This window comes from Manduca sexta, chromosome 24 (genome assembly GCF_014839805.1).
Source record: "Manduca sexta isolate Smith_Timp_Sample1 chromosome 24, JHU_Msex_v1.0, whole genome shotgun sequence".
Lineage (NCBI taxonomy): Eukaryota > Metazoa > Arthropoda > Insecta > Lepidoptera > Sphingidae > Manduca > Manduca sexta.
The window spans coordinates 1,743,222-1,965,300 of NC_051138.1; the positions used below are offsets into that span (position 1 = coordinate 1,743,222).

At 35.9% G+C, this 222,079-nt stretch overlaps 1 protein-coding gene across 1 annotated transcript; it reads left to right on the forward strand.

The window, feature by feature from the left end:
- The first annotated feature begins 23,651 nt into the window (after positions 1-23,651).
- Positions 23,652-212,071, forward strand: LOC115451816 (CUGBP Elav-like family member 4). The gene is made up of 10 exons (XM_037442258.1): positions 23,652-23,815; positions 54,273-54,398; positions 161,355-161,434; positions 206,961-207,119; positions 207,487-207,601; positions 208,138-208,311; positions 208,738-208,827; positions 210,012-210,089; positions 211,264-211,440; positions 211,944-212,071. The coding sequence occupies exons 1-10, from the start codon at positions 23,767-23,769 to the stop codon at positions 212,069-212,071; spliced, it is 1,176 nt and encodes a 391-aa protein (XP_037298155.1). The 5' UTR covers positions 23,652-23,766.
- The last annotated feature ends 10,008 nt before the right edge of the window (positions 212,072-222,079 follow it).

Sequence of the window (222,079 nt, forward strand, 5' to 3'; positions counted from 1 at the left end):
TTCTAATGGGACGTGTGTTACAATATGTTTTTATACTTGCATGAACGCGCGTAATAAAATTCTGAATACTGACATTTATGCACACTAAATCTGCAATTTGAGAAGCAAAATAGAATGAGTATTATTATATGAATTTCTACCGGCGATTTGGGAAGTAATATAGTATTATTATTGATCATCATCATCATCATCATCAGCCACAGGATGTCCACTTCTCCCCCATTCTCTTCGAGTGAGGATTACTATTATAAAATATAAATTTCTGGTAGTGAAGACTAGGTAGAACTACTTCGGAAGCACAAGTGATAAGTCGCTGGTTCAAAACTCTTCTCGTCATGTATTGTTAGTACCCAGTACGCTTAAAAGGACGAACGGGCGAACGAAATAATTATTTTTGAAAAATCTTCATAAAATTATAAATATACAATCGCCATATCGGGCACAAATTTTAGACTCCGGGCTGATACTGAATAAAAGCCAATATCACTGCTGGACCCTGGGACCGAACCCGAGACCTCGGCATTGCAGTGGTACCAAAATACAACAACACCGAGGCAGTCTAACTATATTGTATTTATTATTTTTATTCTTCAACAATACGCCGAGGCTTTACTAAAATCTGGCACAATATTTGCTTGATTTAAATTTCGAATTGACCAATCCGTAAACGAGATTTGAAATTCGAACTCCATCACATCACGTCAGATCTCACTCGCAATAATCCCTTTACAGGTGAAAGACAAATCGCATTGCCGTCGCTCGGCAACTGCTCTGACGTAAACCCAAATTAATCCGCCAACATGAGCATAAAGACAAATTTAATTAGCGACTCCACTACCAACTATATCCCGGTAATGATTAACGTAACCGCCGATATGCCCTTATATGGAATTGTTAATATCTGTTATAGTGTCTGAGGTAATTGTAGGGTTACTATGTGGTCTGTAACATCTTTGCATGGGTCGATTTTGTTTAAGAACTTTGTTCTTGTTAATTTTGTGTCATTGGATGTCATTCGGGAATCTGTCTCTAGATGCTAATGTTTTGTCTGTTTCTATTGCTAAGCAGTTTTAATAGTACTTACTTATTAATGGGAATTATAGAGACTTAATCTCTAACGTCTCAAAGTGACGTATGTAAGCAACAAAGTAACGAACAAATTCAAAATTTCTAGTGGCATTACATTTATTCTCCGTATTAACAATTGTTTTTTAGTCAGTAAAATAAACTTCAAGAGTCAGACTGTACCTATCAGTTCTTGGTAATACACACTGGTGGTATTACTACATGAATTAGAATAGACTATCAATGTTCTTTTATGGACTGTGGAGCTTGACTGTTTGAGCCTCTGGTAAAACGACTGGCTTGGAAAAAAACTGCTTCTTCACAGATCAGATTTGCTGGTGGTACGATATATATCCGCCCGGATATCGACCACCGTACATAAGATGTTAAAACCCGGCACAGTCGGGTCACTATGATCCCGGAAAGCGATACACTTACGTGGGTACGTAAGTGTGTCGCTTTCCGGGATCAGTCTGTGTATATCCGGTTCCAACAGGCCGGCATAATTGTATCGACTGTCAATGGGTAATCATCTCTCGTCAGTCGACATTCTATTGGACCCCACTCCACTTACCATCAGGTGCAGTGGGTGACTGCCGTGATAGTACAAAAAAGATCAATGAGACACCTATTCCTTCACAAACCAATCCATTCAGTCAACTATTATGCAGAATATTTTCATACATACTGTATACAGCCTGCAAACGTGAGGTTTAGCCGTCTTTGTGTCCCACGGCTGAATGGGTCAGCGGTGGGTGCTTCCGGTAAGCTTGCCTGGTCCTTCCGCTGCGAGGTTTGATCAGCGAAACTCCCTTTTAATCCAATTAGTTGACGTATTGTGTCTTGAGTGGCTGAGCGGAGCGTGTGCAGTAAATTAAATTATTTATGCGTAATTATTTTTTTAATAATTATATTCTAATAATTTTGTGCGCGTTCTGAACATTCTGGTAATGGAGATGAGATCTAAAAGATAGAAGGTCTTTGGTTCGAATTTAAGATGAGGCGCATTTAAATATTTTCCCAATTAAATATACTAACACAAATCTGGGAAAGCAAGAATTCTGAATTTAATTTTACTAAATTTATAATGTGCCGATTTATTACATAGGCATAGATGTTGTGAAATAACAACAATGTACCATGTATCCACCTGCGAGGGGAATAAAGTGATTCGTTTCGAAACCTTCGCAGTTCCCATTTCGTCACGTTCGTATTCCTCAAAAAATATTTTCACTAACGACGTTGTACTCGACAGTCCGAATTTTAGCGAAAGAATAAAATTGCCCTCAAAATAGCAAAATGTTGTTTAGAAATTGTTACCTTTCGAACAACTAACTTATAACGAAGTTTTGAAACTACATAAATATGTGTAAAGAAATTACTCCGACTTCAGAAATATATAATATATTTCGCACGAAGTACTTGCGAAAATACTTAAAGGGTTTCAAACGATGTAAAAAATATAAAAGATTGTCGTTGGAACTCTTTTAGAAATGCCTCTGCGTTCTGTATAAAATATTTGAATTTGGAATGTCAAAAATATTCTGCCTGAAATATAAAATGATTTTCTGAAGGCGATTTACAATCTTAATGTACTGAGATTGATATAGAATATTATTTCGAAAGAAATTAAAAAAAAACTTTCGATATGCAATATTAAAACCTAATTTCGAGTATGTCACATTCAATTTTATACCATCTCGCACACACATTGAAGTACAATCTTTATTAACCCATAATTACAAAATCACACCATCGTCGTTCGTAATTTAAAACACTCGACACACTGGCTCATAGATGGAACACGGTAATTTCAAATTTCATATAACTCTGGATGTTCAAAGAGGTCGTCGTGTACGCTGACGTCTCTCACTTTGGGTGACATTTTAATTTACCTGTATTTCAATAAAACACACATTCCGACTGCACGGCCCGCTGGGGTCCCGTGACACGGAGAAATTGCCGTTCCACTTATAAAATATGGTGACGTGTTCACTTAAGTCTTTAAATCTTGAACGGGACGTTATTTCGCGTGAATTGAATTTGAACTAATATCAAATTATTATAAAATCTTTATATATATTTAAATATAATCATTACTTTAGTACGGGCGTCAGATTTTCATATTTTTGTTGAACAAACATTTTACTACTAATACTATAAATGAAAACTTCTGATGTTTAAATGTTTATCGGAACGTATCCTGAATAGACATAACGCAACTTTCTGCTCTGTAATACTGTAAGACCTTTCATCAGGTTTCTGGGTAAAGTCTCTCACGCGACACCGGTATTTGAATGCTCTATACTATGAGACCTTTCATTCGGTTTCCAGGTAATGTCTCTCAACATTAATCCAGTACCAACCAGTATTTGAATGTAAGCACCTTTGATAGTAAGTTGTTATAAATCGAAAAGTTGTCAGGCCACTGCGAAACGGTAGGAATGCCATCAAAAACCATTCAACGCTAAGCCAACGCTGTATAAAATTAAAACGGCTACAATCTCATTAACTGGAATGCTTATTTAGCCGTCTCTGCCACGGACTTTCCAGTTAACATTTCGGATTCATTTATTTTCACTTTGATCAACGCACTCTGTTTGTTCGGTGGTGTTTGCGTTCCGTCAGACGTGAGCTATTGGAATATTTTCATGTTTTTGCGGTTGTAAAGGATAGCTCGGTTATTATATCTTGATGGTCTAGTGGTAATGTGAGTTGAGAACTGTGGGATTCTGGGTTTTTACAGTGGCTATACTTGATGAAATGTGAAGTTTCCTGTTCGAGTCTCAGAACGATAAAAATGTAGTTTTTTATTATAAATTTTTGACTTGAGATTTTAACTTGTACTCAATGTAGTGATAGCCAAGCGACAATTATGATAAAGTCATATATAATAAGTAGTGTGTTAGTTATACTATTCTACCTTATAGAAGATTAGTGCGTGTAGATTTATGACGTGACGAAAATATCTCCAGTAGACAAGCAAATAAGTCCGACGGCATACCTGTAGGAAAAGCTGGAAATCAAAATCCCAGTAACATAGTTAGTATGCAATGGGGCGGGGGCTCGGTGTCGCCGCACGCGCCGGTGAGCTCCGAACCACGGTTCTATTTACAGCTGGGAATTTGTAATTTTAACAAAGTTATTTTAGCTTAGATTAGTAATCCGAACTCTATATTGCTGAAGTATAAAGTTCTTTTTATATTAATAAGGAAGAAATCGATCGTTCAGTAATCTGCCAATAATCAGAATTAAAACTGAAGCACTTTGATTTTTTAATTATTTTTAATTATTTGATTTATTAAGTTTCATAATGTACTTTTAACCATAAACACTAAGCCACAATGCTAAAAGGCAGGAATAGACAAAGCAGTACTACCTCGAACACTCTCATCGAATAATCTGGATGGAAGTAACACCACCTCTATTATACAAATACGCACTTTTAACTCATAATATAAAAGTTCCCTCACAACCTAGTACCCACCAGGTAAGCACTAACTCAAAGCTCAATCACCCGCCTTAATAATAAGTTTTCTTGGAAAAGCGATGATGGGAATATTCCGTATCGTATAAAAAGCTTAGTTGCCGAGTTTATCCGGGCTATCAGTGCGTAACGCTGATTCGTTAAAGGAAAATTCGGGAGGCGTATAGCCACGGAGAGTTATTGGGTTCTGTATATTTATACAGGAATTAGGAATTTTGAAGGTGTGTGAAGTTTACCAGTCACTAGGCCAGCGTGATGGACTAAGGCCTAATCCCTTTCAGTAGTAGAGGAGGCCCGGGCCCAGCAGTGGGAGAATATATACAGGGCTGATATTAATATTTATACCAGGTTTCCAATCCGTTGAATGTCTCTTTGAAGCACTTCATTAGATAGAAGACCGAATGCAGAGATATCACCATGAAGATAATTGAGAGTCATTTAATAATGAGGGACTGACTGTAGAGAGAAAGAGAGATATTTATATACTTGGTGTTACTGCATGAGTGCAGTATGGGTTCGAATATTGGATTAGGAAGTGCTTTTGGATTTCTAGTATCACCCTGTAGTGATGAATTTGTGCCCGATATAGCAATAAACCTCCCTCTTGTTCCACGGGAATACACACGTCGACAATTGGGTGCACTGAATGCGCCTCTGCCTACCCCTTCAGATATAAAGGCGTGAGTGTGTTGTAATTTATATCGGTTAAACAATTTTGAACATAATGCGAATGGGAATAAGCATTCATTTTAGTCTTGCTCGTGGCTTTGTATTAAAAGAAATGATTTCCCAGGATAAAACTCCCACAGTGTATATTTTAGACATAAAAAGTATATATAAGTGTAGTATTCAAACTACACTGTAACTTAGAATTTGATCTAGCTATATGCCAAATTTAATCAAAATCCGTTCAGCGATTTAATTCTAACAAACATCCAAACAGTCTCGAAACGCATTAATGAAATTTGTAGAAGTTAAAGTAGGTTTAAAAGCCAAATGAATTTATTTACTTTCCTATTGATTTAAGGTTTTCATAACATCTTACGGATCCCTAAAACAATGTCGATCATGGAGCTTGTTAAAAGTTGTGTACTGTATAGAAAAAAAGAAGTTTTAATGATCGAACAGTAGGTAAACACGATCAAAGGGCCAAACATTTCTTATTTACATAGACGTGATTTGAAAAATTGGGTCGAGTAGGTAAGTATCTAAAACGTTGATTGTATCAACTTTGGGTTTTTACAGTGGTTAATATTAAAAAATATTAAAAAAAAAATGAGTTATTGTGATAAAGTAAACTTTGTACAATATAGCTGCGCTTGCGCAATGCTGTTTAGCATCAAAAAATAATACCTAATACCCTACACTAGGTCTCTACATACCATAAATCATTTTTCGATAAAATTACCTCAATAAGTTTTCCAATCGAGTGAAGAAATGGTTAAATAAAAAAAATGTGAATGAACTTGTTTTTTTTAAACGTCAACGAATCTACTATGTAAATCATAGTAAACTTAAAAAAACATTATTTAAATATTTTTTGTAAAATATTAAGAGCTATAATTATATATGATTTTTAGCTTAAACAATCCAAATAACATAAATAAAAAATATCTTTCATATAATAATATTTTTCATACAAAACTAAATCAAAAAAAATTTAAAAAAAATATTACTCTACACACCAAAATCGACCTTATAACCCCACGCGTACCGCTTGATCTCAATTAAAACACGTGTGCTATCCAGAATAGATATTCCCATCACGTTCGCGGCAGGTGGGTCACTTTGAAACACATCGTAACTGTAATAACAATGTACTTTTAAAAGCTTTATTGTATATAAAATTCAAATTTATTTTTGGAATGAGATATACCTGGACTGGATAGAGAATAGACACCAGTAATAATACTAGCGCTTATTTTATACTGTCCCACTGCTGGGCACGGGCCTTCTGCTACTGAAAGAGTTTAGGCCGTAGACCACTACGCTGATCTAATGCGAAGTGGCAAATTTTATTTATTTATATTATTTATTTATTTCAAACTTTATTGTTCATCGTAAATATAAGAAACAAGACAATTTTTTACACAGACGTTGGAAATTATTAAATCATCAGTGGTACAAATGGCGGTGTTATCGCTCGAGGCGATCTCTACCAAACAACCATTGAATGGAAATGATAAAAATAGTGTAAAGGACAGTTTATGGGGTACGTAAATAATAATAATAGTGTTATAAGATGTATAATAATATCAGCCCTTATTATATACTGTCCCACTGTTGGGCACGGGCCTCCTCTACTACTAAGAGAGATTAGGCCTCAGTCCACCACGCTGGCCTGGTGCGGATTGGTAGACTTCAATCACCCTCGAAAATTCCTATAGAGAATTTCTCAAGTATGCAGGATTCCACACGATGTATAAAGCCGTATAATATAGCCAGTAAAAAATTAAACAATTATCAACTCTAAAAAATTCACCAGTTTTTCGCATGGAATTCAATTTTACGCGTATTGAAATCGAACATCGAGCCTCAAAACTCGCGTTACAATGCCACAGCAAAAAAAAATCCATCTATTACTTCTCCTTCAAAACACAATATTTTAATGCCATTATTTAAAACTATATTTCAGCTTCCATTTCATCAATTCGAATGAAACAGTTACATAATCCCTGCGGAGTGCGTGCTAAAAAACATTTTAACATAAAAATACACGGGCTTATATCTAATACCTTTTCAGCCGGCAATCAAACATTTTCAACGTATATGCATCTCTTTCCAACAGCACTCTTCACAATTCAAGCCTTCAAACGATCAGTCCAAACTGACAGTTTAAATCACGGCTTTGTAAATTATTCATCGCGACGAAAGATTTCTCAGGTACGCGCCTCTCACGTAGGGTTGAAAAATAAAGGTCAAAGTAAATCGTCTTTGGAAAGTAAACGATGTCAGTATTGTGATTACGATGTTGATAGTTTGTCATTTGCTGTAATATTTTTTTACTTTAATATTTATTGATTAAACTAGTTTTTACTCCCGGCTTCGCCCGCGTGAAAGGGTTTTCTGGAATAAAAGTCCCGCTATATATGTTTCAGGGATGGAAAGTAGTCTAGAACCTTCCCAGGATCTTAAACTATGTCCATATCAAATTTCATAAAAATCCGTTCGGTAGAATTTGAGAAAATTTATGACGTACAGACAGACAGAAAAGGGAACTTTCTTTTATAATATGTATAAATAAAAAAATGAGTTAGGTCAATGGCCATCATAAATGCCTATAATAGGCAACAATATCATTAAGAACTTAGAATTACAATGTACTTAGCATTACTCGTCACACTTTGGCATTAGATTTTTATGATGATAATTAAAATACAATGTAATTCGCATAGATAATGTATATTACAGTTTCACCACTGTATTTATCATGACTTTTGGTAATATCTGTAACGTTTTATTTACAGAAACCTAATTAATGACCAACTATTATATAATTCTCATAATTTTTATAAGCAAAAATTGCTATCCAGAAATTTGAACCTAGGACTGGAGTCAAACAATATTAGCTATCACTAAACGAAAAAGGCGACAAAACTTCAAACATAATCGCCAACATGTAAAGAGCTCAAAGAATCAATCCGCAATTTAATTTGTATACGTTTTTGACAAGGGGCTCAAAGGTTGATAAATAATTCAGAGTCAGTCAATTACACAAGTTTAGATTTTGGTAGTCGATCGCGTTTCATACGATCATGAATAAAATATGCCCTGTTGGGACATTGTTCCGTGGTGCTATCATTTTTCACTCAGTGTCTGGAGCGGCTGGCTCGTGTGTTTCTGGCCTAATGTTAGGGTTGTGACTCAATTATTAAATAACTGTGTAAGGCTGGATATGTAAGTGAAGTGCTTTGCATGTCATATGAGATACGCACTTGGTGTTAAATTGTAATCATCGCCTAGAATATTAGATACAAATCTAAAGCCATCCTTTAAGAAAGGGTTTATCGACCAAAAATAACTTAAATCAAATTTAAACCCGACCAATTTTAAAAAACTCACTTAAATCTCATTTTATCGATCTAGAATCGTATCTAAACTTTACGCGGTTCAACACATCATCATCCTAAAGGCAATCATACATCTAAATAAATTCCCCTGCATTTTAATACATGTTGTAAGGCGTTGTATTGGCATGCGCGGTGCGCGTAACAGGTGCCTGGTGTACCCGCGTCTTAGATCTTAATACTTGAATAGTTTTTTTTCTGGTACAGCAATAGACAATATTACTGTTGCATTTGGTTACGGCAAAAGATTTTTATTTATTTCTTCGAATGACGAGTCAAGTTTGCCTTTTGCCTCATGGTAAGCGATACGACCGCCCATAAACAGTAGAAATAGGTACCGTTCAATTACAGAGTATTGTTTGGTATTCCACTGCGCTCGCCATCCTGAGACATGAGATGTTGTCTTATTATGTCCAGTAGTTACACTGGCTACAATGTACTTCAAACCGGAACAGAACAGTGACTACACGCTACTACTTGACGGCAGAAATAGACATTGCGGTGGCACCTACCCAGGCGGATTCTCACATATGAGAAACCTAAGTCCCACCAGTAAATTTCTTTAAAGTTGACTGGGATTCAGTCCGGCATTAAGTCCGTCTATGTACAAAATTTAATTATATGTGAAGTGCAAAAATAAATAAATAAATGGACCTAATATTAGCTAAACTAAGACCGCAGACATGATGCCTTTCCACCAACGCTACGCCAAATGTATGGGAATCATATCCTAGCGACCGACTTATCGACTTATAATATGTTATTGCACAAGCAACGAAAATTCGTGTCATCCTATCAAGTGATAATAAAATATTTTATGTTTATAAAAAACAGAAATGATTCTACGCATGTTTACAAAATACCTACATTTAACACCTCATTTAAGGTTCTTATGATATACTTATTCTCGTGTTCTACAAAAATGTTATACTTATAGGTAAACGCCTAACTCAATGGGCGTAGTTAGGGAGGGAGGAGGGAGTAGTAAATATGGTCGATGCAGACACTAAAAACATATTTGCCCACCAGTGGTGAACGGTGAAATTTACCTAAAGAGAAGACACAAAATTAAGTACTTATACTAATTCTAATTAGATTTTAGCCCATTATGCTATAAATATAAATTATTTATTTATGAAAAATATAATTTATTTTAATAGTTTGCTGTCATGTATTGCAAAAGGGAAGCTGGCAGGCATCGGATTATACGAACCATCGCCACCCTAGAAAAAAATCTCTTACAGGGAGCTAGCGTGGTGCAAGCCTTTTTTTAATTCGGTGACCTTTTGCTCTTCCCGCCAGCTACCCCCTAAAAATCCCTAATAATGCCAATTTCAAACTCACCTATTTATTTAAACTGACATTTCACACCATCATAAAACGTATGCATGAGAAGTGACGTCTGTATTACGATCAAAGCCACACAATTTGAATAAACAATCAGCCAACAAGATTTGGGAAGGCGGGTAAAGTGCCAAGACTCAGCTAAAGACAACTTTCTATCACATCAATTGTGTCATTGTAGTCCTGTAATAATCTAGTTTTATCCTGGGAGTAATAATATTTATCTGTACTTACATGCGTCATATAATGGGAATTGATGCCACAAGCAAAAAATCCGTAGCCGAACAACTTATAGCAAATCAGAAACAAATTGAGCTTGACCGAAAAATTAAACTCAGGTCCTCTCTGTTTTCTCAGCCTAAGTACACCTCTAGACCATTAAGGCTTTAGTAGATCCGTAATTTCTCAAAAAAATGTACGAATGCATTGCATCTAAAGTATTCTAACTAGACCTAAAGGCATCCATTTAGTTCTATGGACGTCTTCTGATTCTAATAAACCGATTATTTAACCAACGCGCACTTCAATTTGTCTTATAAGAATACCCCCATACTGCATAAGCGTAATAGCAATCTACCAAAGTACTTTCAATTTAGAATATTGTCCTAAAACCATAAATCATCTATTCACATATACAAGGACGTAGAAAATTTTCAGACAATAATTCTTGTGTATTTTTATATTAACTCTCAACAGTCGAACAATATTATCTCAACATTTCATAAACAACACTCCGGTTTATCCGAAACCACTGACCCGGAAGGATCCGAAACGCTCGGATCAAATTAAAACACAAGAGAATAAAATAAAACAAATAAATTAAATTTAATCACATCTGAATCACCGTTATTAATTTTCCCATTTCAAATTAATCTCATTTAACGTTCCATATTCGAATTTCAAAAACGTCGTTAACTGTCAAATGTTTATAATAACTAACCCTGCAACACGTGTTGGTGCCAAAACAGTCGCGGACGCCCCAAACGCCACGCGATGATTTATTTAAAACTCGTAGATCTGTTATCTGCCACCTCGTGTTATCTTATTGCGTGTTTCCTAAATAATTAATGCAATATAGGGCATCGATTGTGAGGTGACGGGAGGGCTAAGGGGGTGTGTGGGGCGGGGCGCGGGGGTGCGCGCGGCGCACGCACGCGATTGGCTGTCACGGCTGCGTGAGTGCGTACCTCCCCGCGTGCGTGTGCCCGCCGCCCTCCCTCGTTCAGTCGCCATTGGAACGTTGCGCGGGGTAGACGTGTCGCGTCCCGTCCTAAGTGCGTTACGAACGATAGCCGCGCGCAACTCCACTTCTCTTTGCTTTGTTTGAAGTTTGATTCTCGATTGGGTCAAATTTATCCTTCCATATGGTTCACCTGGTAGATATATTGCGTTCGGCGAAAGTTGAGTACCCGCCTCCTGTTATTGTGAGTAAACAATTCATTTACATTGCAAAAATAAAATAAATAACATTTAAAGTGTACTTTTTCCGTTGTTTTTCATTCGCTTTTATTTTGTTTATTTGTTTTTTGTTTGCAGATTAAAGTTCGTCGCGTTGTTGGTTTGTTGACGTGACGCTAACGCGAGCGTTTGGAGTTTTGAATTTGATAACAAGACGTCATGTTTGTTTTGTTTATGAAATTCAACTTTTATCATTTCTGTGTAATATTTTCAAAAATGATAAATATTTATTAACAACTTTTTAATGCTTAGTGAACACGAAAAATATATAATTTTAATGAAATGTTAGCGTTTTCCGTGCTGCTGCTTTACAACGAATATTACAACTATAATGTAATATAATTAAATAAATAATTTTAAATTTATATTCATCTTTATTTATTATTTCATTAAAATATCCCTATTTTTATGTTGTAAAACAATGAATATTAAAAATTATATTTATAATTAATAAAGGTCTGGTAGTACAAGTAAAAAAAAAACTTTTTAAAAATGTTCAGTTTTAAAATAAATTATTTGAATCAAGTAATAATTTCTTCTACCGTGATTTCAGCACGCGAATGCAATGTAGAACACCTTGCGGTTCTGTGATCGCTGACAAAGCTAGCCTCTGTCCTTATTTAAATAGTACTGAAAGTATTTAAAAACTATAGGAAAATAATTAATCAGGACGGTTTCTCAAATACATATAAAAAGAAGATTAAAAAAAGTTTTCTTTTGTTTTGCGATCTTACACTAGCTTATAGTTCATAGAGCAAACGGCCCAATGCTAATTTCGCTTTTTCGGTGATTATTACTTTGTATAAAATATTTTAAATAACTTGCAGTAACAAGAATTTCTTTTCCAACCATTTATAAAACGTTTTATAAAATAAGGCAAGCAAATTCATATTTTAATTTAGAATAAAATAAGCTCGCTTTTAAGTTACTGCTAACTGTATTTAAAATTAATTTACGGTTAACAGACATATAAAACTAATTATAAATCTTATTGCGAATGCTAGAAAGTGTAATATTACTAAGTACAAAGAAATACAGAATTAATACTAGGCACAAAATTCTTAGAAATTCTTGGGTCAGTAAAATTAGTGAAATAATATTTAAATTTGTATTTCATTTTGTTTGAATATGTAAAAGTAATACATACTTAAGCCGTAATATAACTGCGGTCTTTGCTATTAGCATTTTCGTGAAATATGTTAAACAAATTTGTTAGTTTTCTAACTAGTATTTTATGAAAAAATGTTACTTCGTTTACTACGCTTAGAGATTTATAAATAAAAATCAAGTAACCTTACCTGCTATTTTCTCTATGCTTTATCGTTTTAGTTAATCTAAATATGTGAATACGGATCTCTATTTAAATACAAATACCTTTTAAAACGATTAATAGCCGAACGTGTCATTTGATTGAATTTATTTGTTCGTGATAAATTATTGTCCCGTTTGTCATTACGCGTTCGCTTTCCGAAACATATTGTGACCCACTAAATCAATCAACATTAGTTTTCAACTAAAAACCATTGTGTAATTAATTGCAGTATAAATAAAAAAGGATTTACGTATTTTGAAATTAACTGGTGTTAGTTTTCTGGGTAGGTACTAAAGAAAGCATCTGCAAACCGCTTTGTCTATTCTCGCCGAGCTGTGCAGTGTGATGTTCCGACGAAGGCATTATGTCCAGTGTAATTGAATACTTAATAATGTCTCTCAATGTTAACGGAGTGCGGAGTATTTTGTAATTCAAAGTTGTGAACGGCGTTTGTTACTGTTTATAGACGATCTTCTCGCTTATCTCAGAATCTCTTGACTAAGAGATTGCACGATAGATAAATATATAATCATTTAGGAATCGTATTTAACTTCATCAGAGACTTTTGGGTTAAATACGTTAAATCTTTTCTTTACAAATGTCACTTAATAATTAAATTTTAAATTTAGAAACTTTAGTTCTATAATTTTGTTTTTGTGTGTGAGCAGTGTTTTGTTTCCCTTGCAGTCTTTTTAGTTTTTATTCTAAATTCAAAACCACTTTGATTTCAAACCTCATTAGTGAATGTATTACTATTCAATACATAATATTATTTTAAGTTAAGACGGTTGATAACTTCAAATAGACAGTTGGACGTCTTATTATTATATGTGACCATTTATTTGATCTACAATAAGTAAATTGCTAGTAAATTTACTTAAGTGCAGAGACAACGGCGTTAAGTTGTTACATTGAGAAGAACCACCCGTCTTTGCGCATCGCTATAGATAAAAAAGTGAAAAATTGTAATCTGAGTGAATACTTAAGATATTGCGTATCGGTTGCCTCATATAATATTGTTTAACGCCTTCATCCCAGAAGGGGTAAGCAGGGGCGCAACTGTATACAATAAGGCTGGCATATTCCTGACATCTATCACGAACACGTCTCTAGTTGATATATTTCTATTGTCCTCCCATCAAAAATAGAACCAAGTCGAAAGAAAAATATATATATTTTTTATTTATTTATTACGGCTCTGGAAACAAGTCCATTGAGCCCGTCTTCCATAAAATACAATTTCTTAGAATGAAAGAAAAATAAATTATTGCATCTTGCCGCGCCAAACCATTTAACAGATCAACTCCCATCATAGGGCGAATAAGCTTAGCAGTTAGTTGTCCCTCAACTTCAAACGCGCACGTAACAAATTAAAACTACCCACATCAATATTGAATACCATAACAATGTCACCATAAACCCTTGCTATGGACGCCGAAACAGTTCGGCCTCGTAAGCACAACATAAAAAGTTTTATCACGGGCGGGCCAGTTAGGCGGGCCGAGAGTTCCCAAAGTGTGTTTCTCGCATCATTACTCCGCGGGTTTTTCTAAGTTTAGGATTAACCGCGTATGCCTTGATATGCTTATTGATTTTTATGAGGTCTTTTAAAAGGTTGGATTTTTTTCTATAGTGAAACGAGTTTCTACGTCCGTCTGGATATCTTTTGGAGAGAGTTATGTTCAGTAGTGGACTTTATGGGACTGATGATGATGATGATGAAATAAGTTTCCCAGTGCGGGGTTATGATGTACTGGATTCGAGAGTGGTAATCATTGGTGCGAACTCTGTACTATGTCTATTTAGTAGAGGGATAGCAAGAAAAGCCTTTATTTTTATACGTGTGAAGATACTTTAATGAAAATAGAAGTGTATTTTTAAAAATATATATTCAGTTAATTTAGAATTCGGTCTGAGTAGGTATTTTAATCAAATTATTTAGCATTTCATACGTTTATAACATCTTCACAATTTTACGTTATAGTATTTGTAAGATAATTGGATACCAAGTAACAAGCCCACCTCCCATAGTTCAAAGCCAATCAATTTTCGAAAATAATTAAGCTATTATCACGCAAGCTGATCTAACCTGTCCTTTATAGCTCGTATCAATGCTGTACTAATAATTTCCGCCAAATAGTTAAGGCACTTCAATAGAGTTCAATAGAGTCCAGGATAATACCACAACAAAGCAATCATGGTCTTTGGTGCGTCACTAACTTAGCTTTTGTCCTGGACTAAGCCTAAGATATCATTTTGAGTTTTTTTTTTATGGGCATGTGTGTGTGTAAAATTATGCTTATCGGTATTGACTAATCTGGATCAAACCTTTACGACAATACTACATAATCTAGGAAATGTACTCAAGACTTTACATTTCTAAGTATAAATGCTTACTAGATAAATGAGGCGATTAAACACGTAGTCCCTTCTAAAGCACGCATTAATCATAATTGGTGTTTTTGTTCCCTACGATCGATACCTTCCATAAATTTTCATTGAAATATTTAAAGTACTCACGACCCTTGAACGGTCTGGTATAAATAATAAGGATTTAAAGACGCGTGTGAAATTTGAATGAGTTATGAAATATATTTTTGCACACACTGTTACACCATTTATCCTCGAAGGGCAAACAGAGAAAAGGGTATCTGGTGGTAGGATATATTTTATATCCGCATGGATAGCGACCACCGTACACAAGGTGTTAAAACCCGCCATAGTGGCACACTTAAGTGTGTCACGTTCCGGGATCAGCCTGTGTACATGTGGTTCCAACAGGCCGGCATAATTGTGTCGACTGTAAAGGGGTAATCATCTCTCGTCGGTCGACATTCTATTGGACGCCACTCCACTTACCATCAGGTACAGTGGGTCACATTTTCATGCACGTGTAAAAAACATAAGACTTCGAGATGTTGCTAAAGTTTATAAGCAATCATAGACTTTATGCAGTTAAAATATGCCTTTTTCTCGACTTATTGTAAAATATCATATTGTTAGTCTAATATTCAATGACACGAGAGTGCTAAATTACTTGAAATAAAAAATTTAGGCACTTTTATCAATTCACTTAAACCTTATTTGTCTAAAAAATTCAAAAGAAAATACATTTTACACCACTTTGCAAGATTGAATTCAATTTCAAAACGTATTTTGTAAGTTTACATGAACTTTATGTTAAATAAACCTTTCTTATTGTTACAGTTTCATTTAACTTTTAGAACTTCAAAACACGTAGGTGTACGAATATTAAATTGTTTTTTGCATATAAAAATATGTTATGCTTTTTTTTATTTTTTTGGTTCACTTGAAATATGCACATATTGTGTTACTCTTAAAAATAATTCAATTACAAATGTAATATTATGATGTAATTCCCAAAAATAGTGAACAGCACGCAATTTGTGTTTTATTATTTTCATAAAAAAAAAAAAACTATGTAAGACCTGCTTCAGCCAGTACAAGTTGACTTCCTTAATAACCCACAATTCCGCAACTCATAAATACAGCCTAAAATAAATAGGCATTAGCCAGGGTAGGAGGCAGTGGCGAAAGGTCCATATAAACCAATTCCTGCTGGTTTCCCTTTAAATTTAATTTATGTAGAAATCTAATTATCATTAGAACGATTTGCAGGACGCATTTATGCATATTAGTCCCTATGTATTGAGGTGATTCCCTTTCGTAAAATGTCACGTTTCGCCACTAGGGGAATGATTAAAACTCTACAGAATATACTACACTGTAATAGTAAGCTGTTATCCACGTTGGGTTTCTGGATAACAGTGGTTCTACCCCGGTCGTGTTAGCCTATTTATGCTGTAGACAAATGTATTTACAGTGAAATTATCATCATCTTCAGCCTTAAGAAGTCCACAGTTGAACATAGCACCCTTAAAGATTTCTAAACTGTTGAAACACCCTGCATCCAGTAGGTTCCTGTGACCTTTACTGGGTCGTCTGTCTAACTTATAGTTGGGATTCCAACAATGAAGCGGTACAAATCTTGATATCTTTCTTTACATTCTTTTCTCATCAAATTAACTTATCAGTTAATGTAAAAAAATAATAAAAAATCAAAGTTCTCTAGACGAGATCTAATAGAATAGTCATATGTAATATTCTTAAAGTTAACTAGTAACGAACTCTGTAAACAAAAAGTTTAAAATTAAACTTACTATTTTAACAGATAAGAAACTAACGAACTACCGTTCATATTTAATGTGTATGCCCGTTCAGATTTTCTCAAATGTTTGCTTTAGTTATACATTACTTTTCACTTTGTTTCAAAGAAGTTAAAATGCATTTTATAAATTTATTTAAAAGAAAATTACGTAAGCTCATGCCTGTATTGTTGAAGAGTTTAGATAGGAGAGCATCTAATGCAACTAGGCCCGGTCGAGTTTATATCCATCCCGAAATTTAATCTATACTTATAATAAATCTGTAGATAGGTCAATTCTGTACATGAAATATATTTCCAAAATAACTATTAGGGGGTGATTAGGGATCGATACTGATGCCAAAAATGCAATTAGTAAAATTTTTGTCTGTCTGTCTGTGTGTCTGTATAACCGTTATAGAAACAAAGACTACTCGACGGATTTTAACGAAACTTGGTACAATTATTTTTCATACTCCTGAGCTGGTTATAGTATACTTTTCATCACGCTACAATTAATAGGAGCAGAGCAGTGAAGGGAAATGTTGGAAAAACGGGAGAAGTTACTCCATTTTTTAAGCTTCCGTCGCGTGTGCAACCTTAATGGTTAAAGCTACACAGAAATCATGTATGACGGAAATGTTCTCCTTAAAATTATATAAAAATAACCCCCGAGAGCATATGTCTATCTTTTATGGTTGACTCACAATAACACGTGTAACTCCCGAAAGCTTAGCAGTGCGAAGCTTTCTCATTATATTTGTCTACTCTTACGTTTATAACACTCTCAGTCATCCCTAATTAAAAAAGTTAACATTATTAAATATTCCATAAAAAATAATCATAGAAATCGGTATAGAAACACCAAAGTTATACATGAAATACGCTAATAATAATCCATCACGCGTGAATACTGAATCATGCTATATGCTTCCTTCGATTTCACCAGGATCCCATCATCAGACCCTGACCGGGCAATCGGACCACCTGCATACCACCATACATTAAACAAACATCCCGACAAATTGAGCACCTCCTCCATTTTTGAAGTCCGAAATCCACGCGGGCGAAGCTGCGGACGGAAGCTAGTAAATAAATAAATCTTAAAATATTTAATTTACAAAGAATTATTCGCTAACCACAACACCCTGCTAATAATATATTTTTTTATAAACCACCTTGATAACTAAAACAATGATGCTTACCAAACATCCATTAAGTAAGCCCCCTCATTGTTCCGTTGCTAGGCAACACGCTTGTCATCAGCTGTCACCGTGACAGTGACAGCTCGAGCACATGCACGTTGACGGCTGTGACAGGTGGATTTGTAGCGCTAATGTTACTTGTCAATGTACAAGTCGTTAATGGTTCGGCAACCGCAGCGGTATTTGGCAATTTATACTTTTGATTCATACTGGTCTACAGGTGTTCAAATCTTGAGCCTTGTAATCCTATATTTAATTCTTATATGTATATTGATTTGCATAGATCTAAAAAAACGGATTAAATAAAATTAAGCTGTTCGGTTTTTTCTGTTCAAAATTGACTTAATTTTTTTTCGATGGATTAAAGATACATCTTACATAAAACATCTCCAATAAACACATTACCTACCTGCTAAATATTTTATGTTAAAAAACATAATATAAAAATTGCTCTTTTCAACGAACACACACATTTGTGATCACAATACATTTAAAAATAAAACAGCCGTTGTTGTTTATTCCGTTGCTAGGCAACGCTGTCATTGGGTTGACAGTTCGAGAGCGCGGCTGACAGCTGACATTAACGGTGTTGTCACAAGCTTAATGACCTCTTCACTGTTGTGTAAACATATGTTTCGCCATCATTTGGACTTGTTTTTAATGCAGTATATACAGAAGGCAATATGATGGATGTTTGTTTCCTATATTTCATGTTTGTACAAATCATACAATAAATTAAAATAAATAATTCTCTTGAATACCTTTTAGGGTAATTTGATCAAAGCTATTCATTTTAGAAATTGTTGCATATGAATCTAACAAATACTTTCTTAAAATTGGTCATCAATATAATTTATACCTGAAAGATAAATATAGATAGCTAGAAAATATTAATTTAAATAAATTAATGCAAATAGATTTTATTAGTTGGCAACTTATTACTTGTGGTTTATTATCTATGCATTGGATTTTTTTTAACCTAAGGTCAGATTTATACCTTAAGATTATAAGAAACTAATGAGATGGCACCATATGTATGTATATCTATACAAATACTACTCAAAAGTAAGACAACCATCAAAACAAGCATCATGTAAACACAAAGGCGTTTGCGTCAAATTATTTGATAACAATCGACAAGCCGGCAAGCCGTCACCGCGAGGGTGACAACTCTCGTTTATTTAGTGTGAATGATTTAGTTCCTTCACCATTACATGTGTATGTAAATATCAAGTATAAATGTGATTTTCTGTTTCGCTTTTACTGCCGATCGCTGAGCCTACTTTTGATACTAGTTGACCGGTCAAACGTGTCCGGTAAACAACCAAATAATATAATAATAATATTAGCGCTGTAATTCTGTATTTTATTTTTAAAGTTTTATACACGTCTTAAAAATAAAAATTAAAAAAAAACTCTTTTCGAAAGCCAAGCCCAAGCCTGGTGGTTAGAGATTCAAAGTTAGGAATCTGTAATGCGTGCCGTGTCTAGTCATACTGCCTTCTGCATCTGACCTCTCACTTACTGCCTACTGCAAAGCATGGGCCCTTCTACTACTGACAGTGTTTAGGACTTAGTCCACCACGCTGGCGCTATAATAGTTTATTATTTAGGCTTGATTTTACCGTTTAAGTTTGTACATACTAAGATTACTCGTCACAACAAATTATCAAGCTAGAAACTACTTTATGACTGTTTTGTACTTTTGGCATCACTACTGTCTTGAGGTGTGGTACTTGCCTAATCGACCCTCCTACTAATTCACATTTGTGAAACAAAACTGTCAAGTTCTATATTTAAAAATGGCCACGCATCATAATAAAGATGTTATCTAACCTTTATTACGCGTAGTAGCCAAATTACCCGTCGGTGACAATGGGGGGTTATAAAGTTTGGAAACGTTTACCTTGATTACTGCCAGATGTTGGTTTTTGAAAAGCCCTAGTCATGGAAAGCCTTCAGGAATGATTGTTAATCTAATGTAACTAATAACTGTTTATTACTTAAAGGACGTTTGTTTGAACGCGAACTTAACTGTTACTTAATAAACATTTGTTTGACCGCGAACTTAATTATAAGGGGAAACTCATATCTGCTCTATGCCATAAAGTTTATAGTTAAATATAAGACTTTTGGGAAACAAAGTTAAGATCCTTTTATTTTTTATTGCTTACTAGTTAAATAGAGTAAAAACAATTTGAAATAAACTAGTTCTTATCTTGAACACCAATCCGACAATTCCTTAACATAGTGAATAAACCGCCTCTAGTGAAATAGGCTCTGAAATAAATAAAACATTTTGTACCTAAAGTTACGCTAGCCCCGCCCACTGAAAGCGCAGTATCGCCGTCTCGCTCGCACTTGGGCGGCTGATGCCTTTCATATATATATTGCACAAATCGCCTCACCGGTTTAGTAGAGATGGAAATCTGTGAAGTCTCAGATTTGATTACCAAGTCAATAGTTCAAAGCGACGCTTGTAAGGCAATAATATCTAAGCGACAAATATACCGAAAATGTATTCTATAAATATTTAATAATAATAATATCAGCCCTGTATTATATACTCGCCCACTGATGAGCACGGGCTCTACTGAGAGAGGGATTAGGCCTTAGTCCACCACGCTGGCCTAGTGCGGATTGGTAGACTTCACACACCTTCGAAATTCCTATAGAGAACTTCTCAGATGTGCAGGTTTCCTCACGATGTTTTCCTTCACCGTTAAAGCGAAAGATAAATTCACAAAGCATACACACATGATTTTTTAGAAAAGTCAGAGGTGTGTGCCCTTGGGATTTGAACCTGCGGACATTCGTCTTAGCAGACCGTTCCACACCCAACTAGGCTATCGCCGCTTATGAATATTTAGTATCGCCATATTTCTCTGTGTCCTTTGATCTAGGTTTTGTAGGTCTAGGACAATTTTTATATCATTGGCTATATTTTATAAAATAAAAAGTTTAATTGTTATGAATTTTCATATTAAAATCGAAACTTTAAATCACTCTACTAAAAAATTTACTGATTATCGCTTAGATATCTTTGTCTATCAAGCGTCGAAATATATTGACGTTGTTAATTTTTCCAACTCCAATTTTTTTATTGGGATTCAAAGACGAGCTTCTCGCTCGCCTCATGGTAAGCGTATGCGTATGGTTATGCTGGTGGTAGGATATATTTTATATCCGCCCAGATACCGACCACCATACACAAGGTGTTAAAACCCGTCATAGTGGCCTACGTAAGTGTCGCGTTTCAGGATCAGCCTGCGTATATCCGGTTCCAACAGGCCGGCATAATTGAGACTCGCCGAGCTTCACTGCTCGGTGTCATAATGCGTCCCACTGCTGATCCTGGCTTACAGGAGTTGTAGTGGTGGGTGTGAGGGCGGGAAAGTCTCTCATAGGCCGGCATAATTGTGTCGACTGCCGAGGGGTTATCATATCTCGTTAGTCGACATTCTATTTGACTTCACTCTACTAACCACGAAGTACAGTAGGCTCACTTTGCCGTGGACTTATTAAAAAGGCGATACGATGCCCATAAACTGTAGCAACACCATGGAGAACATTGAATTACAAAACTACTCGACACTCCACTGCGTTCGTCTCCCTAAGATCTAAGATGTTAACTCTCATAATGTCCACTACTTACACTGGCCTGTCCTTAAAATAGGATACAAAAGTGCATTCGCAGTGCTGCTTGGTGGTAGAAATAGATATTGCGTTGGTACCTACCCAGACGGCCCTTTATATACGAAAGGCCTACCACCATTAACTAGGCTAGATAGAGCAGATCTGAGCCCAGTACTTGAATATTAAATAATATAGAGCTAGTAAGATTTACTTTATTCATCACTCAATATTTCTCGCGGTGCTGCGTTCCTTTTACCTATATATAAATACCAAATATTGATTTCTGGGAAAGGTTTACAATCGGTTCTCGAAGCCTTCGATATTTTATAAATACACTACTAGATAACCTATAACCCAAATTGGACAACTAGAGTCGCTCCACCTCGATTTTCGGGATTGCAAATATTCGACGGCATATCTGTAGGAAAAGCTGGAAATCAAAATCCCAGTAACATAGTTAGTGTGCAATGGGGCGGAGGCTCGGTGTCGCCGCACGCGCCGGTGAGCTCCAAACCACGGTTCATATTTTCAGTGGGGAATTTTCGATTTGACCGGAATGAATTAGCAAGTTGGAGAAGCAATTGCTGTAATATCCAATATTTTTTTTGTGCCTGATATGGAGATCGCCCTATTAAACATACGTGGCGAACAGTGGGTGCACTGGTTTCTCTTCTGCCTGCCCCTTCAAAGATAAAAGCGTTATGTGTGTGTTTGGAAAGAGCAAGTTGTTCCTTTAATACTAATATTATACTGACCATTAATGCATGCTCACTGTCTTATGTCCGTATAAATATACAAAGGAAATGGACGTACTCTTGGGCTACTAAGGCATAATATCTAGCGAATCACATCATTTAATTATGCACAACATAATGTTAAACATAGTATCTACAATATAATAATTAAATATAGTATTTTGTCCTTCATTTAGCGTTACAAGTAACCTTCAAATTTTAAATTAACATAATATCAATGTAAAAAAATAATAATAACGGCAAACCTATTGTTGGAATAATATACATTTACCATTTCGGCTATTTTAAGTAACGTCAGAAAACATTTAGTATAATTTTTGTGTCTAGATATAATCTCTCTCCACCTACTCTATTCAGATCTTATTGTTTTCAATATTACCCCATTAGATTCGAAGCTGTACCTTGCCACTACCACTATACCAAATCTAGTATTAATAAATAATAAAAAAACTTAATCTTCATTAACCCCAGTCTAGCGGTTGCAAGTAAAAACCAACGCGCGACCAACTCGCGCCCGATTAATTATGCAAAACCCGTCAACCAGCCAGTTTATTTTAGAATACATTAACTGAACGCGAATTAACGTTCATCGCTTGCGGGTGACGGTGGCTCGAAAAATAATATAATGGCAGCGTTGACTGGAGGTTTTGGATTCGATTTTCAGGTGGGCAAATGAATGAAAAAAAAAGAAACATTTTGATCAGGATAACAATCTATGCTAGACAGTGGTGGAGGGTGAAATTTTTCTAAATGTAACCCGAGACAAAAAAATGCTTTAAAGTTAACATATCGCGGCCAATTTAATAGAAAACAAAAACTAAGACAAAAGTAAATAATCCTAAAAGGGAAGACAGTAGGAATCGGGTTGTGTGGACGCTTCGCCATAATGCTGGATATAAATTCGGATCATGTATCAATATTCGATAGTTATTTGTAGTTCTGTCTTTCATTTAGAAAATGACGTTTAATATTTTGGATTCTACATCTATATTCTACATATATTTATACATATATATTTAGGGACAAAAAAGGTTACATGCTATAAACTAATTTTAGACTAAACAAATATACAAACATATAGCCCACACCATTGTCTACGTATTAACATATAAGTACAATTGAAAATATTTATAAAGCAAACTGACTACTTAGGATTATTTGATAATTTAGAGAGCTTGAAAATTGACATTTTAGAAAATTTATGTTCTTGGAAAGAATTGCGCTCATCGAATCAAATCCAATTTTGCTAATATATTATTTTGGTCTTTACAGATGAACCGAGCAATACAGGTGAAACCGGCGGACAGCGAAAATAGAGGAGGTATGTGGTTTTTATGTATTTTACCTAATTATAAACCATATGTATAGTTTCTAGAGAGTTTAAACTGTCTTATCTAATTTTACTATAACTCTACCACTAATTATTAAGTTTAGAAATTAATAAATTTAATTTTGTAACTTCCATGGCGTCAGCGTCAGGTGCGCGCGTTAGTAATGCAACTACAAAGAAATACACGGGTGTTGGCGACGCTAGTAATTCAACTATCTTTTACAAATAGAAATTATGACGAGTAATGGCATTCAAGTTCCTGACGCTCATCTGACGCTTGACGCTAAGATTTACTGTTTTATTTATTATCGCTACCACTCTTACATTGTATTTTTTTATGAAACACAAGAAAACGAATGATTATTTACGATCTTTATATTGTATAATTTTATGTGAATAGAAATATATTTATACCATTTCACAAAGCCCAATATGATAATTATAACTGTATCATTAGTATAAACTATAACTTAAGCTACAATAAAGAATTATATTTTTTTTTTATTTACTCCATTCAATTTAATTATGGAACCTTTGTATTTGATATAAAAACTCTACTGAAAAGGGTATGAGACGAGAATTACACCGACCTCAGTAAGATCATTTCCTTTTGTATATTATTTTATATGTAACAAAGATAACATGAAAACGAAATTCTTCGGTCAAACCAGTATAAAAATTGGCTACAAAATAAATCATACTTGAAATATAGTTGTGAGCAAAAGTGCGAGCGTGATAACTTACAAGTATATATCAGATCTAAAAACTCGCACAAATATAATTTCTCCGCCCAAATCGAACGCTGAAGTTTACAGCCTAAACCCTAACCAATTTTTTTATTCACAAAAGATACCTCAACTAATTACATAATTTTTCGTATAAATTTCCACCGTGACGAAAAGCCCCGTCAGACGCTCAAGAGTCCGGGTGTTTCGAGCCCGATTGCTTCTCGAAATGTGAACTCATAATTTATGGGCCAGCATTTTGATCATGAGTCGACGTTTTACCGACGCTTACCTTATCTTATTTGAGCAATGTACAACGATTCCCCCACTTAATGACTGTCTGAGGCTCGCGACTTTGTGCGGATTTATGATGGAGCGAAATTTCTTGTAACTTTTTGATTTGAGTTGTGGCAAAATGATTGGAAGTTCAATCCACAGTTATTTTTAAATTTAAACTCACCTTAGATTGTATTTGCCTGATAAGATGGGTTTTGAAATGATTGTGTAAAGAGCTGTATATGTGTTAGACCAAGTCCATGTCTCATGTAGGATTAATTCGAAATGAATGACAAAACGAACCTAAAAATCGCCTCAGAAACCATACTGAGAAAAACAATCTATAAATAGCTGCTATAAATACCCTAAATGAATTTAAAGGACATCTGACACAACATAGCGCATCCAAAATAGTTCCACCATAAAATCCGTACCAAACCTAACCCTTCGCCGCAAATCGATGACCCAAAATTAAATATGACGCGGAGGTATCGGCAGACCGAGGGCCAGTAAGGGCCGCCATCATTATTTCACAAATGTCAAAACAAATGACATATACCTAGTCTTGCCATAAATATTGTAATAAAGAAAAAAGAAAATTGTTAACTGCAAATAACATTTATTACTTTTACAGTGTGTCAGTTTAATACATAAATATAAAACAATTAAAAATATAAAAAGCTTATTCGAAGTGGTCTCCATTGGCTGCAATACAGTCCTTTAAACGATGAGGCCAGTTATCAATAGAAGCACGCACTCTTTCCATGGGAAAATTCTTCACTGCCAATCGTATAGATTGTTTTAGGGACTCCAAATTATCATGGCGTTTAGAGCAAGCTGTACTCTCTAAAACTGACCACAAATCATAATCCAGCGGATTAAGATCGGGACTAGACGACGGCCAGTCTTCAGCTCTGATGAAGTCCGAAACGTTCGATTCCAACCAAGACTGCGTGGACCGAGCTTTATGACCCGGCGCCGAGTCTTGCTGGAAGGACCATACTTGGTTATTGAACATGGTGATGTTAAGGGGCTTAACTACCTTCTCAAGAATGGTATCTTGATACACTTGTGCCGATGTTTTGATACCTTTTCACAAAAATATGGCTCAGTCACTCCTTCATAGCTAACACCCCACCAAACCATCACTGAAGTCGGATAATGTCCACGTTGCACTCTGTCGACTAATTGGGAAGCTTCCTTAGAGCTTTGAGCATAAATACGGTCATTTTGTTTGTTAAAATGTTGCTCAATTGTAAAAATTTTCTCATCCGTAAACAAAATTTTTCTGTGACCTCCCTTTGCGTACCGCTTCAGTAGTTGTTTCGATTTTACCACCCTATTCTTCTTTAAATTATCAGTTAAGAAATGGCCAGTGCGTCTCTTATAGGCTGCAAGTCCTAAGTCATCTTTTAAAATACGCGACATGGTTCTAGGTGCTATCTTCATTTCCCGAGATAAAATCTTTTGCTTTCGGACAGGATTTCTTCGAATTCTTTCCCTTACTGCTTTGACCACCTTTTTCGTACGAACACTACGTGGACGGCCAGATCTTTTTCTGTCACAAACAGAGGAGGTCTCATTGTACCTATTAATAGCCCGGTACACAAACATTTTACTAATACCAAGTGTATGGAGAGTTTTAAAAATTGCATTTGGCTCCATACCTACTTTGTGTAATGCTATCACAGCGATTCGGTTCTCTTTATCACCCCACACCATTTTAATATCGCAAAATATTTTACAATGTATTGGCGCCAAAATGAGAAAACACAATGAACAATCGTATAAAAATGACAGATTCGAAATTCAAATGTAATATTTTTTTATAATTAAGTGTAACAGTATTTATGGCCAGACTAAGTACATTGACAGCGGGCCGAATTGGACATTAAAGATGCAACGACTCCACCATTCCGTAGGCCAATTAGAGCCGACGTTACTTTTACAACATTCATGGGCGGTTAAGAATAGAGTGGTTTCTTCGTCTGAAACGTTACCTTTAAAGGATTAATCGGAGAGGGTAAATGTGGCCTTTATTTTTTACTGTCATAAATGGGTTGCTTGATATAGCTATTGTTTTTTGACATACAATGATAACAGATTGTAGTACGGGACATCAATTTATTTATACAGGTTATATAAAACTGATTCAACAATCTTTCGAGATTTTTATTAAAAAAAAAAAAAAAAAAAAAACAAATAATATAAAAGAGGTTCTATATTCTTTAGAGATTTTATTTCTAATAAAAAAATAAAGTTTTCTTTCGTAAGCGTCATCGGCCCTACTTTAAATCATATCTAAATAAAATAAAGACAAACATAAATTAATTTAACCTAATCAAACAAATCCATATCTTAGAATTTGACAATTATACCTTGTGTGTTCTAATTTAATTTTGGGGTCTAAATGACCCAGCGGGCGGGCGGGGGTTAATAATTCACAGTTGGTGGCCATCGTCAAATATATCCCTCAATCCCGTAGGAAATTATCGAAACTTAAACATGGAATAAGTTAGTGGATCCGGGAATGATTCAAACTCGGGCGCCGTCGATATAAATGCAAACCGGTATTATCTACTGTAAATATGATATCTCTGTTTCTTATTAGCGAAAATTCAGATTTATTAATTTAACTGGTATCTTGAAGACTACGGGGTTAATAATCTTGAGATTAACTTGTTTTAATAAAAATAAAATAAGAAATGCATAATGCTATGAAATTACTTACAAAGTGCGTTTAATTATATACTTTAATCCAATAATAAAAAATATAACTAACTTTTACAAATACTCTAATAAAATATTACTAAATATACTCACACACTCGCCGCTTTTTGTCCCCGAAAGGGCAGGCAGAGACGTTACTGGTATACCCACCTTTCGCCGTGTGTATTTCTTCCTTCGATCACTGTCGATCGAAGAAAGTGATGTGACAAGGCACTATTGTCATATCTGCTACAAATTTCAAACTCCGGACTGATACTGAGAAGAAAAAGCCAATATCACTTTATCTTTACAGTCGTATCACAACACCAAGGAAGAGAATTAAAAATATATATTAAAAAATATTTATTGAATTGCAAATCGAAGCCACATTTGCTAATAATCAATAAATACTATTATTGAAAATATATTAGAGTACCATACAAAAGTCACTGTGTCGAACTCTCAAAATGTTAATCTAATTCTGTCTACATTTGCTGTCTAATAAATGGCGACAATTCACTTGAGCATTCACAGGCCCTTAGACATTAGCATTCTCATATTAGCTCATGACGTCACCAGCCTTGACATGGTCACTCCAACCTACATTGCTAATGGCGGAACAATATGCATATAACTTGTTTACATGGATTTCTCGAGCAGTAAAGGCCTTACACAATTGTATACGAAGGCTATTCTACCACAAAAATAAATAGAAATTTTAAACTTTAAATCGGCTATATCCTTTGTGTATTTACTTTTTATCGACATTTTACTGTTGATTGTAATAAATTAGGTTGAATTTATTTAAAACGCGTGTATTTTGTTAGGGATTTATATTTGTTCCACTACTTTTTATTTTTATACAAGCACATTAATGTTACACCGCTACACCTGATGGTAAGTGGAGTGGTGTCCAATAAAATGACAAGAGATGATAACCGTTCGACAGTCGACACAATTATACAGGCCTGTTGGAACCGGATATACACAGACTGATCCCGGAACGCGACACACTTACGTGGGACACTATGGCGGGTTTTAACACCTTGTGTACGGTGGTCGTGGTGGATATAAAATATATCCTACTAGCAACAAAGTACTTTTGAAATAGTTTATTAGTTTTATATTTTAGTAATGGCGGACGAAATAACCAAAAAAGAAATAAACAATCACGTCAATTTTATAATGCGTTTCATCCCGGTAATATTTATAATCATAAATATAGTTTATAGCAAACAGTGATGCGCCAACACTAATAACGGTTGTATTAAAATTAGATTAATATTAAAATGGACATAGTGAAAGTTGGTACGCGGTGGACAATCTAATCGTGGCCACTATCGACACGTTATTATTCATGAAACATTGATAACTCGTCGATAAATTAATTACACAGCACTACTACATTTTCGACGCACGAGTGCATCAAATATGTATTGTTTTTATTAGGGTAGGACATTTTGATATTCGAAACTAAAATATATAAGACTATATTTTGAAACAGCTGCTAGGTATTTTTGAGTATAAGGTGGGAATTATATTTTTAAGTTTTACGAAAACTATACTGCCGTGCTAAGCTCAAAAGTGGTATATTAACATCTTGATTTTTATGTCGCCAGATAGCTTAAAGAAATACCCATTCGATCAACTTACCTAAATAACGGTATTTTGTTTAGAACTTATTAAAAAAAACCTAAAGAGTGTCTCTATCTCAGTTTAACATTCAAAACTATAAAACTATGTTTACGTAACTTCGATTATCTCGAAATAAGGTTTCCTTGACATACCGCTTTTGCGCTTTTGTGAATTTATCGTTCGCTTTAACGGTGAAGGAAAACATCGTGAGGAAACCTGCACATCTGAAAAGTTCTCTATAGGAATTTCGAAGGTGTGTGAAGTCTACCAATCCGCACTAGGCCAGCGTGGTGGACTAAGGCCTAATCCCTCTCAGTAGTAGAGGAGGCCCGTGCTCAGCAGTGGGCAAGTATATAATACAGTGCTGATATTATTATTATTTATACGGCAGTATAATTCACAAAAAAATAATGATGTTTGTAACTATATTAAATTTTTCGTATTACATAACTTACAAATATTAACGTCCGCCTTAACAGTAACTCATAAATAATTACCAAACTCATAGTCGTTAAATTAACATGGACTCGCGTGCCAAACTAATCCGAATAAGTGTTGACTATTAACTAATGGCGTCTGTAATTTTTAACTCAACCGTTTAATTATATCGTTGTATGTTTTAGGAAGTTGTACTTGTCGGGTAATTGTGTTGGTTTTCGTGTAATTTTAGTTAATGGTATTGTGTTTTGCACTTTATTTTATTACACTCAATTTGTTAATTTACTTTACGATTTCGATATTCGTATTGACATAATTAATGTTATTTTAGAGAACTCTAAATCGTAGTATAATTAAGATTCTCGCAGCGTGAATGATTTATAATCAAAGGCATTCAACTATAGATTATGATTATGAACTCTTTGCTAATAATCATTTTATAAAAATATCAAAATTTTAAGTTGCTTAAAATTGAACCCAGAACAAAAATCACACCCAAGCCCACAATATAATTGAAAAGACTGACATTCAAAGTCGAACCAAATTGTACACAAAATAAGGGTCATTTCAACATATTCTCTTTTCGCATATATTAGTCTACACACTCCTTAATTTTCAACATGTTTAAAATCACAGACGGTCCTCGGTCATAAAATCCAGGATTACGCTGCTCCTGCCGACCCAAGCTCAAAGACAAATTAAATCTTTGCACGTATTTAAGGATTCTTTTTGAGTGCAAGTGAGTAGCTGTGCAGACATTTCATATTGACAATGACACTGAAAGAAAGTAAGTTGCAGACTGTTTTTTTTTAAGTTTTTTAAGCCCAAAAAATTATGAATAGAACTATTTTTTGGATTTTTTGGATGTTTTTAACATGATGGACATTATTTTTTATTGCATTCAACAGAATTTGGCTAAACTTATATTAAATTATTCACTTATATTACTTGTTTTACTGGTTGTAGGTCTCTCAAATGCGAGAGTTCGCCTGGGCAAGTATCACCGCAATGTCTATTTCTGCCGCCAAGCAGGATTGTGTAGTCACTCTTGTATTTCAGCCGGTTTGAATTACATTGCAAGCAGTGGTAACTACTGGACATAATATGACTTAACATCTCATGTCTCAGGATGGCAGCGCAGTGAAATACCAAACAATACAAATAATTAAGGTGTTGGATGGTGTTTCTACTATTTATATCCGTCTCCTCATTTATATAGTTCAGCAATTAAAAAAAATATTTTTAACTCGATGAGTGTGTTTTCCTTTTAATTAAACTTATTAATCTAAATTAATAATCCTTTATCCTAGCTATTCCCGCATCACATACATGCCTGCTCTACATATATTTAAGCCTAAACCAAAGCCTATTCCCTCGAACTCGTTTTTCCCTGGAATTTCCGCGTGGAAATCCGTTTGCCACGGATATGTAACTAAACTAATTAAAGAGTGTCCTGTGCTTCCCCTGGCCGGATATCCGCGCCTACATCCTGTTAGTAACACGTACCGTTTTATAACTCAGTGCCTGATTTACGAGTGTTGTGATGGAACTTTGCAATATAGATAAAATGACAAACAGTAAATTAAGATAGCAATATGAGCAGACTGGTTACCTAGGCGACGCCTGCCCATTGACAAGTGATATTTTAATTATACAATAAAGTAAATAATTGCATAACACTCGTGATTTTAAGTATTAGATGTTAATTGTTAACATTAAATGACCAGTAGTTAAACTTGATCTACCGTCTTCCTAAACAATTAAAATTGTATCTGGTTCCAACAGGCCGTCATAACTGTATCAACTGCCGAGAGGTAATCATCTCTCGTCAGCCGACATTCTATTGGACCCCACTCTACTGACCAGTAGGTGCAGTGTGTTCACTGTTCCGTGACGGATTAAAAAATCCATCAATCAAACTCATCATTATTTCAATCCATATAAACATATTTATTTCTAGTGTCATAAATAATCCTATATCTTATATCCAAAGATAAATAATTTAGTAACAAAGTCTCAGAGACCACGTCTTGACGGTCGTAAAAGCAAAGATTACGTCAATCTTGTAGACCAGGTCGCGTTCAAGACTGATTATTAAATAGTTGCAAGCAATTAGCATCCGATGCACGTCGTAGCTCCGTGCTCGTAGCAACGTAGCGTCGTAGCACAGCTACGTTATAGTCAGGGGAATATTGTTCTGTTGATTGCTGGATTAATTTGATTATAGATCGTTTATTTTGAATGGTTTAGTTAATGTGTTATTGTTTATGCTATAAAATATTTATATATTAATTAATATATATAAACAACGGGCCACATCGGTTCATCTGACAAACCGTGCATACGATATTCAATAATCTAAACAGGCGAACTGATGTGAGATTAAAAATGTATGCTTCCAATCAATCAAAAATCACTTTGAAGTTATTTACCGGCCGCCGCGTACGGATTCCGAAATCAATCATTCACATTGACATGGTTTTATTTAATTACGGGCTGGAATTTCTGCTTTGTTTTGTTTTTAATTTGAGAAAATATTGCAGGATGTACATACTACATTGGGTATTCGTATGATTGACTGTTTTAAAAATGTATTAATGTATTAAGCTTTGTCCATTCTTTATTATTATTTGTCCATATTTGCAAACAAAGTGCATAATAATTGCTGTTGTTACATTTCAAATTCTTATAACTTAATAACCCTTTCATTGCAAATTTAATTTCTGTGGAATCTAATTATCATTAGAATGATTTACAGATAGCATTCATGCATATTAGGACCAACATGTTGTGTCGAGTTCCCTTAGAAAATTTCACCTACTCCTCCTTAGTCTAATATTTGTTAGCGCATCTAGTCTTAACACGGAATTCTTGATTTTAATGACCTAAGCTGGAAATTTATCTGAACTTTGATATACAAGTCTAGTTATTTTAAGTTTAAGAGAACATTTAGAGAACATTTTTTTAATGACGGAAATCTTCCTAGTTTTTTTATAATACTGTAAAAACTGTACATTACAGCACTGATAGACTCATTTTAATGTAAAATAAATATTTTTATAAATAAATTATATTAGATCAATCTGATATAATTTCCGAATCAGGAAGCACATTTGAATATATCCGTTACAATATGAGTTATGATAACAATATAAAGCAAATAAAGATTTCATATTTCACATTCGAACTCAAAAAGGGGAAACAGGGCAAAAACGACACGTAACCCAAATTAATGTATTATTCAAGCTTAAAATGTAGTAAGGCGGTAATAATGATATAACTATATAATAATGACATCTATTAGTACGTTTGCGTGTCTCTTTCCATTACCAACCACTTTCCGTATACCCTCGCTCGGCTATGATGGAGGTAGACAGATATCGGGCTTGTTAGATGGCTTTGCTTTTACTTTTACAATGGCTATTAAAATTGGACCATTGGTAATGGATCGTTTGTTTGGTAATTTCAAATGGCATTTTTATTGAAAAATACAATAACTAAAATTTATAACGGTAAAAGTTTGACTACTTTGGTTTGATATACTAAATTAAACTTACGCATTATTACTCTCTGGGTATACCCTAAGAGTAATAATGCGTACTAGACTACTATAGTAGAAATCAAGATTGATAGTGATAAGTTATCATATTTGTCATGGGTCATTTCCAGATGAATGAATAAGATTTCAGGCGGCCAAAAGACTTCATTTGCCGGTCTAAGCTCCAAATTAATTATGTCGAGTTGAATGAATAATATTTCAGGAATCAAAAACACTTTGTTAATTTGCCGTTCTAAGCTCAAACTCGAACTATAAAGCCTTTAAGAACTCTAAATATTTTTCTAAAATGTTTATTTCCAGTTGAATGAATAATATTTCAGGAATCCAAAACACTGTTAATTTGCCGTTCTAAGCTCAAACTCGAACTATAAAACTTTTTTTTTTTTAATATTTTTCTAAAAAATCCCTACAAATAGCAATACAAGTCGTAAACAGCAGTAATAGGTGTAATGTTTGCCTCGACGCCGCCATCGTGTATAGACAGTAAACAAAAATACAAACGGTCAGCGTTTTATTTACCAACAGAGTTATCTTTATTGATCGGTGTTAAACTAGTCGCACTAATGGGTAGGGGACGGATTGTTATGGACGTTTTAAATTGTGAAAGTACATTGGTACATAAAGTTAAAAACTAAACGATACAAGTAATGTGTAGTTTGTAAAAATAATATGCCTGCTGATAAAAATATTTGGGTTTATAAATTTCTTGATTTCATTTTTATTTTTAGATGTGTATATTTTACTACCTTTCTCGGGGTTCTGTTTGTATGAAACAGTTTGTCTAAGTATAAAAGTCCCGCTATATATTTTCCCGGGATTAAAAGTAGCCCTCGTCCTGCCCAAGGTCTGAAACTATGTCCATACAAAATTTAATCGAAATATTATTGGTATTTCTTGAGTTTATCGCGTTTAAACAGATGCGATAAAGGACTTTTGTAATATCTAAGAATATTATAAAATTTTAATATTATTTAATATTGTCACCATTGCAGAACATACAAGTTCTGACAACTTTAACAAAACTATCACAGTTTTCACTTCACTTTTTCATGGCGACATTCAATAAATTCTTAGAAATCGCTCATACAAAAAATATTACCTCAAAATCCATTGCACAAACAATCACAATCCATCTATAACAAAGTTCGCGATTCCGCAAACTATAAATTGTGAATGCGACTCTCCAAATATTTCTTGTACTGACCGAAAAGTTTCCGTCGTAAATATTTTAAACTTTTAAAAGAAAGGTGACACTCTCTGTTGACGCCGAGGTGGCCATCTTAGTTATAACCGCGTCGAAACTTGCTATATAAAAGTTTCTCAAGAGTTCGATGCATACAGCCCCCGGGGGGCGCGCCCACACTATATCACTTACTTCTGTTTTGTGTATTGGATTTTCATTATGTTTTGGAGTAACCTTAAATATTGAGAATTTATTCAGTCTCGTGAAGTCTGGAAGTTAAGTTTTTAAGAATATAGATTTTCAGTACGCGAATTTCATTCTTTTAATGTATTTTAATAATGGTCCATGTATACCCTAGTTACTGTTTTTCAGAGGTACCTCTTTCTTAGCTCTTCAGATGTCGAACGAATAGCGCGTTAAGGAATCATTTGAAACTAAAATTACACACTCACTCACGCCGTTTATCCCTAAAGAGGTAGGCAGAGGCGTAACTGGTGTACCAACTTTTCTCCGTCCATATGATATGATAGGGGGCAAGCCTGTCGCCATATTTTGCACAAATTCTAAAGTCTGGGCTCATACTGAGTAAAAAAACCCAATATTACTTAACACTTCAGTAAAGCAGTTATGCCGTAGTACAACTACGCCAGCGAAGCAGACTGAAATTTATAAAAAAACATAATCATAATAATAACATAATATTATATAGAAAGTAACTCTAGTGTAATTTTCAAAATAGCTACGTTATAGACCTGATAAAATATGAAGTATATTAGATCAGCTAAAGTTATCAGAAGCTGCATCATTTAATGTAACCAAATATACCTAATATTTTTTATAAAAAAAACTCTAATCCAGCTTTAGTTATCTTGTCAAAACCATTGAAAAACAGAATAATCGGAAGTTATAATTTACACCGTATATTTTAGAACACTTACTAAATCTTTCACTCAACACGTGTGACCTGCAAACCTATTGAGCAGAGCTATGCAATAGAGCTTAAATCTATCCCATCCGTCCGAAAATGCACCTGTCCGAAAGAACCCATTCTATTTGCAATGAAACGGATTGACGCGCAAACAAATGCTATCTAGTTTATATTTGTTTGGCCCAATGTAAGTAATTTTTGTAACTTACTTGAAATTTTACGTCGAACCCACGTTGGGATAAAGGTGATAGAATACTGTGAAGTTGTAGCAGCAGAATAAATATACACCACCATCTTGTCAACATCACCAGAACTGCAAAAATACAGTCGAATTGAGGACCTCCTTTTTTTAAGTCGGTTAAAAAGATCGATGTGGTGGTATGGACGTAATCGTAGTGATAACTCACAGCAATGACGGTAGATGGCGGTAGACGATACTGACTTGCGATGGCAGAATTTGCGCGACACACAGCATATATACCTCTTACGATCAAAGACAGTCGGAGGAACCGCAGCCAGTCAAGCACAACGTTTGCCTGACTGGAAATCTTTTCCTTCCATAGAAGAACGCAACCATCTGTTCCTCTACAGTGGCGGCAATCAATACGCCGCTACAAAGTGATTTATGAGAATGAGCTACCGGCCGAGATCTTATAAAGAATCGTTAGTGGCAAGCCAGGAGAATATATGTCCGTCATTGGATTATGTTCCTTAGTAGGATGGAAATAGACGCGATCACACGTAAGTTTTTAATATCCTTATATATACGTGACGAAAAACTAATCATCCCCTTAATTAATTGAACTTAATACCTTGTCATTCTCATTTGATACAACTACTATACCACATGCATCTACAGAGCACATCTACGAGTAATCTATAATCAAAACGCGACCTCCACTTTCACGGATAAAGCCTTGAAATTTTTTACGTACGTGACGCCATAAACAGAATTACAAGCGACCATAAGAGAACCACTTATACAAAACTTTTAGCCTTATGGGTCCGAAAATGTCGAACTAAAAACCATTAAGGTCCAAGCAAATTGAATTGGAAACCCTCGGCTGCTAAGCTATTTATGAATAACAAGGGGTCGTTGTGACCCCTGCCGGATGAAATTATAATTGGGATATAATATGCGGCCGGGTATAAGACCGGTGTATTTTTACCGTTGGGCCCATCTTACTAGTCGCGTTCTTGATTTAAAAATTTCTCAATTTTTTTATGAATCTACTCTTTTGGCTTGATAAATATCAGCTTCAAAAATAATGAAATTTAATCTAGTTTATTATTATTAGACCAGCTGCATTTAAAAACTCGCGTTTAAGGAACATGAAAATCGTAAAAAAATTTACTAAAATTACACTTTCGAAACAGAAAACACTTTGTCTCACCTAAATCAAAATTACAGATCCCGTATCAAATAAACGCTGTTTAAGAAGAATAAACAATAGAGGCCAAAATATACATTCAGAACGCGTTGAATACTTGAATAATTCACTAACAGAACGAGCACGTATTGGACTTACGAATGTACACATTTTAGCACTTATGAACTGTTAATAAATTATAAGTGGGAATCTACTGTGATGGCAGCGCGCACGAAAAGGCACCGCGTGGCATTCCGACGCGTCTTCAAACGTTTCGTTTGGGACGGATTTGGGATGTTTTTGGGGGTCTTTTTGATTGCGAAGTTCTGTATGATTTATATAGGTATTTATAAATTAGTATAAATCCATTAAATGATAATAATTTTGGGTTTAAAGAAACCAGATAATATGGGTATAGTAGTAGCAATCAAGTCAGCAATTAATATATTTTTTGAGTATAGCAGTAAACCATATCCATATTTATGTTAGAAATTCAAAAATAGCCTTTGTCTCTCTGTCTGACTGTTACACGGCTGAAACACTGAACCGACTTTGATGTAATTTGGTATAGAAATAGTTTAAGACCTTGGGAAAAGAAATAGGTTACTTTTTATTCCGGGTAAATATATAATGGGAAATTTACACAAACTTTTTCACACCAGTGGAATTGCTAGCAAAAGTTATTTATTAAATTAATGATATAAGCTAAACGAAACTAACTTAGCTTATTTTTTCATCTGCAACCCGCATTAACAATTACAAACAATTGCCCAAGCACGAAACATGGGGGTCACGTCCCCATTCTTCCTTAATCCGTCCCCCTAACAGGACCTAAGGGAATGTCGGGATGTAGGAACGTACAATTTTCTTCGCCCGGCTAATGTTTGAGTTATTAGTGCAACTCACGGCATCACAGTTAGCGGGATAAACTAGTTTTTACCGTCTGAGTCGAGTAAGCAGTTTCCATGGAGCGGCAAAAAACTGTTCCGCGGAATGGCAGTTTTTGGCAGTTTCCCTTCGTAAAGAGGCTATTATTTGTTTATGAATTTCGGAAGTTTCGAGTGTTTTGTTAAGTCCAATAGCAGAATTGAAAGAACTTAACTATAGGATGGATGCCTAAGAGTGCTTTGTGCTAAGACACAACAACAACATATACATTTTACACTGACAAACACATACATATGTTTAACACATATGATGCTTCATTAAAACCTAAAATAATTTTATCGTTAACAGAACAACTGGCAAGAGTTACGCATTGAATCAATTTATTGTCTTGCCTATACTGTCCATTAGGTATTCGTAAAATGTTAGTCGATAAGGAACGTTCCGCTCTATGACGGTCATATTATGAATTATGCTAGTCTTTGTAGATTTACTTCAGTTAACACCAAAGTATGACTGAATTTGACTTGAATTTACTGGTGGTAGGATATATTTTATATCCACCCGAATAGCGACCACAGTACACAAAGTGTTAAAACCCGCCATAGTAGTCCACGTAATTGCATCGCGTTCTGGGATCAGTCTATATACATCCGGTTCCAACAGGCCGGCATAATTATATCGACTGTCGAGAGGTAATCATCTCTCGTCAACCAACATTCTATTGGACCCCACTCTACTTCCCATCATGTGTAGTAGGGTCACTATCATTCCCATAAAGAAAAGGTTTATGTAAATTTTTCACCTTATGTATATTTGCCGTTCAGTCAAATACAAAGAATATTCATTATAATATAATATAATAACAGCCCTGTATTATATACTCTCCCACTGTTGGACACGGGCCCCCTCTACCACTGAGAGGGATGAGGCCTTAGTCCACCACGCTGGCCTAGTGCGGATTGGTAGACTTCACACGCGCTCGAATTTTCCTATAGAGAATTTCTCAGGTATGCAGGTTTCCTCACGATGTTTTCCTTCACCGTTAAAGCAAGCTTTAATTCACAAAGAATACACACATGATTATTTAGAAAAGTCAGAGGAGTGCGTCGTTGAGATTTGAACCTGCGGACATTCGTCTCAGCAGTCCGTTCCACAACCAACTAAGCTATCGCCGCTTATTATTAAGCATATTCATTATTCTCCCTCTTACATTGTAGTCCGGACGTCGCCTTATCGATCATAATCCCAATTTATAGACGTACCTACAATGATTTCACGTTTATAGACAATAAATACACTTTAACATCATATCGTTTGATAAATAATTAAATTTCGTATTTGACGGCACGATTTAAGTGGTTTAAGGAAGGTCAGATTTAATGGTTTCTGTTTTAAACCAGTAGAGTGATGTTTTGAACAATGCGGTTTAAAATCATGACACATTATCAGTCTTATTTATAAACTTGTTTTAGTGTTAAGAGGTGGTTAAGAATAGCTTAAACAATTGTCAAAAACATTACCGGTTTCCTAGTTAAAATTTTATTAAGAGGCAAGAATTACAGCGGATCGAGAAAATTTGTGTTTTAACTAAGCAAAGCTTTGCGAATTTTTTATAAGTAAGACTGATTGCGTCTATTAATATCATCTTATTCGATAGACGCATGAAAAAGGCCAATAGAGAACTTTATTATTAGCGTTGTTACCTACTTTTTTATTTTACACCTCCGTTTATCTCTGCATCAATCTGTGGTCAAGAGAAAATATCAATAAACTCCGCCAGTATACCATTTTACGAAGTGTAAATGAATGTGCTAGAGAAGAAAAAAATATTATACACTCCCAAATAAAGTTTTATATTGAACGATAAAACTCATTAACACAAAAAATATTTAACGAGCATTTGTTAGACTTGTACCAAATCTAGAACCTTTCTAGACCTCTCGCTCGGAGCTAAATAATACCGTACTCAGAACACTATCGCATTACTTTGACACATTGTATTCGTGTGGAATGACTATTGGGAGTTGGATGTTAGCAAAATAAGATATACGGTTGATTTTCTTTCGTATTTTTATAGTAATAACGATGAGAAATTAGATTGTCTGTTTGTCTGTACATAATGTCAATAATATTAACGTAGGAATAACACGTGTTAGAAAAAGTCATGTATTGTCAAATCTGGCTATTGAACCTAAAACACCGTGGTCTGCTGCAATTTACCAAATACCAAAACCGAAATAATATTACATGAAAGTTCTTAATCCTTTATCTGTTTAATATTTTGTCACATATTCAAAATCCAAACGTCACAAACTCGAGATAAAATTAATTACGAAACAAAGTTTTATCGAACCCAAAGTGAGCTCATACGAGACTATGAAATTCAATAATGAATTTATGTCCCCGCGAACCTTTAATGACAAAGTTAATTCGGGCGCGGGGCCGCTGGCTGTAATGGTTCCGGGTTCGAGCCTCGGTTAATCGCTCCATTGATCGGTTAGTGATAACATCGCGTTCTTGTCGTTTTAATTGGTACATTCGGTTTGCATCCGGATCTCTGCGTACTATCTTTGTTGTCCATGCTTTGCAATTTATCATATCTAATTTTGTTGACTGGAAGGTCTCTTATATATTATGTGAGAGTCACCTGAGTAGGTTCAACTGGAATGTCTATTTCTACCGTCAAGCAGCAATGTGTAGTCGTTGTGTTCCCGTTTAAGGACTTTATAGCCAGTGGTAACTACTGGACATCTCATGTCTAAGGATGGCGAGTGCAGTGGAATACCAAACAATACTTTGTAATTCAAGGTGTTCGATGATGTTTCTACTTTTTATGGGCGATCGTATCGCTTACCATCAGGCGAACGGCAAGCTCGTCTCGTCATTCAAAGCAATAAAAAAGATCAGTGGCCTTTACTCCTAGGTTTGACAACACAAAATTTCCTTTACCATGATTTTTTCGGAATATCTTCTGAGAGAACCAAAGTAAGACATGCGGAAAAATATTACACCCACCTCACATTGGAGTTATATATAGCAAGTGGACAAAATGATACCTAATTGAAGACTTGGTTATTTAAGAGGAATTATCGATATTGACTGCCTCGCTGGCATAGTTGTGATTGTACACGGTACAAGTACGACTACCGCCCTGAGGTCCTGGGTTTGAATACTGGGTCTGACCAAAAATAATTGTGACTAGGTACACACTTGTGCTCTATAATATCTCCTACGTACCTGGCAGGTGTCCGTTCAGATTGTCCGCCGTGGTCGAAATACGGCTACGAATCGATACAATATAATATTAATATTAATGACTAGGTCTGCCTAGACATGAAAGGAAATACTATGTATGTATTTATAATAAACTGCTATTTAAAGGCTATTTACTACATCATATAAAAACCCATTACTTTATACACAACACAATGCTACAAAATGATCTGCAAACAGCACAGTCTAAATACATTCCGCCTACAGTCCAACACAAACCGAATCAAATGAACAAACTAACCCTTCCCAACCCCCCCTCACCCGCGCAATAGTGACATCTTGGACAAATGGAACTAATGATTGTGCAAAGTTTTATTATCCCTCCTTAGGGAGTTGTGATCTCGAAACTTCGAGGGTTTAGTTTGCATTTAAAAATATCCTTTCGGGGAATACATGTTCTGTCTTTGGTATGTTTAGATGTTAATATGATTTTTGTAATAATTATGATTAAAATTAAAAAATAAATACGAGAAATTGTGATTTCTTTTTCTGAAAAATACGAGAAAGGATAAAATTTTCAGACGACTCCCTAACGTCTTATCACAAGTTAAAAAACATACAAAAATTTATTCTTGTATTATTCAAAAATGAAATAGTTGACTTTCCTTTAAATAAAATATTATTTTGGTTCTGAATACCAAACGTCACCAAGTTATTATATTGTTTTTTATTTAATTTATAGATTAGTAACAGATATTATCAATTTATACCCATAGCATTTAAGAATAATTTGATAGCCAATAACAACTCAATTTGCATATTATATTCATTAAGTTATATTTCAGACGGTTTTTCTGGAAAAAAAGAAAAGTTAGGGCAAATTAATATATTAAAAAATAATTGATTGATAAACAACAATCGTGGACTGCGATAAGACCGCCAATGGTACTTTTATGTTAATTTTATTATTATTTCTATTTTATGTTTGTATTTTCACATTTGATGTACAATAAAATGTAATAAATAAAGGAAGTTATAATAACACGCTTATCTACGCTATTCTAAACATTATCGCAGTAAACGTAGAGTTTATAATTGATAATATGCGAGTAAACAGAGCTGGCGCAGTAAGCCACAGGCCAAAGCCCTCAAAGTCACAGGCCCGCTTCCTGCAAGACGTCTCAACGTGACGTTTATAGGCTAGATTTATTATAATATTCACAGAAGCGTAACTTGAATTATGGCTTCGTGTGACTCTATATTATTATGTATAACATACACTGTTAAAACTTTAAATTTTGGCAACCTGTAAAATATTATGTATATTATATGATACACTATTAAACTTTAAAATTAAAACCTGTATAATATAATACTAAGTACTTTATCGTGTCTGTGTATGATTAAATCTCTTGATCTTTTGCCTTTATAATTATATAAAATGTTACGTGCTTTATAATAATAGCTGTAACTAGAGAATAAGGCAATACACGGATTTTTTAATATTTATTTTATTTATTACAATAAGTTATACATATAGCATTATTGTTTTATTTTCATACATTAATACTTTAATATATTTTTTATGTTAACTGCCTCTGGGCAAAGTGATATTTGGGTTTTTCTGCTCAGTATCAGCCCGGAGTCTGGAATTTGTGCCCGATATTACGATAGGCTCGCCCCCTATCACATCATGGGACGGAACACACTTGGTGAAAAGTGGGTGGCTTTCGGGGATAAATGCATGATGTTGTATGTGATATATTTTTATGCTCACGATCCTATCCTTATTAAAAAAGCCGTATTACCACTTAATAAGACTTAATTTCTTGACAATTTACAATCAAACTTGGTGACAGTACCATCAGTGGCCATACCATTCACTCGCCCGTCCACTCGCCCAAACACACGCATCACACCATAACTAAAGTAATTTATTACCGTTGATGAAGGCTGTCAGTTGTCGGAACCAGGCGAACGGTGGTTTCATTTAATAGTTATAATTGCCGGTGTCCAGTTACGGCGCATCAAATTCGGCCAATGCAATTAATTCAAGCGCCCAACGACTCTTTATTAACATGTTTATTTTTAATTGAGGTGGCATTTGTTTTGAAATAAATTTAGATGTTTTATTCAAAGGAAAATTCAATATACTTGATTTACTTATTTTGTTAGGTCGATGAGACCTTTCAAGGGCGCTAAAATACTGCACGTTTCTCAGTACATCGACTGATTCCTGAACGAAACATATGAATTAATAATGGCACATCTTCATAATTAAAAAAAGCGATTAAATTTAAAAATCGAATTCGCGAGCACTTTCACAACACACACACCTCTATAAATTTTTAAAAAAAGAATTCAACATTTTCCGAACATACCCCAATACCCCAAACTTAACATAGCCTGGTGTGAACGTTACAAAGTGAATTTCGGCTCTCATCAACCGCTTATCAGATTAGTGGTGGCGAAATTGTGGTAAATATAACGTCGCCGCGGGCAGGCGGGTGGGAGTTGGCGGGCGAGGGGGGAGGGACATTAGAAACGTGTAGCCACTAACCGGAATGTAGTATTTCATTAATAAGTTTGTGATAATGGTGTAATGTTGTGACTATATTTTCGCCTTCGGGTTAGTGTTGCTATTTTTCATGTAGTAGAAATGTTTTACGTACAGCATGAGTTCATTGGAACGTAGTAGGATCTGTCTCGGAAAAACTGTGAGGTAATAGTGAAAGCAACATCTTTGTTGCATTACTGGCCATGAGTTGTATGACCGAAAGTCTATAATCCAGCAATAGTATATAAAATATTCATGTGTATATCAGTTACATAAACAAACGCGAGTTACTCAAAATAAGAATTTGTATCTTGTATCGTGACATGCCATGCCATTACGGCTAAAAAAAACCTCGCCGTATTACTATACCATTTGTTTCACTGTCTACCCTTCAAAACTTAACTATACATCAAACACAACATTCGTGCCGCTAACACAGTTATAAGAATCTCCAAGACACGGCACAATAGACGCGACACGTCGATCACAAACATAATTCGAGTCTACACGTAAAACAACACACAAATGAGACAACAGACGACAAAGGCGAAACTTTCTGTGCCCTCGAAAAAAACTTGGTTAATCACTTAGGGCATGTCTACACGTGTGTTTGGGGTAAGGTAAACTTTATGGGGTACTGTTGCGGGGACAATTCAATCACTCTGATTGGTTCGGTGTGGATTTTACTTAAATTAAGTTTTACTACGCGCGTGGGCATTGCACATTAGGTCCAATTAGTTTTTATGAACTATAGAGTATTATAAAATTATATGAACTATATGTATGATATAGTATTATAAAATAATACGATCTTAAATGGAGGTCAAAGAAACATCGAATGAATTGGAGACTTAGTTCTACAAATTATCCTTGTCCTAATGTTGAAACATTTTTTCTCTCGTTTGACAACCAAAGGAACTTTCATAAATTTGATTACATTTTCAACAATATGACAACGATTACTGTAATCAAAATAAAATATGTTAGCTTTTAAATTCATCTTTTTTCACAGTTCGTAATCATTTTAGAATTTCAAACATTATATAAAATATTTAGTGATACTTTTTAAATATTATTTTCTAAATGAATTGTCAATCTATATATATAAAAATTAATCCCTATTTCCCTTGGTCATGCCATCACGCGTGAACGGCTGGACTGATTTCACTATTTTTTGTTGTTGTTGTGTTTGTTATTGTCAGGAGAAGGTTCTTATGAAAGAAAAAATTCAAAAAATTGCGCGGAAAATTAGAAACTGTAAGGAAACTTAACGACAATATTGATTTTACATAACTGTCAGCAGTTTGAAATAACTGTCAGCGATTGACACAATGCGCGCGTGCATACATAGTAAAGAGAGGACAACGTCTGTCAGGTCAGCTAGTAACCAAATAAAAATTCTAAACATCCAAAATTATTGAACACCAAATTTAAATTATAAACTACAATAACAATCTTATAAAATCACAATTCATAAAAAAATAACCTAATTAATACAATTTATATGTACTTCACAAAACGATTCTAATTTCAAAAATTATTAATTCAATTAATTTATCAATTCAAAGACGGCGGACAGGGGACAGTGGGCAGAGCACGTCCGGCTGCTGACAATGACATGCTCCGCAAACGCACACTCACTGTGTAGAGATTAATTTGGCGGCATTAATTAAAACGTGCAACTAGCCCCGTGAATGCACCTCGCCGTCACACTTGAACTGTGCGATTTCAGCAATTGCATTTGATAAATTTCACTCAGTTAAGTTCTTAGCGGCCATTTTGTATTCGAAATTTGAAATTGGAATTTTATTGGTGGATGATAGTTTACTTTTTGGTTTACGTTCAATTCTGTATAATACGTGTACGCATGTATTTTAAGTTGTAGTTTTTAATTTGAATTGTCTTTAACCGTGGGAAAAAATCTGGTAATAATAATGTTCTTATTTTCAAGTACCAAGACTCATATTGTTAGTCATAATAGGGCTTACAGTAAGTTAATTAGTCTGCTTACGAAGATTTAAAAAAAAGAAAATTAAGTAATACAGACGGTTCTAAATTCAAAATATTATTTTAGAGCGTACATCTCTATATTCCTAAACGCCAAACACTCACCACTCGACTCGGCGAAGCTCGTGTCTTGGTTCGACTGAATAGAACTCCGGGAATTCGTCACACTGAGACATGTGCAAGTTAAAAGCGATTAACGATAAACATAAACAATTTTAAAATAAATTTTCATTTATGGACGTTTTTTATAGACCATGAGTAATAAAGCGAGCATCTACTATTTAGATTATTATAAAGTATATCTCGTCTCTTATTAAAATTGTGAAAATTTGCGAAAATGTTTGAATGTTTGTCCAGGTAAACACAGAAATTACTAAATGGATTTTGATGATATTTAGCACACTGGTAGACCAAGTCTTGGATTAATACTTTGCTCCTATAGAAAATAATGAATTTTTTAACTGATTTTAATATATGGCTCAGGCGTCGTATAGCGTTTTAGGCACTCTTGTAGTGTCAGATCAAAATTATGCAGCAGATTTTTAAACATCGTATTTGTAATAAAAGATTCTTGACATCAATCAAATTTTATAGAGATACGCACTAGCTGCCCGACTACAAATACCACGTTCAAATACATTTTATTGTTTTATATTTGACTGCATGACAACCCATACACTTAAAAATTGACAATTCATGTCTTTCATAACCTCAAAATACAAATATCACCATTAATATAACATATGACTTTTATTTATTAAAACTTAAAATTATAGTATTTATCGGATTTTATCGCGGTTTAAATATTTTAGTTTTCTCCCGACGTTTTTCAAACTTTGCCAAATATTTATTCGAAAAACATCTTCCCGGTCATGTCTCGCGCCGCGCCTCAGCGCCTTTGTCCCAGGACACCTGCACAACCCCCAATTATCGATGTAATTGGCTATTCAACTTGCTACGTACAGCGTGCCTAATTAATGGAATCATCTGTACATTGAAATTTTGCGCTCCGTCGGTGCGGACCTTGGTGACAATTTGAATTTGTTATGGCGATGCTTCGGTGCACTCGTTGTGCCTTCTAAACGGTGGTGGGGAATATTTAAGTTGGAAAACGTTATAGTGGTTTAGTAGTACATAATTGAGAACTGAGGTACAGTGTAACTGGACGTAGTGGGACTTAACATCTCATGTCTCAGGATGGCGAGCGCAGTGGAATACTACACAATACTTTGTTATTTACGGTGTTGGATGGTGTTTCTACTGTTTATGGGCGGTCGTATCGCTTACCATCAGGCGAGTGACGGGTTCGTCTCAGCATTCAAAGCAATAAATAAAAATAATAATAATTGAGAACCGTGACGTTTGAAGTTAGAATCGAGGCAACACAATTGTATGATTTTTTTTCATTTGTATATTGTTAGCTGTCTGAAATATGAATTTGAATTATAATCTACCGAACCATAATTTCGTTATAAATATTTGCTGTTAAGTAATTAAATAATTGTGCATTCTATTTTCTAAAAATAAATCTACTTATTCCTTCATACATCACAGAAAATAGTCCCAAACCGTAGTCATAACTTATCTAAACCCTTACGAAAATACTAAGAACCTCTTTAAACAAAACACATTCAATACAAAAACAAAACAAAGGCAAGCCACTGTTCTAATGTTGCATGAACACACGGCGATAAATTCACATTATAACGGAAACGATAGCTCTCGTACACAATAAGTTGTTTCGATTGATTGACGACAGAGGAGGCTTTCACGGACGATTGGACGCAACACCCACCTGAATATTTATGTTTCCCACTCCACAAGTGGGATGGAGATATCTGGGCTTGGAATGGATCGTTGTTCTTTCAGCGATAGTTACATATTAATTAAATAAATGTGCTTATATAAAAATAATATTATCAGCCCAGTATTACATACTGTCCCACTGCTGGGCATAGGCTTTCTCAACTACTGACATGAGACTGAGCCTTAATCCTTTAAATTCTAATAGAGAACTTCTCAGATATGCCGGTTTCCTCACAGTGTTTTCTGTAACAGTGAAATAAAACGGTAATTCACAAAAAATACTCAAATAACTTTAGAAATGTCAAAAGTGGGTGTCCTTGAGTTAACTTTCAGGCAGTCAGGCAGGCTATCGCCGCATGTATTGTTATATTATGTGTGAAGAATTTAGTTGCTCTCTGTAATTCTGAGAAGAAAGCACCACTTTGTATAGAACTAGCCTCATGCGAGCACTGTTGTGGTGAAGATCAAAATATATGTACCAAGATCAATGGTTTGTGCTGTAAAAATTGAACTTCACTTAACATAAAATATAATATATTTTATTATGTATAGTAAAATTTACATTCAAATATTAATTCAATTACTCAACATAATAAATGAGAGTTGATCTCTTTAAATCCACCCTTCGCCACTAACTTCGCTCTCAATTTCACATCGGAACAATAATTCTTTCGTCACCCACTAATTTTGTAATCTAGCCGCCATTACCCAGCCTTATTAGAGAGTGCCATGGAATTATCTCAATTTAGGTGGTCATTAGCCCGTCGCACCGGGAGATAGGACGGTGGCGGTATAAATTTGAATCTAATGACTGCCCACTGCGCCAATAGCGTCCGAATAATTTGGCCCCATGGGAGCAACGCTTCTTATGGGTTGCAGTGTTATGAACTCGGGCTAGACATGGTAATAATCATAGTTTTGTTTACTTGTGGCTGTTTGGTGTTGTTGGTATATGGCTGGGTAGATTGCAGTGGTGAAAAGAGAAAATTTTCCGTAAAAGAATCCCGATACGACGTATAGATGCATAAATGCGGTCTACAAATCGTTCCAATGATAATTAGATTTTACATGAAGGTAAGCCGTTAGGAATCGGGTTATATATACCCTTCGATACTTATAGATTGTATTGCATACGCGGAACCACAACACCCAGAACTCTCTGGTTTGAATTCCGAGTGGGATAAATAGATATTGGGATTTTCTGGTCAGTTTTAGCCCGGAGTTTAAATTTTGTTCCCGATTCGGTGATAGGCTCGGCCCCTATCACGTCATGGGACACACATGGTGAATATTAGGTGCACTTGGTGCTACTACATTCCTTCGGCGATAAATGCATGATCTGTGAGTGAGCGATACATATTTCATAGCATACCTCCATTAATTGTTGATTTCATATATGGTGTGGCGTATAACAAAACTCTCCTAAGACCTCGCACAATTTTCGCAACTGAAATCTAAAAACATCCCTAAAAGCTTTATACTTCAGTAACATTCAATATAAAGCAACCGAGCGACATTTGCATAAATTCAGTCTTTTCAGATGTAAAACAGTTATTATTAACTAAAACTCGGTGCTCACTCACAGAGCGACGATTATTCCCACTCACAAACTCTTGTACACTCATTAAAGATATTACACAATTCCAATTGGAAACGTTGTCTGTGAATTACATTTCTTTAAATTATAACTTTAATTAATGGTTTTGTTGTATTTTAGTGATTATTATTTTTTGTCTGAAGACGATAAACTCATAAATTACTGAACGGGTTTTCATAAAGTTTTAACTAATTTCAGGAGATTTATGTGTAAAATTAATTATTGTTTACAAAAAAATAGGCGTATATTATCCTCTGCTACTTATGCGAATGTGAGGCGGGTTGCTAATTTTAATAAATCATAGGCCTAGTATATACATCTTTGTAAAAACCTTATCGTTTTTAATCATACATATTACATTTACAACATTTTTGTTTACTCCGAACCTACAAAGGCAGGATACAGAACCATGAACGGGTAGCCCAAATATAATAGTGATAGTATATGTGTATGTTAATTTTGAAAACTCACTTACTACAAAAATACCCCTATTCCTAGATTCACTACCAACATTATATAGTAAGATGCCTAGGAATCTAGAGCATGGTTTTTGCGCAAGTCCTAGTCAATAGCTTAGAAACAAAATATCTTCTATTCAGAATTCCTAGAATCGCACTGATCGAAAGCACTACAATTCCTAGGAATCTAGAGCATTGTTACATGATTATATAAACAAGCGGTAAATAACCCGCGGCAAGCTGCAAACACCGGACAACCCTTCAGGGTTGTTTGCGTTCCATTTCGAAGTATTGTAAGGCGTTATTGGCATCGAAGGTGAGATAAAAATGTATCCACAAGTCATTTGAATTTGTTTCGTATTTTGTAGTTGTATAAGATTGAAAATTCTTCGAAAAAGATTTTTTGTATTTTATTGACTGGTATAACCGTTGTTAATATTATAATGGTTCGAGGCAACTAAACTAGGTGGTGCGTTTCTTTTACAAAAAAAAATGTGTCATTTCAAGCAAGATTGTTCGAATCATTATTATTTACATTTCGTAAACCCCATTAACAATGAATAAACATAATAAAGATTATTCAATTTAAAAAAAAAACGAAATATTGCAGACAAATAAAAAAAACTAATGTCAAAAACACAATAATAATTATTCATGAAGTAACGCAATATTAAGCGAACAATCACTATATACCGAATAAACCGTGCGTAAAGAAATTCATTATTTTGAAATAATAAAATCAGTTTATTATTTCAAAATAATAAACTGACTAACAAAACGGTCTACCCCCTGTCTCTACTCGTAAAGAGAGCGTAGATAGAACTACATGTATGATCTCTACTAATTGAGATTTCTAAGTACACAACATAATAGCTAACCTAATCAAACAATCCGGGCTTATCTCGCTCATCGTATTAATTTAAGCCCTCAGGAAAATATTTTATTATCATAAGTAACTGATCCCACTGTGGGCCAGAGTTGGGAAAACATAGTGGAGTAAGGTTATATAACTGTTGTTACATGTCTTTTTAAAAATAATTATCGGATATTTAATCTATTTTCATGCTAGTTTTTTTTCTTCCTGGAAAATGTCCTATCACAGGATATGAAGAGTACAACTACGAAGCTTTTGTGGATTACAAGTGGGCTACATGTTAATATATGCTCGGTGGCCTAATTGTATAACATGCGAAGTACAATCACCACTTTAACGTCCCAGGTTCGAAACCTGGTCGGGCAAATTGATATTTTTATTTTTCTGGTCACTATCAACCCAGTCTGGAATTTGTACAGGTGTCTTCGTAGATAAAGGGGTGACGTGTGTTCATACGTGTTTCTAAGAAAATATTATATTTGGTCAACATGTTCAACTCTGGAGTTTTCTGATTTTGAGAATCCTTTCACCAATAGGAAATATATAACGCTCGTATGCTATAGTAGGCTAGAATTTTGGCACGGAACAGCCATTTACGCAAGCCGAACCGCGAGAAAAAACTAATATCAACCCAGTATAAATTCGCACCCGGAAATGAACAGCTTTACTTGGCTAAAGCTTTAAGTTTACTGACTTCGATTAATGATGGCTGTCATTCGCCGCCGGCCGCCAAGGCTTGCGTCCTCTTGGAGGCTCGAGTTGATTCGAAATAGCTTTTGGTCGGTCACAAACTGACATTCCAATCAATGACAGTAGCCATTCAATTTGTGTCTCACTATGTATTCATTATGTAGAGACCTTTATCTAGTCCAGAATGAAAAGAATATGGACATAAAAGAGTGTGTACTGGTTATAGGAAATTTTGCAAAGAAACTAAAAGTTCTTTTTAAATAATATTGTGTTATTCGGACGTGTATACAATATAGGTAGTATAAATTTCGAAGATATTTGTTTACATTTGCCATCTTATTTATAAATAGTCCATTATTATATTATCTTGCTATGTTGTGGATTGAAGTCAGAGAGCGACAAAACATTATTTAATTATGACCTATATATACGTTTATCAGTAACGCTCTTAGTTTTCTTTCTTAAATATAGTAGAATAACAAATATAACAAAGACAATATTAATATCCAATATTAGTACAAGAAATTATCAAAAAAGACTAATTTTGTACTATGTATAGGCTATGATTTATAATGTCTTTTTAAAACTGAACTGTTCCACATAGTTGGTTTATTATTACAACTACCGCTATACCAATATATATAACTATACCAATATTCGAATTCCTTGTAAGCACAAAGGAACCGGTGAGTTTTTATTCAAAAACTACCCTATTGTAAAAAAAAACAACGATATATTTTTGTAGCATATAAATATAGCAGGATTTGATCACACCGTATATTACGTTTACATATTGTATATATTATACGTCTTTATGTCAAAAGTATATAATTAAATGCTATAAGGTCTATTTCCAACCGCAAACCAACCTGTCAGGCGCATAGAAGCCCCACCCGTCAAGAGATGATGTGGCATCTCGAAACCCGTATCGGACTAGCAAGTGGAAATTGCAATCAGCTATAAACAGAAGTTTTACTCCGCAGGATATCGATTATTATTAATTATAATCTTAGTATGTACTCGAATATTTTTAAGCCCCAGTGTATAATACAGTATTCGGCAGATGATATTACATATAGCATAGAAAGAGTATCGAAAATTAAGCGTCTAAACATCATGCTATTGTGATACTTCGTGATAGAGACGATGCTTTCCGAAGCCGAAGATACCCGACTATCTCTGTCCAAAGCCGATATGTGATATTCACTGTCGAATACATCTTTCTTTGTCTCTATGAACAGATAGTGCTGAGTACTGTAAGTTTGTTAATTTCGCCAGCGTTCGCTCTAGGTAGTGGAGTAACCGTGTGTAGCATGTTCTTGTGTTGCAGGGGGCGAAGGGCGGCGGCGCGCGTAGGCAAACCAGGTAGCGTTTGTTGTGCGTGCCCTAGGCTGTACTGTTGTCACTGTATGTCGAATAGCGCGCGAAGTGAGGACGCTCTACGTCGAATTGCAACGTGCGCTTTGCCTACTCTATATTTTCTTAACTCTACTTTTCTAACTCTACTGATATTTCTAAAAAATATATTTCCGTCGTTTTCTTTTATTTTCCTTGTTCTCAAAGCGCACTTGTATATTTAATGTTAAAATTCGACGTAGAACAACAGAACACTCACTCTGCACAGTTAGTTATCGTCGTGCTGTATAAAAATATATTTTTGTTTTATCATTTTTTGATGCGTAATTAGTGTGGATTTATGTTGGATTTTTCATTAATACTTTTGAATATTTTATTTATCAAGGACTATGTGCTAAATTTGAGATATAAAATTGTAATTTAAATAGCAAAAGCAAATGACTAAAATGCGAGCTAAATAATATTTGACCTCAACCAGAGAGTTCCGTAGAACAATGTATGTTCTAACTTCAGTTTATGAATATCCTACGGAACCCTCGTTCACCGTTGCAACGTTTTAGTGTAACTGTGCTAATTTTTTAATTTATATATTTTTAATTTTAATTTATATTTTTTTATTTATGTGTTTTTGACCTGGAGTTTTGTTCGTTGAACGTTGTTTGAACTAAAAATGTGTGTTATGTGTTATATATAGAGGCTATATGGTTGTTGTCTCATCATCGGTGATGACGGGTGATGAAAGCGGGTGTCGGGGCGGCGGTCAGTCGTCTCCATGTCAGCATTAGGGCGCTGTTTAAATTGTTTCACTACACCCAGATATTAATATTTTTAATTGTTGGCTGTTGTCTTCAAAATATATTTTTTTATTTAATATATTTCAAAATTGTAGCCGAAAAATATCAGTATCTGGAAGCCTCAAAATTATTAGGCTTTCCCTCACTTCATTATATTGACAACAGTAGCAACTTAGGCCGCGCGCAAACGGCGCTACATAATGAGTCATAAACATTAATTGGCACATTTTTTAAAGATCTATATTTAAAAAGCAATACTTATTTGTTTATGACACATTATCGTTTGATACAAATAAACCAATGGAAAACAACTTATAAATAATTTTCATTGGCATAAGCAGTTTTCCAAAAAGTGGGAGCTTGGTGGTAGGCACTTACGCTGTTGCGGGGCTGAACACGGCTTTCCTCACACCTTTGTGAAAGGGTCGCTACCCCTACCGTGTGGGCCCCTGTTTGTGCATCCCCTGAGATCGCGGAGACAGACTAGATGAACGTTATTTGATGTTGTTCCCTTTGTGTTTCAGAAAACTGTGTTAAAATCTGGAAACTAAGATGGAGATATTACATTTTTTTTTTGTTTTCCAATATATATACTTTTTTTACTTAAAATTTACCTACATGAAGCTACAAAAAGAAGTTTTTTTTTCAATATTTCTTTTCACAATCATTTTGAAGTTCTACACTTTCTTTAATTAAAACCTACTATTTTGAATGTATAGTAAATACTAAATGCGATATTGTTTAATTAACAATATGAAATTTCTTACTAAAGAAATAAACATATAATTACAACATCAAACTCAAATATTATGCAAATTTATTTCATAAACAAGTTTCTGAAACACAATATTATTTGAATATGAAATAAACACAATAACAGAATATAGTCAGATAATTACTCAAGTCTCGGATCACTGAAGCAACACTGCATTTATGCATCGCACACGTATCTGTCTCCGGGTCGTCACCACAAGTTCCCGGGAACAATTGGCATTGAAGTCTAGTTTAAGTCCGCCGCTCCACGCACCACCGCTAGGCTTACTGTGGTGTGGTTTATTGTTTACGTTCCGTTACTAGCGTCTGGCGTCGCCTTTACAATTTCAGTTAGGGTGACAATTTAGTTTCGTATTTGAATGCGCGTAGCACTAACCTACGCGTAGAACTCAGCGTAGTATACTAAAAACTACGCGTAACGCATCCGCAAAGCACGTAGCACATCTAAAGCGCGTAGCATATACGAAGCGCGTAGCACTAAACCGCGTAGCACATATTACCGCGTAGCAAATCTACGCATTTGATAAAAAGCGACGCTAACGCTAGAGGATCGCGTGGTTAATTGGACTTAATAGAAACAATTGTATTTAATGTTGTTTTTTTCGCCGCAGATCGAAAGCTGTTCGTTGGTATGCTGAGCAAACAACAGACCGAGGAGGATGTGCGCCAGTTGTTCACGCCGTTTGGCACAATAGAGGAGTGCTCTATATTACGAGGCCCCGACGGCTCCAGCAAAGGTGAGCGCTAGCTTTTTTTGTTTTCATCAAAATTAAAATGGAATTGTGTGAGCAAGTTTGTCAGAAGCGGGAACGAAATCGTGTTGTTTGAGTTTTGAACAAAGTATACTTTTAAGTGTTTGTTTTGGGGAATACGTTGGAGACGGAGAGCTTTTTATTGATATAGACTTCGTACGTGTGTTTCAGGACAACTAATAATAGTGAGTTAAATATAGAAAAGTAAGGTAATACTTTTCTTTGTTTACAAAACATAGGGTTATATCGTTCTCGAATTTTTGCTACTGATTCTTATTCCCTTTTATTATTTTCTTGCATATTTTTCTAACGATTTTCCCACTTATTGAAATAAACTCATTACTACTTTAATTATATCCCTTTTCTGTATTTTAATTACAGATACCCTAAAAACAATCACAAAATGTTTCTTACAAATGACCACTCTTAAAAATAATCTGACACACTTCCCAACTACTCCGAAGAAAACTTGCCTATAAGAAATCTAGCCGAAAACTGTACCGGGCCAGTGTTTTTACGTGACTGGCCAATTCGTTCTAAGAGCTGTAGTCGCCCCGCCCCTCCCGCAACCGCCCCTCCCACCATCCTATCCACACCCGATAGTTATGAATGCCGTCCGATGAATTATTTACATTTTGTTTACCTTTTCCTCTCGGAATATTCTCTATCGGAACACGCACGTAAATGGGCCCTTATAACTGTTAAGCGTGGGTTCGGTTCCGCGTGTTGATTTATCGTTTCTGTTGCGTGATGTGTTGGGTTTTGTTTGGATTTTTGCAGTGTTAGGTAAAGGTTTCGCTCGCTTTTTCGCCTTAATGAATTCATCGGGATAGAAGTCTTGCTGCGCAGTTTTTTGATACAGGTATTCTTGAAGCCGCGCATGGAAGCTAGTTAATGCCGAAGGGTCCATATAAACCGATTCTTGTCTGCTTCCCTTTTCTAGTTTATGAGAAATCTTAGTATCATTAGATCGATTAGCAGACGGTTTTTATAGATCTAAGATGGATTTTAATATATTAGATTTATTAGTATCTATATGTTGCGTCGGATTCTCTTTCGGAAATTTCACCCTTCTCCACTGCTAGTTACTAATGTTTATTTCTATGTTATGACACCAATCCTTTTATTTTTGTATGTAGAAATAAATAAATGTTTCAAAAAGAATAAAATTATAAATTCTAATTTAATGTGATTTTTTTTACTTTAGTTATACTACACGTTCTTTTTCGAACTTCAAAAGTTATATTTCTGTAACTTATCTTTCGACGGTTGATGAGCTCTACATTTTAATCACTCAAAGTTTTTTATAAAATTGTACTCAAATGAGTTTAATACAAGTTTCCAAATCGCGTTTTAATAATTGAGCAAAAAGCCCTTATAAAAAATCACATAATCCCTTTTCATAAACCTAATTAAACGCTTTAATAATAAAAAGATTATTAACGAAAAGCTCCCAGACGTTACCCTTTACGAGGAAAATACACCCTATTAATGGAATAAGTAATAAAAATTTAATTTATAAAGTGCTTGTAAACAAGTTACTTTTTCTTTAATTAGTGATAAAAATGAGGCGGTTTTATTTATTTAAAGAGTTAAAAATTTTGTTAAATACCTGCTACGAAGCCTGGTTGCCGGAAGTCAGAAATTGATCAATATCTATGATCATTATTCGAACTCCGGTGTCGTACATTCGATATTTCAAAACGCAAGTGATTATGAGTGAGAGTATTCAGTTATAATAAAGTGATAATTAAAAAGTGAACGATTGTGTTATTTCCTAAAAAAAAAATTTTTTTTTCTCAAGTTATTTGCCATTTCAACTATCGTCATTACTCAGTGTTAAAATGATATAATTGATCAATTGACCACTTTCTATAAAAACATCTAAAACATTCCACTGTTTACACTAATCACTTAACGTTTAGTTCATTTTTTGTACTACCTTAAAGACTGTTACAGCATTGAATTCGGTAATGAGGAAAATCAACCATCCGTTGACAATAAATATAACCGACATAATATATCAATTAACCAGTTTAAAATAAAACATATCGAAGTCATAATAAGATTCACAATCGAATGGAAACTGCCCCAAAATATGCATCATTATTATAACGTTTGTTGCTATTAAATAACCGTCACGTGTCCGAGCAATGAAGCCACCGCGTTACAATTGTCCAATAAAAAGTTGGGTACTGATGTACTTAATAGATGGTAAACCAGTTAATTCGAGTTAATATCAAACTCCATCGCTGCTGGCGATAAATTTGGTTTTACGAGTCGTCTCGGTTTTATTCTTAATTCTTTTTATCCAGGTTTTACACGCGGTATTTGTCTTTTTAGGGTCCAAATTATAGTTTCTATATGGGTTTTTGGTGTTGGAAATACCACAAAGTTTAGTATGTGATTTACATTTTATCAAAAACGATTCAGCAATTGACTTGCAAACGTAACAAACACTTTTACATAAATTGCTTCAGATGCGATATTTCAAACTACGCTAATACCAACACACAATTTCCCGCTCAAACACTATTAACTTTGGCCTTTGCTGATAAACTAATAAAGACATGCGATCAATTAGTTTTACGTGTATCTCGCTATGCCATTAATGGGATAGGCAGGCATTTATTCATCGGATTCTATTTATTCTCTTCGTGGAATTAAAGGCTGATACACAAGAATGGTGAAATGTTTTCTTTATGCGATGTTATTTAAATTTTTGTCCATTTTAGAGTTTGTTTGTTATTCATATTGATGGATATTCATTATTTAAAGACTCGTCAACTGATAATACTAGTCGTGGCTAACATAGTATGTTATTTTCAACCAGTATATATCCAATAATTTTATGATTTTTTATATTTACGAATCTTATGTTTTCTTACGTTTAGCCCTGATATATATACTGTCCCACTGCTGAGCACGGGCCTCCTCTACTACTGAGAGGGATTAGGCCTTAGTCCACCACGCTGGCCTTGTGCGGGTTGGTAGACTTCACACACCTTCGAAATTCCTATACAGAATTTCTCAAATGTGCAGGTTTCCTCACGATGTTTTCCTTCACCGTTAAAGCGAACGATAATTCACAAAGAATACACACATAATTTTTTAGAAAAGTCAGAGGTGTGTGACCTTGGGATTTGAACCTGCGGACATTCGTCTTGGCAGTCCGTTCAACAACCAGCTAGGGTATCGCCGCTTTTTTTTAATTACACTTTCACCATCAAAGTTTATTTTGCTAGTAAAAAAATCTATTATTACTATACTATTTCAAATAAATTTATAAACTAACCACATCAAACGCTCATTAAAATTCGCTCAACCCTACACAACTAATAAAAACGAACCAATTACCGCCCATCAATTAAACACGAACCGAATCACTTTTGGCTCAGCAAGAAACCAGGTAACGGTCTATAAACGAGTTAATTCGCTGTTCGTCGGTTATGATGCGTCAGCGCGTCTTCGAATTGCGTAATTTCGTCTTTCATATTCGGCAATTCTAATTTCGATGCGATTGCGAAATGTTTATTGCTGTTGGTAATCATTCTAGATGATAAAGCTAAAGCTTCGCCTACGTTAAAGTCCATAAAAAATAGTCTATAGACACACTTAGGGGTATTGTAGCTTCCTATTAGTACAAAAAATGTATGGACTATAACTTTAAAAATATGATCCCGTAAAGGAGATGGTGTACTATGCTTCCCCGAGGCCGTCCCGTATGCGCCGAAGAAGGCCACCGCGGGTTTTGGTTGGTATGCTGGTGTAGGATATACAGGAGTTAGGGACTCGGTCCAACGCTCGCTCGGATGATACTATTCTTCCAAGTGTCGACCGGCTGTAAGACCGGTGAAACCAACATAACCATTCCACTCACCCTCCGTGTGGTGGTAGCAATAATGCGTATTTAGCCCCCGAAAAAAAAATGCTTAACTTCACAACCATCATTTTACAACAATAACTTTACTTATAACTTTGTGACAAAAAATACTTAAAGTCACCACGCTCGTCACCTTAAGGAAACATTCAACACTTACAAGCCCAATAGGTTGGTACTAAGACGAATGTATGAACTAGCAAACTAACTGCCAAGTAACGTTATGAATAAATAATGACTCATCCCCGAAGGCGTAAGCAGAGATGTAACTGGGGCATCCACTTAGCCATGGCAGTGCCGTCTCATTATATGACGGGGAACGAGCCTATCGTCAAAACGGGAACAAATTCCAAGCTAATACTGAGCAGGAAAAAACCAAGTGATAATCGATTGTAATTCCTATACAAGCGACAATAACATTTAACCTAACCAACACAGGTGTTCAACAAAAATAGACAAACCGGTAGAACGTAAGGTAACAAGGTCGCGAGTCGCAATATCCATCCTGTCGCCAACATCGGAGCGTAACGCGGCCCGTAACGACCCCCTCGTAAAATATCGCCAATTTGGCTCACACTTAGCGCGAGAACGCCTTTATCATGATGCATTACAACTGTATGCCTCGGTAATAAGGCGATAAACTCCGCCCGCTAATGAAATTTCACTCGGCCGGTATGCGTTAAGGGTTGGGCTGTTACTTTGTTTTATGTACGCGATTTAAAAGTTCAATTTGCTCTGCATGACATTGTTAAATCTCAATGGCCTTTTTAGTGTGAGACAACTAGTTATAAATTTCATAGAACGCTTAGAGAAAATCATACTAAAACTACTATTTTTTTGCAAAAGTTGACAAGGCTGTACAAGATCGCTGGTAAACAACTCAAAATCCATGCCATAACTAGAACAAATCGCGCAATAACAGCGAATCGCGCCATATAACCCGATGGGCCGTGTTCGACTAGCCTACGATCCGAGATCACTGCCGGCATTATGGGCCGATTTCTGATGTGGGAATTGGCATTATCCGTTTCGCTACATGTTTTTATTTGAATGTTTATGGTGTGCCCGAAGGGATACGAAAGTAATATGAAATGTGTTATTTCTTGTTACTTAAAGTTGTAAAGTTCTTTGTGAGTTGACGCAGAAAGCGTTGAATTGATTTGGATTTTAGCTAGATAGAACTAGATTTACAGGTTTTCATACCGAAAAAGATGGCGAGCGCAACCGCGAGCAACAAGTGACACAATAAAAACTATTTTTAAAATACACGATACAATTTCTTAATGCTCGCGTCTGTAACAAAATTTCACCCCGGTGTCTGTCGCGAATAATCTCGTCTCCGACAATACACCTCGCTCGTCCATTGTTACGTAAAATATCGGGGAAAATTCAGGAAATATGTTCCGTTTTGTTCGGATAGTTCAGTTTTGGTATCATCGTGTTTTGAGTCCTACTACTGCAGTCTAGAGTTCAATTTTATTTGACTAGTTATCCTTTTTGTATAACTCAATGACGAGACAAAAAGATTGCTTAATTGATGCACTGTTATAAAAAAAATATTTTTATGGTAGTTGCCCAAACAAAATCTTACAATAAAACTACTTAGAAAAAAATAATATACAACAGCATTTTCCGTTATTTTTCATTGCAAGCATTCCTTTATAATATCCCTATCAGATAGCAGCTTTATTCATCTTTCCATAGTTGAATAAAAATCCGACCAAAGCATTTTATCTAAAAATAAATTCGATGGTGGTAAATACGCCTGCGAGGCATGGCCGCCCACATTTATTATTGTCTTTTGTAAGGGAAAGCGAACGAGGTTACCTCTGAAAGTGTTGTATGCGTGACTCACGGACCTGCAGTTCGGTAAACATTGTATTAATTTAATACATTTGTATATTATTACAGCAAACGACAATGACACATACTGTGCCTGGTATTGTAAACTGTGTGTTTGTGTTTTTTTTTTCTTTTTATACTTTTTTATTGTATTTATTTTTGTATTGTGTGTAGAGAAATTAATTGTTTAAATGGTAAAACTGTTGAAGATTTTATAGAAGAGATAGTGAATAACCCGATAGTTATCTAACAAAATGCAATTTAAATAGTACAAATCATAGTGATATATAAGTATAATTAAATATACGCGATACGTAAAACGGATGAACGAGTTTTGATATGAATGTTTCTACTAATAAATTAAACTTTAAAAAACTTTGATTCATTAGTTCAAGAAATATATAGTTACGATTAGTTATATAAACATTATATATTTCTAATAATTTATTGCGTAATTAGAACTACTCCCACAAGCAGGCTAGTATTTTTGGTCCAATATGTGGCAATTGATTTCTTACTCATTCGCCAACATTGTTAGTATGAGACATTCAGTAAATTTATTACGAACCTAAATAACTGGATAAAGACACGACCGTCTCGCAAGTGTATTAACTTGTATAATGGCCGATAAATTGATAGATAATCTGGATACACTGTATTTAAGATAAAAGAAAACCGTTTTAACTTTGCCTGTACCAAATTAAGTTCACGAAAATATCTACGCCTTGAAGGTTTATTTTAAAAATATAAACAAACTGAATTAGATCCCAACTTTCAATCAAAGCTCTATTTAAGATCTAACCTTTTCAATGTCACTTCTAAAGCTTTTGAAACTTAAGGCTCGCTCTCACTGAAAGGACAGCACCTAACGAGAAAGGATTGCAAAGGACTTTTGAGTTAAATTGTTTTAAATCAAAAATACGTACGCCCAACGGTCTTATATATTGCCCTAGCATAACTAAAATACAAGTTTGATATCATAGGTATTTTAATACATTAGTAATATTAGTATATCATATTGTTCGTAATATGACAAACTATTACTTGTAATATGACCTCTAATGTAATTCTTATTGAATTTAAAATCTATTGCCAATAAAAATCCATTGCCGTCCTTTCCAGAATGAGTGTGCGTCAGTCCTTAGTAGGCAAACTGAATTTTAATGACCTGGGGTTTAGGTAACAATTTATAATTTACTCCATAATAGAGTTTCACACTAATTGCTTTTTAATATTCTTTAACGATAAAAGTAATACAAGTATTGGTAATTATAGCAAATTAGTCATCTTTGGGAAATACCACCTGCTAGTGTCCCTATAAACATAATATATACAAATTTAGGTAGTTAAGTACCAAACATAACCTCTTATAATTCTCTCCCTTAGCTACAAACTTTAACACATTTACTCGCGGCGCCACCGTGTTCACCTTGACGTTAATAAAACACAGTTTTCTGGATAAAAATAGTCCATCCAGGTATTATTAGATTTATTCCCTTAAATCCATTCAAAAGTTTAACAAACATCACAATCCTTCACATTCCCAATTGATACAAAATTTCACATCATGGATATTATTACATGAAAAAAAAATATGGATATTAATACAGATAAAAACTGGCCATCCGCCCGGTCCGTATGTCGTATGCAAAGCCTAAAAGCCAAACGTGTGGAGTGGCGAAATTGAAATCTCATTGGTCCAGACAAGGGTCCAGCGGTCGTGACGTCGCCTATATTTGTGATTCTGTGTATTTATTGCTACCTTATCTTACTGCCTCTATATTTGCTGTGTTCGAGATTGCCCACGGATTTTTATGTTCAGTTTGGTAGATAGTGATTTGCTAATTAAGATCTTATTACTTGTGAGATAAGGTTTGATCTTATTAATTATGATAGTTATGATTAGTCATAGATATTTATGGTAGTTTTCCGTTATTGACTATTATTGCCGGTACGCAATTTTCAAGCTATATTCTGGTTTGAAGGACAACATACCTTGTGTTTACTTCTCTAAGAACTAATATCTCTAAGCGAAATACCATACAGTGCTGGTGATTTAAAAATGCATCAAATGCTTAATATCAGACGTAGCCCTTATCAAGATAGAGATCATACCGTCGCGACATTTACAAGTATTGTTAAATTTATTTGAAGTTAATAACCCCCTGAACTACTAAAGTAGATATCGTAACTTTGACTTTTCGGATAACAAACACCTCAGTCCGCCCCGTGACCACGAAGGCTGCAAAATCTTCGAAACACCGATAGAAAATTATAAAATAAAAACCGTAAAAAAATTTGCAAAATAATATTTTAATGTCTAACATTCGCGTAAACTTAAAAAAAACATTATACTAAATCAATTTTAATATTATAAAAACCTTTACCACGTTAATAGAACAGCCTTAACACCAATAAAAAGACATTATACAATATAGGACTGATTTTATATTTATTATAAAACTACATCTCCCGTACACACTATATAAACCATATAATTTTGATCTGACAATCTTCATCAATAATATTCAATACACTGGCAGAATCCGCAAGCAACCCTAGTCCCATAAAATAAAAATACTTACAAAGAAATGTTGATGTTATTAAATTTCCCTTACATCGGAACATTATCCCATAAAACGCCCCGGGCGAGGGCAGTGTAACTAGCTGGAAAAATTCCATCCCATCCCAAATGAAATATGGATTTAATTAAGTATTATATAGGGATATGACACAAATTAGCTAAATGACGGCAATATGACATTCTTTCCACATTGGTTATTTTTATTGGTCATCGAATTATGTTTTTATATTCATATTTATTAAACCAAAGAGTTCTAAGGTTATATAGAGCAGATAATAATAATAATAATATCAGCCCTGTATTATATACTTGCCCACTGCTGAGCACGGGCCTCCGACACTACTGAGAGGGAGATATTGGACATATTATAGAGCAGATATTGAGAATATTGTCATACAAAAAATTTGCGCTTATTTGATGATCTTAATCTACTATAAAATAGCAAATCATGGATGTAAAATGATTCATACCTTTTTCCATTTCTTATCTGCACTTTTTTAAAACGAATATTAGCATATTTTCTGTAAATATGTTATCTTTGTATTAATATCTTAGAGCGCTATAACATATTGTCGTACGGACATTTCAAATAAAAGAGCGACTTATTACCAATTCGTAATAACTTTTGGAGCAAAAATTTGGCACTGATGTCCGGTCTATAACTTACTATATTTTAATGTCTTTACATTAAACCTTTTTTAAAATTACGACGTCATATCACGTCAAAAATACATTCAGGTCGTCTCAAAAACAATTCAATTAAAATACGACACAATTTACAATAACATTAAGGCTACATTAGGTTTGTGAGTAATGAGATGCGTATTATGAGTCCCGGGGCGGACGTAAGCCGAGTGCACGCCGTCCAGTCACGTTGCAGACCCGACGCACGTTTCTACGACGTATAATGACGTATATACGCTATATAGCGGTCTGATCCATCTGGTTTGCCTCGGTGAAAAATTAAAAAAATACAGTGTATAATAATGTAACAAGAATATTATTCATGCAGTTTATCATTTACATGTTTTGATATATTCTTTTCTCATAAAATTAAAATTTTTCGTGAAATCTTTATCAGAATTGATCGAGCATTTCATAGAAATAAAGGAATAAACAGACGAAATTTTCATACTATTTAGAGATGTGACAACGTAATATAAGTGTGTCAATACCATGTTCGTCTGGACTTGACATTTGTTCGCCTATGTATACGAGGTAGATTTTAGAGACAGGACAGTAAGAGAGCTACTTTAACCGCTGTAGCTATAAGAAAGGTTTCTTAAGAGATTTTTAAGGGGCAGTGAGGGAGCTACATTAACCGCTGTAGCTACAAGTAAATTGTCTTAAGAAACTTTGAGGACCTTAAGATTAGCATTCACATTCCGATCTTAAAAGTACTCAAACCTCTATTGAGCTGTTAAAATCTTTTGATTCTTATAAGTAATAGTATCTATTGGCATAAAATATGAATTTTCCTGCTGACTGTACATGTTTTTCAAAATCTGCGAATGCCAACCTAAATGTCTTCAAAAATGATGGACAGTCTCCTAAAAAACTGTAATTGTAGCTACAGCGGTTAAAGTAGCTGTCTTTGCCACCCTCTTGAAAATTCACCTGTATATGAAACTATTTACTTGAACTACATTTAAAGCATCACGCATCATACAATACCCACGTCAAAATAATTACGTCGCGTGACCCAAATCTCGTCAGCGCTTAAAACGCTCAGAAAGACGTGTCGCTCATTACTTGCAGGCAATTCCGCAGCTGTCACGGCGTGGCCGCAACACGCTCGTCACGCCGCCGGCTGTGGGTGCCAGCCGCAAATCAACCGCGCCGAAATAACACGCTGCCGCGCCGTGACGACGGAGAGAACGTTATTAAAGATTGCATAATGTTTTAAATTTTGTTCTTTATTTAAATTTTGAAGATAGTTTGATTTTTGAATTTTTAAGATTTGGTCGTAAATCAACCACCTCAAAATAACAAGCACACAATAAGTTTTATTTGATTTGATTGTACCGTAAAAATCTTGCTGTTGATGTTTGCGGATTGCTAACATTTCAGAATAAATAAAAAATATTCTTGCCTTTACTTAACAAGAAAAGCCTCAAAAAGTATGAAGCTAAGTTTTTATAATTCAATAAACCAAATGCCTAAGCGTGATCATGCATAGATTTTATCACCCCTGCCGTCCATTGCAAAAAAGAAGCAACCAAATTCGCGCATCACAAGAACGACAAAGAAGCCAGTAGCAGTAAAATACAACTCCTTAAACCGTCTACGCGCAAACGTGCTTAATTAGGCACTTGATAGGAAAAACTGTATGAACAATAGGACACAGCGCAAGCGAGGTGGAAACAATGATGGAGCTAAACGGGACAAAACCCCGGCCGACTTGTTTAGTCGTTGTTTTAAACTTAATTAGCTTTTAACAGTGTTGCCAGTTTGTACCATTTTTGTCTATTGTCGGTGTACATTTTGTACGCAATTTAATTGTAAACTAGTTGGAAATGTGTGTTTTCAAAGTATTTTTGTATTGTATGTGGGATAAATTTGTTTCATTGTACAATGTACATGGTCGGCAGTATATATTAATTTAACAAAAGTAATTAACATATTCCAAATCAATAAATAACGACAATTAAATGCCCATCATTTTATCAAAGTATGTTTTATTCCATAACATTATAATTCTCAATTCAAAACAAATTTCGAACACGGCTGACTTAACTTTTTAATCTATAAAGAGCACAGATTAAATGCACTCTATGAATGACAGCAACACGTTGTCAAACTACATTCCATTTTCAAAATTAAACAATTCAATCATCGGAAAAAAGATAACACTCTAACAGATGAACTGCGAGTCGGGTAAACAAATGAAGACTATTTTGTATCCATTCAGTGGTACGATTAATCGCCTGACTAATCGACTAATTAAATCGAATAGTATCGTAAATAGACTAAGCAGCTTTTGGCGTAATTAACACGTACTTAGTTTATGTGTGCGAATGATAAGCCTTTTGGGAATAAAATGAATTTATTTTTATATTATATTATAAACCAAATAGGCACAAGCAAAAGAAATACATGTAGCATTAGAGCTCGAATTTATATTTTCTCGTAAAATTATTTGAAAACTTAGTCCCAAAATTCCGAACTAACAACATATTAAGGACTCCTTTATTTTTTTTTCTGTGATATATAAACTCTTTTCTCACGGCGCCTAACTACGCTTCAAATTACGTAATATACTTAACCTTTAAAATCAAAGGTCGCAACCCTGTTACATAAAGCAAATACCTTTATTCATGCTAAAAAGGGTGATTAAACGCTTGAATTTTTATTTAAGTGGCAATTTTATATACAACGCAGTTAATTAATCAAAATATGCAACAATAAATACCTTTATGTAAATGTAAGTTTAAATTTATTTAAATTAACCTCTTTGCAATTGATGCGATAGAAAACAAAATAATTTTAGAACATTCTTAATTAAAAAGAACATTTAAAATTCGAAAGTACAAGATCACGTTACCGTAAACGTAAACTAATAAACCAAGGCTGTATAATAAAAATTCCATCGCCTCATCGACTTACGACGGTTCATTAAAAAGATAATTAAAAAAATAAAAACCACTCTAAAGCGGCGCTCCATCAACGAGAAACGTCGTAATAGGCCCTTAAGCTCCTTTCACGCGGAAGGAATTGTTCAATGCGCAGAGTGATTAATACATCTAGGCGTGAAAACGCGGCGGTAGTGCGGCGTCATCGTGACGTGTGGAAGCCAACCCTCCTTTATACGAGTTGATGGACGTAAATACGGCCAGTATCGACTATATTTATTATACTTTAATAGAATTCTTTATTCTATTTTTATTTGTCGCAGCAAAATTTGTGTTTCTGACGTCGACATAGGTTTTGTATTGACAGTTTTTTTTTTTTAATCCTCAATTACAACGATTTGGAATTGTTTAAATCCACTAAATAGGACTTATTTTAAAAACGATATTACAAGGCGTGTTGGTACTTGGTAACGCAAGAGGCTTTGTTAAAGGTGATTGTAAAACTATTTGGCTTAGTATTTAATAATAGCTTGCGAAACGGCAACATCGTCTAAGAATTCAAATGGATACATGATATTATAAAAATCTATAGTAATTACTTAGAAATGAAAGTCTGGTCCTCCATCCACAGCTACACGCCACCAGCCCAAAGCGATACATAGAAACGAAATTAAATTTGCATCCTGAACTCTGCAGTCATGAAGCTAAAACTGCCAAAATAAGCTAATATTCCGGTCGAAAACTTGACACAGTAACGAGCTTAGTCTGCCGAACGGGATTATGCGAGATTCTTCTCGTTAGCGAGCTTGCTAATTGGCCGGCCAATGCTTTGTTACCTTGGAGACAATCTCTGACATGTACATTTGCATCTCATAATAAACTTAAATATGGTAGAAATAAAGTTGAAATTATATTACAAATATAATTGGGTATTTTGGTTGTATTATGTCTATATATTTTATTGCTTTATGTATGGTTCAAAGGACATTGCAAGCAGTGGTGACTACAAGGTCGCCATATTGGGCGCGAATTCCAGAACTAATACTAAGTGAAAATCACAATATCACTTTGCCCGACTCGGGATCTAACCCGAGACCTCAGCACTACAACACTGTAACACAACTACGCTTCAAAGTACTTAAAAAACCATAACTTATATCCGCATTATTCCCATCAGTCCCATAGCGGTAATATAGCACTCCGTATCGCTATATCGTAATCACCCGACGTCAAGCAACAAGTTGTTATAAATTATTCGTTCTGACCAGTCATTGGGTAACTATTACGAACCAGTTTATTCAATTACCCACGATGAATTGACGGCTACCCGCATTGCTCATAAATAATGGTGGATTGGGGGATATTTTTGTATTTTTGCGGTAGTGACATCTGGGGAGGTTATGGGGTCTTAGATCTTGGTGTCTAAGGCTTAAAATATTGTAGATGATTATAATATTATATAAAACTAAAATCGTTAGTAGGGATACTCTTTCAACTAAATCCATTGTGATATATAAATAAAAGCTACATTAACAATAAATATAGTTTTACATGTTTCCTATTTATTCATATTTTTATTCCAAAAATAGACAAACACGAATGGAGACGCTTGAAAAAGCAAGTACTTGTAATTATTATCCACATTCCTACAGAAACAAAACAACTGCCTGTTAAAACACCGTACTTCGTCACACGTTAACCCTAAAATGACGCGGCATTCCAGAGCTATTCCAAACTGAGACATGCTCACGCTGTTCATTTAAACAATAATATTGTAATTAATTATCCTACTCTAGACTGTATTACCGAGGATGAGTCACTTGTGGAGACGCTATTATGTGTATCACTCGACAAATGGCGAATGTAGTGTTTATATAAATTAAAAAAAATTATACTGTTTTTTCCAAGTGTTGATTTCTCAAAATGGATTATAGTAATACTAATTATTTAAATATCGAGTGATAATACCATTTTTTTTTTATTTATCTGTCATCCATCGTCTATATCAGGAAGAGCAAACTGACAACTTTATCTAGAAAAAATCAAAAAACCATAAACAAGATATTTTCAAAAATAGAATCCCAGGGCAAAGTAAAACAAAGCATAGCATGAAAGCCCTGTATAAACAATATTTGCATTTCACTCACTCTACAGAAGGCACACTCATAACAAAACACGTGCGCCATTGAAAGTCACTGCGTCCAATATTCCAATATCAACCAAAACCGGACAATATTAATAAACCCAACAAAAATACCGATAAACTTACATCGAAGGCCAACTGAGGCGTAGTGGAAATTAATTAAGACGAGGGGGGGGGGGGGAGCACGCCGAATAAAGAAAAATCGGGCGGAAACCGGCAAAGTAAGAATTTTAATAAAGTAGAACCACGTAAACATTGATAGCTGGGACAATCCGGGGCTCCCTTTGCGTTTCGTGACTTAAATAAAAAATAAACTGGACGGGCGCTGTCGCCGCGGTATTGGTGATTTTATTAAACCAATACTGCTTCCCGGTAGTATATTGTATAAATAAAAAAATGTGATCAAACATTTTGTTTCATATTTCAGAGATTTTAATGCGTCTTTTTATTTAATTTAACAATTCGCACACCATTCAATTTTAGACAAAACATACATAAAATGACCTATAATTCCAGACAAAGTCTGTGCAAATATATAAATCTCCAAATATGTCCACAAAAATTTGCATTTATAATATTAGGAAGTATACATAACACAAACTACCTTCCACTTTACGAAATGAGTTCAAAGCACAATAAAGCACTTGATATTTAAGGAGTGTTCCCGGACCCCGCGCGGGTCCCCAAATAACGTTTTTCATTTGCCGTCCGCCCCGACCACGTACAGTAAATACTGATATATTAAATACTGAACATTCTATGAACGGGAAACATCAGGCGGGGAATCGTTTCCGCTTTATAAACAGTAAAAACATCGCTTCATTTTTGCCCGACTGAGGAGAGAGGAGTATTTATATATTTAGATACACGTCACGTATATTTTATATTATATAAATTTATTAAAACTTAAACTGTTTGGTGACATGAAAAATACTTAGAAGTCTTATTCGGATGATTTTATAGAAGACGCAAATGAGTTTTCAAATTTTCACACAACGTATTTTGTTAGTTGAAATTTTATTCATTATTATTTTGATATTACCGTCATATTTTGGTAACTACTTTATGAAACCAAAAATTAATTATACACCTGTCTTTTAAACCACTTGACCCTGATCATATCTTATGTTGACGCGAATATTATACATTGAAATGAAACTATATTTTATCGCGTTTATTTATAGTGTCATTTTCTCCCGAAGAATTTCGAAGAGTTTGCAGCTTAACACTAAATTACCAAAACATTACAAAACGGACGAGTCCACGAACAAGTTAAATCTCTTACTACTAATAAATAAAATAATAAACACATACGCAAGACATAAAGTTTCGTCTTAGAAAACAAATACATAAAAGTCACGAATAACTAACAATTGTTATTCAAGCCGGCAACGCGCACGGCAGATGAAATTAATTAGGTCGACGGGTCATTATTACCCACTGGTCTTGTTTATACGAGGGTTCTGTATGATAAACAGCCATCTTTATTACCCTACTGGAACCTTTAACGGTTTTCCTGACCGTTCCTGGTTTCTGTTAGGTTACGTTTTGCTGGTTTTAGGTTGGCTAAGATGTTGAAAAGTGGGGGAGTGACAGATTTGCAATTATTATGCGGGTTTTTTTGCTTTGAATAACGAGACGAGCTTGACATTCGCCTGATGGTTAGCGATACGAGCGTCCATAAACAGTAGAAACACTATCCAACACCTTGAATTACAAAGTATTGTTTGGTATTCCACTTCGCTCGCTATACTGAAACATGAGATGTTAAGTCTTATTATGTCCAGTAGTTACACTAGCTACAATGTCCTTCAAACCGGAACACAACAGTGACTACACGCTGTTGCTTGATGGCGGAAACTTCACGCACACCGAGACTTTCGATATAAGACAAAGCAAGGCGTTGTTTTTGACGGTGAGATGGTTTAAACCGGCAAATCCGGCAGAAACCAGTAAACAGATAAGCTCGGGTTAAAAACACGTGCAAACAAATTAGTAACAGCTAATATTTAAGGTAATATTTTTAGCACAAATGAACTAGTTAAGGTAGTTCCGTCATCCTAAAATGAAACGTAAAGTAATATCTATTTAGCTTGAATGATCCGAACATTCCACAACTATTTTTCAAACAAAAGTACATGGGTCCTTCTCAAACTCTTAGCATTTAAAAGATATATTTATGTTAACAAATTTGATGTAGTCTTATAAGTACCAAATTGAGTTACAATTAAAGTGCCCTTAACGAAAATGTGAACGAAAGATCAGTTCAACATTATTCAATTTGTGTATTTAGAACAGTTTTAGTGTAGTTAGAATAGGCCCTTCTCCTATGTCAATCTGGCATTAGCCCGGAACGATTTTAAAGCATATTAAAAGAAAGATTTGAGTGTGATATAACTGGTCGCCAAAACCTGCTGTCTACATCTACAGAGTGGAATAAAACAGTGATTACAAATGTTGCTTGACGACGGAAATAGACATTGCGATGATTTCTACCCAGTTGGACTTTCGCATTGAACGCTCGACACCCTGACCTGTAAAGCTCGATCATTCAAAATTAGACATTATGCTGTAGGCGTAAAAGTGCGCAAATCTTAACTTTATAGACAAATGCACCATAACAACATTTACATATACATATATATTATATTTAGGCACTTTTAGTTTTAACTATAAATATTACAACTTATGCATACTTGCATTCCACAACTAGTAATTGAATAACATAAATACAAGGCTAAGAAGTACCACTTGGAAAAAAATACCAAAATAAATATCGATTGACCAGTAATACAAAATGCATTATTTCCATAAGCGCAGAGCTAAGCACGCATTCACACAACAATTTAGGCGGGACATGGGTTCATGTTAAATATTACAAATTGCGCGATAAATGAATGCCATATTTGCTGGTCTACGCCGCAATATAAATTCCATTCGAATGTTGATCATTATGTTACATTGGTGCGGATTTTCGAACTATTGTTTTGAATATTTTAAATGGAGTAATTTCGCAAATAAATGCTGAATAATCGGCTTCCATCCCCGAATATCTACTCGGTATTAGACCGGAGTTTGGAATTTGTGTCCAATATGGCAATAGACTCTCCATCATATAGTACGGAGTACATATCGCGAAGTGGGTGCAGTAGTTACTTCTCTGCCTGCCCGTGCGGGAATTAACGGCGTGAGTTTATGTGTGATCACAAATTATAATTAATATCTAACTGAAACCCCCCAGTGGATTAGCCGATGTACTTCTAATAAAAAAAAAATATTATAATTAATTACCGCCTGCAACAGTATTTGCCTTTTTGTTTCTATACGGGGACAGCAAACTTCCCAATGCACCGAGTGATAAGTGGAGTGGAGTTCAAATAGAGTATAGACTGACGGGAGATGATTACCCCTCGCTAGTTGACACAATTATGCCGGCCTGTTCCGGTTTTGAAGAATATCGCAGGTAATTTAATTCAATTAGTGCGACCGTTTAAATGGTGGACATCATCGCACTATTATTCTCAGTGTATTTACTTTAGATATATTCTTATTTTATGATTTTAAGTTCGTCCTTCTAGGAGTCTGGGTTTACTTTTCTTTATTTAATTTTCATAATCTTTTATATTTATGCATATTATGTGTTAATATTTTTACTTCATTAATAATATATTGTTTAGTTTAATTTTACCTGTTACCCCTTTCACAATGTTTCAGTAAATTTTATTTGGTAATTATCGTATATAATTAGCTAATGTTTGGTAATTATCGTATATAATTAGTACTCATTTTAATACAATTTATTTATACATAGATTACAATACGACTTTTATATTTGTACGGCTTATACATTTATGTAACGAACAGCATTTACTCAGAAGTTGTAACCCTAAATCTATTATGACTATATCAATCTGTATCAAATGATCGATACTATGGTGTTACATGTACATCGAGCACTTTGTATCGACCGTGATAGGGACGTGACAAACGGGAAACCCGACGATGATGCGCATTAATTAATGACATCGTCGAGTCGGGTAACTAATGACCTATGGTGGCGGTCCCGATGACCCGAGCTAACGCTTGCGATATAGTGTTAAGAGCATTATACTGTGTAACTGGCTGGTTACGTAAGAAGTGCTTTATATGTTACACGGTTAAAACGATTATCCTTTGACAGTTATGTTTTAGTATACACTTTTTAATTTGATTAATTGATAGATTTATTATATTCACACTTAAACTTCTTAATAATTTCGAAGGTATTTGAAGTCTACCAACCCGCACTAGGCCAGCGTTGTGGACTGAGCCCAAAATCCTTCTGGCTGATATTATTTTATATTGATAGATATGTTGTATATAACAATCTCTTGTGATATATCAAAGCTTTGACAATCTGTTGATAACCAACATTGTGGAAACACTATTGGGTTCATTGAAGTTAAAACCAATTTAATGTTAAGGAATAAGATTTAATAATTCAGGGATTCAATCATTGTATAGCAATGCTTTGTTATTAAAATTTCTAATATTATTATTGTTTAATTAAAACATCACGCCACCGAATTTAACTCTTCTCACCATTTATATAAAGTCTCGATTCCCCAAAAAGGTAAACGTTAAACAAAAAAACATCTGAAAACAGCGTTCATTGAAATATAATAGGTACTTATAAATGTATATTAAGCAACAAATCTGCAAGGAAAGGCCGAAAAACATTTTAAAACAAGGTAGTTTAACGTCACAGCACATTTAGAAAGGCAGCAGTGCTTCCTTAATTATCATATTGTTGTATAAAATTATCGTTAAAAGTCAACAAAAGTCGATAAAGTTCAAGTTTGGGCCGCAGTAAAAACAAGCCTGGGAGCAGTTACGCGGGTCGAGTTACTGCCGTTTACTGGTGATTATATTTATTGCTAACGTTTGATTATTATAATGGGATTAAACATGACTTGGTAAATGTTTTTCAAGTGTCCCGGGTCATGAGGTGTATGGTCAATAAGTCGTAACTTTTATAGTAATTAATCATTGTATCACATAGAATATTAGTCATAGAAAACTGTTTCGTCACAAGACTTTAGAAACAATTATACTTTAAATTCTAATGTTATATTAACAATACTAATTGCTAATAAAACCATATACTTTACTTATTAGAACAAAAACATCGACTTTCCCAGTGTGAGCAGGCTGGAAATCTATAATAATCTCTCAGTTAAGTCACGTCGCTTATTAATTCTCTCCCAGTGGGTAAATTACAAAAATCATGCCCTAATTGACTCGTGTGAAATGAACATTTTAGGATGAAATTATTTTAATAGCCCCGTCTGCTGTCAGCTGTTTCTGTAGATAAACACAAGAAACTCGCTAATTTGATTAATTGTACAGTGGTTTTACTATGAAAGATGATGTTAATTTAGTTGTGTTTAGTTGGGACTCAAAGGCTGTATCGGTTCTTACACACAAGTCGAGTATCCGTAGTATATATCGTAACAACTTTATCGTAATTATATTTATTATGTCGTGGTAGGTTCATTAATCTATTTTAATTCTGGTAGGATATATTTTATATCCGACTGGATAGCGACCAGCGTACACCATGTTAGCTCACGTAAGTATGTCGCGTTCCGGGACCAGCCTGTGTTTATCCGATTCCAATAGGCCGGCATAATTGTGTCGACTGCTGAGGGGTAATAATCTCTCGTAAGTGGATATGCTATTGGACCCCACGGCACTTGCCATCGGGTGCAGTTTAGTCACAATCCCGGGCACGTATAAAAATGCAAATATAAAAACCAGTAACTACAATTACCACGTGCTAGATATGGCGAAGTCTCATCAACTTATATTATACCAGACATAGGCTTTTCGAACTAGGACACTAATTACATCTCTACTGTCTAAATAGACATTTTTATATATTTGGAGCTTAATACACTAGAGAGCATTGACACCGGGCTGTCGGGTTAGGAAACCAAAGGAAATTTCTTCAACATCATGAAAGTGTGTTTTGCTGACACCACACTATATAAGAGAAAGTAGATAGAAAATTTATTTATATCTATACTAATATATAAATCTGAATAGTTTGTTTGAACGCACTAATCTCAGTCAATACTATAACGATTTTGGAATTGTTTTCAGTAACACCTATGTATTATTGAAGGCTACTTTTTCCTGGGAAAATATTTACAACGGCAAAACATTTTCAGACGGGCAGAGCTGCAAGCAAAAACTATATTTTATCGATATAACAGAGCTACAAACACGTCGTGAACTCTAACCCGAACTATGCGATCAGTACATATGGCCTTAAAACTTACTATTCACACAATTATAAACTTTATGACAAACACTTTAACTATAAAATACCTTAATTAACCTTATAAACAAACATAATTAACCGGTGTATAAAATTAAGTTCAAATCATAAAACCGTAACTGTTACGAGGTCCCATAATCGCTGTTAAATTTAAACATCAGGTATTCTTTAACTGCCTCGTGTAAACATTAAAAAGTAACGCGTTTATATTGTGGTGATGGCGGTTTACATGACAATTTTATGGTTTTTGCCACATATGAGTCTGTAGGAAGTGTTATTTTTATCCTGGAAGTTACTATATATAATAATATCGGCCATGTATTATATGCTGTCCGACTGCTGGACACGGGTCTCCTCTACTACTGCGAGGGATTAGGCTTTAGTCAACCACGCTAGTCTAGTCCAGATTGGCAGACTTCACGTACCCTCAAAATTCCTATAGAGAACTTCTCAGGTATATAGGTGTTCTCACAAAGTTTTCCTTCACCGCTAAAGCCAGCTATGATTCACAAAGAATACACACATAACTTAATAAAGTCAGTGAGGCGTGCCCTTCGGTTTTGAAGCAGAGGACATTCGTCTCGGTAGTCATCAACAAAAGTCAAGCTTCCAAATAAATGGAAAACTAAAGAGTAACTACATGTATTTCATAAGTAACTGGTGGATATTGACGTGGTAAACCAGACCCTTCAATTAAAACATTTTTCATATAACAACCTGAACGACTAACTAAAAATATTAGCTCAATGATTCTTCATTTAACACGCCCCGTTCAAAATCTACTAACACTGCAATCCTCGATAGAAGGGAGACGTGGCAAAAACGGTAATTAATGTCAACTCTAATAAGGAGTAACAGCTTTTATCTCACCATTACACTGAATACGGATTTCTTAAAATACTCAGGAATCGATATACGGACATTCGAAGAGGAAGAAAATATTAATTAGAGCTTACACTTAATTAAATTGGTGTATATTTGATTATATACCCCAATTGCATTATTAATGTTCTTAACGGACTCTTTTGTGTAGATGTTGAACTTAAATATTAACTTGCTATTACACTTACTCATAAAAAGGCTTGACATTTTAATGGTCCTTTAGTTTAAAGTGTCAGTCGCATATAATAGTGCCTAAAGCGTAACAGATGCAGTTCTGCTCATACACCAACCCGCAGACTAGCGTAGTGTTAACATCCTAACACAAATTAAATAGCCCCACAAAATTAGTAAAAAATGCATATAATGTCTCCACGATACATCCAAATTGTACGGCGTACGCCTCATTTCCTAAACTCATCTCAAATTGCCAGAATAAAAAAATGTTTAATACAATATGGTGTTGCTCGCTAAACGCTATCGCTCCAGATAATCTGCCAGAGCCCCTTAATTAAGTGGCGGCATGATTATTATGTTTTTTATTAAAACCCTCCCTCGGTTGATGAGAAAAATATTACGCTTTGTACTTCAGAGGAAAGGGAAAACAATTAGGACCGAAACAATGGCGACAAAAAAATATAACTTGTTCGCAGATGTAATTTATATCGATTTGAGATTTAATGGTCAGACTCTAATCGAATCGATTATAAAATAGTTTGCAGAAATTAAAATCAAGTAGTCTAAAATATTTTTTATAATATGCTTTTTTTTTTTTTTTTAATCTTTTTTTAAGGAGCTTGGTCGTTATTTCACGACTATGTCGCTCCGTACGTCCACTTTTATCCATGCCTACTATTTTTTTTATAAAATCAAAATATTTTTTTAATAAGCCTTTAGCCTCTTCCGATACTGGAATGGTCAAAAAGCTATTTATGCTGCCCACATTAAAGCTCAAAGTATGAGGCCCACTCCGCACACATTCCGACAAAACATGAATTGTCATCTCTTACTCCACAGTCAAAGCAGTTTGGGGAGTTTGACGCCTGCATAAGATGCTTAAACATATTTGTCGGAATATGCCCAGAGCGGAGCCTCATTACTGCCACTAGCTCTTGTCTGCTCAAAGCACAATCAGTAATCCTTGGAGATTGTAACGGCTCAGGTTGAATCGCGCGGTACCATATGCCTTTTTCTTGGGAGCGTTTATCAAAAACTCATTCCACAGTTGGATACAGTGACGCTTTACTTGTGTTAACATTTCCGTGTAATGTGGTGCAGGATTTAAAATATACCCTCCGTCGTCGCTTCTTTAGCTAATAAATCTGCTGTATCATTACCACAAAGACGAATATGAGCAGGAACCCATTGTAGCTTAATCGTCTTAGGTCTCAACGAAATAATTTGGTTTAAAATCTTATAGGCTAAAGAAGCGCCACGAATGGTACTCGTACACCGAGCCAACTGTTGTAAAGCGCTTTTGAGTCGGTGATGATTACAATATTATTATATGAGATTGACTCTGCGTAAGAACAAGCTTCTAAAATAGCTACGAGCTCGGCTGACATAATAGAAATATCCGAATGAATTTTAAAACGTACCCTAGAATTTGTTTGTGGGTCAAAGAAAGACGCACCAATATTCGCCTGAAATTTAGATCCATCTGTAAAAATCTTATAATAATTGGAATATCTCTCGTCAATATACTGAAGGCAAGTTTGTTTTAAATATTCTGTGTTGTACTGATTTTTAGCTAGTTCAATTCCGTTAACATAAGAAATGATGAAGTCAGATGAGTCAATATAACTAACCCAATATTTCATCGCGAACATATCTAATAAAGCACTGCAATTTACTCGAACATTCCTAAAAAAGCTTTTGTAATTTCCATAATAACGGTTCCTTTTTCCTATTCCAAGTATGACTGCCACGACATCCATCCTCTACTGATGATAAAATATTACTATTGAAATGTAAAGATTTCCATTTAAACAAATATTTTCCACCTAGATAACGTCTCCTAATAGTGAGAGGTTGAAGCCATAGCTCACTCTCCATCACGTGTATTGGCGTTGTTTTCAAAAAGCTTCCAATGATTCTCATGGCCGCATTTTGAATTTTATCCAATTTACTAGTATGACACTGTGCACTATCATCGAATAAAAAGCTTGCATAATCTAATCGACTCCGAACCATAGCCATGTATATATATCTAAAATGCTTGGGATGAACTCCCCAACCCGATCCTGCTAAAATTTTTAAAAGATTTAAGTACTTAGACGCTTTTTCAGAAATTTCATTAATGTGTTTGGACCATCTCAAAGAGCAATCCAGCCATACACCTAAATATTTAACGTACGGGGATAACTGAACATCAAAACCATCAACTTTAACTTGAAAAGAATATTTTTTATACCCTTTCTGAAAGATACACACCTTGCTTTTAGTTGGAGAAATATCTAGACCTATATCATGTAACAAATATACAAAGTATAATATGCTTTATTAACGAGAATATTTAATTTTCGAATTCTATCGCGGTGTAGTAGTTTTTCGAGACTTTACAGCCTTCATGGTCACGGGGGGACCATGAAGGCTGCAAAGTCTTCGAAACGTCGGGAGAAAATAAAATACTAGCACCGCGATAGAATCCGAAAATTAGTTTAATTTCAATGTCTAACATTCGCGTAAACATAAGAAATCATTATGAGAATATTTGTTATATGAGAATTGAACAAATACAGACTTGATATTTCAATCATAATGTCGATGATCGATTATTAATTCGAATTTTAAAAGCAATCGATAACCCTACTTTTGCACGAGCATCACGTTACGGCCATTAACATAAAAAAGAAACAATAACCGTTAAAATTTTTCCGGATCGGCCTTTTTGTAAATCGTAATTTGCGAATGTTGAGCGAACGTACGAAATTTAAATTTGAATTTCCGAGAGCTTGTAATTAGGTCTAATGAGGGCTCCGGTTGTGACGTCACTGGATCCTGTTTATGACGTGTCGACTTGTCATGTGCCTTTATATGATATGAAAAACTCGTTAACTCGATCTTGATAAAGTTGGTATGCGTGTTTTGACTAAATAAAATATTATGGATAATATATTGTGTAATGTGAATGTATGGAACGTAGTCTAAATAATATAATAGCTTCGTTTTTAATGGGCGCGCACTGTGAAGCTCGCGATCTTCAGGCAATTAACTTCATGTCATATTTAAAATTAAAAAACATTAAATTAGTATTTTTTTATTTTTGTGTCCAAAATAATGAAGGTTACTATCTACTTGTTACCAGTAAAATGGACACATTATTGATTTATTACTATTGTCGAAACAAAAGCTATGTTATCTATATTTATTCTTGGAAATAAGAGGCCGAGCCGCGAGCACAACTGCTCACATAAAAACAAATGTCCAACTACATCTCGTTTTGTGATCGTTCATTCGACCCATCATTCGGTTACATCCAACTTTTGCCAATTAACAACTAGTGTAACTGAGTTAAAACTTCCCGTTGGTTTTCCTTACCCTTGTGTCACTCTTTGGTTATATTTTTGTGGTTTTATAGATGGTCGTCTCACAAACCCTTGTATTAATGAAAGGAAATTTGAACTGTGCAGTATTTGCAATGTCCTTGCCAAAAGTTGTTAGAGATCTAATAAAATCTAGTAATAGCAACCGAAATAACATAGTTTTTTTTTTCATAGATTGCATAAGTACTGTTATTTAGATATAGACTATTCTTTGATATTAATTAGGCAGATTATCGTATGATCGAAAGTTATTCGTAATATATTTATCAGTATTAACGGAGTTTACAATATTTCTTTTAATCTATACACATATAGTTATAGTGACTTAAGTAATTATAACTCTGCTTATAATCAATCACAATGTTTGAAACAATAGAAAAAAAACATAAGTACTTATTGTATGAATTACACACTGATATAATACTATTAAATTATTTAAAAAAACATGACAGTAAGCTTATAACTCAGCGTAGGATCAGAACTATATGTGACTGTTCAGTATAGTTGTATTATTTTCACCTATATTCATGTTTTATTCGACTGAGAATAAAATAAATGTTAATATAGAATAAAAATAAGTACATCAAACATCTAGCCTATTATAAAACCGCCAGAACCCTTTGCAAATTCGCAGAGAAATTTAAAAACTTACCCCAAATCGGGGTAATTAGTAAAGTTTAGACATCTGTCATAAATCAGCCGGCAAAATGAACAAACACTGTCGCCGACTACAAATTAAATTTCAACTTGTCTTATTGCAGATGTTGCTTCATACCTTGTTATGTACGAAGCCTCTCTCGTGTCTGGTTAGCTGTTGGTTGCGTTAGCGTTCGCATTTTTTTACTCGATAAAGACAACCTAACCTTGCGTTTAGTTGGCTACTTATGACAAATGTGGTGTCTATTGTTTCGTATTTATTGTGTGATAGTTAAAGGCTATCTTTCAATTTTGTTTATTACTTGAAATAAAGAAAAAATATCAAAGAGCGCACCTATTCTAACGAAAGAGTTTGTCGCTCTGCTGTTCGAAAACTAACTCCCTCAAGTTTTAAGGTTATTTATAAACAATACCAAAATATTTTTTTGAAACTGCAATATTGTATGTTATATATATGCATTTTTAAAATAATGAGCAACACATACAAAGATTAATCTCATACCAAACCTGATAATTTTGGTCACTAAAACCTCCAAAGATTCTCAGAGAGTAAATCCCGTCCAATTTCCGAACACTGCCTACCATTGTAGCTTCCCACTAATCCATTACAGTGCACTCTTACACAATGGGTGAACCCCAATGACCAAAAACCCGCTTTGTGTTATATTCCTGTGAGGCACCGCGCTTGTGTCGCGTCAATTTCATTTGGCAAATTAAAATGATTGATACTCTTGATGTTTTGAATATTTATGGATCTTGTTGAAATATAAATTGTTGTGATCTAGTATTATTAGGCAGTGAATTGTGAGGTTTGGGGTTCCATTCAAGTAAATATGTTTTTTGAAAAAATACTTGAGGTATTTGTGTCTGAAACTTTTGCCGTGTAATACATAGCGTTTTAAATAGAATTAATGATAACAATTCAGGAAATAAAGAATAAGTCACTTAATACTAATTATTTCACAGTTATATTTCATCGTTTAAGGCCTGTATATCCATGACTCCCTGATATTGTAAATATTTATGAACGGTAAAAATCTTTGATTGGATTAATAGCACCGTTGTAAAATACTAATTAACCTTTATAAATAATAATATCAGCCCTCTCTTATATACTGTCCCACTGCTGGGTGTAGGCGTCCTCTGCAACTTAGAAGGGTTAGACCTTAGTCCACCACGTCGGCCTGGTGCGGATTGGCAGACTTCACATACCCTCAAAATTCTTACACAGAACTTCTCAAGTACGCAGGTTTCCTTCACAATGTCTCCTTCACCGTTAAAGCAACCGATAATTCACAATGAATACACACATCACTTTAGAAAAGTCAAAGGCGCGTTCCCTTGAGTTTCAAAACTACAGACATTCGTCTCGGCAGTCCGTTCCAACCCCAACTAGCCTATCTTGAAGATACATATAGACCTAACAATTTGGTGCAATAACAAAAATAATTTACAAGCTTCAGAGCGAATACAGTAAACATAACTGTAATACAATTGTCTGTGTGATAACTGTTTAAGCACGTTTGCCTCGCGCTAAAATCCTTTACAATGTTTGCGAAACACGCATTTGAGACGTCTATTTCTGTGAATAAACAGGGTTGTATGTAAATGCAAAAATTGAGACAAAAATGGTAGAATAGTAAAGCGTAGTCACAAACAAATGCGCCGATTGTGGACAGGGCGCTATTGGTAAATTAAAAATTACTTGATATTTTTTTGTTCGGATCGTACATTTTTTTGTTTTACATCTACAGTTCGAGTAACTAAAGTGTTATTTAGTAACTAAATGTCGAAATGACCTTTTAATCTAGCTAGCTATATCCAAATTCCTCTTTCATCACCAATCACCGAGCCAACATAACTAGAGCAGTAATCAAACCGTAACGCAGTCGGTCTCACGTACAATCCGCCGGCGCGGCGAACTTTTGATGTAAAAACTTATTTTTTACATTTTACCATGTCGGAGTTTGTGTGTGCGTTGATTTTGTAAGGATTTATGGAGGCTGTGAGATGGATTTTGTTAGTACGTTTTTCGAATTTGAATTTGGAAAATTGAGTTCTAAATCTATCTATTCTTTAGCGTGGTTTGATGTTTTAAATTCGATTTTCAATTAGGAAATTAATATATTTGGTAGAATTGTTTTGAAAAACATTGGACATGCGTGGGACTGAAGTTTATTACTGATAATATAGTAATAGGTTCGTCATCATATCTTGAGGTAGAAAATACCTCATGCTCTCAGCACTTCATAAGACCTAAAAATGGTCGTGCGTACTTGCACGTCTACTTACCCTTCTAAAATAAGTCGTGAAACTATAATCACTTTTAAAAGACTTAAGGACTGTCTCACAAGTTTCAACAAAATTTGATTTGACAGTTATCATATTAATTGGGAGCATCGATAAGAGTGTAACACTTGTATTTGTTTTTAAGGTTACTAAATATTGTCGTCTTGGCATCTTAAATATAAATTAATAGAAGTTGATAATACTGCATACTTAAACTTAAGTTATTTAAAATAATAAAAAATGCTGTTATATTTAAACGCCTTATATTTAGGAAAGAGATAAAAAACAATGATTTATGTCGCCTTATACATTTATGTGACCAATACTATTACTCAGAAGTTGAAACAAACCCATGTTATTTTAACTTGCATATACTAATTCCAATTAAAAGACATAATAACAACACCACACGACCTGACGGCCATAAAAAATTAGAAGTCTTCCACCATCCGACTAAGGGACCCTAACCTTTAAAAACGTTCTCCGTTACTCGTGAGGGGTCCATAATGTAATTTACGTGGGGTGTATCATAAGAAGTTTTATAAAGACCCATTTTTCCGAACATAATTACGAGCACTCTGTATAAATATAATGTTTATAATTTTCTTTACGAGTAGTTTGATTCGCTACATGCAATTTGTTGGTTTCTTGACGCAGCAATAAAGTAACAAATCGAGATTTTAGCATAAATATAGATTAGGATTGGCAGGCAGCGGGTAGTTTTATATCCCGGTAATATTATTGTATTATATTTATATTCTTGAAGTACACATGCTGTATATAATTGGGTGAAAGGTCAATTAACTTAATCGTCATTTTTTTCTGCCTGGACTGCTTCGGCGGCGTAGTTGTAATGTATCCTCTGTACAGAAGCGCTTTTAGGTCCTAGGTTCGAATCCCGGGTCGGGCAAAGTAATATTTGGGTTTTCTGCTCAGTATCAGCTCGGAAACTATGGATTTGTGCCCGATGTGGCGATAGACTCGCCGCTTATCACATCATCTGACGGAACACACTTGGTGAAAAGTGGGTGCCCTGATTACGCCTCTGCATACCCCTACGGGGATAAATGCGTGATGTGTATTTGTTTGTTTGTTTTGTCATGTTTTTCGAAAAAGTTTAATTACGTTCCAATAACACAAACTCAAAATGTGTGCAATGTTATAAAATAAATGTATCCTAAATATATACTACGTATACTAAAATATAAAGCTAAAGAGATTGTTTGTTTAAACGCGTTAATCTCACGAACTACTAAACCGATTTAGATTTTTTTTACTCATAGGAAACTATACTACTCCTGAGTTCTAGAGACTTAGGGAAAATAGTTATCCCGAGAAACTATCTCACGCGAACGAAGCCGCAGTCACAAGCAAATTACTCATAAATATTCTAAATACCGCACAAAACTGAGATAAACTGGTACCTAATAAGCATTTAACCAAACGCGAGAAGTGTTACACATTTTTAACCCCTCATTCGTGAGACAGGTAACAGAATGTCATGGTATTTAGAGTCCGTTGGGGTTGGAATTCTCGCCGATAGGACACTCGGGGTCTACCGGACCGACGCCCTGTGAATACAAACGAGCGAATCTTAACCCTCAATCTGGCGGTCCTCACATACTCCGGACTAGTGATTTTAAAATACGGTTTTTTGCAAATTTGCAACTTTACTAAGGTTTCGTGAAATGCTGTAGAGCTATATTTGGGTGTATGCATGCATATTAAATCATTAAAATATGCTTTTTTTGACAAATTGGCATCTTTACTAAGGTTTCTAATACTGTAGACATCTTTAGTTATGTACGCAAGCATATGAAAAAGATTAAATGAATTCTCTTTGAATATAACAATGTTCTATACGGCGGTATGTTGCATTGAAATACTCTAGCCGAATTACGTTTGCAATATTCGCGTCTCTGCTTCACCCTTCCATAAAGCGTGAAGTTATAACAGTTTAAAAGGAACACTTCCATCGGTATCTATAAAAATTCAGACAATATTCAAAACGAGTAACAGCGAAACATAAAAACAAGCGAAGAAAGCTTTTTAAACCCATTCGCGAAGTCACGAGCATTGTTCTTTAAAGGGGGACATTACAGAAGTTGTGTGTGGGAGGGAGGGGGGGTTCTGTAACACGTCCGCTACACATGTCAGCGTTGTCGATCCGATCCCGATGTAGGAAGACTTAATAATATGGCCCTGAGGGTTTAAGGGATGAGAGAGAGCGGGAGCGGGCTACTGCATTAAGTAGGAATAAAAATTACAATTTGTAATTGGTTATGACATCTGCAGGACACTCAAACACAGAGTTCATTGTCCTCAGATACTAATAATGCACAGTAATCTCTTAAATAAAGTTGTTAGTAGAAAGAAGCAAATATACCATGACAACCACTAACCTAACATTTTTAACAGTCGAAACAGAATAAAAACTCAAAATCCCATGAAGGATCCCGGTGNGTCGAGATTTTTTAGTACCTACATCGTTTAAAAGGCCGTATTTTTTCAATTTAATAAACCCCCAATTAATTAATTTAATCCATAGATTTATACGGCATTTAAGCCGCGATAGCCTAATAAGGTGGAACGGACTGTCGAGACGAATGTCCATAGGTTCAAAACCCAAGGACACACACCTCTAACTTTTCTAAAATTATATGTGTATTCTTTGTGAATTATCGCTTGTTTTAACGGTGAAGGAAAAGATCGTAAGGAAACCTACATAACTAAGAAATTCCCTATAGGAATTTTAAGAGTGTGTGAAGTCTAACAATCCGCACTAAACCAGCGTGATGGACTAAGGCCTAATCCCTCTCAGTAGTAGAGAAGACCCGTGTTCAGCGGTGGGACAGTATTACATTCGAAACTAACCCACTTAATAATTAAATTGTACTTATTAATTAGGTTTAAAAAACCTATAATGTCTACCCGCCCCCGCTTCCAAATGAGGCACGCGTGAAGACGTTACCATGTCCCATAGCCGCGACCCGCGCGATCTCACTTGGCAGAGACTTTTTTAACTCCGCCAAATTCCGCTGATTCCTTGTTCACTGCTTAATGCACTTGTTTATTTTGATGTTTTGTTTCCTTTTCGTATCGAGTTTGTCTGAGACAATTTATTTTAAGGATTATATTGAGTTAGAATTTTTTTACTGCAAAGATACTTTTTGGACGTGATAGTCAGTTTTATGGCCAGATATCAATTATATATAAACGGCATATTATATATATATTTAACTTTTTATACGTGCAGGTCATAGTGGTCCCACTGCACCTGATGGTAAGTGGAGTAGGGTCCAATAGAATGTTTGACGAGAGATGATTACCCCTTGACAGTCGACACAATTTTGCCGGCCTGTTGGTTGGATAAGTACTTTAAAATGTATTAGGCTAATCTCAACATTCAATTGACGAAATACAAGTATTATATTATAACTAAACTCTTTAATACATACTATTGTAGAACGTAATCTGTTTTGTCGCTGTTATTCGTATGAGTACTATTAATTTCTTTTGGTATGATTACTTCACTTCGAAATAAACACTCATGTTATAAAAACCTTTTTAGTAACTGAATTTCAACTGCGAAAGTCCTTTAAAATGAATTGAACTGGAACTTGCGTATTAAAGCCTTATTCTGGCACCTCTTATTTCTGGAATTCAGAACTTCGTTTTCACTCAACTTTATACTTACAATACATATACCAAAACATAAAAACAATAACCTTCGGAAACAAACCTGAATCCGTACTCACCACACCATCGCGTCAAACTAAACATAAAATCATAACCGTTATAGCTAAGCGATTCCAATATTTTCGTTCTACAGTATCGACTCATTACACAGTTTACATTGTAGTTAAACGCTATGGCCCTCGTAAAATTATTTCAAACGGCCACCCCGATCGGATATAAATTTAATTCCCATTTAAACCAATTCTGATCGAAAGGGGAGCTCGGGACGATTAGCGATTATAATGTTTATGCTGGACATGCTGGCATTGATCGCTAATTGTTTCTGAGTATATATAATATCAGCCCTGTATTATTTACTGTCCCACTGTTGGGCACGGGCCTCCTCTACTACTGAGAGGGATTAGGCCTTAGTATATCACGCTGGCCTAGTGTGGGTTGGTAGACTTCACACACCGTCGAAAATTCCTAATAGAGAATTTCTCAGGTATGCAGATTTCCTCACGATATTTTGACAAAGAATACACACATATATTTTTAGAAAAGTCGGAGGTGTGTGCCCTTGGCATTTGAACCTGCGGACATTCGTCTTGGCAGTCCATTCCACAAACAACTAGGCTACCGCCGCTAGTAAAGTAAGTCTGAGTATATAATAATTTTATATTTCTGTTGAGAAGCATTGTGCGAACTCTGTTTCGTTTCGGTTTGATGGGGGTTATAATTAGTGTTATTATATACTCGCCTTTACCCCCGAAGAAGTATGCAGGTAACTGGTGCACCTATTTTTCGCTCTTCGTATTCCATTCCATGATGTCATGGAATTGGTTGAGGACTAACACGTGAATAGTGCATCGATCTCTCTATCAATTACAAACATCAAGATTAAAGACTTACGAGTCGCGTTTTCATTTTAACAAGTTTCATAAACATGATCTCAAATATCTTACACACAATACAAAATGACGATCGCAGTTTCAAACAATTTCAAAGAGTAATGTGCGGAAATAAGTTGTTTCACGGAGACTGGCGCGAGAACATCGCCGTAAAGTCACTGGATGGTACTGTCTAGAGTCTAGACGGATAATACATGCTGCCTACATTCGAAATTTGAAAACGGACTACCAACATTCCAAATTTGCAAAACGGACTACCAACATTCCAAATTTGAAAATATGTCATTAAAGGTCGATTGATTCAAACCGTTTATAAACCAAACTATCACGAAATATTTTTAAACGCATCAATAAACTAAAATAGTAACACAATTTCTAATATACACTATGAAGGTCAATGGGTGATTTTTTTTTTACTTATCACGAGATCTTAAATTGTCCATGTCCAACCGATATTTCATCTCTAAGTCGGACACCGAGATTTTGCTAGTATAAATAACCCCTGAATATGTCGGTATTAAACTTTTTACCTAATAACATGTTAACTGACATGAGAAGGAAATAGGCTTATAATTAGTAATTACATCAAAGATATAGGTTATATACTGTCTAGGTCATGTTAGGTTTGTTAGTTAATCTAATGAAAATGACACATAATTGATTTAATGTTACCAAGCGCCATTTAGCGATCAGTATACGCGTATCGCAACTAATTTGAAGCTTCAATATTCGGTAACTATCTGTTATATGAATGGGTTGAAACCTGATAATATGTGATAATAACAGTGGGTATGGCAAAATGTAATTAAATATATTAAGCAATTTATTAAATGTTATTTTGTTTCTAATATTTCCTATCCCTTTCGCTGGGGCAAATCGTTTTGACAAGACAATAAGTAATTGCATATATTTTTTAGTAACATTTATTTTTTGCTTTAAATGACGAGACGAGCTTGCCATTTGCCTAATGGTAAACAATACAAACATCGCAAAACATTAGAAACACCATCCAACACCTTGAATTACAAAGTAGTTTAGTAATCCACTGCGCTCGCCATCCTGAGACATGAGATGTTAAATAATTACGTCCAATAATTACACTGGCTACTATGTCCTTCAAACCGAAACACAACAGTGACTATCACTACTGCTTGGTGACAGACATAGACATTGCGGTGGATTTGAAATTATTTTACATAAAAAAATACAAAATAAGCACCGTTTAACAAAGTTTAATAAGAGCAATCAATAGCCTAATCTTTACATAATCTAATAAAACAGCCAAATCGACAAGTAACCGTAAGTTGGTGCAGCCCGCACTTTTTGCAGATCGCGTTAAAATATTGTTTCTACTCAACTTTAAATGGGAGTCTAAGAGCTGTAAGTGTGAGTTCTTTAGTTTAATGCCGCAGCTTTGTAACCGTCTGGGGTTTGAGTTGTGATCTTTTGACAGTGCTAGGATTAATTTAAGTTTCGGCTTTTAATATAGTTTTAAAGTGTGAAAGTGCTTTGTGGAATATTTTCATTGTTTTAGTATTATTTAGGCTTGAAGGTTAATGTTTTGTTATATAATGAGAATTATTTACAAAATAATATTGTGTTTATAAATTTTTAATATTTATGCCTCGTTGTTAGGTTAGTATATTTCTGCTACAACAGCAACATTGACACCCTGTTTTCATAAAAATTGTAACCAATAAATCCATCTATATAATTTAAATATAAATAGCATAAAAAAATAAAATAAATCAAATAATTATAAAATTGAACATTTAATATCGTACTACCAGCGCAATACTTTGTGATCCAAAGTTAAATCGCTATTATCCAACTAGGCAGTCATCAACCGATCAATTGATTCAGTTCTAAAAAATCGTTCTGTCCGCTGTTATTTGTCCCATCCAGGGGCTCTACGCTGAGCTCTCCTGGCGGCGACTGATACGTTACTTTTTGTTCCAATACACCAACATATTGGCCTCGCTCGGCCAACTTTCCATCTCAATATTTTACGTACACGAGCTGACGAGTTCCGTACCGTGTGTTTAATTTGACGTCGATTTGAGTAGCTTCGTTCGAAATTTGAATAAGTTTAAATTCAAATTCATATTCCGTATAACTTTGATAGAAATGAAAGTAATGGTTTGTACACACCTGACCGTTGGTTGGGGCTGCCAACAGTCTACAGTATTATAGTGTGACGAAGTTAAAGATTTTGTTTGTTTAGGCCGATTCTAAGACTTCTTTCACTGATAAAAAATTGTATCAAGGTTGTATTTTATTTTGATTTGACTACTTTTATGTCTGAAAAGTTAAGGCATACGGAAAGCTAGCGGTTATATGTGCAAAAACTAGCAAGTTTTTAGGAGCCCTAAAATATAGACATGTAACGTTATATCATGCTCTAATTGCGATTTCAAACGTCTCCCAAGTTTTTTAAATTATAAATAAAAAACAGACCTAAAAGTTGCTCCCAGAATCTCACGACAAGTACCAACAGATTAGCTACAAAACAAAAGCAATCAAATACAATACCTAAGCCGAGACCGCGTTCGCAACACATATAGCTGTATAATTTTAACCGACATAATATAGCGCTATAGCTAATAAAATACGAGGTAATTATTATGTGCCAACATTAACAAGTTTGTTTGATGTAACACAACGCGCACTTTGCGGCGCAACCACTTCGCGAATCTAATTTATAACTAAATTAGTTCGCATACTTATTGTAACATGTGCGTACTCGCGCGAGAAGGCATGGCCGATTAATAAGAATGTAAATATGTTTGAATTAAGAATAGGTCGGAATATGTTAAATTTTAAATTTAGAATTATTGGAAATGTGTTATTATCATAAACCAGATTGGGCGAATTACTTTTTTAATCTATAATAGCATTAATTTAAATAAAGAAAAGTAACAATAGCATGAATTAAATGAAAGAGAATATCTGTTCATGGTCTACCTACTTTCTATGTAACATTTTATGAATATTAATTTACTTGCCCTGATGTCATTTAGTTAAAACTAGACTTAATAACTACTAAAAATTTATTAGTAAGAAATTCCACCATTTTATATTATAAAAACTAAACATCTTAGACTGAAGACGTCACTCAACTCTACAATCGATCCAACATCGCTACGAGGTTCTTATTCCAATTGTTAATTCATTTTAACATAGAACATGCGCTTATCACTAAAAGCAAATTAAAAGTGACTTCTATCAGGTAAACGACTTACATATAAAAAATATATTAACTAGCAAACTAGAACCCCGCCACATAATCCAATTGCGCTCCTGGAGATTTTCTCAAATTAATGTAAAGTCAAGGGAGTCAAAGTAAAAGTTGAATAACGTCTCTGTGCCGCTGCAGTTACTCAGATTATCTAAATGTTATTCAATTGCACGTCAAACAGCTTTGACTTTGGTTTAAAATTGTTTGAAATAGATTTTTTCATAGTTTTCTGAGTTGCACTCAATTGCTAATTGTAAATTTTTCAGTATAAAAGCTGTTATACTGTTTATAGTATTTTTCCTACGGTACATGGCAGGTATTGACTTTATTATGATAAAGGCATTTGAACAGTCTGTAGTGTATACTTAGTATATGCATGTCATGTAATGTATTAAGTTAGTATAATAAGTGCAATCTAATAAAGAGCCTAAAACCATCAACCCGTCTCAATATATTCATCATCCATCAAGTCAACGAAACACTGAACAAACAATAATACTATTCCACCGGTGGGTAATTCATACCAACATAACATTATAAACAAAATCGTTTAAACAACTGTAACAAAAGGTGTACACATGAGCACATCACAAATAGAGCTCAAAAGCGCAACCCTGGCAACCGACAGGGAAAAAGAAAACCAACGCTCCCTGCACACCCCTCGCTTGTCAAACAACTAATTTGACGCATCGCCCCCTGGCTGTACGAGATTTACACCACAGATGAAAAGAACAGGGAAGTGGCAACTATACTCGAGTTGACATACTTAAAAAATATATCTATACGTATTATAATACAATGATAGAGTTATAGTGTCTGAAGATTAAACATTTTACGAAAAATCTCGAAGATACGAGGAATACGCAACAGAATGTAAAGCAACTTAATTTTTTGTCTATTTGCCCACATAATCGTTGGAGTATCGTACCAAAACCACTCATTAAAGACAAAATCTTATTACAAGAAAATATTAGGCTTTATTCTAATTAACACAGAGTACATAGGGGAGAAATCGTCACTCTGGTGAGACATTAAAAATGAAAAAAATACAAGCAATTTTACTCAATGATCTTTCTTGAAATTAACCCTTAACACTATAATTTAAAGTTCAAAATTTTGCAAGCCGAATTTGATTTAGGACCCATTATCATCAATAGTTGATTAATTTATTTAAAAAAATTCGGAGCCTATATCTCACAATATAGATATTATAATTGCATAACAGAGCTCCAATTATGACCCGTCACGTGCCGCTTCCATTTAAATGTTTTCAAGTTTTTCAATGTTTGCCAGGCCGTGCCACTGATTAATATTTCCGCGCGGGATTGCGTGACGTGAGACTGGGCCGATCTGTCTCCGTTGTTAGACGAAAGATGGCGCTGAATGGATGTGTATCAGCGCGAGTTTGTAGGTCGAGGTTTGTTGTGATTAGAAAAATGATAAAATTAAAGACTTGATAGCGAGGACTTGGTCTGCCTAAGATTTTAATTACAATATTTAGAAATCTTTATGAGCAATTTATTTGTCGGAGTAAAGCATCTCTCTTCCTTTACCCGTGTTTGCTCCTCAAAACACTACTGACTTTAAGAGACTTGAGTTTAAAACTTAAAATATGACTAATATATCATCATTGTCGATATCCCTGGAGCTAAATAAATTAGGTGCTAAGATATCTAACACAATGTATAAATATCCACACTATATCGTTAGACATTTGGCAACAAATCTAGCTGGAGTCTTACATACGCCTTTACCGAGGTAATGGCCCACTTGCGGTCCCATTTAACTAAGATACGACTGGATAATACGGTATTAAACTATCCTAAGGAGTGTTTTGTCGAAATATTTTATCTAATTTTTAATGGTTCCCATCACATACGACCTAATGTAGTTGGCGGAATTTTGGATAACATCTCTCCCTATCCCTGAAGACAGTAAAGTTGTGATATTTTGTTTATTTATATATATGGGAAACATACAATATTTTGCCTCTTATAGACTAATTAAGATAATTAAAAATATATAAATCAATACATTTTCGACTTATAAAAAGTTATTTTAGAGTACAGTAGAAGAAAAAAACATTTATTCATACAATAAACACATTTAAAATAAGATTTAAATATATAAAAAGAGCGAGCGAGGTGTATCCCATAACACTGCTAAAGAGGTTCAACACAAAAATATCGTATACCAATACGACTAATTTTAGTGAAACCTACTAATTCAGATAGAATAGTAATTATTGGACCATTCACCCCCACATCCCCTCTTTTTATTATTGATTTCAGTAAAATAAATTGTTTATTACTAAGACCTTTATTGTTTATAAGTCTTAGAGACAAATTCATCATCCATGTTACCTAATAATATTTATAATACATTCTATTAGGACCATCTGTCTCTTCTAAATAGTTGGTCTAAGTACTATTACTTTAAACGAGATATATTATATAGGCCAGTCATTACATTTAAGTATTTCTATCATGAAAATGTGTCATAGATCTTTTTTATTTGTAGGTCTTGCGTAAACCTAGATTTTATTCATAGCCTAGCATTAAATGATATAAATACAAGCCAGGTGTCACTTCAAATCTCGTACTGTTTCTTATTTATTACGTGTGGTTTTATGCTTTCATGGATACAGACTACTTTTACGGCACAACGGTTGAAATAATGACTAATGTGCCGAACCATTATTTTTTTCATGAATGTGATTCATTTACATGTGTGGGGCGTAGGATCGGCACAGGACGCCTTTCCGTCCCCACAATGAGTGCTGGATTGCGTGAGGGGAAGTGGCAATGCCAATTAATAAGGCCCGGGAGGTTTTTATAGCGTATATTCACTATTCACACACGTTAAATAATACAATGATCCGGCGGACACACAGTAGCGGCGTATGTTTCGCAGTGCGGCGTGAGCGGTGCAGCATGCACGTCGCTCTCTCCTTTTCTTGCACTGTTTTTCCTGGCTGGAACACTTCAGGGCTTCTTGTTTTCTTCCTTTTCTTGACTCGAACTGAACTTGCTGGAACTCGAACTGCCGAATGCCAAAATTGCATTCGCTTATATATAACCCGCCTTTTTGCAGCCTCATTTTCACTTCCTAGCTATCACTATTTTATAAATAAAAGTTGGACCTCTGGAGTCCCCTATGTGAAATTTACACGGTTTTATAGATAAATCAATTACCTATAACTATACATAAAAATAATACGCCTATGTGCGATACGAAAAAGTTACAATAACAAAACACAAGAAATTTGTCTACAGACGACGCACAAAGGCCTTAAAAACGCTATTTACTTTGATATGAACTTATATACAATACCCATGTTTACGGCATGGGGTAGGCAAAAGCAAAAACTATATCTACGTAAAGTTTCTACACTGTCACTTCAATATCTCGGTCGTGAGATCGCTTTATAACGTACCACTAAAAAACAGTCACACACACGTGCGCGGGCGCATTGTCCGTCCCTCTCTGGGTGTGTCGTTTCGCTCGACACACCTACTGCGCATGCGTGAATGCGCTGTCTCGCTCTTTTCGTGTGTGCGTCCTGCACATTCTCCGCCGTGTATCGCCCAGCGTCCAGGGGCGATACATTATGTAGACGTGCAGGACGTGCTCGCCGCCGATTGCGGCGCCGCCTCTTCGTTGCCGCTGCCTCGTCGCTCGGGTGCCGCAGGGTGCAGGAGGACGATTTTCTTCACGGGGCGTCGTAGCACGCCTCCCCGCGTGGCTACGTCCACTGTGCGCGTCACGCCGTCAGGTCCCGGATGCGTAGCACAGATGCGGCCACGCACCCAAGTGTTTCGTGGGAGCGTCCCGTCCACGATGCGCACGACGTCGCCGATGTGTAGCTCTGGTCCCTTGCTGCGGGGCTCCCGCCGGTTGCGGAGCTCGGGAAGGTACTCTCGTAACCAGCGGGTCCAGAAAGCGTCGGCCAGCTGCTGCGACGCTCGAAGGTCGGCATGTGTGCCGTAGCCGTGTTCGGCTGGAAAATTAGGTGCGGCGAGTGGGCCCTGACAGCCCAACAGAAAGTGGTTAGGCGTCAGGGCCTCCGGATCTTCGGGGTTCACCGACACATGAGTCAGTGGGCGGCTGTTGACTGTGAACTCCACCTCGGCGAGTAGCGTCGACAGCGTCTCTTCATGTGGCCTCTGCTCGTGAAGCACCGTCGTCAGCGCGGTCTTGACCGACCGCACGAGCCGTTCCCAGGCGCCACCCATGAATGGTGCGCCCGGAGGGATGAAACGCCATCTAATCGCCCTCCGCGACGCCTCTTGTTCGGCGCCAGCGAGGAGGGTGTTGCGCAGCTCCGTTATGCGCCGTGGAAGTTTGTCCCGTTGTCGGACCAGATCTCGGCGGGGCTCCCCGCGGCGCGCTGTCATGCGCCGCAGAGCCATGATCGCTCCTTGTGTACTCAGGGAGTGCACCACTTCGAGATGCACCGCCCGCACTGTTAGGCATGTGAAGAGAGCGACATACCTTTTTTGACTACTCCGGCCCACGGTGACTGTGAGCGGGCCGAAATAGTCCAAACCGGTGTATGTAAACGGCCGATGATGATGCGCCAGTCGACAGGGAGGCAAGTCTCCCGTTATCGGTTGCGGCGGAGTGGCCGCCCTCTGGCGGCACTTGAAGCAGCTCCTGACCACCGCCTTGACCGTCGGGCGCAGTCGAATGACCCATTTGTGCTGCCGACAGTAATTGACGACGCTCTCCACGCCCGCATGGTGGAGTTGTGTGTGGACATGTTCCACCCACAGTTTCGTTGCCCGATGTTCGCCATCGACGATCGGAGGGTTCTTTGTTGCGGCGCTTACTCCCGTGGCGGCTGAAATTCTGCTGTCGAGGCAAATGAGTTCGTTAATAAATGTTATACTCAAAGCGTACAACCTGCTTTCTTTTGACACGGGTTTTCCTTTTTCGAGTGAGCGTAGTTCTTCCTTGAAGGCGGCCTCCTGACTCGCCTTTATGATTATGCGCTCGGCCTCTTCTTGCAACTCGGCTGGGAGCGTCACGAATCGCTCCTCCGGTGCTTGTACGACTCGTTTCGCCGCATTTTTCGCGGCTTCGTTGCGCCTCCAATCCGGATTCTCGCTTGCGGCCGCCTTGGTCCTCTTGTAATGGACCGTGTTGACGCGTTGTTTGAAGTGTTGTACTGCTTGTAGTACGCGGGCGGCAGCTCTGACGTAGCGATTCCAATTTGAGAATCGATTCACGTCGGGCAGGACTTCCTTGTACTGTTTCTCCCGACGCTCTGTAATAGTGTTTACTCTTTCCTCACCCGTGTCGATGCTCAGCTGTGTTTCCTCCGCAGGCCATAGTTCGGGCGGGTCGCGGAGGAACTCTGGTCCGTTGAACCACCTGTGTTCCCGCGTGAAGTTGTCGGGAACGTCGCGCGTAGCGTCGTCGGCAACGTTGTAGCGTGTAGGCACCCATCTCCATTGATTCGCCTGTGTGTGTTCTTCTATCGCGGCGATTCGATGCGCTACGTAGGGCTTGTACGACCTGGCTCCCGTTCTGATCCAGCACAGTGTTGTCCTGCTGTCGGTCCAGTAGGTCGTGGATTCTGGCTGCCTGGAGTGCTCCTGTGTCACACTCGCAGCCATCCGTGCGCCGAGTACAGCTGCCTGTAGTTCAAGCCGTGGTATGGAGGTTAATTTGAGTGGAGCTACCTTTGCCTTGGCCGCCAGTAACGTGACTGTGACTCGTCCGTCGTCGTCCTCGGCGCGCCAGTAGAGCGCGGTCGCGTAGGCTGACTCGCTGGCGTCGGTGAACACGTGGAGTTGGAGTTTTCTCGCTCGGGAGTAGCCGGGATAGCAGCGCGGCACTGTTACGCCGCTGAGTTGCTTCAAATGGGTGAGCCAGTTCACCCAGGCGGCGGACAGTTCGTCGTCGATCGGGTCGTCCCAATCGGTGCCGCGTCGCCACACCTCCTGTAATAGCTGTTTAGCCCGCACAGTTATCGGCGACACCAACCCTAGAGGATCAAACAACGACATTACTATTTTCAATGCTTCTCTCTTCGTGGGTGCTTCTCGCCTCAGTAGGTTCGACGGTATGCGGGCCAAGTCTAGGTTGAACGCCAACCTGTCTTCTTGTGGCCTCCAAATAAGGCCTAGGACTCGTTCATTCCTTTCTATTTCCACCGCTTCGGTTGCATTGGGCGATTCGCCGAGCGCCTTCAACACCGCGGGCGAGTTACTCGTCCACTTCCTTAATTCAAAGTGAGCTTCTCTGTGTATGTTACGCACCTGAGTAGCGATTGTTATCGCCCTGTGTTCATCTTCATAGCTGTCGAGGTAGTCGTCCATGTAGTGTTTCTTCTTGATCGCCTCGACAGCCTCAGGATGCGTGTGTCGGTGTCTCTCCGCGTTGCGATTCATGACGTATATCGCCGTCGCAGGAGAGCACGATGCGCCAAAGATTAATACCTTCATTCGGTACACCTCTGGCGGCCGGCTATCTCGGCGGTTTCCCCGCCAGAGGTAGCGCAGTGCGTCGCGATCTTCCTCGCGTAGTCCCACCTGCATGAACATCTCCGTGATGTCCGCTGTCACAGCGACGGGATGTTCCCGGAATCTTAATAACACTGCGGGAAGAGGCTGTAACAAATCCGGCCCTGTTAATAGATTCTCATTCAAAGTCGTACCTTTTGTTTTGGCTGCTGCGTCGTGTACAACTCGCAATTTGTCGGGCTTTAGAGCGTTTACGACTGCGAAATGCGGCAAGTACCACGTCCTTGTAGTGTGGGACGCGCGTGGCGCTATTTCCGCGTAGCCCTTCTTGACTAGGGCCTCCATGTGCTCTTCATACCTTTCTTTAAGGTCGGGATTCTTGTCCAACTTGTTTTCTATGTTGTGCAGCCTTTTCAGCGTGTTTTCATAGTTGTTCGGCAATTCCACGCTGTCCGATTTCCACAACAGGGCCGTCTGATATCTTCCCTCCGGCGATCTCTCCGTATGTTCGTTCAGTATCTTGAGCGCCTTCTCGCCGGGGTCGTTCTTGGGCCTGCGGGGGTCTATAAACAGGTTGTCGGATGTTATAAAATCTCGCAAAAGTTCTCTGTGCGTTCGTCGGTCGTGGTTTGACCGACGAAATTCACTCTGTGTCCCAGAGTCCGAGTCCGGCTTCCATGTATCACCCAACCGAGCGGCGTGAGTGATGCGACCGGTTGATGTCTCCTACCTGACCGTGTTTTCGTGGCGAGGGAGGAGATGCCAGTTATCCTGGCCTATGAGGATTCGGGGTTTCGCCTCTTCCGCTCGTTTAGCGGACAGTAGGCCCTTCAGGTGTCCGCAATCCCGTATCGCCTCGTCCGGGATGCGCTGCGCCGCCAACTGGAGATTGTCGACGGTGCGTGCTTCGATGCGAAGTCGTCCCCGGCTTCCTTCAATGTTAAACTTGACGCGCCGAGAATTGTTGCGTGTCTTCCTCTCCCCGTCGTACGTTGCTATGTGGAGTGGTTCGTCCGGTCCTTCCGCGCCGATATCTCGAGCGAGTTCGTCGTCGATGAGGCTCACCGTCGATCCGTCGTCGAGTAAGGCGAAAGTGCGAGCCACTCCCGCTGGTCCTGAAATGCACACTGGGGCTATTTTTAAAAAGGACATCTGTGGCATCCATGTTGAGTTCACTGCCTCGTTCACTGCTTCGCCGGGTGTGTCGGTGATTTTGTTTTTTCGCTCCGAGTGCAGCAAGCGGTGATGTAGATACTCGCACCCGTTGATGTCGCATTTCTTCGGCTTGCATGTGTGTTGTTTGTTCCTGAATTTCAAACATCTGAAACATAGTCTGTGCTTCTTTGCGATGTCCCACCGCGCGTCTATGGCGGCGTCGCGGAAGCGAACGCAGTCACTCATCGAGTGCGTTTCTTTGTTACACACACTGCATGTCGACCGTTTATCTGCCACAGTCGTGTGTACCCGCTGCCGGCGTGGCTGTTCGCCGCCGCCGAATCTTGCCGGCGAAGCCTTGTCCGAGATGACTTCAGGCGTCGCGAACGGGCTGCAGAAATCGGCTTCTCTTCTTATGAAGCGACAAAACTTTAATAAATCGGGCTCACCTCTATGCTGTGCGGCGGCGAACTCGTACCACTGTCTTTTCAACGTCGGAGTTAGCTTCTCCATAACTGCCTTAGTTACCTCCGGGTTGTAGAGGTAGAAGGCACAGTCGAGCGCTTGTAGTGTGCCCACGATGTTTTCTATCTTCGTGGCGAATGTGCATATGTCTCTCGGCGTATCTGTAAGACGGGGTAGCGCGCGTAGGCGCTCTATTTCGGCTAAGGCGATTGAGTCCGGGCGCCCAAAGCGCGTTTCCAGACTCTTTAACACGGTGTTCGGGTCGGCGTTGGTTATAAGCAGTCCTTGTACTGCTTCCTTGGCGATGCCCCGGAGGCTACGGCGTAGCCGGGACATGTTTTCCAACGTCGTGAAGTGGCTCATGGACTCTATGTAGGCCGCTCTATATGTGAGCCAATCGTGATGATCACCGTTGAACGTAGGCAACTCTGTGTACCTTAAAGGTTGCCTATGCTGTGCGGCTTGCACAGCTTGTGTTATGGCGGACGCGAGTTCTTGATACTCCGTCCTCGGTCGCGATGCGACCAACGCGCCGTCTTGCACTTGTTGCGGGTTCGGCGTTGATTGCGGTTGCTGCGAAGCTGAGTTGTCTCGTAGCCAGGCTGCTACGACGGGCGGCGGTTGCTTCGTAGCGCGGTGTTCGTCGCTCCGTGCGGCGATTACAGGCGGCGGCTGCGTAGCTTGTTGAGTTCGTTGCCACGATGCGGCTTCAATCGTTGGCACTTCAGGCTGCGCAGTCGGGTTCACTGAAAATGGCATAAAAACGGACGGATTATTTGTTTCGGGCGTTGTGACGGGATGTGTCGGCGGGTGCACGGCACTGGCTCCCGCCGGTACAGTCGCCGGGTTGTCCCATGATACGGCAGCCGATCACTGGGTCCGATGACTGTATAGGGGCTTGCTTTCCCGTCGCAACATCGGTCGGTCGGCTCTCGATCGCGAGTAATTGGCTAGTTTGAACCCAGCTATGTACTCGGCAATCTTGTCCGGCCTCCGTTATGACGGATTCGAGGTCGTCCTCGCTATCCTCCGCCTCGATTTCAGCTAGCTTGGCGGCCGCTAGCTCTATTTTCAGTGCGGTGAGTTCAGCCCTGGCCTGTGCCAGGCGGCGTGCCCTTGAAGCGTGTTTAGTTGACGACGCTGCTTTGCTTCGGGCTCGCTCTTGCGTCGATTGTTCCGTTGCGGCGGCAGGTCGCTCCTCCGCAGCGGTGCAAGGCGCGGCTTCCCGAAGCGTAGCGGTGTGTGTCGCTGTGCTCTCGGCGATTGTTTCTTCGGTTGCTTCAGTTGTTCCGGTGACGGTCGCCGACGTCGCTGTACCGGACGTCGCTGTCGCCGAAGTCGCTGTCGCCGAAGTCGCTGTCGCCGAGGTTGCTGTAACAGACGCTGATTCCGCCCGCCTCCCGGTGGACCTTGTAACTGGCATCCTTCCCGCTCACGTTAATCCGGCTCGAAGGACCAAAATGTGGGGCGTAGGATCGGCACAGGACGCCTTTCCGTCCCCACAATGAGTGCTGGATTGCGTGAGGGGAAGTGGCAATGCCAATTAATAAGGCCCGGGAGGTTTTTATAGCGTATATTCACTATTCACACACGTTAAATAATACAATGATCCGGCGGACACACAGTAGCGGCGTATGTTTCGCAGTGCGGCGTGAGCGGTGCAGCATGCACGTCGCTCTCTCCTTTTCTTGCACTGTTTTTCCTGGCTGGAACACTTCAGGGCTTCTTGTTTTCTTCCTTTTCTTGACTCGAACTGAACTTGCTGGAACTCGAACTGCCGAATGCCAAAATTGCATTCGCTTATATATAACCCGGCTATCCCGTAGGAGAGCCGCCAAAAATAGAGCCTTTTTGCAGCCTCATTTTCACTTCCTAGCTATCACTATTTTATAAATAAAAGTTGGACCTCTGGAGTCCCCTATGTGAAATTTACACGGTTTTATAGATAAATCAATTACCTATAACTATACATAAAAATAATACGCCTATGTGCGATACGAAAAAAGTTACAATAACAAAACACAAGAAATTTGTCTACAGACGACGCACAAAGGCCTTAAAAACGCTATTTACTTTGATATGAACTTATATACAATACCCATGTTTACGGCATGGGGTAGGCAAAAGCAAAAACTATATCTACGTAAAGTTTCTACACTGTCACTTCAATATCTCGGTCGTGAGATCGCTTTATAACGTACCACTAAAAAACAGTCACACACACGTGCGCGGGCGCATTGTCCGTCCCTCTCTGGGTGTGTCGTTTCGCTCGACACACCTACTGCGCATGCGTGAATGCGCTGTCTCGCTCTTTTCGTGTGTGCGTCCTGCACAACATGTAATATTGTTATTTATAAATATATCCAGTCTCTAATATAATAAAAATCTTCTTAATGACGAACAAAAATGTTAAAATTCAGATAATTAAAAATTATTTTGATTTAATACTTAACCAATCTGATATAATAATAAACTATCGTATATAAACGGAGTTAGATTTTATTAAGAAATTACACGAGTTGAAGTGTGAAAAAAGACAGAATGTACAGTATTTTGTTTTTAGAAGAAACCTATGCAGTCACAATAAACTACCAAGAAAGTGCGTTCATATTTCTTCACAATCTCCTAATTATTCTAACTAATAATTCCCAAATCACAATGTAAATATTGATAATTTCCTTCGAAAAGTAAAATTGTGCCGAAGCATGAAACAAAAAGAGTAGTGAATACCTCAAGCGGGTTCCTCCGGGATATGTAATCTAATACAAGGAATATTGACATATGATATTCAGTAAGGTTTTTTGTTGCCATACAGTAATGTGTTTGGGAACGCGGCAAAATATTCTCGATTGAAAATATTATTTACTAAATGTAATACATGTAAATATTAGGAAATTTATAAGTATTTGCATGTTTTTTCGGCACCTACTTTAAAGGAAAACGGATAGAAATCTTTATTCCAATAAATTATAACATTGAATTTTATTTTCAACACGTTTTTGTTTAAGGTGGTAGCTCAAGGTCCATTTTCATACATTTTGTTTCGGCTTTAATCTGGGTAACTAAACAAGTATTGGCAAGTAAAGAATTTAAATTCACGTCTAGTTAGTGATTCCAGTTGTGCGGTGTGCATCATTAAGTAAACACGTTTGGTGACTGGCGATTGATGCCTATTGTCTAAGTGTTTTTTTTTGCGGCCGTCTACCTGAGAAATGTTGCGGGTGCAACGCAATCAATAGTGCACCTTATTAACAATGGCCGAAGGAACAATTTTGGACGAAGATGTTGCCAATCGCAATTTATTAGTCGAAAACATCGTTGATACGACGGAAGAGTATTCACCAGATGTTATGATGAATACACAGTGTAATCAAGATATAGAGGATGAAGTAATTGACAGACCTAGTAAAAGAGGACGCGACTTGGATGAAGAAGAAAGATGGATTATGGTGGGAAGAAACGGGAAGAGAATACCACAGGGAAAAACTGAGATATGTATTACATGTAACGAAAAGTTACCAAAGCAATTTGCATTCGCAAAATTATTAAAATCACAGAATATTAAAAATGTTACTCGAGTTAAATATGTTAATGCATATAAAATATTACTATTAGTTGAAGACGAATCAAGCGCCGAGCGTTTGATAAATTATAAATATTTTCAAGAGATGGGTTGGCGATGTCAAAAACCAATGGAAGTAGGTATATCATACGGTGTGATTAAAAACATAGAACTGGACATGAACGAGAATGAAATAATGGAGTCAATTTCTAGCGATTATAATATTATTTCTGTAAAGCGTCTTAAGCGACGAAATAAAGATAAATGGGATGATAGTGAAACGGTGAGATTGGGATTTAGAGGACCTTCATTGCCAGCTTCAGTTAGTATTTATGGTATGAAAATTAAAGTAGAACCTTATGTCTATCCTGTAACTCAATGTTCTAGATGTTGGCGATTTGGCCATATACAAAAAACTTGCTCGTCGAAAAAAGAAGTTTGTCCTAAATGCAGTAGTAACCATACAAATTGTGATGTAACTTCATTCAAGTGTGTAAATTGTTCCGGTAATCATTACGCTTTAGACAGAGCATGTCCTGTATTCCAAAAAGAAAAACATATAAGAGACCTGATGGCTCAATTTAATTGCGCATATAGACAAGCTGTGATGATGTATATACCACCAACGCCAAACGAAAGGGATGTTTCCCCTCCGAGACCTGGATTACCCGTTAATGCAGATCCTCCAATGCAAGAAGATATTCAACGTGAAAATACTTATGCTGGAATCTTGAAGAAAACAGCCTCTTTAGCTGCCACAAATAAAAATACAAAATCCACAAAAAATGAAAACTTGAAAGAAAAACTTAAAAACAGAAAAAGAAAACTGAGGAGAACGCTCAAATAAACTTTTGGGACAGCACATCAGAATCGGAAATCTATGAAAACAAGGATGTAGGTAATACGTCTGAAGATAAAGAACATTTTAGAAAGGAGAAAAAATCGGAGATTTCTTTCAGACAACTAATAAATAAATTGAAATACACACTATTTTCTGGAGAACATAAAGATATTATAAGCAAAGTTAAACACGGAATATCAGTTCTGGTTGAATGGGTAATTAATTTAGTTGTACAGTACCTCTGGGATTTGCCATCTAAATTAAATAACGGTTCATTTGATGGATAACAATAATATAAACATTATTCAGTGGAACTCACAAAGTGTTAAACCTAAACTTGTCGAATTTGAGCAGTTACTTTCACGAGAAAGGATCCATATAGCAACTTTAAGTGAAACATGGTTAAGCCCTGGACCCCCCTAAAAGTAAGCTTAAAATTAATGGATATAATATATTTCGAGCTGATAGGCATGATTCCTACGGAGGGGGTAGCAATATTCACGCACAGATCTATCAAAGCACAATTAGGTTCTTTTCAAAATTATAACAGCGGAATTGAAGTAATTTATGTTAAAATATTTAATTGCCCACACATTGAAAACATATTATCTGTTTACTGTGCGCCTTCGGTATCCACGGTATCTCAAGATTGGGATCAAATATTTTCCACTTTTTCTAAAAAAACTCTAATTCTTGGTGATTTTAATGGGCACCATCCGAGCTGGTCATGTAAGGTGAATCCTAGAGGAACTCAAATATTTGATTCGTTATTGGAGAATAATTATGTAACACTGAATAATAGATGTGCAACACGAATTAAAATAGTTCAAGGTGTTTTACAAGAGTCTTCCCCGGATATTTCCACAGCAACTACTGATATAGCAACACGCTTTGATTGGAGTGTCATGAATGAACACTTGGGAAGTGATCATCTCGTTATTAAGATTAAAATGTCATATTACAATCACAGCCCTCAAAAATCTGAAAAAAAGGAATTTTAAAAAAGCTAATTGGGAGCTTTATACACAACAGTTAAATGAAAAATTTAAAGATTTTATTTTAACCGAAGATTTGCAAAACAACTATGATACATTTATTACTAATATAAACGAAATTGCAGAAATTCAAATACCCTATTTTAAAAATAAGTCAAGACCCAATCCAAAAATTTGTTCCGAAACCCTATTGGTCAGTTAACCTCTCAAAAGCTGTAGCAGAGCGTCGGCTAGCCCTTACCGTTTTCAGGAAAAATCCTACACCTGAGAACTTAGACACCCTTAAAAACAAAAGTCAGAGTGCCCAAAAACTTATTAGACAAGCCCGTAGTAAAGGATGGAGAAACATGTGTTCATCAATATGTGAATCAACAACGGTTAGTGAAGTGTGGCGTCGATTGAAATGGTTGAAAGGATGTAAACAGCCTACCTGTCATGTAGATAAATCAGTTGCTAGTAGACTTCTGTGTAACCTATCACCGGACTACGTTAGTCCCAATTCGCCTGTTTTTACTTCCAGTAAATTTGCAACTTGAATGCCCTATAAACATAAGTGAATTAAAAGCGTGCATCAAAAATAAAGATACCTCTCCAGGTATCGATAATATTTCGTACTCAATGATTAAAAAATTACCTGAAAACGGCATAGATATCCTTGTCCAACTATTCAATCAATTTTTAGTATCTGCCTTTGTACCAATCCAATGGAGAAAAATTAGCATTGTCCCTATCCCGAAACCTGGTCGTGACCCATTAAGCATTTCAGCTCTACGCCCCATTTCACTTATTTCGTGTATGTGTAAATTATTTCACATGGTAATAAGAAATCGATTAGAGTGGTTTTGGAAAAAATGAAATATTTCACTCTGAAACTACAGGGTTCAGAAAATCAAAGTCTACTATTGATAATTTAAGTAACTTAGTGACACGAATACAACATGGTTTTTCTAAAGATCAGATCACTCTGGGTTGCTTTATTGACATTGAAAATGCCTATAACAATATTGATGTATGTGCATTATTACAAATTTTAGATCGGTTGAAAGTAGGTTCAAAAATTTGTTACTATCTTTGGTCATTTCTAAGAGAACGCTATTTAAGTATCCAAGTTAATAATACGTTTATAATTAGAAGTACAAACCGTGGAATTGCACAAGGGGATCCTTTATCTCCTCTGCTATTTAATGTTGCCACAATTAGCATCTGCAATTTAATTACTAATGTTTACGTCTCCCAATATGCAGACGATTTTGCTTTGTATACAGTTTGTAAAAGCCTTGAAGAGGCAACAAGTAAATTACAACAGGCTCTAGATAAAATAGCATTACTATTGCGAGATTTGGCTTTAGAAATTTCACCTTCGAAAAGTAAAGTTTGCATATTCAAGAAGGGAATCAATAGGCACTCTGTATCCCTTAATATTAATAACTTGACACTTCAACAGGTGGATGTGGTGAAATATCTGGGGATGTGGTTGGACCGTTCACTGAGATGGAAAAACATATAAATGCGTTAGTTGACAAAATCCCTAAATATCTGAATGTATTTAAAGCGCTAGCTGGATCAGAATGGGGAGTTCACCCTAAACATTTACGACGATTGTATATCGCCCTCATAAGAAGCAGAATGGATTATGGTAGTTTTCTATATAACAATAGCTGTCAAAATCATTTATATAAATTAGATAAATTCCAGAATCAATCTCTAAGAATTATAGGTGGATTTATTAAGACAACTCCAATACATGTAATGGAGAGTGAATTATGCTTACCTCCACTATTCGTACGAAGAAAATACTTAGGTAGCAAATATTGGCTCAAATGCCGTTCCTTTAGTAACAATATTACAATTAACTTATTAAATCAATTATCTCAATATGATAATCATCGATACTGGCACAATAAGAAGGAACCACTATTACTTTCAATCCATAACTCTCTTCAAAATCTTCGTATTTACTCCAGCCAGCGGACTGAAATGTTTGCGATGGATACGTGGATAAGCAACCTAAATCTATCTGATGTAATCAAAGTACACTTGAAAGACATTACAGAAGCTAAACGTCAATACAATATTTTTCAATTAAATAACATGTGTACAAACTTTATAAATCGAGAGTTTAAGAACTATTATAAAATATTTACAGACGGTTCCAAGGACGGGAGTTCCGTAGGAGCTGCATTTCTGGATGCTCAGGCAAATACATTCGTAAAATTTAAAATTAAGGAGAATATTTGTATTATGAATGCCGAACTTATTGCGATTTGTGAGGCTTTGTCTTATGCAAAATCTTTAGACAATAAACGAAATTTCGTTATCTTTACTGACTCCAAAAGCGCTTTACAACACCTGGCTCGATGTACCTCGGCTATCCGAGGCACACCGATTGCCTACTCCATCCTTGAACTAGTTCAGGATTTGAAACGTCAATCTAAATCCATAGTACTGCAGTGGATCCCCTCTCATTGCTATATTGAGGAGAATGATAAAGTTGATATTTTGGCAAAACAAGCTTGTGGTGATGGTTTGAGTTATAATATCCTTCCATTTTACACCGATTGTATTTATTTAATTAAGAAACAGTGTTATATTTATTGGAAAGAATATTTCGATGAACGGTCTAAGGAGAAAGGCATTTGGTATAAGACAGTCCAACCACACCCCCCAAAAATACCGTGGATAGATAATAAGCTTTTAAATAGAGTAAGTACTGTGACAGCAATGAGGGCTTCGGTCAGGACACATTCCATCGAAAAAATTTGCTTTTTGATGAAAAAGCTACTTCTCCCAATTGTCCCGACTGTAATATATACGAAGATACTTATCATATATTGATGGAGTGTATCCGTAACGATGCTTTTAGAAAAAGTGAGTGTTTACATATTAAAGAGACAGGCAGTGTAAACTGTATTTTGTCTAATCCAATTACGGATGAGGCAAAACTTATATACAAATTATATGATATCGGCATGCGTACTTAGATTGTACAATGTTGTATAATAACTATGATTCTACTTAATCTTAATTATTCATAAGATAATTTGTAATGTCTGTTACGGAGTGACATTATCGCGCAGCGATAAAACTCCTAAAATAAAGAGAAAAAAAAAAAAAAAAAAATAGTTAGTGATTAGTTCTTGCAGTTGAAAGAAAAATGTAAAAATAATTAATAATCATGGATATTTCTGCCTTTAAAATTTCGTCATATTAAATTTTAAAGGCCGAAATATCCATGATTATTAATTATTTTTACGTTTTTCTTTCAACTGCGAGAACTAATCACTAACTAGACGTGAATTTAAATTCTTTACTTGCCAATACTTGTTTAGTTACCCAGATTAAAGCCGAAACAAAATGTATCAAAATGGACCTTGAGCTACCACCTTAAAATTATTACGTTGTTTCCAAATTCGATTTTCAAATATAAAATTGTCATTGATTCCCTTATTCTTCCTGGCTGACAAACAAGATTTGAACTTAGAATCATTTAACAATAAAAAAAAATATTTCAAAATTGATTACATAGACATTAAATTCCTTCTAACATTCCGATTTCAAATTCAAATCAGTCGTAAACATACACCTCGTATTCACCGCGTGTTTTTAATTAATTCCTTTCACACCCAAACAAAATGTAATTTAGAAATGCATTTGTAATAGTGCGAGTCGAGCTGTGTTTTTTCAATTAACTTCTTCGAGCCTAGACATTTACGAGCCGCTTGAAACGTAATGGGGGACATAAAGACCGTTGTCCACTAATTATTGGCGCTTCTATAATTCAACGCGAACGTCACGTGACACGGCGACACGCGAGCACTGTCGAACATCACACTGTTAATTACTTTCCATTACGTGCAGGGTTGGCACAAAGCTATTTAGTTGCCAATTAACCTCATACCGTATTAAATACGTTAGTTATTGAGTTGCATTTGCATCGGCCTTCTTTAGTACATTGCGAGAGATAGCGTTTCTTGGAACTCGGCCTTGGCCCGGTATTGTCACATTTATAGTTATTCTTATATAAAGTTAAGTGGGGTTTTTGATTATTTTACTGATATTTTGAGTTATAATTTGTTTATAATACTTGCTTAGACAGCTACTAATAAAGTATTTGTGCAGGAACATATGACATACAAGTCTTGAAATAGCATTGTTTTTTATACCCACGATTTTGCAGATAGTAATGTTATCAACTCCTTATAACTATTTGCATTAATTTAAGAACTATGAAAAACAACAATTTTTTTTTTTTTTTGCTTTGAATGACGAGACGAGATTGTCGTTCGCCTGACGGTAAGCGATACGCCATAAACAGTAGAACTTAAGATAAAGATTCCCCTGTATCACCTGGACAAAATGTCCCACAGCCCTGGCTGTTTAGACCGCGAACACACAAGTACAGTTAAGTGAGTTGGACAAACACGACCCGCACGCCACCAATACCCATAAAAACTTAATTAAAACAAAATATTGGAAGTGGTCCATTCGTCCGCGAACAAAGCTATTCCTGTATTACCTAATTAGTTTTCCCGGACTAATCTGTACAAGAATAGTGTTAGTTCTTCGAAATAGTGTTTAAGCAATAACGTTCTTTACAAGGCCAAAACAAACTACGTTTTGTAGGGAGGCGAATTACTTATCAAATAGCGGAACCTTGTCCCCCTCCTTCACCCAATGCGAAACACAGAATGAAACAAATTTTCGATAATAATCAAATTGTCAGTATTAGAATCATTTGGAAAAAAAATAAAAAACTACGTTTTGTAATTATTGATCACATTTTTTTTTTATTTATATTTAAGATATAATTTCTGTCAATGCCCTGATTCTCTATGCCATATGTCATTTTGACAGTACATAACGCACCACGTCGCGTTTAAGAAAATACTTATTGGCAACAATACCATTCCACGCTAATTTCTTGAAGATAACGTATCACGACCATGTTACGAGTTTACACTGTCATAGAGAATGAGGCGTCAGGGGAATGACAAAAAATCGCATTATAATTACCCTGTCATATTTTCTTAAACTGTTATAGAGAATTAAGCTCCAGGGGAATGACAAAAAATCACATTATAATTAGTAATTACCCTGTCACAATTTTTTCCAGGAAATATTAATTCCTACCCACCATCAAGTCATCAATAGCAACGTTTGTCACACACGTTCCCAATGACGCATCATTATTTACCAACTCTCGCACACGCAATATTTGTTCCTGCTCACGTTCCTAGGTCAAAGCTTTACGATGAACGTTTCACCGACCAGTCAACCGAAATCGCGGACAGCGCACAATATTATTAAAACTACCTTCAATATACACAGGGCGGGCGGTGTTCGTAGTTAAATAAACAGAATTTAATGACTATCTGAAACTGTGATCGAGTCGGCTCTTTGATGTGCCGTTTTTATTGATATGTCCAGGTGCATGGATTTGTAATATTGGCGCTGTTGGTTATGCTGTGTACTGTATCTTTCCGGTCAAGTTGGTGTTTGTCTGAAGTTATATCGGAATGGTCAGTTCGTCCATGCAGGAACATTAGGCTGCTTTTTGAAATTTCCTTGCTGAAAGTTATTATAAACATAATTTTATTTTTTTTAAATAACTTACTATTAAATTAATATTTTACTAGCCAAGTGCAGAGTTAAAAGTGTTTGTCTCATTTTTCTACATGATATAGCGGCCATGTTGTTATTGAAGCGAATATACAACACAAATATCTAATGCATCTTATTAAATTATCAGAAATCAACCTTTTACGCAAGCTATAACACCAAACTTCTGACCGTTATAAAACATTACCCTCCTTTATCACACAATCGGTTAAAAAGCAATTACTAAAAAAGATATTTGTCATAATTACAAAAGGCGCGCCTCACACGGTCAACTAAATGAAGCCCCTTTATAAAAATCCTTATAGCCACTTAATTTTGTGCAACGACGAGAAAATAAAAAAGTAATTATAACTTCGTCATCCCCTGGCTTTATTATCTTACATCCCCCCTCTCCCCTGGCGGGGACACGTAATAGTTAAATATTACTCTTGTCTTAATTCTCATTAGATCTTTATTAGAATGCTCGGAATTTGCAATTTTCTTGTTTTATCTATGGATTAGAATTTTTGATTTTGTGATGAAAGTGGAATGCTCTTAATGGAGTAATTTGTTTTTAAACGTTTTGTAGGTAATGGACGCGTAATTAACTTTTAAATGTATTATAAATATGTAATATGTATGGCTAAGTATTGAAGCTTAGTGGAGTTTATATTTCTTAAGCTGTAATGTATAAAATATTATCGTCAGTTAAAATATAAAAAAAAATCTCATCCTGAATTCAAGGTAATATACTAAATTCGGGACATAACGTTTGCAACTGAATATCATCTCTTCTGACCAAACTCCTTCAACATGCTCTACAACGAATTAAGTCCTCAACCGCCGCGCGTAAACACCGGCCGGCATGCATGATCGGGTATTAAGAGCCGTGTTTTTGCCACGTACACCCCCTGCCTCCGGCCCCTCTACTTAATGAACTGTCCGACTGGTCGGTGTTTGCCGGCCGCGCGATATTTGCCGCCGCGCCCTGTTTGTCCAACCCCAATAATTTAAGGAGTACATTGTGCCGTCCAATTTGCACAGTGCTTCGATGGATACGTCGGTGTGTCACAGTTTATGGGGCAATTGTGTTTTTTTCGCCGTTTGTTTAAGCGCGTGATTATGTTTTTAGGTGTTTTTAAATGTTTTAATTTTTGGCGAGAAATGAATGAATGGAGTACGCGAATTTGTTTAATGACGTATGCGTAAAATTTTGTTTATTGAGTCCCTCGTGTGTGATATTGTGTGTTGTTTATAAACGGATAATACTGATATTACTTTTACACAGCTTTGTTTATTTATACTGCCAGTAGGCACAACTAGTGCACTTATACCTGAGCTTACGGCCAACCTATGATTTGATAGTAAGTCTATAGCTCTGTATTATATACTGTCCTACCGCTGGACTTGGGCCTCCTCTTCTACTGAGAGAGATTAGGCCTTAGTCGACCACGCTGGCCTTGATGATGTTTTCTTTCACCGTTCAAGCAAGCATTCACAAAGATTACATGTGTGCCCTTAGGATTTGAGCCTGCTGACATTCGTCTCGGCAGTCCATTCCACACCCAACTAGCCTATCGCCGCTCACTATATTTTAAAATGTGACATCCAAAACTCTATATTCTCCAAAAAATAATTTTACAAATACCACAAACATTTTATCAGCTAATAATTGTCGCCGACATCTGTTTACGGGGTGCAAAGCATTGATTGCGCGATGAAGTCTCGCTCCGCGGATCAAATATCAATCTGCGAGGAGAGTCCCCCTCCCCCCGGCCCCGGGACTCCCCCTGGATCCGCCTCGGGCCGGGCGGAGTGAACCGACGGGTATTGGCGATTATATGCGTGAATATTGACGGTACGGTTTATATTTTCATGTAGGGTGGATCTGGGTTCATACCCGGTATAATGTATGTTTTCTATCCAAAAAATAAGAAGTTCTGTGACAGCAAAGGGATTTAACCATAGATAGAACATTTTTGAACTGTATATTTATAGTATATTTAAAAAGGATTTCACTTATTCATAAACTTGCACCCGTTGTATTTAGAGCTTATTTCTGTCCTGTTACATTTTAGGAACAATTTGACTAAATTTTACTTGAAATTGTACCTTTTATTATCATACCTACAAATATTAATGTGCAAATTTTTATACCCCAGCTAAAAATAGAATACTAAATCTCGTCACCCTCACAACCTACGCTTGCTTCTCTACACGATACCTTACTAAACGTTAAAATATATAAATAACCTATTTTATCGCTCTCAGTGTGCCCCCACCCTTACATATTCCCCCACCAGAGGGCGCTGTATGAACTAACTTCACCAACTTTTCCGATCAATCTCGCTTACGGTTTACAAGGAACAGATTTTATATTTGAGACGAGAATTTGTTTCATTATTACGATGGATGTTGGATGGTGAATTCGGTATTATAATAGGTTATTATGTATAAATTGATTTCATATATAAGATCATTATGACATTGTATTACTAAATAAAACCACATACTTATTTTCATGATGATAACACTTTACAGTTAGTTACTCGACCCGTAGATGTAAGATGTAAGAATAAAAAAGTGTAAGTTTTGAACGGTTTTCGGTGAAGGAAATCATCGTGAGGTGCTTGCTTGAGAAGTTCTATATAAGAATTCCGAGAGTGTGTGAATTTTACCAATCCGCACTAGGCCAACGTGGTGGACTAAGGCCTAATCCCTCTCAGTAGTAGAGGAGGCCCGTGCCCAACAGTGGGACAGTATATAATACAGGACTGATGATGATGATGATGAAATTTTGAACAAAATAAATATCAATAATAAGTTATTTTAATTTTACGTGCCCTAATGCCACTACTTCTCTAAGAGAATTCGTAGCAACAAAATCACACTTCCAGAAATACACTCAGGCACCCATCATATTTCGAAAAGTCTGAAAACTAAAATTGGTATTTTTGGTAACTTAATGTCACCTGTGTTACACCTTTCTCAGAATTAGAGATAAGTAGTTCTGGTGGTAGGGTATTTGCATGCTGCAAGATGTAAAACCCGTCATAGTGGTATACGTGTGTCGTGTTCCGGCATCAGCCTATAGGTTTCATACAGGCCGGCATAAATTTGTCGACTGGCGAGGAGTATATCTCGTCAATCAACACTCTATCATGACTATAATCCGCTTACATCAGGTTCTAGCATCTACTCCACTTCAATCAGGTGCAGTGAGTTCACTTTGCCAAGCTCATATAAAAAAAATATTTGTACAATCCATAAATATCAATAAAAACGTATCAATTGATTTACATTCCCAGTTCATTCCCCTGTCGGGACGCTTCCCTTATTCTTTAATACCATATAATTTAGGCGCGCCGCTCCCGTGACGTCACACACGTAAAATATTGGTAGCGGGGAGCAAATGCAAATTGGCCAGACCCCGTTGGATTGCGCGCGGTAATGTGACGAATTGTACTGAATTATCTAGGTAATAAGATGTATGATACCATGTAGTCTAGACTAGAAATTATCTTCGTACTGTGTGGGAAATAACAAGTTCTGTACTGAATAAACTTGCTACGAGGTTTAATTAATATTTACAAGCATGTTGCAGATATTGGCTTAGTTTTTATAGACGCGTGCCTGATCAGTGTCGGCGAGGAATCAAATCCTGTCCGAATTATGTAAGAAAAATCCACTTCGAGTACCTCTGCCTACGATTCGAGTACAGGACCTCACAGTCGTAAGCCTATATAGGCTACTCGTGTATAAAAGGAACGACATCATTATAATACATAGCTGTAAAGTAAGGAATTAAATTCTCGAAAACCCGTTATTAACAGTATAGTTTCAAACATTGCTTTGTTCTAAAAAATCACATTTCATATAGTTTGAACGTTAAATTTGTCACTCCTATAGAAAAGTTTCCACATACCGTTCTCGGACCGTTTCAAAACCATTTAATATTTTAACATACAAAGTCTGGTATAAACATCATTGGGGCTCGCTCAACGGCGAAACGCGACATAGATGAAAGCGCTCAATTCTATGACAAATACCTACGTTCAGAAGCTGTAGTAATGCCCAGAGGGGGGCGGGGGGTGTTCACGCACGGCCGGAGGTCCAACGAGTTCCTATAAAGGGAACCGGTTGAGGGATTAAATATAGTCCCCGAATACAGGTGATTTCGGCGCACGCGTGCCAGACAACAATAGAGAAATTCTGTTTTCATTCGATATACATTTGTCGTATGAATCGTATTTTATCGGCTGTTATGTTTTGTTACAGCTACGTGGGATATAATACGTTTTGTATACTATGAGAGATGTTAACGAGCTCAGGCTTGAAAATTACGCAAAAAATCTTAATTAATTACTCCACCACAAAATATCGCGTTACCTTATTTTTAATTACAACCCTTTGAAACTAGATATCGTTTACAAAGACAGTCTGACCTTTTCAAAAAAAAATCTTACCCACAGCATGTTTTGGTATATCAGATCAACAAACCTACCATTTTATATTTTTTTAGTATAAGTGTAAATTATAAATTATAGGCGACATATATTATTATATCAGATTCATTCATAATAGAATCTGGGGTCAGCCGGTACATATTATTTTGTAAGACTGGTCGGAACAATTATGGCAACTTTTGACTGATTAATTTCAACAATATTTTCTGTTAGTTAAACTTATTAAAAAAACAACTTCTAAATAGCATCCAAATAAAAAATATATAATCATTTTAATTTTACGGCCAGAAGTAATACAAAAAGAAACAATGACATACTGGCCACTTCTAATAACTTTTTTTAAATAAAGAATTCTATAAAATCTTTGTAACAACTCCGTCCTTACATATCAATGTGTGAAGACAAATGTAACCGTCTCGAGTTACGCGCGGTTACGCCGTGGCCGCTTTTCGCTTCTCATTATGCCTTTGACACCCAAGCTGGGCGGTCGTGTGACTCTATTATGAATTTACATTTGTCAAATTACAGCGCGTTAATAGAGATAATGGTATAGCGAGATTGTTTGTACCTACGATTTTATCGTATCATAGTAAATATTTTATTTTGTTGCATGATATTTTAACAAATTTTTAAAGGATTTCCCTCTCAATGCTTATAGTGGATACAATTAAATTCGAAATATGAAAACATTTCACTTGGTCCTCGTGAATAAAACAAAAATAACTTTAATCGTTGTCGAATGGATTGCACATTGAGCATAAAAATCTATTTTAATTTTTTTACCAGATACATTACTTTTTCATCACTTATGTATATTTAAAAATGTTTGGGTAACGGGTTACATTTTCGATTTTTATTATAACGTACAATTGACTAACAGTAAAAAATGTGTCAGCAAACTATTTAAAATTGGACTTAATCCTATTATAGGAAATTAGGGCATATAATTGGACATTCATAACCTAACATACTTCACATTAAGGTCACACAAAAACCCATCTACAACTATTCGAACCCAATATCCACCGATTACACAACAAAGGGTTCACAAAGTCGCGAGCATTCGCACGGCACAAAAACCAGCACAATAAAACGTTTGACTATACACGCACGGCGGTGCAATGAATTCTAATGATTTGACGCGCCGCGCCGTGCCGGCGTATCACACACGGGAAAAGTGCCAATATGGGACACAGTTTAGTTGTAACAGTAATAGGATTTTAGGTGACACGGTAAGTGACGTCACTGGGTCTAATTTAAGTATATTGAAACCAGTGAAGAATATCCTATCTCTAGAAAGTGGATATATTACTCAAATGGTTCCCAATGCAGCTTTTTCTCTTAAGTAGAGAAAATTATTTAATTCAATTATAGACGATATGGGATGTCTCCATATAATATCTTTATCGATCGTCACCTACATAATACTCAGGTTGGATCCACTTACTTTTTTTTTTATTCGAGCTAAGCAAAGTGACCACACTGCATCTAATAGTAAATAGAGAAGGGTCTAGATAGATTGTCGACTGATAAGAGGCCTTCAGACCTATCAAGGTAAACATCAAATACAGTTTACCATCAAAAATATTATTTTTCTAAAAAAGGATACTGAAATCTCCACACACTGTGTGCCTATCTGTGAGCGAGCACCGAACAGACCCGTTGTTTTATTCCACGTCGGTCGAATAAAAATCAGTGACCGTAAAGTGAAGAGGCCGAGATATTGAGTGTTGTATCGCATCACCTCGTAAATTCCGCTGTGCACCCATACCGCCGCTATTCTGAGCAGCGTTCGACCTTGCTGTTAGAGTGTTTTCGACATTTGTCGATATGTAGAAATATATAATGAAGATGTAACATAACAAAAGATATTTGACAATTTGTATTTCTCAAATTTTGAAAACTACATAATATAAAGGGAACAATTGTATCGTTGTTTACCTTAAGTACTTTTAATTGAACAAGAAATCTTACTACACGGGAGTTGTTCAATGTCAAAAACATTATAAAGTATATTTACAAACAAACAAAAAATCTTCAAATTACACTAAATTGCCAAGTATCCATCAAAACAACATCACACGTCGTGAAACAAGTAGCTAATTTTACATAACAAATAGCCTCTTTAAAACAACACACCACGCGCCAGACAGTGATATAATATCGAATGAAACCAGAATCTAGCGCGAAAGCCAGACGCCTCGCGAGCTGATGTCACATTCTCAGATCAACGGAGCGAGAAATAAGTACATTTTTGCCCACGATACGTAATGTGGAAAAAATTTAAAAGCAAATCCGCGGGGTATTGACAGCTCGGGGGTTTTGAAAATAGGTGTCACGTGCGAGACGCATGGGTGAGTTTAAATTAACTGATTATATCTCGTGACGCTTTGTGGGATAGGTGGGGATGGCAGGTTGATCTATGTAGACGCGTTTTGGACTATACATTTTTATTTAACTATCAAGAGGGAATAGGACAATAGCCTAGTGTGGAGTAGGTTTGTAGAGAAGATAAAGGTTACACTCCAACCTTAAGGAATTTACCCCTAAGTATGAAGTTATGTGCGTATACTAATCACATTTTTTAAAGATGTATAATGATGTTTTTTCCCGTCTTTACTCTCCCACAAAAATCAATTTGGTTATATGTTTCAAAAACTGTAATAGACTTTTCTATAACAATTGGATCCTAAAATTTAATCATTGTTATCGTCGAAATTTACTAACTACAATCACTCTTTTATATTCCTGCTTACCTTATTTACGTAAAACACCGTGATCCTACCGTGAACTGGCCGACTTAATAAAATGTTAAGAATTCAGACACAAAGCACTTTTAATGAGACGTTTACCGGGCTATAAATTTTTCGATATTTTCATCTTGAGCAAAATATTTGCTGTCTCGCTCTTACTTTTAGGATATCGTATCACTGTCTCTTTCGCCCGCGGTGAGTGCCAAAGAAGACCGCTTGAGGCATCTGCAATCAATGGACCGTTCAAATTGATATAAGATAGGAAAAGGTATCCAACAGGTGCGGTTTTGGAGGTTGTGTCTTGAGGGCATGACCCACTGATTTCGAAATATATTTTCCTTGTTAAGAAATTGCTATGAGATTTTTGTAGCCGATTTTTACAAGCCAAATCAGTTGTTTGTTAAGGCGCCTATGAAGAAATGATGCAAGGGTAAATATTAAAAAAAAAAAATCAAGATAGTTACAGCAGTAACTCCCTTGATTTTTAAAACGAATATTTCAAATAACAAAAGACCTACCTAGCAAATCCTTTATGCACAAGTGGCAGTCTGGGTACATTTTTCCTTTTTTATTGTATATAGTTCTGTCAGAAAAAAAATTACAAGTGAGACTAAATCCGTGCTTACCATAATCAAAGTATTTTACTTATTGATAACAAAGTATTTATTAATATCTTAATGAACGATGTTGACCTGTTTATACGTAAATCTTGTCGTATGTCATATTCGACTCCTAATTGTATCGTGTTTCTTATATTTTATGCTACAATTTTTTTAAAAAAATATACATATTTTATTTGACTTTTAGTTTGTTCTCATGACAATACAAATATTAGTAACAACTATGAGTTATGAGACATAAAGAATAATAACCTTTATAATTATTATTTAAAATTGAGCTTATCAAAAAAATAATTTGAATTTAAAAAAACCTATATTTTATACACCTTATGTACATTCTAATAATTATGTATTGTAATCAAACCCCGAATTCCACGTCCGAATCCGCCCCACACAGATTTATAATAAGACGCTACCCGATACTTGGAAGTCTTTCATCGAGATCCTGTGTATGCAAAGTTCATTTCCTCACAAGCACTCCGTCATTGGAGGCTTACGGATAATTTGTATTATTATTATGAATGGAGAAGGTATGTCGATAAATTTGTTGTTCTAAATTTTAAAAATCACTCGTTGCATAATTAAAGCAAAGGTTTTTTCGGGGTCCTTTTTAAGTTGTTAAAACGTATTATTTTTTTGAAGATATTAGGTAAATATTCCTTAAAATATTTTTACTTTTTTCTATATAATTGAGGCATATTCAAAGATGTCTATGTAGAGCTCGGTCTAGCATTGTCTTCTCAATATGTTTTACATTGTTAATAAATTTGTATTATTTTTTGCAGGTATGTTAGCTGTTTACTACAAATAACCTTCTATAATCGTAAGTATTCATAGTTTCTTCTTATTTATTATTATAGCTCTTAACTTAATTCTTCATCACGTCAAATGAATAATACCGATGTCGAAGTCTCAACACAAGGTTTAAGGTTTAGTAAGACACTTAAAAACTGTTACACACAAATAATTCATCAAAACATTTAATACTATAAAATTGGTAATACGCTTATTATTTACTAGACAATGCACGCGACTTCGTCCGCCGGGAAAGCCTCTACCGCTATAAAAGTCCGTAACATACAGTAGCTATTTACAGCGCCACCTACACGACGCCTGCGGCATCTGTTATAAAAAATTTGGTTAAAAATCCCATTGTTTCCCATGGGCATTATTTACCGGGATAAAAATTAACCTATGTGTTAATCCAGCACATGGTCTTTACATGTGACATATTTCATCCAAATCCATTCAGTTGTTTCTGCGTTTACTTACAACAAATATCCAAACTTTGTTTCAAAATTCGAATTTATAATATTAGTAAAAATAACATAATAAAATAATAAAATAATTCAAACCTTTTAAAATTACAAAATGTAATGTTATTTTCTCCACTTGTGAAAGCGTTCTTTTGTAGTTATTATACATTGATACTTCACGAGCTATAACCGTATTAGCTGTTCCAATATCAAATATTTATCCCAATAATGTTTCTATATTAATATTAAATAATTACGTAATCACCATTTAGCATGAATCTGTAATATATTCTATTTAAAGCTTGGTGACATTTGCGATTGCCAACAAATCCCTAAACTCCCATGGGAAAGGAACCAAACAGTAAGGAAATAACCTATAAACGAATCAGTCTCGTCCCACGCATCTTTGCGTTTCCTTTGACCTTTCGAAGGAATAAGTTTTATTTTAGTCATGGTATACTGCTGTAATCGTTCCTAAGGTATATGACGACGGATATATTGACTATGTGCTTCAAACTTCAAATACAATCAAAACGTGTCATAAATAATGGAGTCTGTTATAAATAAAATTCAATCCTTTTATACTCTGCTGTCTTAGTTTAGGTGTAGAAATTAATTATCTATGTTTTTTTTCTTCTCTGTGTGAACTTCATGATAAGACGTTAAGTATTGTTACAGTTTAATTAAAAGTATTATTTAGCACATTAAATACGTTTTTATTACTCAGTGACCAACAGTTGGTAACTGTGTTCTTTTAAATATTATTATGTTTATAAGTTCGAACCAAGAAAACCGTAAATCAAAATTGTTGCTGTTAAAAAACCCGACATCTTAAACGTGTAACAGCGTGAAGTGCCATTATTTTATTACAATTCTGTAGCCGCAATTCGTTTTATATTGGGTTAAGCAACCGATCCCCTAGTTTTACCACACCCAATATACTTTACAATAAATAATATACTTTATAACACAAAGAGCAAGCCTTTTTCCACGAAAGTGTTGATAATTTGTTTTTTGTAGTTCAATATCTAGCACCAACATTTTAGTAATATAAGTTAAATATTCTATTAAATATCTTTGTTTTATAGATCTTATTTCCATGAATGTTATTATTATTAGTCAAAAATTTCGATTCCCAAAACATGCATATTACGTTATGACATGAAAAACATTCAGAATTTACATGAATATATCATAAAACAAGTCCGGAGATTGATTAAAACAAGGAAAGTTCGGCAACAGCGGGAACAAACAATCCATAAAATATGAGAATAAAAATTATTAACAAAACTTCTTCTATTTGTCCTACGTGGCCATCTCGGCTTCCATGGATAGATTACAATTTTAATAAACTTCCCACAGCGCAACGCTGCCAACAACTTGAAAAACAAAAGAATAAATTAGAAATAAATAAATCAGCCTAAATATTTACTTGATTTCAGTTTCTTGGCGACCATAAGACGGTGAGACAGATAGACCAGTTTTGTCCAGTCTAGATTTATTGTGAACCTTATCATGTTCGACATTAATGCTGTTTTAAGAGTATTAGTATTAATTACACTCAATATCCCTCATACAAGAATAATTTAAGCAATGATATTTTTTAAATATGCAATAATTAAAAGACTTTGGAACATAGACTCTCCACGCTCTTTGTATTGTTTAGATACACACAGTCCAATTTGCTGGTGATAGGATATATTTTATATCCGCCAGAATACCGACCACCGTACACAAAGTGTTAATACCTGCCATAGTGGCCCACGTAAGTGTGTCGCGTTTCGGGTTCAGCCTGTGTATATCCCGTTCCAACAGACAAAATTGTGTCGACTGCCGAGGGGTAATCATCTCTGGCCAGTCAACATTCTATTGAACCCAACTCCACGTAGCATCAGGGACAGTGGTGTCAGTATGCACTACTTGTATAAAAGAGTCCAAAATAACACGATATTATATCTTCTAATATATAAAATATAGTGACTCCAATCCAGCTAGTGTATTTAAGATGACCTAGTTTATGGTATTCAGGTCATCAGAAGCTATGACACCTATGTGGAACAAATAAACACATTAAAAATAAATCTTCTAACACCGAATTATAGAAGAAATAAGGTATTTATTTCAAAAACAAGTTTGATTTAGTTTAAAACAAACGCTAAGTTAAGATATAACTTCTAACTATTTAATTATGATAGCATATAAAATATGTTTAAAGTTACCAATAAAAACTAATATATTTGATTAAAGGAAGATAGAGCATAAAACAAAACATCAGCACTACAAAATAGTGTTCATTATTCATTCTAAATTAAAACAAAGAAACAGAAACACTGAAACATCTCAATAAAACGTTGACAAACAGATAAAATCCACAATAATACAAACTTATCGCGCAAAACTTCGGTGCCGATAATAATGAAACGGGAAGCAGTCTATTTAAACTTCCAAACTGGACGATTTGCCGTGTATTCTCGGGGATTCCATTTGTAATCGATTGTGAGTTGTGATAAATTATCAATGGATAAAACAAAAACACTCACCACGCTCTTATCTCCGAAGAGGTAGGCTGAGATGCTCGTAAACGATAAGAATAACACCCATCATTATTAATTACATAAACACAGCACTGCACGCCTCATCCTCAGACATCATTATATTGTTAAAATCGCGCAAAATGTTACTCAAAATTCAAATTAGTTAGTTAGTTATCTATACAATACAACAGGTAAATACAACTTCTTAAAGAAAAAAATACTTATTAAATGTCTGAACTCTGGCAAATAACGCAATTAAATACTTTAGCAATACATAATAAATTAAGTCGTTTACACAATATTATACTTAACAAAAACCTTTTAACCTTTTTGAGATATAATGATTTTAAAATTTAAATCTACATCTATATCTTAGACTTTAAATACATTAACTCAAAAAACTCTACAAACTATAAACTTTTGGTGAATAAAACTTTAAATATAAACTAATCTAAAATTTTCAATTTAGATAAACTAATTTAATAAACAAATCGCTATAACTTTTTAAGTTCATATAAAAATGGATTAGGTTGATATAAAAACTGGATTTGATCGACATAAGCATTTTATTACTAAACATGTTAGTAAATCGCTCTTTTATTTAATTCTTTCCATTTCATTTGACAGAGTGAGGATAATAATAATTCTCGCAAATAAATCATCTTTCTTTGGACCTACCTTTATCTCTACCATCGATCTCTACTATCTTCGAAACAATACAGACGAAACTAAATTAATAGTAATGTAAAGCGCACGTTACACCGTGTACAAAGCCGAAGCAAATCGCCCGAAATCGAAAGCCCAGTTTACAAACGGTTATCACAAATCGCGTGTCCCGAGGCGTCGTGACGACGTCGGGCCCACATTGAGATCGTGGCAGATAGCGTTTCGGACACAGGAATGGTGTGGGAACACGCCTTTACAAATAGTGTTCGAACAACCGCGGTATTCGAGTAATATTAGCTATGCTGGCGAGTCTGTCCGTGTATTTTTTTTAATTTGACATTTTCTCAAATATAACCTCAAATTGCAATGTCGCAAAAGGACTACTAAGTCATAAGAACATAAATTGCAACTACAGCAATTATTATACACTTAATTAGCAAAGAGTTAAATAAATATTATATAGTTTTTGGTAAGTTATTAAGTGAAACTGACATTATTAGTTGGAGTTAAGCTACAATTTTCTCTACACATTATCATTTGTCCAGCTATTTTGACGTGAACAAATAAACAACATACGTGCTACGTTAAAGTAGAAAGTTTCAAAACGTTCCAATTTTAACCGACTTCAAAAAAGGACGAGGTTCTCAATTCTACTGTATGTTTTTTTTATGTGTTTGTTACGCGACTACTCCGCCATTTGTGGACCGATTCACAAAATATTTTTTTTATTCGAAAGCGGATACTTCTGAAATGGTCCCATAGTCACCAAGTCAGGTGAGGTATTTGGTACCAACTTCAAAATTTGTAACCAGTGTTGCATAGGTAACTTTTTTTTTTTTGTTATTAGTGGTTTTTGAAGGCAGGTTTCATTTTTTGTTTAAAGGGTTTTCTGTCATATTGTTTACAATTTTAAAATAATGTTTTACCGGCCAGTAATATATATGAACAAAACTACGTAAACTAAAAAGAAAACTTAACAATAGTTAAATAATGAAAGTGAGCATAGTTCTTTCCATTCTCCTAAACTAAACTGAATCTCCTCAACAAAAACAATTTTAGAAAAAGTAAACAGTGCTAGAATAAAGACAATAAGTTAGTTTACAAATGTTATCTAGATCGTCCTCGGCGTCCGTAATCACTGCGACATAGTGATCGTGCCCTCCGATAGCGGAGGAAGAGGGGAGAGCAGAGGACGGAGGGGCGAGAGACCCGATCACCGACTTACAGCTGTTAGGATTATTAGATGTGTTTAGACTTGAGGTTTAAAAATGTTTATTTAGAAAATACTGACTTTAAATGTAAATACGAAAAAAGAACTTAAAAAATAAACACATATGAATGATTTTTTATTGCACCATATTATTTTGATTTTTGATCATACAATCGTTCTTCTTTTTTTTTATTTGTCCATTACCTTATTCAGCTTAAAAAATGACTCAGCACGATAGAAATTACACGCATAAAAACTAATTGAATATGTATAAAATAACAAAATTCTTCACCTCTCACCCAAACTAAAACATTTAGCCCAGCATTGCCCACGCCCGGCATTTTCATTACCCAAGCGTATTAGTCAGCATTCGCGGAGCCCACCTTTTACAACAAGATTTAACTCACTTATCATTCCGCCTAAATTTTCTCTCTTTCACTCTCATGCATATGTAAATGATCCTTTTCATTCCCACGGAGGGAGTAATTTGATCGCGAACGGATTGCTGTTAAAGAGGACGGATTGTAATACTGTCTTACTCCGACTTTTTAAATGAGGTAAACAATTATACTTTTTGTTAAACCTACCGGTGTCCAATATTCATTTGTTTTTTCAGTTTCTTTATTATCTATCTATCTATACATATTACAAAACATAGAACCAAAAGCTGTCTGTCTGCGATCGATTTTCTCAATATTTACTGAACCGATTTTTATACGGTTTTAACTAAAAGATAGTGCATTTTTGAGGAAGGTTTAGGTTCATAGTATATTACGGTTTTATGTAAATTGACTGAAATATAACGATTACTGTTGAACAGGTCGCGTGATTGTAAAAAAATCTCGTGAGACGGGATCTACGCAGAAAAACTTTGTGACACTGATTTTTATGCAGGCGATGCCGCAGGCATAGCTAGTTTTATATAATATCAGAGGCAAAGTTACAAAAGGCTCTTTAAGCTCTACCATCCCACTCCTGATGTAAAAAAAACAAAATTTTATGTCATCAACACAGGAATCAAACCAGGTCCTCTCGCTTCTAAATCCAAACTCTAACTTGCATTTGTCATGGACGCCGTTGTCCACATTACAATAACCATAAGTACCAAATTATTAAATCCAAACTTCTCAACTGAAATTAAAAAAAATAGTTACTTTCCAGATTATATGGCTTTTGCCTTCATAGATCTTCGCGAACAATGGACCGTGATAATTTTGCGCATGGTGAATAGGAGCACGCACATAAATGTCGCCTCGCAAACGCAATTTGTTATTTTTAAAAACGGCATGAAAGGCGCGAGATTGCGCCGCGACTAATCCGATTAGCGCGAGCGTGTTAGTTAAATATGTAATGCAGTGGAATTTGAAGCAATGTCTTGTGACTGGAATTAATAGAGAGGGTTAAGTAATATTAACGTGTTTATTACAAGCCTATAGGTCTTTCATGTATGGGTGTTTAATATCAAGGGAGATTCGAAACGTGTTCATTACTAGCCTATAGGTGTTACGCGTATGGGTGTTATCGTTGGGAGCCGCCAATTACATCCGTAAATAGATCTGCTGTTGTTTCCAGTTTTGAGAACATTGCTTTAATTTTACTCTATGTGACTTCACAGTAATGTCTCGGATAACTGAGGAGGGAAGTGATATATATACAGGTTTTGTTAATTCTTACCTTTTTTATCATCTACACTTAGATAATTTATTATTTCAGAACACACGTTTTAGTTTTTTTATTAACAATGCCTCCCGCGTAATATTTCCTGCGTATCTAGAAATACAAAAAACTTGTAAAAATGAAAAAAATATATAGACATCAAATTTTAATTCTCTAATACCCAGTCATGGAGAAAAGAACTACAGAATCTGGTATGACCCATAAGCCACAACATGTGTTTCATCCGTTTAATTTACTATTATAAATTCCACACAAAGCAAAGTACGTAAAACCGCTTAACTATACCCACATACAAATCATAAGACATACCGTAACCCCGCGCGCCATTTGCTTTAAATGATGAATTATAACAACGAGTTCACCTTAACGGCATCTGCAAAACATAACTGCGAACATTAAATCGCAAGTATTGTCTGTCTGTCGCGGCTTGAATGCGTCGCTTTATTCCCTTACGAGATAATAACAGTTCGCGAAGTGCGTGCGTTTTATCACCCATTTTATAATACACTGCGATTCTATACTGGCCGTAAAGATACAATAAAAAAATACGGTCAGTCGTCGGGTGAATGGAAAGCTTTGGTACGTTCGGTTGATAAGCGAAGTATTACATTTTACTGACTCAAATGTTGGGGAAACAAAAACATTTCTAACAGTTATTATCTATAAAAAATGTTGGAAAATTACTGTCTATAAAAACATACCTTCCATGTGAGGTCTTTACTTTGTACATGATAGAGTTTATGTCTCTATGCTTTCATATTCTTATTAAACATTACAGGATAAAATACTTCTCAGAACTGCAAAAGGAATGGCCCGCCGAGAAATAAATCAAAACTTAACCAAAGTACAGTAACAACAAATCACGAACATGATTACACAGAATCTAAAGACACGTAACACACGGGCGTAGCGTTAAGCGAGCACCCTATCTGATTATAATGTAATCCTTAATAACTGGTGGTAAATAGCTTACGATAACAGCGCACGGGCGGGCAGCGTCACGTAGCTAATAACCGAACTACACACGGCCGGCACGTTCGCAAGATATGTTGTCGAACGTGGGAGACAACTTGTGCAATATGCAGTTGCTTAAACTGTATTCATGTTGTCGGTTTAAAGTGATGTTTATGTTCATTACATGTAATAGCTTGTAGTGTACGACCCATTGAACCCAGTACAGAGCATTTTTAGCTTTTGTGCTGGTTAAGGGCTATTTGCCGCAATGATACCTTATCTATAGGATGGGCCGGAATGGTGTAGGTATCATTAATTTCACACGCTTTGGCCCTTTTTTCTTTGGCTCTCCGCTATACATATTCGATCTAAAACTGAGTGCGATCAGACCTAAAGAAACTAAACCACTGAATACAATATGTATCCGCTGACAATCGTAAAAAGTTTCAGTCTCATGTTTATATTTAAAACCTCGTTTAAAAAAATTTACTACAAAATCTTACAAAATATTTCATCATCCAGCAAATCAGCTCGACACTCGTTAAGACTGTATGACCAATCTTGCATCGTACATTAAGTACTGACACTAAAATAGTTTAAAGTGTTAGATACAGGTATACGTCGGGGAGTGGAATCTAATATAAAGGGAATATCTCGAACCATGTACTTCGGGGTCTCGAGTTATTGTTAAACGTGTCGATTTACGTTTACGGTCAAAGTTACAATTAATTATTAATGTTATACGTGTACATGTGCAGTTATAGTGTTAATTACTTTAAGGGACTTGAGAGGTCTTTGTGATTATTTGGCTATGTTTTAGCGTGAACGCAAATGAACACTTTGGATTTTTCTAACACGTTTGCTCGAGCCTGGGTTTTTCCAGTTTCTTTAGACAAGAGTAAAGCCTTAGCCAAATCTCGGCAACATGCATTGTGCTGATCCCACTTTAAAGTAGAATAAATAGTTGTATCCAAAAACCATTATCGACCTATAATTAATTTGATAAAAGGAACCTTATGATTTTCGAAGCCTCAAGTAATTTCACGTCTAAATTATTTCAAAATGATGACTTCACGTTTATCCTGAATATATCAACAAACTTACATCACAATAACATCATCGTGTCATTGCTCTCATAATAATTCCAGATAAAATCACATCAGAAATTTTAAACAAAATTCAACATGAAATCCGACGAGACCTCAATAAAATAAAACCAACAGTAACTGAAAAATGAAGTAGATAAATTATATTTATTCAGGACATTCGGGGAAAGTCGCCAGTGATTTGGCAGGCCACCCTCACTGGCGGCGTGCCAGAGTGAAAGTTTGGCACATTGGCCCACGATTTGTTAGTGGCGGAGACCGAGCCAAGATCCGTTGAAAACGAAAGTTCAATGTATTGAAATTTGTGTGTTAAATCGTGTGGTCCCACCATGGTGAAGTTTATGAGTTCATTTTTTGATTTTGTCACTAATTATTGTAACATACAGTGTAGGAATGTAAATACTTCAAATTGTAGAGCCTTGTAGACAACTTGTTCACGTACTTGTTCTACATACACACATGCCTTTAATCCCCAAAGGGGCAGGCAGAAGCGCAACTAGTGTTCCCACTTTACTCCATACGTATTCCATGATGTGACGGGGCGAGCCTCTCGCCATATTGGGCACAAATTCCAGACTCGGATTGGGTAGAAAAATCCAATATCACTTTGCCTGACCCGGGCATCGAACCCAGGACCTCAGCACCACAGACATAATACAACTACGCCATCGAGGTAATTATTGTACATAACAGACAGACTATGATAATCGCACTATAATGATATTCATACCAGATAATTATGATATATAGCAATCAGCCTATAGCCGTCAACTGCTGACTAAGCCTCATCAAGTAAACGTCAACCATCCCGATCTTTACCAGTCCGCATCTATCCACTACCCTCCACCTTTCTTAATAAGACAGAGCTAACAAATAAATACATAAATAATCCGATTCGACTGGTGCATTACCAATTCATTAAACAATATGAATTGATAGGTTTACTGTCGCGTTTTTGGGTACGCAACCTATCCTTCCCAATCCCTTGTCCCTACACGCCTACAATCTAAGTCAATAGGTGATAGTAACTTGTTCAGCTACCTAACCTATTCCCTCATACCTACCGTCTATAAATACATACCCTTAAATGAATATCAAATGAAATGCCGCGCCTTAACACCTTCATACCCAATAGACCTTAAGATTGACCCGTCACCTACATTGTGCGTTGTTATTAACATGCACACTAAAAAGGCAGTTCAGTGTGCCTTAATGTGCCTTGCCTCGGGAGGCGAAATGAGGCGTCCATACAACTAAACTGACACCTTATGAATTTACTGTAAGAGTGGGGATGTAGTGAGGAGCGCGGAGTACTTTTTTATTCTTAATTTTTTTTTTGAGGTATGAGAATATGCGATAACACATTTTGTAATGAGTAACGAATCAATTTATTTCATTTATTCGTAAATAAATGACCATATAACCTATTTTTATCTTCTTAATCATTTCCTTTCACGCTAATGCCGGAATAGCACAAAAAAAGTTTTTGCAGCAAACACAGATATTTCTTTTTAAAAATATCTTTTAAACTTTACGTTATATATTAATAAGAATCAAATCAAATATTAAGTCTCTACATTGCTGTATCAAAATAACCTTTAATTACTACACACATTCTACGTCATATTTGCTTGTCACAGAGTTAATATAAATTAATTATTGTTCAAAGTTAATTAGATCATCTCGGTCGGTGCCAGTCGTTCGATGCCGGCAAACTATTTACGCCATTAGAAACTATTCGGAGACAACTATGTTAACTAACAATTAACTTCGATTAAATGACTGGCGCTTTATATAAGTGCTCTTATGTCTCTTTAAATACTGTATAGTTTTGAGTGTAGTTTGTTGTTAGCGTAGTGGACAAAGCACTATGCGGTAAAAATCTAAATTTATAAAATAAAAACCAATTATCATTTTAAAAAATAAATTTAAATAACCTTTTGTTTTTATAATACACATGTATAACATAATCTCGTGGAACGTACAAATAAAAAACAATAGCACTGAAACAATTTACTTGAAACCATTTCCGCTCCCCGCTCCGCTCATCACAGTCCCTCGCGGACAAGCAAGGTGCGCCTTCTAAACAGAAGTTATGGTGCTAAGTAATGGCCTGCGTATACGGCACACGCGTCGCTTTATGCCTGTCGTAAAGTCGCTACAGCGCGTCACTGTGAGCGCACCCTACGTTAACTAGATATTGGATTCCGCCTTTTATTTACATGTGAAATGCGATATAAATTGGATGGGAAGAGTCGAGAAACTCTTTGTAGGTGTTTTAGGGTTCCGTAGTGCTACTCGACATCATTATTAACTGCGCTGTATGTTCTAATTTTAAAAAGAACTGTTGAACCGTAGTAGGCAAGTGAAGTATCACTAATTGTGTAGTTTTGTGCCAATATCTTTCCAAAAAAAAAAAGGTGTCACTTAAAACAGATAATCAATGTTTTTGCTCCATCAATATGTATTGAGTTAATACAAATTAATTATTGTTCAATAGATACATATAGATAGATATGAAATAATATATTATACAACTGAATAAAAATTAAAAAAATTTAAAACCGAGCTCGTTTAAACCGGATTCCACATATGTACGGAACCTCGGTACCAAACTCATACTCGCGCTTGTCCAGTCTTTTTTAATCTAGTTTGCGTGTTCAACATGTATTTATAAGTATTGGGTTCATTTCAGCGTTGGTAGGTGTGAGACATGAGGTATTAAAACTGATTTTAGTTGAAATAAAATATGTTTAGATTGTAAAATCCTTTTCTAGTTTGTTGGCAGTATTTCTCTTCAGTATGTGATAATTAAAAAGCGGCGATAGCCTAGTTGGGTGTGGAACGGTCTGCCAAGACGAATGTCCACAGGTTCAAATCCCAAGGGCACACACCTCTGACTTTTCTAAAAAATCACGTGTGTATTCTTTGTGAATTTATCGTTCGCTTTAACGGTGAAGGAAAACATCGTGAGGAAACCTGCACCTCTGAGAAGTTCTCTATAGGAATTTCGAAGATGTGTGAATTCTACCAACCCGCACTAGGCCAGCGTGGTGGACTAAGGCCTAATCCCTCTCAGTAGCAGAGGAGGCCCGTGCTCAGTAGTGGGCAAGTATATAATACAGGGCTGATATTATTATGTGATATTTAAGGCGAGGATGTTATACTGCCATGCTAAGCAGAAAGCAGTATGTCAAGGAAACCATATTTCGAGATAATCGAAGTTTTGTAAATACAGTTTTATAGTTTTGTATGTAAAACTAGTATGGAGTAACTCTTTTAAGGATTTTTTCACAAGTTCTAAAGAAGATACTATTATTTAGGTAAGTTCATTGGATGGGTATTTCTTTAAGCTATCTGACGACGTAAAAAAGAAAATTTTGTTTTTTTTTCTGAGATACCGCTCTTGAGTTTAGCACGGCAGTATAGGAAATCTAAAATACTTGGCGGAATATGGTAACATAGATATGTCTCTGTCTACCCTTAAAAAGGCATGGTGCGTTATAAAACAAAATAAAGCTATTCTCGCAATTAACGTTTTAATCCCACACACAAACATTTTCTATAAACGTGGGATTACCCGAGCACACTTAACTTAAACGTGGAGTTAATTAAGTTAGATTTTAGCTGTAGGCCCCAACAAACATGGCACTGCTTACACTGCGGTCTGGCGACCTTCAGACGTGGCGGGTTGGATGGACTAGTGCTTTTCAACGGGAAGACTTCGGTGCTATTCTTGGGGTTATAATATTTGGAGTAGTAATAAGAAGTAAGATTGTGGGGAACCGACTCATTATTTTTAACTAATTCCCGTGTTTTTAATACTAAGTTGCGGACATAAATTAGTGTTAAGCACTTATCATGGTGACTTATCTTCTAGTTTACCTATCTTCTGATATTAAATAGGTTACTTACACTAATTGTAATTAGAGAAATAAAACAAACATCTTCACTGAATGGTGTTGACAGTTGCAGATTTTCTCTATAAATCATTAGTGTTACTGACATCTTTAATAGATATTCAGGGCCCTTATTCTGTATGATAGTGTAAACGCGTAACGCGGCCGTGTCATGTTATCTTCGAGAAATGTGCGTGGAATGGTATTCTGTAAGCCAAATTTCTATAGTCCTAAACATGATGCGTTGTGTTAAGTGCTTATTACGCACTGTTAAAATAACGTGCGGGATAGAGAATGAGGTCCCAGGACATTTCGCTTGCGAGTACGTCTACCAACCTTCTCAGTAATGCATAAACTTTAATATCTCGCTAACAAAACTGTTGAAAAAGTGTGGAAAGCCATTAGCTACGCTGACCAATGATACGTCAGCGATCGCTGCAAAATAAAACCCACCATAACCACAAAACACATTACTGTGTACTCCTGCGGCAGAGATTGTGTACCTATTTATTTTCGCCGCTTCGCCCCTCGCCCCTCGCCCCTTCCGCCCCTCCGCTCGGAACGCTCGCGTATTTGTTCGCCCCGCGATGTTTGTCCACGTGTGCATTTTAACTTTATTTATGTGATGACTTCTGACCATAATCAAAATTATTTATGATTTTTTATTATATGTAAATCTCTTTTGTGCGGGGTTTCGGTCTAAATTGCCTTGGCCACCTGACTTTTGTAATTAAAACCTCGTCTGGTACGTTTTTATCTCGCGAATTTTATGAGTACTTTTCGAACGTTCTCGTTAATATTTTATAATTGTTGTTGATAATTGTGCCTTATTTTTAAATGGGTAGAGCACATTTTGCATGTTTATGGTAATTTAAGCAACTATAGCCTAGTTGGGTAGGCAACGGACTGCCGAGACGAATGCCACAGGTTCAAAACCCAATGGCACACACCTCTGACTTTTCTAGAAATTATGGGTGTATTCTTTGTGAATTATCGCTTGCCTTTAACGGTAAAGGAAAACATCGTGAGGAAACCTGAGAAATTCTCTATAGGAATTTTGAGGGTGTATGAATTCTACCAATCCGCACTGGGCCAGCGTGGTGGACTAAGGCCTAATCCCTCTCAGTAGTAAAGGCCCGTGCCCAGCTGTGGGACAGTATAAAATACAGGGTTGATATTATTATACGTTAATTTAAGGATAGTACATGACACTTGTATAACTGTTTACCGATGGAAATGGATTAAGAAGTGATACTTGCAATTAGTAAAACACACAAAACCAAACGAGTGTTCCACGCCTAGCCATTACATAAAAATGACAACTAAAACACGCTTTCAATATCGATTTTAAGATGACGTCTCCACCAGCAGAGGGCGCTGGCGACTCATTGATTCCGGATTATCCGGTAAGATTAGACCGGCCCGGCTCTAACTATCCAGTAAAACCCTTTTATACACACCGAGCATCTTGTCTCTATACCCGGATCGGAAAACTTAGATATATATTATGTATGAACTAGTACAGATATACTCGGTCTTTAGCGGCTAGAATTAGGTAACAGACGACTATTGGAGTAACGGTAATAGGTGTAGGATAAGGAAGGGAGAGAACTTTCATACAGGCCGGCATAATTGTGTCGACTGGTGACGGATCGATCTTTCGTCACTCGGCAGTCTGGACCCCATTCCGCATAGCAGATGCAGTGGATTGACCGTACCGTGTTCGTAAAAAAATCCATAAAAAATATTAGAGAATTATACACCTTTTTTTGGAAATCCATCTCTTTTGGTATTAGCGGTGATTACAGGGTAACACAGCATCACAGCGAGTTCACTTAATCGTGTTCGTACAAAAATACTTCATCAAAAATATTAGAGAACTATACATTAATGTACTAGTACCTTTTTGGTGATGGATTCTGGTATTGCGCGTGATTACAAGACCATTTAGCAGATAGATAATTCAATAAAAAAAAAACATTTTCAAAAAGGCAAAAACCTCAAGCAACACTAACTCTATTAGTCCCAGGAGAAATAAAACCGCGCGCACACTACACAAAAGAAACATCTCATACGTAATCGCTTTCTCAATTCAGTGCAGACTGAAACACTTTCAGCGCACTCTTTAAACGGGTTTTCACATTTTTTCCCTGAAAACACTCGACGGAAACTGAATATTTTACTTTGCGTAAACGGAGACACGTGAAATGTTCTTTTTGTTGGAGTTTTTATGGTTTAGGTATTCTCAGAAGGACTGGAGCACCGCCTGATGCGGTAGACCTTAGCTGTAGAGTGTAGTGAATGATTTTTTATTTCTTTATATACATACCTACTCTGTTACACACTCGTGAAATCCCTTAAATGGCCATTTGTTTAGTCTTTTGTAATTTATTAATATGTATGTTAGCTGTTGGTTTTCTAATAAATAAATTATCGTATTGGCGCCGCATGAACTTGTTGCAAAATTATGTTAAATAAACATCACATTGTTTGTAACCTATTAGTGTCATATCTCTGATGCAACAACAATGGGGGTGTAATTTTCCGTGGTTGTACAGTTCTACGACTGCGATCGGATTAAAAAAAGGATACACAATGCCTCTATCAAGAATAAAAATCTAATGTAGGCGACAGACGTTTAATCTCAAATATTCCTTGTTATAGAATGTACAATTTAAAACCGAAAATCATAAATTCCCCGTCAAATAAAACAAACCAAAATTTCGGGAACAAATCCTCCCAATTCCAATCCGAACTGCGCAGTAAATACAATAATAAAGCATCTTTGATCAGAATTTCTGTTCGATTTCTCGAAAGCGCAGATTGACTAACCCTTTGTGCGGACTGTTATCACAAGGATTGCCCCCGATTCCCGAGAATTAAGGTTAAATATAAGCGCCGGTTCACAATGACAATACTGTACCGGTGCGGTTATTTACCTAAGTTGGATTGTCTCTCGTTAAATATTGTGCAACTGTGATAGAGAATGTGCAAATGTAGATTGATTACGTTTATTGGAGTTTAATTTGACAATATATGTATATATAAATTGATTCATTGCAGTTAATGGAAAGGTCTGCAAAAAAAATCTCCTTGCAAATGATTACTAGAACTTACTAAACATACATTTACTGAGTGGCTTTATTTTTTAATTTAGTTTGGATGAAAGTCTTACAAAATCAAACTAAAGTATATGAGGCTAGTGTTATAGAGAACATAGCATAATAATTATTTTATAATGTTTACAGAGACTTTAAACATCTCCAACCAAATAATTAAAACCTAACAAAATAATACTTTCAAAAATAATTAATAATTGATCACAATAGTAATAATAACAAATAGTTTATCAATCAGAACGTTTATAATTGAAACTATTAAAAGTTACGTTAAGTATTAAATCAATGGTTCAAGAGTTCGAAACTCGGCCAGAATACTAAATCTAGCGGCTCCGATGAATTTTATACATTAGTTAAGACCAAATAATCTCTACAACGGTATTCAATAGTTATAATAAACTTGAAATGGTGTTTGAGGTTAAAGTTCTTTCACAACATATAATATAAAGTTAATTGAATAAATTATATCGATTATATACTTGTGGAATTTTAAATTTATTTGTTGCCTATTTGTTGAGTCAATGAATGAACAATAATAAAAAAACTAATTGTATTTTTTTTCTGTATGATACACTAGTTGACCTTAAATTGATTTTGAAAACATAGGTACACGACTTAAAGAAAGATAAAATCGTAAGGTTTAGAATAAAATAATATTATTTTTGGAATAAAATAACACATATATCACTATAATAGAAACATTTACGTTCCATGATATACTAACTTGCAAAATAGTCTCCTTTCTACACGCATATATTTTAAACTAGCTTTTGCTCGCGACTTCGCCCGCGTGAAGGAGTTTTCCGGGATAAAAATCCCACTATATATTTTCCCGGGATAGTAGCCTATAATTTTACCAGGGTCTTATACTATCTCCGTACCAAATTTCTTTTTGTTATACCACATTTTATGTCACGTCCCGTTCCCGTGGTAACAGGATAAAAATCCTATATCCGTCTCCTGGTCCTAAGCTACCTCCCTGCCAATTTTCAGCCAAATCGTTTCATCCGTTCTTGAGTTATAAATAGCGTAACTAACACAACTTCCTTTTATATATATAGATTAAACACATAGATATTTAACTTTCGAATCAACCGCCGCCATTACTGAAAGCAAGGCTTAAACTAATGACTATTAAACCTAACCCCACTAGAACGTAATAACCCGTCTAGTTCAAAAGCGTGTCAATTGAAACATTCGGTCTCGCGACACAAATCATCGTCGGTGATCGACAGCTGCAATGTAATAACGCTGTTATGGCTGCTAGCGAAACGAGCGGCTTGAACGCGCCGTGATTCGTATTGTGGAACGCGCCTATGTATGAAACTGTCATAGCAAATTACACCTTAATACTTGTAGTACTGAGTTTCTTTTACAAATGTGAAGTATTCCTAATGGTTGAATTTATTGTATTTATAGATATACTTAAATGTACTTTGCACTTTTCAGTACTGGAACACCTTAATAATATTGTATTTAATATTCATAATTCTAATGTAACAATAGTTTTAGTTAGCGGCGTTAGCCTAGTTGGGTGTGGAACGAATTGCCAAGACGAATGTCCGCAGGTTCAAATCCCAAAGGCACACACCTCTGAATTTTCTAAAAATCATGTGTGTATTCTTTGTGAATTTATCGTTCGCTTTAACGGTAAAGGAAAACATCGTGAGGAAACCTGCACATCTGAGAAGTTGTCTAGAGGAATTTCGAAGGTGTGTGAAGTCTACCAATCCGCACTAGGCCAGCGTGGTGGACTAATGCCTCTCAGCAGTAGAGGACGCCCGTGCTCAGCAGTGGGCAAGTATATAATACAGGGCTGATATTATTATTATTAATAGTTTCGAACTGAAAATAACGGTATATCTAGAGAGAAGAGAACTAAAACGCTAGCATTATGCCATACCAAACATCCCATTCTACATCTATGAAACCAAACAAACAGACAACAAATCAACTAATATTACCATCAACAAACAATTTGGCTCCCCGCACTCATGTTAAACTACATTTTGTTGACCGATTGACCCGAAACATCCTTTTTTATCCTCCCGGAGTGGGAATAAATCCGGAACTCTCACTTAGTCGTCAGGCAGAATGCCAACCTTCGTGGCTGAATGAAAATATTTTCCCGGAACCAGGATATTTTTTACCGTGGTTCGAATTTCTAGAAATGTCTGGTAAACTTTCGTCAAATTAAATTGTACCTTAATTCCGTTAAATAGCTGCACTTTTGCTCTAAATAGACTACTAAGAAAATTTAATTTATACCAAGTATTTTATTCGTAATAAAAAAAAATTGATACTTATGCCTTCCTGCTGAAGTGTCTTAATATATTTTACAAATGTCAAAAAATACGTCGGTAATAAATATAACACATAACATCCATTTAAAGTAATTAATAAAAAGAATCGCATTAAAACAATAAAAACAAACAATTCCAACCCACACCACACCAAAACACGTGTACACGACGAATTACAAAACGATCACACGATTATCGTTAAAAACGTATAAAAATTAACGTTCGGAAACAATGTGTTCGCCAATGTGAAAAAGCGTATTGAAACGGTATTCCCGGTTAGCGAAATTCTCCCGGTAACCGTGATTTTTTAATTTCAAATTATTACCGGTAAGGTTTAGCTTAATGGGTTCTTTTAATGGTTGAATGAATATTTAAATGATATGATATTAATACCGACCCGATCCATTTATTGGTCCCTCTGATTAAACCGCAATTAAAATGTCATTGTTAAGAGCAAAATTTCAATTTCCAAAATTCTCATTAATATTAAACTTGTCTCAGACACTTATCATTTTCTAGTTAAATATGGATGACTACAAAAAGCATCAACGTTAAATTAGTGATCCGATAGGTCCTTCATAATATCATTCCTATTATACATTCTAAGTAAGTCTTCTTTTTAGTCCGTGAGCAAAGAATCTTAGCTATTATTGTTAAAATCTATAAGGTGTTAACCCGCCAAGGTGGCCCATGTAAGTGTGTCGCGTTACGGGACCAGACTGTACATCTGGTTCCAACAGGCCGGCATAATTGTGTTGACTGTCTTGGGGTAATCATCTGCCGTCAGTCGATATTCTTTTGGACTCTACTCCACTTACTATCAGGCGTAGTGGGGTCCCTTTGAATTTTACAGGTTCAAATAAATTATTTCAATTCATATAGTTTGAAGGTCATTGTAGTATAATAATTGGTTATTAATTGACTTAATATTCGTCTAAAAGTAAGAAATGAGGAGTGCCGATACATACAGACATTATAATTTGGAGTAAAATGGGAGCAACGTGTTTGTCTCTGAAACTTAATATGACTTGTGCACAATATTTCCTAAAATCGAAATTGAACGCCCGTATAAAAGTCATAAATACTACAACTGTCCTCAATATGTTTGTAACTAAATTAGTCCATCTAAACATACAAATGGAAATAATTAGTGTTCTAATATAATCTATAATGTGGGCTTGGGTGGCGAGCTAAGCCCTGAATCCACTAATACGGTAGTTTGATCACAAAGTTAATTACAAAATTCATATACACGCGTACATACATGCATATCATTAATTGATAATTGCGTCACACTAAACCAATTAAAGCCTCATTAGACAAGTGCTAACAAACCGGTGACCGGTGTCTTGCATTTGATTAAGGTCTGTCAACCCTATAACGATATAACCTTAAGATTCGAATGTAAAATGTAAAATTGCAAAATTTTCCATAAATAATGACAATATCTTTTAATTATAAAATTTTTATCAACTGTTGTTTTTTCAAACAGTTTTTCACTCTAATTAATATTTTTTTACTGATTTTAATGACGAGACAAGCTTGTGTTCGAAGCGATGCGACCGCCCATAAACAGAAAAAACACCATCCAACACTTTGAATTACAAAGTGTTGTTGTCTTATTATTCCAGTAGTTACACTGCCTACATCTGTATAGAGCAGACAGAACATCAAAGAACAGACAGACACAACTATACCAAACTATAAACCAAAAAAGTCAACGCGTCGAATACGGCGCGGTGCGACGTGCCGCGGCGCTACAAAACTTGCAAGGAGCATTCATTTAATAAAAAGCCAAGCAGACATCGAATGAAACGGGTAATAAAAGTAATAAAGTGTATTGTTTGCGAGTAGATCGATGGCCGAAGACCCGTTTAATTAATGACCAATCTCTAGAGACTCACCGGCACTTAGGTTAATTAATTAAACCACTGGAGCCGGCAAAGTGTAGTCTCATGTTTGCGCTCATTGTTTTAAAATGAACTGCCTTTTTCCACTACTGTTATCGGTTTGTGATAGGGAGGATAATCTCAACGTCTTGGTGCCTTTTGGTATGATGACGAGAACTGTCCTTGAACAGTAGCATTGAGAGTTTGAATTACAAACACTGCGTCACCCACTCTGTATATTTATAAAGTATGTCTAAGCACTACGCATTGGCGTTTAGACTCTCGTCTAGGCAATCAGCCATGAGCATTCGTTCCATAAATTTGCGCAAAAATTACGACGAAAATATGCAATGATTTATGAATAATTTATTAAAAAAAAATGAAGTATTTTAAAGCTTTTAAACTACCAAAATAAACTTTATTAAATTGTCTGTGTAATTTTTGTTGCAAATTAAAATGAAGTATACTTTAAGAGAAGCAATCATCAATTTTAGTGGAGTTTTTATTGTGAAACAAATAATTTGAAACTACCAAAGTCAAGATAACATGTTGTAGAAACATAATATTTAATTTTTCTATATGTTTAACACATTTTGAGTAGCGTCTAAAAATACGGTTTGCGCACCGTTCGCTGGGGGGAGTAAGTACCTTAAATAGAACGCGAATGGAAGTTATTTTCCACCCAAACGTGTAGATATATACTGGCATCTCAAAGTTAAATCAATGACAAATGTATTTTGTTTTATTTATGTCCACGGCAAAGTACCCCGCTGTAGCTGCCGGTAAATGGAAAAGGCCTAATAGTGTTGACAATTATGCCTATTTGAACACGAACGCGAACTTACCTGGTCATATATCGGATTTAACCCCTTGTGTGGGGTGTTCGCTATCCGGCCAGACACAAGTACCCAACTACTAGCAAACAAATTTTTCATTATCTGATCTTTTTCAGTTATTATAGTATCTAACCCCACTGCACCTGATGGTAAGTGGAGTGGGGTCCAATAGAATGTCGACTGACGAGAAATGGTTACCCCTCGACAGTCGACACAATTATGCTGGCCTGTTAGAATCGGATTTACACAAGCTGATTTACACACTTGCGTGGACCTCTATGGTATATTTTAACACAGTGTGTACGCTATTCGGATGGATATAAAATATATCCCACCATCAGCAATATCGTACCAAAAATTCGATATACAAGACAAATAAGCTGCTAAAACATAATGCCGAATAACCTTGCTAAAATAATGTGTACATTGGTCTATATTTTTGTCCTTTCGACCTGGCGCACGAGCAATCCTTTCGTAAATTAAATAAAACAATATCTCACTCCGAGCTCCAAATTGGCTGAGATTTGAACCATCAATTATAAATAATGGTCTCTTAAAATAACTTAATTTTTTTACGTTTAAAGTTAAAGGACAAACGTTTACCTCTAAATAAATAAATTGACGATTTTAGTCGTAGAGGGCGAGCAAGCTTAGTGGAAAGGTCAACAGTTCATATATTATTGGAAATCCGATGTATTTGTTATACAATCATTTTGACATAGCGTTTCTAAATTAAATCATAGACTTATCTGCTTGAAAATTGAAACACTTAACAATAAGTTACTCGAACCGCTGATATAAAAAAAAATGTAAGATTAAACAAAATAAATATGAATAAAAAGTAATTTAAATTTTATACGCCCGAGTGCCAGTACTACTACTCTAAGAGAATTCGTCGCAGCGGCAACATCACATTTTCTCAAATGCATTTTCTCATTAAACTACAAAACGATCAAAAGATCAAAAAAGTAATACCGCGGGTTTTTAGGAAAATATTCGTTGTTCATTAATGATTTTTGACACAACGTTATCAGAGATATACCTCTGTACTGACGAATACGTGATTTCATTTATTAACGCAATGTCTAAATGACCCTGTTGCCTAGATAGAATGAGATCTAACAGTTCTTATAATATCACATACGAGTATAAGTGCGATATTCAAGCCAACTTTGACGATGAGCTCTACAATTGCCTATTTCATTCGTTCTTTCCAAAAAGCAATGCATGAAATGATTATGATAGGGCGAACAATATAACAGCTGTTACAAAAATAATCCTTATTAAGGCATAACTGTTATAGACTTTAGTTAGTGTTTGCTCTATAGATATAGAGGTAGGTCTCTCATATGTGAGAGTCCGCCTGGATAGGTACCACCGCAATGTCTATTTCTGCCGCCAAGCAGCAGTGCGTAGTCACTATTGTGTTTCGGTTTAAAGGACATTGTAGCCAGTGTAACTACTGGATATAATGAGACTTAACATCTCACATCTCAGGATGTAATTTAAGGTGTTGGATGGTGTTTCTACTGTTTATGGGCGGTCGTATTGCTTACCATCAGGCGAACGGCAAGCTTGTCTCGTCATTCAAAGCCATAAAAAAAAGAAAAAGATATCACATACATTTGCACCAAAACCCAGACTCATTTTTCATAACATAAAGGAGAATTAATTTCATCAATTTCAAGTTGATTCGATATCAGTAAAATTTAATATATCTTAAAAGTCTAATTACGTTTTTGTTGTGAAGATTTATCTTGAAAACTGTTTTCGTTATAAGATTATTTTAAGTCGAAATAAATTACTTTCGCTCACCTCTGGATAAACCTTTTATGTTCCTGAAATCGTCGTGAAATCCTCAGGTACTGAAAAAATACTGGAACAGAGCCTTTCGTCCCTTTGTGGGCTTAGTGATTACGTTGAAGACTTCAGGCTTATTGATTTTAGTACTAAAAGATGTTAAGCCTAATTGGTAATTCTTTAAGTTGTACTGCCTGCCAGTCAGTGCGGTAAATGTCAAAATAATGGACTTTAATACACATAGAATATTTAATTTTACTTTTACCACCGATTGTGTACCTGTCAAGTTTATCTTATAGGATCTTTGCTGAGCACACCATGTTAAGGAAACCCACAGGTATTATGGTACCATCATCATCATCATCAGCCACATAAAGTCCACTGCTGAACATAAGCCTCGCCCAAAGATTTCCAGACGGACCTGTTGAAACCGGTCTGCGTCCAGCGTGCTCCTACGACCTTTATCAAGTTGTTTGTTCTCCTTGTCCAGGTGGACGTCCAACAATTATAGTATAAACAACCTAATATTCAAACCCAGGTCTATCTAAACGTAGCCTGTTTAAGCTAAAACTAAATGCAGAAGACGATGTAAATGCTATTAATATCGGATGCTTACACCAAGAAACCTACAATACATTTCCACCATCATTAACTCTCAACACCTACCTACTGAAAATAAATTGTATATATACCAAAATGCCGCCGTACATAAAATAAAAAATCCGCGAACAAAATTATTTCATTGGTCCCAATAAGTATACAGTCTCTTTGATGTGGGATCTTTGAAGAACTTCTTTGCTCTTTTATTACGTCACTTGAAAATATTTTCCTTCGCTTTATTTGTGGGGCCGTTGGGGCGACGGTCTTTTCTTTTATTTATACTGAATATCGTAACTTGCCTTTTCTTTCAATTAGCATCTAATAACGAATGTTTGTTTACAATTTCTTTTTATTTCGTGTATGAATTAAATGTTTACAGATGTTTGGTCATTATTATAAATAAGTGTTTGTTGGTTTGCTTTTAATTCAGTAGGGAACAATTTATTTACATATTTATTTATAGATTTAGAGACAATGAAACGGATATTGGCGTAACATTCTTTGTAATGTTTAATAATAATGCCATCTGTCTATTATATACTGTTTGAATGCTACACAGGCCTTATCTACTACCGAGAGGAGGTGGTAGGGCGGGCCTAGTGAGGGTAGACAGACTTTATATGCCTTCGATTTTTTTTTTAAATAATTCTCAAATATTTATTTCACTCACCATGTATTCCTTCACCGTTAAAGTGATGAATGTACTTTAAAAATATTATAAAGCATGTATATTCAGCAAAATATTTTTTTTCAATTATCGCAGAAAATATTAAACTTTTTCATGTCGCTTGATGCTCGTACGGGAAAGAATCCTTCCCAAATAGCCCTAAAACCTATATTAAGCCGTACAGAACCTGGTAATCAAACCGGTGCCATCCCAGTCTACTCATATCAGTCGCCAGACCAAGAAACCGATCACATTACCTCACCAAAACAACCATACATCCTACAGCGAGCGGGCGCGGGAGAGGAGAGCGGTGCGCGGGGCGGCGGGGGAGGGGGTTCGGTCGAGATCGCCCGGTTGACTCGCGCCCATTATTTTTACGCTCGTCGGTCACCTCTCATCGCACAACGTACACTGCGCCACATTTTAGAATAAATATTTTTCAGACGAAAATTCATATGTGAGGGAAGATCAGTAAACGGTTCTTCTACACCGAGGAGACTTCTTTTTTAATTTTGATAAGTAACATGCTTGTGACGTAGATTTTACTCTAGCTAACTCAAAAGGACCTTAATAGTGAAAGAAAACATTGTGAGGTACATGTACCTCAGAATTCTCAAAAATCATTTGAAATCAGCCATGTATTACATCACCTGGACAAGAGTTACTGAGAACGTTTAGACCTTAACCACCACACTGACGTAATACAGGATGGTAGACGTCACATTCAAAATTTAAATCATTTCGAATTTTAAAATAATAACATAAAAGTCAAAATGTAAAAAAATATTAAGACTGTACGCTGTGCTGTGCCGTGTTCACTGTACCGCGAGCCGAGATCGGCGGAGCGTCATTTAGTATCGCTGCCTTTTCTCTACCTTTAATGATCTGAGCTGGCCTCCAGTCCAGATCTCGAGACAACTAGTTTATTTGGAAGCCAACGTTTGACTAACGATCCGCTGTTGAGACAACAGATTGTGTTGCATTGTGGTACATTGTTTTAAAATCTCTACTGCATTACGTATGTTCGTTTTCAACCAACATGTTTTCATTAAAGGGGTGTATAATTGCGTCCGATGTCAGCCAAATTATATCTTCTAATTACTAAACATAATTAGAAGCTTTATAATCCTATTTGATAATTCCTATTATAAAAATTCCTGACATTGTATGTGTGATCAGAATTAGCTATATAACACTCACCTGCGCGTTTGCAAAACAAGTATCGACGAAATAAAAGCTGGTGGATACTTGTATCCGCTCGGATGGCGTACACAAGATATAAAAGCTGCCATGGTGGCCCACGTAAGTGTGTTCCGGCATTAGCCAGTGTATATCTGGTTCCAAGAGGCATAATGTCGACTGGCGTGGAGTAATCATCTCTCGTCAATCAACACTCTACCTCGACCCTACTCTAGGTCGCGTCACTCTCCCGCTTATGTTTAAAAAACACGTGAACGTTAAAAAAAGTTGTCTGCACCGGTTCTGACTTTCAAATGCCCATTTCAGGCTCCGTTTGTCCGACTGCTGTCCTCGACAATCCTGTAATTCTGTTCGCCGTCTACCCAAAACTATTGTCCTAACAATTGATATTTCGACCCTCTGTAATATATGAAGATATTATTCAATTAAACACTAATGAACTCCGGTGCGGGTTCGAGTCTTGTCTAATCCCCGCTCATTCGGCGAATCCTCGCTTTATTGATTGCTTTAATAATATGCAAATTTGACTAACTTTCCCTTTAGTAGACCTATTACGAGTCCAGACTAGTTTTTGTACTAAGTTATATCCTAATTTTAAAGAAAATTTGTTCATCAAAGATAAATTTCGGCTAAACATATTCAAATAGTGTTTTTTGAAATTTTGAGCAAATGGCTAATCATTTCATGGTAACCTTCTCGTCTAATTATAAAACTAGATACCAATTACGTCGAAGTATGTAGTTGAAGCAAGGCAATGTTTGGCACTGCATTGCGGTTGTCAGTAGCGAAAGTTAAAATTCTCCGAAAAGGAACTTAACACAACATATTATTAATATGCATTAATGCGATCTACAAATCGTTCTAATGATAATTAGATTCTAGTTAAAGTACAGCCAACAGGAACAGGATGAACCTTTCGCCACTTGTCACCGGGAGACGTCTAAGTTAACTCTCACAATAGGGTACCGGGCTTATTTTTGTTCTTTACTATTATCAAATATTTACGCTGTATAAATTATAACACAGAAGGAATTATTAAAATCCGGTAAAAAATCAACAAGTTATAAGTCTTTGTAAGTCAGTGGAAGGGGTAAATAATAAGAAACAGAAAAATAAGTGAAACACCCACATTTGACGTCATCGGGAATTACGAAGCGTGCAAAAGAAAGAGATGAAGCGATATCCCCACAACGCGCCCACTTCTGCACGTTACAATATTTGAAATATGAATTACTCGCCCATTTTTTAACCAATTTTTATGCAGTTTTCGCAGGAGTGCTTCTTTTTCGTATTATTAACCATTACATATAGAATAATGAACAAAATCAAACATAGGCCGGTTCTCTATTCTCACTACTCCACTGACTTTAATGCTAAAACTATGTTATACACTCGCCCCTTCTCAAACTACGGGATGGTAGATACCCTGGTTGTATCTCTGTCTAGCCCTTTGACGATAAAAGACGCGATGTATATTTTTTAATGCTAAGAGCAACAACACATGTGACGCATTCAACATTGTTTGCACTTTTGGTTGTAGAAATAGGTTGATAGTTTGTTCTATGATTATCCAGACAGCTATGCTGCGATTATATATGTATATATATTAGAACTGAGGTCGTTGCCAAAATGCCTTTCTAGAGTCGTTAAAGCTAATAGATAACGAAGTAAAACGGTAGAAATTAGCTATAACAATTGTAGAAAGACATCTTGGCCTCTAGGCCAACCTTAGTAGCCGTCTCCTGAGGTATTTCGACAATTGTTTTTACATAGACATTACAAAACTATTAAAAGACGCGATAGCCTAGTTGGTTGTGGAAAGGACTGCCAAGACGAATGTCCGCAGGTTCAAATCCCAAGGGCACACACCTCTGAATTTTCTAAAAATCATGTGTGTATTCTTTGTGAATTTATCGTTCGCTTTAACGGTGAAGGAAAACATCGTGAGGAAACCTGCACATCTGAGAAGTTGACTATAGGAATTTCGAAGGTGTGTGAACTACCAATCCTCACTAGGCCAGCGTGGTGGACTAAGGCGTAATGCCTCTCAGTAATAGAGGAGGCCCGTGGCCAGCAGTGGAACAGTATATAATACAAGGCTAATATATTATATTTATATAATAAATCTATTATATTTGACTCTCAATTTCACAATCTTGCGGCTTGCATACTTCAAATGTTAAACCAATTATTTCAACGCCCTATGATCCGAAAAATGCACCATTGATTACATAATTACAATATCCCAACGGAATATCCGGCAAATCCGAAGAATTGGCTGACACCGAACGAGCCTCCGAAGGTATTCGTGCCGGACGTCCCTTCCTTATCGAGGTGACGGAACATTGTTTTCATTCTTGTTATCAAAATTTAGGGTGGCATTTGTAAATCGTCCGGAGTTTAAAAATAGTAGCGTTGCGTGCTGAGCGGTTGTGATGGGTCAAGTCAGGGTCTGAAGCGAGTTCATTCATTTTCAATTCATTTAAAATGTCCATAGTTATATAAGTAATTTTTATAGTTGTTTAAAAATAATAATAATTATTCTTACGCTTTGATTTGACGTATCATAAGTGCAACTTTGTTCGCCTACGTGATAAATAAAATATTTTATTTTTATTTTTTTATTCTATAATAGTATTAATTTAACTTTCGCTTCCAAATATTGTGCTTCAATTAAAATACATAAATATGGTTTCTGTCTTCGGTGAATTGAAATAGTCTATTGCGACATAGACCTTTAAACTAGAATAAAAAAAAACAATTGTCTATATTGCTATCGTTAAGGGATGCTTTTGTAATTAAAATCTATGATTTTAGTCACTTTATTTTATTAAGAGTTTTTTTACAAGAATATGAAATATGGGTAATGAACTTTTCTATCTGCAGATTTAATTCGTTTTAAGCTAAAAATAAGATCGTAACATTTTACAGATATCAAGGAGCACTTTTCGCTTCTGCTTCCGCTCCGCTCCCCGCACCCTCCCATCCCTTGAGTCCGTTATCAGCAGCTATTAACTGTAGTGTGATATCAGCGGTGCGTCGCACTATCTTAACGGCGGCACAGTGGCGCCCTCCGATACAAAGTATAATTAAAGCAAACTGTGAAGATTTGTTCACTTCTTAATAACTTTTCAGTGGCTTAATTGTTTTGCGTGCGCGGTACGACTTTCGTTTCAAAGTCTGAGATTCTAATCCCGAGCTAGGCAGTTTAATTTTTTGCTCCGCATCAGCCTAGATATGGCGATAAGCTCGCCTTTTATCACATCATGGGACGGAATGCAAATAGCGAAAAGTCGGTGCATTAGTTTCGCCTCTGCCTATCCCTTAGGTGATAAAGATATAATATCTTATTTATTTACGAAAACTTTCCCGGAATAAAAACTTCCGTTATGTAATTTTCCAGTATGTAATCTACTGAACGGATTTTTATGAAATTTGGTACGGAGGTAGTTTAAGACCCTGGGAAGGTTATAGGCTAATTTCTATCCCGGAAAAATATTTTATTTATTTATTTATTTTACAAATCATAGCACTAACATTATGTGGGTTATTACAACTGCGTTAAGATGCGCACTAAGTTTAGAACTTGTATCGCGTATCCTTTACAAACCAGTAACAATAATTAAATTTGTCAGACTAGTTCGAAGTCTCAAAGTTACAAAAAAGAAAACAAATAACAATAAAAATAATGATAACTACAAAAATTCTCTATAAAGAATGAACTACTAAAGTTAAACAGCACGACTATAAACTCTTAAAATTAATTACATAACCAAAACTGTTGAGATCAATACGAATGTAGAAAAAACAGTGACAGGGTAAGACAATAAGAACCATTGTGTATGTGTGTGTATGTGTAAGTGTGTGTGTGTGAGAGCGCGTGCGTGTGCGTGCGCGTGTGTGTTAGTCACCCAAAGTAATTAATAATATATAGCCGAACTTTTATCCCGAAAAACTCATTCTCACGGTGCGAAGCCGCGAGCAAAAGCTAATGTTAAACCATTATTATATTATTAAGTTTGTGATGTGTGAGTGTAGGAGAAATGAGAAGGAACGAAAAAGAGAAATAAAACCAACGAGTCTCAACTAACATTCAGTGCATTTTATACACATTATGTTACAAGTTAATCCAGAATGAAAATAATTGCTGCTCGTATTACCATCGAGTTGGCTATAATATACCCAGCCTCAATTATATCCAAACAGATCGGTATAATTGTACCGACTGGTGCGAGGCAATCATCTCTCGTCGATCAGCACTATCGGACCCCTACTTACTATCAGATGCAGTGGGTAGGTCATTTTACGGGGCCCGTTTAAAAAAATAATATCTTATCACTCAACAATATTTAAACCCTACTCTACTTACCATCAGGTGCATGGTCAAATTGCTGTGCTCATTTAAAGAGATCTTCTTCTTCTCAGTAGTACTCCTGGCGGAGTGATCGTGGTTAGGGATTGTCTGAAAAATTGATTGCGACTTTTGCGAGACTTCTCCATCTCTCTCTGTTCATGGCACTGCGTGTACATTCACTAAGGGAACACCTTGAAAACGATTTAATAACGTCTGTCCATTTGGTGGGTATTCGGCCGCGAGGACGTTTACCTTCTACTCTTCCCAGTACCAACAATCGTTTTTAAGCTTTCATTACGGTTGACAAAAAAAGATCTACAATAATAAAAATAGCTTCATCAAAACAAGTATTTATTTAACTCAATGTAACATCAATAAAGTACGTACTAGCAATCGCATACATCAGTCATTGTAATACAATGTTACCTTTATCTGCCGTTAACGTCACCTAACAAAGTTCAAACATTGTACACCACAAATAACGTCTATTTAGTAGGTTAGTACGTATAACCACAGCATTCTCTTAGCCAGTCTATAGACGTGTTCACAGTTCACTGAGATGTTTTGAAAAGCTTTTGAAGGCTTTGAATGAAGGCATTATCTAATTCATAATTTACAAAATAGAAAGTAAAGGTCATTATTTTCCTATTTAATATAAGCAATTAACATTAAGTACAGTAAAATTTTTGTTCCTTAAATTATATTATATTAATTTTATATTATCGCTTTATGATTGTTAACGTTACTTATTTTATATTTTATAATTGTTTTTTCCAACATATCAACACATACTATGGCAACTAAAGGTAATGAATTTGTGGCGGTACAGTTAGTGCAAAAAAAAATGCAGTTAAATTTAAAATATTGTTAGTATTTTATAAAGTTCAATTAATTTAATGTTATTACCACTGTTTGTCCTTAAAATAAATAAAAATAAAAATACCATAGTGAGTCTGCAATAAACACCTAACCCGTAAACGCAAGCATAAAGCAATTAAAACTAAACCCTCCCGCACCTAATCCGTCGCGCCAACCCTCCAATCAAACAATAGTTTTTTCCCCATTAACGAAATCAATAATGATTCAGGCACAATAAACGGTAATAAGGGCCTCTGCGACCCATTTCTCGCGGGGGTTAACACCGACTGCCGGGATAGATAAGGCGCGTTAATTGTACAGGAGACGTGTTGGCTATGTTTACTTAGATAAAGCAATAGAAAAACTAACTTGTTTGTAAAAATATTTTTTAATTTTTTACACACACACATCACGCATTTATCACCAGGGCAACCACTTTTCGCCAAGTGTGTTCCGTCCCATGATGAGGTGGAGGGCGAGCCTATCGCCATATCGGACACAAATTCCAGCCTCCGGGCTGATACTGAGCGGAAAAATCCAAATATCACTTTGCCCGATCCGGGATTCGAACCCAGAACCTCAGAACCCTATCGTACCGCCAATGCAGTACAACTACGTCACCGAGGCATTCATTTAATTTTTCACCAATTAATTTATAACTCTTTATAATCCAGTAAGAACGTATATAAATTATACAAACACAATGTAATTACGCAGCAAACGTAATTATACGTCCAAAAAAATACTTCTATTTTAAACATTTAAAAAAGGAATATCCGTTACCATATCCGAAACCAATACGTGATCGCACGTCTGAATATTAAAACTTCTCACCATTCGAAAAGCAAACACAAATACATTACCAGCTAAGCTCTTTATGCGAATAGCACTTATCAGTAGCAATATGCATCCCAAACGTGTTTACATAATCGGCGAATTCTTCCTAACAGTGTCCCGGTGCGACCGCACTCTCCCATCAACACACACTTCGATATCGTAAAACCATCGTAATAAAAACTCAATATCAAACCCGAATAGAGAACGCGAATTCGGATTCGGCCCACGCCCCGCCCGAAGACTGTATAAACGCCCGCGGTGGTTACAAAGTAGTTATGAAGCGCCACTAAAGCAGTAAGCCTGTTGGAACTAAAGACAGTTAAGCGTACGTGTGGTGACGGTTTTATGCGACGTGCTATAACGTCGGCGCGATTAAGGCGAGATTCTGTTTTTCCGACAATACCCGTTGATTATGTATTAAACGGCCTTTATCTTAGCTTTATGGGTTTTCGTTGGATATTTGAACGTTATTACACGTTCGCACGTCGTTTTGTCGCGCGTTTTGTGGTTGCTCAAGCTGTTAGCTTAATTTTAGAATTTTACGCATTCAATATTTTAAAGTAGCTTGTGTTTGGCAGGAAATAATTTTGAAATAATTATTTCGAGATCATTCATCAAATAAAATATTATGTTAAAATTAAACTTTATTTTTATTTGTTATATTTACAAAAAAAAAACGTTAATTAAAATTATATAAAATCAATTATCTACCTAATAGGTAGTAAATAAATATTTATTTGAGTCAAATTATGTTATTTTACAACACAAAAAATAGTGTTGTTAATTAATTAAGAAAACCTATTATCGACAATAATAAATTAATAAAACTGATAATAACAAATATAATTAAATAACACAAAATTAAATTCACATTCTAGCACACATTCAGGTCCGTTCACACATGGCGTGACGTGAGGTTATCGCGGCGGCCGACAGCCGGCGCCCGGTTGCGATGCACCACGACAGCTTTATCTTGACGCGCCAAAACTCGACAATTACTTGATTACACTGCAATTTGTTAAGCGATTTAGATTGTACTGATTTTTGTTGGAGTTGCGTTAAAATTCTGATTATGAAAAACATCCGACTTTGCAAATATAAAGATTTATATAATAGACTTTCAATGATGTTAGCTCGTGTTATGATGTCACTTATTAATGTTGTGTTTGCCTGTTTAATATCACTATTTTTTTTTTCTTTTCTCATGATTGAAAACTATGATTGTAAATGTAGGCGAATGCACGCTGTACGCCGTTATTTAAGTATGAATCTATGTTCTCTTTTATTTGTTATGGCTAATTTTATTTTATGCCGCTCCAGGTTTAATCGATTGGATTTCATCTTATCCCATGTTGACGGTGATGTGCGTGCATTAGCTTATATAACTATTGTGACTATTTACAAGAAAGACTTGGAAAAAAAATACAAAAGCAGTACTGAACAATTGATGACAAAAAAGAAAACCCGGAGTTTCTTTCTGCCTTTCTTCTTCGGGTAGTCATCACTTAGGTAGCTAGTGAAAAGCTGGTAGGTTAGCTAGGTTAGGGCTCATGTCCTCGCCGGTGAGGATCGCGACGCGTTACCCTTCTATTTCCCCCTACTTGCCAGCCCGAGCTGGTTACTTCGGTTTGTACCTTGTCTTTTGTATAAACTTTATCCCTAATTTAAAATTTCCATAGTTATATAAGTAATTTTAATATTTGTTTTGACGTATCATAAGTGCAACTTTGTTCGCCTACGTGATAAATAAAGTATTTTATTTTATTTATTTTATTTAATGTGCAAAAAACGTCAAACATCAAACTAAACCCAGGCACGTCACGTATCTTTTTTTTTCTTTCTTTATTATTAGTACGAGTATATTATAATCAATATTAGATTAAATATAAATAAGACTATGCTGAAATATGTGCAGTTTATCCTCAAAGCAAAACAATTTAAAAGTAGCAATCTTATACGTCTAACTTATATTCACACAACCAGTCCATAATGCGTAAACAAAAAGTCCAACACAAAAATGATTAGTAATTCCAAAGCCCCATTTGAACCGTACAAACTCCGATAGATCTCGGATAGCGCGCTAATTATCTGCATCGTATACAACGGTTACCTCGTCGCGTGACTACAGCCGCCACACCGACTTCAATTGCACTTGATTTGTCACGAAATTACAAAATAGCCTCAGATACCGCTGGTGCCTCTTGTTTATAGCTGATAAATATTTTATAAAATGTATAAATTAATAATGTAAAATAAATTCCTTTTATAGTGAAGGAAAACATCGTGAGGAAACCTGTTTACCTCAGAAATTCGCTATAGGAATTTTGAGGGTGCATAAAGTCTATCAATCCGACCTAGGCCAGTGTGGTGGACTAAGGCCTAATCCCTCTCAGTAGTAGAAGAGGTCTACGCCCAGAAGTGGGACAGTATATAATACAGGGCTGATGCTATTATTATGTCATTATATTCAATTAATCTGTTATTCGTTGGAAATTACGTTTTTGCATACCGTTATTTACGACTTACAAGCCTCTACTGCCCAGTAAGCCTTAGTCCACCACTCAGGCCTAATGGCATATTTGTCATTTACAGTCAATATCAGTATTATAAGTATTACATACCAATACTAATTTAATAACATTGTTATGAAGCATCCACCTATAGTAGTAAGTGTAATATACCATCAATTATACATCATTGACCTATTATTGGTTTCCAATATCGCGCATAATTTGTGACGTACCAGCTGAATTCATTACTTGCTTCATCCGTGTATTTAACTTGAATTCGCAAATTAACAATAACATCTAGTTTAGTATGATAACCGTTTTCGTAATCAAAATATATTGAATATACCTGTAGACATGAAAATAGAGTTTATGTATATATTTTAAAACTCGTTTTGTTTATTCATTATAATGCTATAAAAATACATTAAGCCAGTATGAAGAGTTTCTTTTTAGAATTAAATTAAAAACAGTTTGTTCGGAAAATGGTGTCGTATTTTATAATGCATGTTGTAAAGAAATAATTTTGTTATACTAATATAATAAACAAAACACAACAATCTCGAAATGTTTACTAACAATCAAGTTATAAGCATCAGACATAAACTTTATAATTATAGTCCAATACAAACAAACAATAATTAATTTTAATAAAATCGAATAACTCGAAATGTATCAAAAGCTCTCGAATCACAAATAAACCTGCGATTAATAAATAATACGCGTATTAATATAATTGAATTAAAATTCAATTTATCAAAATAACTTTTGGAATGTTCGTTTACTCGCGCGTGTACGAATTTATCGAACAATCGATAAACTATGATTGTTAATCGTACTTCAAACGGGAGCATAATTAAATTTTAAATAACAATTTTGAACGTTAACCGTGCGCACTCAATTTAACTTATGTAATTCGTATTGTTCGCGGAGAGTTCCTCTTCTGCTTTTAGATGGCCAGTTTGTAATTTCGTTGCCGGAATAGAGTTAAAAGATTCTCACAATTTGAATTTTGCTGTTATTTAGGGGTAAGGCAGTAGACTATTAGGGAAATATGAGGAATATTCTGCTGCTGACAAATAATGAACGATTGTTGATTATAATTATAAATTACAAGTAAACATAACTAATAAAAACTTTTAGAATCTGAATTTTAAATGCATGTTAAAATTTAAATCAATGAATAATATTAATATAATTTTTCAACTATTACTATTACAATTTCACTTTTAAAAACATTAATCAACTTCAGTACATGAGCGAGCCCTATTCGCCAATCACCAAGCATTTCTAAGACGGAAACACTAAATAAAATAGTTCCGAACGTCACGTCGCGGTCCGAGCGATCGTGCGTGAAGTCTTTACCGTGTCGTAGTCGGACCGTGTGACCGTTCTAATGCGGCGCGATTGTAGAACAAAGACTCGGACGGGTAACAAACTTCTGCGACTGTCTTTTGTTCAATTCGAAATTTAAAAACAGCTCCGAGCGCATCGCTCGCTCTATATTAGTTTTTTTTATTAGTAAATTTAAACTCTAATGTCATTTGGTGTAAAGGTATTTTTGCTGTGTGCCATCGCTGGCAAAAGGTTTTATGCTACCGAATGAAAAGACGCACAAATCGCTGCGCAAAAGAGTAGCAACATCACACAGAACTTTGTTATTTATTTAATAGCTTAAGGCGAACAAACGATCAAATAGGTTACTCGATAGTCAGAAAACACAGACGGCCTAAAGAATTTTGGGTGCATAGCGACGTTTACAAAGCAGCGGAATTGAGATTTATTGACTTACCATGGTCTTACTACCCACAACACAGCTTACATTACTTTTCAGCGAGACAGTGGTACTCTCAAGCGAACCGACACATTCATGCTACAACATTTAAATCATTATATTATGTATATTATTTACCTACAACACCAAACGCCTAATTACACCATACTCAAAATCCCTTTATTCGTTAACTCGAATCCAGTTTATTCCCATTATAATAAACAAGGATGGACATTAATCGTACTTTAAGCCGATAGCATAATAACGAAGCCTACGAAATATCGGTGAGTTTCTTACTAAAAGCGCGTAATCCCGCTAGATATCGCGGGCCAGCGCTCCTAATTACAGTTATATACAATGGCCGCGCCGCGACTTCGCTCATATAAATCTCTAGGGCGCGAGATTTAATTAACCATCGCCTCGCTTACCTGTTTAGTTGGTATGAGGAATGAAGTGTAGGCTTCTGTGTGGGAATTGTGAGTTATTTTCAGGGTTCCATAGCTTTTGAAGTCTTGTTAAGAAACGTTATCGGCCTGTTTATATCTGACCGATATATAGAGAGTGCGTGTACATCTGAAACAAATTGGTGAATGGATTTTTTTAGTTACATTTCTGTCTACCTACCAGGGAACTTATATTACCTATCCTAAACAAATTGTAAACGAAATAGCCCCGATTTGATATATAAACGAAATAAATCAAAAACAAAACCACACCTAAAATCCAGCTAAAACTACATTAGAGAACAATTTTGATACAAGGGTAATTGAAAAGCTAATATCCATTCATAATGGTTCACTAATCGAGCCCGCGATATCTTACAAGTGATATGAGGCATGCTTTAATAATAAAACAATGTCCCATTTAATATCTCGAGTACGTTAATATCGCGACTTAGCACGATTATTAAAATGTCGAGTGGTAATAACAACTCATGTAAGGTAATACGTCTCAGACACAAGAGTATGTCATGAGAATGAAATAATCAACGTGACTTGAGAGGATTCAGGAAACTTGATATTAAGTCTCCAAAATTTCATGACATTTTCTACTTAATAAGGATGGTAAAGCAGTGACTTAGAATCGTATGACCAAGTATTGAACTTGAGATCTCGATCGCACTCAAGTTAAGCTACCATTTGTTTCTTTATATTATAACACTCAAATAATAACTAAATTAAAATCAACGCCATAAATAATGCAAACAATATTAGACAGTGTAAAAACATTTTTTACAAAACCCAATAACAAAATAAGTTAACACCAGCTAAAAAGGTAATAACAACCATAAAATTATGTTAAAGATCCACACGGAATCCCCTCAGCAATAAACCGCGAGCACTTGCCAAAATTCACCTAAAAACGGAATCCTCAATTTGTAACACCGAATGAGTCAATCCGGACGGTTAGTAAGCGTTTTCTAATCGTGTTATTTCCAACATTTTTCCTTATTTTCCGTTCGCTGAACGAATGTTTTGAAATGTCAAAAATCCGACGATATTTCAAAGTGGGAACAAATTCTGTCGGCGATAAGAGCGTCACAGAAGTTGGAGTGTATTTCATTGGAGTTGTTATCAGTTGGCGGACTGGGCGGAGGGGTGGAGGAGTGCGGGGGACGGCGGGGGGGGCGAAGGGGCGACTTGCACCGGACGAAGGTTACGTTTTTACTTAGCCGGTTAATAACACGTCATGAGCGGTATTACGTGTGGCCGCATAGTACATTGCAGATATCGACAAGAAGTCTTTGATGACAGACCTTTTATTGCCATTGTTGTGAATATAAAAAACTCATCTAGTTGATTTTCAGCCAGAGGTTTTTATTTAATTTCAAAAAAATGTCTTAATTATTTCTCTCAGTATCATCTGCCGTCATTGGTGTATTGTTAAAGCCTTTATCAATGATGTTGCTTGCCATCAACCCTGTTGCTTCTGTCTTCCTATTCTATTTTATTTTTTCATTTCTTTTTACGAAGACCTCAGCCAGTCCCAAATTTTTCGGATTGCTGACAATATAAAAGTTTCATATCTGAATTTTAGACAATAACAGTTACTCTAATGTTTGTGCATTTGAACTTGCACTAACGGCTGTTCGAGAATGCATGCGTCTGGCACCTTATCAAAACCGATTTCCAGATTTTATTACAACATTAAAATAAATTCTGGAACATTCGATTCCGGTAAATTTGCTCTTCTGTGCTTGTATGTTGTCATTTCAGTAAGATAATCTATATATATATAAATTAATCTCCATTTGCCTTAGTCATCGCATCACGCGTCAACGGCTGGACCGATTTCACTAATTTGTTTTGTTGTGTTTGTTATTATCAGGACGAGGTTCTTATGAAAGAAAAATTTCAAAAAAATGCGCGAAAAATTTGAAAATTTAAGAAACTTAACGAAAATATTAAATTTATATAACTGTCAATTGTTTGAAATAACTGTCGGCGATTGACAGAATGCGCGCTGCAAATTCATAGTTAACACGGGACAACGTCTGTAGGGTCAACTAGTTTAAAATAAATGACACGATAATTGAAAATATCGCTTTGGTATTATACTATAGAATACCTAGACTATCTAAAATCTTCAAGGTGCCTAGATATGATCTCCAAGTTGGGTCTTATTTGTGACAGCATTGGAAAAAAAATTAGAAGTCGGGTTGGAAGTGAATTCGCCTTAGACATGCGGTGGTCTTTCGCTATCACAACTCTATAAGAATTATGAGGAGACCTGTCACTTAAGAAATTGGACATTAATACAGTAATATTAGGACAACAAATAAAAACAAAGGCAACAGCGACGCGAGATAGAGCATTTATGTTAAAACGGGCTGCAATGCGACTAAATTCGCTCCATGACCAAAATTAATTAAAATTAAGTACATTTCGAGTCTATAAAACAAAGTCCCTCCACCGCTTCTGTTTCTATATCGCGATAAACTCAAAAATTACAGAAATAATTTCGATGAAATTTGGTATGCAGATAGTTCGAAACCCTGGAAAAGACAGGCTGTTCTTATCCCGGGAAAATAAGCAGGACTTTTATCCCGAAAGTCTTTTACAGAAGTAAAACTAAATGATAAAGCAATAACAGAACGAATATCTTACATGACCAAAAATCAATAGAGTAGGAAACAGTTTTGAGTGAAAATTCCACCGCCCGCTCCCAACTATATTCAATATTATTACAAGAGTTCGGAATCTTTCAGAAGTTGTACGTGTGAGTCGACCGTCTCGTGTAACGATCCGAAATTCACTGGAAGTAAACAACCCAGCAGAACTTTCATATTCGTGATCGAATTGCTAAGGTGCGAAAAAATATTCTTTATGTACTGGACTTTTGTGGAATTTTTATTTGGTAATTGGATTATGGTTAACTGGATTTTTGTAGTAGGACAGGAGAGTTAGGTCGAAAAATAAAGGTTTTATTAAAGAACTAGATTTTCCTCGGTATATAATACATTACAAACAGTAGATTACCTCTACAAATGTAACTACAAATTTAATGTATAAATATTACATTTTCACAAGTTCCAATATCGGTTAACAAAATTTTCTTGAATAAATTTTGTATACCATTTTGGGACTCGAAGCCTGAACCTCAAAATAACAACCCAATTAGGCCACAAAACTTATAGCTAACACTCTCAGTATTTGATCAATTTTTCGTCCTATATTAAGATTTTGATTAAGAAACCGAGCGAAAGCGCCAAAAATATCAGCTCCATAGCACAATGAGCCATTACCCACTCGGAGAGTCCTAACTATCGGTTTTATGATAGAAAAGCGACCCTAATGACGGAAAATATGGCGTCTGCGAGGATTCAGCAGTATTATAACTATAAACGATGTACTTCGTTAAACTAAATATATCTGTGTAGACCTTAACGGTGTCCGTTACGCTTTTATGTCATTCAGGTTATTTCTTTTCTGTAAACACAGACAGTAATTTGGAAAAGACATTGGAAATATAGAATGTAACATCATAATTCTATAAACGAATAAAGTTTAAGACAATCTCATACGTTACACAGCCAAAGAATAGGACAACAGTGATTCACCAACACATTGTACCACCATAGAGTTCAGTCCAAAGTCTTTTAAAAGCAAGTACAGGTATCAAAAGTACGTGTGTCACCACCCTTATATCAATCAACATAACATTTCAATCAAACAATTTCATTCGCTGACAGCCCGCAGCCTTTGAAGGGTTGTGTTTGCCCACGTGACGTCTGTCAAACGAAAAAACGCCCTCAAAGAAACCTTTGACAAATTATCTTTCTTAGTTGTCAAGTAAACATTCTTAGATGGTTGCATCTCTTGGAGACGTCAATTTATACGTGATGTGACAATATTTGGAATGACGCGTGGTTATGCGTTGCTTTGAGGGATGGCAAGGGACTAGGTCCAATGCTCGCTCGTATAATGTTATACGCCTGAGTGTCGACATTGAGCCGTAAGACCGTTGAAACCAATACAACCGTTCCACTCACCAATTGGTGGTAACTAGAACGCGTTTTATTTAGCCCGCGAAAAAACGTGTGAGATAATTGAGTGAACGAACTGTTTACGAATTGAATACCTATGACATAATGTATAATGAAAAACTTGCTGGCTCTAAGTTTTGTTGCAGAATTAGTTACTAAGTAAATTATGTTGGCATATATCTGGCGACCGTTAAGGGCACTGGGTTAACACGTTAGTCGATATTATATTTGTCACTTTATAGATTTTTGAGTATATATTGTCAATTTATTGCAATGACAAATTATTTTTGAAACTGATAAGATTCTTCACATAATTTTCAGATTCAGCTCCCATCAACTTTCAAAATTACATTTATTTGTTGACTGAATCAAAACATAGTTTATAACATCTTTCATAGTTCATGAACTGGTACACTGAATTCACTCTTTTACCCCAGATTACCTCGTTTTAGACTCAGCAATAGACTCGTCACAAGTGACTTGGTTCTTTTTCGCGTGCGTAAATGATTTTCTCCTTAATAGGAGTAGACTTGTCGCGGGATGTTAAGATGTCACGCGCAAAGTGACAAGGACAGAAACCACTTATATAAGACGTGTAACAGCTACTCTATTATTCTATCATAAAATATTATATTTAGTTAAACGTTATAATAGTTTCTGGGTTATAAATTTCTATGAACGTAGCTTAAATTTAAACGATTCTTTAAATAGCCAGTAATTCTTTAGTGAAGGTTTGATCCTTCCTTTTAAAAACGGTGCTAAACAATTGTTGGAACAAAAGCAACATTATTGTAATGCATACGTGACAGCGACTGAATAGAACGGGTAATTGGCCCATCCAATAATGAAGTACGAAATGTGGGTAACTGAATTATTTAGTGACACGGCTCCCTCGCTAGACAGCACTAGACGCCTATTAAGCACTCCCCGAAAACTCCAATACATTTATGGAACAAACAGCCGCCGTAGCTCTTTGTGAGAAAGCCACCTTTCACAGCATACAACCTTACCAGCAGTTAACGTCCACACTTTAAAAATGAAATAGTGTAGGAAGCCGGCGAGCGCCCGCCGCGCCCCGCCGCGCTCCGCCGCGTCCCGCCGTGTCCCGCCGCGACAATCGTCTCCCAGCTCGTTAAACTGCGCTCAGTCTCTCTAAGTGATTCTTTAGCATCGCAGCCGATGTTTAAGTGTCGGGCCCGACGTCGAGTGCCAAAGTTTTTAGCTCGTAATGCTTCCGATACATAAAACCATCCAATATTTGTTCGATGGCGACGCGAAAACATTTCGGCGCCCTATCGGACGGTCGTAAAGGCCTCTCGCGCGATAAAAACTGATCTGTGAGTTTGTTCCCCAACAACAGGAAAACAGATCTTTGGCGCGCGGCCAAGTCACCTGGCCGGGGTCGTCGCGACCCGCCACCGCACGCGTCGGCGGCGATAAAGGGTTAACAAACAGCGCACGGCTTGCACACCGCCGCTGCAGTAAATAGTTCCATTCCACGGACAAGTTTTGACTTCTTTCTGCCAACTGACGTTCTCATAATGGGTTCGCCGGTGAACGGTTGGCGGCCGCCCGCGGCGCCACCTCCGACGCCTCCGACGCGGCTCTCGATTCGCTCGACGAAATAAATTGTCGCAATTCTTATTACAGCACGGCACGCGCGAATAACATCGTGTATCGGGCCGTTTGTGTAAACAGGGCTTAAAGTGCGTCCTAATTTATTTGAAGCGCCTTTTCGAAAACGTTCGGCCGAGTCCTTTATCCAGTTGAACAAAGGATAATACGAATAAAAGCCAGTCGAGCATAATCGTTCTCAGACGGAGAGCTCCGCAAGAGATAAAATAGTCACCGCAATTTTCTCCGTGGAGGTTTTTTACCTGCCGTTTTTTTGTGGGTTTCAAAGCTGATTCAATAAGAAGTTACGAGCACTCGACGTGTGCGGCGCGGCCGCGCGTAGGTACGTCTCTACAACCGTGCGCCCGCTGTTGTTTGGCGCAGTTTGTTGATTGTTTACATTCGATTACCTGAGAAAGGAGTCCGGCGCGATGTCTCTCGAAACATCTGAGACGCCATTAGACTGTATAATCAATACGAAGCTAAGTAGACAACAAAGATATTCGCCGTCGAGTGCCTCGAGAATTCGTAAATTGGAATTTCAGTTCATTGTATTTTATTAACTTGATACAACATTCATGGTATACTTATTTCGCGAATTACGTAACTTTACAAAGCTTTGTTATTTGTTCGTAATACGCTTTTAAGTAGGTGTTTAGGCTATTTAAGGGATAAAAAGATGAAAGGGCTACTTTATTAAAGCTATTAAATTTATTTGAATAAAACACAATTAGGGCTGTGTAAAGTATTACTAACTATCTAGTAACCCATTTTGGATTTGTATCACCCAATTAATAATATATAAGTACTATATGTTAATGCTTTGCGGCAAATTCATGCCCTAATAAAGGATTTAATCTCATCAGTATTGACTCTTAATTATCTCTAGAGACAAAATCATAGTCTTTATCTCAAATACATCTTAAAAATAAATCAATATTTCCCATGCGAAAAATCTTGCATCAAAAAAACAAACAAAGACCGGGCCGTACCATACAAATTGACAAATTAAATTTATCAAACGCAGCCCTGCTCGGAAACAGTCATGTCCAATATACGCGAAGCATCAACCCTAATAGATTCACAGGCCAGATGTGGATTCGGTTAATCCTATCGCTGATCAGGTCTTCACTCTCGTTCGTTTAGTCCCATCCCTATTATTCAGACTGAACGAATGATGCGCTTCGACGGGTGTTTATTGAAAGAATCGTTCGAATTTCGAAAATTTACTTTTTAATTTTTAAATTCGACGCAGTGAGGTTATGCGTTCGATATTTGAATATTTTTATTAAACGTTTCTTAATTCATGTTAAAAATGTATATATTTTCCTGTGCATGATTTTTTGCCCATACAACTGAATGATAGAGATTAGACAGTCGCTTAGTTGAGAGGTTGAGTAATGAATGTAGAAACTCAGAACTTAGGGTGACAAAATACTACACGGCCTGATGCTCTACATTCTATAATTTCTAACTTCTGCTATAGGCCATAATTACAAACAAAATGTTCCTAATACATAATGAAATTAGACAGACCGATCTTAAACACTAAACTAAAACATGCATACAAAATATACACCGACCCTACAGAGGAATAAGGAAAAGATTTATTAGATTATAAAGTAAACGGTCCTTTGCCGAGTAGAGTAACCTACATAACGTATTTTCCTTTTAAAGTACCTCTACGATTCTATATTTATGTTGTTCTATATTTCTATGTTATAATATATCTCACTATAATAGTGAAAATGAAAGATTTAAGACTGCCTCGGTGGCGTAGTTGTACTACAGTATGACTGCAGAGCTGAGGTCTCGGGTTCGATCCCCGGGTAGGGCAAAGGTATATTGGGTTTTTCTATTTGGGATCAGCCTGGATTAAATTTGTTCCCGATATGGCGATAGGTTCGGATCATAATATGGGACGGAATACGTACGGCGAACAGTTGATGCACCAGTTCCGCCTCTGCTTACCCTTTCGTGGATAAAAGGAGTGAGAATGTGTGTATGAAAGATGTATATTTCACTCAAATAAATTGACGCAAAGTGAGCGCCGCTGTCGATGTTAAACAGAAGAAACACTATCCAATAATTCATATTAAGTAAGAAGGAACTCAATAATGTATACACTATTTGGCTTTACAAATAGACAAATTGGTAGTACTTACATACTACAATATGAATTAAAATATTATCTAACAAAATTCATTGTTAAAGTGAACTGTTTTTTTACATTTTTCTTGAACATCATAGACTATGAACTATGACATGTCTAGATATATTTCTCCAATTTTTTTAGAGTCCATTGAATAACACGCATTATTTTGTTGCAGGGTGCGCGTTCGTGAAGTTCAGCTCACACCAGGAGGCGCAGGCGGCCATCACCAGCTTGCACGGGAGTCAAACTATGCCGGTGAGCACGCAACCTTACCTTAACTCACAAGTCAACGGTTAGGGCGACTTGGTTCATCCAAATCAGCGGTTATTGCGATGGCTCCTAAGAATACTATCGTATCTAAAAAAAAACAATATTCATTATTTTAACGTTTCGTTATTATACAGTATTATTTGTTAGTAAACAGTACCAAGTGTTTGCTAACAAAACCGTTAAAAAAAAGTTTGTAAATGATTTTAAAGAAGATTTTTTCGTTTATTAACTTTTGAATTAAATGGGATTGGCAGTAAATAGTACCTTGACAACGAAACGCTAAAAAGTGCATATCGCTTTTTTTTATACATACGATAGTTTACTTAGGAGCTGTCGATTGACGACTCGACTATGAATTCAATGATAATTAGTCAATATTTAAAAATCATAGCTTTTTAAAAATGGTTTAATGGAATGAATTCAGACATGATTATAGGCTGCTTGTTGAATATATCCTTAGATCAGGTTACATTGGTCTACATAGATATAAATTTCGCAATTTTATTCCTATATTTAATCTGAAACGATTACGTGCTGATTTACAATACGTTAAGTAAATTTATTTATCTATTTAACACTTCATAAATCATATACAAAAGCATATAGGAGGACTTAATGCCATAGGCATTCGTCATAAATTGTGTTGACATACATACATTACATAAATTCGCCTATGTATAAAATTTTCTTATAGCATGCATATTCAAGTAATATTTTACGCTACGTCCTCCACGTTGCACCACACAAAGGCATTGAGCTATGTGCCTATCTAACGCGCTGATGGAATAGTTACTAACAACTAACTTAGTATTCTGACATGCACCGTGAACGCCCGCAATGTGCGTACTGTTTTATAACAACATTTTAATATGAGACACTTACTTAGGCTTGTTCTGAGTAATTATATTGCCTATGAACACTCCATGTTGATTATAATAAAATTAAAAAAACTTTTGAATTCAAATTTAGAAAACACCGTACAAAAAAGGTATGAAACATAATTTATAGGAGCTTCAACCTATTTTAAAAATGTATAACGTACATACTTTTTTAATGATACAAAAATAATGAATGCCAGTAACTGAGAAATATTTCTTAAAATATTATAGTATTAAAAACGGCCAGTACCAAACCAGTACTTGAGAAAAAAAAATATAACCAGTACCGCAACATTTAAAAAGCAAATAAATTCGAATATCGAACAATCATCACCAGAAGACAGTTCCGATTAACACAACACACGACACGAACAGAAGCACAGAAGCAATGCCACTAATTAAAAAGTTAAGCGGCCGGTTCGGACAGGCAATCCGGCGACTTTTTGCGGAAATCCGTCGGCCGGCCTAAAGTTAGTATTTACAACTCGCGCGCTGTTCGCAACCGTTTTTTAATTTCTAAACAGACCGTACGGGAAATGTACCGATACACTGTTAGTTGGGATTTTGTTTTACTTTGTCCTTATTGGGTTTTATATTGAAGCTAGGATAATGAATGCTGCAGACTACGTTGTGGTATCAAATTCTTAGGTTTACATAGATGTGTCAATCTATTTTAATAAATTCTCGACGTTTGTAATCGCGAAAGCCGACGTATCAAGAAATTACATTTGCCCGTTGAATATGATACTACAGGTACTGTTGATCTATTTTAGGCTTTAAAAAGAAATAATACAATGAAAGAAAGAAAGTGGGTTATGTGACGAAAAAAAAGATACTTTGAAACTCAACAGCTTTACTCTATCGTGTCAATTGTCATAAGACATTAGTATTTCTGTCAGACGTACTGAGCCTAGAAACAAAACTAAAGAAAAACCGACCTTACACTATCATAAAAATTTTAATCTAAATACAGTAAAATATAAAAACATTATAACCCTCCATAACCTATAAACTTTAAACAAATCATATTTATGTAACGTCAACAAGCGTTAAAGGCAACATGCAGGCTGAAGTATTTTGTCGCGAAGTGACAGGCGTGACACGGCGACACGGCGCGGCGTCACGCCGGACACGGTGCGCAAACACTCGAGCGTGTTGACTCGCTGTTGTATAACGTTTGTTGTTGCATGAAGCGACCGCCTTTGTGGAAATAACTTAACGTATTTGGGTGCCAATACTACTTAGAGTAAATAAAACAATAATCTTCTTGTTTCACGACAATTTGATAATAAAAAATATTACTAAAGAAAAGTGCTACTACATACCTGATTTCTTAAACGACGAACTACAAGTCTAACTAATCATAAGTAATTCTGAATAAGCTAATATTTGAATTAAATACAACTGTTTTTTAAACTAGTAGATTAAAAGAAACAAATCAATAACTTCTTTAAACATTTTTTTTTATTCAATAAAATGTTTCTCCCCCCTTCTATGTTCCCATGCCCTGCATTGTCTACGATTATGTATTTTTCTTAATTCGTAAAACCTATATTTTAACAACTGTGGAGTGCAATAACTTAATAATAAAATAAATATCAGTCACCGATATATAAAACAGGAATAACTAATTAAGATTTTGAATACGCGCATTGTATAATATATTTTGGCCCTTATGACACAGACTGATGGTAGGTCTCTCTGTGAGAGCCCGCCCGTGTAGGTACCACGACAATGTCTATTTCTGCCGTCAAGCAGCAGTGTGTAGTCACTGTTGTGTTCCGGATTGAAGGGCATTGTAGTCAGTGTAACTATTGGACATAATAAGACTTAACATTTCATGTCTCAGAATGGCGAGCGCAGTAGAATACCAAACAATACTATGTAATTCAAGGTGTTGAATGGTGTTTTTACTGTTTATGGGCGGTCGTATCGCTTACCATAGGGTGAACGGCAAGTTCGAAAAACACAGCACCTTGAACACATTAACAATCTTTAGCACTCATCCAACTATTTATAAAATGTATAAAATATTGGTAAATTCCATTTCAATATAATCTGCCTCTCACCCAAAAGCTTCCAAACTACTACATATTCTATTATTGATTATTCGGTATTGTACATATTCGTACGACCCTGGATCCGAAGTGCAGACTCGGCTTACGGAAGTGGTCTGAAATACGTATAATTCAATAAATAAAGCTGCACGTACACTACATGTTGTTACTTAAGCTTAAGACCCTGTTCGCACTGTTACTATTGTGTTCACACGTTATAGTAACCATTTGAGTTTGTTTGATCATTTTTTTTATTTATTTATTACACTTTATTCTACACCAGAGACAAAAATTATGGAACAAGAAAAGAGAAAAAAGTACAAACGGTGATCTTATCGCACAAGGCAATCTCTCACAGACGACCATGAAATGGAACGGAATAATATGGGGCAGCATAGGATATAATTTTTATTTTCAATTTTTATTTATTAGATTTTCGTTCAAAAACGTGTTACTTTACTCAATGTGTGCATACATAGTATGCGTAATGTGTACATAGTTATACACTAAACGGTCATTTAAAACAATAAACAATACTAAATTGAAAATTCTACACAAATACCACTCTGATCAATTATCACAATTAGAAAAGCCAGTATAATTCTTACAACCATCGCAAGTAATGTCACTCACGAGCCAACATTATAATTGAATCTATACATAGTAGTCTAAAAAGTAATGCTGCAGTATATATAAATAAAAAACCCCTTCTAACCGAATTTCGGCAACAGCCAATCTCAACGGAAATCAGTTAAGTACGCAGGAGATATTATAGTGCACAAGTGTGTGCGCAATACGCAGGTGGTATTCCTTCACTCTCATACTCCTTTGAGAGGGCAATCCGACATGACCGGAGATCATGCGCATGACCAACGGCTTTACGTGCTTTCCGAGGCACGGGGGTATCACACCGCCAACTTCCTGTCTCCGAGCTGTCACTAAGTAATTTTAAAAATGAAAAACCACAGTAATTATTTTGGCCCAACACTAACTTGTACCGTGTACAATTTATTTATTTATTTAAGGACCTCAAACGAAGGATACACGGCATATAATAAAAACAATGTCGTAGCATTTTTAAAATCGGCAATGTGAAGCCTCTGTAATTATAGGAGACCACAGCATGCAAATTACACAAAACTATACCACCAAGGCTGTCAATATACCTACCTACTACTTTACAGTACATGCAGTGCATATCTACGTACTTTTTTAAAGCACTTCGTAATTAAGTAGGATATTAACTACGAAAAACGTGTGGTGTATCGCCGCGTGTGTAACTCGGCCACCTTATCGCTACAATGCCTCCATTACCGGCGCGTAATCCCGCGCTCTCGTCTCCCGCTTGTTAATTACATGTCTAGTTTTCTTGAAATTGATTCTTTTAGTCTTGCTGCATAAGGTTGCTATTACTTTGTGATTTCTAAATTAAAGGATAAAGTTTGACGTTTGAGAAATAATTACTTTTATTGGCTTGATTTTATTTTTATAGTGTATGAGAGTCTAATGACCTTCTGCTTTAAATAAAACCAATAAGTATGTAGACCACAAGTCTATTTTACCCGTTAAATTTTACTCAGGCAAGAATTTTTAGATGAAAGGCTAATTATCCTTTATAAGATTAATGTCTTCGTTAACTTGACAGAACATATAAATGAAACAATTATTCTTTTATCCTCTAAAGTAAAATTTGAACTTTTTTTTGCTTTACATATTTGAAGATACTTTTTCGAACATGTAAAAAGGCAACAAAAATGTTGCCCAACATTGGAATCGAACCAACACACCGACACTCCATTCCACATCGAACACACTAGACCAAGCAATATTAACATAAAACATTTAATATACTATGCTATTGACGCTGTTGTTATTTCAAATAAACATTTTGCATGCTTTTTTCTCCTACAACTCCCTTGTATTCGTGATTGAAAATCTTCGCAAAATAAACATATTTTTTCCTTAAGAATTACCACACCGACCCCATCATCCAAACAATGGCCAAATTAAACACACAATAAATCTATTTTCCAGTTTCAGATACAAATTTCTTCCGAAATCACTATGGAATGGTCGACAAGTCGCATTCAGAGGCCGAGAATAGGTTCGGAGGGCGCAGCACTCTCATAATTCCTTTTGCACAAAGCCGGCACGCCGGATTTGCCCCCGGCTCCCCTAATGACGTTTTTGTCTGCCATCCCCTGGTTCTGTGCAAATATTGATTGACTTGTACGAAATGTTTGGCACTTGATACAAATATAATTGGATTCCAGTTAATAAACTAGATAAGAATTTTATTCATCCCGACACGGAAAAAAAAATAAAAGTAAAAGTAAAATATTACAAGTACCTAGTATACAACCTGTCATCGTCATTTCAAGAAATCAGTAATGAAGTATTTTGATCCCTAACGTCTAGGGCCTTCTTTTTCCATCGTGATTAAAAAGTACTGCTAAAATAGGATTTATGACTATTTACAAGTATTACTATCCTAGCACACATTCACGCCTTTCATTCGCCCATCCTCTTTCCGACATGTGTACTTCGTCCCATGATGTGATAGGGGGCAAAATTATCACCATATCGGGCTCAAATTAAAAACTAACTAACCCTATTAATGAATTCATAATCAATAGATTTTAGTTTTACTAAATTCTTAAGCATATACTTTTAAGACTTTTCCTTCGAGTTGACAACTATTCCAATGAATACACAATGTATTTGTATCTACGAAATTTAATGTTCTTACCTTCGAACCCGAACCCTTAATCTCGACAATCTGTTAAAAATTACTCATAAGCAATTAACAAAAAAGCTATACACCTTCAAACCCATTGAAAGCGAAAAACCTGGTCCCAATAAAAGATACCCGAAAGATAAGAGTCGTAATGCGGACCCGCGGATTATCGGGACCCGCAGAGATCCCAATGATTTTTTTTATGCCCAACGATGAATAGGCGAACGGGTTTGTTTATCCGGATTAAGGGTACGTGAACTTCCATGGAAATTAATTTATCCTTTTTATTTTGGAAGGGTTACGATTTTATTCGAATAATTTGTTGTTTTATTACATTTATTTGCTGGTTGAATTGTGCCATTAGTTTAACTTATTTCTATCTTATTCTGTAGTTATTTGTGAGGCTAGATGCCAAAATTCAATTCCATTTTTCGATTTGAAGACGGATACCTGAATCTCACAGTTTAAACCCTTTGTACGCAGCTACATAAGCGGTAACTTTATTTCATAATGAAATATAATTATTACTATGTTACTACCTTGTTAATACAATATCTTAAGTTGCTTTTAATGTAAAAATGTCACACGACGTACTCTAATGACTGTACTAGACATCAAACATAAAGTACACTTGTCTGTGATAAAATATTTATAAATTGTAATGAATAGTCGTCATGATAGTTAAAAAAATACTTTATAATATCAACTTATTTTCAGTACCTGACTGACACAACATACCTTGTAAAGAATATTGACAGAGTAAATAAAAACACACGGCCATATTGACACAAAACATTTCCCGCCCAAAAATCAACACAAAATTTCACCTGTTAACACAAATACATCGACGGAACATAACTTTTGCGTGTTGTTTTTAATAATTGGACCAAAGAGAAGCCTTTCGTCCTTATTAAGGGGGAATTTCAAGTGCTTCACGCCCCGGGCGAGCGGGGTTGCCAGGTTAGCGACTCGCGGGGTATTTTATTAATTTTTTGCTACGTTGCCTTTGAGTGGCTTTGATCGAGATAATTACGAGAGTTGTAATTGAGGGATGGATTTTTTGTACATTCCCGTTGATGTTGATGATTGACGACTCTGTGAATTGCAAAAGGCAGGTAATGAGTTATGATCTCTGTTACTTTTTTATACAACTTAAAACAAGTTGACAAACTGCTTAATAATACTGCATGGCATTTCACACTCTGAGACATTCGATACAAGTAATTACGCGGACAAAGTCCGTCAAAGTGGAACAAAACGGCTGCCTATTATTTAGCTAAGAAGTTATGGTAATTATTGGCGGTATTTTGTCGGTCGAAATACTTACACCGAGTGTTTATTTAGTTTATCATGCATCCATAGAAGAACGAAAGTCACCGACACAGCCCAGCGGGTTAGCAAGCTAAAGTGGCAGCGGTCAGAGCACATCGCTCTCAGAACTGACGGCAGATGGTGCAAAAAAGTTCTCGAATAAAGACCACGTACCGGCAAGCGCAGCGTTGGACTCCACCTGCAAGGTGGATAGATGACTAGATAAAGGTCGCAGGAACACGCTGGATGCAAGCTGCTTTTGACAGATCCGTCTAGATATCTTTAGGGAGGCCTATGTTTAGCAGTGGACTTTATTTGGCTGATGATATTCATGAGTCATAACTATTAAATGTATATAGAAACCAATTTATCGTACAATAATTATCTCAATATTAAATATTCTGTAACACCAACCCACTCAAAACTATACCAACTATTTGAAATAAAAAAGCATTCTTGGCAACACGTCGACATGGCGCGGTGTAACAATGTGGCCGAGATTGGGTGCCGACTCCCGCTTATTACACACTATGTAAGCTTATCTTTCAATCTTTTTTTGGAAATAACCAAAGAGTAGCGAAGTTTTTTAAGCTGAATACGCGTTTCGTCGGATAATATTAAAATGAGAGCGAGAGATTGCACTCAGACTAATTATTTTAATAAAGGACTTTTTTCTTTGCATTGCTGTACTATCGAAATGAAATAGGATGGCGCGAAGTTGGATATTAAAAAAATATATACGTCCACGGCATAGTGACCCACTGTACCTGATGGTAAGTGGAGTGGAGTCCAATAGAATGTCGACCGACGAGAGATGATTATCCCACGGCAGTCGACACAATTTTGTCTGCTGGAACGGGATATACACAAGCTGATCTCGCAACGCGACACTTATGTGGACCACTATGGCGGGTTTTAACAACCTGTGTACAGTAGTCGCTATCCGGGCGGATATAATATATCCTACCACCAACAAAACTAAACTCTATATGAATATTCATAAAGACGCGAAAGTTAAACTAACCGACTTTTTGACGTCTTATTTAAAACTTTATCAGTAGTAGCTAAAGAAACTTATAAGTTTATAATACTAAAGTACAAATATAAAATAACAATCTAAATATCTATAGCACCATAAATGAAATACAATGTTTCATAGACAACCAATACAAATGTCTATTGTTTATGGCATCCATTTTACATCGGCACTATACTGTCTGTAGTCTGTACTTGAGTTTATCCCCATATCCACGGTGCCACAGACAATCAATACTCTATAACCATAATGATTTTATTTTCAAATGTTTATTGAAGATTATTTAAGGTCAAAAGATTTCAAAAACAGGATAATGAATATTATAAATTATTTCATTGTTATAATTACAAAAAATGTGAATTGTACTATGGTGGCATATTTCTATCTGTTTATAATACTTATTACTATTGCTTGTGACTTCCCTCGGTTTTCAATTTTTAAATATTATAATTATATAAGTTCAAGTACATTCATTATATAAAGTTATATTGAGATTTCATTAACTACAGACAACTACTGAGCTATATAACCATATTCCTTTGTCTTGTCATACAATACTAACTCCACCAACGAATAATTAATTTAATAATTAATAATAATTTTTATTTTAATACTCCACCCTGTATACATAACTCTTACACGATTACGAGGCAATTAAACTTTAAACAACTCAACACCGAAGTACCAAAATCACCTGTTTTATCACAACATAGAGAAAAGTAATTAAAAACAACGAAATGAACAAATGGAGTATCTTCGAACTCTCAAATAAATTAATAAGGCCGCGTAATGCCAAGAAACGTCTGCCTCTGGTGGAAATTTTAAACTTTCCACTCGTTTAAGGAATAAATAGAACAGCTGTGGAGTTTTCTTTGGTTATATTTCATTTTATTGTTGTGTACGACTGTTTGTGATCTAGGTTTCATCGAGTTATCTTATGCTGTATCGAAGAGGTAATGTTATTTAAATTATGATATGATATTGGTAGTTGAATACATGCATTTAGTTGACAGTACTCGCCAGAAAATATTACTTATCAAGCTACTGAAAGAGTTACAATTCTCGACAGTGAATGTTGACTTTAGAAATTATTACATTGTTTATATCCTTTACCTTCATTTTTGTAGAGCGGTGTTTTGAACTCTTGTTATCGCAGTTGCATGAAGTTTTTAAAGTCCATCTCAAATTTCCAGAGGGTTATAAATATTATTATTGCGTAGAGTGTACAGTAATCGGCCACAGCCTAGTTGGGTGTGAAACAGACTGCCGAAACGAATGTCCGCAAGTTCGAAGCCCATGGGCACAGTCCTTTAACTTTTCTAAAATTATGCGTGTATTCTTTGTGAATTATTACCGTTGAAGGTGAAGGAAAACATCGTAAGGAAACCTGCACACCTGAGAAATTCTGTATAGGAATTTTGAGGGTATGTGAAGTCTACCAAAGGCCTAATCCCTCTCAGTTGTAGAGAAGGCCCATGCCCAACAGTGAGATAGTACAAAATACAGGGCTGATATTATTATATATCCCTCAATATCTGACCTCACATAATATAGCAGTATCCCGCCGTTCTGTCGCTCAATAACTCCATATTAAGTGACAAACAGGCAGACGATCGTAAAACCTGTTTATTAGATCACGTTAGATACTTGCGTTAGTGTATAGGGCGTCTCGCGCACGGCCTACTTATAAACACCCCGCTAGTTATAAATATATATCTAATGAAAGGAGTCTCAGTCTCATCTCTGTTTTGATCCTGCATCATATATAAATAATCTGCCTTGGTAATAGATATAACTAGATAACTAGATTATCCTTACGTTCTTACTGCTGTTTATCAAATAAGAAAACGTATTTATAATTTACGTAATGTATAAAAACTAAATAAGAAGAAAATTCGTTAAAAGTACATTCTAAATCAGTAATAAAAAAATTGGCCGCGTTTAACTTACTGCACTCTCGATTACCACGGTAGTAATATCGGCTAAACAAATTTTGATACATGTTTACTTAGTATATTAAATGAAACCACATTAAACATCATGCTGCAAAAATCAAGGTTGTAATTGGATAATATTTAAATAGTCAAATATTTTTAATAACAAAATGGCGATGGACCCTTATCACATCACAAGACAGAATACACATGACGAAAATGAGTGCCCTGGTTGCACCTCTGCCTACCCCTTCGGGGATAAAAGTGTGACAAGCACTTTTTTTTTTAAGAAAACAAATCATATTATAAATTCACATATCACAATTTGTGACTCTAGATTAAATATTTTTTGTAATTTAGAGTTTAAACAAAATCAATATACCTGCATATTGTATAATGAAAAAACTATACAAAAATAAAAGTGTTTGAGGTAGGATATATGTTATATCCTCTCAGATAACGACCATCATACACAAGGTTTTAACACCCGCCTTTTTGACCAACTTCGGTGTTTCGCGTTTCGGAATCGGCCTGTGTATGCCCGGTTTCAATAGGCCGACATGATTGTGTCGACTGCCGAGGGGTAATCGTCTCTCGTCAGTCGACATTCTATTAGAACCCACTCCACTTACCATCAGGTGCAGTGTGTGTCAGCAGTGGGGTCACTTTCACGTACACATCTTTAATGACTTCGCATTTTAAAATCACACAACTTCTCTCTCTGCGGGAATCGTATCCAGAAACATCTGATTGCACAGGGCTCGTCAACATTTTCCTATATAGAGGACAATTCTTGATTAATATGAAATATCGATACAATTTTTTCCGCGCACATTATTAGTTCGGTGACATGACAAGTCACGTCATCTCTCACAATGCCAGATACAGATTACACGTAGCATTCGTAATCAATATTCTGACAGGGAATCAGGAGGAGTTTTGTATTTGAAAAGGATAAGACTATGATCACCTACTTTGTTAAGTCGCGTAGTGAAAGAAGTAATATTAACTTAGTTACATTAAACTTTTCACTTCACTGTCCTTGAAATAAAACTCAGTGAAGTCCAAAAAAAATGTGCAGCAGTGATAGACGTTGCATCTTAACATAAAAATCACGGCCTGATTATTTATTCCACCTGATTCCGCTCGGAAGAAACCAGCACTAAAAAGTACGGGACACGTAAACTATCAAACAACAACATTCTACCTATATACGTGTATTATATACAATATCCATAACTTCTCAAAAGCCTATACAGAAATATACAAATATACAGCAGCCATCACTCCAAAGTAGGCACAAGAGTAAATCTGGAATGGTGACGTCAGACAGCGGGCCGGAAGCTGCGCAAATTGTTCACAATCTTGTTTCAGTACTTCGCGTCCTCGCCGGATATGAAACAAGTTTGCATGTAAAAATTTAAAATGGCTGTCTTAGTGTTTTGCTCACAAATATTGTTTTATAGTTGTACTATAAAATTTTGTTGACATTTTGGATTTTACTTAGTATAGCAAATAATAATATGATATGTGAAATGTTTATAGTACATAATAAATAATTATAATATCAGCCCTGTATTATATACTTGCCCACTGTTGAGCACGGGCCTCCTCTACTACTGAGAGGGATTTGGATGTGTCCACCACGCTGGCCTAGTGCGGATTGGTAGACTTCACACACCTTCGAAATTCCTATAGAGAACTTCTCAGATGTGCAGGTTTCCTCACGATGTTTTCCTTCACCGTTAAAGCGAACGATAAATTCACAAAGAATACACACATGACTTTACAAAAATCAGAGGTGTGTGCCCTTGGGATTTGAACCTGCGGACATTCGTCTTGGCAGCCCTTTCCATACCCAACTAGGCTATCGGCGCTTTATAGTACATACATAGAAAGAAAGTGATTGTGAAACTGGTCGTTGACGTTAAATGATGGGCATCAGTGGCGCAGGGTCTATACAGCCCAATTCCTGTCGGCTTCTCTTTATGTAGAATATAATTATCATTAGAACGAATTGTAGACCGCATTTATGCATATTAGTATCGCTACGTTGTCAGGTTCATTTTCAAAAAATGTAACCTTTTACCACTGATAACCATCGACGTTATACCCATGTTGTCAAAGTAACTGCGGGTGTGTTACTGATCTTTAAAAAAAGCAATTGCTTCTTAGCACACAGTGGGTTAATATATCTATCTGATTACTTACCACTGAGCCGTATGAAAAAAATCTTCCACATATGAAAAGTTATCCCAATTTTATTTAGATAGCCTTTACACCATAAAGACAGAGTATAATCACATGTCTTAAGTGCATCCATTATGGCATGTTTTCGCATCCCAAAAACCTCTACTTAATAAATAAGCAACATTAAATGTTGAAAGGCTGTACAAATCCCAACCACGTTATAAAAACGATGGCTCAGTTAAATGAAGACCCCAAACAGAGGGCCTTATTAAAGCTCGGAATGAAGACATTAACGATGCTTGTTTAGGCGGCGCGATGTTTGTGCGTTTAGCGCCGCGCACATTATAATCACTGAGTAAAAATTAAATACAGGATTGTGTCTTCTTTAAATCTTTTACCAGCTCCTCATTTTTTTGTTGGTGGTAGGATATATTTTATATCCCTCCGGCTAGCGACTACCATACACGAAGTGTTAAAACCCGCCACAGTGACCCATGTATGTGTGTCATCAAGGATCAGCCTGTGTATATCCGGTTCTAACAGGCCGGCATAATTGTATCGACTGCTGAGGGGTAATCAACTCTCGTAAGTCAACATTCTATTGGACCTCACTCAACTTACCATCAATTGCAGCGTGATCATTTTGCTGTCCCTGTATAAAAACAAAACTCGTCAAATCATATCGTTCATTAAAAAATCACAAATTTAATAATCTCTATCAGTCTTAAGTCTAAGAGCCCTTTTCCTCAAATCGTCAAACATAAAACTAATGCAGTGTTTCAAAGTTGCAAAATTCAAAGTGCCTAGTGCCTATTGCATACAGTTTCTTGTTACACAAGCGACTCTATCCTAATATTCAGTAAAACAACCAGAACAATCATTAAACATAACATCAATATAAAAGAGCTCAAACTTTATTCTTTATTCGACGTTCTATCGTCATATTATTCAATACCTAACATTTTATTCGTAAATTCCGATATCAACATAAATTTTCATTGGAATATTATTACGCGAAAAAAGCTCAGCTATTCCCTTTTCACAAAGGATGGATCTTATTTGAGAATACCTAAAATATGTCTGTGGCGAAATCATTTTGTCGGTCCGTATGTTATAAGTTTTTGATGGGATCGTAACATTCACTGCATATACCTATATCTATACTATAAGTGTTTGTATAGGATAATCTTTGAAACTAGTGATTGTAGTTTGTTGATGATGAATAACCTTAATGGATAGTTGTGTAAGTGCTATAGACTACTTTGAGAAATAAAATTGAGTTTTCAGTAGCCTAATGCTTACTTATTTTTATTAATTGGTTACACTTTGAAACACGAAAAGTAATTCTGAAAAGTATTTACTGTTAAAAACCACATTCTCTTTAATTAACAAAATATATTTTATTTTGATTACCTTTATTTAAAAAAAAGACTATTGCAGGCAGAGTCACAAACAAGAAATAGGAAACAAAACCATGTAAAAAGACTTTTCTAAAAAACAATGACATTTTAAATATAAAAATGTATGATTATTAAAATTTTCAACGTAGTCTTAACCTTTTATTTACAATTTTATCTCCACTGCCTGATATAAAAATATTGTATGTTCTCATTCCGTCAATAACACACAATCCAACACAGAAACGATTCTGAATAATAACAATTAATACATTTAAATATGTAAATTGTTCGTAAACACAAAACGTTAATGTATTCAAGTTAATAATTTATCGAGAACTTCAGTCCAAGTAACTTATTACTTACGTTCTCGCCGGTAGAGATTCGCTTTGCTACTGACAGCGTTGTAATTAAATCTTTACATTTATATCAGAAACAGCAAAATAAATATTTTCGCTTAACAAATATACCCATACTAAAATACACATTTTTTGTGATGATAGAACGTACTAGTTACCTTCAGTCACGCAGTCTTACTTATAAACTTGTTTTGGCGTTAAAAGGTGGTTGAGAATTGCTTAAATAGCTGTCAATAAAATCACCAGTTCCCAGTTTAAACCTTAATAAGACGCAAGATGGTGCGTTTTACCTTACAGCTGATCGACTAAATTTGTCTTTTCACTAAACATAGTTTTGCGATTTTTTTATAAATAAGATTGATGTAGTACAATAATTTGTGGCTTCAAATCCTTCTTATAGCATATTAGGATATACGTAGTACGTATAAACTAGATTTCCAATAATAATTGTGTGGAAAAAATAATGGCCACAAAATCAAAAATCTACACATACGAAACAAATTAAATCCTGTACATATACAATGTAACACGGTGTTTAATTAATTAAATTGAACTCATTTATCTCTCAAAGATAATTCTCTAAGAGCAGTGAGCAAAAGCAAAAATTAGCGTATAACTCAGTCTAAAGTAATAGAAGGCAAACGCTACGGCACCGGCTACGAAGCCAACGCTACGGCGCTACGGTGCTACGAACTTGCACGTAACTTAATATGAGCGCTTTGTTACTTCGATAATTTATTGCTTTTTTGTAATGTTTCAACTATGTGTAATGAAATTACTAGTAGGTACAAATGTTAATATTGTGATAAGTGATTATCACACGTTTTCCAACCTTACATAAAGTCCTTTTTAAACTCGTCAGGATAATCCAAATTAGTAACGGTAAAAGTATCATTTAAACAAGTATAAGGAATCGTTTAGTATTCATAAATTTCTAAACCAATTGCAAATAAAGTCAACTAACTTAGAACAGGCTAATCGTGTCGCCATAAATTGTAGCTACATAAAAGTTTTCATAACCCGAATGCAATACAAAAAACAATACCGATACAAATAAATATACCGAACAAAATAAGCCGGTGTGTACACTACATATTTATATTTTCACGGCACAATCTATATTCTCGTAAAAATATGATCAACCGTCGAAACAGGTGTGCGTTATTACGACCGCGTGAATAACCAGGATGGAGTTTATTGTGCCACTTGACTTTTTGCCGCCTCTATATCATGCCGTTTTTCCGTCGCCTTTTGTTAGAAGTGGATGAGATAATACTACGCTCGTTGTCTGTGTATTTACGGGTTTACATGAGGCTACTACGGCTACATTTCTGGCAAAATTTTAATTTGGTTCATATTACTTTGCAAAATAATCTGATGTTTATGAGAAGTGTTAATTTAAGGGCTTTTTTCAATGTTTTAAAGGAACAAAAGTATTCAATAGCTACATGAGTAGGACACTGTGTACCGGATCAAAAAATAACTCTTCTTTCATCCGTACTTATCTCACTCCGGTATAAGTTCAGCACACCATGGATATTGTCAAATCATTTAGCTAATATTTTACTATTAGCGACACGCCTGGCCTCAACTCTGCCTCTCCTACAACGTACCAAATATTCAAAAAATCTCTAAGACCTTAAGTATCAAACTTAAATTATCAATATTTAATATCTTCTCGTAAAAATGCCGAGATAACGTGATTACGTCATGTATTGTACGCATCGATTCGGTCCGTACGCGGTGATGCTAGGAATTATCATCTCTATAGGAGCCGGCATACCACGCTCTTATTGAAAACATTTACATATATATGTGATGTGGGGTTGCCGTGTAATACCGGATTTTCTGGGTATTAAAAAATTATAAAATACTTATGTATTAATTGGTAGGATCACTATAAGAATGAATATGTGAATAATAATAATTAATGTAATGTGTTTTGTTAAAAACTAATATACCATAAATAATACTAAACTGTACTATCATAAACGTATGTGATGTTCGCATTCTTTCATTAAAAGTAATTCCTTAAATAAAATACTTTTTTTTTGTTAGCTGTAAGCTGACCCTTACATATTTCAAATGAAGAATCCAAAACCGTTCTTTTTTCAAACTTAATATCAGCATAAATTGATTGTCGAACGTGTAATCTAAAACTGTTCCAACAATAAATAAAGAACGAAATGTCGCGGAAATTGGCAACCCACGTACCCAACGCTGACATATTGTAAAGGAGCGCGGAATATTATCAAACTTGAGAAATCGTCGATTTACCAAGGCTTAAAGGTAACGATGGAATACTTTCGATCGTCCCGTAAGGAAATTTCCGCTCCGACGAACTTTATCGGGATCATGTAATCATTGTAACAGGTCCCTTATGAGATGAGACTGAATTCTCGATGATTTCTCGCGTAGTCTGCGATCTCGATGTATTAATAATGGGCTATTTCAAATCTACTATTTTAAGACAAATTTGTCAAATTGTGAATTTGTATTCTGGTTTTATACAATTTAATGACGACACAAACTAAACTTTAAAGCCTTAAACAGTATTAGTATTAATACCATTTAGTAGTGGCGAGGGGTACAATTTTTCAAAAGGTAACTTGTGACAAAAAATGCCTTAGTTAACATAAATAATAGAAAATAAAATCGAGTTGTAGTGTAAATAAAACAAATATAAATAATCCTAAAAGGGAAGCCGGTATAAATCTGGTTGTATGGACAATTCGCCACTGCTTTTTAGATTATTGCAATACAAAACTGCGCATATCGGTCCTACACTAGTCTATCTGCCATTAGATATATAGCCGCAAAATAACTTCTCATTACACTATAACACATAACGAAATTCGGGAAAGCAGAGCTACCCAATATCATTACAAATTCTCGAATATAAGATACCTATTATTACAATATTATAGCTTCGTACATATATCTAGTGATTTACATACCCGGCACGTATAAGTTGTGCAAAGAAAACAAACAAACCGACATTCCGTTTAAAAACAATTTTGCCTAAAGTAAAGAGCGAAGCGATCGTTGCGCTTATCAACATAAAATAACAACGTGTAATCAAAAGCAATTCACGTCTTATTAACATTACGTGGGATGCGCTGGTTTAATCCTACCGTGGTAATGTGGGATTCGTTCAGAAACTGTTCATAATTCAATGTGATTCTGTATTCGCCTGTAGGTTTTTGTTCTAGAATAACTATAAGAGGTATCTATAAGATGACTTAGTTTGACTTTGTTGAAAATGAATACAAAAGCGATTGTCGGAAATTAGCTTTTGTATATCCTACTTATATAATCAATGCGAAAGTTTATGAGGTTAGATGTATGGATGTATGTATGTATGTGTGTTCCTCTTTCACGAAAAAACTACTGAACGGATTTGGATGAAACTTTACTGTAATATTGGTTATATATCAGAATAACACATAGGTTACAATTTATAATGATTTTGTGTAATTTGGTTATAATATAACGATGCATATCAAATAAGTCGGAAACAAAAACAGAAAATTCCTTCACGCGTGCGAAGCCGCGAGCAAAAGCTAATTAATCATATATTTAGATAAGTGTATTATTTTCACTTTGTTAATTTTATTTATTTGAAAATATAAGAACAATAAAAGTTGCCAATATGACAATCAACTCCCCTCATCATCATGGGACAGAATAAACATGGAAAGTAGACGCTCTAGTTACCTCTGCCTATCCTTCGGAATTAAAGCCGTGAGTGTGTGAGTATAATAAAATTTTTAGCCAAAATAAAATCCAATTAGGCCACCGCAGAGCACAGGGTAAGTGAAAGCCGGAGCTGGGCATTTCTCAGGCGGAGGCCGTATGCAGATGTCTGTTTGTGCAGTCATTACGGGCGGGATGTTTGCCGGGCCGGGAGCACCCGCTGGGGTAAGTTACTGGAGATAGGGAGTCAGGGGACGGCTTTTTTATATGGCCTTTTATAGCGGCGATAGCCTAGTTGGTTGTGGAACGGACTGCTGAGACGAATCTCCGCAGGTTCAAATCCCAAGAGCACACACGTCTAATTTTTCTAAAAAATTATGTATGTATTCTTTGTGAATTATTGCTTGCTTTAATGGTGAAGGAAAACATCGTGACCTAGATACCTGAAAAATTCTCCATAGGAATTTTCGAGGGTGTGTGTCTACCAATCCGCACTAGGCCAGCGTGGTGGACTAAGGCCTAATCCGTGTCAGTAGTAGAGGAGGCCCGAGCCCAATAGTGGGACAGTATATATTAAACAAGGCTGATATTATATTTTATTATTTTTAGATGGATCATCAAAAATAGAGACCAGATTTTTTTATTATAAGATACCATCGGAGTTAGACACGTAGGCTTAGATTTTATTGTAAAGGACTTAAGGAAGAACGTAGGCTAATTGAGTCAACTGGTGAATACTGATTACCGACGCCAATGAACTCTCACGGTGCTAGAAAAAATATGTCTTACCAAATTAATGGACCAGCATCAGGGATTATTGAAGGTTTGTGGGTATGAAAGACATAAACTGAATTGGAAGTTATTGTGTTCGCAATAACTGTGCAATTAGGAACGGATGTTCTATTAATTTCATATTGAAAATTTACAAAATACAACTATAACGAAGCAAACATATTAGAGATATCTTGAAAGACATATTCGCGCTCCACAGTCCCGCCTCTGCCTTGCACCACGCCACAAGGCGGCATTACGTATGCGCCGGAGCCCCTCATTTTTGCATTTGTAATAGGGATCATTGTGTAATTATTCACCAGTTAGTACCAACCAATCTATAGAGGCGAACGCTCTCGCGCGGTTTAAAATGCAAAACTCCTTAGAATTTTTAATTTTCGAACGGTACTGATGATTCTGTGCTAAGCTTTGAATATATCACTGTTTTGTAATGGACGTTTAAAACTGTGAATTTAACGTTTAGATTTTGTATAGTAAGATGCTGTTACCATAAATTAATACTAAGTTATATAGTCTTGAGCTCACGCTACGTAATATGGTTTTTTGTCGCATAATGCCTGAGGCTGTAACTAAGATCCCTTTCTATAATCGTAAACGCTAATAAAGAAGGTATGAGAGTGGCTTATCTGAACGATAAGTTTGTCGCTAAGGGCTATATAAATAGATGCAGCTCAATCTGGTTCTGAAGTGCGATATTAACGATGTTTTCAAATTAAAATAAGCTTCTTAAAGTTGTATCTATTTAATAAACGGCATCAACAGCATCTCGAATTATATCTTAAGTCACAACATATAACGGATTTTGACAACCGACTTCTGTTTAAACAACGCCGAATCAGCTGAGAACAAACACTTAAGTGACAACTTAAGTTTTCAATTACACAGTTCAAGACATCAAACGTCTACTTGAGTTCTTACTCAAAGATGATATCAATTTATTTATTCCTATGCATGATGTTAGCGTTGACGATTGTAAAACAGCATCTTAAATACGGCCTCTAGTCTTAAAACGAATAATGAGCAAATATAAATATAATTTGTGATCTCTCCTTTGACAGCCAGGCCCGCTTTAGTTTTCAACAAATAGTTTTGTTAAATAGCAAAATTGTTTAAAATAACATTTAATATAACACTTTTTAGTATTATATAAGTATTATAATGTTACAAAAAGTAATATTATCGAATAACAATCAATTATCGCATAGATTTCGACGATGTCAAACCGTTAAAACTTTAAACAAACAAAAGTCGTCGACAACCATTCATTGTCTGAATCCTCAGAGCAAATAACACTTGAAACTCTAAAAATATGTGAGACATTATTTTACCAAAAGAAATCTTATGGATTGTTTTCGTATTTTTTTACCTATCCATTACTTTATTATGTGCTAAAATGATTTATTTTTTAAATATTGTATTTAGTTGACAAAAAGTTTTCCGCATTTATATATTTTAATCTTAATACTTTTTCGAGTAATAATACAAGCGACCTTACGAAAGATATCTATATCTACATTAAATGAACCATTTTATTTATTTATTCGAACTGAAATTACACCAATATGAGTTTTTCTAAATATAGCTCAATAATAAGACAAGAGTCTTGCCCAATAATTGCTGAGATTAATCGTAAACAGCTGGAACTCTGCACTGCGCAATATAATGAATCTCATAACAATAATAACGTCCTTCAAACCGAAACAATTCACACACACACTCACGCCTTTTATTTTCATAAGGGTAGGCAGATGCGCAAGTCCACGCACTTTCCGCCTTGCGTATTCCATGATGTGATAAGGAGCGAGCGTATCGCCATAACAAATTCCAGACTCCGACCTGATACTGAGTAGAAAAAAATAATATCACTGCTCGACCTGGAATTCAAACCCAGGACCTTAGAGCGGTGTCGTATAGTAATACTACTACTCCACTGAAACAGTCTAACAATAAACGGAACGGAGTTTAAATAGAATGTTAACTGAAATGATTACCTCCCATCAGTCGACAAATTATGTCGGCCTGTTTGAACCGGATATACAGACTGATCTCAGAGCGCAACACGCTTACCTTGGCCACTGTTTTCTAACATCTTGTAGACGGAGGTCGCTATCCGAGCAGATACAATATATATTTTAACAGCAAAAGCATTTCTATCAAAACCTACATAAACACTAGTAGTTAAACAATGTTAGAACGAATTGTATCTGCACCATAACACGGGCATCGCTGCCTCTTGATTAAGCAGGCTCTCTGCCGGCCCTGGCTTTGTGCCAGACACACGAAAACAACTCCAAGCTTATTTGTCGTTTTATTATAGCGAAATAGTTTCGTAACTAACAGGTACGGACTGGAATCTATTTTTGACAGTTTTGTTTCGTCAATTTGGCAAAGGAATCCGTGTTTTGTTAGTGAATTTATTGAATTTGTGGGAGCGTTTCATGAACGTTGGTAACGTGTGAGTTGTTTAAGAAGTTCAGTCGGTAACAAAGTCTACTTGTTCGGTCCAAGTATTATATTTAGTTCTTGAATGGATAAAATATCTATCGGTTGGTATTATTGAACACTAGCTTTTGCATATGGCTTCACTCTCATGTAAAAGTTTTTCTGTAATAAATATTTTCCCAGGATAAAATGTAGCCTATACCACTCGGACTTATGTCTGTACGTTAACGATTTTCTCAAAATCTACTGAACGGATTTTTATAAAAATTGGTATGGAGATGGTTTAAGATCTGGGAAGGTTATAAGGTTATAGGCTTTCTATCCCGGGAAAATATATAACCGGGCTTTTATACCAAAAAACTCATTAATGCGAGCGAAACCTTGTACAAAAGCTAGTATTACTATAGAATACTGTATTTAAATCAGGCTCGGTGTCTATGTGCCGCACCAAGATATTTTTTTTAAATCCTGACATCATAAAATTTTTCTCTACAATAAGTTATCTCATAACTTCTAAGCCAAAACCCCATCTCCAAACACTGAATGCTCAAAGCTAAATTAACATTGGTATAAGACGCCGCACCAAAAACAAACGAACCAGTTGTAAACCAAATACTGTAGAGATCTGTAAAAATGTTTATTTTTCATTTAGGCCCGGCTTTCAGTTTTTAAAGAGGTTTAATATAGAGAAATTACAGACAAACTGCTTTTTTATCGCTTTAATGACATTTAACAAGAATTTTTCATTTTGTGTTCTAAAGCAAGGATTATTTCGAGTAAATTTAATATTTCGTAATAATTAATGTCTCGTTTATTTATACTCTGGTTATTTTCGTCTTCCCCGACAGTTCAAGGAAAGGATATTCTAAAAATAAATATTGCGTAAGCCTTTCCTCTTATTTTCAGTATGGACTCTTTACATTGTACTTGGCTTTTTATTGTATTTTTGGTATTATCTAATACATAACCTTTTAAACAATGGTTGTAGATCATTCGTGCTCTGGTTGGAGTCCGATCTACGGTTTTATGAGACATATTACGGTGCCATACATTATTAATGATATCTGCCTCAAATAATTTACTCCTACACTATCAATAGAAGTAGAATAATACCCCAACTTTTTCACTGTATAAAAACATCGCAACATCTTTAGTTAACGAAACTGCAATAAGTAGCAAGATATCTAAAATAAGTCCACTTAACAAACCTGTTCAAAGTAACCACTCTCGCTAACAACTTAACTTTAAATAACTGACGCTTAACGAACTTAGTTAAAAATACAATTAGAAAAACGCTCGACTACAGCGAAACGCGGCAAGGGAGCTGCACGCGTAAACGCGAGCGCATTCGACCGCGCCCGTATGCAAGTTTCATGCAAAGGCGCACACTCGAATAACTTAGCTTTGTTTGCATAAAAACTCGAATCTCCGAAATTCCCGTTTAGTCCACATTCGGTCGGGGCCTGTAATTTGCATAGAATAACAAGGGAAAGCTTGCGGTGCTCAGAATAAAGAGCTCTTTGGTGCGAAATCTCAGTTGGAGCTATTTGGTCCCAATCACTAGCCGCGGCGCGCGGAGGGGCGGCGGGCGTCGGCGGGCGGCGCCGTCGAACGTTGCCGCTCTAATGTTTGTTATTGGCCAAGTAATTTGCATAGTATCAAACTCCGCTGCAAGGTAAATATACCGCCACTGTTAATTGATACTAAAATAATCTTGGAACTATTAAAAGGTATTATCGTGTGTGGCGGGAACGGGGCCGGTCGCCCAAGATGTGTATCTTGTGAGTTTAAATTACGGTAAGTTAGGTCGACGGAGCGAGGGACTCGTGTCTTTATAAGCGGCCAAGTTTTAGCAATATCACTAAAGGGTAATTGATAATAGCGTTGTTAATTTAAAATTAAATTGTCGGCTACGGAACTTTGGAAAAATGTACAGCAGATTATCAGGATATTAGCTAATAAATGACAGTACGTTTCACTAAATAGGAGTCCCTTGCTGTCTTGTGCAATAGTCCAGCTGGTAACTATCACCACGTTGCTATTTCTCTTGCTAAACAAGAATTTGCAAGCACTGTTGAATTTCATTTTAAAAGACTTTTACGCCACTGTAAATGAGACTTAATCTACCTTCAGTTTATGGTCGGTCTTGATGCTTATCATCAGGCGAGCGGTTACCTTGTCTCGTCATTCGCTTGTATAAAAAACAAAGTATAGATGAAATTTTATGAATGAAGCGTAATGATCAAGTTGTTAATGCGGTAATAAAATGAATACTTGTAATATAAATAAAATCGTTTTGTTAAAACTGATTAACATAACCACAAAATATTTGACTGTGTTTGTACTGTGCTTGCAATTACAAAGAACTTCTAAAGTAACAAAAGTAAATAACCTCTTTTTTACCTGTGTAAAAGACCATCGAAAATTAACAATTATTCAACCACCAAAAATATCGCCACCACTTACTCAACAGAGTAAATTCAAACAGCAATCACGGTCACAGTTAATAAAGAGCGAAAGACAAAAGAAATCCGACGATGGTACGATGATATTAATACGAACGTATTTATCATCTTTCACACAAGATTTACAGCGAAATATAAATAACGTAAGATTTTCTCTATTCCTTTGTTACCTGTGTTTTCGCGAAGGAATATAAAAGTTGGTCCGGACACACAAAAGTATGATTAAAAAACTTAGTAACGAAGCAGGCGACCGTACCGGGAGCGCAACTTGGCCGATTGATTGATTGTGTGTTTATAGCTGTATTGGTATGAGCCGGCGCGGCGACACCTTGTTTATGCTCTAATACGCTTGTTGCTCCCTAATGTTTATGGGTTAATTTATGACTTGAAACTGTTCCGCAAAACCCCAATAAAGGGTTAGACTTTTATTGAGCCTTTACAATTTATATTAAGGTCGTAGAATGAAAAACAAATTACAGCAGTATGAATTAAATAGTTTAATTGTGAAACGTTTATGAGCAATCAGATATTTGTTTAATGGATCATTTTTATTTAATGATTACTTCTGAATTTAAAATCGACCCTTAACCAGCAGAGATTACTATAATTGATCCGGTATCAACATTCTTTGTATTATCCGTCATCATTAGATATAATTTGATCCAAAACAAAAATTTCTAATCTTGTTCAATAATGTCCATTATTAAAAATTCACGTAAATCATACACAAATGGCTAAGTCTCCGGTCACAGCGCGCAACACGCGCCCATCCGTGCGTCGTAAAACCCTTCCCGAACGACATTTTAACGCATCCCTACATCTGAAAAGGAGAAAACAATACGCATTCATGTAACAGGGCACAATAAAAAAAGTTAGAATACTTTCAGCGGAAAAAGCGTTGTTTTGTAAATAAACAGCGCTTCCCTATCAGCAGTCGACACTCCAACGACTTGACGCGAGATTTAATAAAAAAAAACGCCCCGACACTCCAGTTGGCCAGTATAAAAGTGCCCTTATCGTAGTATGGGAGCGCTCAAGGGTGAATTATGTTACCAGCTACGAGAAAAGATGAAAATTAATGAACTAAAAGTGAACTCGCGAAGTGAAGATGTGGATTGTGCATGCTTAGCGATACAGCGCCGTCTTAAATCATTCCGAATGTTCATTTCTGTTACAACTGTGAATTATTGGTTTTATATCCAGTACTCCTTGAAGTGAAACTACATGTATGAATTCACGCCCTTCAGGCACAAATTTTGGACAACACATGATTTTTCTGATATAACCAATTTGTCATTGTAAATTGATTTCTTTTTTTAAACGGGCACTGCAAACGTATTCCACTGCACCTACTGGTAAGTGGAGTGGGGTCCAATAGAATATCGACTGGCGAGAGATGATTACCCCTCGGTAGTCGACACAATTGTGCAGGCCTGTTAGAACCGCGTATATGCTCAGGCTGATCTCGAAACGCGACACAATTACGCGGGCCACTAAGGCGGATTTAAGACCTCGTGCCAGGCGGATATAAATATATCCTACCACCAACAGAATCTCTCTTGTGGCACTTTGAATATTTAATAATATTCATTTACCACATCGAACCGCTAGTGTGGTAATAAAAAAAAATAATATGTTACACTAAATAAACAAACAACGGTTTTAAAAGCATCCACCGACATTCAATTTAACATAAAAACACAAATAAAACAAACAAACATCACGCCTCTATCCCTGAAGGGGTATGCAGAAGCGCAACTAGGGCACCCACTTTTCGCCAAGTGTGTTCCGTCCCATGATGTGATAGGAGGCGAGCCACCGAGGCAGTCAATTTAACATATTGGATGTTAATTTAACAGAAACCTAATCCGCGTGTTTTACTGTTTTACGTATTTTAATAAAACTGATGTATCTTTTACGATATCGATCCGTGCGAGCAAAGGTTATTAACGTTAATTAAATTAACATATTGTAAAATATAATAAAACTACGGTTTAACGGGCAAGGTGAATACTATTTACGTATCGTTTGTAGGTTTTGTTAAATCTTTATTTTAATAGCAATTCAAAGTTAGTAATACAAAGACGAGCTAGAAGACAAATAATTTAAAACATATATGTGTTCTGAACGACAATTTATATTGGTGTTAGAAACTCTAGTTTTGGATAGTGATCTTATCGATATATATACCTTTATTAATCGTATTAGCAACTTATATTTACCAAGTTATGCAATCAATACAAAGTTCCTTTATAACGCACAAACGCCCTTAACAATAGTTAGTGCGAACTTTATGTTTTTAGCGGCACTGCACCGCGTCCACTGAATTAATGGCGGCCGGCCCGTTTGTCGTTTAGAGATAAATTTCCTGCTAAACGACTAGTGTTTTAAGTGAGACATTGTATCCATTTAAAATGTTGGCGCTCAATCTGGTGTTAAATTAACCCTGGACGGCATCTGGCTCGATTTATGGCTCTGCGTTTTGGTTTCGTGATGATTATGATGAGCAGCATGTGTCATTGCACGATATTTGCACTTAACATAATAAACTGTATACTCCTGCCATAGTTGTACAATGTTTTGTCTCGCTTCCTCTAACGGCAAATATCACTCAACATAGCAAGACAAAACACTGAATAACTATTACAGTTTAAGGTGACAAATGCGGTAGTCAAATTGTAATTCAATGTTCAGAGATATCGTTTAAAGACAGTTTGCCAACGTGCAGCTAGCTCGTCCCCTCCTTGTCAATAAACAAGTCGAACCTAAAACAGCACGGCAATAGCGAATTCTCGAAATAATTTCAAAGTTACCTATACAGTATTTCTATAGTATTTATAAAAGCCGAAATATCGAAGTTGGGTCCACTCGAGCGAAATTTCATTATTTAACATCATCAAGTCCGCATGAATGTAAAATTACAAATCCATTAAGCCGAACTTTCGGTTTCAAGCGCCCACCTTAATTTGTTTTGATGGAAACTTCCACTCGACCCTAAATGCGTTTATGATAAAGTTTTTCAAAATCCCTCAGACGCGAGGTCTTCTAATGAAGGAGGCGCGCAATTTCGCTTTCTCTTGATGTTTCAACTATTTCCAGACATTTTTGATGTTTGAATTTCTGTGGACAGTCTTGTCTACAGTATGATGCATCTGTTACATAAGAAGCGATGTGAAATATCAACTTTGCTGTTGCGTATCATGCTGTTAGTAAAATTGACCGCCACATCCATCCGCCGCCCTTTCTCAGGGATCATTGCAATTTATTTATTTATTTATTAAAAAAGATACACATTGGCTTATCACTATGCACTGGTACAAATATTGGTTAAAATGTTATACTTCCGTGTGAGTCGCCTGTTAGTGTATACAACATTATGTTATAACAATAAAACAAAATAGTATGAATACGAGAGGTGATCAAGAAACAAAAAATTTAATTAACTACTTAGAATTTTTTTGCAAACTTAGCGGTATCGGTGTCAAGAAAAATGTCAACATCACCAGCCGAGGATATCTCATTATATGTGAACATGAGTCTGTTAGGTGGAGCATTTTTGCCTATGTTGCTGTGGCAGATATACGGGCTAAAGATTTTCACAATAGGTTGTCTGGGAATTACCCTAGGTACCCTCAGATTTATTTTCATTAGAGTCTCAGGAGTCACTGCTTTGCCATGAATAAGTTTATGTAAAGTTTTAAGTCAATAATTTTGCGCCTCTTTTCCAGAGAGTCTAATTTGAAATGAGACATACGAGTGAAGTAGTCTGCCCGATAAGGACAGTTACGGTCTTTAAAAGCAAGAAAGCGGGTGAAGTTGCGTTGTATTCGTTCAATTCTGTCACTGTGAATTTTGCAACTCGGGTTCCAAATGGGGACGCATATTCTAAATTACTTCGTACTAGAGCTTTGTATAGAATTAGTATACATTGGGGATTTTTTAAGTCGCTACAAATGCGTTTCATAAAACCGACCATCTTCCAAGTGGATAGAATGACTTTGTCTATATGATTAATAAAATTAAGTTTGTTGTCTATGTGCACTCCGAGATCGCGTACTGTTTTGGATTGTTCCAAGGTTTCACCATTGATTGTGTAATATGTCGTTATAGTGTGTTTTATTTTTCTAGAGAATTTAATGTGAGTACATTTTTTGGCATTTAAAGTCATTTTGTTCAAAGTACTACCATTCAGTAATAGAATTAAGATCTTTTTGTAATAATTTGGCGTCGTCGATTGTTTTTATAGTTTTGTACAATTTCAAGTCATCAGCATATAAAGAGTATTTGCTAAATTTTATTTGATCGGTAATATCATTTATAAATGCAAGGAAAAATATTGGTCCTAGGTGAGAACCTTGGGGTACACCAGAGGTCGGGAAAAAGGCAAACGATTTAAAGCCCTGGGCAGTAACTCTTTGAACTCTGTTATAAAGATATGACTTAACCCAAGTCAAAAGGTTTCCATGGATCCCATATTGTTGGAGTTTAGACAGTAGTAAGTCATGATTGACTGTGTCAAACGCGCTGCTAAAGTCAGTATATATTGAGTCAATATCAGTTTTATTGTCTAGTTTAAGTGCTAGATCAGAGACATAGTCTAGAAGATTTGTCACTGTAGATTTGCGTGAACAAAATCCATGCTGATGGGGAGAAATCACATTGGAAAGGTGTTTTGCTAGCAGAGGATACACTACTTTTTCAAAAAGCTTAGAGAACACACTTAAAATGGATATAGGTCGATAGTTCTTAATATTAGATTTGTCACCTTTTTTATGGATGGGAACAACGTTTGTGTCCTTCCACCAATTGGGAAAAACCGCATAGTGCAAAGATTTTTCGAATAATATTTTCAATGGCAGAGTTAAATACTTCTTTGTGTGATTAATAAAAACGGGGAATCCCATCTGGGCCAGCGCCTTTATTTGGATTCACGGACTTTAAAACTTTATCAACATCTCGTTCAGTAATGTGTATATTGCTAAGGGAGAACTGTGGATAGCGATCGTCCAAATGAATGAACTGGTCATCATCTCGCGGAGAGTAAATCGAGGAGAAATGCCTAGCAAAAAGGTTACAAATCTCTTCTCTATTGCAGGTAATTTTGTTGTCTAAAAACATTTCTCCAGGCAGATTAGATGATCCTCCCCTCTGATGTTTTGCGAAAGCTCAAATTTTTTTAGGATTCCTTTTAAGTGTGTTTTCCATGCAATTTATATAATTTGAATAGCAAGACAGTGTTAATGACTTAACACGTTTATTGCTTAATTCTAGCTCAAGTTTGTCCCTATTATTGCGGTATATTTTAAATATTTTCCGTAACCTATTATTAATTTAATTAGATTCGGGGTAAACCAAAAGGGGAATCTACCACTGCGAACTTTAGTTTTCGGGATGGTAACTGTGATCATTGCAATCGATCTATCTAACATGGTTTATACATATTTTTATTCATGATGAATTAGATAAAACATTTTCTTCTTTTTCTTTCAGTCGAGGTTCTTACTTGATGAATATCAAAAACAAATGACTTACTTAAAGATGTGCTAGCACTTGTATTAAGAATAATACATAATCATAATACGTTAATTCGGTAACAATTTGACAGGAAGCAAGGCTGCCCTTAAAATATATTTCACTCATCAATACCTAAATATAACAAATAACCGGGACACTCCAATCACAATGGAGCCATCAATATCACATAAGGGACCTTACGGGACGCGTATTTGATTGTCCTCCTGGCGGAAATAATATCCCCATCCTGTTTGTATCCTTGTGGTTTTCATGTTTGATGTTCTATTTGTCACAAGACTTTTTTATAAAGGACAGTATTTCTGGAAAGAAGAAAGAAAAAACTTTTATTGGCGCAGCAGTGAATGAAAGATTGAAAATAAAAAAACATAATAATTATAATTTAAGTACTTGAATATAAAACACGTCAACCTCTTATCCACACCGCGACAATTACGTGACCAAATCAGCATAAACTGTGTAATGAACGTAATGAAATTAAAATAAAACCTACTTCACAATGATTTCTTATGTTTACGCGAATGTTAGACATTACAATTAAACTATCCCCCCATGACCACGAAGGCTGCAAAGTTTTCGAAACGTCAAGAGAAAAACCGATCGATAAAATAAAATCGATAAAATCCGTTTTTTTTTTTAATCTTAACGTCTATTTCACAATGTTATTGGGTCAATGATTGGAGCAATGTTATTTTTATTAGTTGAATAAATTTCATTGTCTGTACTTACTAAGAGCAGGGAGTCACCTTCAAACAAATTGTCAGTTTCAGTCAGTTTATTAATTCAAAAGAAAACTCTCTACAACAGAAACTTTCAAATTTCGATATTCTATAGTTCTTAGAAAATTGTTGAAATTTGTTTAGTAAATGTTTAGTGAGCTATTTGATATAATTCTGGCTTAAAAAACATTAGTTTTGTTATTAAAATCTTCATGATAAGATCTATTTCACATCATTTATGAAGAAAGAAAAAAACCCAGAGAACAAAAAAAAACATTCACGTCGTAACCAGTAATATGCTATGTAACTTCTCATAGATTACTAGGCTTTCAACCAAAAAAAATCGTGATTAACGTACAGTCAGCCACATAAGTAGCTGAACAAATTCAAATTTCAAAGAGCTTCTACACATTGATTTCAATCGAAATATTCTTTTTTCTTTAGCTAAAATAAATAAACCCTTTGAAGTTTATTTCAATGAATAAAAAAAGATTGTTACTAAGGTCACAAAATATTAAAGGCAATATGAAATTTTGAATTTGTTGAGCTACTTTTGTTGATGACTGTACATATAGATCAATTCACTATCTCTAAACTTTGACTTCACTCTTATGGTTAGTGAAATTGTTTAATTATGCATTCGTCGATTAGACAGTAATTGCTCAGGGAATAACCAGATTTACTATAATTTACTCGCAGCTATAAAATATACAAGAACAGTGTAGTATATGCATCAAATATTCTATTATAATTACTGGTATGGAATTCGGTAAACATAAACAAAAACCTATTTTTTTATTCATACAACATTCTTTAATCAAAATTTGAATTTGGAATTTGAAAGTTACAAAATATTTTTACATGGCCAGTATCGCACCTTAACAAAGAACCGAAATTAATCAACTTTAATCCCGTCGTAAATTTAATCGCGCAATAATTTTAAAAAACCTCCTTTATGATGGATTAAGAAGTTTTTAAGCATCAGCTGCGCGTCTCTCGTATTTCACCTTTACGATCCGTTTACAAACAACGCAGGTTCAGACGCGGCTGTTCCAATAATGCGAACGCCGTCAATACATAGATTAACATATTTCATGATCGTAAAATGTGCTGTAGGCTAGCGGGATTGTGAGGTTTATCCGAATGCCTTTTCGTATATTTGGACCGCTGGCGGATATCAAGCAGATTTTTTCAAATTAAAAAGTCGATGTCAATTATGATTATATACATCGATGATAAGGTCCTCTGCGATGATAGTCAGGACAATATATGTTGAACGTCATTTGTACAAATTGCACCAGAGCCTTATTAGCTGGTTGCACGACCAGGGTGAATTCCAGTAGGATCACCTTGTTATTGTTCTAAAGAATCGCAAAGTTATTTTATAATATCTCTTTCTTCATATTTCTTTTAAATCCAATAGAAAAAGTTACCCTAGCTTTAACTAATCCAATTATTAGAAATATAAAATTTAAAATTCAAATTTCGAAAAACGGTTGTTGCGAACATAAAAAATATCCGACAATATCCGATGCCGTTGCAGCTATGTACAAGTTTTGTTGCGGATTAATTCTTATTACATGGCTCCCTAGAAAAAAGATGAAATAGATCCGTAATCCCCGGGCTTGGCTCGAGACACGGCATACGCGCAAATTAAGCAACCCCTTTCGCTGTTGACTTTTTTTGAATGCACCGGATTTGCGACGGATTATTAGTTGGTTACATCATTTGATTTTATAAGTTCTTTGTATTGTGATCGATAGTATATTCATCAAAATTTTAACTAGAGATAATGTTTTCTATTATATTTTAACAGTAATGTAATTAATAATAATTTAATTTTAACAGAATTCACTCCCCCTCGAAATTAGGACGTCCACTACGCGGCTAGCGTTCAAATTGAGAGTCCGGCAATTACTCTTGAATAAAGCGGAAGAGTCACCACCTTAGTTCTTTATATATTACACATATATTTATGTATAGTAATTTTTATTTTATTTATTTTATATATATATATATATATATATATATATATATATATATAAAATAAATAAAATATATATATATATATTATATATAAAATAAAATATTAAATATTGTATTATTTGTCATTTGAACTTTTAAATTTTCAACCCTTCTTTCATGCACCTACCATGATTATCTCGGCACCACCCTAAGGTTGGCTGGTAGAGAATGCCTATGGCTTTAAGTCCGCCTGTATACATTTGTATATGAACTGCTAAATAAATAAATAATTTGTTGTATGTAGTACATACATTGAAACAGTTGATCGTATAATCGTATTTAACTAATAGTATATTCGAGTCCTGAGAAATTGAAGCAGAATTATTTAACTGGCTGCTCTTAAACACAAGATATCCGAACGAGCCGCTAGTGAGGATTTTCGTGATATACTCAGCACACTATTCAGTAAGGAAAACGTATTCCTTTCCGCCCACAATCAGATTAATATTGTCCCTATATCCCTTTGCTGTCATATTTTGCCACCAATGCTACATTACTTCATTTTTTAAAAAACATATACCAAAACAAGAACAAAATTAATAGTAAACACTTAAGAGTAATGGTCCACGAACATGGTATGGTAACAGAATAAGATTTTTCCCATGGCCGTTTGATCTTATATTGAATAATGGAAATGCGGCACCAAGTGGGCCCCGAGCCAATTGTTGGAACTAAACAAGCCCACTCGTACCTGGACCCCGAGTAATGCTACTGTAGTGACGGGACACATTTACACAGAAATATCCGACAACTACTCTTCGGATATATCCAAACAGTAACAGCTGTTACTAGTGATTTATTGTACATCGATTTTCACGTATAACTTTTGCGTTTAACAACAGGGCATATAAATATGTTAAAATTGTAAATACACAAAAGAATTTATAATGCAGAAAGGAAGCGTCCCTGATATTATCATGTAAAATGAAAGTGGTTGTTAGCAGTACAGCATTTAATTTACATGTAGGTTATGCATACTACTAAGTCTACCTTATGAATTTTATACAACTTAATGAATATTTCATAATATTTTGCGGAATATATTTTGGAATTTGATTGGATAGTGATAGCTTGTCGAAATCTTTCACAAGCTACTTTTTACTCTAGAACTTTAATATCTTTATCTTGTAAAATCAGTTAATTAAGATGTTTTACTTGAGCTAAAAAGTAAAGTATTTAGAAATAATAAAAATTATGTCATTAAAAATCACTTCTACTGCTTTAACGCACTTCGTTTGCGGATACAGGTATCTCTAAGCATCGAATACTTCCCATCACTAGCCCTTAGGTAGGGGCGGGAAGAAACAGAAAACTCCTTTTACAATAATTGGACTATGAATAATACAAAAGGCAGTTATTGCAGGACGAAACTGGAAAATACTCGTGAGGGGTCGGATACGGCCGAAGATTTTTTTCATAAAACACCACCGTTATAATGTTATTCATTAATTCATTAGTCTTCGTAGTATTGGCGAATGATTTTTACTTGGAAATGGTACGGTGTTTACACTTAAAATTAACTTTAAAGTACAAGCCAATGTTGTAAGATTATAGCGAGGCATGATTGGATGAAAAGTTGTTCAGTTTTTTGCATTCAAAATTTTTTTTTGTTTTTTTTGCACGTATGAATGGGTTTTTAATGAATAATTTAAATGGTAACAAAACATTCCTTGCTATTATTTGAATCCTAATACTTACGGCTTGTCACCCTAAGTAATTATCAATTAAATTCTATTCCTAACTAATTATACCTTTGAACCTTGAAACGACAGGACATTCAAGAAATCTCAATAATATCCGAACAACCTATTAGAACAAACAACCAAAAGTCACAGTAAATATCAAAAGTAAAGAGGCGTTATACGTAATAAGGTGTTATAACATAATGACACTTAAGCATTCGCATTAAGCACATTTTATTAAAACATTCAGCCGACGCGAGCGCTAACGTATTCTGTAGCTGGTTAAAAGTTAAATACCCTTGAAGATAATTGCACAAACGTTAACAAAGCTAAAACGATCCAACTTAATTTTAAATTAGTCGGATCAGATTCAGTTGTAATACTTTAATCCTGCCGCGTTTATAACTTAGTTTATGCCAGATGTATGCCGGGCTACCTTGCTTAGTTGGCTGTCGGGAATTTATTACTAACCTCTTCGGTACTGCCCACTACGGCGTCTGTTTTGTTTTTTATTTTATTTATTATCTCTTTGGAGAGTACTGGCAGGTTTTAGTGCCTATTGTTTAGTTTTTTACCATTTACTTTTTTAATAATTTTAAATGGCCAATATTTTTTTAAGGAGTTACTAATGGCCATTATTGGATTTAGGCATGGTTTTTAAATATATAAGTTCACATATTTCGTTGCCATGTCGTTGTCCAATTCTAAGACAACTCTTACATGTCCTTTAAAATGTCCATTTAGGATATTAACATCACTCTTACACATTACGTATTATGTACTTCTAAAAACCCTTAGTCATATAATAATCCGGCAGTCCCTAAACACGGCAACCCGACCAAACTTAAGCGATTGTATTAATCATCGCAAAACCGCGCAGTTCTGTAGTAATTGAAACACAAATAGGTGTGATCGGGAGAAGGAAGATTACCCGTTAGCTGGCAACACCGCATACCCTTAAGGGGTTTTTACATTAGTTTGATTAAGGGTGCACTGCGCTTCATTAATATTGAAATGTAAGAGTATCGTGATGGTAAAGTAAACCTCTAAAGGCTCATTATTGTATATTTTGATTTGGGAGACGAGGAAGCCTCTCACTAAATTGCTAAAGAATTAGAAACCGCAAGCGTCATTATAAAACCTCCAGAAAAATTACATCTTATAGCGTCAAAATTCTACAGTTTATACATACATATTCTCTGCCAACGGGCCGCAAGATAGCTTTATCTCTCTCACACTCGCCCGCATTTACGCACACTTCCGTTTACTGCGAGTTACAATTAGCAATTGATTAAAGCTAAAATCCGTGTAAACAGGCAACACTTCCCGTTTATACTCTATGGTAATTTGTGAAGCGCGGTTAACGGATTCATTAATGTTGATTGTTGTGTGACAGGCTGAGGGCGAACGTTTCACTTTGTCTATTAGTTTACCACGCACCACTTACTACGCGCCTAATGTTTTATTTCTTTGTCATGCAATAAAGTCTGAAAATCGCACTCGTACTAATGTTTATATAATCTAAATGAGCTTATAATAATATAAATATAATATCAGCCCTTTATTATATACTTACTGTAGCACTGCTGGACAAGGACCTACTTTTATTGAGGTATAAGGCTTTAGTCCACCACGCTGGCTTAGTACGGATTGGTAGACTACACACACCCGCAAAATTCCTGTAGAAAATTCTCAGGTATGCAGGTTTCCTCACGATGTTATCCTACTCCGTTAAAGTAAGCGATAATTCATAAAGAATACACGTGACTTTAGAAAATTTAAAGGTATATGTCCTTGGATTTTGGATCTACGGACATTGTTGTCGGCAGTCCGTTCCACAACCAACTAAGCTATCGCCACTTGTGCGTATATTGTTATCGACATATAGTGTACATATATATAGTTTAATTTGTTACATAATTTCTTAATAAATTGTTTGATTTTTTGATAATTAATACTTTTTTTTAATGTAAACTTAATTAGAAAATAGTGACATAGCACTCTCTAGCCTTCCAATATTTATGTATTGACATACTTCATTAATAATTTTGATAAGTTCAACCTAAGCCAGCTTCAACTGAACTACATAAAAACCAAAGTCTATAAACAAAGCAGACGAATCAAATACTAATACATAAATAGACATGGAATCGTAAAAGCAAATCCCTGAGCTTAATTGAATAGGTATTAGTTAGAAGAAAGGTGGGCAATTCCAGCGGTTAATCCTGGGTCAGAATGGCGCACTTTTATTGGTCCATGGTCCATAGATGGTCGGGTAATACTCTCGTATAAATGGCGGTGTCGAAGGCTCGCAGGGCATTGTTCCCTACGAGGGCAAACTGAAAGTCCTCTCTAGGGTTGCCACTCAACACTAGTAATAGATTTCTTGATGATTTATGTATTGGCTTGGATATAGGGACACCAAAATATTTTTTACAGTAGCTAAGAATTAAATTGTCTGAAGGAATAAGTAATGTTATGGTTAGTAGGTATGATGCTTATATTTTATATTAGCTAATATAGTATAACAAGTTATGAAAGAGAAAGAAATGAAACAGTCGGTAAGATCCCAATGCCGTGACATTTGTATAGTAGCTAAGTGTTATAACAGCAAAGTTTTCTCATAGTTCGTGATATCCATGACACTAACTTGTGTGAGGTCGAGACTGTGCGACTGTTTTCTCAATGTGTATGTTATGTTTATTATATTGCATTGTTTATTTATTTTTAAACAAAACAAATATAAAAATAAATTATTTACCATAAAAACAAAACCATTCTTTAAAGAAATAATTAACAGTATTTATCACCAACTGCGCACCTTAGTGTCCCCTAAAGTATTTTTATGTCATTATCAAATTAGTGAAATAAAACCTAAATTGAGGCAACCCTGTCCGTACGCCTCCAACTTAATTGGAATCTTTTAAAGTTTACTCTGGCAATAAAGGCGGAATTACTTAAGTACGGGGCGGTGCGGAGCGGAGGCGCGCGGTGCGGGACGGCGGGGAAGGATTTGCGTGCGATGTACAAGAACAGATGTTGCAATGAGCGTTTACATCGCGCGACTAATTCAAATGTTTATGTACTCGATACCAGCATCTTTATTACTTTCATTGTGTAAGATCGGACGTCACCAGCTATTTTTTTAAATCTATACATATTATAAAACAAAGCCCGCTTTTCTGTCTGTCTATGTTATCGATTTTCTCAAAATGTACTAAACAGATTTTTATGAAATTTGGTATGGAGATAGTTTAAGACCCCGGGAAGGATATAGGCTACTTTCTTTTCCGGGAATGTAGCGGGACTTTTATCCCGGAAAAATCCTCCGCCCGGGCGAAGCCGCGAGCAAAAACTTTGACTTTTCGTATGACCTACACCTCTGTCCGCCCGTGACCATGGAGGCTGCAAAGTCTTCGAAACGTCGAAAGAAAATTATAACATAAAAAATCGCGATAAAATCCGAAAAATATTTCGAAGTCTTCTGACATTCGTGTATGAAATAATTATTTTTATTACCATTTTCATGATTTATTTTTGGCCTTGGGGTTTACAGCTAATCCCATATAAGCATGCACCCTGCTTACGGACCAGGTACAGGACTGCATGTATCTAGGACGAGTCCAAATTATAAAGTAGTAGGTATCTAAGTAACTCCAACTATAATGTCAACCTTTACGAAACATTGTATAAGAGTCCTTCAAAAGTCAGGAGAATTATGCCGGCATGCCTTACTGGAGATAGGCGCGCTGATCATGGGGCACAACTCATCAGTCTCTACGGGGGTATATTTTACCACATACAACATATCTAGCCGGATATTATGCTTAATGTACCTACTAAAATCCCTAGATATCCACGTCCCTTATTTAATTGTAGATTCAGCCGAACTAACCTTGGTAGCCACTCGCCTGTCCCTCGCTTATCCCGATTATATAACCGAATTGTAGAAAAATCTGATTGTATTGACATATTTAACGACTCGCTTCCTATCTTCAAAAGAAAATATTGAACTCGCTTGTTGAAACCTAAATTTAGTTTTATATTCAGTCTTATATTTAGAATATACTGCACTTATGGTGCAGCCAATTGTTAATTGTTATGTATTTAAAATGTTCATGCTGTGACAGCCTGTAATTGAAACAGCACTGCAGAAATTCTTACCGAATTCTTAAAAAAAAAAACTATGTAAGGTGTATGTTTTGTTGGCTGTTCAAATAAATAAATAAATAAATAAATAGATATCCTATACTCTCCTACCAGCAAAACCGCGCCAATGAAGCAATATTTACATACTAAAAATTGGTTTCGAAAACGGACGAGAACCTTTACACTTAACCCTGTTTCTAAATTACGCACACATTTTTCAGTGTAAATGTGAAATTGTAACTAACGCTGTGGGTCGGATAGGCCACAGAAGCTGTAACCCGCAGCCGGCGGCCAACCCTCGCTGTCAGGGCACATTAGAGCACAGGCCTTTGGTATAGGATAACCCTACAGGATTTACCTACGCGGTACATTGTACCGAGCGTAAAATTTTACATAACCATAAATCATAGTGGCATGATTTTATAATATTTATTAATAAAGAGAAAAAAATAAGGAATATGGTTTTATTTTGTAAAATGTCAAGTATTTCAAATCGCACTCATTGTATTGTTCCATCTAATGGGCAGTTTAAAAACATTGGCAATGCAGACAATATCGCATTAAATTCTTATTTTTGTTGAAGAAAATCTCAATTATCTTTAAAAAAAAATCATATCAAATAAAAGTTATCCATACTATAAAACCTCTTTGTCAACCAAATGCAATCCCAAATTCTCTTGATGACGAACACCAATAAACTACCCGAACCTAAGACAATTGTATACCACTAGCACCGGGGTCTTAGAATTGAAATTCCGCGTATGAAGTACATAGTGCACAATGAGCGTATTAGCCGGATATTTAGAGACAGAGGCCCAGAGACGCGTTGATAGGAGGAGCTCGGTGAGCATTGTGTAGCGCCCTCGCCCCTCGCCCTGCGCCGCGCCTCGCACCCGGCACGGCTTCCGAGCGGCCTCAACCCGCTCAAGCTTCCGTCCAGTCGCGCTGGGACGGACTTGGATTGGGCTAAATTCATTAAATTTAGGATTATATAGCTTATATTATAGTAAATAATGACCGATATAAAAAGCTCATCCCCTATCCGATTATAGCTGTCGATAATCGGACAAATCAGGTCAGGTCTTATCCATATAAGCTCGACGAGATTTGAGTGAGGTATTGTCTTATGCCTAAACCTCCTTTGTCCTTTACTTTACCTACATTTTCAGTCCTAATAGACAATCCATATTGAGAACATAATAAATAATAATAATATCCGCCCTGTATTATATACTTGCCCACTGCTGAGCACGGGCCTCCTCTACTACTGAGAGGGATTAGGCCTTATTGAGAACATTAAACGATATTAGAATTATTCTTAAAATGACCCTGGTAATTCTGTAAACACACAACCGACCTCAACTGGGCACGTCATATCCCTCGCGACACGTCTGCTCCTGAACAGGAGCTACTCCAAAACATTCAAATGCACTCATCCTTTAGGTTCCTACCATAAGTACGTTACACTACGCATTGCGTTAATCTTGTAAAGGCAGCACGGGTTAACGTAAACCTTAATTGTAAAATTTTTATATTCCCAAATTAGCTCCTCGCTCACTTAGGGTATAATCTGTATAATCTCAGCCGGTCCGTCCCTGTGAGTACACCATTAAGTGTCAGGTTGGCAGGAAGCCCTCTGTCTCTGCGCTGGTTATTTACGACCGATCTTGATCTGTCTTCCCGCTGGCTATACCTCTGTTGTGTTTGTCTGCCTACCCTCCAACAACATGTGAATAAATCACACTTGATAGGTCTTATGTTTGAATGTTTTTTGGATAGGGTTATTTGGATGAGATTCTGATGTTTTATGGGGTATAAAGATTTTTTAGAGCTCAATAGATCGTGGACCAGTCGGGAATTATACATCCTGCAAAATGAAAAATTACTAAAATAAAAGACTTTTATGAACGAATAATGTGTATGAAAAAAATAGATCAGAATTCTTAAAAGAGAACAGAGACTTGAGCAATCAACGACTATCTCAAGTGAGTTAAAGCATCGCCACATCTGTTATTTCTCAAGTCTGGCTTAAAATCGATACGATCTTAAATAAGATCCCTGCACACTCTTATTCAAGAGCATTACATTAAAATAAAAAGTCAGACCCAGAAAAAAAAACAATAAACACACTTAATTAATTAATTTTATTAATTTATTACAATCTAACGTTAATAAACATAAACATGACACCCGCACTAGGAATACCTGTATCGCAGGCTACCTGAACTATTTCCAAGATTTAACTATGATTGTACAGAGTACCAAGGACCAAATTTCATTTATGTTCTATAACATATTCCTACAAATTTTGTGTTACAATATAAAATTACTATAAAAAATATTTGACATGATATATTCACCCCAAACAAGTCTATTGTAACACGCTATCTTAAAAAAGTTGTCCACAAATTCGACACCACTTTAAAGTCATTGGAACTTTGTCTTTCAAAATGGTATTACGGGTGAACGCGACATGGGTTCAACCCGTATTAGTGTAAGCATGAATTATAAGGGAAAGTTGAGTAGCAGAACAACAATTAACGTTTCTAATAATATCCAGTTAATAGCGAACTGTTAACTAATGGGTCCCATGTACCGTAGGGTTGGCGCGCAAGGGTTGCAATGACAGTGTGTAGGCGAAAGTATCTATATTATAGATACGTTTATGATCTTGATAATTGTCATATTTCTTTATTCCAAAATAAACATTAATGGTATACAAATTTCTATATTTAATGTCTTATTGGTTTAGTAGTAGCGCAATCGAGCTATGAATAAATACTTCCTGAGTTTCTAGATTCGCTTCTCCTGTCAGCTAACAATTTTTTTATGATTTTTTTCAATTCAAGATATCACACGCATTGACTTCGTTAACAAATATATCCGGCAATATGATAAAATCGAACTAGAAGTCAATATCAAATATTAATGAGTTAAATGAAGTGACTGCACCGTTTGCACTACAAAAGAGTTAGAATAAAGATGTGGTTCCAAAATAATCACATAACAAGGTCATTTTTTTAAAATAAAATATAATTAACGTGACAACCCTAACCGTTACCCGCTCCCGCGCACTGTCCCGCTCCCGCCGGCGCTCGTGAGAAGAGATTGCTTAATAAAATAAGCTATAAAGTTAAGCACACGCGCGGCTTAGCTCTGTTTAATGGCCTGTGTTGGTACTCGCTACTCGTACGACATTTGTTTTTATCATTATCTACGCTATAGTGATATCTGTCTGTGTTTTTACACGTATTGTTGAGATTTTAGTATGCATGATTAAAATTTGTGGCCGTATGAGAACATTAAAAATAAGTTCGAAATACAAACTACATTGCATGTCTTTGCGTCAGTTGTTATAATTATGTTGATAGTCAATATAATACAATATTGTCAAGTTTTATTATGCCCAGTAATAACACTAGCTATACAATTCAAACCGGAATAATGCTTGCACACCAACCACCACGGAATATCCAGCCAAACTCTCAGAGTAGAGAGTCAATATTATATACTATTCCGCTGAAGGACGCGGGTCACCTCTACCACTGATAAGGTTTAAGCCATAGTCCACCACGTTCGCCTAATGCGGATTGGTAGACTTCACAAACTTTTAAAACTCTAATGTACAATTCTTAGATATGTAGGTGTTCTCACATTTTGTTCATCGTTAAAGCAATAAAGTACTCATGAAGTATCTACTTCTTCAAGTGCCTTTTTATGGTTGAAGGTTGGCCATCAGCGTCTAGTATTCCTCCTTCTATCTAATTATCATTTATTAAATAATTTGAGAGTCAAAAAGACTAGACAAGTGCAAAATGGACTCGCTCACTGATTGTTCCATACGAACTTGTAAAAAGGTATGTAAATATAAGTCCTTATTTACGGTTTCAGAATTTTTCCTATACTTGTCCTGTAAGACGTTGCTTGTTGCCAAATTTCATTATATTTCAACGGAAAGTACTCTATAGGTTTTGAATTCCTTGTGAAGTCGCAAAATATGCGACATAAACGGTCATATATTTTGATCGCATTTCATTTTACATTGTTTTCTTCACATTGAAAGTTACGACAGACCCGAGCACTTGTTATAAATTTCGATAACTTTACGCTTTCCTGTAAAAAGAATCTTGAAAACAGACAGACGGACAACAAAGCGTTCTTATAGTGAAGTAGTTAATCAGTGTTTTTAGGGTTCCTTTTGAAGTAAGGAACCCTAAAAACCACTGATTAGACTAATCACTGTCTCAGAATATTTATTAAAACTGTAATCAACGGCTGATCCATTAGGCTGTCGTTTCGCAGTGCATTATTATATTATACAAGATGTCAACATCAATCTTGGTTAATTAAATAACAACTCCCTCGTCTGACTTTGTAACTATACTCGTTTACGAAATGTTTACGATTATCCAGTTACAGTGAACGATAGACCGCGGTTTGGGTTCGATTATGTGTTGAAATACAATGATAATGAAATACTTATTTCTATTTCATAGCGCGATAGCCTAGTTGGGTGTAGAACGGACTGCCATGACGAATGTCCGCAGGTTCAAATCCCAAGGGCACACATCTCTGACTTTTCAAAAAAATTACGTGTATATTGTTTGTGAATTTATCGTTCGCTTTAACGGTGAAGGAAAACATCGTGAGGAAACCTGCACATCTGAGAAGTTCTCTATTGGAATTTCGAAGGTGTGTGAAGTCTACCAATCCGCACTAGGCCAGCGTGGTGGACTAAGGCCTAATCCCTCTCAGTAGTAGAGGAGGCCCGTGCTCAGCAGTGGGCAAGTATATAATACAGGGCTGATATTATTATTATTTATTTCAATAAAACTTATGATCATATTGATCTAGAACTTACATAAAATGTAAATAAATACGGTTTTGTCATGATTTAAGATTTACCTAAATTTAAGACATTGGATATAAAATAAAATGGATTTAAGCCGTTTTATATGATACAAACTGTTTGGCTATAAATTAGGTAATAGGTTTAGTAGAGGTATTATATATAAACTCTAATGCTGTTACTTACTTTAAAAGATGTCCTAGTTAGTATTTACGGTGTCTGGTTCTAAACTGTCTCCAGTTTGCGAGACCAATAAGAAATTTCTCGTGGGATGCAAGACGTGAGTTGTATTTATTCATTTAGGTTGTTTACATATTCATACACAAATTGAAGTTTCAACTGTATTTCCATGCTTCAATTAAATATTAATACTCCGCGTGCGAATTTAGGTTCAAACTGAATGTAGTCGAAATTGAGTTTTAGAAACTCGATATAATATTTATTGGTAGGTTAAATAAATAATAGGGAATATTGATTATTTTTAAAGAAAATAAAAACGCATTTATTTTAACTTTACTGCAATAAATATACCCAGTTATTTGCAGCAATTGTAAGTTTATTTAATGATATACATCATTATTCTACCAGGTTTGAACATCGTTTATAATAGGTATTACAATACGTAACCCTAAAATTATTACTTCGTGCATACAAACAGTTTCGCGTGAATAACATCAATAAGCGCTCGAACGGGAAGACAAAATACTAGACCACAGCATAACACTTCATTTATGCAAAATTATTTATAAACTTAATGAAAAGCCTACGTAACAGATAATATTTTATTTATATCGCTTAATTTATTTTATTATGAATTACAAAAGATTAACCCCCTTATTCATAGACTTTATTTATCTAAGGACGGAGCATTACTGTGATAACAAGTCTGTTTCTCAGTGCTGACAGCATGGCAGCCTTCGAAGTGCATAGAAATATAGCCGTTGTGATTGGATAGTATTGAAATACAACTTGAATCTATTTGGCTGTCAGATAACAAAGCTGAACAAACAGCAAGCTGTCAGATAAACATACTTAAACATAAAGAAACATACTTGTTATCACGCAATGCTCCATCCTAAGATAAATAACGTCTATGAATAAGGGGGTAAGACCCTAGTCTTAAAGCCTACTTTATGACCGTTGTTAAATACTTAACAAACCTTCGCATTTGAAATGACGACAGGATCGGACCATAACACTGGCAAAGCATTTACAAAATATCAAGCGAATCATTAATATATTTATGGTCAGGTAAATGATCCCGAGTGTTAAACAAACACGATCCAACATTTAGCAAACAAGCCGCGAACACAGAAAATAACCATTAAAACCGCATTTACACAGAACAATTTCAATAAAGGCAAATTTAATTGTACGTCGATAATATTATTTAACGCTCAAATATGCGCGGCCACGTGCCGACATAATCTATAACAATTAACAACTATTATGTTATGAGCCCGGCAAGAGAACGAAGTTGGCAGGCCGTCTGAGAACGGTGCATTTTTGGAACACAGCCCATAATACTTGTTGCAACGGTGGGGTAAGAGACCTGTTGCTTTGGTCGTGTCGGGCCTACAGCACTGCGGGTTGCCAGGCGATGGGATGTATTTCTTTTTAAAAATGAAATGTGCATGTGACACTCAAAAATGTGTTTTAAAGGCGATTTTAGTTTGTTTGAAGTAAATCGGACAAACTTGATACAAAACATTCGAGAAATGGAGGAAATAAAGGAATATGTAATTTTTTTCGAGGAATTCATGAAGATTGATTAAAATATTATGATTAAAATGCTCGAAATTATACATGCTTTCCAAGGCAAGTTGATATGTTGGTAGGTGCGGAAAAATTCTGTAGTGATCGACATAAAATAAATTGTAGTCAGTGGAATCACGGATATAAGTTAAATTACATTATTGATGTCTCGTGTTACCAACCGACCGGATAAACCATTGTAGTGCAATAGACTATAAATATACATTTTAGCTGGTGATCCTACTGTTTAAAGGCAAGCTTGGCGATCACCATCAGTCTAGCGATCACTTTCTTCATTGTTATTGATCTGTATAAAACCCAATATATCCATATTATGCAAAGCTTTTAAAGATCTGCTGATTTAACTTGTTTACAGACAATCTAAATTGTTGAAATTATAAAAATACATCCATCATGTGCCTACGTCAATAAAGACGTATTCCAAATGTCTATAAATCTACCTATAATAATATATAACCTATAATATTCTAAAGTATCATTTTCACTAACACTTTAGAAAACTACCACTCCAATTAATTACACAGCCCTCACAAAAACCACATCAGATAACTTTCCCAAAACATAGCGTGACAAGCAAGACAGTTCAGTTTTTCGAAGTCCCATGTCTGGCAACTCGGGCATTTCTGCCCCTACTCCGCAAATACATAATGAATGGGACCATTTAGCGGCGCAGTGTAACGTGGCTCGTATTGTCGGGGGAGTTCTTGCCCCAACTACTGACTCATTGAATTTTTATGCAAGTTGCTCTCTTGGATGCCTCCGACCGGCTTTGTGCAGAATTTATAAGCCCCTACCAGCCTGTTTATGTTTGTCTATGCGTTTTATTTTAATAAAATGTTTTGTTTAGCATTCTTGAAACGTGTTTCGTTTCTAATGATTTCCAAGCTATGAAGTAAATATGTTTGTTATTCTGTTCTCGGTATTGAGTTAAAAATAAATCTTTATGTGCTTTTAGAAGTACAATACGTTTTTTGTGATCAACTAGATAACTAATGTTAAGAACTTGATATTTTAATATACCTAATATTAAACTCTTCAAGCGTGGCTCTATCATATAAGTACAACTTTTTGCAATAATAACTCTATGTCAAACTGCGCTTACCTTGAAATAAAACTTATCTTTCTCTATCTATTATAATGTTATATAGCCAAACATAAGACTAAACTAACGATGTCCATTTTCAAATTCCACTTACGGGGACATTAACGTAACTGGTGAAACGTAAAAACAATTATATCAGTCCTGTATTATATACCGTCACACCAATAAGCACGGGTCTCCTCTCCTACTAAGAAGGTTTTAAGCCTTAATCCACCACGTTGGCCTAATTCGCAAACCTTTGAATATCTCATTGAGAAATTCTCAGTTAAGTAGATATTCTCACCAAGTCTTCTTTCATCATTATATGCGAAATATGGATACAATAACACATCTACCATTACTGAAAAGGGAATAAAGCTGATGCTGTGTGTGTATTGTTTCAGGGAGCCTCCTCGAGCCTGGTGGTGAAGTTCGCGGACACGGAGAAGGAGCGCCAGCTGCGGCGGATGCAGCAGATGGCCGGCAACATGAGCCTGCTCAACCCGTTCGTGTTCAACCAGTTCGGCGCATACGGCACCTACGCGCAGGTCATCACCGAACAGGTATCTATCAACTCTGCGATCAAGCTTCTCGTTATTATCGAGTTAGATATTGTGCAATTATGAAGTCTCAGCCTTGTGAGTCTAGAATTATTTCAATAAAACTAATGTCCTGCCAAAAATAATTCTATACTACTATAAAGACAGCTGTTGAAGCCACCTCTTTAAAAAATGTCAGCGCCACTAAAACAAGCGCCGTTATAAATGTAGTTGCATCCTCTTCGTTAAAAAAGTAAAATATAAATGGACAACTACAATAAAAATTTTACTCTTTATTATATTTAGGCGAATCGTAGTAAATAGTTAACACAGCCTTAAAACAGCTAGTGGAATCGTGGTACGTAGCTAATATAAAGCGTTGGACCCGCAGCAGCAGGCGGCGCTGATGGTGGCGGCGACGGCGCAGGGCTACATCAGCCCCATGACTGCGCTCGCGTCGCACGCCCTCAACGGCATGGCCAACTCCGTCGTACCACCAACCTCCGGTAACTATTAATGATAATAATATCAGCCCTGTATATACACTGCAAGGCACGGACCTCCTCTACTACTGAGAGGGCCTTTGAGGCCAGCACGCTGGTAACTATTACTTTTAATCTAAAACAAGGAATCTTCTTCTTTTTTATGCATGTGCTGCGATATCTTAGTTATTCTTTATGCAACGAGTTCAGAAACTCTTCTTTATAATTTTGAGCCATTAACTCGTGATCGTGTTTTCGTATTTTAGGAAAAAAAGTATTTTTCTTATTAAACGTATTTTTAAGATAAGCTACTAAAATATAACCTACATACACACCTGAATGAGACTAACAAGTTCTCATCTAATAATCTGCGCCCTTTGGTTACAGATTAATACAGATCTGATATGTACCCAAATTCTAACATACGATGAACTTGCTACGTATACTTCTTGCTTTTGAAAGGTTGCAATAGATCGTCATGTGAGCGAAATGAATGCAGCACCAAATTTAAGGGTGTAGAATATAAAAACAACGGTTGAAAGTAACTATTAACTTCCCAGACAACTTCTCCGGCCTGGCGATAGGCACTGGCGGCCAACCGCTGAACGGCGCGCTGCCGTCGCTGCCGTCGCCCACTATGCCCGGCTTCAACATGGCCGCGCAGACCGCCAACGGCCAGCCACCGCCGCAGGACGCCGTCTACACCAACGGCATTCACCAGTCTTTCACTGGACGTTAGTATCCGCACTCTGCGATCTGATCTTTTAAATATTCCTCATTTTCTACATTTTAAAATTTTAATCTGAAAACTCAAAGAAGTACAAGAACTTAAGCCTTATATTGGGGGTTAGATAAGGGTGTAACTAACTCCTTTCATTGATATTATTTCGGTTTCATAGTATATATTATGCTAAATACCTATGTTACCATATCTTGCATAAATCCTGATCTCAGACAAAGCACCTATGTGTTTTGACCTTTGAATGAAAAAGTCATACAATTTATAATTGCTCGGCTCGGATATCGAATCCAAGACGTCATCAACATTACTAAATTAACTCAAGATAAGTTAAATAGTGATAGCTCAAGTATTCTATGCAAAGATTGATAAATACATGATGTTAAATTCAAGAATTGACTTAATCTCTACTGTTTTGCAGCTGTGCCAGTGACTGCCCAGGGCCTGCCAAACGGCGAGGCAGCTGCGCTCCAGCACGCCTACCCTGGCATGCAGCCATTCCCTGGAGTCGGTGAGTGTCGCCCGTCTGCCTGATATTCGTCACTGCTTCATGTGACACGCTTATATCTTAGATACCCTGACCATTAAAAATAACAATTTTCAATTTTCTTTCACTCTCTCAGTTTCAATAATAAAACCTATAAGGTAAAAACGACAGTTCTGACTGATTGCGTATCCTCACTCAAAGAAACTAAAAAACTATCTATAAATACGAAATAGCCAATACGGCACAAAGGTCGGGGTATCGAAAGGTCTGCAAAATTTCAAACAATAGTTCCATTATAAAGAAACTTTTGATTGAAATTTGTTTGTTACCAAAAGTTTTTTGATTTACGGACATATGTAAATAATTTAGTTGAGAAACATACCCAAAACAAAATTCATGTTGTATCTCATTTTAGCTGAGGACGTCATCTTTGTACATATAAACTTTATAATATTTTGGTAACAAACTCAGCTATGTCACTATGTACAGAATGAGTATAACGGATGAAATTCATTGTTGTTATATTTTAATGGATGGTATATAATATTAATGTGCAAACAAAATAAAGTATGTAAAATGTTATTAGAACTAATTGATCTACAAAACTTGTAAAATGGTAGAATAATATTTTGTTGGCAACACTTTCAAACGTTTGTCAATTTCTAACGTTAAATGTTGGAAGTTTTTGAAATCACTAATTACTTAACTTTTTAAGTTTTGTAGATGAATTATTAAAATACATTAATTCGTCGTATCGTAGGAGATAATGTGCTGTGTATTCACGCTGCTGGATATTAAATTTTTAAATGTCCACATACGTAGTAGGTAGTTATAAATGTTCGATGTGGTATGATATGTTATATCTGCATAATTGAATACCTATTATGTATTATTTACTTGTGACAATAGCAGTTAATAATTATAATCATTTTCATTTGTAATATAATTATTTAATTTCGTCAAAATTACACTTCGTAAATATACAATACCATCAGATTGCAGAAACTATTTTTGTGTATTTATCTTTTCTTTTAATACAAACAATTTATGCCTATTATGCAGTCTATTTATGGCACGAATATTGAACATAAAATATTGTTTTATTTATGTCTAAATACGTTTCATTTAGCTTTAATATTGTTTAATGCATGGAAGTGTACGCAACGATTAGGTGTTCATGTGAAAATGTGCATATTAATGTTCGACAGCTTATCCAGCAGTATATGGGCAGTTCCCACAGCCGATCCCACCACCGATGTCGACCATTGCACCCGCCCAAAGAGAAGGTAAGTGGAGCCCTGAGAATGAGGAAAGTCCTCACGATTCTCTCGGTCACCTCTCTTGATCCCAGCAACCCGTGTGATACTAAAGACTGCGATTCCATGAAACAAAAACTTTTACGTCTTAGTTGAAAGGATAAAATGAAACTTATAGAAATAAAAAAGTATTTTTTTTTCAAGTTTGAATTTCATTTTGTTTTTAACAGCTAAACTCGTCTTTGTTCTCAATTTCCAGTAATGACGATGGTAATACTGATTTATAACTAATAACAAAACTTTCCATTGTTGCATAAAAATTGCTTTAATAATAAAAAAAATATGCAATTTACATTTTTTTTCAAAATGATTTTAATGTATTACTTAAAATACAGATTTTATTGACAATAATTTGTGTGCTAACTTCGCTTGAAATTACGAACGAATAATTTTTCCGTGAGCTAGAAAACGCCATCTGTATTACGTTTCTTGAAAGTAGTACATTGAACACTAGCGTTGAATGTACTAAGCTTGAAGCTTCTCTACACTGTGCTGTATACTGACACTGAAACTGTCGCTGTGTTGTGTATGTATGTGTTGTGCATTTATGTGTTATGTGTGTACATGTTTAATGTTGTGTTTCATATCTATTTCTTTAACACATTGTTCTATTTCATCCAATCTTTGCTAGGAACATGTCATCATCTTTTTATAGCATAAGCCAGTAAATCGGTCATCAAATTTTAAATAATCTCCAGAGTCCATACAATTCCAGAGGAATAATAGATTTGCTACCGCCTTGTAGAAAAGAAATAAAGATTAGCTTGTTTCGCTTTCCAGAAATCTCAGTCAGGATATGAAACAAAAAAGCAAGCTGTTACGTTGTGTCGGTTCTCTATAGTCGAGATTGATGGTATCAAGAACAAAGATATCTAGAACGTGACTCTATCACTTTGCTTTAAAATATTCCACTGAATTGATCCATAACTTTGTGAGATAATCGAAAAATGCAACATTAAAATCTTTTTTTATCTTCCGCGCTTAAATACTCTTAACATCCTAGCAAAACTCGGTTTTGATGTTATCTTCTTAGCTTCTTTCATATAATCATTTAGGGTTTACATCATTCTTTCATTCTTCCTCCATGGTTTGGTATCGCCCCTAAATGTCGGTGTTCGCAGGCAGATTTGTGAGTTCTTTAAAGATTTTCTTATGTTCCCAGGCTGCTCCATCTCGGGCCCCGAGGGGTGCAATCTGTTCATCTACCACCTGCCCCAGGAGTTTGGTGACGCGGAGCTGATGCAGATGTTCCTCCCGTTCGGGAATGTCATCAGTAGCAAAGTTTTCATCGATCGCGCTACCAATCAGAGCAAGTGTTTCGGTTAGTCTACTTACACAATTAAGCAAGTCTAGCTATTTTATCAAATTGTAGTAAAAGCCTTGTTTCCGAGAACCTATTAGTAAATACCTATTAACAGGGAATCTCTTAAACAAATGTAAATATTGCCAATGTGGTACCAATAACTTTTCACCGTCTATATTTTGAAAAGTGCTGCAACTTATTTAGTAATTATTATAATGATTTCTTATGTTTACGCGAATGTAAGACATTTAAATTAAACTATTTTACGGATTTTATAGCGGTTTTAATATTTTACTTTTCTCCCGACGTTTCGAAGACTTTACAGCCTTCATGGTCACGGGGAGGACTAAGGCGTTGTTCACCCGCAAAGTACGTCAAAGAAACGTCGGGAGAAAAGTAAAATATTAAAACCGCGATAAAATCCGTAAAATAGTTTGATTTAAATAGTAATTATTAATTATAATCTCCAAATTAGGTATGAATCTTACTAAAGGTAATATTTACTCACTACACATTTGTAGGCTTCGTGTCGTTCGACAACCCTGCGTCCGCCCAAGCGGCTATCCAGGCAATGAACGGCTTCCAGATCGGCATGAAGCGGCTGAAGGTCCAGCTGAAACGACCCAAGGACGCCAACCGGCCTTACTAATAGACGCCGTCCCTACGCGTACAAGTCGTCCCTATGGTAACTATACTTTTTCTAATTACACGGTTAGGTTTTAATAAATGCCTTATCCTACGTGTTTGTATTGAATCTTTTCTACTACATTTACAAGTTATTTATTGTGACCTGTTTTGAAACCAAAAAAGGCAGTTACTAATTAAGAATAATAATATCAGCCCTGTATTATAACTTGCCCACTGCTGAGCACGAGCCTCCTCCACTACTGAGAGTGATTAGGCCTTAGTCCACCACGCTGGCCTAGTGCGAATTGGTAGACTTCACACACCTTCGAAATTCCTATAGAGAACTTCTCAGATGTGCAGGTTTCCTCACGATGTTTTCCTTCACCGTCAAAGCGAAAGATAAATTCACAAAGAATACACACATGATTTTAGAAAAGTCAGAGGTGTGTGCCCTTGGGATTTGAACCTGCGGACATTCGTCTTGGCAGTCCGTTCCACACCCAAGTAGGCTATCGCCGCTTTTTAGTTACTAATTACCTAACTTACATGAATAGTTCTAGCCAATATTTTTATAAATAAATTAAAATGCAATTATATCAAGTAGATAATTTTAAAAGAACTTATTGTATTGGTAATAAATTCACATACGGCTATTATAATGTATTAAATCCTTGTGCGATCCTAGCAAATTAACACCACAGCGGGCGCCATTTGGAGATCTTACTAGTGGCGCCCAACGTGGTGCAAAAAGAAATCCATATACAATCAAACAACTATGACCACACAATTATTTTAGAATGAACTCGTTTTTATCAGACGAGTCATTGTGTATTATATTGCAAAGACAATTGTTTCCGTTTCAGATGTTGTTCGGGTACGTGCCTGTGCCCGCGGTGCGACTGTTCGCGTATTATCAACAATTCTATGGAATTTAATAAACATTGTACTATAGCAAATATCATTACTTACATACATACATACTTAAAGAATTATGCAAGCCCACTTGGCGAGTATACTAAATTAGTTAAAAGTAATTTATTAAATCAGCTCGTAGGAATGCTTCATTCTTATAATTATCGATTAATCATTAAATTACTCTATTATATTATTATATATACAATTTATTAACTTTGATTAAATTATTATTATTATTATTAAAAATGACACGTTATTAAAAATTTTGTCATTCGTAATCATACTTCTACTTCTAAGTACTTAATGTTTAACTGAACTTTTAAAATAAATTTATTATACTAGTTATTTGCTTGAACAAAGCCAAACTGAATTTATTAAGTAAGTTGAAAATGTAAGAAAAAAAATGTATTTTAATTATTGTATATTGCAAGTTTTCGTCGGGTGCGGCGCGCGGGTCTGTTTGTTCGATGATGTTGGTTCCGTAGTGTAGATGGCGCCGGGCGCGGGCCCGGTGCGCACTCGCGCCGCGCGTTGTTACATACCGTGCGCCACAGGACACGCCGCGCGTGCGTGTCACGCGACGAACACCCCCCGCGCCGCCCCGCCGCTTGACACTGTTGTCTCCCACCGCCAACTGATCACAATAATATAAGTGCTCGGTATAGATCACTATTGGAGTATTTATATGTCCTATATTTTGTTAAATTTATTATGTGTGTGTCAGGTAAGCTAATTAATACGCTGGGTTGTACCACACGGCTTTCTTTTAACTTCATTAAATATTATTTGTTTGAAAAACTTGAATGAAACGCTAAAGTCAAGTAGCTAGATACTATTGTAGAGTAAATCTATTGTAAATTAAACGTACTGGGAACCTGGATGGATATGGGAACGCGTCGCATTCTAAAACAATTCATACATAAATCTGTTTGGTACGCCCGGCACCCACAAACCTACATGTTAGTGAACGATGTTGTTAACAAAATTAAATGTTTGTATTTAACGCTGTGTACAAATGAAAGTGCACTTCACAATAAGAACGCAGATTTACACTTCGTTTCGAAAGATCGTGTTATTATGTGTTATAAATTCCAATATGGGCTGTGATATAAAGATAAATATCAACATAAATGACTGTACAGGCCGTTGTCTCTGTAATCGCATGTTATGTGACACGCTCTCTGCTCCTCGCACACCACGCAAACATCCAAAAACGTTTCAGATTTTAATTAATTGTTATCGATGTTGTAAGTAAAAGAGACCTTGTTGAATCGTTTATGTAATTTAATTATTGAAAACGACTTGCTTAATAATGTGTTCACACTTGAGGGATTTCCAGAAGTTTTTAATCAATAAATTATATATTTTTCCACATACTTTAGAAAATTTCTGTAAATACCTCAACACGCGTGACCAGTCAGAACCAATAACATAAGAATATTAAATATGCATAATATATTATATATAATATTGTATAAAATAATTTCCTTCACTCCCTATGATATATTAAGCGAGTTATAGTAGTTTTTTATTGTTTTCTGTACAGCAACACTTTGCGTAGTGTGCGAGGAGCAATATTATTTAATAATCGCTTAATGCGATGTCAATTCACAAAGAGCGAGCTTTCTACTTTATTTGATACGTGTGAGTGTCTATACATAGAACATATATAAAAGTATAAGTGTTTAAGATGTTAAATACATTAAATGTGACCAACTGTATAGGGAGTCAACAGTGAATGTATGAATAAATTGAAGGTAAACTAGTGTAATTTCTATACAGAAAAAATAGATTCATAATCAAAAATGTACCAATATAAATAAATATAAATAATACTGCGATACCTTTAAGATATATTATGTGCGCGCGGGCGGGCTCCGCACCGGTTATTGTGGTTGGTGTATGACGTGACGAGTCGAGCCGAGTCGCGGCGTGCAGCGTGCAGCGTGCTGCGTGTAGCGTGCTGCGTGTAGCGTGTTGCCAAGCCCCAGGGCCGCATCGTGCTCCATCACGTCATTGCATCGTGTAGTAGTTCAGTCCGTGCAGATATAATTCCCGCTGGATGGCAACACTGGGCACGCGCCACAGTGTCGCGCCCGCAGCGTGCGCCCGCAGCGTGCGCGTGACGTCACGGCCCCGTGGCGCCCCGCGAGCGGCAGCGGGCAGGCGCCGCCGTCTGCCTCGCCGCCCGCCACTAGTCAAATTTTCACTCACCACAAAGCATAGAAGTTTATATTTACACAAATAATTATATTATGTATATCGATATAGTATTCTAGTTTTAGGCGTTTATGATTTACTTGTAAGCATGTGTATAAAACGATATAACAAAATTATATCGTTTAAGTGTCTCTAGTTCTTTTCCTAATACTTACAATGTGCAATACTTTGTTACGCTTTTTAAATTGTTTTAGCGTCGTTTGTGTTCATGATGCATTATTTAATTTATTAATATTTCTCTTGTGTTACCATTTTAAACTTATTCGTCAACATTGTTTCGTATATCGACCGCGGAGCCGGTCTCTTTATACGCACAAAAATATAGCTTGTAGAGCCAATTCGTACACGATTAGTAAAAGCTTCGGTCGGGCATGAATACGACGGAGCCTTGGAAAACGTAAACCGTGTGTCCGATGACCAGGAAACCTGGGACAAGGTCAACTTCGATGCGAATTTCACTGACTCTTTAGAAACCAAATAAATGAGGTGAGCCGACTCGCGACACACGTGGAGTCGCGCCTCCCACGCGAGGCCGCGCTCAGGTCGCGTGTCATGAGTGGAGTGGAGTGCTGACGGCAGCGGGGCGGCGGCAGAGGCGGGTGCGGGCGGGCGGGGGTATGAACGTCGGACACCGCGAGTGTCGAGGGACGCAGTGCTCGGAGGCCGCACCCGTGCCGCGACCTTAGAGCGGTTCCACAATTATCCGATACGATTTTGGTGTCAGACACCGCCAACCGACATCCGATACCATCCTCACATATTTCCGATGAAATCCCTTCAATTCGTCAATTGTTTTCTTTTTTTTCTCATCTTGATTTGAAACCTCGTATTATCCCTCTTTAAAGATATCACATACTTCTCGCCAGTTATTTTCTCGGAGTATTTTTGTTATGCTAGTGAGTCGTACGTATGCTTTATATTCCACCAGTTCAATTAATGTATCTATGACGTATTAAATGGATAACGATGTCATATTTATAAATAAACTGGAACCAGTAGTTATAATCATCTAAACAAATCTTCAAAACGACCGCTGCACCACCGCGCGCATGCTCCTCACGCACACAGGGAAAATGTATACACACATAGCGTATATATGTGTACACACATAGCACACATACAAACATTATCCACGGGTCATGGGCGTCTGATAATGCCGCCAATATATCGGTGTCGTCATCCGATATCGATATCGTATCGGATAATATGGAAACGCTCTTCCTAGGTTACACATAAATTGATGCCAAACTGGAAAATGTATACTTAGTATATCGATATCACCTTTTGAATAACGTAGGAATAATGCACCCGGATCGCGTGGCCACCCGGCTACGCACCACCGGGGCGGTTATTAATATTGTGTACTTATATCTTTATACTGATTAAAATAAATAAAAGAAAACCCTAACAAGTACGTTGCGATGACTCGAACATTTCTAATAGATAAATGAGTCCTCTCTGAATGTATAAAACAATCGCCATTAAAGTGATTATAGGATACAGGGTATGCTTTGCAATTATTTAAATGTATCTAAATGTTTTCATGTAGGCAGATTGCCGCGCTCTCTGAGTCGATGCGACTCGTCGCACTCACGCCACCGGAGCTGCGGCGCCCGCGCCGCCCCACTCTCGGGTCCACTGACTAGTCTGTCGCGACTTTTTATACTCTTCGTAACTATCGTAGTGTAACAGCTATCATTCTCATCTCGCCGCTAAACCGTTCGCGACTCGAACGCGTCTCACGCTTCGCTTCTCTCTCTGTTTCCGTTAGCAACAGCCCTCAGTCCTGCCTGGCATGTCTCATTCCAAGTTAGAACGTCTTGCGTTACTACGTATCCTCATTCACTTGTCATCTCGTCATGTTGGGCGATTGCGTCGGGCCGACTTCGCGGCGTCTTACCACGTGATTTTAACCGAATCAAAAGGGATATAAATGTATAATATGTGGACGATTTTTGTCTCTAGCATAGAGTCGACGCCGCGACCGCGCCCGCGTCCACTCGCTCGCGATTACAGATTCGAGAACATTCTTAGAGTTACGAGATCGAATTTCTTGAGTAAAATTAAAAAAAGAAAACACTATTTAACTTCTGAAATTTTATAAAATATTTATATAGTTCGCATAACTAAAATTTGAGATAGAGCTCGCATAGAGGCGATAAACGATGCACTCAAGAAAGGTATTGGAGATGGACCTTTATTTAGGCGATGTAGATAGGTAGGTCGTCGGGTGGTGCGGCGTGCGTAGAGGCGTGCGCAGGGGGCGCTGCGGGACGTGACGTCACGCGGGACCACTCCGCTCGCAACCAGCATGTAGCGCCGCGCGGCCCATCCATCCGACGCTAGTTAGTATGTAAGTCAATGCCAATATAATAATCAGAATAAAAAACAAACCCTAGGGTTCGAAGTAATTAATCATATTATATCTATTTATATAATAAAAAATATGAAGAGAAGAGCATAGTGCTTTTATGAATTGTAGATGTTAGTATTGAAACAAAACAATCTAGTCATATCTCATTTTGTTATTATTTATTTATTTTTTGTCTGTCGCTTAGCATAGTTTAGCTTCAAGCACCCACTTTTGTAACTATCATTAATTTCGTAGGGACTTATTTATTTCATATACTTTTTACAGTACGCATAGATTTATATCGTAATGTATAAACTTGTATCCTTTTATTAGTGTTGCATATTTTTTTCAAATTCTACGTTCGACGGGTCTGCATTTGTATTTTTCACTTACTCTTTCTTGTGAAACAAATGCGGATCAGTTTGTTTTGTTTGTTTTTAATAAGTTATCCAGAATACTGTAAAAGCTTTGTACAAAGTCATAAGTATATTTTACTTAGGTAAGATGGTATGGTTTCGATCGTGGAGGTCGTGGTAGGGGTTTGGTTAAGTTAAGAGTTTAAAGTTACCTTAGAGTGAACGATTTAGGTAGAGACAATGTAACTCTCATAGTTCCGCTAAAGATTGTTACTGTGAAGTTGGCGGTGTATTGTGCATGAAATATAATACTATTTCCTATGTTTCACACTGTGGGTGTAGCCTAGTATACTTTGTACCGCGTTATCCATAAGCGTTCAGTAGTTTTATCATAGTGTTTTGTCTCTATCACTTATATTGTATTTAATCTTTGGTAGAATATGACAAACTTAAAATTTTTATCTTTCATTGAATGCTTATGAATAAATCGGTTAGTGTTTATTGTTTTGTTTAAAATATTGTAATGTTTTATCATAATTGTTGACGATGGCCGAGTTCCGTAGTTTAATGAATTTCGAATTACTATCGTTGCCTACCTTACTGTCGACATAACTTCTTCCTATAACACTAATATAAAGGCAAATATAATATAGGTCTTACATAAAATTTAATCATAAGTGATCATGCAAATTAGAAGGCGGTTAATATTAAATTCCTTCTGTATATTGATAATAGATTGCCTTCATGATTGTACCATCGCTTGCATATGATAGCGTATAATCCCTTTGGCGATTTGTAAAACTGTACAATACACCGCCATAAGTGTTTTAAAACAAAAAACGCGCCGTCCGTAAAGAAATCTTGCCTGTATATTCCTATATTTCAATCACACGTTTCTGTCGCTTAAAAATAGATTTTTTAACGCTCATCCTATAATGATAGTTAAAAGGAATTGTAAACAGACGTCAATATTTTTACGTGTGACACTGTTTTACCACGGGACCTAAGTACAATTTTTATCTTCGTTTAGTCTACTAGTTTTTCTATAACGAGTGCCTATCGGCGACAATACCTTGTATTCCTAAAGCGTTAAAATCAATAAACAAAATGCCACGTTAATTGAACAGCGAGCAGATTCCAGGACTCGTGGTAAAACTTCTTGAATATTAGTTCCACAATAATGAAATTGTACATAACATGTGACGTCATATCTTTAGGAGCTTACTAGCCTTTTGTCCCGGGGCGACTCGGCGGGTGACAGGGTGTCGCTGTTTTAATGCTAAGTGAATAAAAATCATAATCATTAACAGTTTTTAGAGTATACACGCGGAAATTTAAAGGGTATTCTTGATAAGGGCGACTTATTTATATATTAACTCATTGGAAATGTTTCACGTTTGTATTTAGAGTAAATCGATAATTATCACGTAAACTGTTGAAATTTAACGACTAATAAGAATCAATACCCATTAACAGTCGCCAAGGAAACCCGAAATATCTGCGGATATAATGCGTGAATCTAAAAATAGAAAACTGTGTCCCACACATTGTTCTGGATAACTTATATTGAAATAATTATAAGACTAAACAAATACAATCACTCTGTTTTGGACTATCCAGTTTAAATTAACTGCGCCATATAATGTTTATCCACGCGTAAAATTGCTTATTAAATACTTTTGTATACTATCTTGATTCTTCTTAACAAGTGAAAACACTTCGTACGTTTTAAAGAAATACTAAACATTATTATTACTATATTAAGGTAAAATATTGACTAATAGCTTAATTTATATAATCAATCATTGATGTACAAAGTCCATTAATCTATTAGTGTTTTACAAGTTCTTTATAAATCATAATCTCTAATGGATAGTCCAAAACAGAGTTCCACGGACTAGTAGTTTACGTGTATAGCTTAGCATTGGGACGCCAAAGAGCGTGTGATATACGCTTGTAACAATCGTCCATTGAACAATTATGTTGAAATGTGACAGTCCACATGGCCATTTGTTACATAAACAAAACTGAGGCACGCTAAAGATCGCGGCAGGAAACCAACCAGATGAGATCCTTAACATTGTTACCAAAGAAGCTTTATAGAGGTTAAGAAATGAGTCATAGTTTTCTGACAATTTCTGACATACATTGACAAGAAATTCTTTTCGTCTTTCACTAAAGTAGAGCTAGGATTAAACCTCTTGGACCATTTAAAATATTTATCAACACGTTTAAATGTATTGTCTAAGTATCTGTTAGTTCTTTATAAATCATCACCATCTTAATGTCATAGACCTCTTTACAATGTCAATCCCAAAGAATATGATTTACCTATACCAAAAAACGATCTCTAGTAGTTTATAGTTATGTTATCGTGACCTATTGCTTATCTGTCTGGTATGAGAAAAATGTGTAAATAGATCCTGCTAAAAAAATGTCGCGTATACTTAGCGTGTCTAAATTAATTGTACACTATAACAAAATATTTTTGATGTAATAAGTAATTAACAGTTAGTCTATTAAACATTGTCGCATTTCATTACAACCGCAGTAATGTCACAAGTCCTTGATCAATAAATTCTGATGTCGTCAGTGGTACAATATTCTGACATCAGCAAATATATGTATATCAAATAGCATAATTCTGACAATGTCATAAGCTTCTGACATGAGCGGAATATTATGTGTAATGTTCATTGAATTCGTCGCAATTGTCTCAGCCCCAAAATAATTGTGACAAATCTCTTTTATTTCTCCTAGTTAATTAAAATACAGACATTGTAAACACGTGTAAATAAAGGCTGTATGCATTTCTTCAATAAATGTACAAGATAAAATAAAACTGCCTCAACAAATTAAATTAAGACTAATCCCATTACAATGTCTGTATTAGGAAGGTTATTATTTCCCAGAATTTAAAGGAGAGTCTACCGACGGGGAAACCGTTTAACAAATAGTTAGATAAAAGTTTTAAAAATTCAATACGTTTGATAGGTAGCAATTTTAATGAAGTTTATTCTCGTACATTGTTATAGTTCACCAAAGGTATGTAAATGGAACAGGAATGTTATGAACAATTATTCGGAGCGCGCTAGTGAATTGTTTTGTTTCGTTTTTATTGACTTCCGCACCGGGGACGACAGAATACGTGATGACGTCTGTTAACGCCGGTGTTCGGTGTTAGTTAGCATAATACCAACTGAATGCAGAAATTTAGTGCAGAACAGACTATGTTCATTCCTAACATATTATTATGGAACTAATACAATAAATTCGCCTACTTTGCATGTGTTTGTTTAGTTTAATGGACTTTTAAACTTATCAAGTATTATGTATATTGCTGAAATATGTATTTTAAAACTAAATTACTATTCAATTATTTATTATTATACACTTATTACGTTTAGTGTGCTAGAAATATGATGAAGGATAATAAATAATTTTAATTATATTAGGTGTGTGTTTTATTTTCTCCCTCCTTGGATCTACAGAAACATATTTCCTGTCCGACCCCAAAAAGATTTTCTTACATATTAACAAAAAATAGTATCTTTTTTTTCAAATCGAACATAACTAATCTGGGCTAACCAATAGCCATCAGCCGCCAAATGCTAATAATTCAAATTTGAAACTTGTTCAAACAAAAGTATACTTATAGGCAGTGGAAAATAAAACAAAAGATACTGGTTTAAAATTTTTCCAAAATACTAGTTATCAATAAAAGCTATATATAGATGCTCATTACGAACGCGCAGAGTAAAGGGGGGGGTTTAGGAGTTCAAAACACTCAAAGCATGGTCTTCCTGAACGCATTCTTTATTACTGAAGGTCATCTCCGTCTCGAAACCTCTTGCCGGTGTCAATGACAAGCTGTTTCCAAGCCTTCCTCTCTTCGACTTTCTTTAGGACAATGGTAATAAGAAGTCCTGTTACACTTTTTATTTGATCAGAACAACGGGTAGATGCTCGCCCACGTGGTATATTACCGTCTACTTTCCCTACAAACAGCAGTTTGACAAAGATCTAAACATGGTCAACTAACAATATTTCCCTGCGTTTGATTAGTAAATCATTATTCAATAGTAGTAATGTAAATAGTTCGAAAATGGAGCCCTTCTATAAAAACTGCATTAAAATTGGTTAAGAAGCAGAATTCATATTTCAAATATTGTAATGTGCAGGAGTG

What these genes read in the sequence shown, in the direction of transcription:
- LOC115451816 (XM_037442258.1), top strand. Translation starts at nt 23,767, where the DNA reads ATGAACCGAGCAATACAGGTGAAACCGGCGGACAGCGAAAATAGAGGA. An exon ending in CGTCGTACCACCAACCTCCG is followed by an intron (nt 207,602 to 208,137) that starts GTAACTATTAAT and finishes TTAACTTCCCAG; the next exon opens with ACAACTTCTCCGGCCTGGCG. An exon ending in CAATCAGAGCAAGTGTTTCG is followed by an intron (nt 211,441 to 211,943) that starts GTTAGTCTACTT and finishes ACACATTTGTAG; the next exon opens with GCTTCGTGTCGTTCGACAAC.